Here is a 288358-nt window from a genome sequence, read left to right as displayed (position 1 = left end):
ATACACACTGTTAAATGTGACTTGGTTAAAAGATTTCAATCACCCTATTAGGAGTGAGCCTTGTTAGATAACTTTAGACCATTCACTTGGAATGTGACCCTGTTAAAGGATTTACAAATGACTGTTAGGTTAACCTTGTCAACCTTAATCCAAAGGATTTACCCTAGAATGCTATAATGATTAGAAAGTAACATTAAGGCTTGATCTGATAACATATTACAACTCCATTGCATATTATAAATCTTTGTTTCAATCCTCCAATCTTCTTGGATTTCACACACTTAAGCTCTAAGAGCTTGTTTACCCTTAAAAAATTCATACTCTTAAGCCTTCTTGCTTTGCATACCAATTGCAGTCTCTTCTATTCAACCACTGAATGAAGCAATACCCTAGACTCCTTGTCTTCCTTAGGTTCTTGCACATGACAACCTTTTCTTCTGACCAATTCTCTCTATAAATAGATATTTAAGATCTTTTTCCACTTCAACACAATCGTCCATTTTAGGGTTAGGTAGGATTAGGTAGGATACAATTAATCTAGCCACTTTTCCATTTGGTTCCTCTTGAAACTTCTTCTTCAATCTTCATTGAATTCACTACAAAATGGTTTACCTTGAATTATGTGCCACCAAATCATCATAGTTATTTTCCACACACTTCGCATAATTCAAGAAAATAAAATAGTTAGCTTAGATTCATCAAATCTTTGATTTACCATGAATACTAGAACTCGAGATCAATATGCTATCACTTAGCTTTTCTTCCACTCAGTCAACACTAGTTCACTTGGAGAACACTAAATTTTATTGATGTTTGAAACCAACTAAACATTACTCAACTTACACTATGTTCACTTGGCATACACTGAATCTTCACTTTTCTCAGCTCCAACTAATTTTTTGCTCAGCTTGTGCTAACTTTGCTCAGCACCTACTATGCACTGGGCCAAGCCTGATAGACACAATTCTTCCTACTTGTTCTTCTACACTTAATCAGTGTATCCAACCTTTGCAACCTTAAGTAGATAAACAATACACTATATCATCACTATCTTAACTGATCTTTGTACTCCTTTTTCATACCATAACTCAACCTTGCCTCTAGATGCACTTGTTATCTCATTTGATCAAATCCTCTTCATCAATCAAATAAATGATAGTACTCAAATCAACTAAGAAATTGTCTTGCCAACAAGTAGTAGGTCTAACATTAGTGATAAAGCAATGATTGAAACTCATCCTCATACTTGTATCAATATTTTCTCAATAATTCTTACTATAGATTAAGAAAATTGATTAGGTTTTAGTTGTTCAACATTTTTAGTACTTATTTTATTTGGATTTCATCAAGAACCATGATTTTGTGTGTTCCTCTTCTTTCTATTAGATAATGTGGGGTGGGGGGCTGAATCAATTATCCTTAGTTATTCACATGCCATTTCAAGCAATTTAACACACTTATAACAACTTTAACTTATTAGTAGTTAAATCAGTAATCAAGTTAACTTCATCAAACTATAAACTCGTAAAATAGCTTATGGTTCTTACAAAGTATCAACTTCATTATCTAACTTATTCAAATGATAGAAGTAAAATAAAATGGCATACAAAAAATTCATGAACACATTAACACCAATATTTTTTAATGTGGATATTTGATTAGTGTAATAATCAATAGGGACTCGTCACCCAAAATAATTTCACTCTTTTGAAGTGAGCTCAGTTAAGAGCCAACCTTGTCAAAGGTTATGGGAACACTCCTAGGTGTGACTTTGTTAGGGGATTATCATTAAAGATCATATAGACCTTGTCACTCTTCAATAAGTATCCTCTTTAAAGGAATTACAAATATTCAATGTAAAATCACCTTGCAATAAGGATTTACAAATGAAAAAAATTTAAATCCACTTGGTTAAGATATTTATGCTATAATGGTTAGAATGTAATAGTGAAAAAATATGATAAAAATACAACTAACTTTTCTCATTTAGATATCCTCCTACTCAATATCTCTACTCACTACTGACCATCACATAAACAATTCACTTCACCTCAACTTCACACTCTGATTTTCTTGGATCTTATTTAGTAAAGTGAAAAACATAAAATTGTCAAAATCCAATATATAATTTTTTAATCTCGATGAGTGAAATTAACTATACCAATACGCTTCCTAGCATTCCTATGGTAAAAATTCTCTGTTCAAAAGCAGTTTAAACTATACACTGAGTGTAAAAATTTATGCATCATGATTTGGAATAGATTTGTAAGCATATCTACGATCATTTTAGATGTGAGTAAAGAAATATAGTTGTAATATTGCCACATTTCAAACTATCTAAGCATGTAAAATTCCAAAACAATAGTCATCTCTTTAAATCCCAACTTGGTTATCAACTAGACCAAAAAATTCTACCTTCTTGTATCTTCCTTATATAGATAGATTTTTTCCACTTTATCTCCTTCATGCATTTTTCCACTTAATCACAATCATCGATTAATATTTTCTAGCTTAGATACATTAGTGAATCTAGTCACTTAAGAAAATGTCGTAACCTTAAACTTTTTGCTTCACTATAGATCACTAAACATGATTCAAATATTTATGATTAGTTTTTTTCTAAATTATTCTAGATGTTGAACTTGCTAACAAAATTTGTCCTTATCTTAAAAATATTCTAGAATCATCCAAATCTTCCCTTGATGTTGTCCTTTACTCGATCTTTCACAAACTATTCTGTCTTTATTGATAAGTGTTCTTCCTTCACCAATCTTCTCCATACTTGGATAAGAGTGCACTTGGGTAACATTATAATTTATTAGTTAACCTTGTTCTTCTCACTTAATACTATTATGAATTGCTTCACTTTTCATCCTCTTCATTTATTGATCACTATTTCTATCTCTATGTAACTTACCTTTCCACTTTCCAAGTTTATTCCTTCTTTTATTGACCAAACTAATTTGCTTATAAATCATCTCAAAACTTCATGAAATCATGAAAAACAATCAAATGAATAGTATAACGTCATAAACTAATTCATTCATTGCCCAAATAGGTTCACATACTTATCATCTCTTCTTCAATATTTATCTTCACACTTTGTCTTCCACTTCTCTATCCAATACCATATCCTTCAAATGATTTTAACTTACAAGAATTAGTACTATCAAACAAGTTCACATTAATGATAATATAAAAACCTATCTAACTCTTCTACGTACACTTTGCAGCTCGATTCTATCCTTGTTCTTCATTATCATCTCTTCTATCCAATAATCCTTAATCAACATCAATTGTGACCAATAATATCACCCTTTGGAATTGATGAGAAAATATAATGAAATATACCATCCAATACCAAAATTTATCAGCTTCTCAACAATACACCAATATAATAATTGTCTCCAACAATCTTTACTCTTCAGTTTTGTTCGTCTACAACTTATAACTCTTTTCATTCTCTCCACCTTTTTGCATACACCTCCCTGAGGGTAAATCTCATTCACTTTTCTTCTCCTTTAATTTACCAACATCTCTCCATTTTACAATAATATTCTTTACCAAATATAAAAAAATCACTCTCTTTCATCATACTTATCAGTTTCCCTTTGACAATAATGTCAAAGGTAAGGATAAGATTTAGTTAAAAACTTATGTACCATGTAGTTAAACATATTAGCCCCAACTGATAATGTAATCAATGATGCTATGAATGTATTCAAAAGAGACATATCGCTTGTTATGTTGTAATTGATGTCAAGTCTTAGTTGGCTAGACATTATGATAATTCAATAGAGTGCTATATCATTTGATTGATGAAGAGGATTTTAAGAAATTGTGTTGAAGAAAAAATTGATGAGTATGGTATTAATGTTGGAAGTCTTATTGGGAAAAAAGATACCAGGGAGGGGGGGGATGAATCAGGACCTTTAAAAATTTTTACTACTTGAACAAAATAAAAAATTAATTGCATTCACTCCTAATCCATCTCATATCTTTAAGGCTCATACCATATAATCATAAATAATAATTCTGAAATTAAATCAATCTAAGAATATTATTCATGAAAATATAAACACATAACACAAAGATTTTGGTAACCCAGAAACCCTCCAAGGTGAAGGCAAAATTGGGGTGGGCATGAAACCCACAAATCTTTATTGTTGCAACAACAAAGCTTTCCTATTAGGGCTACAATTTGATCACTTCTGATGATCTAGCCTATGAGAGGTCTACTCAATTAAAAGAAATATAATATTGTTAACCTACCATGATTAAAGGATTTGAACTCACAATAAAGTAAGCACTCTGAACAAGGTATGTTAAAACCAATTTATTTATGGATTTTCCTTGATACATTTGTTAGAATGTGTTAGTACCTAATGCTTCCATTTTCTCTAGAATCTATTTATGGATATTCTCTCTTCAATGCCCAAAACTAATCTCCTTATATGATTTTCTTTATTATTCCGTTCACTGCTAGGTTACTCTGTCTGATCTCCTTATCAAACTTAGCCTTCCTTGTTCTGTCCTTATCTTGTTTGCACCTTTACGCTTTCATCTTGATCCATAATGATTTAGGGTTTTATCCCTATTTAAATAGATAGTAGTAAAAAGTTCTCGATTATAATCAATGATCCATAATTCATCCTTCTTCTATTAACCCTTCTAATTTTTGGATAGGTTAATCTTACCTTCTCTATTAATCTCATTATGATTTTGACATTGTATGACAAAACACTTAGTAATTATCTAGAGTAGTTAGTTGGTCATCACTGTAACTGAGCCACTATTTAGGCCAAGTGCATAGTGCATGCCAAGTGTACAGAGTTGGCCAAGTGATCAGTGCAGGCTGAGGGATTAGAGCATGCCAAGCATACGTTCTAGATAATACATGTTGAGTGATATGATAGTTAGTGCCAAGTCACTTAGGTGCCAATAAAATAATGTATGCCTAGCAGTTTATGTGTGCCGAGTGATTTTAGTGTTGAGTAATAGTATGTGTCAAGCCATTTAGAAGATGAGTAAAGAGCACAACAGCACGGTGAAGGCCAATCATCAGAAGCCTATTGATGTTGAGTGACTAGTCAATGACATAGATGTTTGTGATGGAATACAATTCCATGTAAACCATTTTTGGTCAACATAAACATGATTTTTTGATGTAAAGAGATAAGGATAGATTCATTTCATGCATCCCTATGTGACCCATGCAACCAATTAGAAAAAGGGAGGCTTAAGGTAGAAATAACAATCAACCAGAGTCTTTGATTATGACCTAGATCATCTCCATGATATCTATATAAAGAGGCAAACCCTAAGGGGGGATAATGTGTGAAGGAGGATACTAAGGAGCATATCTTGTACAAATGAAAGCATGGAAAATATGTATAATTGAATGAACAATAGAGAAAAGTTAGTTGAGAAGAACATATCAGTTGTGAAGACAAGCAGTGAAAGGTCATAGAAGATATATTAGATTAGAAGAATCAGGACATAGATTGTAAAGAGGAGATCTAAAATATAGCAAAGAGGTGCTAACCAAAGGATTAGGTACCGGATCATTCTAACAAGTGATACAAGGTAAATCTCTTAATAGAGTAGTTCTAATAGGCTTTTGTAAATATCCTAACTATGTGCTTACTTAATTGTGAGTTTAAATCCTTTAGTCAAGGTGAGATCTAACAGTCTTTGTAAGCCTTTAATAGGGCATACCTCTCATAGGGTAGATCATAGTTTATTATAAATTTTTTTTATCCATAACTGGCCACACTTTATTGCTGCAGGAGCAAAGATTTGTGGATGTCATCCCCACCCTAGTTTTACCTTCTCCTTGGAGGGTTTCTACGCAACCAAAATCTCTTTTTTTATGTGTTGATTTACTTTATACTATGGATTTGATGCATGCTTAGTTATTTTAGTTTATGTGTTAAGTTATGAGATGGATGATGGTGAAATGTTTTAGAGGTAAAATTTTTAAGTGCTTATTCACCCTCCCCTGAAAACTTACCTTCCCATTGCTTTTTCCAACAATTGGTATTAGAGCTAAGTTCTCTTGAAGAAAAAATTTGATAGCTTAAGAGGTAAGATCTTGAAGATGGAAGTCTATAAATTGGAAAAGATCACTGAGACCTAGAAGATTGAAATTCAACATTTTCTAAATCAATTGAAGGAAGCAAGAGATGAATTGCAACAATCATTAAAGAGAAGAAACGACATGGCCATTCAAAAAAATGACACTCAATATCAAGAGATAGACACTATAGGATTGTTTGAAGACAAGAACCCCAAAGAATTTGATGAAACAAATGCACATCTAATGGAAAGGAATAGTTCCCTGAATAAAGAAGTTAGGAATCTAAAAAGAGAACAAGAAACTCAATCAGTTATGCTATGTGAGATATTTGAGAAAGATGAGGAAGAAAAAGTCATGATATAAGGAGACAAAAGGATACTGACAAACAAATTTGAAGAAAAGTCATCAGATGTGTAGAAACTTGCAAACATTCAACTAGACATGATGAATCAACTGATGCTTGCAAATCAAGAACTCAATAGGAAAGACATTAAGATTACAACTTTGAAATCATAGAATGACCTACTGTAGAATGAATTAAAAAGAGAAAAGGAATTCATTAAAATTCTTAACAAGCCTAGTGAAGGCACAAAGCATTTTGAAAAACAAATGAACTCATCAAGAACAAATGGTGATACCACTAGATTGGTATATTCTACCATTGAGGTAGGAGAATCATCTAATAGTGCTAAGCAAAGGAGTACCAAGGAAAAGAAAAACGAACCCACTTGTCATCATTCTAGAAAATTAGGTCATTCGACAACTGTCTGCAAGAGAAACACTAGAAAGAAGCAAGGACATTAGGTAGATGAATGTTGGACCAAGACCATCAACACTAAAAAATTAAAGGTTACTATTTCAATTGTTATATGTATAGAAACAAGGCATATAAATGAATATCCAGACCTAAGTGGACATCAAAAAACCAAACCAAGGCATATCATCATGGTAATGCTTACAATTGGGATTACAATAAAAGGTATAGTTGTCACTATTGTGGAGAGTACATACATGTTTCTAAAAATAGCAGAAGAACTCGCTTCAAAGGTAATTAAAATTGATGGTTGAATGAGATTGTTTTTTTTGGTTATCTTAAGGTTGGTCATGTAAGCAAAAACTGCCCAACTTGGTCACTTGGACCGAGAAATGAATTTAGAAAAGGTAAAGGAAGGGTAGGTGCTTAGAAGGTTAAGATGCAAATGAACAAGACATGGAAATAGAAGGAATATTGCAACAATTCAAGCCAAGATGAGGTCACTTTGTCTAGTGGATTAGGTGATCACATCACCCCCAACTAGGCAATCTAAGGTATGTGTGGAATTGACATTTAAAATGTTATATTTTTCATTAGTTCCAAGTATATAAGGAGTGAAAATATTTCATTAGCATGAATTAAGATGCAATGAAGTGGTTAGAATAAAGAGTTGTTCTATCATTATGTTTCTTGTGTTTTGTGCTAAGTATTGGAGAAATTGTAGTGTCTGCTAGGTCATGAAGGTATTGTAGTTATTTTTGAGCTTTCTATGTTGACCAAGCATAACAAAGAATCCTATAATGACCCAACTTATAGGTGTATATGCAATAAACATTAATTACAAGGTTTTCAAGATTATATAATCAATTTTTGGAGCCATTTGCACTTACCAAGTGATCAAAGAGCACATAGGAAAATTGTGAAGAGGATTTCAATGACTATAAACAAAATTATATTAAAAACAACACTATTCCATTGATTTGAAAGGTATTTTACCAGTGTCGAGTTACACTATTTCAAGTTTACAAACCCTAGTTAGCAAAAATGGCAGTGAGTTCTTTAGAAACACCAATTACCGAAGGAAAGGAGGTTATGAATATTCAATTGATAAGCAATGACATGTGTGACCCTGCCAAAATTAAATATATACTAGAAATCATCTACAAGGGTGATCTGATAGGTACTTTATTGATGAGCCTACTAAACATTTTAATGATTCATGATGTGTGTTGTTGTGAAATGTGCAAAGTAAGCAAAGTTGGAGATTTAGAGATAAGGGAAGCATATTAGAAGTTATACGAGAACAATGTATTAAAGTAGGAGAACAAAATTGTAGATTGTAAAGGGTTGACACATGCCCTAGATTTCACTCAGGTGTTTAAGACAAAATGGATCAAGATAGTGCTGAGTAAAATTCATGATAATCAACTATGGTTAGAGGATGGTCTTGCAAAGATTACCAAAAGAATTATCCATAGGTTTGCATGGTATACTACCCTAGAAAAACCAAAAACTACGAGGAGTGACTCAAAGGAAGCTATTGAGAAGAATACTAGAGAAATATGGAACAAAAGGGGTATGCCAATTAACACTATTTCAGACCCTATAATTGCTTTTGAAGTACTTGTGATAGCACATAGATTCTATTAGTCAAACAGACTCAATAGTGTATCATGCAGTGCCGTGGACCTAGGTTATAAAATTATCAAGAGAGATCATATCTATGACCTATCTGAGTTACAAATTCAATAGTTGTCATAAAACCTAGAAGCTATTAGAGAGGAAAATAATTCCCAATATAAGTTTGAATCACTTATCATTTGCATATTCTTCTATGTCTAAAATACATTTCCTACATTTGAAAAGGTAGTATGGAAGACCAATAGGTCAATTACCCAATGGATAGGGGAATACATTGAGAAGTTAGGTGAAAATTTTGATTCAATAATGACTAGCTATTATGAAGACTTTAAGAAGTCTATGAAGTAGAGATTAATAATTTCTGTGTCTCTAGTAGAACAACATTACAATGATGTTTGTTTCCTAGCAGATATCAACTATACCTATGTTCAAGCAACTATTCCAAGGGTCAGATGGCTGAAACACTTACCTTATGAGGTGAATGTTGATGAAGCATCTACAATCATCACTACATTATTGGTAGAAGAAATAGACAAGGATTCCACATCATTTGGAAACTATGAAGAAGCCAAGTTAAGGATTACCATAAACTTAAAAACTACCACTGTTATTAGAAAGAAGAACAAAATGGTGAAGAATCTGAAAGATAAGTTTGGTGAAGGCGATGATGAAGAAGAAGAAGGTCAAAAACCTTTGCAATTGAATCAAAGCCAAGGAGATGATGAAGAGGAAGATGAGGTAGAAGAACCTAAGGAGAAAGGAAAGAAGAGGAAAGCACAATAGAAGAAAGTGCAAATACCTAAGAAGACAATGAATAAAATAGAACAAAATTCAGCTACACCTTTGACAAGGTCAAGCACAAGGGTTGTCATTATACAAGACATAGAAGCACAATCCGCCAAAGGAAAAAGGAAGGATGAAACAATAGAGCTAAGCATGCCTACTAAGAAACCAAGAAGGAACTACAAGCCATAGGAGGAATCAAGTTATGAGAAGACTAAATTAGATGACATCAATCAATTCAAAGTGGTAATCCACAATCCTTCATCTAATATTGATAACTTATGTGAAAATGTAAAGAACGATGTAGATTTGTCTAGATTTACACACATTGATTTTGATAAGTTAGACAAAGGAGACTAGAATAATATTGAAGAAGCTATTTATGAAATGATGACTACTTTTAAGACAACTCCTTTAGAGATTTCTAACTCTATTCCTAAAAGTCTATGTGAGAGAGTTGAGAAAAAGTGGAAGTTTAGTATGGCTACTAAAAAATAGATAAGAGAAACAACTCTAGCTCAAGTTATGCTGAGTCTAGACAAGAAGAAAATAGCCAAGGCTATAGATAAGTATAAAGGGAGATTTTATCCAAAACACAGAGTCTTTCAAATTTTGAAGAAATAAATTGAAGAGGTGGTATACTAGAGTACATTACTTTGGAAATAAATTTATGGCTTGACCACACATGCTATAGAGGAAAAAAAGGATATTGTAGGAAAGTAGGTTGAGTCAGTGGAATAGAAAGAAGGGGAGACTATAGAAGTTGTGGAGGAGAAGGAAGAACCAACAAAGGATGAAATAGAGGATGAAACACAACATGACACAAGTGTCAATTTTCTTGACATCGGTATTCCACAAGAAGAAAAAGAGAGTCACCAGGATTTTCTGACTATAGAGGTGATAGTTCTACATAGAATGCCAATCCACTAAGTGATGATGACATAAATAAATTGAAACAAGAACCTGAAAATAAAAAAATTCTATGCAAAAATCCTATAATGGTGAGGATTGATGAAATTCAAAAGGCTAAGATTGCATCCACAAGGAAGAAACAACAAGAGACATCTAATGTGCCCCCACTTGTTGTAGAGGAAAAAGAGAAACATTTAAATGAACCAACATATGATAAGGTTTTGGAGAGGAAATATAAGCTTACAAATGCACCATCTTCAATGCCAATATTTTCCATTAAGATGAAAAGAAAGAGGCACAAACAAAAATTACATTACTATCTAATCTACAAAGCTCAGGATTACTGGCCATTATGGTAATTGACAAGGAAGGAAATGAAGAAAAGGGTAAGCAAGCCAGTTTTGTACCCACCTCACTAAGATATGTTGAGGATTAGAAAGAGGCTAAGAAAAATAATGATCCTACATTAGTGGAAGATGTAAGTTTAGATGATGTGATTGTTCCGCCATAGTTTGATCCAAGAACAATCACATTAGAAGAGATTGAGATTATACAAGAGGCTCTATAGAGGAAGTCAAAGAAAGAGAATCTCAAAAGGGAACACAACAAAAAATAAGTTTTACATGAAATGAAATATATCTTCATTGATGCTTTTAATCTTCTAGATTCATTGTCAAATAAGCCTATTTTAGAGAAACTTGTACATATTGTTGATGAGGTTAAGGATGAAGATATAGAGACCAATGTAAAGCTATTGGAACAAGCTAAAAAGAAATTTCACACTAAGGTCATGGATAAGATATCCAATATGATAAGATTGAGACAAGTTGATTTGTGATCCAAAATGGACAGTGTGAAGAAAGTGTTGGAGAACATTTACTCTCTATATAGTAAATTATGAAAAGTTGATCTCTTTACCCAATAGACTCAACAAACAATTGATAGGTTGTAGGAAGATCTTAAGTCTACTGGATCTTCATTGAAAACATCTCTTGCAACTACTCAATTCTATTTTCAGAGACTAATTTTGACTTAGGGAAGGCTTACTGAGCTGCAAGCCAAAGATGCAAACAATCAATCTACTCTTATCAACATCTAGTCCATGCTGACTCCACACATGGAAGTTTTACAGAAGTGAGTAGCCTATGCAGAGACATTTTGATGAAGAAATATTCTCATCTTTCTACACATAAACACTTAGTTAATTTGGAAATAGAACTATAAATATAGATCCAATCACTAGATGCAACTAGAGAAAATTGGGATTCCACATTAGGGATCATAATGGAAGTACACAAGCCATTTCTAGATAAATTTATAGTAAGTGTACAACCCTCACAGACATAAGTGTCAAAAAGGGGGATTTTGAAGATTTTGTAAGTTTTTCAAGGAAGACATCTACTTAGAAGGAGTCATAGAACAAAAATGAAGCATTTACATAGGGGGAGTAAAATAACAAGCTAACAACAACTTTTTTGCAAATTTTGAGATTTTGAAATATCATATAAATACCGAGTAGAATTAATACATTGTCTAACTTATGCATAAAGAAAGAAAGAATATTCCATGACGAAGTGTTTTTCCACTCATGTCAAAGGAGGAGATTTTTAATCTCATTATGGTTTTGAAATTTTAGTGATAAAACACTTAGTCATTATCTAGCATAGTTAGTTGGTCATCACTGCGACCAATCTACTAATTAGGCCAAGTGAATACTACATGATGAGTGAATACATCAAGCTAAGTGATCATGCGAGCTGAGTGATCAAGGCATGCTAAGTATATGTTCCAAACAATACATGCTAGGTGATATGATAGTTAGTGTTGAGTGACTTAGGTGTTGAGCAACAATGTATGTTGATAAGTTAGTGTGTGCCAAGTGATTCTGGTGCCAAGTAATAGTATGTACCAAACCATTTAGAAGTTGAGTAAACAACACAAGAGCATAGTAAAGGCTAAGCATTAGAAGCCTATTGATGCTGAGTGACCAGTTAATAACATAGATGTCTATAATGGCACAAAATTCTATGTATATCATTTTTGGCCAATATAAACATATAATTTTTAAGTAAAGAGATAAGGATGGATTCATATCATGCATCCCTATGTAACCCATGAAACCAATTAGAAAAAGGGAAGCTTAAGGCAAAAATAATAAGCAACCAAAGCCATTGATTATGACCTAGATCATTCCATGATGCCTATATAAAGAGGCAAACCCTAAGGGGGAGATAGTGTGTGAAGGAGGATACTAAGGAGAGTATCTTGTGCAAATGCAAACATGGAGAAGATGTATAATTGAATGAACAACAGAGTAGAATTAGTTGAGAAGAATAGATCAATTGTGAAGACAACCAATAAAAGGCTAGAGAAGATATATTATATCAGAAGGATCACAATAGAAACTATAAAAAGGAGATTTGACATCTAGCAGAGAGATGCTAACCAAAGTATTTGGTATTGGATCATTCTAACAGGTGATACATGGTAAATCTCTTAAAAGAGTAGTCCTAAAAAGAATTTTTAAATCTCCTAATAGAGTGCTTACTTAATTGAGAGTTTAAATCCTTTAGTCAAGGTGATACCTAATAGTCTTTGTAAGCCTTTAATAGGGTAGACCTCTCACATGGTAGATCATAGTTTATGATAAAAAATTCTTAGCCATAATTGGCCACACTTTATTACTATAGTAGTGAAGATTTATGGGTGTCATTCCCACCCTAAATTTACCTTCTCCTTGGAGGGATCGTGGGAACCAAAATATTTTGTGTTATGTTTTAATTTACTTTATACTATGGATGTGATGCATGCTTACTTATTTTAGTTTATATGTTAAGTTATGAGATGGATGATGTTGAAATGCTTAAGAGGTCAAAGTTTTAAGTGCTGACTCACCCCCCTCTCAAAACTTACTTTTCCATTGTTATTTCCAACATTCTCAAGATTAATGCCTTTTGACAATATGTGTAATTTTCTCTTTGATTATCTCTACAATTCTTAAATACCACATAGAATCTTGCTAGAATGATTTATATAAGAGTTTGTGCCATTACAAACACATATGCCAAAATTGGTTTACTTGATAATTGAATGTTTTGACACTCGGTCATAACTAGGGATAACTTTAAGAAACCCGCTTTCTTAAAAAAAAACAAAACTTTGGAAAATCCAACATTATTTAGGGGGAACAATTATTTTCTATTGGTGAATTTTTTTTTCCAAAGTAGGAAAACATTTAAACTTATTGGAGATTTTTTCCCGAATTCTATTGGATTTCTATAAAATGTTGGCGAATCTTTCATTATTGAAGAAAATAAAAGCTAATAAGCCATAGGTTCAAAAGTACACATACTTAGAAACTATTATTCTATTATAATTATACGTAGCCTAATTAATTATTAGACTTGAAAATTAAAGGAGCCTAAGTTAATATTATATCGTATAACATATAAAAACCCTATTTTTATAACCATTAGATGATCCTTAATTAATGGCCCAAATTCTATTTCGAGATTTTTTTTTTGAAGAATACCAAGTTTTAGAGAAAGTTCATGAAATAAAGATACATGCCTACAATTATATCTATTTCGGGATAAAGTGAGAAAGGATATAAAGTTCCAAGGATACTCTCTAGAATAGAGACATGTGTCATATATACATACTTAACCTCTAATCTAACTTAGATTTATACCACATAATGGAAAATATGACTATCAATAAAGGAAAGCCTTGGAAATTATAGGCAAAAATATTTAATCTACCATGTGAAAAGATTAAATTCTATTGGTGTAGAAATCACTAAAATAAAAATATTTTTGCATCATTATTGGTAATTGGTTGAATCATGGGACCCAATTTTCATAAAGTGTGGGTGATATGACTAGCTCAAAAGTGTAATTTTTTTTCTATGTCTGAGGTCCCTGGTGAGTGGGATTCACCAATTGGAAAATATTCACCACTAAAGTTATTCTTGGTCATAACTAACATTCATGTTATCTGTCAACTTCTATAGGCTCAACATATACTAACTCACTCGACATAAGTGAACTTTACATTGCTTGGTCTCCATTGTTTTACATAGCATCTATATTGGCTTGGTCTCTATTGGAGTTCTCAAAAGCCTCTAACTTTCTTAGCATGTAATGCTATATAAACAAGTCCTTGTAGCTTGGCCTCTTTGAATGGCTCGGTCCTAGTGATGACAGACCAACATTTCCTAGAGAATGACTAAATGTTGGACACTAATAGGAAACAAGGCTTAGAGATCAACAATCTCCCACTTTGATATTAGTTAAAAAAATACTTTTTCATGAATTATAAATCCATAAAAATAAAAAAATAACACTCCCCCTGAAATTATGATTAGTGACAAAAACACTTTGCATGTTGACTACCCAGAATACTTGATCAATAGTCATTGGAGGTAATCTAGGTACAATGTAAAGTTTTCTCAGATTGTTAGACTTAGTTTCTTCTTCATCTTCCTCCTCCTCATCCGGTTTAGTGACTAGTTTTATTCTTGAGCTCTTAGACAAGCTTTTCTTTGTTACTTTGGTCAACTTCCTCTTTGTTGGACTTCTTTTTTCCTTTTACGATTGGGGATTGAGATGCATTGGACCTAGTAATTTCTTTCCACTTTGGCTTGAGTTCTAGAGGTGTGCTTTCTTTCTTCATATTTTTCTTCAAATCCTCCTTGACATTAGGATCAATAATGATTACTTTCTTTTGTTTGATTTCCTTGGGCTCAGCAACAACTAGCTCTTTTCCTTTTGACTTATTGTCTTCTTCTCCTTCATTAGATTCTTCATCCTTTCCTTTTCCCTTAGTTATCTGGAGTTGTCTTGTACCAAGATTTTCCTCAAGATCTTTAATCATCTTCTTAAATTTTCTATCTATCTTGGTCAATTTAGTTTGCATTAGAATTTTAATCTTGGATAACTCATAATTCCCAAAGGGCTTGACATTATTGTCTATCTCCTTAGATAATAATGAAGTAATTGTTGCAATAACTTCATCTACATTAACTTAATATTGCATTGGCCTTATCCATGAAACCCTTAGTAATACTGGCTAGAGGTGAAATTGGTATCCACCACAAAACATATATCATCAAAATAATGATCTACCACTAATTTTGATTTTCTCATCCTATTCTTCATCTTATTTTGGATTCATCAAAATAATTGTCCATGATAACCTCAAAAATTTCTCCAAATTGTTCAATAAGATCATTTATGTGCTCAATGGATGGTCTACTCCTATCCCATGCAATTGTGCCAATAGTAGGGAATAAATTCTATTGTAACACCCCACCAAGGGACCCGAAAGAAATAACCTAAAGTTTTACTAAGTTTTTCAAACATATTTTTTTTAAAGTAAGAAAGTATAACATACACGTCAACACATAGTAGCAGAAGTAATAACATACAATCAACTAAAAGCATACATAATAGGTTACATTCCTTAAGGATCCCAAGACATTGAATTACATTTAAATCTAATCTAATACTAAGTCTAACAACTACCACATCCACATGAAAGAATAATAAAAAGTCCAATGTCCATATTATACATTTGTTCCGAATGCCTCTTTGCAAATTAATTTGGAATGTTCAATCATCCACTGTACATGTCACAGGGTATGAAAGGCTAAAAGAATATACATATGTAGAAATAGAAATGAAGATACATCATCCTCCATGAATCCATGAAAAAAAGTACAGTAAAACAAATGAAACCATTCACCATACATGATATATCCATCCATCATAAAAGATATAAACATCCAACATGAAATACAACTAACTAAGTGCGTAGTTCCTCCCAACCATCAATAGCATCATAAGACCATGATGGGCCCTAGCCATCCCCCACACATAACATCCCAAGCCATCGATCAAATCATCAGTGCTATCATAATAGGGATGTCACTCCTAAAACACATTACAACAAAGCATAAGGAAATATAACATACTAATAATCAATATAAAGAAATGCATCAGTAAGTAACATCACCTAAACATGATAAACAAACATCCCAAGAAGCTCTAGCTATGGTGACTACAGAAGGATCTTAATGGTAAGAGTAAAAAGCACTACCACTAGACCACATGGAACCTAAATGGTCCACTCCCATCGCACTGAGGAGATAGTCTCAAGTCCCAAACAAGATATCAAATCACATAACACATATACTCTTTAAGTCTAGGAAATCTTAAAAGTATACTAACTCAAAGGTTCCAACATAGATCAACATCTAGACCTAGAGGCACACAAGACACATAGGAAACCTACTATGTAAGCCGAAAAGTGTCATCGCACAAATCATGTTCGGAGTTACCCAAGCAATCCCTTAGGAATCTTGAGTCCCTAGTGATCCCTATGACCACTAGTATCCTCTTGTACTAACAAGGCATAATACAGAATGCAAGGTCATAACCAAGCATTCTCTTTACTCCCATCCTAGTCTGTACTAGCACTCAAGGTATGGGTGAGAATATACAATTAATCTTATTAGGTTCATTTAAGTTAGTACTTAGTGTAATTTTATCACTTATTAAAATTAAATTACAATGAGTTATCCCCAGAACCACTTAGGGCCCTCGTCCCCCATTGCAAGCCACTTCCTGACACTACATATAGATAACCTACCCTAGGCTCAACAAAAAAATAAATCAATAATCTTATAAAAACCACCTCAACCCTATACAAGCAACTGAAAAGCATCAAAAGATAATCCACAATATTCACATCAGTTCTCCACGAGTAACTGGAAAACATCAAATTATAAATCACAATATCCATCGATTCTCAACAAACAACAGTAAAGTATCCCAAAATAAATCACAATATCCATTGGTTCTCAACGAGCAACTAGAAAGCATCCCAAAATAATACTGGTCAAAGACTCCAAAATGGTCAAGTCAAACATGTCACAACATGACATCATTAAGAACAAATCATTCATACACCTTAGTCCTCTCAAAGCAACTGGGAAAAAAATCAAATATAATTGATAGATGACTAAAAAATGGTTAAGTTAGGTATCTCATATACATACACTTTAGCTTCACACAAGAAGACTAGAAAACAATAACAAATAGTAAATACATCCCATCATAGAGCACACTTAATCACATTACCTTGGTTGGCTTTTAAAAGATCGAAAACAAGACATCACAACATCATAATCGCATAACCCCCAAGCCTCTAGTAAACGTCCTAAACTAGCCAAGATAAATCAACCCCCAAAACCCCAAAACATAGACAACACATGGAAAACAAGATAATCTCTAAGTTTGGTCAAGTCTCGAAAACACATATATTTTAATTTATAGTAAGGTTTCTAGTTTCCATTCCTAGTGAGAGTTTTTGAGTTTAAAAGATTACATCTTAATCCTTATAGTTAAGTCTACTTGTCTCTTCAAATTAAATATAAGATTACCCCATTAAGTCATTTTCTTGAATAATAATCAAAGGATAGATAATTATTAAAATAATAATGATTATTCTTCCAATATAAATTATTTCATTTTTATTAAAGTCGACATCATTATTATAAACCTAATTTCCACTAAATATTCTCGTATATTAATTAGACTTAATTAAGTTTCATTTGATTAAACTAATTAATAAAATAAAATAATCTTACTCTATCGATAAACAATTAATTATCATTATTAATAAATGACGTTATTACTATTAACAAGCATTTAATATTTAACACTTAATAAAATTTAATAACTTTAAAACATTAAATCATTTTAATCTATTAATAAATTTAAATTTTTTAAATAATTTTAATATATTAATAATTTTAAAAACATTTAATAATTTGATATATTAATAAATTTAAAAAAATTTAATAATTTTAATTTAAATATTTTAAAAATATTTAATAATTAAAAATACATATCAAAAAGCACATTTAACAAAATTAACATGTGCTAAGTATATATATACTGGCGTTTATTTAAAGACCTGTCGGCCTTGGCCGTGGCCTCCTTGCGGCTACCTTAGGGCCTGCAACCGTGACAGTACTGTGTACTGCTGTTGCCACCGACCTTGCATCAGCAATAGGGTATGATAAATGTGTATAGGGAGGTAGGAAAGAGGGGGTGGGGGGTTGGTGGCCCCCGTCTACCTCACTTAAATTTTATATATATAAAATTTTATTTTAAATAAAATCCTTTTTACTTTAAAGAAATAAAGCTCCCCCTTCCTCAATCCAATAAGATGAAATAATATAATTACATATAAATTCTAACTTGCTATGTATATATATATATATATATATATATATATATATATATATATATATATATATATATATATATATATATATATATATATATATATATATATATATATATATATATATATATATATATATATATATATATATAAACAATTGCCAATATAATTTGATAGAAAAATTACAACCAACCACTCGAATTGCTAAGCTAGATTTCCATCTTTCAAATCCCTACCTAGATTAAATTTCTCAATTCTATTTTAATTCAAGCCCAAATCCCAATTTCATTTACCATTTTAACTTCTATTAAAAAAAAGGGTTTTAACGATATATTAATCCTCATGTATACAGAAGAACCCACAAGCATTCTAGTAAATCCAAAATATAATACTGAAAGATTCTTCGTAGAAAAGTATGCACAAACAATTCATTGTCATGAAGAAGATAGGTAGAATAGAAAACATAAATTTACTATGTGAATTAAAACACAAGAATCTGCTCGAAATTCTGATCCTAACAACGTGATGCCTAAAAAGATTTGTGAGAGTCAAAGTTTCTTCTCTCAAAATCTTCTCCCTTTCGAAAATCTTCCTTCTCCAAAATTCGCTTCCAAATTTGCTTCCAAAATTTGCATCCTAAAATCATCTCCCCTAAAAAATGAACCCTCTCATTGTGATAAAGAGTCCTCTCCTTAAATCGGGGCACTAATTGTGCATTCACCCGAGAGAACTCCTTGCTCACAACGTTTAACTCATAATTAACTTTTATTAATCTTTCTTTTAATCTATTCCATGCACGTTAAATGAATTACTAAATAACTTTATTTAATTTTCACTGGACTTGCTTTCAATTAATTTTAATCCCATGCACACTTTATGCAATTAAAATAACATTATTAATTTTACTTGATTTATCTTTTTAATTAATTTCTTATATTTTAGTCTCATGCATGCATCATGCGAACTTAAATCTTTTTAGTAAACTTAATATCTTTTCACTTTTAATTTATTTTCAAAACTTAATTGATAGAATATTTATTAACTCAATTAATAATAATATTTAGCATTTATTTAAAAATGAACTCTAAATATATATTATTATTAAATTAAATAAATATTATCACTTTCCAAAATATTCTTATAACTTTTATCACCAACTTTAATTCTTTTTATTTAATTAATTTCTCAATTAATTAAATATAATCAAATATTAAAATGTCATAATAATTTCCCTTTAAATTAATTCATTAATTTAATCTTTTAATTAGACTTAATTAATAGAAAATCCACCAAAGACTCATAAAGTAAACATACGAAAACCCATCATAGAAAAACACATACAAAATCAAACTAAATGGTTATAATCACGAATTAACATCATTCGACACATTCAGAGGGTACTCGACTCAGATACTTGTCCTAATTTTTGATTAGGACAAATGGCTTAAAGGTTTAGGATTTGGACTTAAGAATTTATCTCCCCTCTCTTACCATTGAGATAATGCAATAGGGTACGCTCATCCTAGCAATTTAAGAAAGTCGATAGCCGGTACTTGCATCCTGCATAAAATTCATGCATGTACAACATAATATTCTAAGCTAAATAGGCAATGGTAGGAAGTCATGCATCATGTAGATCTCGACTAATAGGTGACTATGACTCCCTTCCTTAACCACATTAGAAATGCCATATATAAAGAAAACAAACATGCACACCATACACATGCAGTATGGGGTAAGTATCCATAAGAAGACACATAATAATCCATCTAACTAATCATCATCAATAACTGAAATCATTGAATAATCATCATGCATACATGAAATATAGAGTACCAAGTAATCTCATCATATAATAAACTAAATGTGAAACAATATCTGGTAATCTCAAAATAATAGTACTAATCATCAAACATAAAACTGGCCTAAAAGAGTTTGGCAATGATAGAAAAAATGCAAACTAGGGCAGACACTACATCCACCCCCCCTAGAGTTAAGCTTACTCCTGGAAGCATACATGAATGATAAAAACTAAGGTATTCACTATGCGGGTCCCATGGGACCCTTTCCCCTGAAGGAGGATATGTCTCCACTAAGAACACTCTTTGGGATCTACCCATATCACCAACCGCAGGTTCTGAAGCTACGAGTCTTTGATCTAAGAGCTATGGTTTCTCTTGAGGATAATGAGCCGACTTGTGTCCATTGAAGCTTCGCTGAACTCTAAGTGCACTATACTACTGACCACTACCCCCTCTAATAGAAAAAGGAATACCCCAAGATGGCTAGTGAAGCTAGTGACGCTTATTACATTGTGCATTACGAGATTTATGAGAGCTCATACCCTTAGGTCTATGCTCAAGTCCTGCCCGATGTGCTCTATCCTGATCATGAATAGGAGGTAGGTGATCAATGATGGTCTGTATCATTTTCTTCATATCAACCTTCTCAAAGACAACTTGCTGCTCTCTATAGTTCTCTTCTTGAAGCTCTCTAACATGCCCTTCCCTATTCCCATCTTGGATAAGTCCTTCATGGAAACTAATATCTTTGCCTCATCCATGACCTTCACCATGATCTAGACTACAACCTCTAACATAAGATCTCGTCCTAGATACCATCCTACAATAATATCTAGATACAAGATGCTATCATAAACATAGACATACTACTTTAAATCACTTAGAGCAATATGATTCTAGTTTAATAGTAAACCAAAAAACCATATCGATCCAACATTCATCCTTTTTAACAACTATTAAAACAGATCTCCTAAACAACATAATGTTCGCAAAGACAATCAACAACATACTACCTTAAAGCATAGATGAAAGATATATGTTTTACAAATAGAATAAGTTTCAATTTTTAGTTTTGTCTATGTTTTAGGTTTACGTATAATTTTTAGTTTTGAATTCTTAGTGTTGAAGTATGAAAAATATACAACTAAAAGTTTAAGTTCTATTTTCAGTTCAACTAGTTCAGGTTTTAGTTTGAAATAGATATACATAACAGTTTAATGTTTTCATTTTGATCAACTAGTTAACACTAGTGGCGTTCCAATATACCCAGGGCTCCCAATGTAGAAACTCGAGCTCTGATACCAAATGTAACACCCCGCCAAGGGACCTAGAAGAAATAACCTAAACTTTTACTAAGTTTGCAAATTTTTTTTTTTAAAAGTAAGAAAGTATAACATACACATCAACACATAGTAGCGAAAGCAATAACATACAATCAACTAAAAACATACATACCAGGTTACATTCCTTAAGGATCCCATGACATTGAATTACATTTAAATCTAATCTAATACTAAGTCTAACAACTACCACATCCACATGAAAGAATAATAGAAAGTCCAATGTCCATATTATACATTTGTTCCAAATGCCTCTTGGCAAATTAATTTGGAATGCTCAATCATCCACTGTACATGTCACAGGGTATGGAAGGCTAAAAGAATATACATATGTAGAAATAGAAATAAAGATACATCATCCTCCACGAATCCATGATACAAAGTACAGTAAAACAAATGAAACCATTCACCATACATGATACATCCATCCATCATAAAAGATATAAATATCCAACATGAAATACAACTGATTGCGGGTTCCTCCCAACCATCAATAGCATCATAAGACCATTGTGGGCCCTAGCCATCCCTCGTGCGTAACATCCCAAGCCACCGATCAGATCATCGGTGCTATCATAATAGGGATGTCACTCCTAAAATATACTACAAAAAAGCATAAGGAAATCTAACATACTAATCATCAATATAAAAAAATGCATCAGTAAGTAACATCACCTAAACATGATAAAAAAACATCCCAAGAAGCTCTAGCCATGGTGACTACGAATGAATCTCAATGGTAAGAGTAAAAAGCACTACCACCCAACTATGTGGAACCTAAATGGCCCACTCCCATCACACTGAGGAGATAGTCTCAAGTCCCAAACAAGATATCAAATCACATAACATAGATACTCTTTAAGTCCAGAAAATCCTATAAGTATACTAACTCAAATGTTCCAACATAGACTGACATCTAGACCTAGATGCACACAAGACACGTAGGAAACCTACTATGTAAGCAAAAAAGTGTCATCACACAAATCACATTCAGAGTTACCCGAGCAATCCCTTAGGAATCTCAGGTTCCTAGTGATCCTTGCGGCCACTAGTATCCTCTTGTGCTTACAAGGCATAGTACGAAATGCAAGGTTATAACCAAGCATTCTCTTTACTCCCATCCTAGTTTTTACTAGCACTTGAGGTATGTGTGAGAACATACAATTAATCTTATTAGGTTCATTTAAGTTAGTATTTAGTGTAATGTTATCACTTATTAAAATTAACTTACAATGAGTTATCCCCAGAGCCACTCAGGGCCCTCATCCCCCATTGCAAGCCACTTCTTGACACTACATATAGATAACCTACCCTAGGCTCAATAAAAACATAAATCAATAATCTCATATAAATCACCTCAACCCTATACAAGCAACTGAAAAGTATTAAAAGATAATCCACAATATTCACATCAGTTCTCCATGAGCATTTGAAAAGCATCAAATGATAAATCACAATATCCATTGGTTCTCAATGAGCAACTGCAAAGTATCCCAAAATAAATCACAATATCCACTCATTCTCAACAAGCAACCAGAAAGCATCCCAAAATAATACTGATCAAAGACTCCAAAATGTTCAAGTCAAACATGTCACAACATGACATCATTAAGAACAAATCATTCATACACCTCAGTCCTCTCAAGGTGACTGGGAAACAAATCAAATATAACTAATCGATGACTCAAAAATGGTTAAGTCAAGTATCTCATATACAAACACTTTAGCTTCACACAAGAAAACTGGAAAGCAATAACAAACAGTAAATACATCCCATCATAGAGCACACTTAATCACATTACCTTGGTTGGGTTTTAAAAGATCGAAAACAAGACATCACAACATCACAATCACATAACCCCCAAGTCTTTGGTAAATGTCCTAAATTGGCCAAGCTAAATCAACCCCCAAAACCCTAAAACACAGACAACACATGGAAAACAAGATAATCTCTCAGTTTGGTCAAGTCTCGAAAACACATATATTTTAATTTATAGTAAGGTTTCTAGTTTCCTTTCCTAGTGTGAGTTTTTGAGTTAAAAAGATTACATCTTAATCCTTATAGTTAAGCTCATTCGTCTCTTCAAACTAAATATAAAATTACCCTATTAAGTCATTTTCTTGAATAATAATCAAAGGATAGATAATTATTAAAATAATAATGATTATTTTTCCAATATAAATAATTCCGATTTCGTTAAAGTCAACATCATTATTATAAATCTAATTTCCACTAAATATTCTCGTATATTAATTAGACTTAATTAAGTTTCATTTAATTAAACTAATTAATAAAATAAAATAATCTTACTCTATTGATAAACAATTAATTATCATTATTAATAAATGACTATTACTATTAATAAGCATTTAATATTTAACACTTAATAAAATTTAATAACTTTAAAACATTAAATAATTTTAATATATTAATAGATTTAAAAACATTTAATAATTTTAAAAACATTTAATAATTTGATATATTAATAAATTTTAAAACATTTAATAATTTTAATTTAAATATTTAATAATTCAAAATACATATCAAAAAGCACATTCAACAAAATTAACATGCACTAAGTATATATATACTGGCATTTATTTAAAGGCTTATTGGCCTTGGTCGTGGCCTCCTTGTAGCTACCTCAAGGCCTACAACCGCGTCAGCAACATGGTATGATAAATGCGAACAAGGAGGTAGGAAAGAGGGGGTGGGGGGTTGGTGGCCCCCACCCACCTCACTTAAATTATATATATATATATATAAAATTTTATTTTAAATAAAATCCATTTTATACTTTAAGGAAATAAACCTACCCCTTCCTCAATCCAATAAGATGAAATAATATAATTACATAGAAATTCTAAATTGCTATGTAGTTTTATATATATATATATATATATATATATATATATATATATATATATATATATATATATATATATATATATATATATATAAACAATTGCCAATATAATCTGATAGAAAAATTACAACCAACCACTCAAATTGCCAAGGTAGAATTTCCATCTTTCAAATCCCTACCCAGATTAAATTTCTCAATTTCATTTTAATTCAAACCCAAATCCCAATTTAATTTACCATTTTGACTTCTATTAAAAAGAGAGCATTTTAACGATATATATTAATCCCCACATATACAGAAGAACCCACAAGCATTCCAGTAAATCCAAAATATAATACTAAAAGATTCTTTGCAGAGAAGTATGCACAAACAATTCACAGTCATGAAGAAGACAGGTAGAATAAAAAACGTAAATTTACTATGCGAATTAAAACACAAGAATCTACCCGAAATTCTAATGCTAACAACACAATGCCTGAAAAGATTTGTGAGAGTCGAAGTTTCTTCTCTCAAAATCTTCTCCCTTTCAAAAATCTTATTCCTTCTCCAAAATTTGCTTCTAAAACTTGCATGCTAAAATCGTCTACCCTCAAAAATGAACCCTCTCATTGTGATAAAGATCCCTCTCCTTAAATCGGGGCACTAATTGTGCATTCACCCGAGAGAACTCCTTGCTCACAACCTTTAACTCATAATTAACTTTTACTAATCTTTCTGTTAATATATTCCATGCACGTTAAATGAATTATTAAATAACTTTATTTAATTTTCACTTGACTTGCTTTCAATTAATTTATTAATTTTAATCCCATGCACACTTTATGCAATTAAAATAACATTATTAATTTTACTTGATTTATCTTTTTACTTAATTTCTTATATTTTAGTCTCATGCACGTGTCATGCGAACTTAAAACTTTTTATTAAACTTAATATCTTTTCACTTTTAATTTATTTTCAAAACTTAATTGATAGAATATTTATTAACTCAATTAATAATAATATTTAGCATTTATTTAAAAATGAACTCTAAATATATATTATTATTAAATTAAATAAATATTATCACTTTCCAAAATATTCTTATGACTTTTATCACCAACTTTAATTATTTTTATTTAATTAATTTCTCAATTAATTAAATATAATCAAATTTTAAAATGTCGTAATAATTTTCCTTTAAATTAATTCATTAATTTAATCTTTTAATTAGACTTAATTAATAGAAAATCCACCAAAGACTCATAAAGTAAACATACGAAAACCCATCATAGAAAAACACATACAAAATCAAACTAAATGGTTATAATCATGAATTAATGTCATTCAATGCATTCAGAGGGTACTTGACTTAGATACTTGTCCTAATTTTCAATTAGGACAAATGGCTTAAAGGTTTAGGATTTGGACTTAAGAATTCATCTCCCTTCTCTTACCATTAAGATAATGAGATAGGGTACACTCATCCTGGCAATTCAGGGAAGTTGATACTCGATACTTGCAACTTGCATAAAATCTATGCATGTACAGCATAATATTCTAAGCTAAACATGCAATGGCAGGAAGTGGTGCATTGTGTAGATCCCGACTAGTAGGTGACTATGACTCCCTTAACCACATCAGAAATGCCATACATAAAGAAAAAAAACACGCACACCATACACATGCAGTATGGGGTAAGTATCCATAAGAAGACACATAATAATCCATCTAACTAATCATCATCAATAACTGAAATCATTGAATAATCATCATGCATACATGAAATATAGAGTACCAAGTAATCTCATCATATAATAAACTTAATGTGAAACAATATTTGATAATCTCAAAATAATAGTACTAATCAACAAACATAAAATTGGCCTAAAAGAGTTTGGCAATGATAGCAAAAATGAAAACTAGGGCAAGCACTACATCTATACATAGAAAATACAAACAAGTAAAGATCAAAACTTACAAGATGTGTTCTTTGCCTTCTGTGTTGCTCCAAGATTTTTTGATGGTCATTGCAATTGTAGCTCACCCAGATTATGAAAATGATCTTTCTACACTATCTTATAACCTAGGTCGACTTCCACACAAGGAACACTTTCTAGTCAGCTTGACTAATAAAATTTGTGTGTAATTACATGTACTACAAACTCAATAAATGGATCTTTAATCCCATCAATTGACATTCCATGACCATTCCACTTAGCCTTTGTTTTTTTCTCAACAATGTCTTTTGTGGCACATCTCATTATCTTTGGTCTATCTAAGGTGGGATAACTAGTAACTCAATGAATGTTTGCCTTTTTTAATCTTCATTGATCCAACTTCCAACCATATTTTAATGTTATGGACTCAACTTAGAATAATATTTTATCTATTCTACCTTGAATACCTTTGGAAATGCTAGGGCATAGGTAAGACCTTTCATGACAACAATCTTATTTATATCTCTCAAAACTCCATTTTCACATAACTTATCATAAGCTACTCTTAGTTGTAGTCTCCAATTTTTGTAATCTTACACATGCAACACAATCACACATCATGAACCATTAACACTATTGGTGGAATTGATGACAAGGCACTAGATGCGTCTCTAGTCATTGCAATGTTAGGGTACTCCTTGAATGTTGATGGAGGACACTGACCATTCCTCACAATTTGTGCATTACTTTCTTTCAACATTTCCTTCCTAGATGCAATGGATTCCATTTTGAAGCTAGGGTTTGAAGAAATTTACTTCAACAACTTCAAAATCAACTAACCTGACACTAAAACTTTACTTATTAAATTCTTCAAATTTTGCCAATGACATGCTGTGATCATATCATTGAAATTTCTTTAATCACCTTTGAATCTCTTGTGCACTGAAATCACTTGGTAAATGGAAATGAACTTTTAAAATTTGATATATACCTTCAATCTTGTTCATTTAGGTATGCAATAAATGAGCTACAATTAGGTAGATTTATAATAACTATCTTTTCCTTCACATTGTGTTCACTCTTCCCTTTTATTCAAATACTTTGTCACTATTACTTAACCTAGTCAATACCATTTAGTTTGGTCAATACATCAGCTCGTCGATGTAAGCTCTTGATCTATATAGAAATATTTGGTCAATATGGGCAATATCACTGATGCTTAGCTCTTAATAGTGTGATTGATTCTGTTGCTCAATTCTTCTCTTAGATTTTTCAAACTGCATCTTGATTCATGCTGATATGGACTTCTAATCACATTTCCTATTAGGAACTAGTGTATTATATATCATTCAAGTATATAGTTCCTTACATACCTTCTTTTCTTAGTTGGATGTGGTGTGATGATCCATTAGATTGGGTGATGTTAACTCCACTTGATCCATTACCTCTAGCTTCTACTATCCTTTTCCATAATTGATTCATATTAACTTTGCCTTTTCTTTTTTTGTTTTTATTATTTGGTGTTGGTGCTCGGGTCATGGAGTTCTTACTAACATGTCTAATCTTGAGAAAACTGAAATATAGTAGATTTCCATTCAATCATTTCTTGTAATTACCTTTGAAATGTGTCTTGATGAAATTTTATAGAATGTGTCCATACTCTCCACAATAATGACAATTACACTAGGTATTGTAATCCCAATTGTAAGAGTTACCTTGCTTAGGTGCATGAACTTTCCTTTTAGATGCCCAGTTGGATTTTGCTTTGGATTTTCATTTTTGAGCTCTATGTCCATATTTTTGATAGATGTGACAATGTCCTTCAAATCTAGGTGTAGTAGGTGCATTACTTGTCTTTGACCTAGATTCATGTGCTTGATGTCCTTGTTTATTGTAATTAAAATAGTTCCCAACAAACTTAGGTTTAGGATTTTGAATACCTTTCTTTTTTTTTGCAATTTTTTTTTGTATGGCCAAGTTTGCCACAATGATGACATGTAGGTTTTCCATTAGGTTTTGTATTTCTTTTCTCTCTAGTCTTTGATGACTCTCCTTTTTTAGTAAATGAAGAGTGCTTGATATTTCCTAGACTAGAAGTATCACTGGATGACCTTGGTGATGTCATAAGTTCTTCAAAGTATCTTATAACTTCACCTAATTTTTTTAGTCTTTCCAAAAGTTCTTTTAGTAAATCTCAACTCATTCCTTAGTTGGTCACTCCATGATCTCAGATTTGTGATCTCTGTCCTTTTTGTTGAACTCCTAATTTGCAAGTAAGAACTTATTCATAATGTCCATCTGAGTATTTGTAAGATTTTGTACATCAAATAACCTATTCTCAAGTATGGTAGCTATTTTTCTTTTGTATTCTTCAACCATGATTTTGTCTTATTCAACTTTCTACTTTTGTTTAGTCACTTCACATAGTCTTACTGATTGAATTCTATGTTCTCTCTTTAGTCCTCTAAATTCTTTAGTTAGAATGCTATTCTTCTCCAATAGATCTATTATTGCTGCATCATTATCACTATAATTCTCATTGCTAAGCAATGCTTTGGTGTGAAATTCCTTATATAGAGTGTCATTTTGCTGTATGGCCATATCTTTCCTTTCCTTTTAAGATTTACTTAGCTCTTCTTTTGCTGCTTCAAGTTGCTATAATATGATCTAGATTTCAATCATTTGATTCTTAATGATCTTTTCCAATTTGTAAGACTTCATATCCAAGATTTGAACTCTCAAGCTATTATAGTTCTTTCAAGAGAACATTGCTATGATACCAATTATTGGAAGTCTTATTGGGAAACAAGATACTAAGAGGGGTAGGGGCAAGCGGGTGAATTAGGATCTTAAAATTTTTTTACCACTTGAACAAAATAATAGATTAACTACATTCACTCCTACTCCATCTCATATCTTTAGATCCCATTTCATATAATCAATATAAACTATAATGATGAAATGAAATCTATCTAAGCATAACATCCATGAAAATATAAACACATAACACAAATATTTTGGTAACCTAGCAGCCATCCAAGGTGAAGGTAAAATTAGGGGTGGGCATGAAACCCACAAATCTTTATTGCTACAACAACAAAGTTCACCTATCAGGACTACAATTTGATCTCTTATGATGATCTACCCTATGAGGGGTCTACTCAGTTGAAAGCAATATAAGACTGTTAAGTCTACCTTGATTAAAGGATTTAAACTCACATTAAAGTAAGCACTCTGTTAGGAGATTTGAACAAGGTCTATTAAAACACTCTATTAAGAGATTTTCCTTGATATACTTGTTAGAATGTCTCAGTACTTGATCCTTCTATTTTCTCTAGAAGGTTTTTTGAAACTTCTCTCTTTAATGTCCAAAAATGATCTCCTTATTTGATTTTCTCTACTATGCCCAATACTGCTAGGTTTCTCTATCTGATCTCCTTATCAAACTTAACCTTCCTTGCTTTGTCCTTAGCTTGTTTACACTTTCATTCTTTCATCTTTCTCCATAATGATTTAGGGTTTGATCCCTCATTAAATAGATAATAATAGAAAGTTTTGGATTATAATCAACAATCCATAATTCATCCTTTTTTGGTTTAACCCTTTTGATTTTTTGATTAGTTAATATTCCTTTCTTAGGATTGAAGCCTTATGAAAAAACATGCAATTTTATCCTTGAATATCTCTATAATCCTTAAATGTTTCATAGAAGTTAGTTAGAATGATTTACATAAGTATTTTTTGCATTACAAATACAAATGCCAAAATTGGTTTAGTCAACAATTGAATGTTCTGACACTCAGTTGTAACTAATATTCATACTATCTCCTAGCTTTTATAGGCTCGACATATACTGACTCACTTGGCACAAGTAAAATTTACATCACTTGGTCTCCATTATTTTACTTGATATATATACTAGCTTGGTTTCCATTGGGGTGCTCATAAACCTTTGATTTACTTGACATGTAATGATATACAAACAATTCCTTGTAGTTTGACCTTCTCTAGATGGCTTAGTCATACTGATGACCAACCAAAGCTTCCTAGAGGATGACTAAGTGTTCGACACTAATAGGAAACAAGTCTTAGAGATAAAAAGTTCAATGGGCACTTAAATGCATTGGATAGTGATAATCTAATGTTAGTTTTATTTTTTTACAATCATGCAATATTGTAATATAATGTGCTACAAAAGCTATACTGAGTGATAAAGTTAAATAAGAAAGAAAATATTCACCAAATGACTACAATGTTCATCGAACAATTGGAAAAGTAACAATGAAAATTAAGTATTTCCCGAGTAAGTTCGATGTTGATTGAGAGGTATATTACTCAAGTGAGTTATGTTCATTGAGTAATAGTAAGAAGGATAAGATTGTAAAGATATAATTTGAGGCTAAATTTTGATGGAAATATATAATGTTCAAGATTTTCAAAGGAAAAAGTCAAAATTTGTTACAAGATCAATGACTAGGAAAGCAATGAAGATATGATGATGGAGATTGAAGAAGCATAAGGAAGGACACAAAGTTCTATGAAAGTTCTATTTCTTGAGTGTCTAGATTCAGTGCATTTGGTAAAAATTTGAGATTGATGATCATGATTGAGCAATAATAACTAGAAGGATCTAGAAGCACAAAGACTACTCTTCAAGGAGAATACAAGTCAAGCTTTTGGTTTCTGATATTGCTGATTGTTATTGTTAAGGTGGTGATTGAGAAAAGTTGCTAGAGCTCGAAGAAGTTGAAAGAGCCATGTGAAATAAGAAGAGAAGGAAGAAGACCAAAGAAAAATTAGAAGAGGAAGAAAGAGAGGAGTGAATCAACTAAGTAAAGAGATTAAAGGATAGAAATAATAAGGAGACCAAGCAAAAAGGATATCTAAACAAGAAAGGTTGTGCTATACCTAACATATCATTTGTACTATTACTTTCTAATCGTTGTAGCTAAACATTATTTTAATCATGTGGACCTATTAAGTTTGTGAAATCATATATGGTAACATCAATTAGTGGTGTTTATAAGTCCTTTAGAGAAGAACATTCTTTAGAAGAGATCAAGGAGTGACAAGGTCTATATGATCTTTTGGTGTAAATCCTCTAACAAGGTCTCATTAACAATGTGTATGTAAACATTTAACAAAGTTGATTCCTAGCAGAGATCACTTTAGAAGAGTGAAAATTTTGTGTTGCCTTCCTAGGTGATTTTTCCCTTTACAAGGTTTCAATGTTAAAAATATTGGTGTCAAATGTATGAATGAATTTATGTTGTAAATTGTTTTACATGTTATTTTAATTTTACTACAACTTAGTAACAAGGTTAATGTTAGGTAATAACTAAGTTATATTATTTTTAGTCAGTAACAACAAGAATAGTAAATGAATAGTCTGGAGTAAAGTGATTGCATGAGTTAATTGTGAAGTTGAATAGTACATTGAGTGAATTTTTATAATTATTATGAAGTTTGTTTGGTACTTAAATTATTTGAAGGGACTGTAGGATAGCTAAAGATAAATGATTCACCCCCTATTAGTTATCTAACAACACCTTGTACCTTGCACACACCAATTAATTTTATTTCAACACATGTTTCACCTTCTTCACAACTTTAGGATATCATAAAGAGTAAAATCCTTCATCAACACATAAATAGATATTCTGATAAAGCATTAATTGATCCACACTTGCATCTTCTCTTAGTGAACATTGGATAGTGGAAGGACCCCTAATTTAACTCTTAGATATTCAAAGATATCCTTAGGTAATGACTTGGAAAAATATATCTGAAATCTATTCCTTTGACATCACATATTCCTACATCACTTTTTTCTCCTTCACTTGTTCTCTCAAATAGTTTTACTTGACATATATATGCTCTATCTTTGCATGCATCATTGGATTATTTGAAATGTTTATTCTACTTGTCTTGTCATAGTAGATTATTATAGGTTCAATCACTTCCTCCTATATACCTTGAAATAATTATTTGATCCACACAGTATTAGAGAAATTAATAATATCAACTACATATTTTGCCTTAGAAATGGACTATGAGATACAACTTTGTTTCCGTATTATCCATATCACAAGCCTTTCTCCTAAAAATAAATATCCACCACTAGTACTCTTTATTTCATCAACATTTGTAGCCCAACCAAAATCAATACTATAATAACCCTAAAATGGTCTTATAGAATAAGGACCCTATTTTCTCCTAATTAAGGGTTCAACCCGAATTATGTTGATTCAATATCTAGATTAATTCATCAAAATATTCAAATAAAAATATCAATCAAATCAATTAAATCCCAAAACCAAGCATTAATTTCCTATCCTATTTAATTAAATCAAAAGATTTAATATGCTTGGCTAAGTCAATTATTAAAAATTAATTAATAAATCTCACCTAGTTCCATGTCATGTTAAAGAGAACAAGTAGAAAAAAGTTGGTTACATAGACCAATGAGAGAACATCACATATACCATCTCACATGGATCACTCCACTTTGAATCCTAGCCCTACCTCAAAAATGAATCTCAACCCTCCATTCAAATCTCAAATTCTTTAAATAGGATGGATTTAAAGCTCAAAGGGCCCTCAATCTTTATTGCATTATGATTATAGTGAATTCATAGCTTCATTTGTGCATTTTCTTTAATAGTTATTAGTAGTTCATTTTATATTTCCATTATGCATTCTTCATAGTAATTAAATCATCTTTTCTTTAAATTTGGTGAAAAAATATAGGACTTAGGATTCATATCTCATCATCTCTTGCATTTTCTCATCCAGATCACTCATTTTAATTCTAGGGGTACAAATCTAAGTTTTACCACTTGATTTTATATCACAATATACATAATGGATGAATACTAAACTAACTAAGATCACGTGCAGACAAATTGTCAGTTACATCATAATCATGTGCATTCATTTCATTGCATTACATCTCATTCATGAGATCCAATGTTGAAAATGATAAATCCATACAATTATACTCATGAAAAAATACAAAATATTCATACATGTGCATTATAAAGATAATTACATATTAATACATTTGCATATAAGTAAAATCACAAGTATCAGAATACCATTATAATCAACTACTTTGAAAATAAAAAACCATAACAGATGACTAAGAGATATCAGGAAGACAAGAGATATGCCATACACACACATATCAAAATGTCAAAAGAGGATACATCGGATAAAATATCATAGGATTAAGGAAAAATATCCATGATATTAGAATATGCCAAGGCATAACAAAGATACAAAGAACATCAATATATATTATAAACATAAAGAACATAAGTTCGCATCAATAGTATATCTAAGATACATCAAGAGTGAAAATAATCATGAAAAAATAATAAAATATCCATGATATTTGGAATAAGCATAAGTATAGCTCTATCAAGTTTGACTTCCCCCATTATTATGATGAGGTGGAAGAGGAGGAGGAAAATTGACTCTACTAGGTGCCCGTGGTATCATATCTCCCTTTGACTATAGAGCTACTTGTGACTATCTCACTGCTCATTGACCCTCTGGTACCTCTCTATGATACAAATCAATGTAATAAGAAACTCACTAACCATAAAGAGTAGCTAAACCCATATGATGATCCCACTCAGATCTCAAAGTTTCCATGTTGCGTGCATGCCCAACTCTCAATGTGGCTAGAGCCCTATTAGATTGTCTCTCTCTATCGTCTAATAAGGTCACTAAAGAAGAAATATGCAATAACACTTCTCTTGATCGCTACTAGATCTAAACCTTATTGACTCACTACAAGTTGGCTAAAATTATCTCTACTTAGATCTAAGGATGTGTAATCTACGACTCGAAGCTCTTTCTCACTATGGTCTCTACCTCTATACAGGTGGTCTAGAAGTGTCTCTCTATGTAAAAGTTGTAGGTAAATCAAGAGTAGTATGTTGAGGAGGTATGGACAAAATTCTCATTTGGCATCCCCCACTATCACTCCCATTTCCACCAACTATTAAGGGATCCTTGTCAGGATCATCTCCATCATCATCATCATCATCATCGTCATCCCCACCAATATCATAAGTCACACTATCATCCTCCTCATCCCTCACAACAATAGACTTCTCATCCTCCTCCACTCTCTCTCTACCTACTCAATGTCATCATTGTCTACTATCACTATAATCATCCTCTCGCCTCTCGAGAATAGGCTCATCTAGGGAATTAAATCTTAGAAATGTATGCTGAGCTAGATATGCATGGTAGGCATAGGTAATACAGTCATCCTCTACCTCTAACATGGGTTATCACTCTACTACTATCATCTCCTTAATACCCTTCTTTGTGACAACATAATCCTAGAATTTACCCCATATTGACTCTTCCTCATGAATATGAGCATATATAGTAGTATCTTAGGGAACATCTTGCACTTGAACAAATTGTCTCATAAGTTGGGATAGAATGAATCTCTCCATGATATACATCGTTCGAACAATCAGGAAATGAGGCTAAGAGAAGAAAGAAACATCACAAGCATCATCATCCCACTCCTCACAATCCAAATAAGGCCTCTATACCACCTCTATAAGGTCATCCAAAATCCTCCTCCAATACTCTAGCTATCCCAGATGAGATTGATGTACCAATCTAGTATAAACATACATATATAGAAATGTAGTGATAGGAATGTAGTGATCCCATGTCTAGATTTGAAGAACCAAAAACCCAATAGTTATAGTATGCACACTATGATATACTATCTCATGAAGAATCCTATATATATGATGGAAATAAAAATGGGAAAATAAACTTTGAGAGGGGCGGAGGGGGCAGTGTATCAACACTTCAAAATGTTAACCATAAAACATTCACCACACATCCATATCATAATTTAACATATATACTGAAATAGATAGCTACACATTTGCATCCATAGCATGAAACAAAAAACACATGATATAATAAATTGGTTACCTACAAACCCTCCAATGAGAAGGTAAAATTGGGTGGGGATGACACCTAAAAACTTCACTACTATAGGTATAAAGTGTGGCCTATTATGGCTATAATGTGTTTGACCATAAACTATGATCTACCTAATGAAAGGTCTTCCTTGTTAAAGGCTTACAAAGACTCTTAGGTCTCACCTTCTTAGAGGAATTAAAATTACAATAAGGAAAACACTCAGTTAAGAGATTTACAAAAGCCTGTTAAGAATACTCTATTAGGAGATTTTCTCTATATCACTTGTTAAAATAATTCAGCACCATGATCTTTTGATTAGCACACTGATACTAGATGTCAAATCTTCTCTTTGATGATAAATCCTTGATCCTTTTGATCAGATATGTCTCCTCTGTCCTATCTATGCTTTCCTCTGTTCTCTCTAACTGACTCTATAATTTAGATCACTATCATAGCCTCCATATTCACCATGAATGCTCTCTCTACACTTAGCATTTGTCTCCTTTCTCACTTGAAAACTCTTTGGGATTTTTCTTGTTAAATAAACATAAGTGGAATGGGTTAGGTAAGAATTAATGATTATGGTTGATCCATATTGGTGCTTAATTCACCCTTAATTTGATTGGTTGCATGTAATACATAGGGATTCATAATATACCTCCATACTTATCTCTTAGAATCATAAAAAATCCATTATGTTGGCCCAAAAATGGTTTACATAGAAGTTTATGCCATTACAAACAAGTATGTCAAAAGCTATTCACACACCATCCAAAGACTCTAATGCTTGGTATACACCATGCTCATTATGCTATAACTTAACTTCTAAATAGCTCAACACTCTCTATTTACTTGGTACCTAAATCACTCGACATATATAGACTACTCAAAATATGAGTGACTCAACACATACTATCTTCTTAGCACATATTGGTGCTCGACACTAAGTAGGTATATTGCTCGACATGTATTGTATGGAAACTTATGCACAACATGCTTTGATCACTCAACTTGTATTGATTGCTCGATTCACTTTGATCACTTGGTTTGTACTGTAATACTGCTAGAGAAATGACTAAGTGTTTTGTCACTACCTTGTCAAAACCAATATGAGATTAACAAAATATGTGTTAGAATACAAGAGCCCCAAGAATATTGATGAGGACATCACATTAACTGACCAACTAGGTCTACCCAATCACAAGGAAATCCATAGATACCTCAATTAAGTAATGCAATAAGACTGATTGATCCTACTAGGACCATTGGTAATCTCTCATATCTTCTCAACATGAACTCCTAGGGAATATGTTTATCTAAAATAGTTGGATCTTTGAAGACCCTCACAATGGCTTCAACACTAATAGATTGAAATTCAACAAGTCTACCCATCATAGGAAGGAAAGTAATATGCCAAATATCCTCTGGTGTAATAATAATCTCTCTTATAGATAAATGGAATGTATTCTACTCAAAATTCCATCTCTTAGCTAAGGAAGTAAGGAGACCTTGATGCACACAAATCACAAGAAAGTCAAAAAGATAAACTAGAATGTTGAAAATGAACTAACTTATTATTGAAAAAATCATGCTAATCTCAACAAATAGTTAGGATGAGTAGTCCTAAAGGAGATAACATGGACCTTAAACTAGAAACCATAACCATACACAATCACTTAGAGGTTCTTGGAAACAATATAGATTATACAAGGACTCCCATAGATATATGCTAAAATCCACCCTAAGTATTGGAAATTTAGAGCTTAAAGTAACAAAAAACATAGGTTAATCCACCAAAAATAGGTTCCTAAGCCCCAAAAGTAGAGTTATATCCCCAAAAGCAAAGTGGATCTGGCCCCAAAAACCATTTTTTACCATAAGCAACTTGGATCTAGCACCAAAAATCAAGTTTTTACCAAAAGTGAGCTGCAATGACTAGAAGTAATCTAGGATTCCTAAAAGAAATCCTCAATCATCAAAAGTGATCTCCTAGCTCCCAGAAGTGACCCCCAATGACTAGAAGCAACCCACAATCCTAGAGACCCTAAAAATAGGAAAAAATGACCAAAAAAGCATAACAGAAAGAAAAACATGGAAGAAGATAAATACTTATAGGTATAGGGTAGTGATTAGGCCTCTAATATCTTTGATTGAGCTCAAAATTATGCTTCTCTATAGGGTACACCATTGTCATAGCCTTTGAAATGCAAAATCACATAGGTTCAAATGACAAGAGTTAGGAGATCAGAGAGCCTATATGTAGATTATGGTTATGCAACCCTAAAAGAAGAAAATGTAGAATTCAAATCAAAATGACTTATTAGGACCAAAATTGAAATTCTAAGATGTCAAAAATGTAGAAAAATAGAAAATTTTACAAACTCTATTTGAGAAAGTCAACAAAAGTCAACCTTAAATTGACTAGGGGCAAATGAAGGGGTAGAAATGCAGATTCAACTCAAAATCATATTAGAATGACTCAAAATCTTAGAAGAATGTTTCCAAATTTAGAGTACACATAATATTTGGTCAAACCATGGTAAATAAATGGTTAAACTTTGGACAAAATTGGTAAAAATGGTCAAAATGGCATAAAAAGGCTACCAAAATTTGTAGAATGATATATATAATGACATGACTCTAGTCAAATCAAAAAAATCTTAGTAAACCATAGTAAAATTCAATAAAATTTTGTTAAAATACACTTTTAAGTGGTCAAACTTGGTCAAAATTATATTTTCTCAACACTTTTTTCATACAAACCAGATTCTAAATGATTCAAAACATCTTCTAATTGTTCAAATAAAGATATAGGTTATTTTTATCATCTCTTAATCGATCATAATCATATTTCTTCAAATCACATGTCATAAAACAATGTTAGAAATCATAATCTCATCAAATATCATTTTGATTTTTCTCCTTAGGGTGCATGATCATATCTAGATGAATCAAATTTCTATAAAATCAAAGCTAGGGGCATGGTAGTTCTCTTCAACTAGGTTGAGACAATTGTATAATCATATGGTGGTCATTATCTATTCCTAAAGAAACTTAGTTTCATAGATAGTTAACTACTATTTTGTTAATCAAAAATTAGTTTTTCTGATATCTTTAGACTTTGATCAATTCTAACATTGTAACTTGAATTGGTTATTTGTCAAATAAATCACAGGCTCACATTTTCAATTTTAATAATCTAACCTAAATAATATATTCTTCTTAAAGCTCTTATTGACCTTTGTTCAATTAGGTTTGAAGTAAATATGGTTAGTTTCTCATTCTATCAGGTTCATAATCAATGAATTTCAATCAAAGGAATCTCATTTAATTAGAATTAGAATTTTTAAGCTGTGATTCAAAATTGGTTCCTTTACTTCATATGGGATTATGCTCTAGGTCTGAATCTTCATTTCTTTGAAGTAATGTGTTACTCACACACCAATTCAAAGAGGGGCAAATGTAATAACCCTAAAATGGTCTTATAGAATAATGACCCTATTTTATCCTAATCGAGGGTTCAACCCTAATTATGTCAACTCAATAACTAGCATAATTCATCAAAATCATCAAGATCTTCAAATCAAAAGATCAATCAAATCAATTAAATCCCAAAATCAAGAATTAATTGCCTAGCCTATTTAATTAAATAAAAAGATTAAATACACTTGGTTAAGTCAATTATTAAAAATTAATTACCGAATCTCACCTAATTCCATGCCATGTTAAAGAGGACAAGTAGACAAAAGGTGGTTACACGGACCAATGAGAGAACATCACATGGACCATCTCAAATGGATCACTCCACTTTGAATCCTAGCCCAACCTCAACAATGAATCTCAACCCTCCATTCAAATCTCAAATTATTTAAATAGGATGGATTTAAAGATCAAAGGTCCCTCAATCTTTGTTGTATTGTGATTATAGTGAATTCATAGCTGCATTTGTGCATTTTCTTGCATAGTTCTTAGTAGTTCATTTTAGATTTCCATTATGCATTCAATTCATAGTAATTAGATAATCTTTTCTTTCAATTTGGTGAATGAATCTAGTACTTAAGATTCATATCTAATCATCTCTTACATTTTCTCATCTAGATCACTCATTTTCATTTAATCTCTCATTCTAGGGGTGTAACTGTCACCAATTTGGACTTAATTATGATGGTAATTGAGTTTATTTGCATACTCATTCCTTAGTTAGAGAGAAATAGGATGATTTCTATGGTTTCCATGTTAATCTTAGATTGGATTTTACAAGGTAGTGACAAAATGCTTAGTCATTCTCTATCAATATTATAGTCCAAGTTGAGTGATAAGAGTGAGTTGAGAAATCAATGCGAGCCGAGTGAATCAAAGCATGCCGTGCATAAGTTGCTAGAAAATACATGCCAAAAAGTATACCTAGTTGGTACCGAGCACTACTATGTGGTGCGTAGATTGTATGTGCTAAGTCACTCATGCATTGAGTGGTCTATACATGTCAAGTGATTCAGGAGCTAAGTAAACAATGAGTGCCAAGTTGTTCAAAAGTTGAGTTACACCATAATGAGCATAGTGTATGCCAAGCATTAGAGTCTTTGGATGTTGAGTAAATGGTTTTTTACATACTTGTTTGTAATGACACAAACTTTTATGTGAACTATTTTTGGTCTGACATAATGGTCATTTTATGATTCTAAGAGATAAGTATGGAGGTATATTGTGAATCCCTATGTAGCACATGCAACCAATCAAATTAAGGGATGAATTAAGTGAATATGGATCAACCACAACTATTGATTCTTATGGGTAAAAGCACAAACTTGTGTCACCTTTTATAAGGAAACAAGATATCAGAATGTGATAGTTCAACATTAATGACAAAAATAGTGGTGTTTGTGTTTAGAATTTGAAGATGATATAAATTGATAAAATGTGTAGAATTAGATGAATTTTATGCCTATAAATTTTATAAATTTTTTGAGTAAGAATTTATTCTATTTTTTTTTGAAGTCCCTTTTTCAATTGTAAAAAATATAGGGTGTAGTTCCCGTCAAACAAGTATATGGAAATCATCTTTTTTTGTTCTGATTTGAAAATTTCTTATTGATGACTTGTATAGCTAGGGAAAAAAAAAGAAATAATTATTTTTCATGTATATTCTCTTTGTTATAAGTACTCATGCTTGACCTTATCAGAATCGAACATATTGTTCCTCTTGTCAAAACTTCCCTATCAAATCTACACGTTCTTGAAAAAAAATACATATTTGTGAAGAGGACTCTCTCCTTTAGAGATAAATATATATATTTAATTCTTTTTATATGATTTACCATTTGTTTCCTTTTTTCAAGGACCATATTCTAAAATGTTGAAATATTGACTTATAATATTTTAAAATTATAACCTATTTTAATGAAAATACTCAAAAATTTATATAATGATGACATTGAATTTGTGATCTATAAAAGGGTATTTTTAGTTTTTTAAAAAATTGAGTTTTGATAGAGAAATGAGATTTGACCAAAACAAGTTTTGGTATCCTAAATGGTGACACAGATATGTGCTTTCATCCTTACCTAACCCATTGCACCTATGTTTATTTAAAAAGGAAAACCTTAAAGAGTTTGTATGAATGTGAAGAGAGTGCAAGGAGATGAATGCTAAGTGCAGAGAGCATTCATGGTGGCTATGGAGGTTGTGACTATATTTTGAATTGTAGAATCAATTAGAGAGAAAGGAGGAAAGCAAAGATAAGATAGAGGAGAGATGTCTTATTAGAAAGATCAAGGATTTATCAACAAAGAGAAGATTTGGCATCTAGCAATAGTGTGCTAACTAAAGGATCATGGTGCTGAATCATTTTAACAGGTCATATAGAGAAAATCTCCTAATAGATTAGTCTTAATAGGCTTTTATAAATATCTTATTTGAGTTCTTTCTTTATTGTAAGTTTGAATCCTTTAACAAGGTGAGACCTAATAGTCTTTGTAATCCTTTAACAAGGTGAGACCTAATAGTCTTTGTAATCCTTTAATAGGAAAAACCTTTCACAGGGTAGATCATTGTTTATGGTCAAAACTCATTGTATCCATAATAGGCCACTCTTTACAACTACAGTAGTGAAGACTTCTGGGTGTCATCCCCATCCCAGTTCTACCTTCTCATTGGAGGGTTTTTGGGTAATCAATTTATCATGTTGTGTGTTATTTGTTTCATGCTATGGATGCAAATGTGTAGTTAGCTATTTCAATTTATATGATAAATTATGAGATGGATGTGTGGTGGATTTTTTATTGTAAAAGTTTTGAAGTGCTGATTCACCTCCATCTTTCCATGTTAATCTTAGATTGGTTTTGACAAGGTAGTGACAAAACACTTAGTCATTCTCTATCAATATTATAGTCCAAGCTAAGTGATCAGAGAGAGCTGAGAAATCAATGTGAGTGGAGTGATCAAAGCATGTTGTGCATAAGTTGTTGGACAATACATGCCCAAAAATATATCTAGTTGGTGTCGAGCACTAGTATGTGCTGAGTAGATTGTGTGTGCGGAGTCACTCATGCATCGAGTGGTCTATACATGCTGAGTGATTCAGGAGCTGAGTAAATAGTGAGTGCCAAGTTGTTCAAAAGCTGAGTTACACCATAATGAGCATAGTGTATGCCAAGCATTAGAGTCTTTGGATACTGAGTGAATGGTTTTTGACATACTTTTTTGTAATGACACAAACTTCTATATAAAATATTTTTGGTCTGATATAATGATCATTTTACAATTCTAAGAGATAAGTATGGAGGTATATTGTGAATCCCTATGCAATACATGCAACAAATCAAATTAAGGGATGAATTAAGTGGCAATATGGATCAACCATAGCTATTGATTCTTATGGGTAAAAGAACAAATCTGTGTCACCTTTTATAAGGAAATGAGATATCAAAATTTGATAGTTCAAAATTAATGACAAAAAGAATGGTGTTTGTGTTTAGAATTTGGAGATGATATAAACTGATAAAATGTGTAGAACTAGATGAATTTTATGCCTATAAATTTTATAATTTTTTTGAGTAAGAATTTATTCATTTTATTTTATTTTGAAGTCTCTTTTTTAACTGTAAAAAATATAGGGTGTAGTTCTTATCAAACAAGTATATGCAAATCATCTTTTTTTGTTCTAATTTGAAAATATCGTATAGATGACTTGTATAGCTAGGGGAAAAAAAGAAATAATTATTTTTCATGTATATTTTCTTTGTTATAAGTACTCATGCTTGACCTTATTAGAATTGAACAAATTTTTCCTCCTGTCAAAACTTCCTTATCAAATCTACACATTCTTGAAAAAAAAATTACATATTCGTGAAGAGGACTCTCTCCTCTAGAGATAAATATATATATTTTATTCTTTTGATATGATTTACTATTTTTTTCCTTTTTTGAGGGACCATCTTTTGAAATGTTGAAATATTGACTTATAATATTTTGAAATTATAACATATTATAACTAATCAAAATACTAAAAAATTTATATAATGATGATATTGAATTTGTGATCTATAAAAGGGTATATTTAGTTTTTTTTTAAAATTGAGTTTTGATAGAGAAATGAGATTTGACCAGAACAAGTTTTGGTATCCTAAATGGTGACACATATCTGTGCTTTCACCCTTACCTAACCCATTGCACATATGTTTATTTAACAAGGAAAACCTTAAAGAGTTTGTATGAATGTGATGTAGTGCCTCTCGTGTTTGCAGTCTGTACCTTGTTATTTTGATTCGAGAGATACTTGTCACTCTTATTGTTTATGTACTTTGAGATGACCTGAGGGTCAGATGTTTACTTTGAGATGACCTGAGGCTCAAATGTTATACTTTGATTTAGTACCATAGATTCTTTTCTACTATGCTATTCAGTTTATCATATCTGCATGTTGATGCTATTTTGAGATGATAATAGATCTATGATGATATTTGGTTATATGGTTTATTGGACATATTTTTTGATTGTGTTATGAGATGGATTCTATGCTATGGTTATTTACTTCATTCTTGGTTTTTATGCTTTTTGTGAACGTGAGTGATGTAAATGGATTAATTAGTTAATTAATGTTTTAATTTCTTCGGCTCCTATATTATATGCAATTACACTTGATTGTGTGTTTTAGTGTGCAAGAATTATATCCTTGGCAGAGGCCTATGGAGTTAGTGATTCAACTATTCATATTTTACCAATGTTTTCCCTGTATGGTCAACGTACCCTTATTTTAGTTGTTTAAATTAAAACTTTTTGGTGATTAGTAAATCTGAACTCATCTACACTATGTGATTAGACTAGTGAGTGTGTCTATGCATTTAGAGGTTCACTTTGTCGCAAAAGTGTTAAGTGATTTTTTATGATTTTGGGTTTTTGGGTTTTAAATCTTTTTGAATTTAATTTCTGGTAGCTTTGCCTTAGGTGAATTTTTGTTATGGATGATAACCTATTTTCATTTGGGTTGATTTAGAGTCTAGCAACTCTAGCTGGCTAATTTTCTAGAATTGATTATTCACTCAAAAATGAATAAGTATTGGAAAAGTGAATGGATTATTCACTTCTCACATTTTAGAAATAGAATTTGAGAGCAAATTTGAGAAATCCTCTTCTGAAGGATTGACTTTTTGTTCATTTTGGGAGCTATGAGCATAGGAATTTTGCGAGATTAGTCTCATTGGATCCAGCTTGGGAAGACCTTGCTTTGCCGTCACTTTTGGCAGATTCGGCGGGGTATTTGTTTTATTTGGCTATTTTCAGTATTTTTCCCTTTGTTGTCAGGTAGGGCTTTCCTGTTTTATTGCTTTTACTCTATTTCTTTTAGCAGTATGTTAGGAGGTTGAGAACTAGTGTTCCCCTCCATTTTTTGTATGCCAGTTCTGCCTAGTTGGTCAAGTATGAATGTTTTCCCTATTTTTGAAATGGGGGTTTGAGTTTTTGAGCCGTTATGCTGGCCATTTTTGCATACAGTGTCCGATTTTAGTTATTTTTGGATTTTCAGGGTTTTTACACCCAAAGGCCAAATGGTTTTTAATTTTGTATTTTTTCCAAAATCTGAGGTTTTTGCCTCATTTTGTGTGTTGCCCTATTTTCTCAAGTTTTCTCGGTACAATGTGGTTCGTGGACCTAGATGATCCATTTGGATATTTGTCAGACTACTTTTTCATCTTTTGTTGCATTGGGATGCATGTAGCATCCGTCATCTCGATTTTGTTTTTCGATTGATTGACTTTCTATTTGGGTTCTCATCTAGTCCTTGTGTTGATCTTCATGATGGTGGTGTGCCATGCATGGGTACATCTGTTGGGTGACCTACAGGGCCTGATCTTTCATGGTACTTCTAGAAGTTGTGATCTTTGGGGTTGGGTTGGTAATTTACATGCCTACAGGCACTCATGATTGGATGAGCATGGGTAGGGTGGGGTAGCATATGGAGGGGGCTTCTATCTTTGCAACCTAGTGCTTATTTCCTGAGGGTTGGCATGCATAAGATTTGTAATCAAGTGATAATTAAATCTAAACATTGGGTGGTAATAAAACTTAAAGATATTAAAATGATTGGGGATGTGGTCCTTCCGTTGGGAAGTGGAGAGCTACTAGTACCAGCTTGGGCTTGTCGATGCCAAGTGACTCTCCATGATGTCAACTCCTACTTAGTAGCCCTTTGAGATGTCTGACCAGGACCTATAGTTTATGCATTGTCTTTGTCTTGGTTTCAGTCACCATACTACTTGGTGTGTGTGTTAGCCATGGATGTTGTTCTGCGTGTGTTTGTGGTTGGATCATTATCTCCATCAACATGATGGGTGTGGACCTAGGGTGCCACATGGTTGGGAGGCATAGCTACCTTCACCACTACTAGGGATCAATGTACAAAGATGGTCTATTGTCCTAGTGCGACCATCGTTGGATGTGTTCACTTGGTACTTCAGGTTTTGGAGTTCATTGGAATGTTTTTTTATCATGTTAGATGATCTTAGTTTTGATGCATTCCTTATAATTATGTTTAGCATATGATAGATGATGTATCTACTAGTAGGATTATCTTATGCTTTTTACTAGTATGTTAGATTTCCTTTGCTTTTGTAGCATGTTTAGTAGTGACATTTCTATTATGATAGTACTGATGTTTCAATTGGTAGCTTGGGAATGTTATGCATGGGGGATGGCTAGGGCCTACGATGGTCTGATGACACTATTATGGTTGGGAGGAATTGCGTACTTAGTTTGGTTATTTTTCTCATTGCGATGTTATTTATGTTTAAATGCAATGTTGCTTTCAATATACAACAATGTTTATTTATATTATTTCCTTCAATGCTGATTAGATGGTTAGGTTCTATATTTTCATCTTTCTATTTATGTCAAGTGTTATTGCTTCAAAATGTGGATCCGGTACTCCCCGATGTGGAGGAACTTTGCTTTGTAGTTTCTTAGCTTTCTATTGTATTTCATGTTTTGCATGCTGATTTAAGATCTCATGCAAGGATGCAAGTCTTTGTGCGACATGGTGGGTTTCTTTGCGTAGCTTTGCACTTCTTTGCACAAAACCTAGCATCAGTTTATGTTTTTGGAGTGCACTTCCTCACACAAAAATGCACTTCTTCATGCAGCTCTATGCACTTCTTCGCGTGAGAATCTAATATTCTTTTCCTTTGCACAAAAAATAGGGGCTATCTAGGGTTGTCAAAGAAAAGTTTGAAAATTGGTTTTGGACACCCTTTTAGGTTTTACACCTTCCTAGTTCAAAATAGATTTCTTAGGGGTTTAAAATACATCATTTAAGTATAAGTTTTTAATATATGCGACGATTCATTTGAGATAGGTTCCAGACCTCTACGGGTTAAGATTAAGATTCTAGGAAATTTTAGGGCTTTAGAAATTTAGACTTAGCCAAATTTCAGGGCTTCAAGATTTCAACCTTAACCAATTTTTAGGAATCCACTTTTGTCTTTTAGGTTGGTTGATCTCTTATATATTTTTTGTTATATTTTTGTTAGTGCTGACATTTGGAGATCCATTGGTGTTGGATGTTTGTTAGTCTTTCGTTGCAATCTTTTGATTTGTGTAGGTTGTTATCTTGTGCACTTACACTTGGTTTAAAAAAAATAAAATTAATTATCTTGCTTGTATTTCATCCTTGTTCCAAGGATCTCTGAGCAGGGCATTACATGTGAAGAGAGTGCAAGGAGATGAATGCTAAGTGTAGAGAGCATTATGGTGGCTATAGAGGTTGTGACTATATTCTAAATTGTAGAATTAGTTAGAGAGAAAAGAGGAAAGCAAAGATAGGATAGAGGAGACATGTCTGATAAAAAGGATCAAGGATTTATCAACAAAGAGAAGATTTGGCATCAAGAAATAGTGTGCTATCTGAAGGATCATGGTGCTGAACATTTTAACAGATGATACAAAGAAAATCTCCTAACAGATTAGTCTTAATAGGATTTTGTAAATCTCTTAACTGAGTGCTTTCTTTATTGTAAGTCTAAATCCTCTAACAAGATGAGACCTAATAGTCTTTTTAATCCTTTAATAGGAAAAACCTTTCATAGGGTAGATCATTGTTAATGGTAAAAAATAATTGTATCCATAATAGGCCACACTTTACAACTATATTAGTGAAGATTTCTAGGTGTCATCCCTACCCCAATTCTACCTTCTCATTGGAGGGTTTCTGGGTAACCAATTTATCATTGTTGGATACAATTGTTCAATTGTGTGTTGTCTTTGATGTCACACAAATTTCATATTAGTCATTAGATAAAGTCTATCGAGCTCAAAAGGTCAACAAGGAAAAGGACAATGTCTACTAAGCTCAAAAGGTTAGCAAGGCAAAGGATAGAGTCTACTGAGCTCAGAAGGTCAGCAAGGCAAAGGATAGAGTCTACCAAGCTCAGAAGGTTAGCAAGGCAAAGGATAGAGTCTACTGAGCTCAGAAGGTTAGCAAGGAAAAGGATAGAGTCTATCAAGCTCAGATGGTTGGCAAGGCAAAAGGACAAAATCTACTGAGCCCAGGAGGTTAGTAAAGAAAACTTGCAGTATCTACCGAGTAAACAGTTCTTACCAAGCTCACTCGGTCATCAAAGGAAATGTGGTAGAAATAGTTCTTACCGAGCTCACTCGGTCATCAAAGGAAATATGGTAGAACCAGTTCTTACCGAGCTCTCATGAAGGAATTTAGTTCTTACCGAGTAAACTCAGCAGCCAAAGGATTTTACAGATATTGCAATGTTAACCGAGTCAAGAAGGTTAACTTAGGAAATTTGTAGAAGCAGTATTTACCAAGCAGGGTCAGCCAGTAAAGGATTTCATTATTTTATGAAATAACATTTATTTGTTTAGAGTAATATTTGTAGCTGACTGATGTATGATTTATTGGTAAATGTAATATGTGAATGAGCTGACTTGACAATTTGAATGGTATAATTAAGAGGTCAAGTTGCGAATTCTAAGCGCGTGAGATGGAAGTGTGGAATTAATGAGATATGAGGACTAATTATTATGGAAGCAAATTTGAAGGATGATTAAAGATCATTCAGGAGTAGCAAAGCCATATTTGATCAAGGAGGATCTAATGATGCTGAATAGAGATCTGTAGATTCAGTTGCATCTTATTCAGATCAATTCATTGGTGCTTTCTAAACATTGTAGAAGTGATTTCAAATCTCTTAATAGAGTTGGTTTAACAGCCATTTTGTAAATCCTCTAACAAGGTGATAGTTTAGTTGAATTGTTCTAAAGACCTCTAGCAAGGCCACTCCTAACAGGGTGATTAAATCCTCTAACAAGGTCACACCTAACAGTGTGTATTGTAACCTTTAACAAGGTTGGCTCCTAACAAGGATCACTTCAGAACAGTGAAAAATTGGTGACTAGTTACTTGGTGGTTTTTCCCATATTGGGTTTCCAAGTTAAATTTGGTGTCTCTTGTGTTCATTTTGTTTTTAATTGCATGCATGTTTGCTTGAAGATAAGTAACAGTTTAAGTTACCAAGTTACAACATTTTTGATATGTTTACCGAGTATCAGTAGTAACTAGATCTTTAAGACATCTAAGGGATCTATGGATTAATTTTTGTGAGTAACTGATTCACCCCCCCTCTCAGTTACTCTACCTTTAATTCCAACATTCATGTCATGTGTTATTTATTTCATGCTATGGATGCAAATGTGTAGTGAGCTATTTCAGTTTATACTATAAATTATGAGATGGATGTGTGGTGAACTTTTTATTGTAAAAGTGTTGAAGATGGAAGTCTACAAGATGGGAAAAACTATTGAGAACCAGAAGATTGAAGTACAACTTGCCCTACACCAACTCTAGGAGGTAAGAGATGAATTGAAATGTTCATTACAAAGAAGAAAGGAACTGGATATTCAAAAAAATGACACTCATTACCAAGAAGAAGATACTATTAGATTGCTTGAGAATGGAATCTCAAAGTGAATTTGATGCAACAGTTGCAGATCTAATAGAAAAGAAAAATTCTCTAATTGAAGAGGTCAGAAATCTCAAAGTAGAACAAGAAGTCCAATCAATATTTGTATGTGAGGTGACTAAATAGAAAAAGAAAGATTAGGAAGACAAAGTCATGATTATAGATGACAAAAGAATACTCTCTAATAGACTAGAAGAGAAGAGATTAGATGTGCAAAAACTTGCTAACATGCATCTGGATATAATGATCAATTAATGATTGCAAAACATGAATTGAATGGAAAAGACATTGAGATCACAACCCTAAAGTTATAGAATGATCAACTAAGAAATGAAATTAGAGAAGAGAAGGAATTTGTTGAAAGATTCAACAAATCAAGTAAAGTCATCAAATACTTTTAGAAATTGATGAGATCTCCAAGACCTAACAATGATAATTCTAGATTGGGATACTCCAATAATGAGGAAGGAGAATCAAATAAAAGTGGCGTGTAAAGGAAAAACAAAGGTAATAAACACAAACCCACTTGTCATAGTTGTAGAAAGTTAGATCATACAACAAATGTCGGTAGGAGCAACAATGGAAATTAGAACTGTAATGCCTACCCTCATTCACATCTTTTCTGGACATTGATGCTATTATTATCAGACTGTGATAGACTAGTTTTATGTTGATGGATTAGTGGTATTGTTTTGAAACTATCAGACATTATGTTATGGATTCAGTGGTTATATGATGAGATCGTTTAGATTTTACATTTCATGCATACATGATAATCACTATACTATTTTCAGTTATTATTGATGATTAGATGGATGGTTATTATCTTATGTGTTTTATTATGGATACTTACCCCATACTTGCATGTGTATGGTGTGCGTGTTTTCTTATTGTATGGCATTTTTGATGTGGTTAAGGAAGGGAGTCGTAGTCACCTGCTTAGTTAGGATCTACATGATGCACCACTTCTTGCCATTGTCTATTTAGCTTAGCATTATATATTGTATGTACATGCATGGTTTTTCTGTAGGTTGCAAGTCTCGGGTATCGACTTCCCTGAATTGCTAGGATGAGCGTACCCTATTATACTATCTCAATGATAAGAGAAGGGAGATAAATTCTCAAGTCCAAATTCCAAACCTTTAAACCATTTGTCCTAGTGAGTTAGGACAAGTATCAGAGTTGAGTACCCACCGAATGTGTCGGATGACATATTTGGTGATTTTTAACCCTTTAGACTGATTTTGTATGATTTGTTCTATGATGGGTTTTCATATTTTATCTTGGGGGTCTATGGTGAATTTTCTATTAATTAAGTCTTAATAAATGGATTTAATTAATAAATTAATTATTTGTGAAAATTAATATAAAATATCATGTTATTTGATATTTTGATTGTAATTAATCAAATGAGAATTAATTGAGAGAAAAGAATTAAATAAAAGAAAATTAGAAATTAAAAGTAATAATAATAAAAAAATAATAATAAAGTAATAAATAAATAATAATAATAAAAGTTACAAAAATTAAAATGGAAGTTATAAATATTTAGATAGAAATTATATAAAAGTGGATTGGAGTTATAAGCTTGCATGGGAGTTAACGCACTTTTCTATTTCCCATGTGTCAACAACACGGGGGTTAGTGCATTAATTAAGCACATGGTGTCTACAACCCTATGGCTCATCTTGAAGGTTGGAAAAGACCCATGCTTAGTTGGTGACACCTTCTAGCTATTTCTAGAAACATTCTAGAGGTTTCCTGAGAGCTCTTTATATTCAGGCATCCCTAGAAGCATAGACATAGCGTTTGGAGTGCAATTAGCATCAGAATCAGAGTAGATTTTTGTGATTTTACTTATGCTATTTCCGCATCTTGCATTCTCTGTCTTCTTCGTGTCTTCCATATGTCTTCTGAGGAATTTCATATTTTTATTGTATGCATTCTCAATATGGGCAATTGAATTTATGTGGAATTCTCTATATGCATAGATCTGAAAGAAAACGGGGCTAGGGTTTAAATTCATAGCCAAACCCATTAGATTATTTATTGGATAAATTTGAAGATCAAAGATTTAAAGGAAAATTTTGAAAATTAGAATTTCTAAGTAAACTGTGTATATTCTTGAATCTACATACACATATACATATATATCATTATATACATATATATATGTATGTGCTGTGATGGTGATAAACTTTGCGTGTATACACACACACACACACACACATATATACATATATATACCCATATATATATATACATTCATATGTATATATACATACATACATATATATATATATATATATATATATATATATATATATATATATATATATATATATATATATATATATATATATATATATATATATATTGAATGTCAAATCGCGATAGAGTTTCATGTTAATAGTATTTCATATCGCATGGGAACGTTTTTATAAAAAATGTTATTGAAAATCATGTTAAAAAAAAAAAAAAAAAAAAAATATATATATATATATATATATATATATATATATATATATATATATATATATATATATATATATATATATATATGATGTTGGGCGGGTATTATATACCCCACCCACCGCAGGCCTGCGAGATCGCAGTGTACCTGCGATCCGCAGTGTACCTACGGTGCGGATGTATTGGGCCGCGCGATTTCAAAATCGCATTGCAATTTGAGTTTGGTTTTAAATTATATGAAGTTTTATTTGCAACGTTATTTCATATGAGATTTGGATATGAATCTCAATTTTGTTGCAATATCATTAATTATTATATGTTATTATATATATATATATATATATATATATATATATGTATGTATATAAGTATATATGTATATATAATTAATTATAAATGAATATTATAAAGTTCTAAATTAATGGATCACTTTTTTAATGATTTAAAATATTGGTATTGAGCTTGTCAATTATGAAGAGATATTAATAATTAATTTAATTAAACTCAATTTAATTAAGATTAGTTATTAGAATATATAATCGAAGTTTTGATTCATTGAGAGTGTCAATTTTCAAACAATGTTATATAAACAAAATATTATTAGATCAATTAGAAAATTGAGTCTAATAGTTTTGGGGAGAAACTTTTATCTATCAAACAAATACATGGGTTAGGAAAAACGTGAAATTTCTCCACTTAATATAATTTGGAAAAACGTAAACTAAGACTTTTTAAATTCAAATTTGAAAACTTAGAAAAATCAAAACATGTGTTTACATTGTGTATTCTTTATGCTATTGTTTTGGGTTTGGGGTTGACTAGTGTTGACCAGTATAGGACATCTACTAGAGGCTTGGGGGTTATGTGATTGTGATGTCATGATGATGTTTTGATCTCGATCTTTATTAACCCAACCATAGTTTGTGATGGAATGCTCTATGTATTGGATGTGATTACTGATTGTTATAGTTGAGATTCTTATGTATGAGACACTTGACTTAACCATTATTTTGGTCATCGATCAGTTATCCTTGATTATTTTTTGCCATGATGGGACTATAATGTGGATTTATTTTTGATGATGTCATGATGTGAAATGTTTGACTCAACCATTTTTGGAGTCTTTGATCAGTATAATTGAGATATATATTTTGGTTATTGAGAACCATTGGATATTTGATTATTAGTGATACTTCAGTTGCCAATAGAGAGTTATGTTCATGATTTTCTATGGATGTTTGCTCATGGAGATTTGATGCTTTTATGCATATTTGATGATTTTATTATGGATTATATTTTTTGATTTTGAGATTTATGAGTCCATGAGCATTAGGGTAGGATATCTGCATGTAGTGACGGGAAGTGGCTTGCAATGGGGGCCGGGGCCCTAAGAGGCTGCCAGGGTAACTCATTGTAAGTTGGATTAATAAGTGATAACATTCACACCTAATACTAACTAAATGAACCTAAAAAGATAAGTGTTTTGTTCTCGCTCATGCCTTGAGTGCTTGTACAGGCTAGGATGGGAGTAGTGAGACACATGGTTGCGAACTTGCATTCCGTAGTATGCCTTGTCAGTATGAGAGGATACTAGTGGCCGCATGAAATCAGTATGGACCCATGGAGTTTAGCTAACTACTAGGGTAACTTGTACGTGATAATTGCGATGACACTTTCTTGGTTGCATAGTAGGTTCCTACATGTCATTGTGTACCTCTGGGATTAGATGTTAGATTTTGTGTTGGAACCTTTGAGTTAGTATACCTTTAGGATTCCTAGACTTATAGAGATATGTGCTATGTGATTTTGATAGCCTGTTTGGGACTTAAGATTATCTCCTTAGCACGATGGGAGTGGACCACTTAGGTACCACGCGGTCGGGTGGTAGTGTATTTTTCAATCTTATCATTTGAGATTCATTGAGACATCATGGTTGATGCATCCTTCATGATGGTGGATATGTATCCTTTTTCATTGATGATTAGCATATGTTAGATTATGTTATCTTATGCTTTTATTTGCATGTTAGATTACTTTCTACATATGATGTTGTATTTATTAGGAGTGACATTCCTACTATGTAATACCAATGATCTCTTTAGTGACTTGGAATGTTACGCACAGAGGGATGGCTAGGATTCACGATGGTCTAATGATGCTATTGATGGTTGGGAGGAACCGTGCACTTAGTTTATTATGTTTGATCTTTATGATGGATGTTTATGTCTTCTATGATGGTGTACCATGTGATTATCTCTACTTTGATGTATCATGGATTAGAATAGGATGATGTACCTTATTCTATATATGTATATTCTTTGTTCCTATCATACCCTGTGACATGCACAGTGGATGATTGTGCATTCTGGAATGTAATTCAAAAAGGACATTTGTATATTGGATGTATCATTATTATTTCATGTGGATGTTGTGCTAGATGGATTCATGTATGTAATTCAACGTTAAGGGATCTTAAAGAATGTAATATGTTATTTATGGACATTTATATTGCTTCCATTAATGTGCATAAGTTATATGTGATGTTTACTTCTATGGAAAAAAAAAATTGTTTCTAAACTTAGTGAAATTCTAGGTTAATTCGTTGGATCCCTTGGCGGGGCATTATATTTGGTATCAGAGCCTAGTTTCTACATTGGGAGCTCTGGGTATTTTGGAACAACTAGAACTTTGAACTATTAAGTGTAATTTCCAAACTTGATCTAGGTGAATTGAAACACAGGACTCAAACTGTTACTTGGATATTTTTCATACTTCAACACTTAGTTTCAAAACAGGAAATTTTTACTTAAACTTAAACATAGAACTTAACTTAGTATGTTGTACTATTGTAGGATGGTATCTGGGACTAGGTCTTCTGTTAGAGGCCATGGTAGAGGCCGTGGAAGAGGCTATGGTCATGGAAGAGCTATCAGTGCCCATGAGTCTGCCCATGAGGGATCGACTCATGTAGAGAGCAGGGAAGAGCACTCTAGTAGGTAGCAGGAAGAAAGCCGTAGAGAGGACCAAGCTGAGTCTGAAGAGGTTGGTTTGAGATAGATGATGTAGACTATTCTAGAATGTCTACCTCTTGTTCAAGAACAACCTAAAGTGCATCAGAAAGAACAAGAGCATAGACCCAGATCTAGAAGTCCTCGAAAAGAATTTCAGAGGTCCATTTTGTCAACTTAGATGAAGGATCTTTCAAGATCCAAGGTTAAGCCTTTTAATGGGCAAGGTTCTGGTTATGTGGCTGAACAGTGGCTTATCTCTCTCAACATGATTTTTTCCATGTAGGAGTTCAATAGCAATGTTAAGGAAAGATTTGCAATCACTAATCTAGAGAATTTTGGGACCACTTGGTGGACGATAGAGGAGAAGAAGTTGGGAATCGATATGAGAAGTGTTACATGGGAATTATTCCTAGAGAGTTTTTGTGAACGATTCCTACCGAAGGAATGGAAACAATAAAGGGATGATGAATTTCATAATCTCATACAGTACACTTTGTCAGTGATCGAGTATGAGCGTAAGTTTTATGAGCTTATGCCTTTTTCAGGATTCAGTGAAAATTCAGCTCAGTTGACACAACATTTTATTAGGGGTTTGAATAACTGTATTATTGGGGGAGTTAAGGTATTTGAGCCAAAAACCCTCAAGGATGTGGTGCATCGAGCTATCCTTGTTGAGAAAAGTGTCAACCTTGGTCAAGGTGGTTTTGTAGGAGCTCCAGCAGCATCAGGATCTAAAAGCAACTATAATTCAAGTAGTAACAAGAAGTTCTCTTTCTCTAAGGGGAAACAATATCAACAACGGTCTCAAAAAACACAGCAATAGAAGGGCTCAAATTCTCAAGCTCAAGGTGGTGGCAAAGGTTCTAACACCAAGAACAACTGCAATGCTCAATGCAATAGACAGAATCAGACCAATCAGCCAGCTTAGAGTAGCCAGTCTTTTGTGAGCAGGAACAATCATCAGCAATCAAATGCACCACCTATGGGAAGAGGTTCTGGCAGAAATACAAAATGTTTTTCATGTGGTCAGATTGGACATTATGCAGCTCAGTGTCCTCAGCGAGCACCTCAGTTTTCAAGACCTAGACCTACAGTTTCAGAGCCTACAGTGGGTGATGCAGGTAGAGCTCATAGAGTATTTGCAGTAGTTGATCAACGTTAGGCAGATCATCAAGGAACAGTGGTTGAAACCATAGGTGCTATTAGAGGTATATCTCTTTCAATATTTTTTGATTCAGGAGCTATAGATTCATTTATTTCACCATCTATAGTTTCTAAGTGTAAGCTAGATGTGGTGAAGCAAGATCGTGGTTGGCAAGTGGAATTAGCCTCAGGCATTAAGGTTTCCACAGATTTTGTAGTTCATAAGTGTGGGTTTAGTTTAGGAAGCTTCGATACGGCAGTGGATCTTCAAGTCATACCCCTTGGTTCCTATGATGTGGTTTTAGGCATGGACTGGCTTTGATCTCATAGAGCAAGTATAGATTGTAGGAAGAAGATCATTTTGTGCCAAGATGACCAAGGGAATGATGTGAAGATAGTTGGGATACCGAGGCCTATATCTCTGCGGATGATTTTTGCTATGCAATTGAAGCAAAGTTTCCGTAAGGGATGTCAGATATTTGTTGTTATGGTAAATGATCTTGATGAAGAAGATCCCATGAGGAAGACTTTAGATCACTCGATTTTGCCAGAGTACACAGATGTATTTCCAACTGAGATTCTAGACATGCCTCTGAAGAGGGACATTAACTTTAGTATTGATCTGATTCCTAGAGCGGAGCCTATCTCTAAAGCTCCTTATCGCATGACTACTCAGGAATTGGGTGAGCTACGTCTTCAGCTAGAGGAACTTCTAGCCAAAGGGAGCATTTGACCTAGTGTATCACCATGGGGAGCTCCAGTGCTCTTTGTGAAGAAGAAAGATGGTTCCTTGCGCCTTTGTATCGACTATAGACAGTTGAATAAGGTGACTATTAAGAATAGGTATCCTTTGCCTAGGATTGATGACTTATTTGATCAGATCAAGGGAGCTATAGTATTCTCCAAGATTGACCTTAAGTCAGGATACCACCAGCTTCGTATTAAGGAAGAAGATATTCACAAGACCACTTTTTGAACTCGCTATGGGCATTATGAGTTCACAGTGGTACCTTTTGGGTTGACTAATGCTCCATCAATTTTCATGAGTTTGATGAATGGTTTTTTTGATCATATCTAGACAAGTTTGTACTCGTGTTTCTTGATGACATACTGATATATTCTAAGACTCAGAAGGAGCATGAGGAACACCTGCGGTTGGTATTGTAGTGTTTGAGGGACAATCAACTTTATGCTAATGCAGCTAAGTGTGAATTCTTCAAATCAGAGATTCAGTATTTAGGGCATGCTATTTTAGGTGATGGTATTTCAATGGATCCTGCAAAGATTCAGGCGATAATAGATTGGCCTACACTGACTAATGTGTCAGAGATTCGTAGTTTCATTGGTTTAGCTAGTTATAATTGAAGATTTGTCCAGAACTTCTCTAGGATAGCCCATCCTATCACTTCTCTTCAAAGGAAAGGAAAGAAGTTCGTATGGATAGAGAAATGTGAGGAAGCTTTCTAGAAGCTCAAGGAGCTTTTGACTAGTGCATCGATTCTAGCTATACCAGATCCAGAAGGTGATTTCACGGTATGTACAAATGCTTCTCTTGAAGGGATTGGAGCAATATTGATGCAGAATGGATGGGTGATTGCGTATGAATCACACAAGCTCAAGGATCATGAGTTAAATTATCCTATGCATGATCTTGAGTTAGCAACAGTAGTTCATGCTTTGACAAGGTGGAGACATTTCTTGTTGGGGCACAAATTTGAGCTACACAACGATCATCATAGTCTTCAGTACATTTTTACTTAGCCTAATTTGAATGCTCGCCAGAGGCGATGGATGGAATTTCTATGCGAGTATGATTTTGAGGTTAAGTACATTCAATGTAAGGAGAATGTGGTGGCAGATGCTTTGAGTCACAGGAGACATGTGGTATCATCGATGACTCTTAGTGTGGATTTGAGGAGTTAGATTCTTCAAGCACTTCCTACAGATTCCTGGTATCAGGAAGTGTGCAGAGAGATTGATTGAGGAAGATCTTTGGAAGGTAAGTTTGCAGGTTTTTTTTGAGAGTTAGATGGTCTTTTGAGATATTTAGGGAGGATTTATGTGCCATTTTTGGATGAGCTTCACACCTTGATACTGGTAGAAGCCCATCATACACCTTACTCAACACATCTAGGTGTCAAGAAGATGCATGCTGATTTGAGACGTTTATTCTTTTGGTCTGGGATGAAGCAAGATATTGCTGATTTTGTGGCTAGGTGTCTTGAGTGTCAAAGAGTAAAGGAAGAACACCAGCACTCGGCTGGACTTTTGCAGCCTAATCTCATTCCTTCTTGGAAGTGGGATATCATCTCCATGGATTTTATTATAGGATTACCTATGACAGTTCGGCATCATGATGCTATCATGGTCACCATTGATCGATTGACTAAGGTGGCACATTTTTCATTGATTAGGTCTTCCTACACAACAGCTTCTGTAGCTAATGTCTTTATGCATGATATTGTGAGGTTACATGGTATTCCTAGAAAGATCATTTCTGATAGGGATCCTGTATTCACATTTGCATTCTAGACATCGCTGCAGCATGAGCTTGGAGCGCAGTTAAACTTTAGTTTGGCATATCATCCAGAGACTGATGGTCAGATAGAGAGGGTGAATTAGGTTTTGGAGAATATGTTATGGATGTATGTGATGGATAGGCAGACACATTGGGAGGATTATCTCTACCTAGTGGAGTTTGCTTAGAACTACGGGTATCATAGTTCTATTGGTATGGCACCATTTTAGGAATTATATGGACGTCCTTGTCATACACCATTGAGTTGGGACAGTCTTGAGGATCGCATCTTGTTGGGTCCTGAGATGCTTCGTGATATGGAGCAACAGGTAGTGCGTATCCGTGAGCATTTGACTATGGCACAGGATAGGCAAAAGAAGTATGCCGATGCTCATAGGATTGATAAGCAGTTTGTTGTGGGAGATAAGGTTTTCCTAAGAGTGCAACGATGAAAGAGTCTGATCCATTATGGAAAGCGTTCTAAGCTAGCACCTTGCTTTGTGGGACCATTCGAGATTCTAGAGAGGATTGGCCAGTTGCTTACCATCTTGCTCTACCGCCCAGCCTAGCTCGCATTCATGATGTTTTCCATGTTTTAGTGCTTAGGCAGTATATTCCTGATATTGTGCATGTTCTTGATTGGAATGTGTTGCAGGTAGAGGACGGGTAGCTGGCTTTGGAGCCAGTTCGTATTCTGGAGTAGCAGGGGTTGACCCTCAGGGGTCAAACGATCGAGTAGGTAAGGGTCCAATGGGACCCTACTGATGATTTTTCAGCTACTTGGGAGGATGTAGCTAGATTGAGGGAGTTATATCCCTATTTTTTTGTAGGCTTCCAAGAGTAAGCCTAACCCAAGGGGGGGTGGATGTAGTGCCTACCCTCGTTCACATCTTTTCTGAACATTGATGCTATTATTATCAGACTATGATAGACTAGTTTTATGTTGATGGATTAGTGGTATTGTTTTGACACTATCAGACATTATGTTATGGATTCAGTGGTTATATGATGAGATCATTTAGATTTTACATTTCATGCATACATGATGATCACTATACTATTTTCAGTTATTATTGATGATTAGATGGATGGTTATTATCTTATGTGTTTTATTATGGATACTTACCCCATACTTGCATGTGTATGGTGTGCGTGTTTTCTTATTGTATGGCATTTCTGATGTGGTTAAGGAAGGGAGTCATAGTCACCTGCTTAGTCGGGATCTACACGATGCACCACTTCCTGCCATTATCTGTTTAGCTTAGCATTATATATTGTATGTACATGCATGGTTTTTCTGCAGGTTGCAGGTATCGGGTATCGACTTTCTTGAATTGCCAGGATGAGCGTACCCTATTATACTATCTCAATGATAAGAGAAGGGAGATAAATTCTCAAGTCCAAATCCCAAACCTTTAAACCTTTGTCCTAGTGAGTTAGGACAAGTATCAGAGTTGAGTACCCACCGAATGTGTCGAATGACATATTTGGTGATTTTTAACCCTTTAGACTGATTTTGTATGATTTGTTCTATGATGGGTTTTCATATTTTATCTTGGGGGTCTATGGTGAATTTTCTATTAATTAAGTCTTAATAAATGGATTTAATTAATAAATTAATTATTTGAGAAAATTAATATAAAATATCATGTTATTTGATATTTTGATTGTAATTAATTAAATGAGAATTAATTGAGAGAAAAGAATTAAATAAAAGAAAATTAGAAATTAAAATTAATAATAATAATAAAATAATAATAAAGTAATAAATAAATAATAATAATAAAAGTTACAAAAATTAAAATGGAAGTTATAAATATTTAGATAGAAATTATATAAAAGTGGATTGGAGTTATAAGCTTGCATGGGAGTTAACCCACTTTTATATTTCCCATGTGTCAACAACACGGGGGTTAGTGCATTAATTAAGCACATGGTGTCTACAACCCTATGGCTCATCTTGAAGGTTGAAAAAGACCCATGCTTAGTTGGTGACACCTTCTAGCTATTTCTAGAAACATTCTAGAGGTTTCCTGAGAGCTCTTTATATTCAAACATCCCTAGAAGCATAGACATAGCGTTTGGAGTGCAATTGGAGCATTGGAGGATTCGAGAATTCTGAAGAAGGGAGCTTGCTCTGCGAGTTTTCTGAGGAAGAGAGAATTAGCATCAGAATTTGGGTAGATTCTTGTGATTTTACTTATGCTATTTCCGCATTTTGCATTCCCTGTCTTCTTCGTGTCTTCCATATGTCTTCTGAGGAATTTCATATTTTTATTGTATGCATTCTCAATATGGGCAATTGAATTTATGTGGAATTCTCTATATGCATAGATCTGAAAGAAAATGGGGCTAGGGTTTAAACTCATAGCCAAACCCATTAGATTATTTATTGGATAAATTTTAAGATCAAAGATTTAAAGGAAAATTTTGAAAATTAGAATTTCTAAGTAAACTGTGTATATTCTTGAATCTGCATACACATATACATATATATCATTATATACATATATATATGTATGTGCTATGATGGTGATAAACTCTGCATGTATATATATACACACACATATATATATACCCATATATATATATATACATACATATGTATATATATACATACATATATATATTTATTTATATAATAATCGAATGTCAAATCGCGATAGAGTTTCATGTTAATAGTATTTCATATCGCATGGGAACATTTTTATAAACTTTTTTATTGAAAATCATGTTAATATATATATATATATATGATGTTGGGCGGGTATTATATACCCCACCCACTACAAGCCTGCGAGATCGCAGGGTACCTGCGACCGCAGTGTACCTGCAGTGCAGATGTATTGGACCGTGCGATTTTAAAATCGCATTGCGATTTGAGTTTGGTTTTAAATTATATGAAGTTTTATTTGCAACATTATTTCATAAGAGATTTGGATATGAATCTTGATTTTGTTGCAATATCATTAATTATTAAATGTTATTATATATATATATATTTATGTATGTATATATATATAAATAAATAAATAAATATATATATATATATATATATATATATATATATATAAGTATATATGTATATATAATTAATTATAAATGAATATTATAGAGTTCTAAATTAATGGATCACTCTTTTAATGATTTAAAATATTAGTATTGAGCTTGTCACTTATGAAGAGATATTAATAATTAATTTAATTAAACTTAGTTTAATTAAGATTAGTTATTAGAATATATAATCGAAGTTTTGATTCATTGAGACTGTCAATTTTCAAACAATGTTATATAAACAAAATATTATTAGACCAATTAGAAAATTGAGTCTAATAGTTTTGGGGATAAAATTTTATCTATCAAACAAATACATGGGTTAGGAAAAACGTGAAATTTCTCCACTTAATATAATTTGGAAAAACGTAAACTAAGAATTTGTAAATTCAAATTTGAAAACTTAGAAAAATCAAAACATGTGTTTACATTGTGTATTCTTTATGCTATTGTTTTGGGTTTGGGGTTGACTAGTGTTGACCAGTATAGGACGTCTACTAGAGGCTTGGGGGTTATGTGATTGTGATGTCATGATGATGTTTTAATCTTGATCTTTATAAACCCAACCATGGTTTGTGATGGAATGCTCTATGTATTGGATGTGATTACTGATTGTTATAGTTGAGATTATTATGTATGAGACACTTGACTTAACCATTATTTTGGTCATCGATCAGTTATCCTTGATTATTTTTTGCCATGATGGGACTGTAATGTGGATTTATTTTTGATGATGTCATGATGTGACATGTTTGACTCAACCATTTTTGGAGTCTTTGATCAGTATAATTGAGATATATATTTTGGTTATTGAGAACCATTGGATATTTGATTATCAGTGATACTTCAGTTGCCAATAGAGAGCTGTTGTGTTCATGATTTTCTATGGATGTTTGCTCATGGAGATTTGATGCTTTTATGCATATTTGATGATTTTATTATGGATTATCTTTTGTGATTTTGAGATTTATGAGTCCATGAGCATTAGGGTAGGATATCTACATGTAGTGATGGGAAGTGGCTTGCAATGGGGGCCGAGGCCCTAAGAGTTTGCCAGGGTAACTCATTGTAAGTTGGATTAATAAGTGATAACATTCACACCTAATACTAACTGAATGAACCTAAAAAGATAAGTGTTTTGTTCTTGCCCATGCCTTGAGCGCTTGTACAGGCTAGGATGGGAGTAGTGAGATGCATGGTTGCGACCTTGCATTCTATAGTATGCCTCGTTAGTATGAGAGGATACTAGTGGCTACATAAAATCAGTATGAACCTGTTGAGTTTAGCTAACTGCCAAGGTAACTTGTACATGATAATTGCGATGACACTTTCCCGCTTGCATAGTAGGTTCCTACATGTCATTGTGTGCCTCTGGGATTAGATGTTAGATTTTGTGTTGGAACCTTGGAGTTAATATACCTTTAGGATTCTTGGACTTATAGAGATATGTGCTATGTGATTTTGATAGCCTATTTGGGACTTGAGATTATCTCCTTAGCATGGTGGGAGTGGACCACTTAGGTACCACACGATCAGGTGGTAGTGTATTTTCCACTCTTATCATTTGAGATTCATTGAGACATTTTGGTTGATGCGTCCTTCATGATGGTGGATATGTATCCTTTTTCATTGATGATTAGCATATGTTAGATGATGTTATCTTATGCTTTTATTTGCATGTTAGATTACTTTCTACATATGATGTTGTATTTATTAGGAGTGACATTCCTACTATGTAATACCAATGATCTCTTCGGTGATTTGGAATGTTACACACAGAGAGATGGCTAGGATCCACGATGGTCTAATGATGGTATTGATGGTTGGGAGGAACTGTGCACTTAGTTTATTATGTTTGATCTTTATGATGGATGTTTATGTCTTCTATGATGGTGTACCATGTGATTATCTCTACTTTGATGTATCATGGATTAGAATAGGATGATGTACCTTATTCTATACATGTACATTCTTTGTGCCTATCATGACATGTACAATGGATGATTGTGCATTCTGGAATGTAATTCAGAAAGGACATTTATATATTGGATGTATCATTAATATTTCATGTGGATGTTGTGCTAGATGGATTCATGTATGTAATTCAAAATTAAGGGATCTTAAAGAATGTAATATGTTATTTATGGGCATTGCTATTGCTTTCGTTAATGTGCATAAGTTATACGTGATGTTTACTTCTATGGAAAAAAAAAAATTGTTTCTAAACTTAGTGAAATTATAGGTTAATTCTTCGGATCCCTTCGTGGGGCATTACAAGAACCCTAAGCAGAAATTCAAGGGTTACTATCATAAGTGCAACATGCAAGGATATTAGGCACATGAATGCAAGACCAAGACCATGAACACTCAGAGATTTTGAAGGATACTGCTACAATTTTCAAAAGTATGGCTACAAAGCATATGAGTGGAGATCCAAGACCATGTGGACATAAAATAGGAAGATAAAGGTAAAAAAAAATTGAAAATCCTATGATTGATATTAAAACACAGGGTACATTTGCCACTATTGTCAAGAATATTGACATGTTCTTGAGAATTTCATAAGAACACCTTTTAGAGGCAACTACAATAGATGGTTAAGTGAAACTACATGCTTTAGTTATCTCAAGATCGGTCATGTCAGCAGAAATTATTCAACTAGTTCATCGACACTGAGCAATAGAAATAATAAAGGCAAAGAAAAGGTCAATGTTGAGAAGGTAAAGGTGAAGATGAACATGACATGGAAGAAGAAGGAAGATTATAGGACATCAAGCTGAGATAAGGTCACTTCATCTAATGGATCAAGTGATCACATTATCCCTAACTAGGCAATCAAGAGGTATGCATGAGATTGATATTTCAAAAGTTATATTATGCATCAGTTCCAAGAATCTATGATCTAAAAAGATCATATATGAATGAATTAAGATGCAATGTAGTGATTAGAACTTGGAAGAAATCTATATTTTGTTATTTTCTATTTTCTTGTCGAGCATGGAAAGTTTCACAGTTGTTGCTGAGTGTGAGTTATATTATAATTATAGCTGAGCAAATTGGAAACCATGTGTTAGCTAAATGAGTTGAAAATACTATGATAGTCGAGCTTATAGCTATGTAAAATTGAGCAATTAATTCTGAATATGAAGGGTTTAGTCAAATTTTGATTGATTTTCACTTACTAGAGTTTATAAAGTGCACAAAGAGCATGAAGGTAAATTGATAAAGAAGATTCAAGTGTTTGTGAACTAGGTTCACCTGTTACTCAATATAAATCATCATATTCAAGAGGTATTTAGCTATTCCCAAGTTTCACTATTTCATTTCTTGCAAATCATAAGTAGTCAAATGGTGTCTAGCTCTTTTGCAAATGTTAGGGAAGAGGGTAAATAAGTTTTCAATGTTCAATTGATAAGTAATGATCTTAGGAAGCCCACTTTCCAATCTATTTCTAAGATAGCATATAAAGGAGACTCGTCAGGTGCATTATCTATGATACCACCAAAATTATTGATGATCCAAGATATTAGATGCTACTATATAGGAAAAATTGGAGAAGTAAAAGACATAGAGATAAGAGATGCCTATAGTAAACTATGTGATAATGGAGTCTTGAGGGAAGAGTATACAATGGTTGAATGAAAAGGGTTAAACCATGCCCTATATTTTCCCCAAGTATTCAAGACCAAATGGATTCAAATATTTATGAGCTGCATTTATGATAACTATATTTGGTTGGAAGGTGGAACAATTAATCTCACTAAGAAGATCATTAACCAAGTGTCAGGGTACCCTACTCTAGATCAACCTAAGAGCATGTAGAGTGATACAAAGGAAACTATTGAAAAGAATATAGATGTAGTATGGAACAAGAGAGGGATGTCTATTGACACAATTTTAGATCCCCTAATTGCCTTTGTAGTGAAAGTGATTGCTCACAAGTCCTTTCAATCTAGTTGACTAAATAGTGTATCATGTATGGCTATTGATTTGGCTTACAAGATAGTAAAGAGAGACCACTCCTATGAACTTTCCGAGTTGCAACTACAAGAACTATAAAAAAACTTGGAGGCCATCAGGAAAGAAAAAAGTGCATCATGAAAATTTGGTTTTTTACTTGTTTGCATATTCTTTCATGTGCATAACACCTTCCCCACCTTTGGTCAAGTTTCTTGGAAGACCAATAGGCTAATTGGCCAATAGATTTCTAAATTCATTGAGCAACTAGGAGATAATTTTGAGTGAGTGATGACTAGAAATTTTGAGGATTTTAAGAAATGCATGAAATAGAGGTTGAGGATCCCTATATCCCTAGTGGAAAAACATTATGATGATGTTTTTTTCCTAGTGGATGCAAACCATACATATGTGCAAGAAAAAATTCCAAGATTCAGAAGGCTAAAACCATTGCCATAGGAGATCAATGTAGATGAGGCCTTTGTAACTATTACAACTCTACTAGCAGAAGATATTGACAAGAGTGCCACCTCATTTGGTATTTATGAGAAAGCCAAATCAAGAATCAAAATAGAACTAAAGAAAACTATAGTTCTTAGAAAGAAGAAAAAACTAGTGAGAAAGTTAAATGAGAGATTTGGTGAAGGAGGAGAAGAAAAAGAAGATGATGATGATGATGAAGAGGAAGAACAAGGCCAAGCCCCACTAGAATTAACTAAAGGCCTAGGTAAGTATCAAGTAGAAGAAGCAGAAGGTACTGAGGGAGAAGAATCCAAGGAAGCACCCAAGGATACTAAGGCCAAGAAGAGGAAAGATAAAGAACATAATGTGGAGAAAATAGAGAATCTTGTAAAGAAACCACAATAGAAGCCAACTATACCTATTACTAGGTCAAACACAAGGGAAACCATAGTTCATGCTACAAAAGTTGTGAAGCCTAAGGGAAAGAGGACACTTAACATAGTAGAGATGAGGGAGCCTACTAAGAAGACATACAAGAGATTGAAGAAGAAGTCAATGCCTCAGCCAGATTCAGATGAGGAGAAGTCCTACTCAGATGATTTGAGTCAATACAAAGTGGTAAGCCACAATCTCTATTTTGATATAGATAATTTGGGTGAAAATATTGTTATGTAGATTTTTCTAGGTTAACACATGTTGATTTTGATAAGCTAGGGAGTGTAGATAAAAATAAGGTTGAATAAGCCATATAAGAGATGATGGCTAAATTTAAATCTACTCCACTAGAGATTGCCAACTCTTTACCTAAAAGTCTATATGACTGAGTTGAGAAAAAGTGGCAATTTAGATTGACCACTAAGAAGAAAATAAGAGAGGCTCAATTAGCCCATGTTATGCCTACTTTGGACAAGAAGAAGATGGCTAAAGCTATGAAAAAATACAAGGGGAGATTTTCCACCAAATATAGAGCTTTTAAGATTTTGAGGAATAAGATAGAAGAAGTGGTAACTCAAAGCAAATTGATTTGGAAGGAAATTTATGGTCTATCCACCAAGGCTAAAGAAAAGAAAGTAGATGAAGAGATAAAGTAACCTAAGAAAGGTGAGAAAGAAAAGGATAAAGTATTAGTCAAGTAAGTTGATGTGGAAGGGACTTAGGGAACTACAGAAGAGGCCACAGCTAAAGATGAGCAATAGGATGTTCAAGATGAACAAGTGCCAAGTGCCAATCCACCACATGTAGAACAAGAGAGTCAACATGACTCAATAGTTATCAAGGATGTTGTTGATAATTAATCACATAATATTAATCCTTTAATTGAGGTAGATTTGAAGAAAATTCTTAAGGACTCCACCACAACAACACAAGTATGCAAAAATCCTATACTAGTGAGAGTGGATGAGATTGAGAAGGTAGAACTTTCATCTATTAGGGAGAAACAACAATAAACATAAAATGTACCCCCTCAATCTACATAAGTGAAAGATATATATATATATATATATATACAAGATCTTCAAGCAGATCAAAGTGCAAACCTAGTATAGATAGTTGCTACAAGTGATACACCATCTATAATTCCCATCATTGTATTTTAGATGAAAGAGGAAAAGGAACACCAAACATAAACATCATTTCCTAGCCTAAATAGTTCAATTTTTACATCATTACATGTTGACGAAGATGGAACTAAAGTGAAAATAGGTTAGGAAGAAAGTCCTGTACCTAATAGAAAAATACAAGGTGAAGCTCAAATGGAGGATAAAAACACTAAAGAGTCAAGGTTGGATACTAAGCCAAAGGAGAAGATAGAAATAAAAATGCTTGTCACACTACCAATATCTACATCTCCTATTAGTAGTGAAACTCTTCAAAGGCCAAGAATATAGGAAACCGCACTATAGATATCAAGGATGAGCTCCAACACACCACTTAGTGCTGATACTACATCATTTGGTGATGTAATTTTTGATGAAGTGATTAAGCTACCTAAGTTTGATATTAATACAATCACTATAGAAGAGATGAGTATATTGCAAGATGCTCTACAAAGAAAGAAGAGACAATAAATTTTGAGGAGGTAACACAAGCAAAAACAAGTGTTACATGATATTATAGACATATTTTATGATGCTGTTAGCCTTTTAGAACTAAATGACAACAAGCCTATCATAGAGAAACTTGTTACCATTATGGACAAGATCAAAGATGAAGAGTTGGACTCAAATGTAAAATTACTTAAATGGTTTGAAAGGAAGTTTCATATAAAGGTACTAAAAAATATATCAAGTGTCATTGCACTTAGACAAGTTGACTTAGCAACCAAAATGGAAAGTATCAAGATAGTGTTAATATCTTCTCTCTATACAAAAACTTGTACAATGTGGAGAATTTAACACAAGAAATTGGCAAGGATTTTGACCAACTACAAGGAGATCTAAAACACATAGGTACAAATTTAAAGTTATCTACTTGTCAAAGTCAAGTGCATTTCCAGAGGCTACTAACTAATCAAGGTAGGTTTTCTTAATAATAAGCAGAAGATGCTATATTCAATCTACCTTGATCAATATCCAATCCATGTTGACTCCACACATGGAAGTGTTGCATAAGAAACTAGCCTATGTAGAGATATTGATGAAGAAAGACTCACATCTTTCAACTCACAATGGTTTAGTTGACCTTGATACCCAACTAGATATTCAGTATCAATCACTAGAGGTGGCTTGTAACAACTGGGATGAAACAATGAAGATAATCATGGAGTTACACAAGGCATTTTTGGATAAACACACATTAAGTGTACAAACCAAATGATGTAAGTGTCAAAAAAGGGGATTATAAAATTTTGAGAATTTTTTTTTCAAGGAAAATATCTACTCTATAGGAGTATGTGAGTAGATTCAAAAACAAAAATGAAGTATTTACTTAGACGGAGTAATAGAGTAATAAGGTATGATAGATTAGTCATAAATTTTGTAAAATTTTGAAGTTTTGAAATTTTTTATATGAACTGAGTAATGTAGTATATATTGTCTGACTTATGCAAAAATAAGAATGTATATGCCATGACAACTTTTTTTTTCCACTTATGTCAAAGGGGTAGATTATTAATTTCAAATTTTTTTGACAAGGTAGTGACAAAATACTTAGTCATTCTCTATCATCATTATAGTGCAAGCTAAGTGATTAGAGTGAACCAAGCAATCAATGTGAGTTGAGTGATCAAAGCATACCGTGCATAAGTTTCCAAAAAATACATGCCAAGCAATATACCTAGTTGGCACTAAGCACTAGTATGTGCTAAGTAGATTGTATGTGCCAAGTCACTCATGTGTTCAACAATCTATACATGTCGAGTGATTCTGGACACGAGTAAACAATGAGTGCCAAGTTGTTCACAAGCCAAGTTACAACATAATGAGTAGAGTGTGTGCTGAGCATTAGAGTCTTTGGATGCTAAGTGAACAATTTCTAACATACTTGTTTGTAATGGCATAAAATTCTATGTAAACCATTTTTGGGCCAACATAATGATTTTTTTATGATTCTAAGAGATAAGTATGGAGGTAGATTGTGAATCCCTATGTAGTACATGCAACCAATCAAATTAAGGGATGAATTAAGTGCCAATATGGATCAACCAAAACTGTTGATTCTTACCTAATTCATTCCACCTATGTTTATTTAACAAGGAAAACCCTAAAGAGTTTGTGTGAATGCAAAGAGAGTGCAAGGATACAAATGCTAAGTATAGTTTGAGAATTCATGGTGGCTATGGACGTTGTGACTATGTTCTCAATTGTAGAAACAATTAGAGATAATAGAAGAAAGAAAAGATAGAACAAAGGAGACATATCTGATCAGAAGGATCAATGATTTATTAGAAAAGAGAAGATCTGGCATCTAGCAACAATGTGCTAATTGAAGGATCATGGTGCTGAATCATTTGAATAGGCAATACAATAAAAATATCCTAATAGAGTAGTTTTAACAAGATTTTGTAAATCTTTTAACCAAGTGCTTTCTTTAATTTAAGTTTAAATTCTCTAACAAGGTGAGACCTAATAGTCTTTGTAAGTCTTTAATAGGGAATTTTTCATAGGATAGATCATAGTTTATGGTAAAAAATCACTGTACCCATAATAGGCCACACTTTACAACTATAGTAGTGAAGATTTGTGGGTGTCATCCCCACCCCACTTTTACCTTCTCATTGGAGGATTTTTGGGTAACCAATTTATTGTGTCATGTGTTATTTGTTTCATGCTATGGATGCAAATGTGTAGTTAGCTATTTTAGTTTATATGCTACATTATGAGATGGATGTGTGATGAATGTTTTATGGTAAAAGTTTTGAAGTTTTGATTCATCCGCACTCTCAGAGTTTACTTTCCATTATTATTTCCAACATTCTATGTGTTTACTTTGATATCTTTCATGTACCAATCCTAATGGTGCAATATCCTATTCAAGTGTGTTGATTTACAGGCTCACATTCTTGACACACAAGTATAAAATCTTAGCTCAAAGTCTCCATATTCTTGTACCATAAAAAATAATCCTCACTTTCTTACATATACCTAAAGATTATTTTTACAATAAATATTTGATTTTCCTTAGGATTAGATAAAAACATTTCCATAATACCAACATCATGAGCAATATCAAGTCTTCTATGGACAAAATAATGTAGATTTCCAATCATAGATTTGTACAATGTCTCATTTACCTCATTATTATCATCTTCCTTTGATAGTTTACACTTTGTGACCATCGGTGTACCAAATGGTATTGATTCTTCCATGCCAAATGTCTTTAAGATCTCCTTGATATACTAGGACTATCTGATGTATATATCATCCTTCTCTTATTGAACTTTCAATAAAATAAAGAATTGAATCTCTCCAAATATTGTCATCTCAAATTATTTCTTTATTTCACTAGCAAATGTCCTACACATTAGTTCATGTCCTCCGAATTTACTGTCATCAACAAATACTTTAACAATTAGGATCTTATCATCAAATTTAGTCTTTAGATTTAGATTATTGTCCTCACAAGTTCTGACAAAATAAATTGTCATAAAATATTAATTGAGCCTTTTATACAATGCCTGGGGTTCTTTGTTCAATCCATATAGTGAACTATGTATGTTGCATAAGATGTTCCTTTGATTAGGGTCAACAAACCTTTAGGTTTTTCATTGTATACTTCTTCTTCTAATATTGCATTCAAAAATATAGACTTGACATCCATTTGATAAACTTTGAATCCCTTGAAAGAAACATATTGGTGTAGGGGCACTTAGTCAAAGCCTTCCTTTTGGTTATTGGCATGTACTGACACTATCCAAGTCAGGGTTGTGAGTAAGTTTGGACCTTTCCAAGGTCATTGTTTTGGGTTACAATTGTTCCTAGGTAGATAGTTTTGGTGTGTTTGTGAGTGCAACTAGTGTTAGGGAGGAATAGGGCTAGCACCTTGGAAGTAGGAGAAAAGCATGGTTATAACCCACCTTGTCATCCATTATCTTTTTTCATTCTTTGGCATGAATTTGAACTCCTAACATGTCATTTGGAAGCTAGAAATAGAGATGTCAAGAGATGTTAATTAAGAAACAATTGTGAAAAAGTTTTCAAGAAGAAAAAAATGGCTTAGATCATGTAAAGTGATACCCTAGAGGCTAAATCATGCATAGATATCATTTATGGGTCACACTAGATAGGTTTGGAAGTTCTTGGGAGCTATGTGGTTGATCTTTCATCAACTTCAACATGGTATCAAAACTAAATATGTTGTAGCTTGTTTGACGTTTGGAGAAAAAGGAGAATGAGGGTTTGACATAACATATATGACATTTTTAGGGCATTTTCTTTGATTTTTGGAGGTGCAACAACAACAATTCATAAAAAATAATTACAGAGGTTGTTTGTAATCTATTTTCCTAATTTTTTCTAAAAATTACAAAACCCAACTTTTGTAACTTCAAAGACTTTGTTCGGGCTCATATGGACACATATTTAGGTGCTATTTTTTAAAAATTGCATAATTTTTTGTCTACTTTCTAGATCTAGTATCAGTATGGAATAATATTGAGTGGACATAGTACTTTAAGCATTTGGTCTTTTTTTTTCCTGCAAAAAACTATCCAACACCTTCTAAAATAATGACCAAGACCTTTTCTTGTCTAGAACTTCTAAACCCTCATAATTATCACACATGGAAGACCTTGATGACATGACTTCTCTGGTCAAAAGGGTTTAAGTCTTTTTTAGATGTCATGCATCTAGTTTTATAGAGGCCTTTTGAGGTCATACAACATAGGAACAAGATGGATGAGGCAATGGGGTTGATTGCTTTATAGGTATCTAATAGTCTAGAGTTTCATCTTGATGGGTGCAATTCCCCTCTAGCTATGTGGACCAAGATTGGAGGATTTTTTGGTACAGTAAATGAGTTTAGGGCACTTCAGATTGAGGTAGAACTTATCTCTCTTGTAATAGATTCTTTTCCTTCCATTGAGGACTTCTTGATGAAGTTCAATCAACAAAGATCTTTATTGTAGGGTTATGGGAAGACCAAGACTGATACTAAGTGTATCTACCTGATTCTTTCTAAGCTTTGTAGAAAATTTCAATTTTTTGCTTCTACCTTCTATTCCACCAAGGATGCTTTGGGTAATAGATTTATCATGCCATTCTTTGATTTTTTTGCGATCATTTAACTCGAGAGAAAGCTAAGCTCTCTCAGTTGGATTCTCTCATAGGCTCATAGACTTATACATTGGTAGCTTGTCCATATTCAAGGATGAAGGAGAAGATACATAAATCTCATTCTACAAAGTCTCAGATTGATTCTAGCACTCACAGTTCATCAGGTCTAGCTCCTCCTAAAGGGGTTAAACCAAAGCTAGAAAGACTGAAGTGTGCTTATTGTAATAAGCCTTATCATGATGAGTCACATTGCTATGAGAAGAAGTTAGATGGCTATGCCAAATAGGTTTTAGATTTCCCTTCTACTTCTCACAAATCTTCTTCATTATCATCATTTCAATTAGATGATAAAAATATAGAAAAGGGTCATGCACTATGTGAAACTACTAATCCTAATTCTTCTAGATGGTTACCATATTCAAGTTATTCACTCCATATGACATCTTCTTAGGATTTGTTCTCTTCTTTTGAGGCTTCACCTACCCCATTTTTATGGGGAACAACACTATTATGATTGTATGTGGGAAAGGTTCTATTGACATTGATGATAGTACATTTCATGATGTACTTTGTGTTCCATATTTGTACTTTGGTTTCTCTCTATTTATTAGATTACACACAATGGGACATGGAAGACAATTGAGTTTGCGCAAGATTAAATGCACATAAGAGATATTGAGACAAACAATATTATTACTATAGGGATTGTTGATCATGCTTCTTGCCTATATTCCTTCTCACATTTTTTTCCACATCTCCACTATTAGAGACTCCCTCTCTTTTCTCACGAGAGTTTACTAAGGTGAAGTTAGGTCGCTTGAACTTATGTGTTGTTCCTAAGACTAGTGTTGTGACTTCTACACCACCTCTTGTTTGAATTCCATTTCTTACACAGGATTACTCTTCATCATTGCCTACTATTGCAGCTCTAGTCATTAAGCCACCTAATTTAGTTTTTGAGAATATATCAAAGGACACACATCTCTCAGATGACAAATTCAACACACCTATTATCTCACCTCTGTTGGAGATTTCATTTCAGGATTTTCATGCTTTCTCCTTTGAGCATTAGCAAGGACTTCCAGCCACACCTTACATACATGGGTTTTATCATACTTGTCCACTACAGTTTTTTTTCCTTCATATTGGAGCCACATTGGTATGTTCATCAATACATGAGTTTTTCTATTCTGGGGGGTGGGGTTATGGAGTCTCAATCTTCTGTAATGGAGGCTTTCATTGTACTTATGGTCTTGAGAAATTCTCTTGAGATGTTTCATTGGTGCATCCTTTTTCTATCTCTTTTTGGAGTAGAGTTTTTTCCATTGGTTTTTCTCTATTTGTCCATTTTTTAGAGATTTCATTATGATTGGGTACCTCATTAGGCCTTGTTGTTGGGACCCAAGTTTTCTTTCAGCAATGTAGTTGCATTATTTCTCATCTTAAGGGGGGTGTTTAAGAAAAAGGTTAATTTAATTTAATTTCTTAAATTACCTTCTTTCTATTCTTAAGATCATACTTAATAATTAATTAGTAATTATTAAATGGCTTTTTCCTTTTAGGTTACCTTCTTTCAATAGTAGTTTCTAGGTTTTTAGCTACCCCCTAAGTTTATCTTAAGGGGGGTTGTTAGAGTAATAAGATATCTCCTTATTACTTAAATCATTTTGATTTAATTATTAAGTCACTTATTATGTCTAGTTTACTTAAGCTAAACTTTAGTCATATAATACTAATTATTTTATTAAATATTATTATGCAACCTACATTTTAATTGTTAGGGCTTTGATCTCCTTTTATAAGGATTGATCTCTTTGTAATTTTATTCATTCACTTCTAATTATAGCTATTTTTCTTTTTTTCTCATCAAGAATGTCTCATCTATGTATTTGGAAATTCCAACCTTCATAGCTTTTTTCTTCTCTCTTTTGTGACAGGTGTTTGCATGCAAGTGATTCTTGGGAGCTGTGGGGTTTATCTTTCATTAACTTCAATAGGAATAACCACCAACCTCTTCTTTGTGATTTTCAAAATTTTGCGATAAAGTTCTCAACCAAATATTCAAAAAGCTGCACAACCTTGAAAATTTTTTGCATCTTTGAGAAATTTTCCTTCCTTCACTTGAAGAATCAACTGCATGCAAACACTTGACACAGAAGAGAGAAGTAAAAAGCTATAGAGGCTAGAATTGCTAGATCCATAGATGAGACATTCTTGATGAGAAAAAATAGAAATTTCTATAATAAAAAGTGAATAAATAAGATTACAAAGAGATCAATCCTTATAAAAGGAGATAAAAAACCTAATAAGTAAAACCTAGGTTGCATAATAATAATTAATAAAATAATTAATTGTTATATGTCTAAAGTTTAACTTAAGTAAGCTAGGGATAATAAGTGACTTAATAATTAAATCAAAATGATTTAATTAATAAGGAAATATATTATTAATCTAACAAAAATTCCTAAAAACTCTTTGGAAAGGTATAAAATCATAAAAGAAGTGCATCCCAAGGGTTGGGAGTTGTATTGAGTAATTTTGTGCAATTGAATACATGATTTTCCAGTTTAGTTTTAGAAAGTTTTTAGAATTCGGAATGCATTTGAAAAAAAATGGATGGAATCATTCAATATAGTGTTGGTTTTTTGTTTCTTGTGTTAGTACAATACTTTCTAATTATATTCAAAACTTTTTAAGTGTTCATCTAAGTAGGTTTTGAAATTCTTTTCTAAGTATCCTATGTGCTATTTCAATTTTGATTGCCTAAGCAACAGTGACTCCCCTATGAGTTTGTACCATGAGTTCTTCATGGATTTAGGGGACATGGTAGTAGAGACAATTTAAATATTGCATATAAGTTTTGAGGCCCTGGAAATCTTGGCAAGGTTTTTAAAAGTGATGCCCTAGGTAAGTCTGCTATACTCTGCTAGATGATCACAACATTGGAAGAGAGGTTTTGGGTTTTGAATGTGTTTGATAATTCAAAAAAAGTTTTGAAGAATGAGGAGAGGTGATTATTTTCAACATATACTAGAGGAAAATTTTTCATGACAAGTTTTGCAGTAGGAAAGATCATATGCCCTAGTTAGACCTGTCATCCTTATTGTGAAACACTTAAATATAGGCTAAAAAGTTTCTTTTGGGTGTACAAATATCTTAGAGACCTGAGACCCACAAATTATTTGAGATTTTCCAAAAGGGTACTCAATTATAAGGTTTTTTTATCACCTCATTTGGAGAAAATTAAGACTAAATCCAAAAAAACTCAAGTTGGAGGGCTAATTCTAGTAGCCTAGTTTGTGATAGTTTTGGCTTAGGAGCAAAGAACTTGATGATACCTTGTAATATTGTTGTCTAGAAGTCTAAGGGAATTTTGAAATCACTTGTGAGATCTCCCCACTCTAAAAATTTGAGGAAAATGGTCAAGAAAGACTAAAGAAGAAGGTTAGCTAGTTAGTTTAAAGAGTAATTTGGAGAAGAAGGAACTACAACCATTGATATAACTAGGTAGTGAGTAGTTAGAGGAAGGTGTAGAATTCCTCTAGATATTAGGACATCAAAGGAACCATAGTAGGATAAGATAAATCCTAAGAAAGTCCTTGGGAAGGTAAGGACTAAGAAGCAATTTAACCTATCATTACGTCAGAGTGGTAATAGAGAAAGAAGATTAGGGTTTGTGGGTAGATGTTTTTGCTTGCAGAGTTAGTTTGAGAATTGAATATGGTGACCAATGTAGAATTGGACAAAGAAATGGGTAAGCATAAGGAGAGGGATAATATCCTTGAGGGAGCTCTAGAAGAAATGAAGACTGAATTCAAAGAAGTTGTTGAGGCAACTAAGAAGAAGGGTCAAGAACGTGAAAGAAGTAGTAAGGGTAAGGAGAAGATTGATGAAGATCTTATCTCTAAACCTAACCCTCCTATAAATGAAGAGCCATTCCTCAAAGCTATCAAAGCCTTAGGTGGGAAGGCCCTATAAGGAGTTCCTTTTCTTAGTGGAAAGATGGACCCTGAATTGGTGATGGAATGGGTTAAAGGAATGGAGAATCACTTTCAATGTGAAGGTGTGAGTGAAGCACAAAAAATCAAAATAGCCAAATCTAGACTAAGGGGATCAACCCTAACATGGTAGAAGCACCTCCAAGAAAAGAGGGAAAGAGTAGGAAAGAAGCCCATTACAAATTGGAATTCCATGGTAACAAAGGTGTAGGAGAAATACCTACTAGAGGACTATGAGGTTCAATTCCATAGGAAGAGACAAAGTTTGAAGCAAAAAGACATGGATAGATCAACTTACACTGAAGAGTTCCAAAAGTCATTCTAAAGTTCAAGAGTGTAGGAAGATGAGGACATTAGGGCAGCCAGGTATTTAGGGGGTTTGAAAATGATCATACAAGAAGAGATTGATTTATGACACCTAGAATAGTCCATAAGTGTTTCCAACTTGCTTTGAAATTGGAAGAGAAGAATAAAAAGAAGGAAATCTCAAACTTCAGAGGAAGAGGTAAGAGAAGAGATGGAAGAGGTAGGAGCTATGGTGGAAGAGATCAAATTATAGGTTAGAAGGAGACAATAAGGTTATTGAACAAAAATAAGAAAGTCCAGGAAGTAGAGGTTTCAACAGGAGTAGAGGATGTAACACTAGTTGGAGAGGAGGGAGCAGTAACCAAGGGAGAGGTTCTTACTTTGTCACCATTAAGTGATATCATTTCAATCAGCTAGGACACCTTGCATATAGGTGCCCTGAAAAAAGGATCAACTTCCCAAGGAAGCACAAAAAGGGTCTACTATGTGCAAGAAGAATCTAGTAGTAACAAGCACTTTGAGGTACCCCTAGAATTAGATGAAGGGGAGAATTTGATGATAAGAAGGACATTGATTAAGGAGCTTAGAAAAGAAGAACCAAGTTAGAGAAGAAAACTCTTTAGGATTATATGTAAGATCACGGGAAATGTGTGCAGGGTCATCATTTACATAGGACCAACTGATAATATAATCAACAAAGAGGAAGTCAACAAGTTTAAGTAAAAAAGAATCCCTCATGCCAATTCATAAAAGGTCACATGGCTCATTAAAGGACAACATATACTTTTTGGAGAGAAAAAATGGGTAGAATTAACTTCAGGAAGATACAAAGATAGAGTACTACGTGATATTCTTCCCATGGATGCATGCCACCTTATACTTGGAAGGCCATGGCAATTTGATATTCAGGCTATACATGATGGGACTAAAACATTCTACTCATTCAAGAAAGATGCGGTAATTATAAAGATCCAATCCTTGCTAGAAGAAGGACAGTTGAAGACTTTAGGACCAAGTGTGTTCATGGTTGGTGAAAAAGAGTTCTTTCAAACCCTAGAGGAAGGAGATGGAGTTGAGTTTGCATTGGTTTTAAAACCTAAAGATGGAGTTTCTTCCAAGGAAACAAAGATATCAAATGAAGTGTAAGAATTTCTTAAGGAGTATAAGGCTGTTGTTAGTGATGGAAAACTTCACCTTACCTCCAAATAGACTTGTGAGCCACTAAATATACTTTATCCTAGGAGATAACCTACCTAATAAAGCTGCCTACAAGATGACTCCTCAACAAAATGAGGAAATTTGAAAACAAATCCAAGAGCTCCTAAACCAAGGCCTAATTATGAAAATAATTAGCCCATGTACAATCCCTACTATTTTACCACCCAAGAAGGGGGGAACTTGGAGGCTTTTTACTGATTCTAGATCCATTAATAGGATCACTATTAGATATAGGTTCTCTATATCTATAATTGGAAACTTGATGGATTGTTTAGGGGAAGCTAGGTATTTCACCAAGATAGACTTGGAAAGTGTCTATCATCAAATCAAGATCAATGAAGGGGATGAATGGAAAGAAACCTTCAAGACTACAGATGGTTTGTATGAGTGGCTTGTGATGTCATTGGTTTATCCAATGCTCCATCTACTTTTATGAGGTAGATGAATGAGGTTTTGGCAGAATACATTGGTAAGTTTGTTGTTGTCTACTTAGATGAAATTTTAATTTTTAGCAAAACTAAGGAAGAAAATATCAAGCATTTGCAAATTTTTTTTAAGAAATTGTATGACAAAAATATAATGATCAATTTATTGAAGTGTGACTTAATAAAGTAGGATCTAGTTACCTAGGATTTTTTCTATCTCAGGGTAACTTGAAAATGGACCAAAAGAAGGTAAATGTCATTCTAAGTTGGCCTATTCCTAAGACTACATCAGATATGAGAAGCTTCTATGATATATCTCAACATTATATAAATTTTATCATACATTTTAGTGGTATATCTGCTCCTATGTTTGACACAGTCAAGGGAGGAATGAAGAAAAAGTTCCTTTGGATCCCTCAAGTAGATCAAGGCTTTGAAACACTCAAGAGGAATATAGAAGAGATGCCTACACTAGTAATTCCTAGCTTTGACAAAATTTTCCATGTGGAATGTGATGCTAGAAATGTGCCTATTGGAGCTATCCTAAGACAAGAAGGAAGACTAGTGACCTTTCACAGTGAGAAGCTCAATGATGCCAAGAGAAAGTACTCCTCTTATGACCTAGAGTTGTATTCTCTAGTCTAGGCTCTAAGGAAGTGGAGGCATTATTTTCTCCCAAATGAATTTGTTGTATACTCAAAAAACCAAGCCCTCAACTTCCTTAACTCTTAAGAAAAACTAAGAAGAAAACATATGAAGTGGGTAGAATATTTACAAGCCTACATATTCACAATCAAGAACAAGAAGGGGATATAGAACAAAGTAGATGATTCTTTGAGTAGGAGACTCCTCATAGTCCAAGATATTCAACTAAAAAGCATAGATATTGATAGCTTCAAAGGCCTATATGCCAATAATGAATTTTTTTCTCAAATTTACAAGGTATGCAAGGAGTTTAAAAAAAAACTTTCATGGTGAGTTTTCTAATTATACATTGCAAAATGATCTATTGTTCAAGGAAAGTCAAATTTGTGTTCCTAGAGGGTCAATGAGGGATAATTTGATCCAAGAGAACGATAATGGGGCATTACTGGTCATTTTGGTGTCTATAAGACTCAAGAGTTAGTCACTAAGTTATATTTTTGGCCTAGGATGACTAGAGACATTAAGCAGTATGTTGAGAGTTTCATAGTGTGTCAAAAAGCCAAAGGGACATCCTAAAATGCTATTATTTACCAACCACTTCCAATCCCTAACATACCATGGGAATGCATAAGTATGGATTTTGTATTTGACCTACTCGAAACAAGGTAGGGGTATGATAGCATCTATGTGATTATGAATAGGTTTAGTAAGATGACTCACTTTGTGCTTTACAAGACTACCCATGATGCTTGTTAGATTTCTAATTTGTTTTTAAAAGAGGTGGTTAGGATCCATGGGCTACCTATAAGTATTATTTTGGATAGGGATACCAAATTCATGAGCCACTTTTGGAAGACTTCGCGGAGAAGAATTGGAAGTAACTCTTCTTTTGGATCTTCCTACCACCCATATACTAATGGACAAGCAAAGGTAACTAATAGAAGTCTTGGAAACCTATTGAGGTGCCTCACAAAGGACCATGGGAAGACTTGGGATCAATTCATTTTGAAAATGAAATATGCCTACAATGATATAGTAAATAGATCAATAGGTAAGAGTTCCTTTTAGTGGTTTATGGCTTGCATCCTCAAGGGTTTTTTAAGTTGAGAGCCTTGAAAGATGGGATTCCAATTAGTAGTTATGTTGAGGACTTTTCCCAATACATGAGGTAAGTCCATGAAAGTGTAAGGAATACATTGACTAACAATGCTGATAGATTGAAACAAAAGATGGATGCATCAAAGAGGGAATTATAGTTATAGACAAGGGATCTTGTGATGGTGCATCTGAAAAAACCAAGATTACTTAAGGGGATACTACACAAGCTCCAAATGAGAAGGTTAGGTCCTTGCAAAATACTTTCCAAATATGGAGACAATGACTATGAGGTTGAGGTGTCTCTAGACCTAGGTTTGTCACCAATCTTCAATGTTACATATTTGGTTTCCTACAAAGGACCTATCCTAGATGCTCATTAGAGTCTCTAAGAGGTTACACAAGAAGTAATAGACCTCCAACTAAGCCCTACTACACCTCTGCAAGCATATAAGGTACTAGAATCTAGAGTCTACAAATAAAATATGAAGAAAGACTACTTAGAATGTCTTGTAGAATGGCTTGGCAAGGATGATGTTGATGCTACCTAGGTTAAAGAGATATACTTCAAATTATTGGTCATTGATCCCAACCTACTCAATCCAAGGATGGATTAGCTTTTCTTGTTTAAGGGAGTATGTTACAGGGGCACCTAGTCAAAGCCTCCTTTTTGGTTTCTAGTTGGATTGAATTTTTGGCATGTACTCACTCTAGCCAAGTTAAGTTTGTGAGTGAGTTTGGACCTTTTCAAGGTCATTGTTGTGGGTTATAATTATTCCTAGGTAGAAGGTTTTGGTGTGTTTGTGAGTGTAGTTAGTGTTGTGGAGGCATAGGGATAACACCTTGGAAGTAGGAGGGAAGTGTGATTTTAACCTGATGAGACCAAAATTTTGATATTTTGTTGATACTTTGTTTTATCTTTTTCAAAAAATTTGTGGACCTATGTTTACCAAACCTATGATAAACCTATGGGTCGAAACTATGCAATATTTTGCTAATATTATATATAGTATGCAGTATTTCATATAGTTATCAAAATGTGTGATCTTATATTTGAATTTAATTTGATAAATGTTTATTTGCAAACATGTCTTTTTATTGGAACTAACCTATTAATGAAGACTAAAAGATAATTGGAGGAATTCAAAAGTTGAGTGCCAATAACATTCAAGGAGAAGAGAATGCTAAGGAGCAGCCATGACAGATGAAAGTTGCAATGGTTCTAGAAGACATGACAATGAGTAAGAAGGAGCTATGAAGACTTATTACCCTCTCTGCATTTATTCTTTGGTGAGTGGATGTTTAGACTTTATTATTCCTACCTTAAGCCATTATTCCCTCTTCCCACCTTTAGTTGATATCCTCCAATTTTCTCTCTTGCAGATTTAAATCTAGGTCATTTACTTTTTTGTTATGGAATAAGTGTTGATTTCCTATAGATATAGGAATCGACCCAAGTGTGTTAAGTTTTTAACTAGTTAAAAGAAATAGTTTAAGAGAATAGACTGTTAACTTTTACAGTTGTGTTTTTATAGTTCTATGTTATGTAATGAATTTTTGAAATCTAATGAAATAGTTTTTGGCTTCTCTTTTGTGTTATTAGTTTAGTGAAGCCAACCAAGGGGGCCCACTTGGAAGGTGGATTAGATTAGTATAGAATAGATTTATTTCCAAGCATTCTTAGTTTTGTAATTAGAAGTTGAAAGTTCCTTCCTGTAGCATCACTTGTGAATGTTCTTGCAACATATGTGAGAACAGTTATAGTGGATGAACCAAGTTGGAATATTTGTTATCCTTTCATTATATATCTAGTATTCATAGAGTTAAGTGCGTTAGTTTCTTGCAACAATAGTGTAAGTTCTTTTCCTTGCATTTTATTTTCCTCCAACATAAGCTTAGTGACTCATTAAGAGACCTAGTGCATATATTGTGCCAACCACTTCAAGTATACGTCCCCGGGTTGACAAGATTAAATGCACCTCATAGTGGGAAAAATAGCAAGTCCTTAGTTTGAATATAGTATTCCTAAGCATGGCCTGGAGCATGACTATGATACCTATTGTGAGGTGGATCATTTTTGGTGCCATTATTGGTGATGGTGTCAAGCTAGGAGAATTTTTGAGTCATAGTTCTTAGATAAAGTTTTTTTAGAAATATCCAGTTTGAAGTTTCTTTCACTAGTGTGAAAAGTTTAATTGCATGCATCGAAAAGGAAGACGACAAGATGAATATGGTAGATTTCTTCCATGGGAGTTTGTTAATTTGAATGAAGAAATTGAGTTACATTTTGAAGATGCAAGCCCTTTTTTTCCCACAACATCATCATCAAGAGCTGAACCAATAGATATAAGCGATCTTCAACCCTTCACTAAAGTATTGGCCAGTTTTCTTGATAACATTGTTTTGAATCCACCAGCTGTTAATCATCCAATACCTAATGTCCATTTTTAGCTGCAATCTCATAATCTAATACCTCCAGTCATGGCACAACCTACTTTTCCATTTCCTCTTCCAAGTCTTATAATCAATGCTAATCTTAAGAACATACCTCCCATTGCTCTTCCAAAGTTCTATGGCCTTGCAACTAAAGACCCTAATACTTTCTTGTTTGAATTTGATATCCATTGTCATAGTTTTGACTACAACACTAATGCCCATAAGCTTAAATTATTTCAAGCAACATTGAAAGAATCAACTCTACGATGGTTCATGGGCTTAGGAGCCAATGCAATAAGAAGTTGGGATGAGATGCAAGCTTTGTTTCTAGATAAGTATAAAAAATATTGCAAGGCATCTGGTTCAAGAGGGGATGATATCTTCAGGATATCATAGAAGGAGGAAGAAACATTGGAAGATTATGTTTCATGTTTCTCATATACACTAGAGAAGAACCCTCAACACACATTGTCCAAAAAGTCACAAAAGCTAGTTTTTCTGAGAGGTGTGAATGATGATTGTTTAGAAGCATTAGACTTGATGGCTGGTGGTGACATATATAAATCTTCTTGGATGACCTCAAGAAGATTTGTCAAAACTATTCAAGGTCAACCATGAAGACTCTTGTTGAGGTGTGTGGGAGAGGGTCTGTTGATTTGGGGGATGGCACATTCCATGATGTTCTTTGTGTACCCTCATTATCAACTAATCTCCTATCAGTATACTAGATCACTCACATAGGTTCAAGTAAGTGAGTTGAGTTCAATCCTAATTCTATGGAGATACGTGAGTTGCACAATGATTCTATAGTTGCAGTTGGGAGAGCAGATCATCAGTCATGACTCTATTTTTTTTCTCACTTTGTTCCTAATCCTCCTTCATCTATTTTTCTCACTCACTCTAATGATGTGAGTAAATTATGGCATGAGCAGTTTGGCCATCTTAACTTTTGCTAATTGCATTAGCTCAACCAACAGAGAATGGTCATAATGTTGCCTTCGGTTAAGTTCTCAGGCACTGTTTGCCAAGGTTGCATTCTTGGTAAGCATCCTAAGGAAAAGTTTGACAAAAGTAAGGGATGGAGATCTTCACAAATAATAGAGTTAGTTCATAGTGATTTGGCTGGTCTATTTCAACATCCTTCTTTTAATAGGGCCTGATATGTCCTCACATTCATTGATTACCTTTTTTGATATACTTGGGTGTACTTTCTCAAACATAAGTTAGAGGTATTTGATCATTTTCATGACTTCAAAATTTTTGTAGAAAAAAATTTGATAATGCCATCAAATTTTTGTGTACAAACAATGGTGGTGAGTATGTCAACCATTGGATTGAAAGATTTTGCACTTTAGAGGGGATTGATTTACAACATTTAGTTCCATACAATCCTTAGCAGAATGGTGTTGTAGAATGGAAGAATAGATCCTTGAAGGAAATGGCAAACTGTATGATTCACTCTAGATCTCTTGCACCACAATATTGGGCAGAGGCTGTTAACTATGCTTGTTATATCCAGAAATGTGTTCCTCAACAAGTCTTGAAGGGAGTTACTCCTTTTGAAGCTTGGAGAAGTCAAAAACCATTAGTTAAGCACTTTCAAGTTTTTGGATCTCTTGCATGGGCCCAGATTCATGCAGAGAAACGTAAGGCCTTGGATCTACAAAGAAAACCTTGCATATTTGTAGGTTATCCTGATGGTGTGAAGGGTTATTGGTTGCTCCACCCTACTACACATGAGTTATTCATTGAGAGGAGTGTTTAGTTTGAGGAGGGATCTTCAAGCTTACTTTCTATCACTTATCCAACTCCTACTTTGACATTGGAGTCACTTGGAATACATTACAAATCGTCTGATGAGTTAGATTCACTTGTATAGTCTTCTACGTCCACTTCTGATACAGAGAGTGATTTAGAGAACTCACCTCCTTGCTCTCCTAGTCATCATTCAAAGGTTAATTATTCCCTATTAGATTCTCCATCTTCTAGTCCACTTTGGGCTAGATAGACCTTGCATTCTGTAGGTGATTGAGTTGGGGATCCATCAGATACCAGGCAGACTCATTCACAATTCTAGGATGCTCCACATGTCTTCATTACTACTGCCTTAGATCCATAGTTCTTTCATGAGGCTTTTGGTATTCCTGAGTGGGATACAACTATGTAGGAAGAGTATAGTTCCTTGATGAGGAACCACACTTGGGATCTTGTCCCTCTTCCTAAGGGAAGAAAACTTGTTCGATGTAAGTGGATCTATTGAACAAAATTTGTAGCAAATGGGTCAGTTGACAAACACAAGGCTCACTTGGTCGCCAAAGGATTCTTTTAGGTTCCTAGGATTGACTGCTCTTAGAATTTTGTGCTAGTTTCCCAAGTGAATTTCGTTTGACTTATTCTTGCCATTGCTGCAGCTAATCATCGAAAAGTACATTAGATGGATGTGAAGAGTGCTTTTCTTCATGGTGACCTTCATGAGGAGATCTACATGGAGCCGCCGCAGGGCTTCCTTTAGGATTCTTCACTTGTGTGCCATCTTCATAAGTCTCTCTATGGCCTCAAATAGGCTCCTCGGGCCTGGTATGTCAAGATGGGCTCCTTTCGTCTATCAGTTGGGTTCACTCGGTGCCATTCTAATCCTAATGTCTACATTTTTCAACAGGGTGATTAACTTCTATTTTTGGTTTTGTATGTTGATTACTTGCTGATCATAAGAAGTTCTTCACCCACCATTAAGGCTGTCAAAGTGGTTCTTTAGGATAGTTTTTCAATGATTGACTTGGGCTTGTTGCATTACTTTCTCAGGATTGAGATCTTTCACTCTCCTTCTGGGATCACCATCACATAGTCCAAGTATGCTCTAGATTTACTCTCAAGGTTTCATATGGCTAACTGTAAGCCTACTCTGACTCCCTTCCTTTCTAGAGTCAAGCTTGAGGCTCAGTGTTCTCTACTTATTGATGGCACTTTCTACCACCAACTTGTTGGGAGTCTCATTTATCTAACTCATACGAGACTTGACATCTCATATGCTATAGGCATGGTCTCTTGATTCAAGCAGAAGCCCAATGAGCTGCATTGGAAAGTAACCAAGAAGATCCTTCACTACATTCAGGGTTCTCATAGTTGTGGGATTCACTATGCAGCAGGTATTGAGCTTGATTTGGTGGGCTACATAGATTCAAATTGGGTAGGTGATTCTTAGGATCGCAAGTCTACTTTAGGGTATAGCTTCTCACTTGGTTCAGGTCCTGTTTGTTGGTCGAGCAAAAAGTAGTCTGCTATTGCTCTATCTTCTACTGAGGCTAACTATCAAGGGGTTGTAAATGTTGCTACTAAGGCCATTTGGCTTCAAAATCTTCTCACTGAGTTTGGTATCCAAATTAGACAACCATCAATCATATTTTGTGACAACTAGAGTGCCATTTAGATCTGAAAAAATTTGGTTCATCATCAGCAGACCAAACACATAGAGGTTGTACTACATATGAGAGCTCATCCATGGTTACATCATTAACCTTCGCTATTGTCCAACTTTTGAGTAGGTTGCTGATATCTTCACCAAACCCTTCACTAAGAGAAAGTTCCTTCATTTGCGAGCTTTGTTGGGGGTGTGAGATGCTTCATCATTTGGGGGGGCCTCTTCCTCTCACTTAGAGTCCTAACTTTTTTTGGGGGGTCTCTTTTCTCTCTCTTTTGGGGGAATCTTATGTACATGGGTACCTCATCAGGCTTGACTTGCTGTGACCCATTTCTACATCCACCTAAGCTTCACTAATGGGGGGGTTGTTAGTGTAGTTTTTTAATTTCCTAGTAGGTTATTTATTTTTCCCTTTATTGCTAGGTTTTTCCTACACTTTTAATAATCTTGCTTAGGTTAATAAAGCATGTCTTATTAGGTGAATGGTTGTGAGGTGTCACCTTCCTACATGTGACCAACCATTAGCTATCTTGGGAAGATACTTTTCTATCTTTAGTTTGATAAATGGTTGCTCCTCATTGGTCAGTGTTGCCACCTCCTCCCTCTTCCTAGCCTATATAAGCATGCTACCTGGCTTGTACTTGTATCTCTTGTTTTTGCATTCTCTTAATGCTATTTTGCTTCTAGCATTTGCATTACTCTCTTGGAGACTAACTCCGTGTTGCTATTTTGATTTTGTATCATTTGCATTCATAGTTTAGATATTTATTCTTTGCACTAGTTTTTTGGGTTATTAATCTTTTCAGATTCTAATAGAAGAAAGGCTGAAGACCTCATTCCATAGTCACTAAAGGAATCAATCAAGGAATTTCAAAGCTTTAGATACCTAAACTATTGTCAGATTTCAAACAAGATATCATCAATGATGTTGCTACACATCTGGACACAATGACTGCAAAGAAGAAGCAAGTCAAAGCTGAGTTACAACTAGCTAAATATTGCCCTCATTTCCAGAAGTAGAAGAAGGATTATCAATGTAAATTGGTTGCAAGCATGGAGAACCAACATCTTCCAATTGAGTACATCAAGATAGATGGAGATGATGAGCAAGTATTTTTTGTTGCCCAACACCGACCATGGGTGCAACATCAAGGTATGCCTCAGGACCCCTTGGAAAATTCAAATTCATATGGTAATCAATGGAAAAACTATAATCCCCAAGGTCTTCCAAAAAATCAACCCAATTGGAACAATGTTGGGAAAAACAAAACACAATAATCCCAATGGCCTTAGAATTCCCAACCACATTGGCCTATCCAATAGAGTAACCAATGGCAGAACCAACAGAACTACTGGCAAAACCAATAGAACCAATGGCAACCACCCCAAGGGAATTGGTAGTCTACAAACCAATTGAGGGGATCTCAACAATGGCCTAAGAAAAATATTGGTGCTCCACAATTACAACCTCTAGTTTAGCAACTTTCTCTAATGCCACCACCTACAAATCCTAGACCTCAAAAGCAAACACAATTACTTGTACAACCTTAGCCAAACCCAAATAGCCAACAACCACAGTAGCCCATGTATAGTGCTGATGCTCAACAGTATCTTGCTTACACCCTAAATGTTTCTAATATACATATGAGATCTGGTACAACTTTACCAGTGCCTAATCACCTCTTATAACTAAAATACCAGACTGTCCTGCAACACTAGAACCCTTAGTTGCTAAAACTATTGACTCAACCAAAGTTACTATGTCAACACCAGCTTAACTAGTAGTAGAACCTCCTTTTCCAAAAAAGCTGATACAAAAGAAACATGAACAAATAGAGGAACAACCTTTTAATATTGTTGATCAGTTGAAAAACATGTATGTCCAAATACTTCTATTTCAAGCCATTAAAAATGTTCCAGTTTATGGAAAAGCTAATAGGGAAGCCTGCTTGAAGAAACCTAGAAGGAAGAAAAAGGACCCCACCACAACTCATGTTGTGGGACAACTGGCTAACATCATGCTAGGGAAATTGATTACACCAAAATATTCTAATCCAGGAAGTCTAGTAGTGAATGTTAGTATAAATGGTTAGTTTGTTAAAAATTCTTTAATAGATCTTGGAGCTGCTATAAATGTTATGACCAAGGATACCATGAAGAAGTTGGAAATAGAAGGAGTAAGGGCCACACCAACAATTCTACAACTTGCAGATAGTTCTACTATTACCCCTGATCGGATGATAGAAAACATAGTTCTAATTTTAGATTCTCTAGAATATCTTGCAGACTTCATTATTTTGTCCCCCAAAGTTAATCTATCTAGTTAGCCTGTCATCTTAGGTAGATCATAGTTAGCCAAAACTGATGCAAACATAAGTTGTAGATTAGGGAATATGACCATATCAAATGGCTAAGCAAAAAAGAAATTTGATTTATATCCTCCAACCCAACCATTATCAGATTTAAGTACATCTGTATGGCCAAATTTAGGGGATGATGAAGAAGAGTTAAACTCTATATTACAACTCATGATGTTGCATAGATAGTCTTTTCTAAAGTTGCAAGAGGAAGATTCAGTACTTCAGAGTATCCTCACTAACAGTTGTGTGGTAGAAAAAGATATATCTGAAAGTTTTGTGTTGGAATTAATAACATATGAGGAATGTGATAAGAATTTTACTTTTCTCAAAGAACCTAAAATTCTTTATCCACTTTTACCTTGTGAATTAGAAGCAAGTCCAATATTTGAAGCTGCTATGATAGAGTCCACCACTACTATTGAACTAACTAATGGTCATAATCTCAATGTTAATCCTAAGTTAACAACCACACAGATGGAAAAATTAAAAGAATTGCTTCAAAGGCATGAAAAAACATTTTCATGGGATTATAGTGATATGAAAGGGTTGAGTCCTACACTATGCACTCATAGGATATACATCAATGAAGGTTGTCTACCACTCCATCAATCCTAGGTTAATCCTAAGTTAATATCCATGTTAATCCTAGGTTAACACCCACATAGATGGAATACTTAAAAGAAATGCTTCAAAGGATTGAAAAGGCCTTTGCATGGGATTATAGTGATATGAAAGGGTTGATTCCTACACTGAGCACTCATAGGATATACATCAATGGTCACAGATTGAAATTATACAGTTAGCCCCAAACAAAAGTAGACTTCCTATAGTAGTTTCAACATCTGGATTCAAATTCAAATTAAACAACTCAATCCTATAGCCAAAGGTGTCAATCTTTTGACTACCGCTCTTCAACATTAGTTTCTTTGTTCATTCTCATAATAAAGACTTTATGTTCACATAAAGTTCACTTTTATATTCACTTTTTCCTTCCATCTCATTTCTCTACCTTCCACCCATCCACCTCATCTCATTTCTTTATCTTCCATCCATCCACTTTCCACATCATCAATCTTTCATGCTTTCAATAAACCTTGCGAGATGTTGATGGATGCTGCTGATGATGATATCAATTCTACCATCTTTTTTGGTACATGTGATAATCAGATTAATAGGTATAACATTTTTAAATTATTATTCACTTATAGTCTATAGATTTCATTAATTATATTTAATACTACATAGTTTATATGATGACAGTGTTATGCCAGTCCCTTACCCATACTAGGTCTGACAAGTGTGGACACTTGTCCAAATTTAGTAGGGATTAGGGAAGGTCACTAATATCCAATGGCATTTCTATTTATCCATAAATATTTTTCCAAATCTTCGCATTCCCTTCATTAATAAAAATTAATTACCATAAGTACACAAGTGAGGTGTCGTACTCCCTATTTTTTTGAATGATTTTATGTGTCAAGTTGTGATGTGACTTATGTTTAAATTTTATGTAATCTGAACCCCATTTTTGGATGATTCTCACACATATTCATGATCTTCCTTCATTAAAAGCCTTATTATTGCACATAACAATTTGTTATGACATTAATTGCATGTTAAAAAAGAAGAAGTGTGAGTTGAGTCTGTAAAATAATGAAGTAGTTTGAAGCTTGAATTCAAAGGGGGAAAATAGAGTAAATAGAGGAAGTGTTAAGAGAATGGGTGGATAGTTGTAGAGGAGAGAACTAGTAGAACACACTGTGTTACTCTTGGACATAGAAGCCATGAGAAGGTTTAATGCATGCAGATGGCTAGGGTATTTTTTTGAGTTTGACTGCATTTGATGAGGAGGTAGCTGTAGAATTTACAAGGACATTTGACGAGGGTGAAAATTCCATTTGGGGTTTAAAGGTGGTTGCAATAGAGGAATGCATTGCTGAAGTGACTAGGTTGCCTGTAGTTGGAGAACATTACCCTAGCATACATGATGCAAGGTCAGCAAGAGCTCAATTTACTAGACCACTTGATCCTCAAATGGACATTACAAAGCAAGGTTGCAAGAGAATGTCACTGCCACCACCATACAATGAATTAGCCATGCACATAATCAGGTATTTTACATGCGAACACAAATTCTCATACTTGCATGCACACCATTTCAAATTACTTAGTTGTGTAAGGCATAATCTTACTGTAAATATTCCAAATTTCCTGTATAATATGATTTGTATTAGTGCAGAAGAGACCGAAAAAGGAAAAGCTAATTTTATTACTCATCATGTCTTAATCAAGTTATTGATAGAGAGGTCTCTTAGGTATGTATCTCCCATGACATGGGAAGAATTTGTGCAAGACAAAACTCTGCAAACCCAAGCTGCCCCTAGTGAACAACCTGGTGAGGAAAATGTAGCTCCCACTAGTGAGCCTGCTGAACAAAATACCCAAGAGGTTGAAGTTGAAAAGACCCAAGAATATGTGCAAGAAAATATCCTTGTTCAAGAAAATGTGCCTTCACCTGTGTAAGAGACTCTGAAACCTACTACTAACAGAGCTAAGAGAAAATGAAAACTGTAGGAAGAAATCTCTGTTCAAGAAAAGGAAGAGCCAAACCTTACAATTGTAAGACAAAAGAGAACAAATAAAAGTTCTACAACAACCACTCCTGTAGTAGAGATACCTAAAGGGAAAAGTAGGCAAAAGGCCATGATAGAAGAGAAAATCCCCATAAGGAGAAGCCCTAGGATGAGAGGGAAAGTTTCTAAAGATTCTACATTGTCTAAAACATCCACTAGGGAATCTCCTATGCAAATTGTTTTTGATCACTCTCCTCCCCATCCTAAGATTGTAAGTATTCCTAAAAATCCTGCTAAGGAATGTAGGTATGAAATCAAAGAAAATCTAGATGATACCCCAACAGACCTACCAGGTACTTCTAGCTGTAGGGGTGAAACAATTCCTAAATATGTTGATCCAAACATTGCCCTTGTTCCCCATAGATCAACCTGGATTACTAGTTTTGTAGAACATTTATGGCAGGAAAAAAGAAAAAGGAAAAGAGATCATGAAGAAGAGAGTGGTTCTATCACACTGCAGAAACTCCTTTTTCAGTTGTCTAGACAACATCTATTTGCTGAAACCTTATAAAAAGAAGAGATGAAAAAGATGAATAAGATTATAGTATCTCAAGATGACAAAATTGTAGATTTAAAGGAATAGTTAGCAAGCCAACAACAACAAATGGACCATGCCCTCAAGCTAGCGGATTAGGCCCTTGCTTATAGACCACCACCAAGAGTCTAGGCTCTCTATTTGAAAGAACAATTTCTTTTGTTTCAATTAATGTTAACTCTTAAGAATATTAATGTAGAGTTCAAATCAACACAAGAATTTTATGGACTATATCAAACTCTGCCACCTTGGCAACATAATTTACTTTGTGAATTATATGTTCATAATTTTGTCATCCCTTCAGAGACTCAATGGAATCCCTTGCTTTACATAGAAGATATACACTTAAGAGCCCTCACGTTCTGGATGTCCAATGAAGTAAATTATGATAGGAAACTAAATAATTATAGGGACGAGGAAAGGACAGAACCTTTGCCTTTAAGAGTAGAGAGTAGCAAGCTAGATGAAGTGCTTAGGGATTGGTTCACATCAACTTTTGGAAAGAAGAATCTAGAAGTAAGGGATAGGATCTTTGCTACCAGAGTTAAAGTTTATGCTGATTATGAAAATCTGCCCTACTTTGCTTTTCAGAGAGCTATGACTAGTGCTAGGAGTAGATGGGCCAGACTGCCTGAATCTCTTAAAAATTTAGAACCACATAGTCCCATTAACTTGGAGGTAGCATGTCACAAGGTTCCAAAATACTTAGAGTTAGGGAAGTAGGCCAGGCCAGAGTTGTGGTGTCCCCTAACCATGCAACCTCTAATGCTCCTGCGGCCTTTGTATGACATCAATGCCAATAGACTCGACAAGATTTAGGAAGATCATAGAAGGGAAGTGTGGGAGAGAACTAGAGGATTTTACTACACTTTCAAGAGCAATAGAAAAGGAAGGATAGAGATTAGAGAGTTTAGGTTATTAACAAGGAAGTGCAATGCTTGAGGAAAAGCATTAGTTTAGCAGGGGGTAGATGATGAGACCAAAATTTTCCTTTAATTTATGATAGTTTTAAGATATTTTGTTGATACTCTATTTTATCTTTGTCAAAAAATTTGTGGACCTATATTTATCAAACCTATGATAAACCTATGGGTAGAAACTATGCCATCTTTTGCTAATATTATATATAGTATGTAGTATTTCATATAGTTATCAAAATGTGTATTCTTATATTTGAATTTAATTTGGTAAATGTTTATTTGCAAACATGTCTTTGTATGGAAACTAACTTTTTAATGAAGACTAAAAGATAATTGGAGGAATTAAAAAGTTGAGCACCAACAACATTCAAGGAGAAGATAATGCTAAGGAGAGGAGAAGAGAGCATTTATCCTTTTATTGTATATCCATTATTCATAGAGTTAAGTGTGTTAGTTTCCTGCAGCAATAATGTAAGTTCTTTTCCTTGCATTTTATTTTCCTCCAGCATAAGCTTAGTGTCTCATTAAGAGACCTAGTACATATACTATAAGGAAATTTGGCAACAAATAATATAACTATTTCCACATAACCCATAATAGATCTGAAATAAACATGGAATTAAAATCCATATGCAAGAGAATAGACAACATTCCCACAAAATTGTGACAGAAGATTTACCTTGGGAAACCCTCATTGAGGGAAAAACCCAGTCTCCAAGAGCATCCATCACCATGTATTATTCAGCAAAAATACCATTGTAATACAACTATGGAAGCCTTCATGGCCATAGCCACAACTGAGAAAAATATGTGAGCGAGCATGAATACACACATCCCATGCCATGCTTCTGACCTTCACAAATGCTCCCTTGGCTAACCTGTCAAGCCTTGTCCTGCTCAATTCTTGCCTTTCTCACTCTTACTCTACAACAACTACCCTTGTGGTTGCTTATATAGTAGCAAGTCCCACAAAACCACTAAGTGGTATTACATAAACCATGTGCTACCTAACCCACTAACCCCACATTTAATATTGGGCATTTAATTCTTTTCCCCAATATTAAATAATTACATAAAATATTATCACAATGTTACAATACAACTCATCAAGAATATTCCATGGGAAGCTTTACATGTTGCACGTCCATCTATGCACAACATTACATAATAAAATAAAATAATAAAATATAACAATATTATGCAATGTGTGAAACACCTATTATCTCAACAATCTCCCACTTGTTGTATACATTGCATAGGGTTAATCTGTAGTGACACAAATGAACAAGGGAACAATCCCTCCCAGCACATCCACCATCAGGGATCAAAATACAGCAAGTGCTCCATCCTGGTACCCACAACAAAATCAAAGTATCCACCATCTCAAACATGAATGATCTCACCTTCTATGGCATTGCCGTTGGACATACATAGAAGCCATCCAAAGAGAAAGCCACCCAACCTATTGCATTAGAAGATCATAAAATCCTATACCAACTAAAATTTCAAGCACAAATAACCTAATCCAAAGGTAATCACATGTATCCATAGTTGTCAAAATATCCATAGCTGAAATAGCGCCCACAACAAGTGCCAAACCCATCCAACTATCCATACCTCCAAAGGTATGCCAAGTGAATCTCATATCACCAACATATCCAATCTATAACCTGCAATCACAAGCCTCAAGAGCAATACCTATCACATATATACCAAGAAGCTCCCACTACAAAAGATAATGTCAAATCTATAACCAATCCACTCACAACATCTCAAAGAAGTGAATCCATGTAGGATCAAGGACATCGACAATACACAAACTGATATCCTGCAAGAACAAATCTCATAGCAAGTCTCCAACAGTCTCCCAAATTCTTCACAACCAATAGAGGAAAGAGATAAAGGAATAACCATGCCATCTCTCACATGACATACATGAGCACAATCTAGTGATCACAATCTCTAACCAATCTCAAATCTAATGTAAGCAAAACTGAACATCTAGGAAGATAACCAAGATCAGAGAAACTATGCAAATCACAACCTGTATCATGTCCTTCTACACACACCTCTAGATGTAAACTATGCAAGTATGATCTCCTCCATAAAACCCCAACAAGAAGCCACAACAACACCCAAACCATACCATATAACTAATCATGGATGTAAGCCTCTCACAAGAAGATCAAACTCAATAAACCATTCCTAAACTAAGGAATATGCCCAATATAAAACCATCTCCTAAACTTAACCATCATAACAACATATGCATATGGAGATAACAAATGCTAAACCATATCTCAAATGAACCCTCTAGAACTAACTGATGTACCATAGCTCAAGATCCATATCCATGAAAGACAAGCATAAATATAATGCACTTGAGAAAAATAATGGTCTATACCTTTCAAGTAGCAAACTGCTGAGTAGACTAAGAGTGGGGAATGAGAATGCTCATCAAGATACCTAAGTCTCCAACCAAGACTAATCTAAGAACAATTTCCTCTCAAGTCCATATCAAGTGACTGCCCCTCAAACTTCCTACTAAAACCATCAATTGTCCCAACAAATACTTCTTTAATCCAAGAGAAATCAGCATCACCACTGTCTCTAAGTATCCATGAGCACCTGTAACCAATCAATCCATGCCAACTCCAAATGCAACATAGCAATATCATGAAGTATCTAGCTTATGATCAGTGTACTCAATACCAAGAAACTAAATCAAGATTAATGTCAAAGTTCCAACCATGGCCTCAGGAACATAAACATGATAACATGATCTAACCATCTCAACCAAAGAGATAACATGCTCCATATGAACATACTATAACATGTCACAACTCTAAATGTGCATCAAGAGTATACCATGACATAATAATGAAACCATCCTCACACCAAGGATAACATGCCAAATAAAAGCATAAACCACACCTTTGCTCAGAACCCTGTGAGTTCTCAAGATGCAACCATCTCCACACACCATGAAGAAAACCATCTCCATATACCAGGAAGAACTATCTCCACATACCATGAAGATAAAAAGTGCACCACGCAAATGTCAAAGATGCTTTTGTAGCAATAGGATCTAAGAAAAACCTCCAACATCTGCAAACACTCAATAAATATATTAATGCCAACAATTCCCACTCAACTGTGGTACCAAGTCACCTATGGCATCATACAATCTATCTCCTACATGAAGATCCAAATCAAACTAGGAACTAATCTTGCATTGTCACCCCATCATTGTCACAAGCTCCCACTAAACTGTGTATCCAAGCTATCCATGACATCATGATGAAAAAATCCATCCTCTAACCATTAGAATCAACCAAGGCATCAAACCATCAAAGAGCTCAAAGTGCACATCATGAGCTCCTTAAAAGAAACTAAATAACCATGATCCTCAACCAAGAAGATATACCACCATAACTAAATCAAAAAATCCAAGCTAATGAACATCAAGGATGTACCTATATAGCCAATCATGTCATGCCAAAATCTATGGGACCATGATCACATCCATGAACCGAGCATCTGACTCTCAATATGTCCAACCTGTCAGCATAAAATAGTCAACCACAATCCTTCACCATGACTATACCTGGTAACAACATCTCATCTCTTCTACATGAAGAAAATAATAAATCATGTGACTTAGGGCATAGACAACCCAAATCCAAGCAACTAATCTGAACATGCATCAATAATGAAAGATCAATGGGAAAAGACAACCCATAACCAAGCTATAAATGCACCCTATAAGTATAGACCACCTACAACACTGCACAACTTCTAGATCCAACAAGTCATCATATATATCCAAACCAAACATTGATAACCATATCATCATGAGACCAAACTTGAGTATAAAATGACATCAAATCTTAAATCTCCAATGCCATAAACTCACAATGTTACCATAGTCAAAATATATTTATAAAATATTCAGATCAATATATCACCAAAAAAATTATGCCAAACTTATACCAAATCTAAACCAATGTGTAGAGCTCTCCAAGAGCTTTCCATTGACTACTCGAAGTCGAAAATATGACTCCGTATGCCCACGTTATGCCCTAATCCATGCTCAAAATAAATAACATCTAACTTTAGGGCTCTTAAAACCTAAAAAAATATCAAAATCATAGAACCAAACCTACACCATGTTGTAGTGCTCTGAATTAGCTTTCCGACGCTTGTAAGAACTCTAAAATCTGATATTCTGAGAGAAAGTTATGACCATTTTACTAAGACAATCTTTTTACCATTTTCACTGCGATTTTTCATTTTTTATTTTTTCTATGATGAAAATTTTGACGGGATTAAATTTGACGGCCATCATGGGCTGAAACCAAAAAACTCTTTCATTTCCTCTAAACATGGCCAAACTAGGGCATATTATATATCAAAATTTATGAAAATATCAACCTGGATCCAATAGTGAGGTTTGTTTTTACCTAGGAAGCAATTTCTACAAGCTCTCCCCTAAAACACTCATTTAAAATGAAACATCCGAAAAATCCTTTTTTCCAACAATTTCACATGCCCAAATATTTTAACATCCCATCATATCAACAAATCCAAAACCCTCGGATCTACAATAAATCATTCATATATCTTGCCCTTTCTTTTATCCTCTCATGCATTCCCATGGATTCAATCTAGGGTTACAAACAATAAAACCATAGCTCTAATACCACTTGTAAAGAAAATTGGCAACAAAGAATATAACCATTTCCACATAACCCATAATAGATCTAAAATAAACACAGAATTAAAATCCACATGCAAGAGAATAGACAACATACCCACAAAATTGTGACACAAGATTTACCCTGGGAAACCCTCATTGAGGGAAAAACCCAGCCTCCAAATGCATACATCACCATGTATTATTCAGAAAAAATACCATTACAACATAATCATGGAAGCCTTCATGGCCATAGCCACAACTGAGAAAACTATGTGAATAAGCATGAATCCACACATCCCATGCCATGCTTCCAACCTTCACAAATGCTCCCTTGGCTAACCTGTCAAGCCTTCTCCCACTCGACTCTTGCCTTTCTCACTCTTACTCTACAACAACTACCCTTGTGGCTGCTTATATAGTAGCAAGTCCCACAAAACAACTAAGTGGTATTACATAAACCATGTGCTACCTAACCCACTAACCCCACATTTAATATTGGGCATTTAATTCTTTTCTCCAATATTAAATAATTACATAAAATATTATCATAATGTTACAATACAACTCATCAAAAATATTCCATAGGAATGTTTACATGTTGCACGTCCATCTAGGCACAACATTACATAAAAAAATAAAATAAAAAAATATAACAATATTATGCAATGTGTGCAACACCCATTATCTCAACATATACTGTACCGACCATTTCAAATATACATCCCTGGGTTGACAAGACTAAGTGCACCTCATAGTGGGAAAAATAGTCCTTAGTTTGAATATATTATTCCTAAGCATGGCCTAGGGCATGAATATGATACACCTATTGTGATGTAGATCATAACCTGCCTTGTCACCCATGATGTGTTTTCATCCTTTGGCATGGATTTGAACTCCTAACATGTCATTTGGAAGTTAGAAATGGAGAAGATGTCCAAAGATGTCAATTATGCAACAATTGTGCACAAGTTGTCAAGAAGGAAAAAATGGCCTAGATCATGTAAAGTGAAACACTAGAAGAAAAATATGCCTAGATATCATTTATGGGTCATACTAGAGAGGTTTGGAAGTTCCCAAGTGAAGGAGGAGAAAGTTACTCAAAAATGCAAAAAGTTGTCAAGGTTGTGCAACTTTTGAAAAGTTGTTTGATAATTTTTTGCCAAAAAGTTGCAAATCAAAAAGAAGAGGTTGGTGGTTATTCTAACTTCCTACAACCTCTTTGGGAAGGTATAAAATCATCAAAGAAGCACATCCCAAGGGTTGGGAGTTGTATTGAGCAATTTGTGCAATTGAATACATAATTTTCCAGTTCATTTTCAGGCAATTTTTAGAATTAGGAATACATGTATAGAAAAATGGATTGAATCATTCATTCTAGTATTGGTTGTGTTAGTAAAATACTTTTAAATTACAATTGCAACTTTGTAAGTTTTCATCTAAGTAGGTTTTGAAATTCTTTTCTAAGTATCTTGTGTGTTGTTTCAATTTTGACTACCTGAGCAATAATGGTTCTCGCATGAGTTCCTATCGTGAGTTCTTAAAGGATTTAAGGAACATGGGAGTAGAGAAAATTTACATGTTTATATAAGTTTTTGGGCCTTGAAAAGAACAATTATCTTTTAAAAAGTGATGCCCTAGGCAAGTCTTCTATAGTTGGCTAGGTGATCACAACATTAGAAGAGAGGTTTTGGGGGTTAAATGTGTTTGATACATCAAACCAAGTTTTTTAGAATGAGGAGAGGTGATTAATGTCAACATCTACTAGAGGAAGATGTCTCATGAAAATTTTAGTAGTAGGAAAGATCATAGCCTAGTTAGATCTATCATCCTTATTATAAAACCCTTAAATATAGGCTAAAATGTTGCTTTAGGGTGTAGAAACATCTTAGAGACCCAAGACCTACAAATTATTTGAGATTATCCAAAAGGGTACTTTAATATGAGGTTTTGTTTCCACCTCCTTTGGAGAAAATTAAGACTAAATCCCAAAAAATCAAGTTGGAGGGCTAATTCTAGTAGCCCTGTTTATGGCAGTTTTGGCTTAGGAGAAAATAACTTAATGATACATTGTAAGATTGTTTTCCAAAAGTCCAAGGGAAGTATGAAATAACTTGTGAGATCTTATAAATTTACAAAGTTGAGGAAAATGGTCAAGAAAGACTAAAAAAGGAGGTTAGCTAGTGAGTTTAAAGAGAAATTTGGAGAAGGAACTACAACCATTGATGTAATAGGTAGTGAGTGGTTGGAGGAAGGTGTATACATCCTCTAGAGATTAGGGCATTAAAGGAACCCTAATTGGCTAAGAAGAAGCTTGAGAAATTCCTTGGGAAGATAAGGAGTAAGGAGAAATTCAACCTTGCATTACATCACATATGCAAGTAGTATCCCCACTCCTAATCTAGTAACAAGGGAAAATATTTCTCTATAATCAATTCCTTCTTCTAATGCATATCTTTTAAATACTAATCTAGCCTTTTTCCTTGTTACTTTTCCATTTTAATTTAACTTAATCCTAAAAATCCACTTAGTACCAATCACATTCTTGGCTTTGGGTCTCGGTACCAATGCCCATGTATTATTCTTATATATTTTCTCAATATCCTTGTTATTAGAATTAATCCAATCTTTATTTTTTGATACATCCTTAACTATTCTAGGATCAAAATCACAAATCAAACATGCATTATCTCTCAACTTCTTTTCATAACTCCAACATCTTTGTCTATAATAATCTAGTTTGTTGAATGGTTCCTTTTGGCATACTTTTCTAATAGCTCAATTATGTGTTCTCCAAAATTTTCTCCACTTGATGGATGCATAAGAGGTTTCTTGATAGTAGGTTACTATTTATCAAGTATTTCTTTCTATCCCTTGACAACTTTAGTCTATTTCTTGGGTAGTGTACTTATTTCTCCTTCTTGAACATAGAAAAACCTACTAGAGTTTTTAGGTTCTTTCTTACTTTCTTCATCATTTTATTCTACAAACATATCAATTCTCACATTTGAAATTTCAATTATTTTGTTAATAGCCTTGTTCAATAATTTATAAGCCTTTCTCATAGTGGAATAGCCTAGGAGTATACCTTCATCACTTTTATAATCAAATTTCCTATTTATATCATCTTTCATAATATAAAACCTACTTCTAAATGTTTTAAATTAACTTACATTCGGTGTATGGCCAAGACCAAAGTTCATAAGGTTTATTTTTTGTACATTTCTTCAATTATAACCAATTAAGTTTGTAGATTGTAGTGCCAATTACCTCTCTCTAGTATATATGTGCAAATTCCTTCTTAATCAACAATGTTCTACAATAATAAATAATGAACATATTTCTTCTCTCAGTGATATCAATTTTCTATGGTTTCCTTGGTGTTGAAAATCCTCATTAATAAATTTAGTAAAATCATCAAACATGAATTCACCTCCTTTGTAAGATCTCAAAAATTTCAATTTCTTAACTATTTCTTTCTCAATGCTTTCCTTATCCATTTGAACATTTTAGATGCATCACATTTTTCTTTTAGAAACATTATAGACATCATCCTTGAGAAATCATTAAAAGTTTAGATAAAATATGAATCACCATAATAGCTTTACACTTTCATTGAACCACATAGATCAGTATGAATAAATTCCAATGCATAACTACATGCAAGACTTTCTTTTAAAACTTGACTTAGCCATTTTCCTAAGTTTTCATTTCTTATAGATTACTTTATCAAGTTTTCTTAGACTTAGTTAAACTCACTCTTTTCTTTCTACTAACCTTGATTATGTTGTCAAAATTAACATGACATAGATTTTTGTGCCATAGCCAAACATCTTTAGTCTTTACAATTAAACATTTATTTTCAATAGAATCCAAGTAGAATAGGTTACCTCTTGATTGTTCACCCGTACTAATAAGATTTCTAGCATCATCATATATCTACACTTTCCTATTCTAAAACACCAGTCACTGACCTGTGTTGTTCAATTAAGCCACAGTTAATAGATTATACTTTATTCCTTGTACCCAATATGAACTATCACATTTGATCTTCTTATTCAAGATAATATAACTTTTTCCTTTCATAGGAAATGTAGTATCATTTTTAAGTTTAACAAATCCACCATCATAATGTTCAAGATTCTCAAATTTACTAATATCACCATTCATATGATGTGTACAACCATTATCAATAATCCATGTACCATTTTTAAATAATTGAGAAATGAGAGACTTTTCTACTTCATACCTTTCTTCTCCTTCAAAATCTTCCTTCATTTCAATATATACAAGTTCCTCACCTTCTTCTTGATCAATAAATTCACACTCAATGTCTTTCTCCTCATTGAGATAATAAGCCTTCTTTCCTTTATCTTTATAGTCTCTTTTTCCTTAGTATCTTCTCTCCCTTTTGTTAGTCCTTTCATCATTGTTCCTGTTAGGACATCTAGATGCAATGTGACCAAACTTGTTACATTAAAAAAAAAAAGGTTATTTACCTATATATTTTTATTTACCTCTTAGTAGCCTCTTTTGTCATAGTGCTTCAAGCTCTTTTGGATCATTATCATCTTATTTATAGTCACTATCATTATTTCTATGATGAGTGTTCTTTTCTTTCCTTCAAATTCCAATAGTTAGAGATGACTTAAAAGTAGTTTCAATCTTAGGTACCACAAAATTATCAAAATCATTAAGCTCAAAAGAAATTAATCTACCACCAAAGTATCAAGATTAATATTATTTCCAGGTATACTCAACTATTGAATAAAATAAACTCTAATAGAATAGATATGTAGAAGTTCTATAAGAAATTTTCTTACCACAACTTCATCACTTATGACTCCTCAAGATCCTTTAATAACATTAACTACTTCCTTGATTTGGTAGTGTATTTTAAAATGTTCTTACCGTCTTTCCTTCTCATGTCATCAAATGTACCTCTTAAACTTTTAACCTTTTCCCTTAGCATATTGTAATCTCCTTCTTGAACAAGTATAAGTTTTTCCCACATCTCCCTAACAATAGCATAATATTTGATATCATCAAATTCAACATCATTCAAGAAAGAATAAATCTCTATCATTAGAGAGTTGTGTTCTTATTTTTCTCTCATCTGCACAATTGTCATAGGACTAGGGGGTGACAATGTGTACTGATTATCTAGGTAATACAATGTAGAGTTTTCAATTCTAGAAAGTTACAACCTCATTTTTCTTTGTGTTAGGATTGACAAGAAAAAATAACAATTACATGAAAATATAACCAATATTAGAAAATAGTAAATCACACATAGGAAAAGACCAAAGATAAATATTTAACATGGTTAACCCAATCCCTAGGCTACATCCACCAACAAAGAGCACAATAACATTATTATACAATATTTTCAACTTGATTACAATTTGAAATCCTTTACAACTCAACACTACCATAAGAAGCTACTCAATCATCATATATTATAAAATCCATAACCCTAAGTCATTTTATAAAAATATTTTTTTTTCTTACAAAATTAGGGCTAGAATAAGTCATCCAATAGAAAAGTATCTCTAGATGCCTTTTACAATATAAAAGTCATTTGATCTTTTAGAGGAATTGCCCCCCAAAACCCCTGAGGATGTGTTGCCCCTCAACCCCACCCTATATTGCAACATGGAGCATGCCTGGAGATCTATCCCTCACCTAGGAAACTACCCTAAGACCCTGTAAGGGGTGCTTTCAATTGACCTTGTTGATGTAGGAGCATATTGGGTTGCCTTATTATCTTGCTCATTTTTTTTCAGTCTGCAAATTGGTACCGAGTTACTGTAGCACTTAGTTAGAGCTGAGTTACTATAGCACTTAGTTGGTGCCAAATTATTGTAGCACTTAGTTGGAGCTAAGTTATTGTAGCAATTCCTTCATGTGTTGAGTTATTGTAGCAATTCCTTCATGTGTTGAGTTATTGTAGCAATTTTATCATGTGCCGAGTTACTATTACAATTCCTTCATGTGTCGAGTTACTGTAGAAATTCCTTCATGTGCCAAGTTTTCTTAGCTTATGTTGAGTGTCAACATTTGGATGTGATTTCTATGAGCGAACTTGCGGGATTTATTTTGATCATGAAATTTATGTTAAGATCTTTTCTTGGGATGTGTCCAGACCATTGTTGGGTTGACCTTCCTCTTATGTAATATTTTAGAATAATTTGTAAGCCATTTGGGAAGTATATATAGAGTGGTTAGGCTTATATTTAGGCAAGTTTTTGGGGAAGAGGTTGCAGAGCAAAACTAGAAGTGAAAATTTGCTATTGGATCTCAGAATGTGAATGCATTTGTATTTGATTGTAACCCAGAAGGCCTTATAGGTGAGCATGTATGAAGATATTTTGATGAATCAATAAAATTATTTCTCTCTTCTTTCTCCTTTGGTTGATGTTCTTTGTGTTTTATTCCATTGTGTTAACTCTTGCAGGGTGGTTTGGATAGTTGGGTGAGCCTTTGGCCCTAGTTATTCTTCCCTTCCTTGAGTCAGGTGGTATTAGAGCTTGAGGTTCATCCTTGTGGAGATTGGATTGTGTAGAACCCTGATTCAAATTTGGTTGTAGGGTTGTAGATTTGTGAATTTGACCTATAACTTGTAGATGGTTACAATCTTGGAGAAACCTAATTTTTAAAGATGGTTCGTGGTAGAGGAAATAATTTTGATAATGTTATATTAGATTAGTTGAGACAAATTATAGCTATATTAGATGTTGTAGAGACAACCTAGAGGAGAGGAGCACATCTTGATGATGTAAGTGATGATGAAATAGTAGCACCAAACCATAATCAAGAACCTAAAGAAGATCAAGATGAGGAAAGATTGTTGCAAGTATTGTCTATGACAAACTCAAAGCCTACTATAAAAGTTGTTCCTTATGATGGAAAGTTGGATACCAATGCTATAGTTCTTTGAGTATGAAAACACTCCTGATAATAAAAAGGTGAAGATTACAGTCACTAGGTTGAAAGGTCATGCATCACTATGGTGGGAGAACTTACAAACTGATAGATAAAGGAGAGGAAAGGAGAAGATCAGAACTTGACCAAAGATGGTGAACAAGGTAAAGAAAAAATTCCTTCTTGATGATTACCAAGTTAGGTTGTTGAGAAAAATGCAAAATTTGAAACAAAAGGACATGAGTGTGAAAGAGTATATCGAGGAATTCTATAGATTGGACATCAGATTTGGACATGTGGATGATGATGTTGAAGAAATTTCAAGGTACATAAATGGATTGAGATCTAGAATTTAAGATGAAATAAGTTTTGTGAAGTTGGAATGTGTTGAAGAAGCATATCAATATGCCTTGAAAGCTGAGGAGATCTTGACAAAGAAGCATGAACAAAGACAAAGAGGTAGAGGTGGTAGATTCCAGAGAGGCAAAGGTAGATCTTATAATGAAGGTGGTAGATCTAAAAGTTTTTTTCTATTATAAAGGAAAATCTAAATGGAAGAATGATGACAAAGGCAAGACCAAATGGAAAAGTGGTAATTCTTACCGAGGAAGAGGTAATTTTTATTCTAGAGGTGGATTTCATGGTAATTGTTTCAGATGTGGTAAAGAGGGACATATATTTTTTGAATGTAGATCCTCTAAAATTGGGTAAGGTAACAGAAATGTTATGATTCAAGGAGATGACAAGGGTTCATGAAGTGGACCTGAGGCTGGAGAAAATCTAATAGTGAGAAGAACCATATGTAATAAGAAAAGTGATGAGGAACCTATTTTGAGGAGAAGTCTTTTCAAGACTAGATGTAAGATGAATGGAAAATGTTGCAAGGTGATCATTGATAGTAGAAGTTCTACAAATTTGGCATCAAAAGAGCTGGTTACAAAGTTGCAATTAGTGAGGCTGAAACATCCCAAACCCTATCATTTTTCATGGGTCAAAGATGAGGATAAAATTTTGGTAAATGAACAATGCCTTGTGAAGTTCAAAATTGGACATTACTTTGATGAATTTTTGTGTGATATTATGCCTATGGATTGTTGTCATATTTTGTTGGGTAGACCTTGACAATATGATAGATATGCTGTGCATGATGGAAGATTGAATCAATATACTCTTTGGGTGAATGGGAAGAAGTAAATATTGTTGCCTTTGATTGAAAGTCCAAATGAGGTTAGTTGCACCGCAGTAAAAGTTTGCATAGTTAATGGGAAACAATTTGAAAAGGAAGTGAAGAAGAATCAAGTTTTTTTTGCCATAGTTCCTAGAGGACTGAGTGTTGGTAGTAAAGACCGAGAACCAGAAGTTGGTAATGACTGAGTGATAATAGATAGTGATGGCTAAGTACTGGTAGAAATTACAAGATTGCTGAATGAGTATAAAGACATTATTGCTGATGATATTCCTGATGGTTTACCTCCAATAAGAATTATAAGTCATTGTATGAATCTAATTCCTAGTGCTAGTTTGCCAAACAAAGCACCATATAGATTGACACCCATAGAGAATGAAGAACTTAATAGACAAGTGCATGAGCTATTGCATAAATGTTTGATCAGAGAAAGCTTGAGTCCATGTGTTGTACCTACTGTATTAGCACCTAAAAAGAATGAAGAATGGAGAATGTGTACTAATTCTAGAGCTATTAACAAGATAACAATGAAATATAGGTTTCCTATGCCAAGGATGGATGGCATAATGGATTATTTGAGTGGAGAAAAGTATTTTACCAAGATTGATTTAAAGAGTGGCTATCATTAAATCAAAATCAAAGAAGGTGATGAATGGAAGACTACTTTCAAGAAAAAAGATGGTTTTTATGAATGGTTTGTTATGCCTTTTGGTTTGACTAATGCACCTAATACTTTCATGAGGTTGATGAATGAAGTTTTGAAAATATTTTGGGTAAGTTTGTGATTGTTTATTTGGATGATATTCTAATATTCAGTAAGACTAAGGAAGAACATCTTGATCATATTAGACAAGTGTTGCAGAGGTTCGAAGAGGAAAAGTTGCTGATTAATCTAAAAAATTAGTCTTTTATGCAAGAGGAGATTGTGTATTTGGGATTTATGATTTCAGCCGATGGATTGAAGATGGATCCTAAGAAGGTTAAAGCAATTTTGGAATGCCCTACACCTAAGAATGTGAGTGAGGTAATATCATTTCATGGTTTGGTTAGTTTTTACAAGAAGTTTATAAGGAATTTTAGTTCTATTTGTAATGCTATGACTAAAACAATGAGGGGGGATAAAAAGGAATTCAAGTGGACACATGGAGCTGATAAGAGTTTTGAAACTTTGAAACAAAAGGTTGTTGAATTACCTACATTGGCTTTGCTTGATTTCAACAAAGTATTTCAAGTTGAATGTGATGCAAGTGGTAATGCAATAGGAGTTGTATTAAGTCTAGAAGGTAAACCTATTGCTTTTTTTAGTGAAAAGTTGAATGATTGCAAAAGGAAGTATTCTATGTATGATCAAGAATTTTATGCTATTGTTCAAGCTTTGAAGAAGTGGAGACATTATTTGATTCCTAAGGAGTTTGTGCTATATATTGATCATAAAACTTTACAATACTTGGGAAGTCAACATAAATTAAATTAAAGACATATGAAGTAGGTTGAGTATTTATAAAGTTTCACATTTTTTATCAAGCATAAGAGTGGAGTTACTAATATAGTTTCTGATGCATTGAGTAGAAGACATTCTTTTTTGACTTAAATAAAGGTTGAAGTTCTTGGTTTTGATGAAATGAAAGAGTTGTATGATGCTGATCTTGATTTTTCTGAGGCATGGAGAGAGTGTAGAGCACCAAATCTGATAGACCACATAAGTAAGTATAATGAGTATTTCATCAAGAAGGTATGTTGTTCAAAGGTATTTAGTTGTGTATTCCTAAAAGTTCTATGAGATTGAATCTGATTAAGGAAAAACATAGTGGTGGATATGCTGGACATTTTTTAATTGATAAGACATTGTGTTTGCTAAAAGAGAAGTATTATTGGCCACAAATATATAAGGATGTTCAAAAATTTGTATAGAGTTATGGAGTTTGTCAAGGTGCAAAAGGAGTAAGTAAAATATTGGTTTGTAGACACTTATTACTATTCTTGAGAAACCTTGGAGTGATATCGGTATGGATTTTGTTCTTGGATTGCCTAAGATAGTGAAGGGGTATGATTCTATATTTTTTGTAGTGGACAAATTTTCTAAGATGGCTCATTTCACACCATATAAGAAGACATCAGATGCTAAGCATGTTGCTGAAATTTTCTTTAAAGAGATTGTGAGATTGCATGGATTACCAAGAAGCATTATTTTTGATAGAGACAATAAGTTTGTTGGTTATTTTTGGAAGACTTTGTTGAAGAAGATGAGTACTGAATTAAAGTTTAGTTCTACATTCCATCCATAAACAAATGGACAAATAGAGGTTGTGAATAGAAGCTTAGGTATTTTTTTGAGATGTTTAGTTGGGAATAAGCCAAGTAATTGGGAGATGGTATTGGCACAAGCTGAATTTGCATTTAATAATTCTATGAATAGGAGTATAGGGAAGACACCTTTTGAGATGGTTACTAGACTGAAGCCTAGAGGAGTATCAGATTTGAGAGATGTTGCTAGTGAAGAAAAGAGAAGCACTATAGGAGAAGAATTTTCTAGTTTTATGGAGTCTTTGCATAAGGACGTGAAGTTTAGGTTGGAACAAAATAATTAAAAGCATAAGGAGAATGCTGACTAGTCTAGACGACACCATGATTTTCAAGTTGGTGATGAGGTGATGGTTCATCTAAAGAAAAAAAGATTCCTAGTTGGAACATATAACAAGATGAAGATGAAGAAATTTGGACCTTGTAAGATCTTGAAGAAGTTTGACAGTGGTAATGCTTATGAAGTTGAGTTACCTGATGACATGGATATATCTCATATATTTAATATTGCTGATTTGTATAAGTATCATGAGTTAGAGGATGAAGTTGTTGTATCAGATGATTATCCTAAGAAGGAGATTGAAGAAGTTGAACAAATATTGGATTAGAGAGTTGGCAAGAGCACAAGAGGAAAAAATTACTATGAATATTTGGTGAAGTGGAAGAACAGACCTATTGAAGATGCTTCATGGATTCCTCAATTTGAGTTGGATTCAACTTAGGTTGTGACATCTCAATGATTTAGGAGAATCATTTCTTTCAACCTTGGTTGTTTGATGCAGGAGCATAGTGGGTTACCTTATTATCTTACTCATTTTTTTTCAATCTGCAAGTTGGTGTCGAGTTACTGTAGCACTCAGTTAGAGTCAAGTTACTGTCGCACTTAGTTGGTGCTGAGTTACTATATCACTTGGTGCCAAGTTACTATAGCACTTAGTTGGAGCTGAGTTACTATAGCAATTCCTTCATGTGCCAAGTTACTATAGCAATTCCTTCATGTGTTGAGTCACTATAGCAATTCCTTCATGTATTGAGTTATTGTAGCAATTCCTTCATGTGCCAAGTTTCCTAGTGTATGTCGAGTGAAATTTACATCACATACAAAACACAAGGATACATCACCTTGAGGGGATTCTTAGTTAGAAAATTTTCCATACCATACTGTTCTACATCCATGATCTGCATAACCATGGAAGACCAGTTCACCTTCCTTCTTTTCCCAAGAATGAACTTACAGTTGAACCTTGCTTAGTAGAGCATCAAAATTATTGAATATTATTGTTCTTTTTTGGAGGAAATCTTTCCTTTTTTTAATTACACCATCTATCCATTCATATATGGCTATGAATGAAACTTTTCCTTATTGAATTTGGTTAAAAAATCACTTGCTATGTGGTGATGTAGAATCAAAGATGCCAGAATCTTGAACCAAGGGTAGACCATCACATTAATCTAAGGAGTCAATGTATTTAGCCATCATATTGACCACCCCCTTTAGTTCCCTTTTTCCTTGGCATCCTTTTGGGATCAAATCAATATATGTTTAGCGGATTCATTTAAGCAATGCTCCTTGATCTCTTTGTTCTACACACCTAGACCTAATTTTTTAATTTTAAAGTCTTTAATTTTTAAACCTACATAAGTATCTTTTGGTTTGTACAATGACAAATCTACCATAAATTCCCTAGTTTTAGCATCTATGACTAGGTGAGAAAAACTCTTTATTATCTTGGACTTTGGAGTTTTAGAAGTATACTTCTTAGCCATATATTTCATAGGTATAAAGACTGGTATAATGCTTCTTTTCTTACCAAATTCATCAACCAGCTAGTCACATATGAATAAGGTTCAATTGGAAATGAACCTTTCACTGACGTGTTTAATGAATCCATAACTTGAGAAACATTATCCAAGCTTACTTGAACCCATTTTTTTTTTTTTTGAACCTACATCCTAGCTCATCTATATCAAGATCTATATGATTTTTTCTTGAGATGTCATCTTTCTACACTTTTTGAACCTAGTCTTTGATCTTTTTCTCTATACAAAAGGTTGATTTAGGCAAGTTCAACAAATGATGCTTTCAAAATCTCTTTCTTACTTGTAGGACTAGTTGAATGAATAAAATTAGCATGGGGAGAAGGGGAAGTTTTTAGAACATCATCTACAAATGGTGTTTGAGATATGTCCTTTTTATTTTTCTTTTGAAGTTGGGTTTTAGTATATTCAATAAAATTAGTAGTTATCTACATTACATCGTTCTTTTGTAGTTTAAACTAGTCAATGAGAGGTAGAGGAGTTTCTCCTTGATTCATGAACTCAATATTAATAATTTTTGAGTGATCTTCCTAAAATCCTTTGATATTTAATTTCAATTGGAAAGAAAAAAATATGTGTTAGTAATAACCTAGATTGATCTTTTATTTGAATTTTTTTTTTCACTCATACAATATTCCCAATAATCTTCCAAGTGGGGTATAGATGTGAAATGATCCCCAACCTCCAAAACCTTGTTAATATTTTTTTTGTTATCAAAGTCCCACCTAGCCTAATAAAACTTAAAATTGAAAGCACATAGATTAATTCCAATATTAATGAAATCCTTTAGAGTCTTCCATGATATTTTTCCAATGCCCATAGGAAATAGGCTAATCCCATTTATCTTTGGGTAGGAACTTTTTCATGAAAACAACAAGATGAGAATTTTTTTTTGCCATTATAAAAAAATTGAGGCAAACCTAGGTAGTCTAAGAGGTTCTTAATCAAAACCACCCACTCTGAGATATATGAACTAGGAGAATTTGGGAGAATAAGCTACCATAGACTTGGGTTAGGTTCAAGGCTTTGATTATAGCCCTTTATTTACTAAGAAATACTAATTCAAAATAGAAATTACCTAGAAAAACATCACAAACTTTTCTATAGTTAGCCAACACTTTGTTCTTGTGTAATGAAGGACAATATTTAGATACGAGGATGCCATTGTGCCAAGGTTCGTGATGTAGGGGTGAAAGGTCTTAAGTACATACCATATAGTAAATAAAGTAAGAAGTCTAGAAGAAGTCCTTTTTGATGGTTTGGGGGTACTTCAACTATTCCCCAATTGAATAGGCTATGATTTCAACCCAGTCTAGGTATTGATTTCCTTACAATATAATATCAATAAAACAAAACATGTAATATTCAAATAAAAATATGGTTGAATATGAGGTCATAGATATGGGGTTTCATATGGTCCTTTTTTAGACTCTTCAAGAGCTATGAGACACCCTTATAAAACTTCTTAGTCAAACAATGGGCTATAAAGGAATGGTTCTTATTAGAAGATTCAATGAACTTGGGATAAAAATGGGTTGGCATGAACTCAAAAAATATTTCATTAGGCAATTTAAAGATAGACATTATCATGTCTATGGTAATTGAAAGGAAACTTCCATCATTCTTCTTTGTGCACCTAGACTAAATATCATAATGATTAACACATTCTTGAACTAATTCAGGACTTATCATGGCTTGAGGAAAAGAAAATCTAGCCATAAATCACTATCAATGGTTTCACTCATGAATTCCTCTTCGACATTAGAATGTATTTAATCACAAATAATATCTACTTTGACACCTTTAAAATTTGTATCCATGAGTAAGGAACTTCTACAATGCATACTAACACTATTCCCAAAGAAATGTAGAGAATATTTCATTATTTCTAAAATTTGCAAGAAAACCACAACTCCAGACTAAGCCCAGAAGGAAATTGTTGATGACTAAAAATTTGAGCGAGGGTTTTTCAAAGAAATTACCTTGGATTCCTAGCAAAAAATCCTCTTAAACATTTTGATATTACTATCTTGAGCTTTCCACACTTAGTTTACAAACACGAATGAACTTACCACTGTTAAGAACTAACCCCTTTTAAAGATGCCAAAACTAATGAGTGATTTATGAGGGTTAGATTTAGTGATATTTTCTTTCTTGGAAGTTTCATGTGAAAATAGAACTTGAGGTATTTACCAAAAATGAAAGTATTTTCACTTCATATCCTTTTCCCAGTCATCATTATCTTCATACATGTTTTCTCTTCTTAGTTTACCAAGCCTTAAATTGCATACTTCCCTACACGTACTTGTCATTTAATAATTTTACATAGGTCACTTCCTTTCATGATTACATTATCAATACTAGATCACCTTTTCTTGCTTACATCATCAAAGGATGTGTTCAATTACTTCTTGATATTCATCATGTCTGGTTCATTATACTTTTGCCATGTACACATTTAGGTTGCACTAGTTTTCTTGAAGAAAATTCCTTTGTGGTGCTAAAATATTTCGAACCAATTTGAATGAAGTTCAAAATGGTTTAGAATTTCAAAGGGGTTGAAAGGTACAATAGGTTTGAAGGTTCACGACCTATCAAACATAAGGGATTTTCTCAACAGGGAGATTCTCTAAGGTACAAGTTCATTTTTAGGGTGACTTTGTAAAGTGAGGAATTGAGAAAAATGATCCTGTATGAAAGTAAAATCCAATAGTTCTAAATAAATTAAAAAATCAAGATCAAGGAGACTCTAAAAAATAATTGAACTAACATTGGCTCTGACTAGGGGTTGTGCTTCAATGAGGCATATATAACTCAGAACTCTAGTGAACTTAAAAAAAGGTAGAGGGGAAGAAGAAAATGGGAACAAAAAAAGAAAACAAACCAAAAAACCAAAAGGAAAACACAAAATAAAACAAGAGAAAGAAGGAAAGAAAATATGTCCTGAAAGGGCACAACTTAGACTATAATTTAAAAAGTTTCATTTCTTTCCTGTTATAGGTAAACAATAAGACCTCACCATCTAGGTACATAAGCTTAAATGCATTTGAACCAATTTCATCCTATATTATGAATGGTCCTTTCTAGAGTGACTAAAATTTATCACATGCTCCTTTGGGATCCTTTTGTTTATCCCATAGTAGAACTTCATCAACTTTTTATGAAATTCCTTAGTCTAACCTTCTTGTCAAACATATTCTTTACCCTCATTTGATGTTTAGTTATATGGTCTACTAGCCTTTCTCTTTCTTCTTTCAATTTTCTCATGTACACCACTCTTTTCTCTAGTGCATTCTAAAAGTGGTAATCTTCAATTACTAATTACAACTTGGCTACTGATAACTCAAGGGGAAAAGAAACATGTGCTCCCATACCATATACCAACTTAAAAGATTACATTCTTGTTGCTCTTTTGGGTGTGCTCCAATTGACCCACAACGATTCATGCAACTTTTTTTGCTAGTATTTAACATTCTCATCAACAAGATTTTTCATGATGGTTACTAGATTCCCATTGCTAGACTCAGCCTATCCATTCCCTTGGGGAAGTTATCTGAGGACTAAGCTAAAGAGATTCCATGGTCATAGTAGAAAGTAGTCAACTCTTGTGATGAAAAGTATGTCGCATTATTTGTAATGATTTTTTGGGGTACCCCAATGAAAGACAAGAAATATTGTTTAAGAAAGTTAAAAACAATCTATGAGATGCTTCTTTTGGTAGGTATTGCTTCAACCCACTTTGTAAAATAGTCAATTGCAGTCACTATATATGCATGACTTGCACTTGAGATTGGATTTATAAGACCTATGAAATCCAAACCCCACTTTTTAATGGATTCATCACATATAATTAGTTTCAAAGACAATGCAACCAAATATAAATTCTCACTATTCTTTATGTATGTGTAACAGTCCTTAAACATCTATGGACAATACATTTTTTTCTTAGAATTTAAATTTTGTTACAGTGGATGAGAAATGTCCTTCACAAGACTCATCATGCAAATATTTTAGTAATTTCTTTTGCTGAACCTAGTTTAAACACCTTTAAAAGGTTCCATCTATCCCTTTATTATACAAAATAACTTGGGCAATAACATATTTTCTCACTTTAAGTCTCATATTGCTTCCCTAAGGTTTTCAAATTTTGGCACATTCTCCATAAGTCAGACAGAATGTGACATTTGAGAACCAAGGATTAGCGAGACATAATAATAGGGCTATAGGTTCTTATTCAATATCTTCACCACCCAAGTACCCCTCTTATTCACCAAAATTTCCTCTTGAGTCAAAATACATTTTACTTCCATGTTAGTAACATATATTATTGAGTGCAAATGTAAACTATAGTACTTGAAGTGCTTGACCACCTTCACTACAACATATGCATGTTTTTCTATGAGTGAATAATTCAGATCTAGTTTCTTCAATGGTGTACTCATGAATGCTATGGATCTTCCTCTCCATGATCATTCTTCTGAGTTAGGATGCTTGAGAGGGTGTATTTTGATGTATAGCAATATATGATGAATTAATTCTTAAAATCTAGACTAACCAACATGGGGCCTTTTATCTATGACACCTTTAATCTCCTTGAATGCCTTTTTACCTTCTTTATTTGATTGGAAATGTTGTTTCTCACTTATTATGTTAATTATATGCTTAGTAATCTCTAAGAATTCAGGTATAAATGCTCTTAGGAAATTTACTTGCCCAAAATAAGACTTCATTCCACTTCTATTTGTAGATAAGTTCAATTGATGGATGTCTTTAACCCTTTCTAGATTTATTTTTATACCTTTGAGACAATGCATTGCACTAATAGTTTTCCTTCTTCAACAAAGAAAATTGACTTCTGGGATATAGGGATTGATGTTCCTTACACCTCTGCAACACCACATGTAAATCTTTGTAATGATGTTTCCTTTTCCTTGACAATACTATGAAATCATCAAGGTATACCACTATATTTTTTTCCTTAAGTCCCTAAATGAATAATTCATAGCTCTTTGAAATTTTGCTCTTGTGTTGATTAGTTTGAATGGAATCCTACTATACACATAGGTTCCCCAGGGGATTGTGAAGGCTATTTTGTGTTGATCTTCTTTGGCCATGATTATTTGATTGTACCCTAAAAAATTGTTGAACTTACACATTATTTTAGAGCCCACTATGATTTGGAGAACATGTTCAATAACAGGTAGGGTGTTGTTATCTTTAAGGCTAGCTTGATTGAGGTTACAAAAATATATGCATACCTAGATTTCCCCATTTTTATTGTGCACTAAAACTATGTTTTCTATCCAAGTGGAGTACTGAATTGGATAGATTATTCTTTCCTTTAGCATTTTATCAACCTCTTTCAAAACTACCTTTGAGACTTTGGGATTATAGTTCTGCAACTTATGTCACAAAGGTATAACATCTAGCTTCAAAGGAAAGTGATGTATGAAGTATTTATCTTTAAATTTTTTGAGGTATTCATATCCCCATCCTTGTAGCTAAGCAATAGGTCTATTAATTTATTTCTCTCATAGGGAGAATAGGATTTTCACATAGTTATCCACCTAGGTTCAAGATCAATGGTGCCATTAAATTTATCATACTCCTTTGAGATTTTAGAATGTACCAGTCTCTTGTTTTTTAAACTATCATCCCTATTGGAAAATAAATGTTCCAAAGGCACAAGTCCTTTTAGAATTTTATTCCTTTTAGCTGAGTCACATGATCCTCAACATTCAAATCAAAAAATGATTCCTTACAACATGTATCAAAAACTTCAAAATACGAATTAGAGAAATACCTGACACATACTATAAATTATTTAATTTTATTATCATTATTGAAAACCTATAAATAATCTACATTTTCTAAAACACTTGGTTGATAAATCATTTCAAACCTATAGGTGTCTATTTTAAAATCCAGATGGGATAACAGAAGTGATGGAAATACTGCCAAAGAGTCTACTTGAGTGTTGGAACTTCTAAGAAAGGCATCAACTTAAAATTCTTCAAAGAACTGTAGTTCATCCCACACCATGCTCTATAATGCTTTAATAATGCATTCTTCATTGCATACAATTTTATGACTTAGTTCACAATAATTCAACACCCCCTCTTGTGACCAAGTGCTTGATTCCCCCATGTTTTTCTTCATGCGGACCAAGTAGAAAGGATTCATATTCTACAATATTGTTACTATTCTTAAATTTAAATTTCAAATAAAAAGGAAAACACTCCTTTGATGGAGATATCAACATCATTCTAGCAACCAAATCAGTACTTAAAGAACTCCCATAAAACACCATTTTCCATATGGCAGAAATTTCTTCACTTGAACTCATTGAAGGTTCAACCTCATTTCCTAACAAGATGACATAATTTCCAAATTGACATTCATGATCCAAAATTTGAGCCTTAGGATACTTAGAAGGGAATAAAATATATTTAATTTTTAGGTTTAGGCTCAAGTTTAATCTTGTTCTTTGCTATGGGTATAACAGATTTTGACTAGTCCATATTTATCTCCCCTACCATATCTTTACAAAATGTATGATTGAACAACATACCATAACTTGTTGGGATATCTACGAGTTGAATGGTCAATTTCAACCTTTTGCCTAGGCAAGTAGCCAAAATTTCTTATGCATCTTTTAACCGACCCATTATAGGTACCTTCTTACCATCCATTGAATAAAATTTTACAAAGGTTTTTATAAGGGTAAGACCTAAATATTTGAAACTAGTGCAAACATAATATTATTCGAGGCTCTTGAATCTATTATCCAATTGCCCAAAGACACATGTAGAAAGGATTTTTTTACTATCCCCCCATAAAATTCTACTACTTGTGAAGGCTTAGTACTCTCAAGTGTCTTGAGAGGATCCTCAATCATAAAGATGGTGGTTTGAACAAGGGATGTAGTCTCTTCAAAGTGATTGGTTTGAGATGTTGAATCCAATTCTTCTTTAACATACTTGACTAGTTTACCTAATTATTTGGGGTTAGAATTCACATAATCTATAGTATAAATAGTTACCATTGATGATTTGCAAAAGTCTAAAATATCAAATGAGGAAGAGGAAGTGCCACTTAGTACATTTTTTTGATGAAATTTAACATCAATTTTGACCTTCATGTCCAAAGAAGAGGTAGTTTTGATTTGTCCTTTCCCTCTGGATCCACCACTTAGTGTGTTTCCTTCTAGTTAGAATTTAGGAGTTCTCTAGTTTTGGTCAGGACAATACAAGATGGGTCATTCAAAGTAGCCAAAATGTCTCTTCTTTCATCACCATCTAACTCATTTCTATGTAGAATATACCATGACTCCATAATGCTCTAGGATTCTCCTCTTCTACCAAAGTTTCTCCAAGTTTGTCTCTAGTAGAATTTATTTACAAGCATCTCAACCAATCTAGATAGGTAGCTCCATCATGACCTATGGTTACATGAAAGGAGCACATTGTTTCTTTCTATGGTGTAAATTCTATTTTTAGGTGGGGGTTGGGGTATGTTTTATTATTTTCATGAGGTAGATTATACTGCTTACAACCCACATCTTGATATAGATTGTGATAAGGAGGTTTAGGTTGCCTCTAACTTTTCAAGGTGATTGTGTCTCTAGACAATTGTACGAGTAAACTTGGATGATGATGCACCTTGAGTTTGCACATCCCATTTCCATTTACTAGCTATAATGAGAACATGTTTGAGCTAAATAGATGACCTTTGAGCTATTGCCAAAACTTGAACCAGATGAAAAGTGATATCAGAGGGCATGGAATTAAGAAATAATCCTTTTTGATTCTCATCATTTGTTTTAGAAGCTATAGGGATCTTTTGCACAATGTTATTACACTTGGCTACAAATTCTCTCATTGGTTCTTGCATACATTTCTTTACTTGGGCTAACTTAAGAAGCAAGGTATGCTCATCTTCTAGCATTTTGAATTTGGCCTCAAATGTAGCTACCATTTCATCCTAAGAGATTATGTATGATTGAGGGAGGTGATGAAACCATTCATTTTTATCATCTATAAGAGTTCAAATAAAATTCCAAATGATCACATCTTTTGTAGGGACATCTAAAATTCCACAAGCTAAATGAAACACACTCAAATGTTCTTTGGGAAAAACTTTACCATTACCTCTAAATTTGGGTAGTACATATTGAGCTCCTTTAGGCAAGGCTCCAAGGTTTTCCCCTAAGTTAAAAGGGCCTCTTGTTTGTCCCCAAGGATTAGGGGTCATGTTTGGTAATGTAAAGTTCATGGGTTGAATATTTACATAGAGAGGTGCAACAATGCTAGGTGAAGTGAGTGCTTGAACTATCAATGAACGTTGAGGAATAGAAGGTGGAGAGTAGGGTCTAGTAATGGACTTTATTTTCTTCTTTCTCCTTTGACTATGATAAACGATGAAATTTAAATTTTATAAAGCTTCAAAATTTTGGTTGATAACTCCTTTATACCTCTTGGCCCTGGTATATTTAGGTTCAACTAGGTTATCATACACTTATGACTGAAATCTAATTCCTCCTAGAGTTTTGGGTAACCCTATCTATTATTGTTCTTTCTTGAACAATAGGAATACCTCTCAATATTTTTGCTAAATCTTCTTCTCTTTGAAGGAACCTCAATCTTTGCTGATATTGATGATTACTAGTTCTTAGGCTCTAAGCTACTACATTCAAATAAAAAATTATATTTCCTTAAGTATCATAGAACCCTATATTTGGTTGCAAAAGAGGAAAGACATATTCATGGGTAGAACCATGGTTCAACATTACAATAGGATTCTTCAAGAAAACTGGGTCATCAATTATTCGATTCTTGAGAGGAGTTATCAAAAATTTGTTAGTGAACATATTTATCTCCTTAATATTATCAATAGACCATATTAATCTATATTTGAAGATCAAAAGAGTTTATAATAGATGGGTAGGTTCCATAATAAAAAACCCTCTACATTATATGAGGTACAACTCCCTCATTGGATATTCAATGAATCCCCAAAATTACAATTCACACGTATGTTTTTAACCAAAAAAAAAAAGGTTTTGCAACTCATTCTTAGATGAGAGACTATGATTATAAGACAATTACAATTATAAAAAAATGAACTCAAAGATAAAAAAGTTCTTCAAGATCACTATAACTCAGAATTCCATTAGAAGATGAGAGTAATAGAAAAATGCATTAAAAAATTAATCTATAGAGATCAATATAGTACATGAAATTTAAAGGAAATATTCACTAAGTCATGTCCTTTAAAATAATGCAAAATAACACAAATTTTCATAGTTCTCACACATAATCCAACTTGTATGGATTTAAAGTTCAATCACAACCAAAATCTCTCAAATATCAAGTATTAATTTAGTTTTAACATTACCATAGAAAATATAACACTCTATAATCTACCAATAAAGAGGAAAAACTAGAATGTCCTTTTCTTTTTCTTACAACTCCCTAAAAATGCTAAGCAATCTACCTTAAATAATTTTAATGTTTGAGGGGGTCTCCCTAAAAAACCAACCCCCTTAACACTTAACGAGAGTAGTTATAATAAAAAAAGGTTTTTAAAACAAATACATGTCCTATGATTTCAAAATAACATAAAATAAACATAGAAAATCCACTTTTATGTGGGAGATTATTTTTCTTCCTCTTTAATTTTCTCCTCATCTCCAGTCATGCCATATGTCAATTGCCACCTATAATAAATGCCCTTAAATTATTACAATGCATTGGAAATGAAATTCCTTAAAATTAGTAGTTGCATCTTCCACACATCCCTATTCCATTTCATCTTGGTGATCTATCTAGTGCAGTCTAGAAGGTGTTATATAAAGAGGAGAAGCATAACATTGATCTAGGTGACCATTGTGAGCTCCAAAGTTGTGGGGTTGGCCAAATATTTGGTTTCTTTCAAATATCCTTCAAAGGACTTGAACAATGGTTCAATGTAAAAATTCCCTTCATCAAATTGTGATATAGTACTAGGATAGATGACTTGCATATTCTTGGCAAAGCCATTTGACACGTTCTTAATCTATGATTCAATGCTCTTTGCCTTTATGATGGCTTCTCTATATATTAAACATCTCTAACTCATGTTTTTCTTAATCATATACAACACAGCAAGATCAATCATCTTGAGGGGATTCTTACTTAGGAATTTTTCCATACCATACTATTTGACATATATGATCTTCATAAATATAACACACCATTTACCTTCCTCAATTTTCCAAGAAAGAACTCGCGCTTGAAACTTTCTCAAAAAAGAATCAACATCATTCAAAATCATGAAGCTTTATTGGAGGATTTCTTTCCCTTTCTTAATTACACCATCTATCCCTTCATCTATGGCTATGGTTGAAGATTTTCCTCATTGAATCTGGATAACTAGTTGCTTTCTATTTGATGATGTAGGATCAAAGCTCTAGGGAGATTGAACCAAGGGAAAACACCATAGCCAACTAAGGAATCAATGTATTCAACCATCATATTGACAACCTAATTCAGTTCCCTTTCTTTCTTGACATCCTTTTGGGATTGAAACAACATATGTTGAGTGGATTCATTTAACCAATGCTTCTTGGTCTCTTTGTTCAACACAACTAGACCTAATTTTTTAATTTCAAAGTCTTTGACATTTAAACCTATAGAAACATCTTTTGATTTGTACAAAGAAACTTCGACTGTAACTTCCCCAATTTTATCATCTATGAATATGTGATTAGAATTCTTCATTCTCTTGGGTTTTAGAGTTCTAGGGTATACTTCTTAGCCATATCTTTCATAGGTACAAAGAATGGTACAATACTTCTTTTCTTACTTATCAAATTTGTCAACTAATTAGGCCCAAATGAAGAAAGTTCAAATCTATTTGATTTATTTTCTTGAGATGTCATCTTTCTATGGTTCTTGAACCTAGTCTTTGATCTTGTTTTCTAATAGGTTGATTTTGGGTAGCTTCAACAACTGATACTTTCAGACTTTGTTTCTCACTTGCAATACCATTGGAATGGATAATATTAGCATGGGAAGAAGGGGAAGTTTGTAGAACTTCATCTGTAGATGGTGTTTGATATAGGCCCTTTTTTTTGAAGCCAAACTTTAGTATATTCAATAAGATTAGTAGTTCTTTTCATTACATAATCCCTTTCTAGTTCAAACTAGACAATGGGAGATAGGGGATTTTCTCCTTGATTCATGAACTTAGAATTAATAACTTTTGATTGATCATCCAAAACTCCTTTTGTATTTAATTTCAATTGGAAAGAAGATATATGTGTTAGTAATAGCCTAAAGTGTGTTGAAAATTTGGCTAGGTAAACATGATGTGATGTTGTCATTTATTGAAACATATAGCTCATATTAAGTCAATAGATCTTGCAGATCAATTTATGGGAGGTAAACTTAGAAAATTGTTTGTTACAGAGTACATCTATCAGTACAGGAACCTTTTTGATTAGCATAGTTCAAAAAGGAAATATCATCATGTACACACTTAACTGGAGGAATGGTAGTATATTAGGGTGACATATGCAAGAGAAAAAATGGTACAAATAGAAATATTTTGATTTTATAGTGATAGTGTTCAGTTGATAAAATAGAGTAAAGCTAAAGAGTTAAGTAATTTGGGTTAAGGAATTATTTTTCTTACCAAAATAATTACTTAACTAATTAGAGATGTCATCCTAGATGTTAACCCTAAGTGAGAGAGATTTAATTTATGTTTTAGAAAGCATGTAAAGGGATGAGGGATGAAAACTAAGGGAATAAGGTATAAAGGACACTTTTAAAATGTGAAGTTAAGTGTGGTTTTTTGTGTTAAGTATAAGACATGTTGGAATGCAAATTATGATGTAAGATCAAAGTAGTGTGAACTTGTGATAAAGTTGTGAAGAGTAGAAAAGGAAAATATTAAATATGGAAGATATCAACAATAAAAGTAAAGTCTTTTTTAACTATCTTTTGTATTGAAGAACTTCATTATATATTGCATATTTGGGTAGTGGTCTCATCTTGAATACATTTTTAAATTATATATATAAACTCCTAATAGGGTTGAGGCTTCTAAAAAGGCCTATTCTTGTAACAAGGAATGAGACATTATATGGATGTAACGGACTCCGTATAGGGTGAATATCTTTCACAAGATACTTTTGATTAGTGGCTCATTTTGTGGGTACCATCCCCTATGGGGTTTTCCCTTGGCTAGGGTTTCCCTACTTAACAAAACATGGTGTCATGAGTTGCATTATTTAATGGTTATGTTTATAGTTTAGTTTAATTAGTTTACTTTCATATGCAAGTTATAAGTTAGTTAAAAATATCTAGTTTTGGGCAAAATTTTGTGAAATAATGTTTCACCCCCCCCTCAATATTTCCTATTTCTAATAGAGTGATCTTTTATCTAAATTTTCTTTTCACTCATATAGTCTTCCCATTAATCTTCCAAGTGGGGTACACATGTGAATTGATGTGAAATGATCCCCAAGATCGAAAACCTTATTAACAAATTCTTTGTTATCAAAGCCCTTCCTAGTCTGATATGGAATAATAATAGAAGAACCTAAATGAAGCTCTATAGAAGATTGATATTCTTATTGAAGAAAGAGATAATTTGAGAGATAAGTATGAAGATGAAAAAAATAAATTGGGAAGCTGAAAGATAAGATAGATTATCTTAAGTCCAAGAAAGAGCTTAAAGATGAGATCAAGGACAATGATGAAATTTCAAGATTGGAGAAAGAAAATGAAATTATGAAGCATGAACTAAAGATTATAGATCTAAATTTTTTGATTAGATAAACAGGTTTTACAGGGAACCTGAAACTTGAAAGTTAGTACATAAGAAGGCTAATAATAAGCGTGATAGCCTAGCCAAAAAAGTATAAGTTCAAAGGTTGAAAATAAGCATTAAGCCTAGCCAAAGGAAAGAGTACTGAGAAAAGACTAGGAAAAGGAAATAATCAAAGCCACGACCAAAAGCCAGAACAAAAAGCCAAAAGACAGTGATAAAAAAAAGAATAGGCAAGAGTTATTCCTCATTCTTTCACTCTAGATCCTGCATCACCTGAGCAGCCTCAAAGGCCTATTGATTCTCCTTTGTTTCCATTTGTTGTACCCTTTGATTCCCTTGGTCCTGAGTAGGAGTGGAGTTGTCCTTTGCAGGGTCATCCTCCATTCTAGCCTTGTCCTTGTCATTTCCATCCTCATCATCGTGCATTTCTCTATCTTTGATCTAGCCCATGAGAGAGATGATGTTGTTGTTGATGGAGCTTAACAAGGAAAACATTTGATTTGCAAGGTTGTGATTGTAGTTTTCTAGATTGTGTATCCTTTGTTTTACGAGAGTGAGGCTATCAGCCAAATTCATCCTCCTATTGACATCCATTCCTTTCCTTGTTGCCTCAATGTGTTTCACCTGGTCTTTAACCTCCTCAAGCTCTTGGAAAATCCATTTGATTGATCTAAAATTATCAATGATGCTGTTGCGAGCATTATTTAAAAGGTTCATCCCTATCTCCCTGGCTCTATCCGAAATAGCCACAATTGCCAGATCAATTAATTCTTCTAGCTGCTGCTCTTCTTGATTATCCACAAGGATTTGGGGATTCATGGCCTCCCTAAAGATTTCTATTTTGGTGATCTTGACATTGAAGTTGATCCATGCTTTCCTCCTATCATTGGTCTACACTTCCCTTTTGCATACCCAACTTTCTCCTCTTTCTGCTCCTTAGGGTGGAGATGGACAGGAGAAAGGGGCAGCACAGACACCTCCTCATATTGAGAGTGCACATCCTCCAAACTCTCCCTCTTACGCTTCTTCCTTCCGCTGTCCTCCTTTGTTTCCTCTTGCATCTCCTTCACCACCTCCTTAGAATCCAAACCCTCCTCATCATCACTACTTCCCTCCTCAGCCTTCTCAGCCTACTTCTACCTGAGATCCCTAGGGCTTTTTCTACTTGGGGTTATGGGGGAGGGGCATTTTTTAACATGGTAAGTCACTGCTTTCCTTGAAGAGGAGATCCCACCTTTCTCAGAACTAAGGATCTGAATATCATCTAAGTCAGAGGAGTAGCTGGAGCTTCCAAACTCCACAATCTCTGTCTGAGGGGGGGCATTGCTAATAGTCTGAGCTTTGAAGTGCTCATGGATAAGTAGCAGCAACCCCTCATGCAGAGCCAAGTTTGCAATGGGCTTCTTTTTGAAGCTGTCCATCACCTTACTCATAGAGGTTAACAAATAAAAAGGGAAAGAAATTTTGGCTTTCTTCCAGAAATGATTTAAAAAAACAAAGTGGTGGGTTTGGGCTCTATCAAACCTTGGGTCCAAAGTGATATACTCAATAATAGGTTTCAGAACATACCTCCACCACTTCTTCATGGAGTCGGGGACATAATAGGTGTCAATTTTTTTCAACACTTTCAATTCCTTCTCACTCTCCACAAAATCCCTAACCATATTGGCTAAGAGCTTCTTATCCCTAAAGAATTTGAAACCCTCAATAGGGATCTTGGTAACAACCATGATCACCTCCTCCGTTATCTAGAAGTTGATGCCATTCACCTTAACCCTGCCATCTTTCTAGGACCCCACCATACTGTTGGTCACCTCCTGATCAAAATCATGTAGCTTCATGAGATACTTGGTTACCCCACCCTCATCCATCTTTTCCCAAAATTTCGACCTACTTCTCCATTTCTCAAAGTCCCCCATTGGCTCCTTTTTGCATCTCTCGCCCACCATCTTCGCACACTACACACCCACTTTAATCACAAGCTCTTCACTATGAGACTAGAATGGACCACCGAGATTAAGCAAAGAGCAGAGAAAAATAACTCTGTCGTTGCCCCTGAAACAATTGCAATAAACAACCCACAAAGCATGGTAATTAATCAATGAAGGATATCTGCATTTATGAATTCCCAATCTTTTATTATGAAAAGTACCCATATATCTTAACCCTTTCATATTCATAATTACAACTTGATATCCTCTGTACTTCCTTGGATTTTATCCAAGTTGATTTAACACTTGACATCTTCCAGAAAAGAAGTTCCAGGAAGCCAATTCATTTTTTGGTCTGTGCTGACCCCTATATTTTCCAACCTGTCGGCAACCGGGTTTGCTTCTCGAAAAGTATGGGTGATGTGGAATTTTTTGAATTTGACAAGGGTATCTCTAGTCTCATTGATAAGATTTGCAATCCTCCAAGATGGATAAAAATTGCCATTGATGCACTTAATAATGTTATTCGAGTCCCCTTCCAGCCATAAATTGGTGACCCCAATTTCAAAAGCCAGTTTAACAACATTGCACGTGACGTTGGCTTTTGTAAAATGATTTATTTGGAAATCCAACGGGAGAGCGAAAGCTCAATACTGTCTCCATTTTCATTTCTAACCACACCTCCACTACCTGAGGATCCAGGGTTGCCCTTGGAGGCTCTGTCAAAGTTGTCTTTGTGCTAGCCTTTAGGGGGGAGGATCCACTTGGCTTCCTGCCTTTTTCTCATTTTGTCTTTTACCTTCTCCTTTTTCCTGCCTCCTATCTCAAAAGCTCCCCCCTTCCTCACAAAATTTTTTTCCTTTATGTTACTAAAGATCTTCCTTCCAAAAACCAAATCTGGCTCCTCCCTGTCTCAGAAAATCTGATTTTTTCTCTCCTTCCATATGCTCCAACAAAAATGGGGCAGGAGCTAGGAGTTGATTTCCATCAAGATAGACCCGTTGAACATACCTTGCCATTGGTAGAAAAAGTCCAAGAGGTTGGAAGGAATGCACCAGATGTGGTCAAGGTCCTCGGTGAGGAAGTCCCAGACTATCCTAGAGTAAGAGAAAAGAATGAACAAATGATTGCCTATCTTTGACTCATCTTTGCATAAAACACATCTGCTGGGTATGATGTGACCTCTTTTAATGAGATTTTCTTGGGTGAGATTTTTATCCAGAAGTGCCAACCAAAAAAACATGTTGACTTTTTGTGTTAGGCTCGGGAGCTAGGCCCTCGACCAAGGGGGGGATGCTTTTGTACTTCATAAAGAAAAGTACCCAGAGGCAACCGAATAGAGCCCATTGGCATTATCCCTCCAAACTAGTTCATCCTTGTTGGTGCCGAGGGATAAGGAATTAAGCATGATCATAATTGGTTTAAGGTCCTCTGAGATAATAGAAAGGTTCTTCCATCCCTGTTCAGTCCTGTAGTTGTTGACTTTGTGCCCAAAAAGGTTGATGCAATCATTAGCCCAAATGCCATAGCTAGGATTATTAATGAGGGGGCCTTGAGAAAGTCAGCTGTCTGACCAAAATAGAATGTTCTCCCCATTTCCCACCTTCCAAGAGACCTTAGAGTTAGCCAAATCCCTGGCTTTTAAGAAGCCATTCCAAACAACTGAGCCTCTGGGGATATCCTCACTGAAAAGAGTGAACTGAAAAGAGGGCCTTTTTATATACTTGTTCACCATAGTATCTCTCCATTCCCCCGTGCTACTAAAGATGCACCAGATTTGCTTTTCCAGGAGGGCCTTGTTCATATGAGTGAGCTTCTTGATTCCCAGACCACCATTCTTTTTAGGGAGACAAACTTTGTCCCAAGCAACAAGGGGGTACCTTTTATTCCTTTCAGTTCCCATCCATAAAAAATCCCTTTGGATTTTCTCCATCCTCTTGACGTATTTTCCAAGTATGGTGAAAAGGCTTAGGGCATATATTGGTAGGTTTTGAAGGATGGATTTAACTAGTTGACATTTTCCAACTTGGTTGAGAAAGTCTCCTTTCCAGCCAGCCAACTTCTTACTAAACCTATCCAAGATGCTGTTCTAGAAGGAATTAGAGGGGGACCTATCCAAGGGGAGACCAAGGTAGGTAGAAGGAAGCTTCCCCACCTGACATCCCAAGATTTTGGAGATTCTCTACTATCTTCCCTCCAGAGTGTTGATAAAGAAAATAGAGCTTTTGTCCCAATTGATGAGCTACCCTGACCATCTAGAATAAGTGCCCAAAGTGTCTTTCAAAGCCTTGGCCTCCCTGATCAAAGCCTCTCTTCCCATAATGGTATCATCAAAAAATTGGTAATGTGTGAAGGGGGTGCATTTGGAAGAAGGTTTAAAGCCTTTGATCCTCCCTTCTTTCTTTTTCTTCTCCATGAGTTTGCAAATACATTTTGCCAAGATGATGAAGAGAATCGATGATAGAGGATCCCCCTGACGAAGGCCTCTAGTAGGTTTGAAGAAATTAGAGGGGGATCCATTCACTAAAATAGCTAGCGAGGGGGTGGTGACCAGCTGGGAAATTAGCTTGCAAGATTTGACATCAAAGCCAAAAGCCTTCAACACCACCTCCAAATAGGACCAATCCACCCAATCGTAAGCTTTAGACATGTCAAGTTTGAGTAACATCCCTTCTCTCTTACTAGCATCCATAGAGTGAATCACTTCATGCGCCATGATAATCGTATCTAAAATCTGTCTATCTAGGGCAAAACCAGATTGTTGTTGAGAGATAATTAGGGGGAGAAGCTTAAGTGGCCTCAAAGTGAGCACCTTAGATATGGTCTTATAAAATGAGTTGCATAAGTTGATGGGTCTGAACTTATCCAGAGTGTCAACCCCTGGCACTTTGGGAATAAGAACTAAGAATGTGGAGTTGATTTCCTTCAGAATGCTTCTAGCTCCAAAGAACTCTTGAAATACCTTAACAACATCCTTCATAATGACAGGCTAGGACATTTGGAAAAAGAAGGTAGGAAAACCAGTAGGTCCAGGTGATTTATCTGCCAGAAGAGAAAAAAAAAGCTTCTCTCACATCAGAATCAGAAGGAATGGCCCAGATTAGATTATTATGGTGCGGTTGGAGGATCTAAGGGATACAAGAGATAATGTCGCCCTGGTCCACCTTAGAGAGAAAATGATCCCAAGAAAGAAGGGAGGAGAAGAAAGAGACAACTTCAAGTGAAATATCATCTTCCTTAGTCAGCACACCCTGATATTTCTTCAAGCCATAAATCCTGTTGTTAGCTCTATGTTTAAGAGTGGATAAATGGAAGAACTTTGTGTTCTGTTCTCCTTCCTTGAGCCAATTGATTTTAGATCTTTGCCTCCAAAACTTTTCCTCTTTACTAATGATGTGATGTAAACTAGATAGGATGGATAGCTCTTCTTCTCTACTCAAGGCATCATACCCATTTTCTTGAATGGAGGCTTGGATGGAAGAGAGATTAGAAGAAAGATCCTCTTTCATAGAGAATAAATGACCAAAATTTGACTTATTCCAAGCTTTTATCATCCTTTTAACATTACTGAGTTTTCTAGCTACCTTGAACATAGTAGTGCCTTCCACATCTAGGCTCCACCAGCCCTTAATTCTCTCTAGAAGGTCAGGGTGGGAGGTCCACATTTTCTCGAAACAGAAGGGAGGAGGTCTATAGGGGTCAAAAGGGACAATTGAGAGGGAGATGGGGGAGTGGTCGAACCCAATTCTAGGCAAAAGAGTTAATTTGCAAGAAGAGGAGTGTAGCCAATTAGGAGAAATGAGGGCTCTATCCAATCTAATTTGAATACACTCCTTGCCTAAGCGTTTATTGGACCAAGTAAAGTCACCACCCATAAGGCCTAGATCCAGAAAAGCCAAATCATTGATGAAGTTAGAAAGATCATGCTTGCTATCCCAGTCCTGAGGTAGACGACCCTTGTTCTCCTTATCCAAAAGAGGGGTATTTAAATCTCCCATAATGATGCCTTTTTTCAAGTTACTATTTTGAACCAGCCCTTCTACTCTGGACCAGTAGGATTTTTTTTCTTTCTTGTTGTTGGGGGCATAAATGTTGAGCAAGAACCAAAATTCATTGGAATGAATATTGTACACTTTACAAAATAGAATGTTACTTGCATTGGAAACTAATTCCACCCTAAATTTTTTTGACTTGTATAAAGTTAGCAGGCCCCCAGAGGCTCCATCAGAGTCCGAAGCCTCACCGCTCATCATGTTACTGAACTCTATGTTTCTCAAAGATTCATTTTTCATTTTTGTTTCTTGGATCATCAAAATATCTGGTCTCTGGTCTCTAATAAAATTCCTAATGATTTCCTATTTATGGGTGCCATTTAGGCCCCTTATGTTCCATGAGATGATCTTCATTTTTTACTCTTGGAAAAGTCCTTCAGGGTGCTTTGGCACCCATTCGCCAAACACCTTTTGGTCTCCTCTTCTCTGGACTCCCTTTCTGATTTCCTACTTGCTTTGGTTGTAGAGCCCACATCTAGTTTGCAACTACTCCTGGTCATCACCAGAGAAGCCTTGGATGGATCTCTAATTTTATTCTTCCTAAGTATCTCTCCCTTCTTTTCAAACTTCAAGGATCTAGAAGCCTTATTCGCATTCCTTGGGGTGCTGTGAAGATCAACCCTTTGGTCTTGATCTTTCACCAAGTCTTCCTTATTTCCTGTTCTGGTCACTGCATCTTTGGTGGAGACCATGTTTTCCTCTAGGTCCTAGAAGATGATAATTTCTTTATTTTCCTTTTTCTTGATCTCTTTCGTGGAGCCCAGAATGGGCTGTTCCTCTCTAGGGAGAAGGTCCAAACTAGCCTCCTAAAGACCTTTCTGTGAGACATCATTAACTTCCTCTTCTCCAAGATTGGGGGTCCTTTCCTTGACCTAATCATCTCCTAATAGCTGGGGTTTGATTAAAGGTAGAGAGGAACTGGGTCCTGACTTGAGTAACTCTCCTTCTTTACTTATCTTTCCCTGAGGTTCTTGGTTTGTCCTCTTTGGGGCTTCTTCTGCATAATGGGTCTCCATAGATAGGTCCTTCTAGCCTTGTGTAGTGGTCTTCTTTTTTGAAACTTTCTTCATCCTTAGTTGAGAAGAAGAAGGGGGATTCTTCTTTCTAGTCATCTTAGATTTAAGGCACTAAAATGCCTTGTGACTAGTTTTTAGACAGTGAAAACACCCAAAAGGAACACTTTCAAAGTCCAGCTACTAGATATGGGTGCCAAGTTTGGACTGAAAAGAAACCACTTCGGGCATATCCTCACATAAGTCAACCTATTCAAAGTAGCAATTGGGTCGATGGAGAGAAGCTCTCCAAAAGAGCTGGCCACTCCCTTGAAGACATCCTCATTCCAGAACTCCAACGGTAGCTCTGGGAGTCTGATCCATATAGGAGCTTGCTAGAGGAATGATTTATTCAAGTCCAATTGGGACGACCATCTCTGAAGCATGAGGGTGGCCCTTCCAAAGCTCCAAGGACTTTCACACAGAATGTCAGCCGTGTCCTCTTGATGGGTGAACTCAAAAGAAAGAAAACCCTTAGCCATTGCTGCGACACTAACTTGACCTTTCAAGCTCCATTTTTTTAGAGTGCAGGCCTGAACCACATCAATATTTGGTCTTGGGCCAATAAATTTTTTGATGAGCATTGAGGACATAGAGGCAATGCTATGATCAATAATCTCATCTGGAATAACGATCGTGCAAGATCCCTTTTCCAGACCTGACACCCTGGGCCAATAGATCTAAAGTTAAGCTTGAAGGATGTTGATAGTAATATTGAATCATGTTTTAAATCTAAAAATGTAGACATGAAATCTAACCTTACCAAAGTGACATCTGACCTTGAGTCTACAAAGTTGTAGTATGAAAAAAATTGAAAAGTACAATACTATTGTGAAAGGAGAGCTAACTTGGTCTAAGCAATAGGTTGATAAGTTGCACTCTAGTAGTGAAAATCTTGATGAACAGATCTTCATATGATAAGATTGGTCTTGGACATCTTGGAGAGAAGTTAGCTAAGAAGTCTAAAGCTAGAAAGGAACTAGATCTTGTGATTCATCAGCCTAAACAAAATAAAATTAGAACAAGATTGATTCAAGTCAATTTGAAGAAGTACCTAAGCAAGTTAATCATCCTAAGAAAGTTGATGTACCAAAGTCACCTAGGCAAGCCGAATCACCTAAAAAATTGAGAAACAAATTTAGAGGTATATGTTATGCATGTAATGAATTTGGTCACATTAAGAGAGATTTTATAGGTAATTCATTTAAACCTATTTATGGTTAATGCTATAATTTTCATGGTTTTGGTCCTAGAGAAGCTAATTATAGAAATCCTAAATTTGAAAATAGTAATGGTAATGGTAGAATGTTTAGAGGTATTAACCTTGGAGAAAATAGACCTATTAGAGGAAATAATGTTATAAGGAATGAAATCACATGTTATAAGTGTAACAACATTTGACATATTGCTAGATATTGTAGAGCATAGATTGGTTAGTTAGGACCTAGGTATGGAAATAATGTTATACTCTACTAGATTTGTAACAACATGGGACACACAGTAAGATTTTGTAGGATAAAAATGAGGATCAACATGGGAAACCCTAAAAATAGAAGGAATATGAAAAAAAACATAAGGAATGTAGATAATAGTAATAATCAAAGAGAAAATGATGTAGGAGCATCTTGGGCCTTTGATAAATCTTGCATCAACCAAAAATGGATCTTATTTTTTATACTGGTCTATTATCCATGATGTAGCTATTACTACTATTGGTGTCATCTTATGTGCAATTAACATGTTGACAATGACCTATCCTTGATTCTCCTCCTAATATTGCAAGCTTTGATCATTTTTATTTCTCAAGTTGTGAACCATTCTTTGCAATCTTTGTTTTGGCATGTTTCCTTCTAGATAAGAGTGGTATTTCATTTGGCATAGTTTCTTAGGTTAACATGACATGTTGTGAAGTTAGAAGATGACTCCTAAGACACGTGTGGATTTTATTTCAAGTGCACAATGCCTTATGTTTTATTTAGCATCAGTTTTTGGTTTACTCTTCCTAGGTTAGACCTATAATGTAGTTAAATGCTTGACTAGCCAACTTGTGGCTTAGCTGGCTATATAAGGAGCTTGATTAGAGATAGACAATATAACAAGAATAAGGAGAGGATGATAAGATATATTGAGAATTAGGATAGATGTGAAACTAGATTCTAACACTATAATTTCATCTTATATGGCTAAAACCTAGATGGCCTCACACACAGGCATGTTGAAAGACTTATTTTAATTATTACACCATTGTAGCTTCCAATTTCCAAGACTTATGTTAAAATGTGATGCTTATTAATCACACTTGAGTAAAAGTATGAAATCTTTCCTTGTATACATTATTTTATGTTTCTTTCGTGTGTAACTCTAAGTATGGTTGTTTGTAATCTTAAGTTGGGATGATTTTACTTAAATTTGCTCCGTCCATGCATCAAAAAAAAAGTGATGCAAGAGCATTCTAGGTTGTACTACTATCTTGCATGTTTGATGAGTTTCAATGCCTTGCATTTCCAAGTTCTCTTTTCTTTTCAAGTTTGCAGTTGTTGTCGAGTTCTCTTTGGTTTTCAAGTTTGTAGTTGTTGGTGAGTTCTTTTTCATTGCTGAGTTCATAGTTATTGCTGAGTTCTCTTTGGTTGCTGAGTTTGTAGTTAATGTCAAGTTCTCTTTGTTTATTGACATCATAGTTGGTGCCTAGTTCTCTTTAGTTGCCAAGTTCTTTGTGGTTACCAAGTTCTCTTTGGTTGTCGAGTCCTCTATGGATTTTTGAATTCCTGTATGTGCCAAGCTTTCTAAGTGCCAGTATTGTTTTGGGTCTTCTTTGACTGAGTTGTCTATGTTTGGTTCTAGTTTGGGCTACCTTGCTTATTTAATTATATGATGTGTATTTATTGAGAGCCAACTTTTGGCTTGATTTTCATTTAATGTAAGGGTTTATTTAGTTGGTATTTGTAATAGGATGACATGTGGGTGTGCAAGTATGTAAAAGGGACTTGAGTAGAGTATTAGGGTAGACAGGATAGATAAGGAAGAGCAGAAATAAAGTTTGAATGTGAAGTTTATCATTGAATATTGAAGTCTAAATTGTAATGTTGGTCATAACCTAGAAGGCCTTATAGCTAGGCATGTATGTTGATGATTTGATACATTGATGACATGAGTGTTGTAAGCAAGGTACCTAGAACTCTTCTTCCCATTTATGTAATTAGAGTGTCTGCTATTCAAGAAATGAGATGTGATCCAAATAAAAAAATAAGTTCAGATGCTCTAGTTGGAAGATTGATAGCTTTTGAATTAGATAACTATGATAACTATGTTCCTAATTCAAAAAACATTGAGTCTGCATTTGAAGTCAAACTATCACTCAAGGAAAAGAGTAAGAAATCAAAGACCAATCAATTAGAAAGCGAAGAAAAAACTAAAGAAAGTTCTGACAATGATATTGAAATTGTTGAAGCCCTACTTGCAAAGAAATATACCAAAGGTAGAGGAATGTACAAAGGTAAAATTCCTCTAATCTTCTTTTCTTATGAACAAGTTGGTCATATTGCTACTAGGTGTCCAAACATAGAAAGCAAGGATGAAAAGAAAAGTCATAAGTAAAAAGGCAAGAAGGAATTCAAAAAATTACAAGAACTACAAGGACAAAGGTAAAAAATCTTGTTTTATGGCTAAAGATCTTGATAATAGTGAAGATGAAATGGTGTATGTTTCTATAAAAGATGAATCTGATAATGAAGGAGATAAGATGACACTTATCTCTCATGTTAGCAAAAATGATACATGGATTATTGATAGTGGATGTTCACATCATATGATTGGAGATAAAACAAAATTTGAACAATTGGAACATTATGATGGAGGTAGTGTAAGATTTGGAAACAATGAACCTTGTTGCATAAAAGGAAAAGGTTGTATCTCATTAACAAATGAACTTAAATGTGATAGTGCTTATTGGGTTGAAGGACTAAAGCATAATCTACTGAGTGTGGCACAATTGAATAACAATGGATTCAAGGTAGAATTCATGGATGGAAAGGCCAAACTCCTGGATGAAAAAGGAAATCTGGCTAGATCTGGCAAGCAAACAAAAGGTAATCTATTTTATCTTGATCTTAGTGAAATTTCATGTTTGATTTCTCATATAGAAGAAAGTTGGATATGGCACAAAATATTGTGTCATGTAAAATTTTATAATATGGTCAAGATAAGAAAACACAAAAAGGTAAGAGGTATACCTAGTTTGAAGAAACTTGATATGTGTCTACGCAAAAATTACCAAATTAGTAAGATGGGAAAGATTAGTTTCAAAAGAAAAAATTATCATTCTGAAGAAATCTTAGAGCTTGTGCATATAGACTTATGTGGACCTATTGGAATACAAAGTTATAGTGGAGAAAATTTTTTCATTCTTTTTGTTGATGATTATTCTATAATGATGACTGTAATGTATCTAAAAGATAAATCTTAAGCTTTTCAAAAATTCAAGTGGTACTTGGCAAGAGTAGAGAAAGGAACTAGAAAGAAGTTAAAATGCTTAAGATTAGACAGAGATGGTGAATTCATCTCAAATTAATTCAATGAATTTTTCACTAAAAGAGGACTTAAAAGACAAGTATCAACCCTTGGTACACCAGAGTAGAATGATATAACTAAAAGAAGAAATAGATCCATCATGGATAGTGTAAGAAAATTGATGATAGAAACAAATATTGCAATCAAATATTGGAAGGAAGCTATCAACATTGTAGTTCATACCTTGAACCAAGTATAGTTGAAAAAAGACTCCAATCAAACTCCTTATGAATTATGGTATGGCTACAAACCTAATGTAAGTTATTTGAAAGTATTTGGTAGAAAATGTTATATCTTGAAAGAATATAGAAAAGAAAAATTCGATGTCAAAGGTGATGAAGACATATTTCTAGGATACTCCTATAGAAGTAAGTCATAAAAATGTTTGAATTTGTCTACTCATAAAATCCTAGAAAGTGCACATGTGAGGATTGATGAGATTGCAAAAAAGAGTGAAGAAGAAAGCAACAAAGAGCCAAAGGATTACAGAAGATTTGTTTACTATGAACTTGATACCCTGCCAAATATTTCTAAAAGAAAAGAGTCTTCACCTCCCGAGTCCCTTAAATCTCCAATAGTTACCAAGTTGTAGACAGTGTAACCTGAGTCATAGTCTGAAGTACCCAAGTCACAGTCAGATGCTACTGAGATACCTCAAGAACAAATCAAGTTTGATGGACCTAAGTCATAGACAATGGAGCTTGAGCTTGATGAAATTAGTGAAACTTATTCCAAATCCAAAGAACCTATGTTAGCAAGATATGTTAGAAGGCATCATGCAATTGATCAGATCATTGGAGACAAATATGATGGAACAATGATAGGAAGCAAATTGAAAGGTACATGTTTACTTGGTGAATTTGAACCTAGAAATATTAAAGATGCATTGGATAATGAAAGTCAGGTTGAAGCAATGAATGATGAAATAGAAAAAATAGAGAAGAAAAAAACCTAGACTCTAGTTCCTTGACCCAATGATAAAAATGTAATTGGCACAAAATGGGTGTTTAGAAAAAAACTAGATGAAGATGGAAAAGTATCTAGAAACAAAGCAAGGTTGGTATGTAAAGGTTATTTTCAAGAAGAAGGTATTGATTATAGTGAAACTTTTTCCCCTGTTGCAAGATTAGAAGGTGTTAGAACTTTACTTGCATAAACAGCTCATAAAGGATTTAAAAATTATCAAATGGATGTTAAATCTGCATTCTTGAATGGAATTCTTGATGAGGAAGTCTATATTGAATAGCTAGAAGGTTTTGTAGACCCTACCAAAAGAGACATGGTCTACAAATTACATAAGGTATTATATGGTCTCAAGCAAGCTCCTAGAGCTTGGTATGAAAGACATCATAATTACTTGATACAAATTGGTTTTCAAAGAACAAATGATAACAGTAGTTTGTATATCAAAGAAGGGCTAGACAAGAAGATTGTGTTGGCTGAAATATTTGTTGATGACACATTATTCATAGGAAATGATGACTTGTGCAAGGCATTTTTAGAAGAAATGAGCAAGGAATTTGAGATGTCTATGTTTGGAGAGATAAAATTCTTTATTAGATTACAAATTCACTAGAAAAAAGATGGTGTCTACATTACTCAATCCAAATACATCAAAGAGATACTAAAGAAATTTGTAATGGAAGACTCAAGACCAGTTGGAACTCCTATGGTTACTCGACATAAGCTTTCCAAAAATGATGATTCCAAAGAAGTGGATTAGAAACATACAAATCAATGATTGGAAAACTATAGTATGTAGTACATACAAGGCCTGATATTACATTAGTAGTTGATATGGTAGCAAGATTCTCAAAAAATTCCAAAGAAAATCATATGATGAAAATCAAAAGAATCATAAGATATCTGAAAGGTACTGAACAATATGGCCTATGGTATAAAAAATGAGGCAATTTGGACTTAAAAGTATTTATTGATGCTGATTGGGAAGGAAGTATTGATGACAGGAAGAGCATTAGTGGTGGATCATTCTTTCTTGGTAAAAGACTAGTATCTTGGACAAGTAAGAAACAAAATTGCATCTCTCAATCCACAACAGAGGTAGAATATGTGGCAGCAATAGTCAATTGTTCGAAATTGTTTGGTTCAAATAATTAATGATAGGAATAAAAGTAGAAATTAAGGATCTAGTAGTCATATATTGTGATGACACCAATGCAATCAATATATCAAAGAATCTAGTGATGCATACCAAAACCAAGCACATTGCTATAAAATATCACTTCTTAAGAGAACTGGCGTAAGAGAAAGATGTCAGATTGGAATATGTGAATACAAAAGAACAAATTGCAGACATATTCACCAAGCCATTACCTAACAATGCATTTATATATTTAAGAGGTAAGCTAGGGGTCATTCCCCTATCTGAAGTTCACTAAATGAAGATTAGTGATGTATCAATTAGAGCATGTTGAAAATCAATCAGTTGGTTTAGTAAATTGATAAGGCCATATTGAAAATGAATCAGTACTTAAGGTACATTGACATTCACTAAACATTGTCTTTGGCATGTGTTGTTAAAGAGGGAGAAGTTTACTGTCATATCTCATAGAATTTTTTTTAGAAGCTTGTTGTAAGAGGGAGAAGTCTGCTATTAGAAGAAGTTGCTGTAGAGACAAGTTTTTTGATAGAGGAAGAAACTAAAAGAGTTCACACTGACAAGGAAGTTCTGATGGATATGAATTAGAATGGAACTAAAAAGATGTTCCTTACTTTATCCTTGTTCCAAAAATTTCATTGTGTTATGATGTGTTGTATTTCCATCAATGGCAAAGAAGGAGATTGTTGGATACAATTAATTAATTGTGTATTATCTTTGATGTTACAAAATTGTCATATCATTATTAGTTAGTATATGCTGAGCTCATTCATGCATTGAAGCTAGTTTTCTGTGGCTACCAAGCAATCCAAAGTTTACCTAGTCCAGAAGGAAGTATCTACCAAATTCACTCGTGTGCCAAAAGGAAATCTATAGATGATGAGTGTTAACCAAGCTTACTTAGTTAATGTAGAAAATGTTGGTTGGAACTAGTGCAAATTGAGATCACTTGGTTACCAAAAGAATTTTTTAGTATGTGGTTTTGACCAAGCTTCACTTGGTTAACATAGGAAAATCGCTTCTGAGTTAGTGTCTACCAAGTAAAGTCGACTCTCAAAGGATTTTCTTATTTTGGCATATTAAGTTTAATTTATTTTTCTATTGATTCTAGTCAACTCAAAAAATGAATATTAGCTACTCTAAGTTGTATTTTAGCTGACTTGACAATGCGAAAGATATAAGTAGAAGGTCAAGTTGTGGGCTAGAATGTGGGAAACGGTATGAGAATATGAAAGATATAAGTAGAAGGTCAAGTTGTGGGATAGAATGTGTGAAATGGTATAAGAATACCTTGAAGATTTGACAATGCTAATAGGAATCAAATTAGAAGGATAAGCATAATATTCTTGTGGAGCTCGAAGGATAAATTCAATCAGGTAGGATCAAGTACAAGCTAGAATAGAGATCTATAATTAGCAATTCAATTACATCCAAATTAGGTCATTTCATTGTTACTCTCTAACCATTGTAGTAGTTATCTAAATCTCTTAACAAAGTTGGTTTAATAGCCATTTGTAAATCCTCTAGCAAGGTGGTAGTTCTATTGAATTATCTAAAGATCGCTGACAAGGCCACTCCTAATAGAGTGATTAAATCCTCTAATAGGGTCATACTTAATAGCTTGTTTTGTAACCTTTAATATGGTCGGCTCTTAACAGGGCTCACTTTAGATGAGTACAAATAGTAACTAGCTGCAATTGGTGGTTTTTCCCAAGTTGGATTTCCACATTAATCTTGGTGTCAACTGTGTTCATGCTATTTCTTTTCTATGCTTGCAACTAAGTTAAAGTAATGGTAATAATAGATAACATCTTAAGATCTGCATGTTAATTAACTATCAAACATTATCAATGCTTACTAATTTAAAAAATTTCTTTTTTGGCCGAGCATCAACATAATTAAGTTTTGACAGAATTATTTTACTGACATCTAAGGGATCTAAGAAATATTTTAGTAACTAATTCAGCCCTCCCCTTTTAGTTACTCCTCTTATATTTACAACATGGGTGTGCTTTTGGCCCTAGATATCTCATGTCCTCCCTACTTAAAGTGGTATCAAAGCTTGAGCTTCATCCTTGTGGAGATTTAATCATGTAGAGCCCTAAGTGATTTGGTTGTACAATTACAGATCTGTAGATTTGACCTATAACTTGTAGAAGGTTACAATCTTGTAGGAACCTAATTATAAAGATGGTTCAAGGTAGAGGAAATGCAGGAAATACTAGTTATATTGGATACATTGAGACAAATTGTAGCCAGATTAGATGCTGTGGAGATAGCCTAGAGGAGAGGAGCACACCTTGATGATGTGAGTGATGATGAAGCAACAAAACCAAACCCTAATCCAAAATCTAAAGAAGATCAAGATAAAGCAAGATTATTGAGAGTATTATCTAGGAAAAATTCAAAACATGCTATGGAAGTTGTTCCTTATGATGGAAAATTGGATACTAATGTTGTGTTCGAGTGGATCACTGAAATGGAGAAGTTATTTGAGTATGAAAACACTCCTAATAATAGGAAGGTGAAAATTATAGTTACTAGAATGAAGGTTCATGCTTCAATATGATGGTAGTATTTGCAAACTGATAGACAAAGGAGAGGAAAGGAGAAGATTAGGACCTAGCTGAAAATGGTGAACAAGGTAAAGAACAAGTTCCTTCCTACTGATTAGCAAGTTAGCTTGTTAAGAAAGATGCAAAATTTGAGATAAAGAGACATAAATGTGAAAGATTATACTTAGGAATTCTATAGATTAGACATTAGATTTGGACACGTGAATGATAATGTTGAGAAAATTGCAAGGTGCACAAATGGATTGAGATCTAGGATTCAAGATGAGATAAGTTTTGTGAAATTGGAAAGTGTGGAGGAAGAATAAAAATATGCCTTGAAAGTTGAGGAGATCTTGATGAAGAAGCATGAACAAAGAAAAAGAGGTAGAGATAGTAGATTCTAGAGAGGTAGAGGTAGATCTTATGGAGCAGGTGGAAGATCTAACAATTTTGTGCAAGATAAGGGAAAATATGAGTGGAATAATGATGATAAAGGCAAGACCCAGTGGAAAGGTGGTGTTCTTACTGAGGAAGTATTGGTTCTTACCAAGGAAGAGGTACTTCTTATTCTAGAGGTGGTTTTTATGGTAATTGTTTTAGATATGGTAAAGAAGGGAACACATCCTTTGAATGTAGATACTTTGAAAGTGGGCAAGATAACATAAATGTTGTGGTTCAAGGAGACACTGAGGGTTCACCAAGTGGACTTGAGGTTGGAGAAAATATAATGGTGAGAAGAACCTTATGTAATAAGGGAAGTGATGAGGAATCTATCCTAAGGAGAAGTCTTTTCAAGACCAGATGTAAGATGGTTGGAAAATTTTGCAAGGTGATCATTGATAGTGGAAGTTGTACAAATTTGACATTAGAAGAGCTAGTTGAAAAGTTGCAGTTACAAAGGTTAAATAATCCTAAAACTTATCATGTTTCATGGATCAAAGATGAGCATAAGATATTGGTAAGTGAACAATGTATTGTGAAGTTCAAGATTGGACATTATTTTGATGAATTTATATGTGATATTATGCCTATGGATTGTTGTCATATTATTTTGGGTAGACCTTGGAAATATGATAGATATGTTATACATTATCAAAGATTGAATCAATATACTCTTTGGGTGAATGGGAGAAAGAAAATATTGCTACCTTTGATTGAAAGTCTAGATGAGGTTAATTATACTACTATGAGAATTTGCATGGTTAATGGAAAGAAATTTGAAAAGGAAATGAAGAAGAAGAAAATATTTTTTTCCATAAATCATAGGAGACTAAGTTGTGTTAGTAGCAACCAAGTATCACAAAATAGTGTTAACTAAGTGCCAGTTAGAAGTGACCAAGTGATAGGAGTTAATGGTAATCGAGTGACAACATAAACTAGTACTATTGATTGAGTGCCAGTGGAAATTAAAAAATTTCTAAATAAGTATAAAGATATTGTTGAGGACATATCTGATGGTTTACCTCCAATGAGATTTCATTGCATGGATATGATTCTTGGAGCTAGTTTTCCAAATAAAGAACCATATAGATTGATACCTACTGAAAATGAAGATCTTAATAGACAATTGCATGAGTTGTTGTAGAAAGGTTTGATCAAAGAAATTTTGAGTCCATGTGTTGTACTTGATGTATTGGCACCTAAGAAGAATGGATAATGAAGAATTTGTACTGATTCTAGAGCTATCAACAAGATCATAGTGAATTATAGGTTTTCTATCCCAAGGATGGATGACATAATGGATTATTTGAGTGGATCAATGTATTTTAACAAGTTTTTTTTGAAGAGTGGTTATCATCATATTAGAATCAGAGAAATAAATGAATGGAAGACTGCTTTCAAGACAAAAGATGGTTTGTATGAATGGTTGATAATGCCTTTTGGTTTGACTAATGCACCTAGTACTTTCATGATGTTGATGAATGAAGTCCTCAAGAGATTTTTGGGTAAGTTTGTGATTGTTTATTTGGATGATATTCTAATATTTAGTGAGATTAAGGAATAACATCTTGAGAATGTTAGACATGTAATGTAGAGATTGAAAGAAGAGAAGTTGAAAATTAATTTGAAGAAGTGTTCTTTTATGCAAGAGGAGATTGTATATTTAGGATTTGTGAATTCAGTTGATGGTTTGAGAATGGACCATGAGAAGGTTAAAATAATTTTGGAGTGGCTTACACCAAAGAATGTGGGTGAGGTAAGATCATTTCATGGTTTGGCTAGTTTTTATAGGAATTGTATAAGGAATTTTAGTTCTATTTGTAATGCTATGACTAAGATAATGAGAGGAGATAAAAAGGAATTCAAGTGCACACATGGAGTTGATAATAATTTTGAGACTTTGAAACAAAAGGTTGTTGAGTTATATGTATTGGCTTTTCCTGATTTCAATAAGGTATTTCAAGTTGAATGTGATGCAAGTGGTAGTGCAATAGGAGCTATATTTAGTCAAGAAGGTAATCCTATTGATTTCTTGATTAAGAAGTTGAATGATGCTAAAAAGAAGTATTTTGTGTATGATCAAGAGTTTTATGCTTTTGTTCAAGCATTGAAGAAGTGGAGATTGTTGGCCATTTTTGGCCCCCATTTAGCTCATTGATAATTGATCTGAGAGATCTTCAATGGGTTGGATTCTTTGATGTGGGTTAACACACTTTTTGGTTGGGTTAACATATTGTGTTAACATGGTTTCTTCATGTGCCAAGCTAGTTTAGCTTGTTCATGTGCCGAGTTGGCTCATTTTTTCTTCAAGTGTCGAGTTGCAAGTTAACACACATTTTCTTTTGGGGTTAACATTTTGTGTTAACCATTTTCATCATTTTAGAGAGTGAATTTTATGCTCTTTCTAAAATCGCAAAATTGTTGTTGTCTCTTCAACTGAACATCCAAGAAATGTGCTAACCAATTGTTGCATGCCATGTGGTAGATTTCTTATGTTGGATTGCTTTTAATTAGATAGTAGTCATAATTTTTGCATTGCTACCCTTTGCTCTTGTGAAGATAGGATGGCTGTTAGATCTTGGGGCTTCTTTGGATATTATGAGTGTATCTCAACTGTTTGTGTGGTTAGGTGGAGATATTGGATCTGTGATTGTGTTTTATTCATCAATCATGAATATTTTGTAGCATCTGAGCCATCTATATTCAAATAAAGATCTACATCAATGGTTCATCTTATTTGGGGCAAATCAAATTTATTCCACGTAGGTCAACTCCATATTTTTGCGGCGAGTTAACTTGCATGCTATCTCATCTCACATTTTCTTTGACAATGGTGTAGATTTATTTGTGAAACACTACAAGGATTGTTTCTCTAATGCTAACCAACATTTTGGACCTTGTTCCATGGTGTTAATGTATCTCCATGCCTCTTTGTTACATGTAGTGATAAGATCTTTGGTATTTGATTTCATATAGTTGGATGCATTGATCTTGGTCTCTTCCTATCACTATTGTATCTGGAGTTGTTTCATGATCAAATTTCTTCTGGATTTGCAATGACTACTAGGTGTAGTGGTTGAGTATGGTTTAGGGTAGAAAATATCTCAGTTATGCCTGAGCTATAAAGGTAGATTTTCTAAATTTTGAAAGCATTGGACCCTCTCTATTTCTTTCGCATTGCTCTGGCTTGCTACTATAAATCCCCTTTACCTGTAAACTATATTACATTTTTTCTCATCTCCTTTAGCCATTGATTTATTGTGCAAGAACTATTTGCCTCTCATTGGTGTATTGTAGATATCTAAAATCTTGCATGACTGTATCTCTCTTTGGCCTATGAATGATATATAAATGAATTCTCTTATTCCTTGTGTCATTTATTTGGGTTTTTGATTTTCATTTTTGGATTAAAACAAGTTTGGATGTGTATATCTTGTGGTGTCATGATGTTCAATAGTGCATATATGGGCAAAGATTGGTTTGGACATTCTATTTTGGTGCATCACATCCTAAGAATAGATTGGGTAGATTTTGTTTCTTGCATCTCCTTCTCCCATTTTCTCTCAAGAGTAGTTAGGTGCATCCTAATAGCAAAGGAAGCTGACCTTCTCTAGAGGTTCGACCTTAGAGTGCAAGTCCCACACTTGGAGGTCATTTTCATATTACATAAGATCACTTGAAGGTCTTACCTTAGGCAAGGGTGTAGATTTTTGTGACAACATAGAAATTTTTGATTCCTAAGGAGTTTGTATGTTATACTATTCATAAAGCCTTATAGTACTTGGGAATTCAACATAAGTTGAATCAAAGACATATGAAGTGGGTTGAGTACTTGCAGAGTTTTAGTTTTGTGATTAAGCATAAGACTAGAGTCACTAACTAAGTTGCTAATGCATTGAGTAGAAGATGCTATTTGTTGACCAACATGAAGGTTGAAGTTCTTAGTTTTGATGAGACGAAGGACTTTTATGATACTGATCTTGATTTTTATGAGATGTGGAGAGAGTGTAGAGCACCTAATTTGATAGAAAAACTAAGTAAGTTTGATGAATATTTTATTCAAGAAAGTATATTGTTTAGGGGAATTCAGTTTTGTATTCTTAAGAGTTCTATGAGGTTGAATTCAATTAAAGAAAAGAATAGTGGTGGATTGGTTGGATATTTTGGAATTAATAAGACACTAAGTTTGTTGAAGGATAATTATTATTAGCCATTGATGTATAAGGATGTTTAGAGTTTGTAAAGAGTTGTGGAGTTTGTCAAATTGCAAAAAGAGTAAGTCAAAATACTAGTTTGTATACACCTATTTATGTTCTTAAGAAACCTTGGAGCAACATCAGTATGGATTCTATTCTTGGATTATGTAAGACAACGAAGGGGTACAATTCAATATTTGTTTTTGTTGAATTTTTTTCTTAAATCGCTGATTTCATGCGTTGTAAGAAAACATTAGATGCTAAGCATGTTGTTGATATTTTCTTCAAAGAGATTGTTAGATTGCATGGATTACCAAGAAGTATTATTTCTAATAGATATAGTAAGTTTGTTGGTTACTTTTGGAAGATTTTATGGAAGAAGATGGGTACTAAGTTGAAGTTTAGTTCTACATTCCATCTACACATAGATGGACATACATAGGTTAGGAATAGAAGATTGGGTAATTTTTTGAGATGTTTAGTTTGAGATAAGCTAAGTAATTAGGAGTTAGTATTGGCACAAGCTGAGTTTGCATATAATAGTTATGTGAACAAGAGTTAGGAAAAACACCTTTTGTGATTGTTATTAGAATGCAGCCTAAAGGGATATCAAATTTAACAGATGTTTTTGGTGAAGAGAAGAGAAGTGCTACTGGGGAAGAATTTTTTGATTTTATGAATTCTTTTCATGAGGAAGTGAAGTTAAGGTTGGAACAAAGTAATCTAAAGTATAAGGAGAATGCCAAAAAGTCTAAAAACCATCAATTTTTTGAAGTTGGTGTTGAGGTGATGTTTCATTTGAAGAAAGGAAGATTCCCTATTGGAACATATAGTAAGTTGATGATGAAGAAGTTTGGACCTAGTAAGATCTTGAGAAAGTTTGATAGTGGTAATGCTTATGAAGTTGAGTTACCTAATGATATTGATACATCTCCTATATTTAATATTGCTGATTTTTATAAGTATCATGAGTCAGATGACAAAATTTCTATATTAAATAATTATCCTAAGAAGCAAATTGAAGAGGTTGAACATATATTGGATCAGAAAGTTGGTAAGAGAACAAGAGGAAAAGATTATTATGAATACTTGGTGAAATGGAAAAACATACCAGTTGAAGATGCTACATGGACTTCCCAATTTGAGTTGGATTCAACTTAGGTTGTGACATCACAATGATTTAGGAGAATCATTTATTTCAACCCTAGTTGTCTGATGCAAAATAATCCACCATTGCAATGCTATCTTGCATGGTTGTTGAGGTCCTTGTGTTCTCCCGAGTTGAAATTCCTTGCATTTTCAAGTTCCCTTTGGTTGCTAAGTTCACAATTGTTGTTGAGTTCTCTTTGGTTTCCAAGTTCATAGTTATCACCGAGTTCTCTTTGGTTTCCAAGTTTGTAGTTGAAGTCAAGTTCTCTTTGGTTACCAAGTTCTCTATGGTTGTCAAGTTCTCTTTGGTCACTAAGTCCTCTATAGATTTCCAAGTTTGTGTATATGTCGAGCTTGCCAAGTGTCAATATTGTTTTGGGTCTTCTTTGACTGATTTTTTTGTGTCTAGTTCTAGTTTGGTCCAACATTGTTTATTTAATTTTGTGATGTGTATTTTCTAAGAGCCTACTTGTGGCTTGGTTTTCATTTAATGTAAAGTTTTATTTATTTGGTACTTGTAACATGTTGATGTGTGACCATGCAAGTGTTTAATGGGGTCTTGGGTAGAGTCTTAGGGTAGAGAGGATAGATTAGGAAAATCATAAGTAAAGTTGGAATACAAAGTTTATCATTGAAGATTTAAGTTAGAATTGTAATGTTGGCCATAACTAAAAAGGCCTTATATTTGGGCATGTACTTTTATGATTTGATGAATCTATAAATCATTTGGCTCTTCTATCTCCTTTGGTTTCTATTCTTTGTGTTGTTTCCCACTATGTTTACTCTTGCAGGTAGCTTTGATAGCTAGATGTGCCTTTGGGCCTAGTTATCTCGTGTCCTCCCTACATTAACATGAAAGATCTTGTAGGAAGCCTTGAAGAATAATTTTCTAAAGCTATAAACCCACCAAGTTCACAAATTGTAGTGGAGGATCAGATACAAGACAACATATTGAAGTCAATGATAGTTGGTAACCAATCATTATCTATTAGAGAAACCTATTATTAAAAATAAAATAAGGAATTGATCAGGATTAGAAATGTAGTTAGAATCATAGAAGCTAGAAGACTTGCACAATTAGTATGAGGTAGAGAATCATGTGAAATATATATATGGTTTAGTGCACATAATATTTGAAGATCACATATGAACACACAAAGAAAAATAAGTTCACTAGTAAATAGAAACAATTTTTTGTTGATTGTGTACTTGTAATGCATAAGTGAATTGGATGTGATTTAAAGGTTGAAATCGAGTTATTGAACACCATTTGATCATACACAAGATAAAGGAGTCTTTAGAGAAAACTTAACGGTGAAATTAAATTTTTCTAATCAATGAATTCAAGAAGCCTTAGTTTTACAAATTTGAGGTATTTATCACTTGTGCAGTGATAATTTAGAGTTTTAATTTGAAAGAAATAGAAACTTAGTGTACTATATGTTATGTGAGAAAAATACCTAGGTATACATCTAAGAAGTACCCATATATTTCATTGGAAAATAACCTAGTAGGAGAATTCTCTCAAGTACCCCATAATGTATTGCACATAGAGGATATTCATGCATACATATACTATAAATTAGAAAGCATAGGTGATAATGAAAAGATAATGTAAAATATGTAACCAATCCAATCAAAACATCTCAAAGAAGTGAATCCAAGTGGTATCAATGACATCCATAATATATAAACCAATAACCTGCAAGAACAATTCCCATAACAACTCTCCAACACTCTCCCAAGTTCTCCACACTTAAAAAATGAAAGAGATAAAGGAATAACCATTCCATCTCTCACATGACATACTTGAAAAAAAACTAGTGATCATAATCTCCAACCAATCTCAAATCCAATGTAAGTGAAACTCAACATCCAAGAAGATAACTGATACCAAAGAGAAATTATGCAAATCATAACTTGTATCATGTCCTTAACACACAACTCTAGATGTAAATTGTGCCAAGTAATATCTGCTCCATAAAGCCCTAACCAAGAAGCCACAACAACACCCAAACCACACCATATAACTAATCATGGATGTAAGCCTCTCATAAGAAGATCAAACTCATAAACCATTCCTAATCCAAGGAATATGCCCAATATAAAACCATCTCCCAAAGTCAACTAACATAAAAAAAAAACATATGCACATGGAGATAACCAATTCTAAACTATCTTTCAAATGAACCCTCTAGAGCTAACTCTTGTACCATAGCTCAAGATCCATATCAATGAAAGAAAAGTATAAACATAATGCATCTAAGAGAAACAATGGGCTATACCTCTCAAGTAGTAAAATATTAATTAGACTAAGATTGAGAAATGAGAATTTTCATCAAGATATCCAAGTCCCCAACCAGGAATAATCTAAGAATAATCTCCTCTCAAGTCCATATCAGGTGAATTCCCCTTAGACTTCCTACTAAAACTAATAACTGCCCCAAAAAATATATCTCTAATCAAAAGAGAAATAAACATCACCACCATCTCTAAGTATCCATCAAAACCTATAACTAATCCAACCATTCCAACTCCAAATTTGACATAGCAATATCATGAAGTATCCAAAAAATGATCAATGTACTCAATACCAAGAGTCTAAACCAAGGCCAATGTTAAAGTTCCAACCATGGCCTTTGGAACATAAATATGATAACATAATCTAAACCATATCAACCAAAGAGATAACATGCTTCATATGAACATACAATAACATGTCAAAACTCTAAAAATTTATTAAGAGTATACCATGACATAATAATAAAACCATCCTAACACCAAGGACAACATATCAAATGTAAAGTCATCAAGATGAAACCATCTCCACAAACCATGAAGAACCAAGCGCACCATGAAAATGTCAAAGAATATTCTATAGTAATAGGATCTAAGACATCCTCCAACATCTACAAACACTAAATAAATATATCAATGCCAACAACTCCCACTCAATTGTGGTACCAAGTCACCCATGACATCATAAAATCCATCTCCTACATGAAGACCTTCTAGGTCTACAACACACAACCAAAGTATTAGTAAAAAGTGAAACCAAGATCTCCTAACCAAGAAGATAGAAACCAAACTAGGAACCAATCCTGCACTACCACCTCTCATTGTCACAAGCTCCCACTAAATCACATATCCAAGCTATCCATGACATCATGATGAAAAAAAACCCTCTAAATATGAGAATCAACCAAGGCTTCATCAAACCATCAAAGAACTCAAAGTTCACATCATGAGCTCCTCAAAAGAACCAAATAACTATGATCCTCAACCAAATGATGTATACCACCATAATGAAACTAGGAATCCAAACTAGTCAACATCAATGAAGTACTTTTATATCCAATCATGTCATGCCAAAGTCCATGACACCATGATAACATCCGTGATCTAAGAATCTAACTCTCAAAGTGTTTAAATTGTTAGCATAAAATAGTCAACCACAATCCTCCACCATGAATGTACCTGGTAACAATGTCTCACCCCCTCTACATGAAGACAAATCAATAAATCAAGTGACTTAGAGCATAAACAACCTAAATTCTAAGCCACCAATTTGAATACGAGGTGTAGGATAATCAATTTTTTTTTTTAAAATAATAAAAAATTCACTTTATAGTAACTAAGTGAATCTATTCAAGTTCACACAACAATAAAAATTTATCCTAAAGCATGAAATTATAAAAAAATATTAATGAAAGAATTATTTAATTATCTAACATGATTTGGAAGATATTAATTTCTTTTGTCATGATGAATTTCTCTAATGAAGTTTCCAACATTAAAATGAGGGTCATAAATGTTGATATATGATTGAAAAGATCATTTGAGTAAGAGAACTATTGAAGAAGTGTTTTCAATCATTGTTTTGTCAGTGATGTCAAACCTACTACATGTTGGTAAGACAATTTCTTATATGTTTCAAGCACTATCACTTAGTAGATTGATGAGGAGGATTTGATCAACAAGATGTAACAAAAGTACCTAGAGGAAAGGTTGAGTTATGATTATGTATTGAAGTGCAAGAATTAGTTAAGACAATGATAACATAATGCATTGATGATCTACTTGAGGTTACAAAATGATTGGATACACTTAGAAAGTTTAGAAGAAAAAGGTTGGACAAAGATCATTTGCTAAGCTTGACCAACTTGATAGAAGGTTTCGAGCAAAGGTAGTGCAAGCAGAGAAAAAAGTTAGTTGGAGCTGGGTGAAAGCAATTTCTACTAGATGTCTAGCAAGTTAGTAGGTGCCAAGCAAGAAACTTGAAGCCAAGTGATTTTCAATTGATGCTGAGCACCAGTAAAATCTAGTTGATGTTGAGCAATTTTATAGTAGAAGTTGAGTAACACAGTATGTGCCAAGCATCAATAAATTGATAATGTTGAGTTGCTGCATTATGAAAAGATCAAAGATTCACCAAATAAAAGTCAACAAGTTTGTTTTGTTGGAACTTGTGAATCAGGAGGAAGATAAGATTGATGAGCTAGAGGCATAGAATATTATGTAAACCATTTTGGAGGTGAATTCAAATGGATTCTAGGAGAATTTTCTAGAGAAGACAAGATATGGGGTAGATACATTGTATCCTACCTAATCCATAAAAAACCCTATTTTTTGAGATGGATAATGAGTGTGAAAAGAGTTCTAATTTCCTATATGTAGGGATGTCTGGACATGGAAGAAATGTTGGATTAAGGTTAGAGAGCCTTGGAAGAAAAAATATGACAAGGATAGGGAAGAGGGTTTGCTTCGTCAGGAGACCCAAGAGAAGAAGTCTACAATGGAAAACTAAGCAAGAAGGCTTAAAGACAATGAATGCTTGAAAGGTGAAAGAGCTATTAGAACTGCAAATATTGGAAGCCAAGCAGATTTGAAGACTGAATAGTGATCTAAAATTTGCAAGTAAGGTTGTAAGTTGTATCAAATCAAAGCTCTACTGGTACTTTCTAACAATTGTATCAGATTAGGGTAAATCTTTTGGAGAAAGGTTGATTTAACAATCATTGGAAAATCCTTTAACAGGGTGGCATTCCAAGTGAATGGCCTAAAGTCCTCTAACAAGGCTCACTCTTAATAGGGTGATTGAAATCCCTTAACAAGGTCACATTTAATAGTGCGTGTTGTAACCTTTAACATGGTTGGCCTTTAATAAGGCATCACTTCAGAAGAGTGAAAAATGAGTAGCATGTTACTGGTGGTTTTTTCCAAATTGGGTTTCCACATTAAATCATTGTGTCAAGTATGTTGATGGATATGTTGTGTTTTATGCTTTATACTTCTACATGTTAATGTTATAGTAACATATCAGTTTTGGTTGACACACAATGAATGCATGCATGGTTGAGAAAGTTTTAAGGGTTCACTAAATTGTGAAAAGTTTTATTTGTACATCTAGACCTTGAATAACTGATTCACCCCCCCTCCCCCCCTCTTAGTTATTCTAAAAGAATTACAACAATAAAAACACCACAACCTTTGAAAATCAAGCAAATAAAATGCCTTTGTTATTGTAGATCTTTTTATGAACTTTCAAAGGAAATCTTATAAAATCAAGTTCTAATAATTTTTTTACTTGGGTAGAAAAATGAACCATTGGACTATTGAGTGGAAAATAAGTAAATTTATATGTTTTGGAACATTCTAATGAAGTTATTTGGTTCTAAATAAAGAGGAAAATCCAAGTTTATAGGGATAGTTCCATGAGTGCATTTTTTGGCTCTAGAATGTAGGGTTTTCTTAAATAGTTTATTTCCTTTGTAATGATTTGAGAGATGTGGTTGTAGCATGTAATTCTTTTTGATGTTGTATTTCTCACTTCATTTGAGTAAAAATCATGCATTTCTTAACTTTAATTTAAGTTTATTTTCTCTTTTTTGATGTTGTGTGTTTGGGTTTGTAAGAGGAGTAAATCAAATGGTATTAGATCTATAGTTCCAAAGTGTGTGATAGATTTTCAAACGTGAATTAGTTTTCACCAAGAATATAGTTGTAGGTTTCTAAGAGAGGTGGGATAACTATCTCCATGAATTAATCATAGTGGATGAAATGTTGTTCTGACATACAAGGGTTATAGAGATCTCTAGAGATAAGGTGAAACACCACAAGATGAGATACATAGAGGAGTTTATGTTAGAAGAAGAGACAAAACTGGGGATAAGTATAAATGAGAACAATTCAAAGAATTACAAGTAGAAATAAATCATAAAGAAGATATATTTTAAGGGTAATTTCTCAAATTGCAAGGAGGAAACATGCCAATATTTCTTAATTTTTTGTAAATTTTATTCTAGAAGAATTAATCAACTAGATCAAGATATAAAGGATTATTTTGAGTATGAAGAGGAAGAACCTCCCAAAAGGTTCAAGTTTTCAATGACCAAGCTAAAAGGTCATGCTAGTATTTTGTGGAAAGACATTTGGTAGAAAGAAAGAGAAGGGTAATAGATAAATAACAAGAAGAGATCAAATGGTGGGAAATTTGAAGAGATGGTTCATTTCCTATTAACTATGGGCTTTATTTGAAGAAGATGTATGGGTTAAAGATAGTAGAAAAATAATTCAAAGAGTTGTAGCATTGTCAATTGCATCCACATACAATTTCATTCTCTCTTAGGCCTTATTTTAGGATTTGTCCTTTTCAAATATTTGATCATGTTTCTTTCGACTCACATTAGATTCAAATTTGTAACTTTGTTTATCATTAAGGTTATTGGTCCTTCATTCAACCTTGATAGATAGGTGAATGTTTCCATAGGTTTCTTTTTCATATAAATCCTTTTCCTACTTAAAAAGGCTTAAATTTGACTCTCTAATAGTTAGAACATGTAGTTTGGAATTCCTTATTCATGTCAACCTACTTCAAAAATTCAAATATGTTTTATGAGGTGATGTATAAAAGATATCCTTATCCTCTCATTTGAGAAATCACTAAAGAAAGATATCATATATCAACTATCATATCTAAAGTCATATCTTTGGGAATATAATCAAACATTATCAAGGTAGTGAAGTGGAATCCAAGTTCAAATTTCATGCATTCAAGATGAAATTTGTGATCAAGCTCTTAGAAATTTTTATTATTCATGTCAATATCAACCTTTTTTATCAAGACTTCAACACAAAGGAGATTCGCAGAGGCATATAACATTCAATTTTAGTATTTTAATATTGGGAACATAATGTCTGAGCATTTAGGGCATGCTTTCAATTAAATTATGCACTTTAATTTCAATTTTACTTAGAGAAGGTTAGTTCCAAACTTGGGGTTCAATGACCTAGGAAATCTCTATCGACCCAATGTCCACTTTATCTCTTTTTCTTGTGTAGGCAATAGGATCCAAAGATAAGAATCTAGATTTAGTAAGACAAGATACAAACCTATAAATAGAGGCAAAACGTAGGCAATGGTAGTATTTGAAATTTGTATGACTAAAATTTTAGGGAAGGTTTTGATAAAAATCCTTAGTTGAAAAATACATCCTCTTTGTTCTTCACTTTTAGATTCATAGTCTAGACATGTGTTTCTTTCTTTTTCTCTGTCTAGACCCATAATCCATATTTTCATATTTGATTTGAGAATTTCTATGCATGCTAATTAAAATAAATTACACTATTAGCCCTAGACCTTTTGTCCAATTCACATCTTTCATTGGCCCATTTTTAATGCAATCAAGGAGTGTCAAATTTACATTATGAGTTGGATTCACACAATGAGTTATGGGATTTTCCTATTTTCCTATTATAATTTTTTAGATCAACTTTACACATCAATTAATCCCAAAAATAATGAGTAAGGTTTTCTTTCTTTTTTCTACTTGATTTGTTCAAAGATATTAAGTTAATTAAGTTTGTAGGAAATCTTGATAAAGTAAAAAAGAAAGATGTATTAATAATTAACCAACTCATATTCATAAAATTTATTATGGTTTAAAATATTAACAAGAATGTAAATTTATAAATACAATAATCAACTCTCGTATTTACTTTTGACAACATGACAATATAATAAGAACTCTATTAAACTTAACAAGAATAAGTGATACAATTCTTCACAACTCTATCCCCATATTATATAAAGCTAAATTCTTTAGAAAAGAGATTTTTAACTAACTATTTAAATTTCAAAAAAAAATAGAAAATATTTTATATTTTTAATATGGTCACTTTAAGATATCTCTCATGAGCTGAGGTACTTGATTTCTTTTTCTCAAGTGACTTCCATCTAAGATCTTGGGGATCCTAGGTGATAGCCAAAAAAGAGAAAAATGAAATAGTACTTTTAAATACTTAATAATACTGAATGATCTATTTTAAAATCTACATAACTTATAAAACATTGAACTACCTCATATTCCTTCTAAGAAATGCTTAAATATACTAAAAATGAAATACATACTTACCTATAAAATTTGAACAATAAAAATATCTTAACTCTATCTAAAATGATCTTAGAACTACTATCTTTTAAATCACTTTCAACTGAAGTTTGAAAGATCCTAAGTGATATCAAAAGAAAAGAAAAAGAAAGGTTCTTTTATATTCCTAGAAATAAAGGGGGTATGTTTTGGGTCTACAAAAGACTAATAATAATATGAAATTTTTTTGATAAGAAAAATAGGTTTTACAAGAATCCTGAAACCCAAAAGTTAGTGCACATCAAAAGGTTGAAACTAAGCAACAAAAGCCTAGCCATAGTAATATGACCAACCAAAAGGCCAAGACGATAGACATGTGAAAAGCCAAAAACCAAAAACTATAGAAACCATACAGTCCAAAAGATAGGTAATAAAAAAACATCTGTTACTCCATCTTTCATTCAATCTCCTACATTATTTTTGCCACTTCATAGGCTTTCTGGATCTCCTCAGTCATATGCTCCTACTTCTTTTGACTCGTCTAATCCAAGTTGTTGAAGGTAATGTTTGAAGTCATGTCCTCATCCATCCTATCTCCAACACTATCCTTTTCCTCATTATCCTCTAGGAAACCCCTAGATTTTAGCTTTCTAACAAGAGAAGAGATGTTATCATTTAGAGAAGTCAGGATTGAAATCATTTGGTTTTCCATATTATGATTGTAATTTTCTAGATTTTAAATTCTTTTTTCAACCAGCCTGAGGCCATCCCCTTGATCTATCAAATTTCCATGCACTAACTTCTTCCCTTGGTTTTCCAGCTGACCCATTCTTTCTTTGACCTCCTCCAGTTCATGGTAGAGCCATTTAATTGACCTAAAATTGTCAATCATACTATTTCTAGCATTATTAATCAAATTCATTCCAATTTCCATTGTATTATCAATAATAACCACTAGTGCTAGATCAATGAGTTCCTCCATCTAGAGCTTTCCCTCTTTACCTTCAAGAATTTGTGGGTTCACGACTTCTCTCACAATTCCTATTTTTGAGGTTCTAACATTAAAGTTTTTCTAGGCCATGTGCCTATCTTTTATAACCACCTCTCCACTCTCATCCTCTATTTTCTCCTTATCATGTTCCTGAGGGGGAATAGGTGAAAGAGGAATGATGGTGATCTCTGGCCCAGAATCCATTTTCCCTTCTAAAGGAACCTCCTCCTCCTTAGACCTCCTCTATTTTTTAGCTACCAGATCCTCCCTCTTAACATCCTCCTTCTCCTTATTCTCTTCATCAGTATCCATATCATCCCCTTCCTCATTATAATCTTCATCTCCTTGACTAGTAATTTTAAACCTAAGCCCCCTAGGGCTTTTCCTGCATGGGGCTTTAGTTTACGAAGGTGATTTCTTCACAAAAACCTTAGCCTTCTTTCTAGATGAAGGATTAACATCTTCATCCTCTGAACTTATACTCTAGACACCATCTGTGTTAGATGAGAAGTTTGAACTCCTTGTCTCCTCATATGTAGGTACTGCCTTGGTGAGAGTTTTGCTTCTAGATTGAGCCTTGAAATGCTCATAAAACAAAAGAAGTAAACCCTCACACAAAGCAGGATTAGAAGTAGGCTTTTTCTTGTGCACAAAAATATTCTTATGCATGGAAGTATATAAAGAAAAAAGGAAAGAAATTTTAATCCCATAACAAAAATGATTGAGTAGAACAAAATGATGTGTTCTAACCCTATCAAATCTCATATCCAAAGATATATACTCAATAACAAGCCTCAAAACATACCTCCATAGTTTCTTTATCGAGTCCATCTTGTAGTATGTTTCTCTTTTGACCAGTTCCTTCTTTTCTTTTGTATTTTTTACAAAATGTTTCATAGCATTCGTAGAAACCTTCTTATCTCTGTAAAAATTTAGTCCCTCATCTAAAATTTTAATTATATGAGCAATGATGTCCACAGTCACCTGATATAATACCCCATCAAATTTGACCCTTCCATCCTTCCACAAATTTACCATAAGATCAGTAATCGTAGGGTCATATCCATGGAGCTTGGCTATGTAGTTGGCTATTCCTCCCTTTTCTAACTTCTCCCATACTTTAGTTCTTTGCTTCCATTTTTTTTGCCTCACCTACTAGTTCTTTCCTACTTCTTTCCTCCACCATCTCTATAATCTTAGCACTTACTATTCTCATAAACTCCATCCTCTGAAACCCTTTCTCAACCCTTTGTATACTCTGATTGAAACTGCTTTGATTTTTGCCAATTTGTCTTTCAATACCACTAAAATGGTAGATACAATAATTGACCCATAAAATATGTCAATTTGACACTAATTACATCATTTGTCTATTCCATTTGTATTTACCATTATTTCATTTACTTACACCCATTCTCTCATTTATATCCATAATTATCTTTAGATTTTGCTTGTACCTCCCTAGATTTTTTCTAGCTCAATTAGGCTTTTTGCACCTACTAGAATATTCCCACTAGTATTCCAAATCATCACCATATCTTTCTTTACTACATCATTGGCAAACCAATTTTCCACTAAGTTCCCTAGATTCATGAGTGACATGGATGTTGTCAAATTTTCCAAGTGTTATACATATTTCTTCAATGATGTTAGCTAATATTCATGATGGTTGGAGAACCCCTTTGATTCATTTGATGATGTTATTTGAGTCCTCCTCCAACCATAATTTTTTAACTCCCTTATCCAAAGCTAATTTCACTATGTGGAGAGCTGGACTAGCTTTATCATAATGGTTTGTCTAATGTCCTAATGGGTAAGAGAGAGCAACAATCCCTTCACCATAGAAATTTCTTATAATACCTCCACATCCTGAAGGAACAAGATTCCCTTTTTCTGCTCCATCAAAGTTTTCTTTATGCCATCCCTCAGGTGGAAGCTACCATTTGACCTCCTATCTTTTAGATCTCCTATCCTTTTCCTTCTCCTTTTTCTTACCACCATCTTCAATGTCTCCCCCCTTTCTAATGTGGTAATTTTCTTTCATATGGATATTGGTTTTATCCACTAAAGCATAAGTAGGTTCTTCCTTGTCTCTGAATATTCTATTGTTTCATTCCTTCCAAGCTGCCAGCAAAAGTGAGCAAAGACCATGTGCTTAAATCCTACAAATATGTGCCTTTATACATGCTATTCCATTGACAAAGGAAATCTAGCACATTACCTGGCTTACACCAATTGATGCCAAAATTCTTTGTAATAAGGTCCCAAAATTCCTAGAGTAAGGACAATGGATAAACATATGATTAACTGACTCCTCTTGATGCTTACACAAAATACATCTATTTGGGATATAGTGGCCTCTCTTCATAAAGTTTTCTAGTGTAAGAATTTTATCTTATAAAACCAGCCAAAAAAACATATTAATCTTAGGAGTAAGGCCAGGCATCCAGGTCCTGGCCCTAGGAGGTTTCTCCTTCAAGCTCCAAAGAGAGTTATATCTTGAAGAAACTAAGTAACAACCATTAGGATTATCTTACCATATTAGTTCATCCCTTCTATTATAAAGAATCCTTGAACTTATCATCAACATTATCAGCTTGAGGTTATTCGAGATAAAAGATAGGTCTCTCCATCCATGGTCAATTATGTAGTCTCTAACTTTTAATCAAAAATTCCTGATACAAATATTTTCCCAATTACCATAAATAGGATTATTAATTAGAGGACCCTGAATCAACCATTTATCATACCAAAAGAGAATGTCATTACCATTACCCACTTGCCACTTAGTCTTAGCTTTGGCCAGGTCTCTTGCCTTAAGGATACCATTCCAAATGTCTAAACCATTTGGTATGTCAACATTATTGAGCAAGAACTTTAGAGAAGGCCTTCTAATATACTTCTTCACTAAAATGTCTCTCCATTCCCTTGTGCTATTGAAAATGCACCAAATCTATTTGGCTAGGAGAGCCTTATTAAGAGGTTTTAATTTCCTTATACTAAGACCACCATAGCTCTTATAGAGGCTAACATTATCCCAAGCCACTAGAGGATATCTTTTATGTTCCCCAAGACTAGACCACAAAAAATCTCTTTGGATCTTTTCCATTTTATTAGAAAATTTGGCTAGTATCCCAAAGAGGCTTAGGCCATACATCGGGAGATTTTGAAGAGTGGACTTAACCAAAAGACATTTTACCTATTTAGCTTAGTGTGGCTCCTTTTCACCAAACCAACTTCTTGCTAAACCTATTAAGAATCCCATTCCAGAAAGAATTAGGAGGCTTAGTTCCCATTGGGAGACCAAGATAGCTTGAAGTTAGCTTACCAATCCCACACCCAATAATCCTAGCAATCTTCATTTGTCTATGAACAAGAGTATTGATAAAGAAAATTGAACTCCTCTCCCAATTAATTAGCTAGCTTGATCCTTCGATATACACATCTAGAAGATCTTTCATCACTTTAGCCTCCTTAACTAAAGCTTCCCCTCCCATAATAGTGTCATCCACAAATTGTTGATGAGTAAAAGAGACATTCCCAAAAGAGGGCCTGATCCCTCTTAGTCTTCCTTCCTATCTTTTCTTCTCAATCAACCTATCAAATCAGTTAGCCATAATAATGAACAAAATAGGAGAGATAGGCTCACCTTGCATTAAACCTCTCGAAGGTTCTCAAAGATTTGAAGAAATAAGAGGGAACCCCATTGACCATAATGGAAAATGATGAAGTAGAAATAAGTTGAGAAATAAGCTTGTGAACATCTTGATCAAAGCCAAAATCTTGGAGAATAGTACCAAGGAAAGTCTATTCCACTCGGTCATAGGCCTTTGAAATATCTAGCTTTAGAAGCAAACCTTCTCTTTTTCTTGCTTCAAGGGAGTGAATAACTCCATGAACCATCATGATAGAGTCCAAAATTTGTCTACTAGGGACAAAACCTATCTATTGCTAAGAAATGATCAAAGGAAGAATATTAAGAATTCTGGTTATTAACACCTTTGAAATGATATTGTAAAAAGAATTATAGAGACTTATAGGCCTAAATTGATCCATAGAATCATCCCTTGGAACTTTGGGAATGAGAACCAAGAAAGTAAAATTAATTTATTTTAGAAGGCTTCTACCCCCTAAAAATTCTTGAACAACCTTAACCACATCTTCCATAACCACCTCCCAATAAAGTTGAAAAAAGAAAGTTAGAAAGCCATCCAGCCTAGGGGCTTTATCAGTTGGCAAAGAAAACAAAGCTTGTTTCACTTCCTATGCTTTAGGAGTCACCCTCAACATTTTATTCTGATGAGGTTGGATAATCTAAGGGAGACATGACACTATTTCATTCTGATCCACCATAGATAACATAGGATCCCAAGAAAGAAGAGAAGAGAAAAAAGAAACAACTTTAGTAGAAATATCATTCTCCCTAGTCAAAATAGCTTTACCCTTTTTAATTCCTAAAATCCTGTTATTAGCTCTATGCTTTAGAGTGGAGAGGTGAAAAAACTAGGTGATCTGATCACCCTCTTTAAGCCAGTTAATTCTTGATCTTTGTTTCCAAAAATTCTCTTCTTCAATAATAATATTATGCAAATCAATAAGAATAGACATCTCAATATTCCTATTCTGATCATTATACCCATCCTATTGTATTAAATCCTATATTGAGCTAAGCTTATCTGAAATCTCCTCTTTCTCCTAAAAGATATGGGAAAAATGTGTCTTGTTCCAAATTTTAATCATCCATTTCACATTACTCAACTTCTTAGCTACTCTAAACATAGAAGTTCCTTCCACTTCCATACTCCACCAATAGGATATCTTGTTCAATAGATCTGGATGAGAAATACACATATTTTCAAACCAAAAAGAATAATTCCTCGTAGGCTCAAGAGAAACAACCAAGAGAGATATGGGGGAGTGGTCTGACCCTACTTTGGGGAGAAGGGAAAGCTTGCAAGAGAAAGACTTCAACCAATTTGGAAAGAGGAGAGCTCTATCCAATCTAACCTAAATACACTCACTCCTAATTCTTTTATTGGACCAAGTGTAGACTCAACTTGAGAGATCAATATCCAAAAGAGCCAAGTTATTTATGAAATTAGAAAGATCCAACTTACATTCCAAATCCAAGGCCAAAACTCCTAATTTTTCCTCATCAATGAGTGGATTATTTAATTCCCCCATTATAATACCTTTATTAAGATTACTGTTCTAGACCATAGCCCCAAGCTTAGTCCAATAATTCTTCCTTTCCCTTTTAGTATTTGGGGCATAAACATTAAAAAGAAACCAAGAATCATTGGTATTCATATGAAACACTTTACATAATAGAGTATTGCCTTCATTATACAAGGGAGTAACTTTAAACTGTTTATTATTAATAAGAGTAAGCAAACCTTTCGGTACCCCCATAGAATCCATGGCCTCACTAGCCATATTATTACTGAAGGAGATCTTACCCAGGGTCTCATTCTTCATTTTTGTCTCTTGAATCAACACTATATCAAGTCTTTGATCTCTTATCATATTCTTGAGAACTTCCTATTTATGGACCCCATTTAGTCCCCAAATATTCCAAGATATTATCTTCATTTCTTAATAGTAGAACACTCCTAGATAGTTCATTGGCTCCCATCCACCAAATTCCTTCTGGCCTCCTCTTGTAAGACTTGGTTTGCATTCTTCCTACCTCATGTATTTGGCCTAACCCCCACATCCAGTTTACCAGGGCTCCTGGTCCATGCTGGTGAAACCAAGGAGTAGTCCCTTCTTTTTAGTCCTTAAATGACTTCCTTTGTTTTCTCCAGCCATTCATCTATCCTTGCCTTCTTACCAGGAGAAGAAAATTTAACCATAATCCCAAATTTCTCTTTGAAATTACAAGAAATAGATTGATCCTTCCGAAGAGATGATTACTTGTTACTTTGTTTAAGCAACACTTAACTATACAACAATTGAAATCTACATACCTCTTTATTTAGATATAAAATTTAAATAATAAAAATATAAGTTAACCTCTTGTTAAATGAAATTATAATAACTCTTTCAAAGATTGATATTTTAGAACTCTAATATAGGGGAAATGACATAGTAGCCACCAAGGCCAACTTCATGTAGCTATAGTTTCTAATCTATATATAAATTTTTTCTAAATTGTTTGGTGAACCTCTATAGGTGAGTGAAGAGATTAAATATAACATTTTTATTTCCTATATTTATGGAGCTCTTTGCAATGCTCATAGAGTGTGAGGTGGTCTGAAAGTGTCATTTTAAAATGTTCACTTGATACCCACCACTAAGACCCCCAATAGTCGATAGAGTACTTTGTGCACAATGGACCAATCAATAAGCAAGAAAACTAAAAAATGATCAATTATCAATACATGTGTGATTTTCTATTAGTAAATTTTTATGGTGGTAACTGGGGGGAAAGGTAATGGTAATTGGGGGCTTAGACATTGTGACAATGCATACATGGGAAACAAGTAGCTTATTTTCCCTAATCACTAACTTAAAAAGAGACAAAAAATGAATCCATTAAGCCTATAAATAATCAATATGAATGATTGAATATCAAGAGCTATTGAAAAAACACCAATTTATTCTTATCTATATAATACAAAGGAAATCATACCTTACAACTTTGAATTGTGTACTATAATATATTCTGACATACAAGAAAAAAATGGAATGCATTCTTAAGTGAGTGAGAATTCATTGCTACACTCAAAAGGTGGTACATGTGGTATTAGTTTCTACATACATCATGTTGATAGATCTTGTCAGATTCTTATGATTGGTAGACTCCAAATTGAGAACCAAGCACACTTTCTTGATGTTTCCCTGAGACGACCCAATCTTGACATTGAGCATGGACCTCTTGATGTATAAATCTGCAAAATTCTTGAAGAATTATTGTTGGTCATTTAAAAAACTCTTAATTGCTATGAAAACCTAAGAGTTATTGAGAAGAAAAGAGTTTGAATCAAACAAGAACCCCCCTTCCACAATACTGATGAAGTATTTTTTATCAAAATGAAGGGAGTCACCTTGACATCACTATAAATTATTGATCTCCATGTTTGGACAAATTTGTAACAATTCTTGAGAAGATAAAGATAAGAGTTTGTTTTATAGAGGGAACAAAGAACCAATAAAGGTGTTATAGTGGGATCATCCCATAATGTGAGCTCTTGATAAAATAAAAAGTAGTATTACAATGTACATTTTTGTTTGGGAAAATGTTTTTGTTATGGAGTTAGGAGAGGTGAATTGTAAGAGGGTTTTATAATCTTGTACAATAAGAAAGATTTTATGTGTGAGACAAGACTAAAAAGAGTTTTTTAAAAAAATATTCTAAAAATTTTAGGTTAAGAAATAATATAGACAAATTATTGAAAAAAGAAATCTTTGACAAAATTTGAAACTCTATACGATTAGATTTTTTTTTAAGAACTTATAAAAAATAGGGCTTTAAACTAACATATCTAAAAAATACAAAGATCACTTAACTCACATAAGATGATATTCTATTCAGTAAAAGAGGGGTAAAATTTAAGTAAAATAGAAAGAGATACAAGAAGAAGAGCTTAGTAAGGAGCTTTATCCTGGTCAACAAGATCATCAAATTTTATAGCTAATTAAGGGGGTAATTACCTTTGGTTCATAATATTCCAGTCTTACACATGATCAAAAGCCCATTTATCCAAACAATCAACAACACCATTCTATTCCTAAGGAATGTAACTAAAATGAACAAACTCTAGAGATCTACACAAAAGGAGAATATGATTAAGAACTGAAGCTAGGTGCCAACTAACATCTATAAATGCCTTCAAAGAAAGTAGGATCACAACCACTTGGGAGTCAAACCCACAAATAATCATGCCCAACCTCTTAGACAACATTGTCAATTTCCAAAGCCTCCATAAGATTATTTGTATGACAACCCTTAAATGCACCAAAAAAAGAAATTAGACTTCACCAAAGCTATAATGAGCTACTCCCCAAATGCTAGTAGGACTAGGATTACATTGGTATGATCCATTAGTGTTGACTTAAAAAACTCCAGGAGGAGAAGTCCAAAGCCCCATATGATTCACCCACTGCTTCACCTATAGCCTAGTGTGTCTTGGAAAAATATGGAATCATTGGCCCATAGCCATTGGGGACCCTCCCTAATATTGAATATTGAGGTGATTACAAATGGAAAGGTCTCCAGGAGCCATAACTTTATCTAACACACACTTAGCATGAATTGTCTCCCACAAATAATGGAATCTTCCCCCAAAGTTGCATGATGCCAATCTGTATATCTTGAAATATTTGCTTATTCCTCTCCAATAAAATATGCTAAAGAATAAATGAAGGACCAATAACCCATGCATCCTGAAGAGGAGAGGTAGTAGATGGGACACTCCCCAATTGATCCCAAAAAGAAGACAAGGATGAAGCAATCCTACAAGGTCTACCCCAAGCATTCCACCAAAGGCACTAGATTTAGATAGAATAAGATCACTAGAAGAAGAGATGGGAGATAGACCCCCCCAATTGCCAAAAAAAAAAAAAATTAAGGTCCCCTATAAACCATTCTTACAAAGATTATCCCAAATGAGATACCGGTTGTGAACCACCAACCACATAAAGAAATTACATTTTGACCTAGAAAACTTATTTGAAACTTGTTTCCTCCATGACACCTCAATGCCTCCAAATAATTATCTAGTAAGCTCCTGGTAGCTACCATAAATAGATTATTTAATAGATGAGGAACTTCCCCTAGTCAAAACATCTAGTCCCTCCAATAAAAAATACTCCTTAGAAGAAAAAATTCTAGAAAGCTCTTGGAAATCCTCCTCTAAGCTCCTAATAAAACATTCTAAAGAATTCCTTCTATCTATAGCCAATTCAAAATGACCCAAGTGAAAAGGAGTCTTATAATTAGCCATCTTATACCATCTAGCATCAAGAAAATAATAACAAAGGGTTTGAAGATGAGATTCAATGGATAAGATAGGAAGGTTTCCATCCCAAGCATCATACCAAAACAAATCCTCAAAGCCTCCCTTACATATCCAGAAAAGACCTCTCTTAACCAACTAGGCACCCTTCTCGAGAGTATGCCACACTATAGAGCCATGAAATTTTAAAGGAAGTTAGGAAATAAAGTGAGGATCAACACCCCAAAAATACTTATAAAAGATTATGCAGGCCCAAAGTTGAGTTTTTCCAAAGCACCAATGCCAAAAAATCTTAGCAGGCAAAGCTTGGATACTCAAGATAGCAACGCATAGACCAAGAATCTTCTTCTCCTTAGGCTTCAAAACCATTTCTGAACTAATTAAACTCCATTTTTAATTAATAAACTACCACTCCATATAAATTGTTGAGAAATAGCATCAAACTCCTTGAAAAAGTAAACATTATCAACCTTAACCATGCTCCTATATATAGGTAAATCCCGAATAATAGATTGAAGAAGGGTGACTGAAGTAGTAGTAGAAGTCCATATATGAGTCCAATTATTTACCTTATTCTATATCTTGTTAAGAAAATTTGGCTATAAGAGTTGTGGCTTTTGAGAAACAACCATAGGAATGACAAGATATGGCAAAGGGAGAAACCCAATCTAGAACCATAGAATATTAGCTAGTGTAGGAGCACCTAGTATAGGTCATTAGGAAGAAATAAGAGTCTTGTAAATACTTAGACATAATAAATAGGTCCTTATTTTGGGGGTACTTATGCATGTGAAATGATGATGCAATGCATGATAGGCAACTTGATGTAATGTTGCATTGGCAAAATATTGTCAATTAGGGGTACAAGTGCAAAAAAGTTGTCTTAGAGGGCTAGATAAGAATATCAGGGTATTTAGGCATGGAAATGGCCCAAAAATTCTCTAAATAAATTCCATGGTTTCTTTGGAGTCTTAATATGTAGTCCTTAAAAGTCTAAAGTGTTAAAATGTAAAAATTGTCAACTTTGCAAAAATTGCACATCAATAATTTTGCACTTTTTGCAAATTTTCTTGTCAAAATTTTCAAAGGTGGTTTGAAGGCACAAGGAGGTTACCAATGAGAAGGATTTTATTTGGGGAATTAGTTTTTAAATCCCTCCAAGTCACCATTGTATGGGTTGGAAATTTGAGGAGTACAGATGCATACAATAGATAGATAAATAATGACAACTTTTTTAATAAAGGAGAGTGGATTCCATAGCAATGTGATTGATTTGAGTTCTAGCATTTGATTTTAGGTTTTTATAATTAAAAAAATTCTTTTTATTTTGTTTTTAAGGTTCTATAAATCTAGTTGTCTTCACTATAAATGTTTTTGTAACTGCTAGCCAGTATTGGGGAAAACTTTACAAAATAGTTTCTACTAGCATTCCCCATGGTTTAAACTCTTTGAAACCTTGAGAAGTTCTAGTAGAAACATTTTAAATTTTATATCAGGAAGTATGGAGAAAGATGTAAAGGATGAAACCATTTCATTGGAAGCCCTAGGTAAGGTAGGGTTGTACTAAGCTAGAATTTGAGACAAGGAAATTAGTTTTCTTGTAAGGGAGAAGCCAAGTTGATGGAATGGGTGTAATGGATGGAGAAAGCATTGAATAAAGAAACTATTGGTGCAAGGAGGAGTCATAAAAGTCCCTAGTGAAGGATAAAGAGTTTATTTTTTACCGACTGGTCTAGATTGTTGATAAACCCTAACAAACCCTCAAAATTTGGGTTAGGGCATCTACTTTGTCTTGGAAACCTAAGAGCTCAAGAATCTTGAAGGTCTTTGAAAAGGGTATCTCAAACTAAAGTTTTTTTCGTGACCTTGTTAAGGATTTTTTTTCAAAACTCCAAGTTTAGGGTATGTGCACCAAGATGATGTACAAAAAAGTGGACACCCCCCTCCCCCCCCCCACCCCCAAAAAGTGAAATTTCAATAACTTGATCAGGTTATATGAAATTTCAAAAAGTGGCAAGGCTTGGTTACCAAGCCTAGAAAAAATACATTAAGAAAAAAACTTGATTAGGTTTTGAAACACAATCAGGTTTCTAGGATGAAAAATCTATTCAATACTTGATTAGATTATGCAAAACCCAATCGGGTTTTGAAGAAATAAAAATAGGCTCCACTCTAGAAGCCATAACTTTCACATCCAAACTCTGATTGACTCCATTCAAAATGCATTGGAAATATGGTGAAGAGATATACAACATTATTCAACAAAAATGATAGTAAGAAATGAATACTTTCTTTTCCATCCATGATAATAAATCATGGTCTAAAATAAGTAGTCATTATTTTCCAAACATGGAGTGAATAGGTAGGTAAGAGTATTATGATAGTTTTTATCTATCTATCATCTTTCTCTCACTCCCTCTATCCCTTTATCACATAAAAAATTACTCACTCACTCACTAACTAACTCCTAATCTCTCTCTTACTAACTTTTATCTTCTCTCATTCTCACACCAAATCCTAACCCCTCTCTCTCTCTCTCTCTCACACACACACACTCTCTCTCTCTCTCACTCTCTCACTCTCTCTATCCTATGCCCCCCCCCCCCCCTCTCTCTCTCTATATATATATCCTATCCCCTTCTCAATCTCTCTATCCTATCCCCCATCCTCTCTCCCTCTCTCTCTCTCTCTCTCTCTCACACACACACACACACACACACACACACACACACACACACACACACACACACACAGAGATACTACCTTGTCTCTCTTACTCTCTCTAGCCTATCCCCCCTCTCTCCATCTTATTTTCACCCCTATCTCTTGTTGGAAATAATCAAGACTAACAAGGTTACTGAGAGGGGAGGGGTGAATCAGTAACTCTAAAACTTTAAATCAATTCTGTATAATAACATATTCATCATTCATCCATCTAATCTACTATATGCATGAAAAGATAAAAATTTATAACACATGAACACACAGATTTGGTGACCCAGAAACCTTCCAATTAGAAAGTAAAACTGGGGTGGGGATGATGCCCACAAAACTTCAATACTGTAGTATAAAGTTGGCCTGTTAAGGCTTACAATGATCACTTCTGATGATCTGCCTTGTTAGGAGCAAGTAGGATTGCTAGATCCACCTTGTTAGAGGATTTAAAAACATACAATGAAGTATGCACTCTGTTAGGAGATTTACACAAGACTGTTAAGTCTACCCTGTTAAAGGATTTACAAACTGATTCACCTGTTTGAATGAAGCAATGGATCTGGTTACAACTGATTGCTGATAAGATCCTTTATGCTCTAATCACCTGATGTGATAGATATAACTTTTCTGCATCTATGTTGACCTTGCTGTATTCCTCTGTTCTTCTGCTAATTTGCTTTCCTTCTTCTAAAAATATTGCAATACAAAATCCCATCCAATTTCCTTATCATATATGTACAAATGATATAATACATCACATATATACCATTCCAATATTTACTTAACAAGGTCAGCCAAACACAAGTGAACAAAACATTACTGAGTTGGCTAGATGGTAGAAAATTTGAGTTCCTCAAACTAACTCGATGACCTTATAATACTCAGCATCCACTACAATACACCACATCATTATGCACTCGGTAAGAGTAGAGGCATGGTTCATATTGACCATTCTAAGTAGCTTGGAACTCGGTAACCATTGATGACTCAGTGAATATTGTGTTACTTAGTAAAAATTGAATCCATTGACAACCTTCTTCACTTGGTAAATACTGATTCCTTCATTTACCTTGATCACTTGGTAATCACTAAGTTCTTGTTTACCTTGGTCACTCGGTAAACACTAAGTTCTTTGTTTACCTTGATCACTCGGTAAACACTAAGTCTTTCATTTACCTTGATCACTCGGTAAACACTAAGTCCTTCGTTTACCTTGATCACTCGGTAGACACTAGTTTCAACTGATGACTAGTTGAGCACAAAGAACTTGGTAAACACTCCCAGTGACCATTCACTGCTTGGAGAACACTGTTCTGCTCGGTAACCACTATGAACTTGGTAAACACTGCTGAACTGCCCATAAGCTTAGTTTCCAAAGGAATGCTCGGTATGAGCTCGGTAAGAATTTAGAATCGAATAAGTGTTGTAACTAATGAAAAATATATCATAATTCCAACAATCTCCCCCTTTGGCATTAGTGACAAAAACACTTATGAGCCAAAATTATATACAACATCTGACATACTTGCGACTGATTCTGCTGAATATGCATGGCTTCCTTACATATAACTCTCCCATACAATATACACAAGGTATTTACATGAGTTATATGACTTTTATTCACAGTATCTCTTTGTCCCTTTTGTACATTTATCTCACCAATATTTCTTCCTGAGTATCTCTTTCTCCCCTTTTTTGACAATAATGCCAAAGAATAAAATAATGTATTTACATAGAGACACCAAAATGTGAGATAAACTCAGAATGTACCTGGAGAATGAGTTGCAGAGTCTTATCCCAATTCTCTTGCAAGATTTTGCATGTGGATAGAGCTATTTGAACTTCTACAAAGAGTTCAATCACATGGTCTGCAACAGAGAAATTGTTGTCATGGATCAATGTTTTTGAATGTGCAATGTGCTTCTACATTGTATCCATGATGGGAAGGATCATATTCTGAATATCTAACAATGTAGATTAGATCCTTGCCTCTTCCCGCAACAATTCTGCTTACTTCTCTGACAAAAATTTGATCCTGAGGTGATGAGATGAGCTTGAACTGGGGTCAAGCTTCAGGTTTTGTGTGCTTGACTTCAGATCCTCATCTATCTTATTCAATTTCTCTCTTATCTCCTTAGTATATTCGGTAACATCACAAAGCTTAGCAAAAAGAGATATTACATTATTAAAAGAATTTTCAATGTTGGCCAAAACTATGGTTAATTCAACCTATTTTATTGCTATATGCTAAGCAATGTGCTCAAGCACCTTATTATCAAACTTCTTTTCTGCCTTCTCCATCAACTTTTCTTGACCTGAGGTATCTTCATTGAATTTATTAACTACCTCTTCTAATTGTAACAAAATGTGTTGAGAGGTATCAACATCAACACCTATAGCCTTAGTAATAATATTCTTCACTTCGTCAATAATTTTAAATTCTCTATCTCTCTCATTCCTTAGTTGTTTCTGCTTTGCCTTCAGTTCTATGTGCTAACTGAGTAGTCTTAGTTCATCAACTAAAGTAGTATCCATATCTATCTTGGGAATGACAATTTCATTATCCAAGTCTACATCCTCATCTACTGTCTTTCCTGTAAGAAGAAGTTTTAATGGAGTCTTTGGTTTTTCTACTGTTCTAACATCTTTGCCTTTGAAAACAAAGACAATGGTTGATGAGGTTGGACTGGCTGTCAAAACTGGAATAGGACCAACTAAAGGAAGACTAAGAGAGGGGCTAAATGTATCCAAAATTTATATACTTCCCAGAATTGATGTGCATACTGGAATATTCACAACTGAAGAACTCACTGGGGCAAAAATTTGTGCTAATGTAGCTGAAGTTGACAAAATTGAAGAGCAAATTAGAAAACTTACTGTACATACTGCAGGAGGAATTGATACTTCTGATGTAGTGACCGTTGTAGTGGATGACTCGATAACTGAAGAAGTTTCCTATATATCAGTAGATGAAGTGCTTGGAACTTGTATTGGGAATACCTAGAGCTGGGAGGAGATTGGTGAAGATTGAGGAATTGATGTAGCAGTAGTGCTCACAATCTCACTAGTGGAAGTTGTCTCTATAGTAACAGATTTTGGTGGAGTGTGAGGAAGAGATGGAATGACTGCAGCAGCAATTTTCACAGGGTCATCCTCTTCTTTGTCTTCCTCATCAGCTTCTTCCTCCTTTTCTTCTTTCTCCTTCTCCTTTATCAGATCCTGAAGATCTTCATCAGTTACATCCATGGAGATGGAATCATTACCTTGCTCATCATCACTATCATCATCCTTGATTTCAACAGGTTCATCACTTGGCTTATGTATTTTATAAGTATCATTCCAAACATCAGTTGCATTCTTAACAACTGGTTCAATATTCTTTAATAATATGAGACATGTATTGAATCTCATATTCATTCTTCCTTCCTGATCCTTCATTGCCCTTTTGATTTCTGCATTTGTCAGGCTAGGTACCAGTTCTCTCAATTTCTATTCAAAAATGTCTTTAATAGTTTGCTCAGTGTTCTCCCATCTTACCTTTATTTTATCAAACAATATTGCAGGAATTTGGGAGACAAATTGGTCGGGGGAGAATTTCCAAGTTCCCAACTTCTCCATTACCAGATCTTCAATTTCTTTTTGTTTAGCAGGAGTCCTAGTTTCATACTTTAATGCTTTAAAGTTTTTGATTCCTGCACCAATCCTGAGTTGTTTTAGCCTATCTTCAAATGTGAGAGGAGGCTTTCTAAACACAACTTCACTTTCCTTTTTTCCTTTCCTCATTCTCCTTGTGAATACTACCTGAGGTTTGGTGATAATTACCTTACCTTTCTTCTTCACAGGCTGTTCTTCTATAGATTCTTCTTCTCCTTCTTCTTCTCCACCTTCTTCTTCACCTTCTTCATCTTCACATTTTCCTTCTGTGAGCATAAGAGGATCGATTGTAGTTTTCAATTTTGCTATTTTCCTCTTGCCCTTGATTATGGCCTGTGGTAGCTTGATTTCAAGCTCAATTCTGGCCTTAGCTTCTTCATATGTTCTAAAAATTTGTTTCCTTGGGTCTACTAGCTCATTTACCAGTGCTTCTATGATATCTCTGGCTTCATCAATATTTACCTCATAGGGAAGAGGTTTCACCCATGCAACTCGGGGTTTGACTGCCTGAATGTATACCTTGTCATAGTCAATCATGAAGCATACATCATCCTTATAATCTTCAATAAGCTTAGGAGGAATTCTAAATCTATTATTCATCCTTTCCTTGAAGTCTTCAAAATAATTATCCATAATACTATCAAAATTTTCACCCATATCTGCTACAAACTCATTTATTTGATACAAAATTGGAATGTCTTTTCTCCATTCTACTGTTCCTTTTGATGGAAAGAATTTTTGTACATAGAAAAATAAACATATTAATAGAGATCCAAATTTATAGGTGTTATTATTTGAAGTCCTTATTCTATCCATATTTTTATTTAGCTTTCTCAGGATTACTTCCGATAGATCAAATTCAAGATTTTTCTTTACAATCTTGAGGGCCAAATCCACAGCTTCACAAGGTACACTATTTAATCTGCTGGAACTGTATAATTTATATGCAATTATATGCATGCCAAATCTTAATTCCACATCAAGTATAGTGTTGACCTTTAAACCTCTACCATCCCACTCGACTAGGGTTTGTTTTTATAGCTCTTCCTGACCTAGGGTTTTGGTGGTTTTGGTTTTGCTGAGCATAGGGAGACCCATGATTTTGTGAATCGTCTTCTTTGTTATCACTATGGGTTGCTCCAACCACAATTGACCATTATGCACCCGACTCAGAATATACCTAATCCATTTGGTTTGGAAGTTTCTAGGCATATGCGTGATATGAATCAAGCCCTTGGTTTCAAGATGCTTATGCTCAGGTTTGAGGGTTCCATCCACACATAACTCGACTAGGGCATTGACCATATCTATTGTCCCTATCTCTTGAATAGTGCATTTGAAATGAGTACGAATGTTGTTTATAAGTAGTACCTTTGGTGGAATCTGTGATTGGGCTCCATGCGGGTCGAGCGATTCAGCGATGGCAAGAATGAGCTTGAAGCTAGGTGCTTTCCATTCCACTCCCTTCACAAGCATTTCAGAGCCTCTCTTTTCCTTACTACTGCTGGTGCTTGTGGATGCCATTGCTGCTCGATGAGTGAATGATTTCATAAAACAAATTCTTCATGGAAAATTACTTCAAATTTCTTGAACTCACTTGTGTGCTCTTGGAAATTTCTTCACTCTATATATTTTAAAATTGCGGTGAAAAATGAGATCAAATTTTTCCTTTTTGATGAAAAATCTACCATTAATGCTCGGGTATGAAGGTAGCTGAGATGACCTAGGGTTTGTTAGATAGTCACCAACTTACTCGATAAACCTTGCAACTTGGTAAACAAACAAAACCTTTCATATTACCGACCTAGCTCGGTTAAGTCTGAAACCAACCTTGCTCGGTAGATGCATCACAGTGAACTATGTCTTATATCTGGAATACTGATTTGCCATTTGCACTCCTTCATTCTAGAATTACTTAGGATATTTCTTGAAGATCCAGTCCATGATCTTCCTTGATGAGTCTAATTAGAAATGGTGGAGTCACCCACTTCTTGAGTGACATTGCCATTATTTGAATTTTCTGGCTTGGTAGATTTAGGAATCCACTGTTGTCTCATCTATTTTCAAATGTTGTTAGCTCTGGCTTTCTTTTCATCTTCAATTCTTCCTATGCTCATGCAATTCTTGGATATATGACCAAGTTCGGTATATGTATAACATCTTATAGTAGTATCTTTCTTCCTTAGGTGATGCCTTGTAAAGTTTATTCCAATGTGTCCATATTCTCCACAATAGTGACATCTGCACCAAGTATTGTAGTCCCAACCAAATAATGTATTGACAATTTGTTCTGCTGGATTGAATGATTTAGATCTGCACTCAGATGCCTTGTGACCTTGTTTCTTGCATTTGTGACATTTGCCTTCAAATTTTGGTTTCTCTTTGCATTCATTGGCTTTGTGACCATGTTGATTGCAATTGTAGCATTTACCATTGAATTTTACTTTACCATTGCTCCAACATCTGTTAGATGTATGACCTAACTTACCACAATGATTGCAAGTAGGTCTTTGATTCTTTTAGGTACCCTGTTTGGAAGATTCACCTTGTTCATTGTATCCAAGGCCTGCTTTACCTTTTTGTCTATGAAGATTTTGCTCATTTTGCTGATTCAATTGATCCATATCTGTTTGAGATTTTATCATTCTTTTATTGACTTGCTTTTCAACATTTAAGTCATTTTCCAAACTTTCATTGATTTGTCTTTCAGATCTTAGATCACTTTGTAAGCTTGTATTGATTTGTCTTTCAGATCTCAGATCACTTTGTAAGCTTGTATTGATTTGTCTTTCAGTAATTAAATCATTTCTCAAACTTTCATTCTCAGATCTTAGATTCATAATTTCTTCATTTGCATTAGATAGTTGACCTACAAGATCTTCATGCTGAAAAGATTGTTTATTTCTTACCTCTAAGTCTTCATTTGCCTTGTTTCTCTATTCCAAAATTTCACATAGCCTGATGGATTGGATTTCTTGTTCTCTTCTAAGCTTTCTTACTTCTTCCTGCAGTGAACCATTCTTTGCTAGGAGTTCCTTGATTGATTCATTAGCTTCATTTGAACTGCTTGATGGTAAAAAGTCTTCAATCTTTTCTTCAATATACTGATGATCATTCATTTGTCTTGCAAGTTCCTTCCTTCTTTTCAGAGATTGTGAAAGATGCTCCTGTGCTTCTTTGAGTTGAGCCATGGCCATTTCCAGATCTAGCTTTTCATTCTCAATAGATTTGTCAAGTCTGAATATCTCCATTGTCCTTGATCTTTTCTCAAGCTATCAAACTTTATCTTGAGAACCACAATGATCTGATACCAACTGTTGGAAATAATCAAGACTAACAAGGTTAATGAGAGGGGAGGGGTGAATCAGTAACTCTAAAACTTTAAATCAATTCTGCATAATAACATATTCATCATTCATCCATCTAATCTACTGTATGCATAAAAAGATAAACATTTATAACACATGGAAACACATATTTGGTGACCCAGAAACCTTCCAATTAGAAAGTAAAACTGGGGTGGGGATGATGCCCACAAAAATTCAATACTGTAGTATAAAGTTGGCCTGTTAAGGCTTACAATGATCACTTCTGATGATCTGCCCCATTAGGAGCAAGTAGGATTGCTAGATCCACCTTGTTAGAGGATTTACACACATACAATGAAGTATGCACTCTGTTAGGAGATTTACACAAGACTGTTAAGTCTACCCTGTTAAAGGATTTACAAACTAATTCACCTGTTAGAATGTAGTGGATCTGGTTACAACTAATTGTTGATAAGATCCTTTATGCTCTAATCACCTGATGTGATAGATATAACTTTTCTGCATCTATGTTGACCTTGCTATATTCCTTTGTTCTTCTGCTGATTCGCTTTCGCTCTTCTGAAAATATTGCAATACAAAATCCCATCCAATTTCCTTATCATATATGTACAAATGATATAATACATCACATATATACCATTCTAATATTTACTTAACAAGGTCAGCCAAACACAAGTGAACAAAACATTACTGAGTCGACCAGATGGTAGAAAACTTGGGTTCCTCAAAATGAATCGATGACCTTCTGATACTCGGCATCCAATACAATACACTGCATCATCATGCACTCAGTAAGAGTAGAGGCACAGTTTACACTGACCATTCTAAGTAGCTTGGAACTCAATAACCATTGGTGACTCGATGATTATTGTGTTACTTGGTAAAAATTGAATCCATTGACAACCTTCTTCACTTGGTAAATATTGATTCCTTCATTTACCTTGATCACTTAGTAATCACTAAGTTCTTTGTTTACCTTGATCACTCGGTAAACACTAAGTTCTTTGTTTACCTTGATCACTCGATAAACACTAAGTCTTTTGTTTACCTTGATCACTCGATAAACACCAAGTCCTTCATTTAACTTGATCACTTGGTAGACACTGATTTCAACTGATGACTAGGTGAGCACAGAGAACTTGGTAAACACTGCGAAGCTTGGTGACCACTAACTGCTTGGAGAACACTATTATGCTCAGTAACCACTATGAACTTGGTAAACACTACTGAACTTCCCATAAGCTTGGTTTCCAAAGGAATTCTTGGTATGAGCTCGGTAAGCATTCAGAATCGAATAAGTGTTGTAACTAATGAAAAATATATCATAATTCCAACACACACACACACACACACACACACTCTCTCTCTCTCTCTCTCTCTCTCTCTCTCTCTCTCCATATTTCTCACTCTCTCCATCCTCTCTCTCTCTGACCCCTAATCCCTAACCTCCCTTGCTCTCTCTCTCAATCCGATTGCTCCCTCTCTCTCCAACTTAACCCATTTTCTCCATATTTCTCACTCTCTCTATCCATGTACAATCCCCTCTTAGTCTCTTCTTCATATCTTTCTATCTCTTTCTCTCTCTCTATCTCTCTCTATCTCTCTTTGACTCTCTCTTATCCTATACCCTCTATTTCTTTCTACCCTATACTCTCTCTCCCTCTCTCTCTAACCCCTAACCCCTAACCCCCCTCTTTCTCCCTTACCTCTGATCCTTGAAATGGGAACTTCATGCAGAGAGGGAAAGAGAGAGAGTAGGGGATAGAAAGAGGGAGAGGGAATAGGATAATAAAGAGTGAGAGAGATGGAGAGAGTGAGAGAGAGGGATATAGGAGAGAGAGAGAGAGAGAGAGAGAGAGAGAGAGAGAGAGAGAGAGAGAGAGAGAGAGAGAGAGAGAGAGAGAGAGAGAGAGAGGATATGATAAGTGAGAGTGAGATAGAGATGGATAAAGTGAGTGAGAGATGAAGTGATGGAGAGAGAGATGGAGTGAGAGAGATAAAGATTAGGGGATATGATAGAGAGAGAGAGAGGATAAATGAGAGAGAGATAGAGATGGAGAGATTGAGAAAGAGTTGGAGCGATGGAGAGAGAGATTAGGGCATAGGAGAGAGAGGGAGAGAGGAGATAGGATAAGTGAGTGAGAGAGAGAGAGAGAGAGAGAGAGAGAGAGAGAGAGAGAGAGAGAGAGAGAGAGAGAGAGAGAGAGAGAGAGAGAGTAGGGGATAGGAAGAGGGAGTGGGGATAGGATAAAAGAGATGAGATAGAGATGGAGAGAGTGAGAGAGAGATAAAGTGATGGATAGAGAGGGACATAGGAGAGAGAGATTAGGGAATATGATGGAGAGAGAGAGGAGGGATAAGATGGAGAGAGAGAGAGAGAGATTAGGGGATAGGAGAGAGAGATAGAGAAAAATATGGAGAGAATGGGCTATTATAGAGAGAGATGGGGGTGATAATATTGAGAGAGATAGAAAGAGAGAGTTTAGGGGTTAGTGAGAGAGAGGGGATTAGGGATTATTCAGTGAGAGACAATGCTTAAGGGTAACAAGTTAGACACAGAGAGAGAAGTTAGGAGTTAGTTAAAGAAATTGAGAGCTTAGAAAAATTGAGAAATATATCTTAGGATTTATTTATTTAGTGAGTGATTGTGTGAATGTGTTTTTGAGAGAGAGAGAGGATTAACACTATGTTAGTGTTCATGTTTACCTATTGATTATGCATTTAGAAAATAATGACTACCTATTTTTAGATTATGCTTAATTCAAATTGATGGAAAATAAAATTTTGATGACATAGGATCGATTTATCTATATCATGTTTTTTATCTCTTCAATATATTTCCAACTTATTTTGAACGGAGTCAATCAGACTTTGTATGTGAAAGTTATGGCCTTCAGAGTAAAGCCTACTTTTAGTTCTTCAAAACCCAATCGGGTTTTGAATAACCTAATAGGGTTTTGAATGCACTTTTTCATTTCATAACCCAATAGAGTTTTTTGAATCCTATAAACTTGATCGGGTTATGGCTTGGTGATAACATAGGGAAATGAACCAAAGGATTGGGAGACTATTTTCCCTCCAATTTTTTTACTTTAGATGTTTTATCATCTTCTAAGACGAGTTATAATCTTTACCTTCATTTTTTTTTATAATGGTGAAGTGAGTATCTCTAAAACTACTACCATAATATCACATATCTTTTTAGCTTTCTAACCATATAAATTTTTCTATTTTCTAGACAATATTAACAATGCAAACTTTATTTACTTTACCAATGCCTTGACGTTCCTCACAAACACATGTCTACCATTTAAAAAAAAACTTTTTCTATACTTAACCAAATTAAAAATAAATTATATGTTATTTTTCTACACTTGATTCTATACACTTTTAAAAAATAAAATTCATTTTCAATTATTTTCATGCAAGTTATGTTTAGCACATGAACAGGTACCAAAATTTTAGGATATAGTTAGTTCAATAATTCATAATAATAAAAAGTATGCATCATAAAATTACAAAAAAATACACAACTTCTAGATATGACTCTTAACTATCATCCTACCAAAGGGATATGCAAGATACTAAATATAACTTGGTCTTTTGTGTTGCACACAAAAACAACTATGTTATGTTTTCTAAAAAAATTAGGGACTATTTTATGTTTATTCAAGGTTTGAGCCACCTAATTTATTATCCCTTTTGTTAAAACTCTAGTAGTTTAGAAAGTAGATTTAGAATACTACAATTTATATTTTGTATAAATCTTGTCATTTTTAGTGGATGACACTCAAATGTCTCATCCAAGTTTAGGAAAAATGCGTCCACTTATACCCCCCTTTTTGTACACCATCTTGGTGCACTCACCCTTTAGTCCATTAGGAGGGCTAATTGGGGGCTATTAGGCCTAAAAGGAGTTTTCCTTTCATTTGAAGAGATCGTACAACAAGTTAATGAATGAATTGTGAAAGATGGAAGGGAAGAGGTCCAAGACACCTTGAGAAGATCCTCCAACCCTCACAATTCTAGATAAGTCATTAGGGAGGCCTCGAAAGAAATTTCAAGCTAATATGCAAGCATAAAGGGTAAGTTGGTCTAAGGGAAAGTTGTCTCTAAGTGATTAGGGTTAACCTTGTGTAAGTAGAGGATATCAAGGAGTAAAAATCTTCTACCTAAACTACCCTAGACTAATCCTATCAATAGAAGTCCTCCATTGAATAATTTTCTATGTCAAAAATATATATTAAGGATTTATGTTCATTGAATTTCTAGCATGATGCTTACAAGTAGATATCCATAGTATGTCAAAAGGCCATCTTTCTAGACCTGAGTAATTCCTACTAGAGTAGTGTCACTAACAAATTGAAGATAAGAAAGAGAAGGTAGCCCATTAGCCCAATTCCATCCATCAATTAAGCTATGAGATACCCAAAACATGATGGATCTTCCAAAATCCTCAACCATAATAATAAAAATATGGGAGAGAGAGGATCGCCCCTTTGAAGACCCCTAGAGGCACAAAATAATTGGGATGGTTGGCCATTAAAAAGAACATAGAATGAAGTAGAAGTAACACAATTCATAGTCTAGGTCACCCACTCCAAGCTAAGGCCAAAGGCATGAAGAAACTTCCTAAGGAAACTCTATTTTACTCTATAATATTCCTTAGCCATATCTAGCTTAAGAAATGTAGCCATAGAGTGAATAGCTTGAGTAGCAATAGCCACCACATCCAAAAAAATTCTACCTACAACAGAGCCTCCTTGTTCTTCTAAGATAATAGTTGGGAGCCACCTTTTAAACCTCTCAACAATTATTTTAGTAATAACTTTGTAGAACACATTATAAAAAGCAACAAACCTAAACAATTCTAGTTGATTAGCACCACCTTTTTTCATAATAATAACCAAGAAAGTAGAGTACAAGGCCTGGAGCATCTCCATCAAGGCTAGAATATTTGCCCTTATTCATACCAAAAATACTAAGTGGCCTCCTTGCAGACCCTTTAAATTAACCAAAGAAGAAATATAACTCTAATTTCGACGAGATCACATCATTTTATGAAAAAGTCAGTTTTCTTATCATCTTCCTATTAAAGCCAATCAACTCTAGCCTTATCCTTCTAGTATATATCCTCTCTAAGTTCCCATTCTTTTAGATCTTTGAAAGCAATGAATTCAGCTTTTCTAAGAGCTATTCTAAATAAAGAAACAATTTCTTAGATATCCATATGATTAATGGTTAGAAAAATGTTTTTTAGGGAGTTACAAGAGTTGGATTGTAAGAGAGTTCGAAAAGAATTATGAAATCTTGTATACTAAGAAAAATCTTAAATAATATGAGATTAGAATAGGAAGAGGGTTTGAAAGGGCCCATAAACTGTTCACAACAAAATAAATCTTATGAGAACAAAATATTTTGAAGGGATTACAATAATTAATATAATGTAAAAGAATTTTGAATTTTTTTTGAAAGTTTACTCAATAAGAAATAATTTAAAATCAAAAGAGGTGGATATCATCATATTCATAGTGAAGGTAATTCTTTAGTTATTATCGGGGCATGTATTGATAGACATATTCATAATTGGCATTTAAAATATACTATGGAGTAACCTTGGAAATTATTCTATATCTTTTCTTAGAGGTACCTATATCACATACTCTTCATAAAGGTAATTGAGTGGTAGGTTGGCTAGCAAATTTGGGGTGTGACATATGTCTGATTAATTCATTATCGCCTTCCCAAGTTTTGAATAATCACCTGGAGTTAAGTAACATCATAAAAAATGATTCATTATTTGATCAGTAAGAGTCTAGAGCATTATCATTTTTATCTAGAGCATCAACTCAAGTCTTGTGGTGTTTGTTCTAGAATTCACTATTTCTTTCAAAGATAATGTATTTATGAGGTGATGGCTGCTATTCACCTTTACTGTCATGAATCTCTTGATTTAATATCTAGACATGTGAAGTTCTACCAAGTATCACCTTGTTGGAAAATGGGTTAATGCCCCTTCTCTTCTTTATTTTCCTTTTCCTTATTTGTAGATGAATGAGGAAGCATGGTTTTCTTTCTAGTTCTTTCCCTGAGGAGTTACTAAACTAGTTATATATAAATAAAACATTCAATGACTCTATCCATTTTTGCTTAAAAATAATAATAAAGAAATGAACATTAAAACTAAAAGATCTCTAAAAATTAGATAACTAATTTAAAAAATATATATTTTAAATAAAGATAATTCTTGAAGTTTTGAAAGGATTTTAAAAAAGCTCCAATTTTTTTTTATAAACAAAGAACTTATTAGAATATTTAAACAAAAAGAAAAATCCAAAAACTTTATATAATACAAAAGAATCCAAGACAATATGAAACAAAGCTTACAATGGAACTAGCCATAAAACTAAAAGATCCTAAGAAAAAAATAGAAGGAGAACTAAAATCACCAACAAAGAATAGTGTTAGATGGATGATGAACAAAGTAGTTGTAGATTTAGTGAGACAAGATACATACCTATAGAACTAGCTTTTGTGGAGGTGAATAAGTAGGCAATGATAGTATTTGGCAATTGTATGATTAAAATTTTAGGGAAGGTTTTGAACAACATCTTGAATTGAAAAATACATTGTCATTATCCTCCACTTTTATATTCATATTTTAGACACGTGTTTCTTTCTTTCTCTTTGTCTAGATCTATAATCCATATTTTCATATTCAATTTGAGAATTTTTATGCATGTTAATTACTATCAATTTTACACTATTGGCCCTAGACCTTTCATCCAATTCACATAGTTCATTAGTTCATTTTTAGTTCAATCAAGGAGTGTTAGATTCACATTGTGAGTTGGATTCACACAATGAGCTATTGGATTTTTAAAATTTGTCAAATCAACTTTACACAACTCAATTAATCCCAACATAATGAGTAGGATTTTCTTGCCTTTTTCTATGCTTGATTTGTACAAAGATACTAAGTTAATTAAGTTTGTAAGAGATCCTAATAAAGTAAACAAGAATGATGTATTAAGAATTGATCAAATTAAATTCATAAAATTTATTATAGTTCAAAAGATCTGAAAGAATATGAATATAAATATATATACAATAATTAACTCTCTTATTTATTTTTGATAATTGACAATATACTATGAACTAGATATTAAACTTAACAAGAATAAGTGATAAAAATCTTGACAATTTCATGCCCTATTATTATTTAAAGACGAATTCTTCTAAAGAAAGAGTTTTAGCTAACTATATAAATATTTTTATTTTAAAAAAAATGGAGAATATATTGTATGTTTTAACATGGTCACTTTAAGATATATCTTATGAATGGAGGTCCTTGCTTTCTTTTTCTCAAGCAACTTCCAACTAAGATCCGAGAGACACTAAGTGATAACCAAAAAAAAAAACAAAATCTACATTACTTATAATAATACTGAACTAGCTCATATTCCTTCTAAGAAATACTTAACTATACTATAAATGAAATCTACATACTTACCTATAAAATTTGAACAATAAAAATAACTTAACTCTATCTAAAATGATCTTAGATCTACACTCTTTTAAGTGACTTTCAACTGAAGTCTTAAAGATCCTAAGTGATATAAAAATAAATAATAAATAAAGGTGCTTTTATAGTTCTAGGACACAAGGTGATCTGTTTTGGGTCCTCAAATGACTAATAATAATATGAAAATCTATCTATTGCTAATTTTAAGAAACACTTAACCATACTACAAATGAAATCTACATACCTCCTTATTTAGATATAAAATTTAAACAATAAAAATATAAATTAACTTTATTTAAAATGAAATTAGAACTGTTCTTTCAAACAGTGATATTTTCGAACACTAATATAATAATGACTTAGAAAGTGACAGAAAATAGATAATCAATATGAATGATTGAATATCAAGAGTTGTTGAACAAACACCAATTTGTACTTATTCATAGAATAGAAGGAAAAACATATCCTCTAACTTTTGATGAATGGTTCCTTTTCTATTAATTAAAATATTAAAGTTGTATATTCATAGAAAAGGGAGACGAGGATGCAAGATTACCCTGTGAGAGTTCACATGATACGAAGGTCGAAAAGCTATAAACTACTCATAAAAAATAGTAATAAAAGTCCTCAAATTGCAATGTACAAAGAAAATGAGGAGGATCATGGCCATCATCAGAACCTCATACATGCATTAACTGAATGAGAATTCATTGCTACAGTCAAAAGGTGGTATGTATAGTATCAGTTGCAGCATACATCATGTTCACAGAGCCCGTGAGATTCTTGTGATTGGTAGACTCAGAATTGAGAAGGGAGCAGACTTTCCTGATGTCACCCTGAGAAGATCCAGTCTTCACATTGATCATGGACATCTTAATGTATGACTCTGCAAATTGCTTGAAGAATTGTTGCTGGTCATCTGCAAAACTCTTAACTGCTGAGGAAGTCTGTGCGTTATTGAGAAGAGCGGAGTCTGAATCAAACAAGACTCTCCCTTCCACCAGATTGATGAAGTATTTGTTGTCAAACACAAAGGGAGTCGCCTTGTCCATCACTAATAAACTGTTGCTCTCCGTGTTTGGACAAGTCTGTAGCAAATCCTGAGCAAAGGAAGTTGACAGTCTGTTTGATAGAGGGAACAGAGAACCAATGAAGGCGCTGCAGTGGGCTGTTCCCACACTGTGAGCTCCTGTTCAAATATTAAAATAGTATTAGAATGTATGTTTTTGTTGAGGAAAATGATTTCCTTATGGAGTTAAAGAGAGGTAATTAAATTGCAAGAGGGTTTTTAAATCTTGTACAATAAGAAAGAGTTTAGATCTGAGATGAGAATAAGAGGAGGGTTTTTAATATATTCTATGATAAGAAAGAGTATAGAAGAATTTTGAAAGGATTTCAAAAAGAAGCTCCAATATTTTTTTACAAACAAAGAAGTTGTTAGAACAAAAAGAAAGAGTTGGTGTGTACCTGACAAAGCGACCAAGTCTACTCCAGAGAGACCAGCTAATACGAAACGTGTGATGAGGTCGGTGACAGTGGAGTTGGGTGGGGGAAGCTGTGCACTTGTAATGTCTTCACCCAGAACATAGTTTAAACTATCTCTACGCCCTGTTGGGACTTCGAAATATGGGCCCTTGCTCTTTATAAACAGCACAAACACAACAATTGTAAATGGAATGGTCACAGACATTAAGTTTTTTAACAATTTATGAGAATGTAATCAAATTGTTTGGGTATTTGATTCTGTATAATTTTTTTAATTAAGGATTTGGATTACATTTTGTAATCTATCATGGAGATATCACAGAGCATAACAATGATGGATTATTAAGGGCAATTTAAAATATTAATACTAAAAATTGCACACAATATAATCTAATCTAGAAACAATTTGACTCAATACAAGAACTACGCAAAATGACAAAACTCTCATTAAAGACAACTACAAACAAATAGATTTGTCTTTGTTCCTCTCATAATTAAAGCTTAATCAGGCTTCCTTTTAATAAAACACTAATACACCCCAATATAAGATTAACAAAGAAAAATAAAAATAATGTAAAAATCTTTATATATTCTAAAAGGCTAAAGATTAGTTTGACCAAAACAATAGAAACAATTTGACTAATACAAGAACTACTCAAAATGACAAAACTCTCATTAAAAATAACTACAAACAAATAAATTTGTCTTTGTTCCTCTCATAATTACAATTTAATCATGCTCTTCTTTTAATAAACACTAATACACTCCAATATAATATTAACAAAGAAAAATAAAAGTAAAGTAGAAATCCTTATATATTCTAAAAGGCTAAAGATTGGTTTGACCAAAACAATTTTATATGTTGATATTTGTGTTTGAAAAGTATTTTATTTAAATTTCTACTATAATTGATGACCAACAATGTTATTTTCGTAGTTGGAAGATGAATAATTTTAGGCCATTGAGTTTCAATTTTTAAAAAACTTAATTCACTTTTACTTTTAATTTAGTTTTATCAATTAAATTTATTTATTTTTATAAATAATAAGAAAAGTTATCAAAATTATAAAGAATAGATAGTAAATATGAAATACTATTAAAAGAAATATTTAGATTTTTTTTGTCAAGCTAATATTCACATTTGGAATGAATAATACTATACACAACAATATATTATCTATTTTATATTTTGTGAAGGGTTTGCAAATGGGGTTGCCAACAAAATGGGTTTAACTATAAAACTCGGTAGTTAAGCACACTTGAGCTAGATTAGTAGTGTCATGAGTGATCTACTGGGAAGTCCCTGTGCTAATCTCCTAGACCCAGTGAGTGCTAAGTGTTCTATTGATTGCCATGAGAGATGGGTTTGTGTAAATCACTACTCATGAAATAGATCAGAATCCTGATCCGGCTGGTATTGGGGGAGTTGGGTGTGATAGTTCTGGTGATATCCAGTTTCTATTTTCTATTTACAAGCGTTACCATACTAATAACCTCATGGAAGCCTTGGCTATCTTGGTTGCAGTGGAATAGTGTTGTCTACGTGGCTGGAAAAGAATCATCTGTGAGATTGACTCACAGGTGGTTGTGAACTTATTGCATAATAGGAACCTTGTGCATGTGGATTGGCATTTGGCTCTGGTTATTCAACAAATCATTCAGTTATGCAATTCTCTGGATTCTGTATCCTTTATGTACATCCCTCGTGAGTGGAACGGTGTGACTGATTGTTTGGCTAAATGAGCCTCTGAGCAAGCACCAGCTTGGAACATTCTTGATCTTAGGATGCTTCCCCTTGATTTATCTCAGATGCTGGATCAACTTGTGGACCAGGATAAAGCTATGTAGTTCTCTTTGTTTCTTGTGTTGTTAAGCTCTCTTTGATATTCAATAAAATTTTTACCCCTCTTTTAGTTTGAAAACCACACAGTTAAATCCTGATAGCAATATTTCAATTTGAGTTGCTGTAAAAATGATCTCCTACTTATCAAATAAATTCTTTTTTCTACTTTATAATTTATAACTAATAAACATAACTAATAGCATAAGTTTTGATCACTCCTTTTATCAGTTCACAATAATTTGACTGGATCATCATTGTTTTTCATTCATAAATAGTTGAGTGAGTATCGATCATTTCTTCCTCAATTCAAAATTACCCTAAAGAATATAATCTCTCAATCAGACAAAGTAAAACCACCATATTTTCTATCGTACTTCATGTCTCATCAAAATTCCCACATAGTTTCTTAATTTAAAGAAAAACATGTAGTATAAATCAACATTCAAACAATTTCAACTCACCTATACGGTTGAAGAAAAGATGTTGAAGTTTCAACATGTAAAGTAAAAGAGGAAGGAGGGAGTAAAGAAGAGTTGTTCTCACAAGGTAAACAGAGTCTCGCCCTGCAAGTACAACAATATCTGCACATGACACTGTATTTGGACACGCTTCTTCCACTTTCTCTTTAATCTTCTCTATTTCCTCCAACACCTCTGGACGGAGACTTAGATTTGGAGGACCACTCAGTTCCCCATCTGTTGCATTTATAAGAATAGATGCATCGCATCCCTGCCAATGCAAACTTCAAATCTTAAAATTCTATATTGAAATTTCATTCAAATCAACAAAAGAATACTCTCAAACTTCATTCAAATCACCATAAGTATACTCAGTTTTCATTCAAATCAACATAAATACACTCAAATTCTATGTTATATTTTAGTCAAATCAACAAAGAAAACACACTCAATCTTCATCCAAATCAACATAAACATACTCAGTTCTCATTCAAATCCACATAAATAAATACACTCAACTTCTATGTTGATATTTCATTCAAATCAACAAAGAAAATACACTCAATCTTCATCCAAATCAACATAAACATACTCAGTTTTCATTCAAATCAACATAAATACACTCAAATTCTATGTTGACAATTCATTCAAATTCAGATAAACACAATCAAGATAAACACATCCAAATTCAACGTTGAATTTTGCCTAATACCCATTATGCGTATAAAGTTTCCTGATTCAAGGAAACCCATTTGTTATGAACCTGAACGAAGCAATCATGGTAAGGAATGCGAAGAAATCCTCCCACTGAGGTAATATTGTCCTTCAAGAAGCTACCCATTTCTTCTCTAATGATCTCTTCTGCTTTTGGACAAGAGCTTTTATAGAATCCATATGAAAGGCCTGAAACTGGTTCAGGCTTCGGGTAACATGTGATGACATTAATGAATATGAGACATATAATAATTGAGAACAATGATTTGCAGGTCTCTAATGGTGTCATATTTGGGGAAGTTTAATGGTGAAGAGGATTTGGAGAAATTTAATGGTGAGTGAAGAGGATTTGGAGATATTTAATGGTGAATGCAGAGGGTTTGGAGATATTTTTTGGTGAGTGAAAATATCTAATGGTCCATGCAGAGGATTTGGAGAACTTTAATGGTGAAGAAGATATGCAATACTGTGTCATTATTTGTAGGGCTCGATTAGAATGAAACTTGGTGTTGAAAGGGTCTCGTATGGAGGTGGGTGACTTTTTATTATTGATTAAGATGGTATGAAATGTTTAATACTGTGTGAAAATGTCAAATACAACTTATTTGCACTGAATCTTGGTATTTTGACACAGTCTTACTGACTTGTCCAATCTATCAGCATATGCTATAGCTTAAAGTCGCTCTTGAGAAGGACTGCAAGTTAAATAATTTATTTTCAAACAATCATATAAGGCTGTGAGATTACAAAAATATATAATGATTGTAGAGTTTGATGAGAATACCATGTCATAGGAGAAGAGGTCATGGGCTTCTAGAGCCTTTTAAATTTGATGTTTAGTTTTTCATTTATAGTGGAGCAGGTTTATTAGAGTTGTCATTTTCACATCTAGCTCATTCTTACCAAATCATATTGATTACTTCAAGTCAAATGTATTGGTGAATATATTTATTTAATTTTATTTAAATTTAGATTTGGTTGAATAGAATATTTTAATATAATTTCTTTTGAGATAATTAAAATTTGTTTATATGTATTTGATTATATTTATTTATCATTTTTTAGTATTAATAATGAAATAAGATTTGTTTTATTATTGAAGTTAACAACTTAATTAATTCTAACAATTTAATAAAGAAAAATATTGCAAGTGCAATACTCTAAAAGAGACACATGGCGTACAAGATTAGTGAGCCAATCAAAGTTTGAACTTTTATCTAATAGAACTATTCTTGAGAAGGAATGTGATGGAAAAAGAGGAGTACGAATGCAAAGTGCTAAGATTGTGAATGAAGTATTGAGCATTGAGAGTGCAAAGAGTAGATACAAAGTGCAGAGAGAAGATCGGATTTGATAGGAAAGCAATGCCACATCCAGATTAGTTGTCTTAATGTTCCCAAGTAGTTGCAACAAACAAATCCCTTAATTGGGTGAACCCTTTATATAAAGGGTTTTTAAATCCTCTTGTGAGGTAGATCATTATAGATTTTTTTGTACTTCTAATAGGGTGCAAATCATTCCTTATAGGGTAAATCCTCAAAATGCTAGAGAAATAGGAAAAATCATTTCCTAGTAGTAGTGAGCTTGTGGGATTCATCCCCATTGTATTTTTCAACATCTAAAAAGGGTTTCCATGATACACAAATATTTTTGTTATGTGAGATGGTTTTGTGGAAGTTTGATATTGTTCTTTCATTTTCTTGTATTACTTATATGTTGTGTGTTTTGGAAGTTCGTATTGTAGTTGTGGAGATTTGTGGCTAATTTTTTACATAACTTGTTTGTATTGATTAACCACCCTTAGCCTAGCCCACCCCCTTCCAAAGTGCCTTGAAAACCTAATGATTGGTATCAAGGCTTTGGTCCTCCTCGTCAATAAGATTAACATCTTGAGGGAAAGATCCATAATCATAAAAAGTTACAGGTATGAGTGTTGGATAATTGAGGGGAGGTGGGGGGTGAATTAGTTATCACAGGCCCTTCAAAAAAAATTGTACCCCTTTATACATATTAGCAAACAACTTGGTAAAATTTTTAATCGACCAACAATAGATTATAACTTTAAAAGTATATGAAAACATGAAACTCATTCAATTACACATTAACACCATTAGTTAATGTGAAAACTCAATTTGGGTAAAAAATATGATGGGCCTTTCCACCCACAAATAATTTCACTCTTCTAAAATGACTTGGGTAAGAGCCAACCCTACTAAAGGTTACAAAATATTTGTTTAAATGTGACCTTGTTAGGGAATTTTTCACAAAAGATTAGCTAGAGTTGTCACTCTTTAATGAGTTTCCTTATTAAAGGACTTCATACATTTGTTAGAATGATAGCTTATAAAGGATTTGCAAGTAGGACTATTAAATCCACTCGATTAAGAGATTTTCTACTATAATGGTTATAAAGTAACAATGAAATGATTTGTGAATATAGAAGCTACCTTTTCTTGTTTAGAATTCCTGTACACTCAATACTCTTGTTCACACTCTTATTAACTTGGTTGATCAACACACACTTCATTTAGCACAAGTTTCTTCACTTGACTCACAATTTCCTTTGCTTGTTATACCCTTCTATTCTTGTTCTTCTATCAGCAACCATCAACCACTTTAATATTCTTCCTCATCCTTTATATAGACATTGATTTTGTTGGAATAAAAACACCACTAAGAGGGGGGGGGTGTGAACCAGTGGTTTAAAATACTTTTCAAAACTTGAAACAATCACAAGTTAAAAAATTTAACACATGAGCAAGATAGGTAATTCATAACAAAGTGACACACTATTTTAATGTCGAAAATATCTTAGGGTAAAAAACCACTTTGAATCTTAAACTTTATTGGCCTCTTTGGGAAAATCTTTTAAAGCTATAACCCTGGGAAGCACCAACACCCTGTTTAGAAATACCAATTTCAAGGAACTCCAATCTCTTACACTTGAAGCATCAACTTCAAAAATATAAAAAGGCATCCATCTCTATTACAATACAAATCAAATCAAGAGTTCAACTCCAAGTTGAAAACATAAATCAAGATATAGTTCTCTTCTTCTCTCTTTTGTTGATTCTTTTACAACAACAAATTACACCAAAGTGTGCATGCATCTTTTAATGAATTTATTAGATTATGAAATATATAATTAGATCTTAAAACAACAAATTTGAATGCAAGAAGATGACTTGAGTTAATGCATTTTAAACTACGAACTTTTTTGAAGTGATAAATCCTTATTTCTATTCAAAGCATTAAGTATCAAATTATGTAATCATTTATCATCAAGTAATCTGATTGAATGCTGATGTAAATTGCTCACAAATAGTATATAAAATTTCTTCAACCTCTGATATATTTATGCTATCAATATCAAATTATATATTAAAAATTAGAAACAAAAATCATTGCCCTATCCTTTGATGTCTTGTTGATCTTCAATAAAACCTTATGGTCTATAGCCAATTTCTCACAACCTCTATACTTTCCTACAAAAAAACCTATACCATCTTTTGAAGGGATAAATCCACTACTTATAAATGTTGATGGTTGAAATTTTGGAGATTGTTCCATACCCCAAAATGTAATTAGACCAAAAAATTCCAAAATTGTCAAACTGCCATAACCATTTTTTAATTGTCAATGGTCAACATTTATCAAAAAACTAATTCACACCCATTTGAGAGGACACAAAGGAATTTTTGAAAAGGTATGATAGTTGGGGTCTAACTAATAAAAAAACCTATCTACTTTCACATATACTAAAATTATTTTTATAACCACTTCTTAACCAATATGAACATTAAGTGTTAATTGTATAACACCAAAGTGCATGTCTTAAATTTATTTTGAATAATGTTGAAAGACATTAAATAAGATAATTTCATGATCTTAACCATACCATATGTCCATTACAATTTCATTTTGTGTACTAAATGACTGAGATATCTGACAATCTGCATTGTGTATACTAATATCACAATTGACTATCATAATGATTAAGAGATCATATGGATGAATTAAATGACATAAATGACAACAATCAAAGACAAAATACCAAGGGCTCAATAGTTTTTTCACTTAATTACATCCATTAGGCTTTCCCTAAATTCCTCTCATCTGTTTGATCATATTTCATCTTATATTCAATGTACCTAGTGCTTAGAAAAATATTATATGCATCATGCCAATTGTAATTCATCTTGGAGCTTAAAATTTTCTTGGATCACTAACCTTTCCTTGACTCTCTTCCATCTAATCTTAACCAACCAATTTCATCCATAGATTTCACTAATAAACTTCTTATCTTCCTTAGAATCTTCTAGATTAATCTAGATTTATGCTTAGATGTTGTCCCACAAAACTATTGTAAGATCCCTTGTAATTTTGATTTTAGTTTTCTGATTTCTTATCCCAAGAATTTCATCAAACACTTTCCACACAAGGGATATATTTCATATCTAAATTCTAACTTCTTTCTAAATGCCAAACTTTTATAAATAAGTTTGCAAAAAACTCCAAAACATCTAGCAATAAAGACTCAAATGTTTTTGTATTTTTTGAAACATATAACACTGGTTACAAATGAGAAAATATGCATCTACAACAATAAGACATTAGGGAAAAATTTTTTGATGTAAAACTCTGATATAATTAGATTAGAAATCATTTCTAAATTCTTAAACATGCCCTAAGATATTCAAATCTATCCTCCATGCAATGCAAAATGAAATGGATATAAACCTGGAAACCACTCAAGAAATCTGAATTTTACTGTAGTGATTCAATGTAGCAGTGATGACACTATAGAAAGTCACTATAGTAATATTTGACTTATTCCTTCAATCATACTCTACAATCTAGTCCTAGGCCACAAATTTGGCACAATGAAAAGAATTATTTTTCTTCTCCAATAGCTGCATCCCTTCAGAAGATCTTTTACTAATATGCTCAAATAGAACACCTGCGTGATTTCCTCTCAATACCAGATTCATTGGGTATTTCACTAGCTCAAATGGAGGCACACAAAAGAACTTCATTCTCTAGTGACAAATGTTGAAACCCTTGCTCATAGCTCAAAGAAATCATATAAGCAAATAATGGATGCCTAGCAATGAAGCTCTCACCTCTATTTATTATTTTCCCTCACCCTTCTAGAAGGAAAATAAAATATTATTTAATTGCACTCTTTAGAAACTTCCCTCATTCTAATACAATAATTAGTTGTTCTTCTAGAAAATGCACTCTCTAGAAAGCTTCCCATTTTCCAATAAAATAATTAGTTGTGCTTCTAGAAAATTAAATTAATTAAATATAAAGTCACCTTTAGATTTATTTATTTATTGACTCTAATTTAATTTATTTCTCCTTATTTCTTCACTTAGCCTTCAGAGAATGAAAGGCTTAGAACTCCATTGAGTAGTTTGCCTTCTCTAAAATTGTTTGTCCTCAAGCAACTTCAACTCTAGGTGCTACAAAATCTCTTCATTCTCCCATGTCACATCCTCTACCAGCAAGCCCTTCCATTTCACTGGATAGTCCCTTATAGTATGCCACCTCAAGCTCCTTTCCCTTAAATCAATGATAGCCTCTAGCACAAATACCATTTTTTCCTCATCATCCAAGGGTGGAAGGATTATAGAAGGAACAATATGGTGTTCTAACACTTTTTTGAGATGTGACACATGAAAAACATTATGAACTTTACTTTTTATCAGAAAATTGAACTCATTAGATACCTCTCCAACTCTTCTGATCACCTTGAAAGGCCCATAATAATGTGGCTTAAGTTTCTTGGCACCTCTCTTTTTGAGAGTGAAATGGAAATAAGGTTGCAACATCAAATATACCATATCACCTACCTCAAAAGTCCCCTCAGTCCTCTTTAGACCAATATATTTCTTCTATTGATTATGTGCATTAGTGATATTCTCCTTAAGAGCCTTTACAATATCCTAGACCTCTTGTAATAAGTCTCCAACACTAGGCACTCCACTATCTCATAGCAACAAATCTATGAAATTGGGTGCCTTATACACATATAATGTTATGAATGGTGACATTTGTATAGACATGTGGTAAGTAGAATTATAACAATACTCACATAGATATATCCACTTAAACCAAGCCTTCTATTGCCTTGCTATGTAATTCTGGAGGTATCCCTCCACCTATTTTTTCACTATCTCTATCTAACCATCTACCTGGGGGTGGTAGCTAGTACTTTGAGTGAGATTTATCCCACACAATCAGAAAAAACTCCTACTAGAAGTGACTTATAAACATGATGTCCCTATTGATGATGATGCACTAAGGTAAACCATGCAACTTGAATATCTCTCTGAAGAATAAATCTACCACCTACATAGTAGTGTATGTAGTGTTGATTGGGAAGAAGTGGGAAAATGTCATAAGCTGATTAACAACAACATATATATAGTCTCTACCTTGAGCTCTTGACAATCCTATGATGAAATCCATGAACAAACACTCCCACTTCATGTTAGGAATAGGAAGTGGCTGAAGTAAGTTAGGTATGTAGGAGTGCTCCAATTTATTTTGCTAGAAAGTAGGACATTCTCTAACATACTACAACACCTCATCTTTGATCCCTTTCCAAGAAAATGCTAACAAATATGTTGGTAGGTTTTGCAAAAACCTAGATGTCCTACCATAGGTGAATCATGATAAACTCTCAACACCATCCTCCTCACCTCTAACCCAGGCACCAAATAAATGTGCCCTTTGTAAATGATGAGCTCATTCACAAGGGTGAAATCACTATTCTAGATCGATCCATCTATGAATCTTGATGCCTATATATCCTTTTTATACTCTAAAAGGATCAAGTGTCTCCAATTCTCTGATATATCTACCATCAAGCTCAAGTGGGGCCTTTACGACAAGGAATCTACTACTAAATTTTGTGCCCTCTTAAAATAGGTAATATCAAAGTCATATGCCTGTAATTTACTTACCCATTTCTGTTGTCTCTCATTAAGATCTGGCTTCCCTAGGAAATGTTTCAATCTATTGTGGTCAATTTTGATGCTAAATATTCTACCCACCAAATATTACCTAAATTTGGCCAAAGCATGCATTATGGCCAACATTTCCTTATTATATATGATAAAGATCCTCTTAGCCCTCCTAAACTTCCTACTTTCATGAGAAATCAAGTTCTTGTCCTACGTAAGCACCACTCCAACACTTTCACCAGATGCATCATAGTGCAACTCAAAAGGTTTGCTAAAATTTGGTAATACTAGCACTAGACAAGAAGTCATCAACTCCTTGAATTTATCAAAACACCCTATGCCTCAAGAGTCCATAATAAATCCCCCTTTTGCATCAACTCCATCAAGGGTGTTGCATGCTTAGAATATCCACTAATAAACCTCTTGTAGAACCCAAAAAACCCCAAGAATCCTCTCAATTGTGTCAGGTTCACTCGAGTAGGCCACTCAATAATAGCACAAACATTTTTGGGATCCATGCGTACTCCTTGAGAAATGATAATGTGACCCAAATATAATAACTTTGATAACCCCAAATCAGATTTGGACTCCTTTGCATATGAGGACTCTCTACTCAGAATAAGTGTTTCACATGATCTTCACATGTCCTATTATACACTAGGATGTCCTCAAACAAAACTAACACAAACTTCCTCAACTGAGCCTAAAAGACCCTATTCATCATGGACTAAAAAATAGTTCGAGCATTAGCTAGCCGAAATGGCACTATTGCAAACTCAAAATGGCCACAATGACACCTAAATATTATCTTCTCTATGTCCTACTCTTTAACTTGGATCCGATGATAGCCTAATCTCATATCAATTTTGGAGAAGAAACGTGCTCCATGTAGCTCATCTAATAACTCATCAATCTGTGAGATGGGTAATTGTTTTTGACAGTCTTCTTGTTTAGGGCCCTATAATCTATGCACATCCTTCTTTTTCACCAAAACCATAGAAGAAGAAAAAGGCAACTTACTTGATCTAATATGCCCCATAGCAAGTAGTTCCTTGATGTTTTTCTTGATCTCGTCCTTCAATATCTTTGTATGCTTGTAGGGTGTGATTGTGATGGGTTTAACACCCTCCTTTAACTCAATAATATGCTCGATACCTCTGTCTGGAGGTCTACTTGGTGCTATTTCACTAAAAACCTCATAATGCTTGATTCTCAATTGCTATATATCTGGGTGACATTCTAATTTTTAATGTCCTTGTGATGAGATTAAAGTGCAATGGGCTAACCACTCAACTGGGTCATGTCTCAACAAGCACTTCATGTATCTGCAAGACATCATCCTAAACCTAGTGTTACGAATGACCTTAAGTATATGGGTCTTTCCATCTGATTGAAACTTCATCTCCATATCTCTCAAATTGAGAGTGAACTCTCCAATATCATTGTTCCAAGTCATGCCAAGAACTAAATTTGTATCACCCATGTTAACAACATAAAAATCTTCTTCAAAATCAAAGTTATTGATCTTTAGGGGAAGACCTGTAATCTTCCTATCACATTTGAGGATGTAGCCATTAGCTACCCTCACTCTTAGGCCCTCAAACTACTCTATCTGTATCCCATGTCTTTTAATTAGTATGGAATCAATAAAATTGTGAGTAGCACCTATATCAAGCAAAGTTATAATTCATTGACCAACTAATACCCCTCTCATCTTGAATGTGCCCTCTTATTGTACACTAGTGAGACAAGCCTCCTTAAGTCTACCCTTAGTCTTCTCATTGCTTGTATCCATTTTGTTCAAATTTTCATCATTTTGTGCCTCCCTTTTCTTTAATTGCGTCCTCATTTTTAGATTGCTAGTCCTCATATTCAGAATCAAAATCCTCATAATAAGCCCACATAGCCCTATTTTCTTTCCCCTTTGGCCTCAAAGGACAATCATGGTTCATGTCATAGGTTCGTTTGCAATTAAAACAAAGTTTTTTCTTCCTTAAATTATTCAATGTCTCTCTATCCAAAGGAGCAAATGATTTATCTTTATGTTCAATCTTTGTTTCATTCCTCTCAGGTTTCTTGAAGAATGGTTTGTTGTCTTTTCTAGATGATGCACCCTTTGACTGAAATTTATTTACTAGGGCTCTTGTTCCATACTTCTAGCCTTCGTAATCACTTCTTGAAAATTTAATTTATCAAATGCTTTTACCCAACCTTTTAATGGTGCGTATAATCACTTAGTAAAAAAAAAAAAAAAACCAATCTCCTATCTTAGATATCTAGTACTGTAACAGATAGCTTATGAAAGTGACTAATAAAATACTCTAATTTGCTTGTCTATCTCAACTGTGCCAACTCCCAAAAGTAAAATTATAGAACCTCCTTATTAAACCTCTCTACCAACCTATCCATGAAGTGATGACATGAATTCACTTAGTTATGTTGAAGGGTAGCCATCCCATGGTACCACCAATCATGTGCTGTAATGGCTACCCCTAGCTTACTTTTCATATTATATTGTTGAATTCTTTTGGGCCAGCTTTATACTTATGTTTGATGATTAGCGGTACTTGGTTACCATATTTGATTAGATGTGATTTCAAATTTAGTTTATATTTTTGATAAGCTACTTGATACTCAGTTATTTCATGTGTTCATGATTAGTCTTTTGATGATGATATATGTATGTTCATATAGTGATTTCAGTTATTTTATGATGATAAATAGATGGATGATTTATATGCAGTTTCTATGGTTACTTACCCCATACTTGCATGTGTATGGTGTACTTGTATGTTTTACTTTATGTTTGACATTTCTGATGTGGTTGAGGGAGGGAGTTGTAGTCACATGCTAGTCCAGATCTATACAATACACCACACCCCATCATTGTCTATTTAGTTTAGAATTATATGTATATGTACATGCTAAAATTTTATGTAGATTGAAAGTATTGGGCATCGACTTCCTTGAATTGCTAGGATGAGCATGCCCTATCACAACATCTCAAAGGTAAAAGATGGGAGATAGTTGTTGAGTCCAAATCTTAACCCTACGCCAGTTGTCCTAGAAAGTAGGACATGTATCTGAGTTATTTACCCTTTTGAATTTGTCAAGTAACATGAATTCAAGATTTTGACCACTGAGTTTGATTTAGTACTTTGTCTTTCAGATGGGCTTTCTTATATGAATTTGTGGGTTTGTTGTGATTTTTAATTATAATTAAATAAAATAAAAAGAGTATTAAATGATTTAATTTAATGAAAATTTATAAAGAAAAATCAAATTTTTAATTTTATTTAATTAATTGAGAAATTAATTAAATAAAAGAATTAAATTTAAAAGATCTAATTAAAATTCTAGTTTTGGCATAATTATATTTATTTAATTTAATAAGTATTTATTTAGGAGTTTCATTTTAATAATAAACTCTAATTATTTTTTCTTTTTTGATCAGCAAATGACTAAAGCCTTATGAATTATATTAATTAAATAAAAGGAATATAAGTATCTTCATTCAGATGGGCATTGGTAGGAAAGAAAAAAGAAGAAAACCTCCAGTCTTGCCTGGGACCATAGTCCTTTAGTATTACATGATTGAAAGGGGCATACCCCAATCTCAAATATGTTACAAGTTTCTTCTACTTTGTATACAATTGTATTGATAAGTTTCACATCTAAATGTTGAAGATTATATCGATCTTTGTTAAGGATTCCTTTTTCTTTCCAATGAATAGGACGTGGGTGGCTTGAGGGTCTAATCTTCATTTTCCTATAACTCTACAAAAAACTATACAACAACAATTCTGGATAATGTGATCACTCCTTCCTTACTTGCTAACATGTATTGAAACTCATATAAAATGTTAGTTTTGTTAGAAAAATATATCATCAGATTTGATATCCCAGTTTTCCTGACATGTGTTTTCCTTTTGTCAATTTTGAGTAGCTTAATGATATACAATTCCCTTGATATAATATATATTTTTTAGGATATATAAACCTTCTTAACCACTTTAATGAAATCCACCTATGCCTAATTCATTTGTCTCTCAATCTATTTTGGTTAGTATTTAATTCTCTATTTGATATTAGGTGTCCCTCTTATGTCTATTTTGTTAGAAAAACTACCCTTAAATCTATGTTTCTACCAATTTCTTTAATTTTGATAGGATTTATCTTCTAATAAAAATGAACCTGAGCTTAGTAGAATATTAGCTATATTTCCTTTTTCATTATGATACATGACTGAATTTAAATGTCAAGTTTTATTAACATTTTACTTTTGAATTTGTTTCCTTTCTTTAGTATTATGAATGATAGGTCCTTGTGAGCTTAAATTAATATGCATATTGCTTGACTCTGATTCCAAATGTACCCAAATCATAATGATTAGATAACTTTTAGGATTAATTTAGTATTTATAATGCTCAACATTTTTCATAGGATAGTTTAATTCGTTATATGCTTTTTAAATTTCCTTTACCATATTAACTTTTGCATAGAAATAAAATCAATACAAGGAGAGACAAGATCCAATTTTAACCAAAGAGTATTATATATTAATGTTTAGAGTATTACATTTTATCCTTTGAGAGTTTCATATGATCCTTACTATACAAACTTATTTAGATACTTCTTAGATTTTTTAATTTGTCCAAAATTGATCCCATTTCTACAAAGGATGAGTCCTTGTTTCAAATTTGATGCTTTCATAAACCTTAATAGTTTCATCCTTGAAACTTCTACAAAAATAAGTAGCCAAACATCTATAAAGGAAGGCTTAAAACGTAAAGTGAAAAATCCCCCTATCAAACAGGGGAGTCCTCTAGATACCATGTTGCCTACAATACACAATCTACTAGAGACCCAAACTTAAGCTTACACAAACAAGAAAGACTCATTAAAACATCCATATACCAGAAGTCATAGATCTTTGTCATTTTTCGAAAAGACCATAATAATATCAGCCACTTCATCCATGATCATTACCTTTGATCCTAGAGGGAAAACATAAGCCAATTTCTCTTTGCTAGATTTAACCAGGTTTGGGACTAAGAATTCCATTTTTCTTGAGTTGCTCAAATCCACCCCTAGTTCTATGTAAGCTTTAGAGATCCTTAGATACAACAACAACTATTCCATGTTCTGGACTTGTCCAATCCTCCTCTATCCAAGCAAGAAATGGATGTTGATTTCTGTGTTTGGCCATTCCTCATAGAATTTTATGTTTTGACGGATGTAAAGAATGGATCTCCTAGAAACATTGGCTTGCCTTAAGCTGCTAGGAGGGCATGACATATGTACTTCAAGGAGTGGAATTCTTAGTTGTGAATTAATACTCAGAATTGCATTCTCTAGTCCTTTTAACAAAATGCTATGAAAGATATTATTGCACAGATGGATAATCTCTCATCATTTTACATTGACCCTCACTAGACAACCTATGAAGGTTCTTATAACAAAACTATTAGTATGCCAAGTACAATTATAGTTGAAGATTTTTTCACCTATGACTCTACTAACATCTACTCTTTTCATTACATCTACCAACTTCAAGATCCTATTCCACCACTTTGGTTTAATAGTACCCCTCAAGGCCATGGTTCAGACCTTTAGGGCATGATACAAGGTAATCACAATCTACATGTTAATGTTAAAACTACCTATTATCTAGAACTAGAGCTACCAAGATGATAGAGACATGTAATTAGATGTTCAAGTATGAGCTAGGTTAAAAAATGCTTTCTACATTTCACGATGTATCTAGATGAGTCTAGAATACCTTGTGGCACTTCATATGGGCCTTCTTGAGTTGTATCAATGAATGATAGTAGAAAATCATTATTTGATTACAAGGCAATGCAAAGCCCATTTCGTGAAAAGAGAAAGCAAGGAAAGAAAGGAGTTAAAGTCAATAAATTTTTTTAAAGACATGTTAGGAGATAGATACCACTACTATATAACATGGCAAGTTATATCCTCACCATCCACACCTAGGTTTTCCAGGTGATCCGCCCTTGTATTGCCTTCCCAAAAAATATTTCTAATCCTTATTTCCTCAAATTTATCTACTAGATTGAGAATAGTCTCTATTTTTGAATTCATGAACCAATTTGGGGTATCCCTTTTCCTTATTGCATTAAGGATTATTTGGGGGTCCCCTTCAATCTCTAAATGATTGATTCCCATTTTTAAGCCTAGTAGGAGTCCTTCATGAAGTACTTCTAGTTCAACTATATTGTTTGTTGAGATATTTATAGGTTTAGCTATTTTAACCATCTGGTTTCTTGAATTTGAATTAATGGTGCATCCTATTCCTACTATCCCTAGGTTACCTCTTGATGCACCATCAAAGTTTAATTTCGGCCACTCTCTTGGTGGTGGCTCTTATTTACAATCTTTTCTTGCTTTTATATCCTTTTAATTTAAACTAAAGGTGGGTTAATTAGATTATTCTGATTCATTTTTATTCCTTCATCCCATTCTATGAAGGTTCCTTCTTCTTTAATTATTTTTCAAGGGTAGTTGTTCATGACTTCTGTTATACTTGCTTCTACTTTGTTGCATAAGGAGGGTATACTACTTTCTGAATCATAGAAAATGTGTCTATTCCTTTCCTTCCATATTTTCCAAATAATTATTGCTAGAGATATATTCCAGAGTTTACTGTAAACTCTATAGTTACCTCATTTAGGCCAATAATTTAGATGACTAGTGAGATCTTCAGGTAGTGAAGATGTCCAAAGTAGTTTTTTCTACAGCTAGTACCAACATTCCTTAGCATAGGGACATTGATATAATACATGTTCAATGTTTTATTCACTTTCTTTACATAGGTTGCATCTCAGTGTTCCTTCAGACCCCATCTTTCTAAATTAGTCAGCAATTAAGATTCTCTTTTGCGATGTTGCCCATAAGAAGATTCATGCCTTAGGTAGATAGGTTGAATTCCAACAAAACTCTAGTGGCATGTATATATTGTCCCACCTTTATGAGTTAATTATTAGGTTATATCATTTCTTCACACTATACAATCCATCTTTTAAGGTCCACCATATGACTTTATCCTCCCTTACCGGTTAACTTGTCACTGTTTTAGTATTCCCTCTAGTATTCCTTTATCTGTGGGGGTTAGGTTAACATCTTCCAGTGATTTCTACATCCATATTTCCTCTTTTTTCACCTTTTTGGATTTTACATAGTTGGCTACCTTTGTACCCCATAAATTTACTAATGTGTCTTTTATAGTGGCATAAATGTTAAGACTATCTAAAGGGGGATATCCATCCCAGGAATCTTCTCAAAATAATGCTTCTTCTTGTTTCCCTATACCTATGCTACATATTATTGATCATTGGGCAACAATTTTCCAAAAAATTCCATGCTTCTAACCCTTTTGGAGGATTCCTAGTTCTAAATAGTAATGTTGGATCCACCTCATTCAAGTATTTGTTAGATAGGATTTTAGCCCATTTGGTTTTCCTCTCTTGATATATACACCACACTAGCTTATCTCCCAAGGCTTCATTCTGCCAATTTTTATTGTACCTAATCTGTCTAGTTCTTTTGGCCTACAGATTTTTTCCCATTGAATAAATGTTTCTTTCTTCTTATCCTCTATTCTATTCCAGAGAAAATCCCTTAATTTTCCTTCTATTTTCTTATTAATGTTTTTAGGTAATGGGAGACATGATATTTGGTACTTGGTACTGCTGAGAGAATGGATTTGATCAAGTAGTGACTCTTCTGACCTTAATTAGCCATTTTCCTTTCCAACTTTCTATTTGTTTATCTATTCTTTCTAAAATATTTTTCCATCCATGTGTTTGTCAACCTCCTTTTTCTAAGTGAATTCTGAGATACTTGCAAGGGAAAGAGCCTTTCACATAGCCCATTCTATTGCATATCTATTTTTCACTGGCTGATAGGGTGTTAAGGAAGAAGATTTTGGATTTTTTAGCATTCACTTTTTTCCTCAAAGCTTCAGTGTAATCATTAATAATTTTTTTAAAGTTTTGAGCTTCTTCCATAGTACTAGATCCTACTAAAATTGCATCATCAACTAATTGTTGGTCCATGATATTAGGCATGTTTTTTGCCACCATAATACTTGTAATTCTACCTTCTATTTGTGCTTATTGTATCAATCTTCCAAAGGCTTCTTCCATGATAATAAATAGGAAGGGGGATACTAAAAAAATCTTCTAGGGTACTATTGATTAGTAATGAGATTTTTAGTGTAGAAATACATTGGAATATTATGTTAATCCATTTATATGAGAAACCAAATACTTCTAAAGTTTTAGATAAAAAATATCCAATCCATCATATCATATTCTTTCCACATATCTAATTTCATTAGCATGCTTGTTTCTTTAATTCTAGAGGAAGAATGAATGGTTTCTTAAAAAATTGATATTCCATCCAAAATTTATCTACTAGGTACAAATCTTTTTTTTTTTTTTTTTTTGAGATAAGTTTAGGAAGATAGGGTTTTAGTCTATTTTCTAATGTTTCGGATAATATTTTATATAGAGTGTTACGTAAAGAAATAGGTCTAAAGTAATTGAGGTCTATAGAGGTTGATTATTTGGCAATCGGAGCTAGGAAGGTATGATTTATTTATGTCAATGCTAAGCCCCCATTTCATTTAACTTCTATTTCTTTCTAGAGGCTTGTTCCTATGATGTCCCAACATCTCTAAAAAAATAATTCTTGAAAACCATCTAGGCCTAGTGATTTATCCAGTTCAAGGTTGAAGAGAGCCTTCTTAATTTCCTCTAATGTAAAAGGTTTGTTAAGAAGCTAGTTGTCTTCTGTTGTAATTATTCTTGGGATTTCTTGTAACAACTTTTGTTGTGCTATTTGGTTTGACAAATCAAATTTTTTTAAGATGTTTTGGTAATAATCTATCATCACTATTGTTATTTTATTTGGATCTTCATTAGTAATATCTTCATTATTTTTTATTTCCATTATTTTGTTTATTGATCTATTGTAAATGGTTTTGTTATGGAAAAACTTCATATTATGGTCCCCCTTTGTTAACTACTTCTCCCTAGAGTTTTGTCTCCAAAATATTTCTTCCTTTGCTAAGATATTGTCCTAATTTGCTAAAACCTCTTTCTCTTTGATGATTTTTTTTAGTATTCATTCCATGTTGTAATTATTCTTGGGATTGCTTATAACAACATTTGTTGTGCTATTTGGTTTGACAAATTAAAATTGTTTAAGATGTTTTGGAAATAATCTATCATCACTATTGTTATCTTATTTAGGTCTTCTTCAATAATAGCTTCATTATTTTTTATTTCCATTATTTTGTTTATTGATCTATTGTAAATGGTTTTGTTATGGAAAAAATTTGTATTATGGTCCCCCTCTGCTAACTACTTCTCCTTGGAGTTTTGTCTCCAAAATATTTCTTCTTTTGCTAAGATATTGTCCTACTTTGCTATAAGCTCTTTCTCTTTGATGATTTTTTAAGTATTCATTCCATATTTGATTACTTCCTCATTTAAATTGAGGTCTTCTTCATTTTGTATATTTTCTTTAAAGATATTATTGAAGTGAGTTTTATTCCATTGTAAGATTTTTTCTTTCAAAATTTTTAATTTTGATACAAAGAAAAATATTTTGGAACCTTTTAAGTTTCCTTCTTGCCACCATTGTCTGATATTTTCCATAAATTTTCTATCTAAGAACCACATTTTTTCACATTTAAAGGGATTCCTAGATGGTTTCATTGCTTCCATGGACTCAATCCTAACAGAGTAGTGATCTAATCTTGCAATTGGCAAGATAGTTGTTTGTACATTTAAATCAAAATTTGTTAATTCACCTTTGATGAAGAACCTATCTAGTTTTTCAACAATGTAACTGAAACATTTTCTCTTGTTATTCCATGTATATATCCCATTGGAAGATGGGATTTCTAGCAAGTTATTTTCCCTTACCCAATCTCAGAAATATGTTACTGCCTGCAAGACCAACTGTGATCCTCCATGTTTCTCTTTGAGGTTAAATATCACATTAAAATATCCTCCAATAATAAAGTTTTCTGTTGGATTACCTTCCATGAATAAGATAATTTATTTCCAAATCCTCTTTTTATCTATTGTTTGTGTTGGTACATAGACATTAATCAAAGTAGTCTAAATGTTATATCACAAGCTTATTAGTTTACAACTCATTCAATGATCATTTGTTGTTATCATATTAAGATCCATTCTCCTAGGATTACATATTACCCCAATTCCTAGTAAGGCCCCATTTGATTCTTTGAATATTGTTTTCCACTTGCCCAATTTCTTTTCCAATTTGTGTCCTTGATCCTTATTTAATTTGGTTTGCTGAATTAAAAAAAATTTCTTATTCGAATAGGACAAGTTTGCACTTTAATAAGCGCTTCTTACTAGGGGTGTTGAGTCCTGTAGTGCTCCACGTTGTGATATTCATTGAGCTATGGGAAGGCTCTTCCCCTTCCCAACATTTAGTGCTTCGATAATTTTTTTTGTTCTTTAGCCTTCCCATAAACTTCTCTTTAACTCCTTTAATGATTTCCTACCTTGATTCTTTTCATGTTTTCCACATTTAGCAATTTTAAAAACCTCTTGATCAATGGCTATGCCTAACTTTTCCAGTTCATGAGTGGTATAGTTTGTGCCATTTGGATTTGTTTCTTCTTCCATTTTTTCATCTTCTTCTATTAATTCCTTGACAATAGATATTTCTAAATCTATTCCCTCTTCATTTATCTCCTTATCATCTTCTATCAGAAATGTCTTCTCTTTGATTACCTTACAACTATGTTCTATATTATTCAACACCCCAAACTCCTCCCATATCTATTGATAGCCAAACTGGTGATCTTCTTCACTTTATATTTGTTGCTTTTTTTTTTTGTTTCTTTGAATAATATGTCTTCATATAAGTTTCTACTTCCATTGGAATTGAGAATTCCTTTAGTTTATTCATTCTCTTAGATGTTAGTTTCATATTTGTGTCTTTATCCTCAAAGGGGTACTTCCCATTGTCTGTAGTTTACCAAAACTTGTGACTCCTTTTTTCTTTCTTTCGGATTGTTACATTTTCTCATTGTGTTGAAGTTGTTGGAGGTATTGAAACTTCCTACTCCTAATTTATTTTATAGAAATTTGCCTATATAGGTTCTTGGTTTCTCTTAGCATCCCCATTTTTGGAAGATTTTGATTGTTCTTTGCCTAGATTATCTTTTGTCTTTAAGAAATGCTCTCTGATATGCTTGTTTTGACCCTTTTTTCCCCTTGGACTATTTTCCTCTCTCAGATTTGTTGACCCTTGTTCTCTTGCTCCTACCTATCTACTCTTTTGGCTTTCTTCTTTTGTTTCATCCTTATTCTTTGAGTCTACCAAAGTTCCCTCTTATTTTGTAATTATTGATGTATTGTCCCATACTTTGTACTTTGGCTTTTCATTTCTCTCGTGTTCATAATGTATTTGTCCTCCTAGTGTTATTTGATATTCAATATCAGTTTGTAGGAGTAGAATGTCATGGGATAATCTATTTAAATTCCTCACATTAGATTCTATATCTTTGAGGAAATCATTTTCTTTTTGTCACTTCTTGCAATCCCTTAGTCTTGAGAGATTTAGCTAGTTTTCTTGGTTTCCTTCATTTTCAACTATACTTTCTTCTATCTTCTTCTTAACCATCTTTCATTCCCCTTCTGTTTCTTGTTTCCATATTCATAGTATATGCACCCTGAAATGGTCACTTAGACTATGGGCCCCCATTATTCAATTTATCAAATTTCTTGAATTAGTGGTTTGCAATATTTTATTAAATCAATTCAAATCAATTTCTTTGATCAAATTGTAATGATTCAATTATTTCAACATTTCCTATGGTTTGATCATTTTACCCTAAGTCTTATTTAATTAAAAGAAAACCTCTCTTTTAATTAAATAATCAATCCATATATAATTAATTAAGAGAAAAACCCTCTTTTAATTTAATTTAATATTTCCTATTTAATTAAAAGAACCTTCTCCCTTTTAATTAAATAAAATCCCACTTGAAAAAGGAAATAATTTTTTTCCCCCCCTCTACACTTAAATGCAAATATTTCTAAGTGGGATTCCATTTAATTTTTCCTCCTCTTTTCTCATTGGTGGAATTTTGTCTCACATGGATCATTCTTTCTCCACCCTTCATTAAATCTTATTGCCTCTTAATCTTAATCGTCCATTCTTCTTTATAAGGGAGAGCCCTCTCCTCATTTTTGACATCCACGATTATGCTATTGCTATGTTTTAGGTTTGTAGAGAAATTTTTGGAGGAGTTTGAGTATTAAAACTTTTTGTGCAGAACTTCTATCTTCTTGTCTTCTTCTCTCATGCATCCATAGCCTCAATCCTTGAATTTTCATACTAGCTTAGATCCATATTTTCTTTCATAGATTAATCTTGCATTGTTATTTCCTTTCATAGATTAGATTTAATTTCTTGTATTTCTTTGCATTGTTATCATTTAGATTAGCTTGCATCTTCATTTGCATGCATATTTTGATCTTTGAATCTCTTTTTTTATGGTATATTTGCATGGGCACAAAAAAGGTTAAACTGAGGGCCTCCATTAAAAGCCCTTGAACTCCATGAATAGAGAGCTATGAGCCACCATTTGAGACCTCATTCTTGAGAAATCTTTGATATAATGACTCATAGAAGTGTGTCAACATTTTAGCACACACTTGGTAATGTTTTCTGCATCTTTTCCCTTCCATTTGAATTCCTTTTCTTATTCTCCTTGCAATATTTGTTTATTGACATGGAAATTTCCTCTTATCCTTGATCAAATATTCATGTTTTTTACTCTATGTGCTTACATTCCTTAACATCTTATTGGTATTTGTAATTTGATGGGACATGCTTAAGTTGGGTCTAAAATGCCCTGCTTAGAGATCCTTGGAACAAGGATAAATAAAACCCAAGATATTTCTTTTTTAAAAACAAGTATGGATGTAGAAAATAATCAAAATACAAGAATAACAAAGATTTCAATAGAAGACTTAACCAAAAATCTTGAAAACCAACGAATCTCCAAGTGCCACTATCGAATGACAAACTCAAATAGAAAGATGAAAACCAAAGGTGATAGTAGAACATGAAATCTTTGATTTTTCAAAGCTACAAGAAATCCTAAAGGGAACTCAAAAGACCAAATTGCATTCCCCAAAAAATAGTGAAGATGCCCTTGCTTTTCACATAAGGAAAAGAAACCATAGTCTCATGCTAGGAAGTACACCTTCACAGGAGGAAGTGTACCACACCACATGAGGAACTACCCTCTCATATGAAGAAACACCTTAGAAGAATAAAAAATTCTCACCACTTTGGTACTGAGGTTTATGTTAGAGAATACCCACATGTGCGCAAGGAAGTGCCAAGTCTTGCGCAGGAGAGAGTATGATCTCGCTTGAGCATCCACCACACTTCATGTGAGAGAATTCCTTTTGGCATGAGAGATCACATTCTCACACAAGAAAACACTTCTTTGACATGAGGAAGTATAACAACAATAGGAAAAATGAAAGATGAAGAAGTAGGAAAAAAATTTCCTCCACACCAAGGAGTACCAAATCCATGGATCGAGGCTTAGACACTCAAACATGATAACAATAAGATAGAAAGAGCATCTGACCATCTAAACTAGTAGTATAAGAAAACATACTAAAAGCAACATCACAATCAATAAAAATAAATAAACTCATGTGTGGTTCTTGCCAACCATAATAACATCATGAGACCTTGAAGGCCCTAGCCATCCCCCATGTGTAACATCCCAAATTGCCAACTAGATAGCCAGATTTTTATTATGAGGGTGTCACTATTAAAATGTAATAACATCATAAGAACAAGGAAATCTAACATGCTAAACCAATAAGCAAAAAATACTCAAACTAAGTAAATCACATTATCTAATCATATGCCAAACATTATAATATAAGAATGCATCAAATAACTAACATAATCTAATAATGATATCCAAGCATTCCAATGTAACCATAAATCAAAAGGAAGCATACTCCAGAATCCCAACTATACCAAGTGAACATCAAGCATCGATCACAACTAGAAATAGATTGTCTCTATACATCGGTCCCCAATAGTGGTATAAGTAGGTATGCCTCCCAACCACATGAAACCCATAGGTTCACTTTTGTCATGCTGATGGAGATAATGATTCAACAACAAACACCCATAAAATAAACATCCATTGCTAGCACTCACATTAGATAGTAAAGAGGACTGCAACCAAGCTCATGAGACAATACAAGTACAGTAGGGCCTAGTTAGACATTTAAAGGGTCAACTATGTAGGGACTTGCTAGAGGGTAAATAATTTTGCATTGGGTAGCCCAAGCTAGTATTGTGCAGACTGAACTCCCCAACAGAAGGCTCTCACACTATGTCCCTGGACTTAACTGGGTGCTCACACATCTTATTATCTTAAGTTTATTATTGAGTAATTGATTTAGTTATCGCTTAATTAAGCCTTTTTCATGCCAAACTAGGAAATAGTCACCAAGGTTGAGGTAGAAGTCCCTCCATGATGCTACCCTACCCTACCCATACTCATCCAATGATTAGCTCTCGTAGGCATGCATATTCCCAACCCAACCCCAATGAAAATAACTCAACAAAATTACAAATGGGAGATTAGGCCTCGCAAGTCACCCAAAAAATGCATGTGCACATACTCATGTGTGGCACACCACCATTACAAAGATCATAAAGCAAGGGTTGGATGAGAACACAAGCAATAAAAATTCTCAACTAAAAAAAAGCTTGGGAGAATAGATGTGACATGCATCCCAATGAAACATAAAATTGTAATAGTGGCCTAATTGACATCCTATGGATAATCCAACTCCATGACCAACATCTTGCCAAGAAAACCCCAAAAAATTGGGCAGTACACAAATCGAGGTAAAAACTCTAAATTTAAAAAAATTGAAATTAAAACCCATTTGGTCTTAGAACAAAAAAGCCATAAAAATTCAATAAAATTTAGGTTTGGACACCATTTACAAAAGTGGCCAGCATAATAGTGTGAAACCCCCAAATGCTCATCCTAAAAATCAAGAAAATGATCATACTTGACCAACTAGGTAGAACCAACAATTAGAAATGGAGGCTAGGGGAATATTAGTTCTTAGCCTCCTAACATTCAACTACCAAAAATAGAAATTGAAATGAAGCTAAAATATGAAAATGGGGCTTGCATCTCCTAACATACAACTACTGGTCTCCTAAGTCTTCAAGTTGTTTAACGTTATAAACACCTTAAAGGGCCCACATCTTCTCAATCATCCAATCTTTCGAGATCAATAATCATTGATTTTTCACTATGGAAAGTTGCATGTTGAATATTCATAGTGACATAATGACAATGTGACATGCATCCAAGTGGGGCCTCTTGCTTTGAGTTATGTATAGTAGTTAGTGAAACATTGAGAACCACAGATTAAAGATAGATCTATGGTTGTCATTTTGTTGCTATAGAAAAATGTAAGGTATTTAGTTGTAGTGACATAGCAATAGCATGCCACATTTCCTAGTGGGCCACTTCATTTTTATGGCTGATGGATATGTTAGAACGAGATGACAACTATCTAAATTTTATTTCTGCTTTACAAAAGTGGGCCAGTTTCTTAAGTGCCTTTGTTCACCATTGATTTCAAAGTAAATCTATGCCTATCATTTTGTTGATATAGAAATTTGTTAGATCTTTATCCATGGTGATATAACGATAGCTGGCCACGTGGAGGTGGTGAGACCAGCTCATGCAAGGAGTTTCCAAAGGTTTTCTACCATAAATGAAGCTCCCATAGTCAGGTTCTTATTTGTTGCAGATATAAATACATAGAGAAAGGGTATTTTGTCATGGTCATTTGATCTTCAAACATCAACAATTGTCATTTTGTCACTATGGAAAGTTGCATGATGAATATACATAGTGAGATAGAAATGATGCAACATGTGTCCCAGTGGGCCCATCATAGTTCATAAGGTGTTGTATTTTTTCCACTGTTAGATTGAAGATAGATCAAGGGTTGTCATTATATCGCTCTTAAAAATTGGTAGATCTTTAGTCATAGTGACATAATGACATTTTGACATGTGTCCATGTGGGCCCAAGGGGTAAAACTAGAATAAAGGAATGTGGATCAAATATTTCCATGTGGCACTCTTTAGGAAGGTTGAAAAGTCAGTAGGAAATGATAGGTGAGTTAAGCTTAACTTGAAGAAAAAAGGTGGCAAAGTTGCAAATAGTAGGCAGTCAAAGAGTCAGTATAAAATGGGAGGACTAGCTAGGTGGCAAAATGTTTTGATATCATTGGGCCATGTGGTGAAGGAAAAGGTGGAATTTGTTTGACTTGCTAATATATCTAATTTGGCACATTGAAAACATGGGGAAAAGTAACTCTTTAATGGTGAATCAACCTTTTGATCATCTACAACTACTTTCATCATTCTCCATGCATGTTTAACATAAAGGACATTCAATAATTGCTTTTTGGTTATCCATTTATTTGGTTTTGCATTAATGGTCTCCATTTCTATCTTCTCAAGGCTCCATTTGATGAATCATATAATTTTCTTGCATCTAGATGTGTACCAAGATTAGATTTTCTCTCAAATTTGCAGTGATTGTTCTTTGAAACCTTAATGTTAGTGGTTGAGCTTTACCTTAGGGAAGAAGCTATCTCAGTTATGGTTGGACTAAAAAGCAAGTTTTGTGACTCTTCCAAGGGCCAATCATTTTTTTTCATTCTATAGCATTGTATTCTATGCTTTTCTACTGTAATTTCCTTTTTCCTATGAATTAATAAATTTATCTAACATTCCTCATTTTCCAATTAATATAAGTGCAAAACCTTCTTTCCTTTATCATGTTTTGTTTCTCATTCTTCAATCTGTATAATAGTATCTATTTTTCCTTGAATGTTATAGAGTGAAGTTCCCTCCTTGCAACATCTCACTAGGTTTTTGATCTATATGTGGCTGTTCAATTAGAGAAAAGATTGAATTAGTGTATTTTGAAGTTATATTAATGAATAGTGCATTTTTAGGAGAGATATGACTGAACAAACTATTTTTGATGTATCACCCCTTTAGATTAGATTAGGTAGTTTTCTTCCATGCATTCCTTCTCCCTTTTCCTCTCAAGAAGTGGTTAGATGCACCTGATAGTAAGGAAGTTAGCCTTCTTTGGAGACTCAATCTCATAGTTCAAATCCCACAACTTGGAGATTGTTTCCATGTTTTCCAAGGTTTCTTTTAGGTAAGACTTTAGGCAAGGGTGCAAGATTTTTGTGACAACAATTTTTGGCATGCCTGGTGGGATTCTCATATTGAAGCATTCTAAGTTCACTGGTGTTAAAGAAGAACTTCAAATCATGTCGAGGAAATAGTGTTGTTTTGAGTTTTTTGGGCCTTCAAGAGGCTCACATTCAAGCACTTGGTGACTCCACTCTACTTTCACATCTAGTTTCAGAAGAACGTTTCGGTGATTCATGCCCAAAGCTCACACAAGGGAATCTTCTAGAGGTACATTTTTGTATACTGAGATTTCAATTTCAAATCCTAGAAGAAAGAGATCTAGATTATCATTATCATCAATTTGAAGTATAGAATTAGCTAATACACCTGCAAGATCTCCTTCCACTCCTTCAATTGATAGGTCACAACCTAGAATACCATCTGCCCATTTAAATAGATCACTTTTTTATATGGCTAGAGCCCATTCTTTTTCCACCTTCAATGGTGGAAGTCCCCCACTTCCTGCTCAAAAACATCATATCCCAATTGCAGCTCTTAAAAGCATACCCAATTTTACTAGTGAGACTTCCATCTCCCCTGTAGAACATATTCAAGAAATTTCCAATATCTATAATATACATGGTATTATAGAGGATAATGTCACTATTAGGTTTCTAGCTTCATCACTAAAAGGAAAATCCTTACAATAGTATAGGGGTTTACCACACAATTCTATTACTTGTTAGGATGGGTTATGAGTAGGACTTTGCAAACACTTTGAAGATAAAAGTGATCATTTATCATTTTGGAGTGGCTAAAAACTATCAAAAGAGCACTGCATGAATATATGGCTGATTTTAATTATAGATTTCAGAAGACATGGGGTATAATACTTGTTGTAATAAAGCCCACCCCTAGTAATGTTTTCTTGTATTACCACAGAGCCTTTAATAGTGATATTGCTACCACCTTACAATCTATGCCCGAGGAGACACTTTACTAGATGCCTATGAAATTTCTATAAGGGAAGAAAATATCTTGATACAAGGAGGGAAGTTAGCTCTAAAGCCTCTAATGCCTTTCTTTCTTAACATGCCCAATCATTAGCCTATTGTAGCCCATATGCCTACCACATCTACAAGTCAACCCCTTACTATTGTCCCTTCAGCCTCTACATCATCAAAAGAAATAGATGAAATTAAATATATGATGTAGTCTATGATGCAAAATATAGACAAGAAGTTGTAGGGTGAGGAGAAGAAGCTAGAGGATAGCTTCTTAGTGATACAGAGGATGAGTAACAAGGTGGTGATGCTAGAAAGGTGAAAAGCTCAAAACAATAAGCCTCCCCCACTATAGTATCAAGGTCCCATGCATGATAGGCCTCCAAATCAAAATTAGGGTCATGTTCCATATAGTCAGAATAGACCTATTGGAAATACTCCTACTGCAAATACAAACCTAGACAAGGCACTAGTCCATCAGAATAATCTTGCTCAAGATCAAGACTTCTTCCCTTCCTGTAACTATTACTATGGATATTGTATGTGTCAAAAGGAAGAATCATTCCTAACACTAACTACACAAGAGAAAGTAGTAGGGAGACAACATAATGTTGGCTAACCTACTAATGCTTCTCATCTACAATAAGAAGATGATTGTTCTTTCATGAACTATCATCTACGGGAACATTGCCATGTCAATCATGATGCCATAGCTCATAATACTAAAAGTAAAAGAAGAGTTTTTGGAGATGTTATCCCCCCACCAATTCAAGCTTTAACTTTAGATGCGACTCCTCATGAGCTAGTGATGAATGCACAATCTAGTGTTGCTCCTCAATAGAGGCAAGATATGAGCAACAAGAAGTCTACTAAACCTTAGACTTCTCAAATTCATCCACCTATCCATGCAGCTCACAAGGCTTTAGTCAAAGTAGCTAATACTCCCTTTAATATGGTAGATCAAATGAAAAATACTAATGCCAATATCTCTATATGGGATGTTGTTGCTACTATACCATCATAGAAGAAGCTATTGCAACAAGAGTTAGAGAACATGGAGGTGAAAGATAAGCCACCTAGAGAAGATGATGCAACAAGCCTTGTGCAACCAACAAAAGAAGAAGAAACAAGTAGGAAAAGTAAACCTCCTCCTTTTTATGTCTCTTTTATCATAGGGGACAAGCTAGTTCATAATTGCATGATAGATTTTGGAGCTAAAAGTTCAATAATGCCTAAATTTATAGCTAACCTCCTTGGTATTAAGTATGAACCAATGTTGAGGGATGTCGTTCAGTTAGATGATAGCTCTATCAAGAATATAAAGATGCTTAAAAAATGTGGACATGGCTTTGCATGCATGCCCTAGTTGTACTATAATTGAAGATATATCAGTAGCTGAGGTTGAACCACATTTTTCCATCTGTCTTTCTAGGGATTTCACTACACAAATAGGAGGTCATATTGTAGTAGATTGGTCCTATATGTTCTTTAGAATAATGTATGGGACAAAAGCTTCCATAAAAGTAGAGCCTTTGGCCCTCAACCACATAGAGGCTTATACTCCAAGCCCTATAAACATAAATTGTACAATTAGGGAGGAGAATGAGAAATACATAAGACATGATCATGCTACTTCCTTAGTAGAGATTTCTAATTATCTCTTGGATGAATGGACCACTTCTTATCAGTTTGATCTGGTACAAGAAGCTCTAGAGACAAGCCTTGGCACATATTGCATATTAGAAAAGGATGCTCCTATTCCTAATCTCATAAAGAAGGAAGAAGATATTGATGGATTATGGAGCATGTTCTTTGATGGCTCAAGGAATAAGAATGGATTAGGGGCTAGTGTGATGCTTGTCTCCCCTAACTTGGAGAAGTCTTACTTCTCTTGTAAACTCCAATTCAGTTGCACCAACAACATAGCAGAGTATCAAGAGTTGATTCAAGGCCTCCAACTTGTTTACAAAAGGGGAATCAAAGCTCTAAGGGTCTTTAGAGATAGTGAATTGGTTGTTAATCAAGTAAGGAGCAAAAATATCACTAAAAATAATTTTATCAAAGCATATAAACATAGAGTTTGGGATTTTCTTGAGGGTTTTTAGGCATTTAGTATTCAAAGTATTCCTATAAGAGAAAATAAACATGTTGATAGATTAAAAACAATAGGTGATGATTATGATGCACTAGAGAATGCTAAGGATAATAGAGAACAAAACATCAAATTAGTTGTAAGACCTTCAATTCTAGAAAACCATACAAATTGGCATATGTTTGATTTTGATATGCAAATTGCCAATTTCTTGCAAAATAAGGCAGGATTCTTTGCAAGTCTAGGCTCCAAAGCTAGTAGGGGGACCAAATCATAAACCTAAAATCTAACAATGCCTAAAGGTCTAATTAATTTGGAGAGTATCCTCAACCCTAATGATCAAGCGAGGGGAAATGACCCAAACTTGGTTGCAATTAAAGATGATCACATACTAGTTGCCATTGCTGATGGAAGAGTTCTTAGTTTGGAAAAGGTATTCTTTGAAGTTGAACAAGAAAGTTTTATTCATTTATGTCAAGAGTTCAATGTTATATTTTCATGGACATATGATGATTTAAAGGGTTTTTACCCAAGTTTGTTTCAACATACCATAGATTTTAGTAGTGATGCAAAGCCTGTTAAGTAGAAGAAAAGGCTAGTTAATCTTAGGGTTGAACAATTAATGAAAAAAGGAGCTATCCAAGCTTATAGAAGCCAACATAATTTTTCCTATTAAGCATTCCTTGTAGATAGCTAACCTTTTTCTTGTTAGGAAGAAGAGTGGGGATATTAGACTATGTGTAGATTTTAGAGATCTAAATAAGGCCTCTCTTAAAGATCACCACCCTCTCCCTCCCATGGATAAGATGTTATCCAAAGTCAATGGATTGGCAAGATTTTCTTTCTTAGATGGGTTTTTAGGGTATAATTAGGTGTTAGTCCAAGAGTGTGATAGATATAAGACTACTTTTACTACTAAATGGGGCACTTATGCCTATAGAAAAATGCCTTTTGTACTAAATAATGCAAGTGCCATTTTTCAAAAGGCAATGGAGATGGCCTTCAAGAATATGATTAAGAAGTTTGTTCTAGTTTACCTTGATGACATAATAGTCTACTTCGAGAATTTGGTAGATTACTTTGGTCATCTAAGGTAAGTGTTCATCAAATGTAGGGAGTGTGATGTGTCACTGAATCCAAGCAAGTGTCTATTTGCCACTAGTCAAGGGATTTTTCTTGGAAATACTCTATCTAGGGAGGGCTTTACCATTGATCTAGAAAGAATAAAGGCAATCCTTGATCTCCCACTTCCTACTCATAAGAAAGGGCTACAAAGTCTCCTTGGTAGAATCAACTTTTTCAGGAGATTTATTCCTAATCTTTCTACCATGGTCAAGCCTTTTACAACCATGATAAAGAAGAATACAATCTTCACCTAGACTAAAGAGGGGAGGGCTAGTTTTATAGAGATCAAGAAATCAATAACATCAACTCCTACCCTTACCAATGCCAAATTTTATAAGGTTTTCATTCTATATACCCTTGGAGGTGAGTCAAGTGTATTAGTTGCTTGACATAGCTGAATGATGCTAATGAAGGACAACATATATCCTTTTTCAATAAATGGCTAAAGGATTGTGAAGATAAGTACAATTATGTGGAAAAATAGGTCATCTTTTTCATAAGGGATTTAAAGAAATTTAGACATTTGTTATCACATAACAAGATTTAGCTCCTTGTTCCACATGCAAGTGTGAATGATTTCCTCCTGAATAAAGACATTAATGAGAAAAGGGCTAGGTGGATCGTAGACTCATGGAGTATGATGTTGATATCAAGATGACCAAGCTGGTTAGAGGTAAAGGACTATGTGAATAGATGATTTCATCCTAGGAGACAACTAAGGAGGTTTCTCTAGTTATAGAAAATGTAGAATTAGTGTGGGATGAAAACTTGAATAGTTGGATATATGACATGACAACCTTCTTATTGCAAGAAGGCTATCCACAAGGGTTAAGAAGAGCCAAAATAAGACAATTTAGATTATAGTCTATCCATTTTTCCCTAGTGGATGAGATTATTTTCAAGAAGGATTTTAATGGAGCCTTATTAAGATGTATCAACCCTAATCAGACAAATAGGGTGATTAGAGAATTTCATGATGTTCCTGATGGTGGCCACTTCTCAGCTAGAACAACAACTATGAAGATAATGAGAGTTGGTTATTATTGGCCAACTTTGTTCAATGACTATTATAAACATATAAGGAAATGTGAAGTGTGCCTTCTTCTTAAGTAAATAAAGGTTAGCAACTCTTCCTCTCATCCTATTTAGGTTGATCAACCATTTGCCTAGTGGGGGCTAGATTTTATTGGTCCAATAAGTCCACCTTCCATCTTTGGTCACAAGTGGATCTTGGATACAATAGATTATTTTGAAAGGTGGATAGAAGAAATAGCCTTGAAGGATTCCATAGAGGCCTTTATAGTGGAGTTCCTTGATGTTATTGTTACCATGTTTGTTGTCCCTTCAACAATAATATCAGACAATGCTAAGTCCTTTGTTGGATCTCACATTTGTTCTTGGGTAGTTCACCATGGTATCTATTTGAACACCTCCTCAAATTACTAACCCCAATGCAATGGCTTGGCTAAATACTTCAATAAGAACCTGATCAAAATCATGAAGAGGACAATTGAGGATAACTAAAGGTGTTGGTGTTCAAAACTAAGGACATCCCTTTGGGTTGACAGAATCACACCTAAGAGAGCAATAGATAATTCACCTTTTGTACTGGTATACAAAAGGGAAGTTACGCTTCCTATTTCCCTTGAGTTCCCCTCTCTTGAATTAGCTCATCAGTTGGAGGTAATTGAAGATGATGCCATGACAGCTAGGATGGAAGAATTGATGGAGTTAGAGGAAAAGAGATAACAAGCTATTCAGACACTTAAGGCACATCAACAAAAGGTCAAAAGAAGTTTTGACAAGAGAGTTATAGCTGGGATTTTTAGGGAGGGAGACCTTTTTCTCAAGTGGGATGTAGATAGAGTTAAACTAGGTAGACACTCCAAATTTGATGCTATATGGAGTGGTTATTATATTACCATCAATTGTAAAGAGGCTAATGCTTTTCAATTATGCAGGGCTAATGGTGATGTCATGTCAATTCCAGTCAATGGAATTTACCTCAAACCCCACTTTTAGAGAGGGTTAGGGTTTTTTATATATATTAGAGTATTTTCCTATTTTCAAAGAAGTGCATGAGCATGTGCTTTTCTTTGTGTGAGATAGAAAATTTTGAAGTTTTTTGCAGTTGTAGAGAAGATAGAGGTTGCAATTTTTGTTGATTTTAATGTACACAGGACCTCATTTTTTGTGACTCTATAGCCAAATGGATGCTTAAGGCCACTACTCAATTCTTAGTAGGCTAGTATCCCCTCTGAGTCACCAAAATTGTTAGTCATTTCTCCCCTCTCACCAAAATTTTGAGATTTCTAGTAGTATTCATGTCCAATGGTTGAATATTTAAAATTTCAAATATTGGACACATGAAAAAAAAATATATAAAACTTTAGTCATATGTATTATATCCTAATTCTTCAAGTTTTTTTATGTTATAAACACCTTAGAGGGCCTGCATCTTCTTAGCCATTTGATCTTCCAAGATCAACAATCGTTGCTTTGTCACTATGGAAAGTTGCATGATGAATATTCATAGTGACATAATGAGAATGTTACACATGTCCAGGTGGGGCCTCTTGCTTTAAGTCATGCACAATAGTCAGTGATACATTGAGAACCATAGATTGAAGATAGATCTATAGCTGTCATTTTGTCACTATAGAAAAATGCAAGATCTTTAGTCATAGTGACATAATGATAGCGTCCCACACATCCCAGTGGGCCACTTCACTTTTGTGGCTGATGGATATGTCAAAATGAGATGACAACTATCTAAATTTTATTTGTAATTTTCAAAAGTGGGCTAGTTTCTTATGTGCCCTTGTCCACTATTGATCTCAAAGTAAATCTACATTTGTCATTTTGTCACTATAGAAAGTTTCTAGATCCTTAGCCATGGTGATGTAACAATAGCTTACCACATCAAGGTGGTGGGACCAGCCCATGTAGGGAGTTGTTGAAGGTTTTCTACCATAAATGAAGCTCTAGCTTTCAAGTTCCTATTCGCTATAGATATAAACACAGAGAGAAAGGGTATTTGGTCATGGTCATCTAATCTTCTGAGGTCAATGATTGTCACTTTATATCTGTGGAAAGTTGTATGATGAAGATACATAGCAAGATAGCAATGATGAAACACGTGTCCCAGTGGTCCCATTATTGTTCATAAGGTGTTGTATTTTCTCCATCATCTTATCAAGGTTTTGTTTGATAAATGATATGAATTTCCTACATGTGGATGTCTATCAATATCTGATTTTCCCTCAAATTTGTAGTGATAGTTCTTTGCAACCTTATTGGTGGTGGTTGAGCTTTTCCTTAGGGCAGAAGCTATATCAATTATTCTTGAACTATAAAACCAAGTTTTGTGACTCTTCCAAGGGTCAATCATTTTTTCTCTAATCCTATAGCATTGTATTCTATGATTTTCTACTGTAATTTCCTTTTGACTATGAATTAATATATTTATCTATTGTACCTCATTTCCTCATTAATATAAGTGCAAAAGCTTCTTGCCTTTTTTAGTGTTTTGTTTCTCATTCTTCAATTTGTATGATAGTATCTACTTTTCCTTGAATTTTATAGAGTAAAGTTCCTTCCTTGTAATATCTCATTGGGTTTCTAATCTATATGTAGTTGTTGAATTAGAGAAAAGGTTGAATTAGTGTATTTTGAGGTTATAATAATGAATAGTACATTATTAGAAAAAGATATGACTGAACAAACTATTTGTGTGTATCACCCCTTTAGATTATATTAGTTAGTTTGCTTCCATGTATTCCTTCTCCCTTTTCCTCTTGAGAAGTAGTTAGATGCACCTTGATAGTAAGGAATCTGGCCTTCTCTAGAGACTCAATCTCATAGTTCAAGTCCCACAACTTCAAAATTGTTTCCATGTTTCACAAGGTTACCTTTAGGTAAGACTTTAGGCAAGAGTGGAAGCTTTTATGACAATAGTTTTTTGCACACCTAGTGGGATTCTCATATTGAAGTGTTCTAAGTTTATTGGTGCCAAAAAAGAACATCAAATCATGCTAAGGAAATAGTGTTTCTCTGAGTTTTCCAAGCCTTCAAGAGGCTCACATTAAAGCACTTAGTGACTCCACTCTACTTTCATATATGGTTTCAAACCAAAGTTTCTGTGATTTATGCCCAAAGCTCACACAAGGGCATCTTCTAGAGGTACATTTCTATATATTGGGCTTTCATTTTGAAATCCTAGAAGAAAGAGATCTAGATTATGTTTATCACTAGTTAGGAGTGTAAAAGTAACTAATACACATGCAAGATCTCTTTCCACTCCTCCTACTGATAGGTCATAGCCTATAATACCATCTACCCATTTAAATAGATTACTTGTTTATATGGCTAGAGCCCATTCTTTTTCTACCTTCAATGGTGGAAGTCCCCTTTTGCTAGCTCAAAGACATGATATCCCAGTTGCACCTCTTAAAAGAATACCCAATTTTACTAGTGAGACTTCCATCTACCCTGTAGAACATATTCAAGAAATTTCCAATGTCTATAATATACATGGTATTATAGAGGATGATGTTACTATTAGGTTGCTAGCTTCATTACTAAAAGGAAAATCCTTACAATGGTATAGGGTTTTACCACACAATTTTGTTACTTATTGGGATGGGTTAGGAGCAAGACTTTGCAAACACTTTGAAGATAAAAGTGGTCATTTATCACTTTTGGAGCAGCTAAAAACTATCAAAAGAGCACCCCATGAATATATGATTGATTTAAATTATAGATTTCAATAGAAAATATTTGATTTATTTGCAAAATATTTCGTTTTAAAAATATAGTTTTAAAATATCAATAAAGGACTTTTAGAGATACATTTTTAAATAAAGATATGTGTCCCATAAAGGTGATCATTGGACTAAATTTAAATATGTACCTATTTGAAAAGTATAGTTAATTTTGGGCATGAGCTTGAGACTTTTAGTTGATCAATACAACAGATGAAATATTTATTGATTATGTTTTCTTTTGAAAAATGAAAACTTGAAACCCAATTGTGAAAATCAAACATGTATATTTGTGAACCAAATGAATTATAAAAATTATAGTTGTTGTATACTTGATGTGATGTAGTATACTTGATGTGATGTACGGTTTACTAGTGTTGGTTTTAGGTTTGACTTGGTACATTGACCAGTCAAGATGTTTACCAAAGGCTTGGGGGATTCTTTTCTATGATGATGTTATGTATATTTTGGTCACAATATTCTATACTTAACCAATAAGATATATTCACATATTTATATGATGAGTTTTGATCAATTTCTTGTTAGTGATTTCCAATTGCTTGTTTAGGACTGATGTGAATGGTGCAATTTTCCTAGTGTAACCTTTGAATTTTGATTAATTATATTTTGATGCTTTACAATTGCTTGTATATAATTCAAGTGGTTATTGTGGGTTTCTTGCTATAACCTATGAGTTTTCAATTAGTTATCTTTTGGTTCTTTCTAGTTTATTTATAGGACTGAGATGAAAATTGTGATTTTATGAGTTATACTTTTCATGAGCTTAGGGTGGGTAATTTATGCGTATGTTGGGTAGTGGCTTGTAATGGAGGCTAAAACCCTAAAGTGGTTGCCTAGATAACCCATTGTAAGTTGTTTTAATAAGTGATAACATTTCATTAAATGAGTTTTAACATGAACTAATAAGAGTTAGATTTTTTCCTCACCCATGCCTCGAGTCCTAGTATAGGCTAGGATGGGAGTAGAGAGGATTCTTGGTTGGGACCTTGCCTCATTAGTATGCCTTGTCTCTACGAAAGGATAGTGATATCACATAGAGACACTAGGGGTCAGAGTCTAGAGAGGTTACTAGGGTAACCTTAGAGTTGGCTCATGTTATGACACTTGCCCACTTGCATAGTAGATTTCCTATATGTGTTATTGTCTCTAGGTTTAGATGGAATTTGTGTCTTGGTTCCTTTGAGATAGATTGCTATTAGGTTTTCCTTGACATAGATGTTGGTTATTGTTAAGTTTTAATTATCACTTGCAGATGTAATTGCATTGCCTATATTGGTATATGCTTTTCAAATGCATCGGTATCCTCTTATATGTATTAAAAATAATACATGGAGAGACATGTCTATCTATTATAATTAATAAAATAATAAATATATATTATATTTTATTGATTTAAATACACACACACACACACACACATATCACACTTATATATGTCATATATGTGTATTTATATTGGTCTTATAGGTTTAACTGACCGAAGCTACCAAAATATTAAGACTCCCTCTTACCTAGGGAGGATAAACATATGAGCATATGTTACCTTAGTGTAATATATAGATATTTGGGAGTAATGGCCTCCTGAATGTCAAGTGGCAAGATATTCACCAAGTACTCTATGTAATGGCCTCTTGAACATTAATATGCATAACATTCACCATGTACTGAAAATGTTCATAAGATATGTGTACATGCATTCTCACAATGCATACCATATGAACATCCACATGCAAAGTATAATCTATCATGATCTGCATAGACATTCTAAGATATCCATCATAACAGATTAAGTTATTGAAAGATCATCACCTTTCAATAACTTCAACTAATACAAGTGATGATCACTTTGACGTCATCACTTCCTCATGATATACACAGGTAGGCCCATATAGTTTAGAGGAATATTTAGGAATCAAAATCCTCTTGATTGCTACAATTTATTGATTACTGGAGAATCCATCTTCAACATGGTCTACTTCCTCTTAATCAATATATCTGAGATCATCAAAGGTTGTTTGAATCACATCCTCTATCTACTCCCTCCCTTTAAAAATTGTCTCTAATGAAATGTTCACTTCCTCTATTTCCTCCACGAACATTCTTGAAGGAAAAGATCAAGAAAAGTAGTTCTCATAAAAATAAGAAAAGAGATCTACTATAGAGTACATGAAAAAATTACTCAAAAGTGAATTTATCTTATGTAGTCAAAAGATAATCTCCTTCACATGAGTTCTTTATTCATTACTATTTTTATTCAATAAAAATATTACTCAATTATAGATTATTAAATAATGATACAGATTCAAATAATTCCACATACCTTGTTTGGAGGGAATAGTAGAATATTTCATTGAAACTCATGTTCATATCATGTGAGATAACTTGTTTATTATTATAATTTTTTCCTTTTTCATCACTTTACTTATGTGGTGGGTCCCTCTATATACGTGGAAATAGTACAACACTTTATGTTTGTTGACCATTCATTACCACTTTTTTAATACACAACATCCTCTATAGTTTGATGGCACTTTGAATATGTTAATGAATAATTATGAATTAGAGTGGTCTTTTCATTAATTTCCAAAACTAGATTAATTTCATTATGCATCAGAAAAGGATAGGCAACACTAGCAGGCATAGAATTAAAATCACCACATATCGCAATAGTCACATCATCATTCCCTAAATTGTCCCAAATCTCTTTAAATTTTTGTAGCAGACAATAAGTCTACCACATCTTTACCTTTAGAATATCCCCATGAGCCACCAAATGGGTATTTTCTATATAGACCACATTCGATTCAAAACTTAACAAAAAAATCAAAGCTACATTGTCCCTTATGTTGATTAGCTTGATTAATAACACTGTGTCCCTCTTAAAATTCTTGCTCAGTTTCGAGGGAAATGAATCAAAAAATTCATAGCTTACATACTTAAGGTCAATTTTTTTTCATGCAAGAAAACTTTTCACTTAGGAAAAAAAGGTGGCACAACCATCTTTATGGGCTGCATTGCAATATGATTTTGGCAAATAAAAGCCCTCATATCCCTAGCATGTCAATGCATTATTAAAATCTTCATAGTGTTCTTATTGCACCTCTTGTAGACATATAATATCTGCATTGTATGAAATGATTTTAGAGACCAAATTCTCCCTATGGTAGTTCCATTTGAGTGCCTCCCTTGAACAAGCTTTCAAGTATACATCTATATTAAACCATGTCAATCCTTTATTATATATTTTCAAAAGTCACACCAAGCAATGAATAAATGTTTTGTTTGCTAACTAGTCATTTTGTTGAATCAACAAATCACCCTTTGTTCATCAATTTGGATAGTCATTGTAAACTCCTTCATTCTGATTTACATCTGCAAGTAAGGTTTTTATACCATTTTAAGTTTTAAGGACCGCTTGTAGATGTAATTGCATTGCCTATATTAGAATATGCTTTTCAAATGCATCAATCACCTTGTATATGTATTACAAATGATACATGGAGAGACATATCTCCTCATGAGACATGTCTATCCATTATAATTAATAAAATAATAAATATGTAGTCTAAGCTCCTCAACATGGTGGGAGTGGACCATTTAGGTTCTGCGAGGTTGGGTGGTAGTGTTTCTTATACCATTGATATTTGACAACTGGATGTCGTTGTTGGAAGTACGTGTCCTATTTTTCCTTTCATTTTGATCTCATATTTTGATGGATGGTTATATTTTGTTGTACTATTCTTGATTATCATAGATCTTATGAGATGATGTATATTCTTTGAATTTTTCATACCTTGTGACTTGTATAGTAGATAATCATGCATTCTAATTATGCCATGTGGCATCTTATGTAATTACATATTATTTAATTGGATTCATACTTTTGGTTATTCTATGATGTGGAATTTTTATGTATCATATTTAGTATTGATAAAACTTTTATATATGTGTGTTTTAATGTCATGGGATCCTTAAGAGATGTAATCTTTTTATGATGATTGTATGTATGGGTGAACCCACAATAGTGGGTTACACTTTTTCAAAGGAAGAAATTCCTCCAAAATTGTGCGACCATGAAATTTTCTTTTTTTAGTTTTCATAGAAATTTAAAAAAAAGTTTTGATAGAAACATATTAGTTTCTATCAAAACTTTATGTGCCACATAGTTTTAAAGTTTCGATCAAAACTATGAAGCCCAACTGACATTTTTTAACCCTGTTGTTAGGCTCCTTAGTTTTGATTGAAACTATATGAATTATTTTTGGTCAAAACTTGTTAATATAGTTTCAATCAAAACTAATAAAAGAAAGTGAATGTTGAAAGGCCTACGTGACCCCACAAGTCATTTTTGACTGTGACAAATAGTTTCAATCGGAAGCACAAGGAAGAGGACATGCATTTGAAATCACCAACCTTCAAAAAAGGTATATTTTTTCCTTGTTTTATTTGTTTTATACATTTTTAGTTTTTATTTTATATATGTTTTTGTTTGTATGTATATATATATCATATATGTATATATGTACATACATGTATATATACATATTGAATGTACATGTATATATACAATACATGAATATATATATATACCATGTGTGTTTATATGCATATATGTATATATGTACATACATGTATGTATGAAATACATGAATATATATATATATACATATATGTATACATACATATTGTGGATATGTACACACATACATTTAAATTTTTAATGTACACATGTGAACTTGTAATATATTAACATTTTATTTCATATATATACATGTGTTTGTGTTTGTGTGTTTAAATTTTCACCTTACCTCTAATAATTTAATTTTAATAAAATAATGCTTTAACATTAGTTCCAATAGGTTCTGGTCACATATATGAAACCTAATATAAACTTCACCAAATGACATTCTCACCCTAATCTTGAAAGTCTAATTAAACCTTGACTATTTAACCTAATCTAATTTAGTTAAATATAATCGTGCAATCCTAACCCTAGAAATGTCATGTAACACAATGCTAACCCTCATGTAGATTTAATCCTAATCTTAATTCTAAACATTATATATTTACCCTAGAATTAATAGGTTGAGTCTAACCATAACCATAAAATCTAAGTTGTACCATAGAAACATAAACTTTAAAACCTAAAGTTATATCATTTTAACCCAAAAGTTATCCCTAAACCTAACCATGATGTGAAGACTAACTATAAATTTTTATAGCATGATCCTCACTTCTTAACCCTAAAAAGTGGGCTAATTTATATGAATCCTAACTAAAAACTTTAATCTAAAGTTGTACACTAACCCTAAACATTATATTAACTTTCTCTAACATTGATCATGATTCTAATGATATAGCTCTAGAAATCCTAACCACAATCCTAACTCTAAGCCTAAACATGTAGTTCTATAGTTCTATAACATATTTACCTTTTAATCCTAAGTATTACCAAACTAGGTAATGGGATGATTATATTAACTTACTCTCAAGACATTTAATAGAAATCCTAAACCTAATCATAATTCCTGTAATGCTAATGTAAGTCCCACACTAATATTAAACACTAATGGTCTAACTATATAAGTTACACAATTTTATAACACTAGCCCTAAATCTAACTATAATAACTTAACATAGGAACACTATTTTGAACACACACTCCTTTATCCCTAGTCTTAAATATTTTCGTAACCCTAGTTTAATGAAAATTTACCATAACTAAACCTTACTAATGGTCCCCTAAACTCAATCTAAGTAATACTAAACCAAGTAACCCTAAAATTAACTGTAGAATCACAATATAAACTATAGTCATGATATTACATTAACCTTGAATGTCGACCCTAATCAAATTAATTAATGCATGCTATGAGGCATGTGCAGTTCAAGAACAATATGTAGTACTAATTTTATAACTCTAAACCTAACTATAACCCTATGTAATGTTTTAACTTTAACCCTAACCTTGAAATTAACTCTAAACTTAACACTAACTCTAACTCTAACCGTAGTCCTAGGACTTATTTCCCTAGTAACCTTTTCCGTGATTGTGACTTGATATACCTATTAAATTATATAGTGAATCTCTTGTTCTATATTTAACCTAGAGTTATGTACATCATGTAGTCTACCCATGTGATCTAGACTCTATCTAGATAAATAATTTTGAAACAATTTTATGAAATTATGGCATACACACAATGTATGTACATGTACATGTGTTATGTTTGTTTCATGTTTAGGAAATTCTATATACATGTACATAACATATTTTTGATTTATGTTTAAACATGTATTAGTTTTAATTTCATGTGTTTATAAAATTCCAGTTTCTTAAATGTCATCAAGTACAATAAATTTCAAGTTTATTAAATGTCATATTTTAATTTAGGATGTACAAGTTCATACATGTAGTACTGTACATTGATGTGATGTTCATTTCATGTTTACACATGCATATTATATACATTTAATTTCATATTTATGAAATTCTAGTTTCTTAAATGCCATACAAGAACTTGATAAATTTCAAGTTTATTAAAAATGTCATATTTAAATTTAAATTTTAGGTTTACACATTATATGTACATGCACACATACTAGATATATTGACCTTCACATGGTAGATCATCAACCTCATATTCACCCAGAGTAGCAACCTCCTATCCCCCCCAAGCAACAACCTCCTATCCCCCCAAGCAGTAGCCTATCCCCTTCAGCAACCCACTATTCCCACAGATCAGCAACCTATCCCACTCGACATGCTCTATGATTGCACTAACAAATAGATTTATAGACTTCATGAATCCTTGGCTACTAGGACATGCTCTAGTATGTATAGTAGTACATGCTAGAGCATCTTACTAAGCCTCACATTTAATAGAGATGAGAGTCATGGTGCTACTCCATTTTCTACACATACTATACTTGTCCTTGATAGTAAGAGACTAGAGGTCTCTTTAGGGTTCTCACTATAGCAGGTATAGGACTTAGTGCCCAAAGAGACATTGAAGAGGGAATGCTTCCCTCATTATCTTCCACTAAAGTATGTGAAAGGGTAATCTCCCCTTAAGTGTACAGATCCATAGATGGCTACACTTATATACCCACACTTCATTGCTACTCATGGTGATTATCTAAATAATGACCAAATTCCACTCTATTTTGCATGACAGCTTTATGTTGAGGTTTTCTTAGGCAGGCTAAACTACATTGATTTACCATCTCATTTAGGATAGGGGCATGGTAGACTAGTTGATAAGTAGCTGGTATGTCCACCACTAACACAGGTCAATTGTTGGAGAGAGGGCACTTGCTATTTCCCCTATATTAGGTTCATCAATTGGTGAGGCCATGCATAGCATGTAGTTGTGGGGGTGATTTAGGGAGTTGGAGACATTTTCGTAGCTATCAGATCTATTTCCAGTGATGATGGTGTGAGGCTTCACCCAATCTTACCTAGCATAGATGATATATTTACCTTATGATACTTCTAATTCAATGTTTTGATAAAATTTTGAGACTATAGGGCTATGAAATTTTAATAACTGCATTTTAACAATCCACGCTCATGTTTTCATATTGGACCTAAATGATATATTTAATGATTTCATTCATGTTCTAATCTATTGCAAGTGCTTTGATATAAATTGAATTGTAGAAATGCTTGTAATGTCAAATGATAATGTTTAAGTGGAAGTTAGAGTTAAAGGATATATTGTGATAAGCAATAGGACCTAATTCACATTTCTAGAGAATCAATAGTTGTGGATTTAGTATTTCATCACTATACTAGGAAATAGATTATGAAGTTATTTAGAATACTAATTTGATCATGTTAAGTAAAGTTTAATGTTGATAATCAGAATTTGATATTTAATGTTTTGAATGTTTTAAGTGAGAATGATTAGGGAAAAGTAAGTTGATTGGAAATGATGAAGTATAAAACCCTAATGTTGAATGTGATAATGATTTATTGTACATATTTACATATTTCATACATGATTTTCTTGGACTAATGATGCTTGAGTTTAGTGTGCAAGAATTTAACCATGGGATTTGATGGGTAACCAAGGCTCAAGCCCATGTGAACATGACATAGCCAAGGTTGAATCGATGGAAAATATTCAAAACTCATTGTAATGTGTTTTGTTTCATAAAAATAAATTGTATGGGTGTGTAATAGTTTAATTCATATATTATTAAAGAAATGTCACTATAAATGTAATGTGTTATTTTTTTAATGTGTCACTTGACACTTGTGTTGTCCATGTATTGATGACATGTCATTTAGGGTTTTGGGCAAAAGTCACCTAACCTAAACCTAACCCAACTTAGTATCCATGTTAACCCCTTATGGTAGAGTGTAGGAGAAGTCTCCATCAAGGGAAATTCGAATTCTAACACCCTATTAACTTTTAAGGATCAAAAAGTGGTCCTAGAGGGCTATTTTGGTGAAAAATAAGTGCTCACATTATAGTAGTATGGATTGGGAGTCTAAATTTAACCTTTAGTAGGCCTATATGACCTTGGGAACCCTCCAGACAAGTCACTTTCAAACTAATTCTAAATTTGAGTTGCCCCATGAATTTAACCCCACTTTTTCCACTTAGTCAAAGTAGCAATTATGGTAGGGACAAGGGTGTAAGAGATAGTGGCTAGATGTTTTTTCCAAAAAATATAGCAGGAGAGTCTTTTTAGTGGACTTGGATAAACTAGTATAGTGTCTACCCACTCTCTAACTTTCAAGACTCTTAGGGTTTGGAAATTTGGAGGGAGCTCTTCTACAACCTTTCATTTCCATTTTGAAAAGGAATTCAAGGTTGGTGATCTTTCCATGTAGTTAATTTCTTCCATGTTAAAGTTGACTTTGGTATTACATTCATGAAAATGTAGGTAGTGAGAATGCCATGGTAAGGGAAATGTGTGGTATCATCTTGTATCATGTTGTGTAGTATTGTGATGAACATGAAGTTTGGATTTCCATTGTTTTCTTGTTTTTGATCTTCCATGATTTTGTGCATGAGTGTTGTTATGGGTGTGAGGGATTCACTTACCCTTTGGGGAGGGAAGAGAAGTCTAGGTGAAGAGGTTATTTGGGATTGAAAATGTATTTTAGAACCTTGAAGTATCAGCTCCATTGTATGCCATAATCATTCATATCTTGCTGGGGGTGATAAAGGAAGTGTGGAGTAGAGAGGAAGTTTATGGAGTATGGACTCTAAGGAAGCTAGAACTGATGGTAGTGTGTTTGGAGGATGATAATGAATGCTCTAAAAGGGCATGGAAATTATTGATTTATGAAAGCCCTGAAAGGGCATGAAATTTTTTATTGCAAATATTGTTTGATATGACAAGTCTCCATTTTAAAAGCACACCTTCACCCTATGTTCAAGGTTCCATTGGAGAACCATTGTTAAATACCCTTGGGATGGAATTTTTCAAGTGTTGTAAGGTGATGTATATGCATTTGTAAGGTTAGAATAAAACTTGGTTGAGCCTTGTTTCCCCTAGCTCAAGGGTCATCTCTATGGAAACCTATGGTTGGGATGAGAGTACCCATGGTCTTGTTGTTTTGTTGTTATGTATTTATAGATATTGTGCTCAAGGAAGAAATAGAAATAGCTTGGAAAGATCATCTTGTACATGTTCTTTGAAGGAGGAACTTGTCATTGTGCATTGTACATGCATTGGAGAGTCTCTCTCCATCTGATTCATGTGGTTGCAATCAATGTTTGCATTGATGTAATAGGAAAAGGAAACATTTATATATTACATTTGTAAAGTTAAAATCTCCACCTATGTTATTGTGTATTAAATTTGTAAGGATGGAAATATCCATTTTATGTACACTGTTTTGAAGAAAAGATCCATGAAAGGAAGGTTGAATTTGGGAACATGGCAATATGTGATTTCATTGTAAAATTTTAGATTATGCATTTAGATGTAATGAAAAAGAGAGAGATTGTTATATCATAGTGTGATTATGAAAAGTATTCATTTAGGGATAGTAATCTATTGTGATACTTGGGAAATATACATATATTGTTGCATTTTGGTCATTTGAATCAAGAGATAATTCAAGATAATGCATTTCAAGGAATTGGGTTTGTAAGGAGAATTCAATATACATAAATTTGATGAGAAATATCATTGTTAGTTCCATTATTGAAAGGAAAAGAAAAATCTATAACTTTTGTATTTGATTTTTTTAAATGCATTTCATGTGTAGGTCCATGAAAGTAAAATCAAACCTTTGCCATATCAATAATCATAACATCATGTTGGGGAAGAGAAGAGAAAACAAGTAAACAAGTAAATCACATAGTATAAACTCCCTTAAGAAAATAGGCTTGTACATGCACATTCAACTCTCTGGAATTTATATGGGAAGTGGGAAAAATATCACACTCCCAATTATAGTTCATTAAAATAATAAAAAAGAATATTCCTAAGAATCTTCTTAATGGTGTAGCAATAAGAACATAAAAAGGAATAAACAAAATATATAAAAAGAATGGATGATACTAAGTCTTAGAAAGATGACTCGTGTCTAGGACTTAAGGGTCACTTTCAATAAATTAAATAACAAAAAAAAGGTAAATATAATAATAAAATAACCATAAACAATCACATTTTATTTATAGATCCCCATGTAAAATTTTCCCATCCCAAACCTAAGGGAGGGCGGGGGGTGGGGGGGGGGGGGGGGGGGGGCATTTAGATATGACAAGATGTTGAGAGGTGTGAAAGGGCCCCCACCCCATTGAAACCTAAGTCTTCTCCCCATCTTCACCCGTACCACTCACCTTGGGAAATAATGGAGGCAAGCGCCTTGATTTATGGTGCATCAAACCAAGAAACAAGTGGAACATTTAGAGAAAATACATAATAATAATAATAATAATAATAAGGAAAGCTTGCATATTAAACACTTTTGTGTGTCAAAGCAATAAAGAGGGAATGTGGTCCTCCAACTCTTCTATTCCTCTCCTATTAATGCACTGACATGCCTTAACCAAGGGTAGACCTCATTCTTGCTACCTTTTTTATTGATGGACATCATGTCCTAAATTTGCATGGGAAGAGAGGAGTTTTTTAGGTGGGAGTTAGACCCACGTGTATGGTACAAGGCTCATAATAATTAGGGGTTGGGGATTACGAACTTAAATATGTGTGATTGTTGTTAATGGTTAGAAAAGGTATGGGGATTGGGAAAGTTTGTTAGTTTGTGGTTAATTAAATAAGTCAAATATAGTTAATGATTAGGATAGTAGAGTTAGATTTAGTTAATAGTAAACATGGACTAGTAAAAGTTGGAAGAGAGTTTAAGATTAAGTAATGATTGGCATTAGCTTGATTTAGTTTTAGATTATAGTTAAGAAATTTTTGAAGGGACCTAAAACCCTTTACAAAAAAACTAAAAATAAACATTTAAAGCACTACCAAGTTTTACAAGGACCTAAAAGCTAAAGTTAAAAAACATCCAAACCTAGTTTTATAGGGACCTATAACCAAGAGTTTAAACCATACAAAATGACCAAGTTTTACAAGGACTTGGAACCTAGAGTTTTAAACAAATAGGAAAGAAAAATGAAAAAACTAGCAAAACCACCTAGACCAGAAACCAGCATGCCTAATCCATGACCAACACTTACAAAATTTCCTTGATAATGTTTGCCACCTCTTTACCTACTTCTATAGTACTCTAGATGATATTAGCAGGCGAAGGAATAAAAATCCCAAGAGCCTTAACAAACTTTTTCCTTGTGTTCTGTCTTGTTCTTTTAATAGGCCCACTAGGACTCTCCACTCCAATATTACTAGGTGACATAATCTCTTCATTACTTGTCTTTCTAGACTGGCCACCAAAACACATAGACTGAAAGTGACCTATTCATTTTTAGACCACTTCTGTTTATTAGTGATGAAGCTCCTATTCATAATCTTTAAGATTATAAGGAATGTTACTGATTTGCACTTCTAGTTGGGTTATCTTTGCACATTCAGCATCCAAATCTCATTACATTATCCTCATTTTCTTTTTTAGAGCCATTAATTCATTATATAACCATGAACCACCTTAAAGAGAAGTCTCCACCTTAAGCTTTGAAGTGGGAAGAAAAGAGAGCTTAGCATCATGGGAGACATCCCTCCTACCATCCATATTCTTGGGCTTAGAGGAAGTTACAATATTGATCTAGGTATCAATATTATGTTCATAATCTCTATCCTATCCTCATTCACACCTTTACTCTGGCTATTATCCTTGCCAACAAGTTCTTTGTCTTCATTCTACTTTCCTATTTCTTCCTCCATTTTCTCCTCACTAGCATTATGTGAGGGGTGATCACTCTATTTATTCTCCTCCTCCCTAAGGGCTTCCAACCTTTTATTTCTATCATGACTTTCTTCCACATTATCTTTACTAGTAGACACCCCTTTACTCCCAGAGTATGCATCGAAGTTAGAGCTAAAATCCCCTATTTCCATTTTCTTATCATTTTCTATATCCATCTTCTCCTTATTGTCTAAATTTATTAGACTCCATAATTTCCTCAACATGTTTCTTAGTCCATTCCTATTTTGAAACCTTCTTGTTAACACTTTCCCCTTCTTCAACATTAATTCTCTTAGGGTGGGACTCACTTCCAGTCCCTTTCCTTTTCACATGAACTGGAGAGGGCTTTATAGCCTCACTTTTACAATATTTTTCAATAAGTAATATCAAACCTTCATGATGCACAGGACAAAACTCTTTTTTTCTATGTGCATAAATGGCAAGAATCAAAGAGTATTTCAAAAAAAATGGGAAGGAAATCCTATCTTTGTGCCTAAAATGATTTAGGAAAACAAAGTGAAATTTATGCACCCTTTTAGCCCAACCATCAAGAATAAAATACTCATGGATACAAGACAACACATCCCTCCAAATCACTTTAATTTGTTTCAATTTGTCAAAATCCCCATTTTTCTCTAAATTCTTCTCTTCAGCTTCTATCTTTGGAAATTTCTTGAGGGCCACATTGGAGATGCTAGTCTCCTTACTAAATTTAATCCCTTCTTTAGAAGCCTTGTAACCTCAACAATAAAATCTTTAGTTGAATTCACTTTGACCTCATGTAAAGTTACCCTATCTTCAAACCAATTTTTGAAGAATGCTTCTATAATGTAAGGTTTATAACCATGGAGACACTCCAAATAGGTCATCACATTACCTTTTTGAAAAATTCACCATATAGAGGCCTTATTCTTCCAAGCCTTGCAATTTATCAGCTCTTTCTTTCTAGGTTCCCTGCCCATCTCGAAAACTTGAAAATCTTTGTAGAAAACTATAGTAGCACAACCTAGAAAATGAAGTAAAGTATTGAAAATTACTAAAGAGCTAATAATTATACTTACGTGCCAAACAAAAATCATAATAGAGCACATGTAATTCCTTGGGAATCTCAACCTATCCTCCATAAACCCGCAACTCTTCTTCATAAATTTTCCATTCTTAGGAAATCTTTCCTTCTCTCACATGTGTTCTGTCATTATTAAAAAATTGTCGTCAGCTCCACACTCTTGCTTAGGTAAGCATGCCACCTCAAATTTCTTTCTCAATAGTAATCTTGGTTGGAAATCTAGTCAGCAATAGAATTTCCCTCTCAAAAAATATGGAAAAATATAACATTATCAAATTTATTAATAAGATTTTTGATTTCCGTTAAATTGGCTTCAATAGACCAAGTGAGAAGGTTCTTTTTATTGAGCATATTAATAATGTTAAGTGAATCTCCTTCCATCGAAAGGTTTTGATAACTAGTTTCCATAGCCAAACTCATAGTATATAGTGTTTTCATTGCCTTAGCTTTATGGCTAGTAGAGATCCTAATAGGAATAACAATAACATCAACAATTCTATAAGTATGGTCCCTCAACACCCCTTTATAACTAGCTTTGCCAGGATTACCTTTAGTAGCACCGTCAAAGTTTCCTTTGATCCATGTCATAGTGGGAGACTTTCATTTGACATTCTATCTTTGATCATCAATCTTAATTTTAAAGCCTTTAGTCTACATAGGATTATTGATTTGGAATTCATCACTAAATTTTTTGTAAGGGTTGAAGTTTTCCTTGATAGCTCTAATTATGTTATGACCAAGAACCCACTTAGGCATTTCTTTGTCTCTAAAAATTCTAATATTTATTTCTTTCAAAATTCCCCACCAGAGATGGGGGAGTGTATTTTTACATAAAAAACTAGTATTGCTCTCCTTAGACAGACAAGTCCAGCTTTAGAAACATTGATACATTTTGTTGTGTTGAACCCAATCTAAATTCTAATAGTTAAGGATGTAACTCCACACTTTTTTACTATAACTACAATTTTTAATAAATTCTTTAGAATAACTAAGAGGGGGGGTGAATAAGCTATTCAAGGCCCAAATGTCCTAATAAAACTTTTTCACTAAATATAATAAGCCCGTTTGACTAATCATGCATCCAAGCTTAAACTTTCTTACTTAGCAAGTTACTATAAAATCAACATGCAAGAATAACACATGAAGAATAAACACATAACACAATGATTTACATGGAAACCCAATTTAGGAAAAATCACCAGTAATATGCTACTCAATTCTCAATTTTCTGAAGTGATAACCTGTGAAAAGCCTACCCTGTTAAAGGCTACAACACACTATTAAATGTGACCTAGTTAAAGGATTTCTAGCACCCTATTAGAAGTGGGCCTAGTTAGAGGATTTTAGAACATTCACTTGGAATGCCACCCTATTAAAGGATTTACAAATGGATGTTAAACCAACCTAAGCCCATAGGATTTTTACCCTAACTAATACAATTGTTAGAGAGTAATCACAAGGGCTTTTGACTTGATACAACTCACAACTTAACTTATAGATTTAGATCTTAGTTCAGCTCTCAAATTTGCCTAGCTTTTAGTCTCTGTAGCTCTGACAACTTGTCCTCCTTTCAAGATTTTTCTCCTTAAGTCTTTATGCTCGATATACTAGTGCAATCTCCTTTGTGGTCACCTATTGAAGCAGAGTCGTTGTACTCTATTCCTTCCTCTCTCTCGATGCCTTCACCTTGATATCCCACCAACCACTTCAACAACCTAGCAACTCAAAAAGTCTTGCTTCTTGATCTATAACTCCTTAAATAGAAGTATGAAATACTTTTTCTGCTCTTAATCTTCTCACTTTTAATTTCAATTTGAATGGATTAGGTAAGATTCAATGAATTGATGCAGGAGCATCCAGAGGTGTAAGGGCAATCCTGTGTCACCCAAAAAAAAAGTACTTAGACTTGGTTTCTATTTCATGTGTTTTCATTTCTAGATACCCATTTGGGTCAAATAAAGGTTCCAACTCTCACAGTTCCACTATTAGTGTTCTGGGTTAGAGTTTTTAATCACCTTGGGATACATGTAAATGCTACAAAAATAGGAGTATGTAATTGAGCCATCATTTTGGTGAACTAGAAGGTGTAAATTGGTCGAATAATTTTTATTGTAATTTAGAGCATTCCAGAAAAAGAATCAGGTCAAAAGGCCCCACTGTTTGAAAGTTATTGCAGTTTTTCAATTTTTGGAGACCTCCTAAGAATGCTTCAAAGTTAGTTAGGGGCATTAAATGACCTTGAATAGGGCCAAAAATGGGAGATGAGTGAAGCTGGTCCATAGGGTTATAGAACACTTCAAGAGCTTTTCGAAAATGTAAATGGTTTGTCAATCGGAGCTACGGTTCAAAAGTTATGCCTCTCGAAAGTTCAATTACTGTTTTTGGATTCTTCTAATTTTGTGCCGACTTCTAATGTGACTTTTGGAGCCTTCTATTTGGTTGGTGGATGCCAACTAGAACTTTCTAGAATGTATTCCTAATCCTTAACCCTTTGGGGTCTATTTTAGAACATTTCTAGCATTGTAAAAGGCAGTTCAGAGTGGAGTTTGAAAGGAGGTACTAAAAAGAGAAATTATCTCCAGATTTGTACTATTGTAAGGCCTTAGGGCATGTTTTGAAGTCTATTTTCTCTGTACTAAATGTATTAGCATATTTACATAGTTATTAAAATTTTCCCCTTACCTGTTGTGTCCATTCTGTTATTTGGCTTGAACCCATCAAGTGGTATTAGAGCGAGTTTTCCTAAGTGTGTAGATAGACTGCCGAGTATGTGGCAGTTTGTACTAGGATCGTGTGGTTGTAGGATTGAATTAAGAAGATGCCTCCATGAAGAGAGAATGGTGGAAGGGCTGGATCTATTAATCCTAAGGAGGTTAGAGCCCTTTGAAGGCAGGTACAAGCATTGTATGAGGAGCTCCATAGAGGAAAAAATGTTATTGCAGGTGACAAAAGTGAGGATGACAATGAAGAAGAAGAAATTGGACCAGAAGGGGAAGTTGATGGGGGAAGTTCTGAATCAAGAAGAGGAGAGGATTGTTAGAGCCATTACTAAGTTTGGGAAAAGACCTACAATTGATCTGGGTGTATTTTTGGGAAATCTGAAACCAGATGAGTTGATCGACTGGATCAATGAACTAGAAGAGTACTTTGAGTATGAGGATATCAAGGATCTAGATAGGGTTAAGTTTGCAAAGGCCAAATTGAAAGGACATGCCAAAATCTAGTAGCAAGAGGTTCAATTGGAAAGAAATAGAAGAGGAAAGGAGAAGATCACAAGGTGGGATCACATGGTGGACAAACTAAAAAAGCAGTTCATTCCTGTTGACTATGAGCTTGATTTGTTTAAGAAGATGCATGGGTTAAAGCAAGTAGGAAAATTAGTCCAGGAATATATAGAGGAGTTTTATTGACTTCTAATTAGAATAGGGCATGTAGAAGGAAATAAAGAGAAGGTTGCTCATTATATCAGTGGGTTGCGATCTAGCATCCAAGAGGAATTAAGTATGGTAAGAATGACCAACATTGAAGAGGCATACCAATTTTCCCTATGAGTTGAAGAGAAGATAAATAAAAGGTTTGAAGGGAGACAAAGAGGGTGTGGTTAAGGAGGAAGGGGTAGTGGTAAGTCATCTGGAGGCCGAAATGAAACCCAAAAGAAAAATGAAGATGTGGGTACTAGCAGGAACCAGAGGAACGAGGGTTTCAATTGCTCCCATGATCAAGAATTTGAAAATCAGAGAGGATGAGGTAGAGGACATGGAAAAGGAAGAGGAGGATTCTATGGTACTTATTTCCATTACAATGAAGAAGGTAATCATGCCCTTGAATTCCCTCAACAACAAGGAAGGACAGATAGGAGAGCTGAGGGTCAAGCTAGGGTTGCTCATGTGGTTGAGGATGCACAATCATCACATTCAAAAGATGCAAAAAGAGGAGAGACTTTAGTAAATGAAAGGGTCCTACTAAGTGGTGAGATTGAACTAGGAAAAAGGAGGAGTTTATTCCGTACCAGGTGCAAGTGTGAGGATAAATGTTGTGATGTGATCATTGATGGTGGTAGCACTGATAACTTGGTATTAGAGAAGATGGTATCTAAGCTGAAGCTCAAGAGGGAGAAACACCCCCAATCCTATCAGATTGCTTGGGTGAAAGATGATCATAAGGTCCTAGTAAGTGAACAATGTTTAGTGAAATTCAAAATTGGGAGTTACCATGATGAAGTTCTCTGTGATGTTATTCCAATGGATGTTTGCCATCTATTATTGGGTAGATCATGGTAGTTTGATAGGCATGTAGTACATGATGGTCATGCAAACACATACTTTCTAACAAAGGATGGAGTTCACCACAAACTGAAGGCCATGAAAAAGGAAGGCAAAAAGGTATGTAGTAGTGCTAGGATTTTTCTTGTTGATCGAAGGAATTTTTTAGATGGCATGAAACATCAGCATATGTGCTATGCTTTGATTCCTAGGAAAGATAAAGAAGGTAGTAGTGAAATACCACTTGAAGTTTCAAATTTACTTGGTGAGTTTGGAGATATCATCTCTAATAATGTTCCAGAAGGATTGCCACTAGTAAGGCAAATAAGTCATCAGATAGATTTAATCCTAGGAGCTAGTTTGGCTAACAAGGTTCCTCACAGGATCACTCCTACTGAAACTGAGGAGCTAAATAGATAGGTTCAAGAGCTATTGAGGAAGGAGTTGATCCAGGAGAGCCTAAGTCCATGTGCAGTACCTGCAGTACTGGCACCAAATAAGGATGGAGAGTGGAGGATGTGTACAGACTCTCGATCTATAAATAGGATAACCATCAAGTATTGATTTCATTTGCCAAGAATGAACGATCTTATGGACTGCTTGAGTGGAGCTCAGTACTTCACAAAGATAGATCTCAAGAGCGGCTATCACCATATATGAATATGAGAAGGAGATGAGTGGAAAACTACCTTCAAGACCAAGGAGGGTCTTTATGAGTGGTTAGTCATGCCCTTTGGATTGACAAAAGCCCGAAGCACCTTCATGCAACTTATGAATGAGGTACTTAAGAAGTTCTTGGGAAAATTTGTTATTGTTTATTTGGATGATATTTTAATTTTCAGAAAGACTTTCAAAGAACATTTATTGCATATTTGTAGTGTTCTTGAGAGGTTGAGGGAAGAGAAACTGTTAATTAATTTGAAGAAGTGTACCTTTGCTAAAAAGGAATTAGTCTACTTGGGGATAGAAAAGAGTTCAAATGGACTGCGACAACTGTGAGAAGTTTTGAAATGCTGAAGAAGAAGGTGATAGAACAACCTGTGTTGCGACATCCAGATTTTAAAAAGGTGTTCCAGGTGGATTTTGATGCTAGTGGTAGCACTATTGGGGCTGTATTAAGCCAAGAAGGTAAGCCTATTGGATATTTTAGTGAAAAATTGAATGAAGCGAAAAAGAAGTATTCGGTTTATGATCAAGAGTTCTATGCAATAGTTTAGGCCTTAACGAAATGGAGACATTATTTATTGCTAAAGGAATTTGTTTTGTATACTGATCATCAGGCATTACAATACCTAATTAGCCAAATTAAATTGAATCAGAGGCATATGAAGTGGGTAGAGTTATTGTAGAGCTATACATTTGTGTTGAAGCATAGAAGTGGAAAATCTAATAGGGTTGTAGATGCACTAAGTAGGAGATAGTTGTTGCTTATAGTAATGTAGGTTGAAGTAGTTGGGTTTGATGAACTCAAGAATCTATACCTTGAGGATCCTGATTTTGCTGAAGCATGAAAAACTTGTAAAGGGCCTATTGCTATAGATAGAACCAAGTAGCTAGACTATTTGATTCAAGATGGTATGTTGTTCAAGGGCAATCAATTGTGCATTCCAAGGAGTTCCATGAGGGAAAATCTAATTAAGGAGAAACATAGTGGAGGGATGGCATGAAATTTTGGTCGAGATAAGACCATTTCCATTCTCAAACAACATTATTTTTGGCCTCAAATGTCACAGGATGTGAAGAAGTTTGTACATAATTGCTAGGTTTGTCAAGCAGCCAAGGGATTTAATCACAATACTAGACTATATCAGCCATTGCCTATTCCATCAAAGCCATGGGAGGACATAAGTATGGATTTTGTTCTTAGATTACCGAGGACACAAAGGGGTAATGACTCAGTATTTGTGGTGGTTGATAGGTTCTACAAAATGGCACATTTCATTCCATTCCACAAAACTCATGATGTTGTCCATATTGTAGACTTGTTTTTCAAAGAGGTGGTAAGACTACATGGTCTCCCAAGTAGTATAGTTTCTAACAAAGATACTAAATTTGTGGGGTATTTCTGGAGAACATTGTGGAAGAAGTTGAGAACAGACTTGAAGTTTAGTTCTACACATCACCCATAGACTGATGGACAGACTGAAGTGGTAAATGGAAGTCTAGGAAATTTAGTGAGATCTTTATTTGGGGATAAGCCCAAGGGGTGGGATTTGATTTTGCTATAGGAAAAGTTTGCTTACAATAACTCTATAAATAGGAGTACTGGTAGATCACCATTCCAAATTGCATATGGAAGTAGCCCAAGGACTGCACCAGAATTGAGGAAGATTGAGCAAGGGGAGAGGACAAGTGTTGAAGCTGAAGAATTTGTTAAACATATCAAGCATCTACATGAGGAGGTCCAAGCACACATTACCAAGATGAACAAACAATATAAAGTTAGGGCTGATCAAAGGAGAATACATAAGGAGTTCCAAGTAGGGGATCTAGTCATGATACACTTAAGAAAAGAAAGATTTCTAGCTGGTACTTACAACAAGCTGAAGATGATGAAATTTGGCCCCTACAAAATTTTGAAGAAACATGACTCAGGAAATGCAGATGAAGTAGAGTTGCCAGATGGAATTCACATTTCTCCTATTTTCAACATTGCAAACTTAATAGAGTATCATGATGATGGTGCAAATGAGGAGCTGATGTTAGAGCCATGTCCAATTCCTACTTCTAAAAAGGAGGAGATAGAGGAGATTCTGGATAGTCATGTGGGTAGGAGTACAAGAAATAGGCAATATGAAGAGTATCTGGTCAAGTGGAAAGGATGACTGATAGAGGACTCAACTTGGATATTAGCAAATGAGGTTTCCCATTTAGGATTTCCTCTACCATTAATAAAGTGACAGAGTCACTTTTCAATCTACCTTGGGTGTCTGATGCAAGAGCATCCAGAGGTATAAGGGCAATCCTGTGTCACCCAAAAAAAAAAATTACTTAGACTTGGTTTCTATTTCATGTGTTTTCATTTCTAGATACCCATTTGGGTCAAATAAAGGTTCCAACTCTCACAGTTCCACTATTAGTGTTCTGGGTTAGAGTTTTTAATCACCTTGGGATACATGTAAATGCTAGAAAAATAGGAGTATGTAATTGAGCCATCATTTTGGTGAACTAAAAGGTGAAAATTGGTCAGATGATTTTCATTGTAATTTAGAGCATTCCAAAAAAAGAATTAGGTCAAAAGGCCCCACAGTTTGAAAGTTAGCACAATTTTTCAATTTCTAGAGACCTCCTAAGAATGCTTCAAAGTTAGTTAGGGGCATTAAATGACCTTTAATAGGGCTGAAAATGGGGGATGAGTGAAGCTGGTCCATAGGGCTATAGAGCACTTCGAGAGCTTTTAAAAAATGTAAACAGTTTGTCAATCGGAGCTACGGTTCAAAAGTTATGCCTCCCAAAAGTTCTGTTACCATTTTTGGATTCTTCTAATTTTGTGTCGACTTCTAATGCAACTTTTGGAGCCTTCTATTTGGTCGGTGGATGCCAACTAGCACTTTCTAGAATGTATTCCTAATCCTTAACCCTTTGGGGTCTATTTAAGAACATTTCTAGCATTGTAAAAGGCAGTTTGGAGTGGAGTTTGAGAGGAGGTACTAAAAAGAGAAATTATCTCTAAATTTATACTATTGTAAGCCCTTAGGGCATGTTTTGAAGTCTATTTTCTCTGTACTAAATATATTAGCATATTTACATAGTTAATAAAATTTTTCCCTTTCCTGTTGTGTCCATTCTGTTATTTGGCTTGACCCCATTATGAATCTACCCCTTATCTTGTTTTTTCTAGAAACATCATAAAGAATCTCCCTAAATTCAACCAAAAATGTTTTACTTAAAATTTTGTGCCAATATCTCATCATCGTTATCCTCTATCTAGTTCACAAAATTCAAGGTAACAAACTTGTCAGCTCAGATCTGGCAAATCTTTGACTTTTCAAATAATGTAGTAGCTCGACACTATTGGAATTTTGATGCTCGACACATACTGTGTTACTTAGCACCTACTATGTTTTATTGATGTTGGCACCTACTATGGATTTACTCAACATCAACTAACTTTTAGTTAATGCTCAACACCTATTACATGATCAGCACCTGAGCTTGCTCAGCTCCTTCTATTTCACTCGGCACACACTAACTTTTGCATTTTCTCAATACTTACTGATAATCTTCTTGGCATGAACTAGCTTACTTGACACCCACTAATGAACTTAGTCAAGCTTTGTAGACAACTTTGTTACAACTTTTTCTTCCAGAGTTTCTAAGTGTAGCCAACCTCTATATCTTCAAGTGTATTAACAATACATCATTTTACTATTGTCTTAGCTAATCCTTATACTTCATTACAAAACCATAACTTAACCTTTCCCTTAGGTACTTTTGTTACATCTTATTGATTAAATCCTTTTCATCAATCAACTAAGTGATAGTACTTAGATCTTATAAGAAATTGTCATTCTAGCAAATAGTAGGTTTGACATCAGTGACAAAACAATGATTGAAAATATTCTTTATCAACAATCTCCCTCTTTGAAAACAATCTCTCTTCTTCAATAATGATATTTTCAATTAGATCTCAACAATCTCCCTCTTTGGCATTGATGGCAAACCAAACTGATCAACCAAGTCACCAAAATGCTAACTAGGTTAAAATAGTAAGTCAAATGCCAAAAAGAAAACTTTATACTAAAATTATTCATTCTATTAGCAACATAAACTAGCTTATGACTCCCTCTAAATTCTGTACATAACTCCCTCTTTCAAAGTATTAGGGATATCTCTTTTCTTGGTACACTTTGCTCTCTCTCTGATTGATTCTTGTCTGCACTATTTTCTCCATCTAAGCTATTATTTCTTTGTCTGCTCTATTACTTCTTTTACATGTCTGATCAGGTTTTGTATGTCTCCCTCTTTTCTATAGATTACCTTTTAGTTCTTCTCTTCCTCTTAACTATTATTTCTCCCTCTAAATGCACTAATCAATTTCTACTATTTCCATACCATCTATTCTGTTGACCAGTTTAGCTACTTGTCCCTCTTTGACAACAATGCCAAAGACATATTATTTCAGCATCTTGTCATGCAAGTATAACATTTGTAGGAATTCTAATTTCTCCCTCTGTCACCTTGCTTGTGACTTGTTTGGAATTTTAGTACTTTAATTACTTTAGGCAAAAACCCAATGTAAGTGTCCTCTGCATCAATTTATAACATTTCAATAATCAACTTGTTTGATGTAGGGAAGTCTTATTGTTGCTCATATAGCCTTGGATAGGGGTATCACCCCTAACTTACCTCTAAGATACTCAAATGCATCTTTAGGTAATGCTTTTGTGAAGATGTCTATGATTTGTTCCTTTGAACTGACATATTCCATCCTCTCTTGTCTTCCACCAATTCTCTTACATAATGATACTTAATTGCAATATGCTTTATTTTGGCATGCATCATAGGATTCTTTGATATGTTGATGACACTTGTGTTATCACAATAGAGTATCACATGTTCAGCTACCTCTTCATTCATACCTTTCAACAAGTGCTTGATCCATACAATATTGGTGCAGTTGATAGTAGTAGCAACATACTCAGCTTCTGCTATGCACTGTGAGGTACAACTTTGCATTTTTCTAGTCCAAGTGACTAATCTTTTACCTATGAAAGGTGCTCCTCTGCTGGTGCTTTTTCTATCACCAATATTGCCTCCCCAATTTGCATCAATGTAGGCTTTCAATTCAAACTTTTTAGTTCTCTTGTAGTATAATCCAAAGTCATCAATTCCTTTTAGGTACCTCAATATTATTTTTACTACCATAAGATGATTTCATTTTGGTTTTGCAGAAATTTTGCCACTATTCCAATAGCTAATGCAATGTCTAGTCTACTATGCACAACATACTATAACTTTCCAGTCATTGATCTATACATTGTCTAATTTACCTCAGCTCACTCATCATTCTTGGATAACTTATGTCCTATTACCATTGGTGTACTAACTAGTTTTGAATCTTCTAAGCCAAATGTCTTAAGTATCTCCTTGATATATTTTGATTGGGTCACAAATATGCCATGTTTCAATTGATGTACTTGTAATCCAACAAATAATTTGATTTCTCCAAACATTGACATCTCAAACTTATGTTTCATTTGATTAGCAAAGTCTTTACATAGGGCATCTTTTTCTCCAAATATTATATCATCAACAAAGATTTCAGATATCAAAATGTCGGTACCTTTTTCAGTATTGATATACAAGTTGTTGTTATCATCTGTTCTTTCAAATCCTATTTTTAAAAGATATTTGTGAAGTCTCTCATACCATACTCTAGGTGCTTTTTTCAAACCATAGAGTGCTTTATGCAGTTTACAGACCATATCCTTGTATTTGTCATCAACAAATCCCTCTGCTTGTTCTATGTAGACTTCCTCTTTTAGTATACTATTTAGAAAAGAAAAATTTACATCCATTTGGTAGACTTTAAATTTTTTTTAGGTAGTATATGCAAGTAGTGTTCTTACTTCTTCCATCCTTGCAATAGGGGCAAATGTTTCCCCATAGTCCAATCCTTCTTCTTGTGCATGGCCTTTGTAGACTAGTCTAGCCTTATTTCTTATAATCTCACCATTTTTATCTAGCTTGTTCCTAAACACCCACTTGATAACAATTACATTCTTATCACATGGTCTTGGAACTAAAGTCTAGGTTTTGTTCCTCTCTATCTAATCTATCTCTTCTTCCATAGCTTTATGCCAATTATCATCTTGCAGTGCATCTTTTACTATTTTTGGTTCAATCTTGCTTAGTAGACATGATTTATTTCTTAGTTTGTTCCTTGTCATTGGTCTAGCTTCCTTGTCACCAATGATTTATTTTGTAGGGTGATGTCTTCTCACATACTTGGATAACCTTGGTTCTTTCCTCATTTCCAGGTTTGTTCTTTCAGCTTTATTGTCACTATGCATGTCTCTTTCTAATATTTCACCATCTCTTTCATGTGTACTAATTTTAGAATCAAAATGTGCATTATCTTCATTTTGCAATTAATGTAGCTTGGGATTCACTAGTTCTAACTCAGCTGATAGTGAAACTTGTTGCTGATTCCCAACTTGATTGGTAGCTTCTTCTTTAGTAGGCATTCCTTCATAGAAGTATACAAAGGATTTATACTCTTCTAGTTTCATAGATTCATCATCTTGAACTTCTGCTTGCTCATCACAATTTACATTTGCACTCTCCACAATGTTGTTTGTGTTAGTATTCAAACACTTATATGCTTTACTTCTAGTGGAGTATCCAAGGAATATGCCTTCATCACTCTTTCCATCAAACTTGCCATTTCTAGTATCTTTAAGAATATAGCATCTATAACTAAACAATTTAAAATGTTTTACATTTGGTGAGTGACCATACCATAATTCAAAAGCTGTAGACAATTTCACTTGCAACTTCTCTCTAGTACTTTAGAGCAACATTCTTTTCCATCATTAATGTTTTGGCACAGTCTATCACTGATCTATTCCTCCTTTCTACAATGCCATTCTGGGTTGGAGCTCTAGGTGCTGATGTTTGTCTCTTGATTCCTTTGTCATTACAAAATGTCTCAAAATATTTTGATGTAAACTCTTCTCCTCTATCTAATCTTAGGCACTTCAGACTCTTTCCTACTTCCTTCTCAACCCTAGGCAAATACAACTTAAACATTTGAAATGCATCAAATTTTTGCTTTAAGAACATGACAGTCATCATCCTAAAGTAGTGATCAACAAAAAACATTATATATCTGTCTCCTTTGTAGCTTTACACTTCTATTGGGCCACACAAATATATATGCACTAACTCTAGTACTTCTTTGGAAGTGTAGGTTTTGCTTTTGAAACTTGACTTGGTCATCTTCCCTAGTTGATATTGTTTGCACATTGTATTTTCAATCTCTTTAGTTTAGACAAACCTCTGACTTTCTTCATTTTGTTGATGCTAATTAGATTATCAAAGTTGACATGACATAGCCTTTTATGCCATAGCCACACTTCATCAAATCTAACAACAAGACATGATGCATCTTCCATATCTAGGTAAAAAAAATTACTCCTAGTTTGTTCTCCTTTTCCTATCAGATTTCCATCAGTATCATAAATTTTGGAAATTTTGTTTCCAAATTCTACTTTGCATCCTACATTGCCTAACTATGACACACTTAGCATATTGTAATTCAATCCTTCAACATAGTATGCATTATTACATGGAATTTTCTCTGTAAGTTCAATAGAACCTTTTCTTTTGATTAGACATGGAGCATCATTTCCAAATCTAACACTATTTCCATCATATTGAGTAAAGATAACAAACTTACTTTTGTCTCCTGTCATGTGATGTGTGCATCCACTATCTATGATCCATCTATTATTCTTATTCACATAGGCTAACAATGATGTTGCCTCATCTTCATCTAACTCATGGCTACATAGACTACCTCATCAATATTTTCATCAGAATCCTCTTCTTCTACAATGTAGCACTTTTTGCCTTTGTCTTTGTAATCTCTACTATCATCTTGTCTTCTATTCTTGTGCTTGTTGCCTTCTCTATATTTCTTTCTTTGTGTGCATCTTTCTACAATGTGTCCTACTTCATTGTAATTAAAACATATGATGGGCAGCTTAACTTTGAATTTAACTTTACCTTTGTGAAATCTTGTGGTCAGTAGTGCTTCTAATTGTTCCACATCTTCTTCATCTGTGTTGTTGTCACTAGTTGCATACTTTACCTTTTTCTTCTTCTTCTTTGGTTTCACCTCCTTAGTATCTTTCATTGATAGCTTGGCCTTGAAAGTAGATTCAAGATTCTTAGGTCTATAGTTATCAAAGTTAAATAACTCAAATGCAATGAGTCTTCCCACTATACCTTCAAGAGTTAGTGTATTTTATGGTACACATCTTAATTTTTGTATGGCTAAATCTCTAATAGCATAGATGGGGAGCAAGGTTCTTAGGAATTTTCTATTAACAGTGTCATCATCTAAATGACCACCCAAACTTCTTATTGCGCTAACTACTTCTTTTAGTCTAGAGGCATAGTGAATAGCGTTCTCATCTTCCTCCATTTTCGTGTCATCAAAATTTCCTCTAAGGCTTTCTCTTCTTGCTCTTTGAATATTCTTATCTCCTCCATAAATATCAGTCAAGGCTTTCCACATCTTAAATGTAGAGTCACATCCCTTGATGTCATCAAATTCAACATAGTTGAGGGCAGAGGCAATCTCTAGCATTGTCTAATTGTGCTCCTTCTTTTTCTTCATATCTTTTGCAGTGGGTAAAATTGGATCAACATGTTCTACTTCAATTGAGGTTTTTGCATGGTCACTTATTGATCCAAGGAGTAGCTTCATCAAAAATTTTCATGTAGTGAAGCTATCTCTATTGAGCTTGGAAACTTCTCTCTTGGACATCTTGATCTTCCTGCTTCTAGTACCTTTAAACTAAATCAGCAGATGGCTCTAATACCAATTGTTAGAAATGCTTTAGAATAATTGAGATGGGGGGTGAATCAGTTATTCAAGGCCCAAATGTCCTAATAAATTTTTTTCACTAAATATAGTAAGCCCACTTGACTAATCATGCATCCAAGCTTAAACTTTCTTACTTAGCAAATTACTATAAAATCAACATGCAAGAATGACACATGAAGAATCAACACATAACACAATGACTTACATGGAAACCTAATTTGGGAAAAACCACCAGTAATATGCCACTCAATTCTCACTCTTTTGAAGTGATGCCCTGTGAAAAACCTACCCTATTAAAGGCTACAACACACTATTAAATGTGACTTGGTTAAAGGAACTATTAGTAGTCTACTTGGTTAGAGAACTTTAGAGCATTCACTTGGAATGCCACCCTATGAAAGGATTTATAAATAACTATTAAACTAACCTAAGTCCATAGGATTTTTACCCTAACTGATACAATTGTTAGAGAGTAACAACAAGGGCTTTTGACCTGATACAACTCACAACTTAACTTGCTGATTTTAGATCTTAGTTCAGCTCTCAAATTTGCTTGGCTTTTAGTCTTTGTAGCTCTAACAACTTGTCCTCCTTTCAAGCTTTGTCTCTTTGAGTCTTCATGCTTGATATACTAGTGCAATCTCCTTCATGGTCACCTATTGAAGTAGAGTCTCTGTACTTTGTTCCTTCCTCTCTCTTGATGCCTTTACCTTGACATCCTACCAACCACTTCAACAACCTGACAAATCAGAAACTCTTGCTTCTTGACCTATAACTCCTTAAATAGAAGTCTAGAATACTTTTTCCACTCTTAATCTTCCCACTTTTAATTTTGGTTTGAATGGATTAGGTAAGATTCAATGAATCTACCCCTTATCTTGTTTCTTCTAGAAACATCATGAAGAATCCTCCTAAATTTTTCCAAAACTGGTTTACCTAAAAATCTATGCTACCAGATCATCATCCTTATCCTCCATCTAGTTTACAAAATTCAAGGTAACAAACTTGTAGGCTCAGATCTAGCAAATCTTTGACTTCTCAAATAATGCAACAGCTCGGCACTATCAAAATTTTGATGCTTGACATGTACTGTGTTACTTGAAACCTACTATGTTTTATTGATGCTTGACACCTACTATGGATTCAATCGACATCAACTAAGTTTTCACTGATGCTCGACACTTATTATGTGCTTGCCACCTGAACTTTCTTGGCTCCTTCTATTTCACTCGACACTCACTACATTTTGCATTTTCTTGGCACTTACTAATAATCTACTCAGCATGAACTAGCTTTCTCAACACCCACTAATGAACTTAGTCAAGCTTTGTAAACAACTTTGTTAAAACTTTTTCTTCTAGAGTTTCTAAGTGTAGCCAACCTCTGTATCTTCAAGTGTATTAACAATACATCATTTTACCATTATCTTAACTGATCCTTTTACTTTATTACAAAACCATAACTCAACCTTTCCCTTAGCTACTTTTGTTACATCTTATTCATTAAATCCTTTTTATCAATCAACTAAGTGATAATACTTAAATCTTATAAGCAATTGTCATTCTAGCAAATAGCAGGTTTGACATCAGTGACAAAAAAATGATTGAAAATATTTTTTATCAACAATCTCCCTCTTTGTAAAAAATCTCTCTTCTTTAATACTGATCTTTCCAATTAGATCTTAACACAATTTAAAAAAAGATTATTTCTTTCTTCATAGTCCTCTTTACATAAATTGCATTTGTTAACAACATTGATACCTCCCTTTTGCAAATTTTAGAAAGTAAGAATTTTGTTTTGAAGAAAGATCCAGAAAAAAATATTAACTTTAGGAGTGAGACCTTTTATCCAAGCTTTTGTCCACAAAGGTTGAGAACCTTTTTCCTCATTTTTGAAAATAGAGGAGACTTTAAAACAACCACTTGCATTAACACCCCAAATAATTTTATCTTCAATATGAGGATAAAGGCTAAAGACATTCAAGATTAACTGAGTATTATGAAAAACATGATTACTTTCAGCAAGGTTAACCCATTTGTTATTAACCTAGTAATTTTCCACAAGAGTACCACATGTTTTTTTACATCTGCCAATAAGAGTTCTATCCTCAAAGTCCTCAATCAGAGGATGATCCAGAATCCAAGCATCATCTGTGATCCTAATATTTTTCCCATTAGCCACTTTCCAAGAACAACCTTTAATTAAAATATTTTTAGCTCCCTGTACAACTCCCCAAATAGAAAAAGGAGATAAAACATTAGGATAAGAAAGAAAATTAGATAAATAAGGAGCATTAAAGAGGTATTTACATTTCTAGATAGTACTCGATTCCTTATTATCTTGATAAACTCTCCAACCCTACTTAGCAAGAAGAGCTTTATTCATACTTCTCACAAACTTGATTTCCAGACCACCATCTATTTTAGGCTTATAGATTTGATCCCAAGCAATTAAAGCCATTCTTTGCCTATCCTCGACACTAGACTACATGAAGTTCCTTTGGATTTTTTCAATAGAATCAGCATATTTAGCTAGAATCCTGAAGAGACTCAACATATAAGTAGGGATACTTTAGAGACTAGCCTTGAGGAGAGTAATTTTACTAGCTTGACTCAAAAGATTACCCTTCCATCCTACTAGTTCCTTATTTAATTTTTAACAAGATCATCCCAAAAAAATTCTAATGTGTTAAGCCCCAATGGGAGGCCTAGATAAATAGAAGGGAAAGAACCTATAGAGAAACCAAGAATTTTAACAATTTTACTCTGTCTAGAAACTGGAGTATTAATACAATACAAGGAACTCATATTCTAGTTAATCAATTGAACAAAAGTAGAAGAATAGAATTGAGGGCCTTTTTAAGATTCCTAGCTTCCCTAACCTTAGCTTTACCCAAAAAAAATAGTATCATCCACAAATTTCTCATGGGAATGAATAAGAGGATGAGAAAAGGGTTGCAATCCTTTGATTTCCCCTAAAGAAACCAATTTCCTAATATATTTTCCTAGAAAATCATCCATAATAGTGAATATGATAGGAGATAAAGGATCTCCCTATCTCAACTCCCTAGAAGGTTTAGAGAACTTTGAGGAACAGCCATTAAATAGGACAACTATCGAAGTAGTAGAAATCATTTGTAAGATAAGCTTCACTATATTGAAACTAAAACCAAAAGCCAATAAAATCTTCTAAAGAAAGGCATATTCAACTCTATCATAAGATTTAGCAATATCAAATTTCATAATAAAGCCTTGATTATTAGAAAGAGATAAAGAATGGATATTCTCATGCATAGAAATAATAGAGTTAAGGATTTGTCTCCTTGGAACAACCCGTTACCTATTTGTTTGCTCAAAAATAAGTAATGATAGCATAAGAAACAACCTTGAAGTAAAGACTTTTGAAATAATTTTATAAAAAGAGTTGCATAAATTGATAGGCCTGAATTGAACCAGAGAGTCAGCCCGAATTGTTTTGGGAATAAGGCATAGGAAAGTAGAGTTAATTTCCTTCAACATTCTTTTAGCCCCAAAATTTTTTTTAATAGCATCACACACATCTCTCCCAATAGTTTCCATTCCTTTTGAAAAAAGAACATAGGAAAACCATTCGGCTGTAGAGATTTATCCCCTCCTAAAGAGAAAATAGCCTTATAAATTTCCTCTTCCTTAGGAATAGAGCATAGATTCTATTTTTCTCTTCAGTAACCAAAGAAGGAATAACATCTAACAACTCTACTTGATGAGTTAAGTCAATATTAGGATTTGAAGTCATCAAAGAAGGAAAAAGGAGACCATCCCCTCCAAGATATCCTTTTCCTTAGTAATTTATGTGCTACCTTTATTAAGATTTGAAATATGAGTTCTAGCTCTATCTTTCGAGGTAGATAATTAATTTTTTTTATTATTTCTATCACCTTCAACTAGCCATATAGATCTAGATTTTTGCCTCTAGTAAGTTTCTCCTTTAGTAATAATATCATGATACTCCACCATTTTCTCATTTTCTTCCCTCACTAAATCCAAAGAATATACTTCCCTCTGAATCCTATCTTGGATTAATTGTAGATCCTCTTTGATAATAGATTTTTTTATCAAAAATGTTACCAAAACATCTTTTATTCTAGAATTTAACTTTCTTCTTAACATTTGTGAGTTTAGAAGCCACCTAGAAAAGATCAGTACCATTAATGTTAATGTTCCACCATTCAGCCAATCGATCTTCAAACTATGGGTGCTACAACCACATTTTTTCAAATCTAAAAGGAAAATTCTTTTTGATATGGATACTCTTAGTAGTACAAATAAGAGGAAAGTGGTCCAAACCAATCTTTTGAATAACCTTAAGATTACACACAAAGTGTTTTGTCTAGTCTGGAGAAATAAGAACTCTATTCAAGTGAGCTTGGATACACTCATCCTATCCTTTTGTTACTCCATGTGAATTCAATACCTTGTAGATCTAAATCCATTAAACCTTCGTTGTTAATAAAATCCATGAAATCTAGCCTCCCATCTAACTAATTAGCATTTACCCCCTTTTTTTCATGCTCATAAAGGGGAACATTAAAATCCCCAAAAAAATCCATCTTCCATAGTAATCTTCACTCTTTATCTTAGAAAGAGTCTCCCACACCTTTTTTCTAGCATTCTTGATGTTAGGTGCATACACATTGACAATATACCAATCATTATTTTGGTCAATATTTTTAATTTTAATCACCATAAAATGTTTGTTAGCATTCAACGAGGTACTTGAGAACAAAGATATCTTCCAAAAAATCATTGTTCCCCCTAAAGCTCCTTCTAAACTACTAGCCATTATATAGTAATTGTTAAAGGACTTGATCTTCTTAGCCTTCTCTTTATCCATTTTGGTTTTTTGGAGCAATAAAATCTTTGGTTTATGCTCCCTAACAAAATTTCAAAAAATATCTAGTTTATAGATACTGTTCAATCCCCTAATATTCTAAGTGATAATATTCATCATAATTTTTTAGGGGTAAAATCTAGAATAGTTGCCTATTTCCCATTAGTAATATTCTGTAAACTTTTACTTTCTCTAGTTTTTTTTAATGTTTTCCTTCTAAGTTTCTCTAGGGTACCAACATTCGACTTCAGTTTTGGAAACAACTCCAATTTACTACTTCGAGTCTCCACTCCTTTAGAAACAATATTACCTTTCTTCTTTATTTTATTTTTCTTTAAGTCTATTTCTTTTTAGGTTCCTTCCTTTCAGATTTCCCATCCACTTGTTTGGATTCAAATCCATCATTAAAGGATATAAGCTCTTTACATAGGGGAGACTCAAGAGACCAAATTACAACAATCTGTGTTTCCTCTAATGCCGAAGATCTACTCCTTTCCTCAATAATTTCACCTTCCTCTATCTCTTCTAATTATTCCAGATCTTCACTTTCTAATTCATTTTTCTGATAGATAACCAATTGATTCATAGGATCTACCATTTTCTCTTTACTTTGTACAAGAGAAGTCAAAGTTTGGTCTATCTACATTCTTGACTTTTGATTTTCAAGGATATATTTATCCTTAGTCACCTTCTTAGGTATAGCTTTAGGTTTCCATACCTTTTTATAGATCTTTACTTCTTTCTTTTTCTCCACATTGGCTATCTTTGGTTGATTCTTGCTTTTGTAAGGGTATTTTTTAACCCAATAACCCTATTTTTAACAAACAAAACAAGTATATGGAAGATCTTAAAAAAGTATCTCTTGCATCCTTTTCCCAAGTTTTCAAATCAATTCCACTTTCTCAAGAAGGTTCTTCAAATGGGAAACTTTCACATATATTCTAGCACACTAGAGTTTTGATTTTGAAGTTATGATGTTGTCAACTACAACAAGTTCACCAAAAGAACTAGCTATTAGATAGATCCATTAGAAAGAACTAGGGTAGTTAGGAAGAAGGCATTAGATAGATCCATATTTGGCTCCCATTTTTTATAGTAATCTAGTACTATTACCAAATGAACAAGGTCCACCAGAAAGCACCATATTCAAATCTTCCTTATAGCTAAAAACAAAGGAAAAGAAACCATTCATTATAGGTGCTATGTCAACTTGACCACAGATAATCTATTTTATTTTTATCTTGTTTCTCAATGCATCAATATCAATCCTAGCCCCATAAATTTCCAAACTAGAGTACAATCCATAGTTGAGATAGAGAAATCAACAATTGAATCTAGAATAAAGATTTGGAACTTGGCCTTCAAAAGTGGTTTTTGGTAAATACAACTATTGGTATATATCAATTTTTGTAAATTTTGGGGTATAATATGTAATGGTCTTATGTGAAATTGTTGAATGCTGAGGGTATCTAGTTATGTACATGTTATTAGTTTCATCTTTGGGTATATACTTATGTTTCTTGTACAAAATTGGGATTGATCTATAGCATGGTTTTTTAAGGTGCTTGTCTTCTACATTTTTTGCAAGATAATTACAGGTGATGTATCATTGTAATGAAATATATTACATTGTACTCTATAATTGATAATGACTAAAGGGTTTCTTGTTGTGTTCTTCTCTTTACAATTCATTGAACTAGTTATTATATTATATAAATATATTCTCAGTGGCTTTCCACGTTTCGTCAAAAAAAAGATTTGGAACTCGCCTTTCTCGTAGCAGGATTTCATGATCAAAGGGAAATATGATTTTCCTCTAAGTTTTCTCCTAAACAATGAAGACCACTTCCTTTGATCATCTAGCACTTTCTACTTCATCTTGTACTCTTTCCTACAAACATTTTAATTCTCTTCCACAATCTCCAATTTTTTTTTTCCTAATCTTTGCCCTTCTGAGCATGTGACTAGCAAATAAAGAAATGGAAACGACATTCCTAACTTGACAGCTTGTGGAAGAAGAACTTGATAATGTATCTTTTTCTCCCAATGTTCCATCAAATCTTGCAGAACCTATTGAGATCTTTGCCTCTCAATTCCCTGTACCTCTAGGATCAGTCCCTACCACTAAGTTAACTCTTTCCAATTTCCCACCTAATAGAGCTCCAACCATTTCAAAACCTTATGTCTAGAATATTTAGCTTGATTTAGTTAGTAAAGGTAAAATTAGGTGAGTCATGGGTGGAAATTGATAGGAGATAGACATAATAGAATCAAAATTTGGAGATTAGTTTGGAAGATTGAATTATATAGTTAGTAAGTTTTAAGGTTAGATATTGGTAATTATATTAATTTCTAGTTATGTAATGAATACAAGCTAGCTAGTTAGTAATATACGAACATTGGTTAGAAACCATAAGAAGATTAGGGGAAGGATCTAGGGGTGTGTGGAGAATGAGTAAGTTTTAATAATTAGGTTAGATGATAATTGTGGTTAGTATTAATAATAATATACTATTAATATGTTGTAAAGGTTTAATTATATCATATGCTATAAATATTTAATGATGTATATCAATCTTATAATGGTGATATGCATATGTATTAAAATTTGTTATGAATATTGAAGTAGCAAAGTTATCAAGATTATTTAAGATATGATTAATTTATATATAGAATCCATAAAGGTTAAAGTGACTTTTAGACATCATATTTGGTTGTTAATGGTTTAGGAATTAAATGATACACCTTATGTCATCTAAATTATAGACCTAATAAATTATCATCAGCATTTCACATTATACCCTACATCTTGCAAGATGTGAACATACTATATGTCACTCTTAAATAATGATTTTTGAAAATAAAATAAGATGTAATATTTTAATATTATTAAGGACTAAGAGGTGAATTGTCTAGATTAACAGTGGTGAATAACTTGCAAATTTGAGTATTGAATTGTAATAATGCTTAAAATGTGAGGTAGCTAGTCAATGTTCTATAATGCTCAAATAAGGTATAGATCTATAATAGCTAGTCAATGTTCTATAATGCCTAAATAAGGTGGTTAAATGTTCAACACACATGGCATCATGATCTAATCTCCCAATTCAACCCTGCAGACCTTGAGTTGTTGTGTTCCAACTCCTAGCCATTAGATAGCCTAGTTGACTATGTATAGAACCATATGTGATAACCTAAGTTTTATCCAAAAAAATAGTTGTTTTTTTGCCCTAAAATTTTGGGCATGACATTTTGGTATCAGACCCTAGTTTCAACACTAGGAACCTAATCCATTATGTTTCAACTTATGCAACAAACTAGAACCTTGTGTAAGATGTATTAGTCCACCAAAATAAACAACCATGTATGGATGAAGCACTCAGAAGCATAGGGGATAGGAGACTCCTTCCTAAGCCAATAATTTCTATAGAATGATAGTTTCTCCTCTTCTCCATCAGGGAACCTTGGTACTGTCACATCGTTCTTATGAATTTGTTATTCAATGTGAATTTTTGTTGGTTCTTTGTTGCAAACTTTACATTTATATGTCTTGCCAACAATGTGACATTTGTCATTTTTCTATTTAGCTAGATTTCTTGATTTTGGTTCCATTATGCCTTAGGGACATATCTTGTTTTAATTGGGATTTTCCAATGTGGCCAAATTTTTATTGTTTTACTATAAAATTGTTCCTTTTATTTTTATGTTACTTATGAAGAATTTTCCTATGAATTATGGTGGCAAGTGTATGGTATTGAAACGTATGAAATGGCCATACCAAGGAGGATCCTTGACAAACCATCTAGAAAAAAATTAGTGCACCATTAAACCTTCTTGATATGCATTGAGAAACTACTAGACAAGATCCCTAAGACACCACCTTTTTCTATGTCATAAATGTTAAAATATGATAAAAAATCATTAAACCTATATTAGCACAGATATAGATTGTAACTTATACTTATTAATACTATAGACAAAAACTATGTTAAGGACTTTAAGTAAGGGCCTAAGTAAATTATCGATTAGACCTTGGCAAGGTAAAGAGTGATTTATTAGCACCAATAACCAGAAGACTAAAGTTGAGCCAACCTTAGTAAATGTAGCATAGTTAAAATCCTAACACTTGCACATTGTTGATGAACTCTAGGAGGAGGTCATGCCTAGAAGGGAGGATGTGAGGCCTCACCCAATTTTCCCTAGCATAGACAATATATTTACTTTATGATACTTCTAATTCATACACTTTTAAGACTATAGGGTTATGTCATTTTAATATCTACATTTTGACGATCCACACTCATGTTTTATTGGACCTAAATGATATATTTAATGATTTCATTCATGTTCTAATCTATTGCAAGTGCTTTGATATAAACTGAATTGTAGAAATGCTTGTAACATCAAATGATAATGTTTATGTGGAAGTTAGAGTTAAAGGATATATTATGATAAGAACTAGGACCTATTGTGATTTCACAACACACACCCCATTTGGACTAGAAATGGGGACCCCCTACTTTATTTTCTTGGCTTTCTAGATCCCTAGTCTAGGGTTTGAGTCTTTTTTAGGATTTTTGGTCAAGTGCATTTCCCAACTTGCAAACCTAGTCATCTAAAATTATAGTTTTGGAGAGAGGAGTTAGTATTGCAAAAGAAAAATTGGTGCACTAGTGCACCTGATCAAGTGTGCTAGTGTGCCAAACTACATGGAAGAATGCATCACCACTTAGAGATGTGCAACTGTGTAGCACCAAGTGGTATGTTGGGACCCTAGGCTATATAACCCAGGGACCCCCACCACTTATCTCACTTGTCTTCCTTTTATTTTCCTTGCTCCAAGAATCCAAAGTGCAGATCCACACCTAAACTAGTGCACTCTTCCTTCATTCCCCACTTGCTTTTACCTATCATCACACAAAAAAAACAAAGTTAAAACACAAGAATAAAGGTGCACAATTGTGCACCTATCAACATGCCCTATTGTGCACCTTATTTTTCTTGCTCAAAGCATTAAAACCTTAGAAATACTTAAAACTTTTTTTTTGAAAAAAAACTTTTAAAATGGAAAACACAAAACTAAATTAAGGTGCATAGTAGCACACTTGATTAGGTGTGCTACTGTACACCTTAATTCATTTAATTTACTATACACCTAAGTAAAATTTGCAAAGGAAATGTGCACCAAGTGCACCTTGCAGGTGAATAGGTGTGCATTTTTTTCATTGTAGGGTTATAAATCAAGTCTTTTTGTGTTTTTGAGTAGTCTAGTTTTTAGGGTTTTGTTTGAGTTAGTATTAGGGTGCCTTTAATTAATTTTTCTTTAATTTCAAACTAATATACATGCTTTTTGTATAGATTCTATGGCATCTTCATCATCATTCCTTGTTGAGAAGATGGTTCCAAAGCTAGTGGTATTCAAATTCTAGGGTGTGCCAACAAAATTATGATTTTAGGATGAGTACTTAGAGATCTGAGACACCAAGATAGGTCACATAGATTTAGTTGCATTCCTAACATTATGTAATAAAATAACTAAGAGGTCCCCATGGTTTCCACTTTGATTTGATCAAGGCTTGTTAATGCAATGTCACATCTAGTTTCAGTGTAGTCCTCAAAGTTAATCATGATGCTCAGAGAGAAATATGTTCCAGAAGAAAGGGTCGTGAAAAATATAATTGCAAAGATCATCTTGGATCTCTAACCTAACAACATAGAGAAGGTATTCCATCTACCAAGGGAAGATCAATTTATCAAATTAACCTACCACCAAGGAGAGAGATGGTATAAGGAACATGTGGAGGAAGCCTCTCAAATTATACAATCATCATACCTCATTGAGAAGAGCCCTCTAGTGTAGAAGGTAGGAAAGGTGGATATGACATGAGGCCATATGAAGGATGATATTGGATATTCAATAATTCTTTTGAGTAGAGTCATGGGTTTTCCCACTTTGGGACATTTGAACATATGGATGGTCAATTTCATTGAGACTATAAAGATGGAAAAAATGTCAACTGACTGGGCCTCCATTCTAAGTAGAAACTTGGGAGAATAACTAATATGAGTGAGGAATACTAATGATTCTACATGACATCATACTTGGCATACTTGTTAGCTACAAGGGCAATGGATTACCCTGGGCTCTATAAGAAAGGTAGCATGAAGGATGCAAAATGCATGGCCTTACATTGTATATCCTCAACTAGTAAAGAATAAGCTTTCAAAGAAAAGAGAAGAATATAGTATTGTAAATGATGCTTTCATATCCGCAATAATCCAATTTATAGAGGGGGATTATGCAAAGAGGATATCTAAAGAGGTAGCTACATAAATATCAAAATTTGGAGCTTACTATATCTAGTTCTAAACATTTACATATTTGAGGGTAGCAAGTACAACCCTCAACTATAAGAAGCTCCTAAGGTATCCTAGTGACAAACTTATTCTCCTAGAGATATCTCAACAACTCTTGTCTACATATGACAAAGTTAGAAAGAAACATAAAATATGTTGGACATGGCCTATGACTATAGGACCTTTCAGGGTGGATCTAAGAAAAAATATTTCATCTTTTGAGTGTGAATGACATTAGTATCCCTTGGATGAGTATAATTCCCCTTGGTTCTATTTTGATAACATCATGAGAGTACAATACTTAGCAGGTAACACATTTAACCATGAAGATGCGATTGAAGATCACTAGATGAATGCAACAAATGTCTACAATGTTTACATAAGGGATTATTGTAGGATGATTTTGTGTCTGGCATAGAAGGCTTTGAAGATAAAGATTCCATTGAAGATTATGAAAGAAGAAGATAACTATAATCAATGCTGAGATTGATAAAGAAGAGAACTTGGACATTAATCCTAGGGCAAGACATGTCATTAAGTTGACAAATGATTGGATCAAGAGACCTTTCAAACTTGATCCAATTCCTGAGACAATCATCTTCCATGTGCAAGCTCATCTAGCTAAAGTTAGAGGAGTAAAGGTCAAAGTACCTATATTTACAACCTAGTCACCAGTAAGACCAAAAATAGTGCACCAACTTGATAGACTAGTTTGGTATTATTAGGTGCAGAAAGGTAAAGGTAAGGGCAAAAGCAAGAGGACTTCTCCTCAGCAAGCTGAGCTAGAAGAGGGAGAAATTTAGGCTCCTCCACAGTAGGAAGAAGAAAATGTACAAGGGTCAAAAAATGTTGAAACTACAGAGACCCAAGATGATCCTCAAGTACCACTAGCTAAGCAAGGACAAGGAGTAAATGAAGTGGAAATACAAGAAATATCTCAGTAGTAGGTACAAGCCTCCCCCTCACACCTAAGAAGAGAAGAAAGATTAAGACTCTGGTAAAGAGGAGGCAAAAGGTGATCAAGAAAATTATTCCCTTCCCATCAGTACCCAAACCTATTCTAGAAGAAGCAAAAAAAGAGGATGATGAGGATAAAGAGGATGATATACCTTTGAACTAGAGGACTCCTCTCACAAGAGCTACAAAGTTGCAAAGGAGAAGAAGCTCCACCATCACACCTCCATCTATTCTTGAGCAACCTATCCAAACTACTACATCAGAAGATGAAATGTAATAGTGGATAGATGAGCAAGATGTGGAGGGCAATGATGTCTTTTAGATGTCAAATTTTGATTTCATGCCCATGGGCACTGAATTGATCAAGGATAAGATAAGGGACACTCCAACCAATCTACCTCAATAGGAGGATTGGAGTTAGCTACCACCTGAACCACAAGGACCTGAGGTGGTTCCATCATCCTCAATACAAGTCACTTTCTATGTCGATAAAGGTTCAGTCACTCCCCTTCCTCCTAATGATGAAGAAGGAAAAGTTTGAGCAGAATAGCAAGAAGAACCACAAAAAGTATCCACCGAGGAAGTGTGGAAGAAGGGTAGATAAGTGAGTAGCCTCAACAAACTTCCCAAGAGACCAAGGTGAGGATTGTGAACTCTACAAATACAGAGATTCTCAGTGCAGATCTTTTACAGAAGGAGAAGACTCTAGAAAGGAGTGATAAGGGGAAGAGAATAGCTAAGTAGACTCCTTTGTCCTCAAAAGAAAAATCTTCATTGGATCATATCCCACAATGGCTGAGAAAAGAAGTAATAAGAAATAAGAAACAATAATTCACCACTGAGGAGGAGGATAGAATGGAATTGATTGAAATGTTGACAAAGCCTAAATCACCTCCAAAAGATGCACATGCATTAGCCTTTATTATGAGTGACCAGAGCTAGGACTTGTTTGCACACATGGATATCCCTCCTCTACATTCAAATTTTGAAGAATTAATGGTAGAAGATTATCAAATCAAGGAGGTCATGCTTGGGAAGCCTACCTTGGGTATTGCTAAGCTAATGGTTTCAGCAGGTATGAAGGAGGTATTTAGGAGCTTGGAGTAGGATGGGGCAGAACTAATAACACTTCAATGAAAAAAGAAAATCCTAAAGGGATATTTATGCAAATTTTATAGCCCCTTAGATCCCACAAACCCTGGGGATACTTTGAGCACAGTAATTGAGAGAAGAAATAGGGGTGTGGTATAGTTGGACCCATTTTTGAGAGCTTGTCAATAATGGTGAGAAAGTTTTGAGGAAAAGGGTGTATAGATCATTCATGGAAATCCAAAGCTATTACACATTATGCAAGAGAATGTGGATAGGTTAGTAGCCATTTTGAATCAAGATTTTGGTCTAATGCATGAGATACATACTTGGGACAAGGATTTGCAAGCATTACAAGAAATTAAATGCCAAAGGTATCAGATGTTGATGGATGTATACATAATTGAGGAGTTAGATAAGATTGATGATTTGATTGTAAAGATTGTAGATGGTAATAAAGTAATGGAGACATTACATGCAAAGATTCATAGGCTCAAGGATCAAGCCCAAGTGAAAATTTTGGAAGCAAAGAAGCATTATAGTGATGCCTGTTTAGATATTTTTGAGGATGATATGCAAGACAAGTTAATACCAGTAGAGGTAGTAGTGAAGAAATTCCAGAGAGCTTTTGTGGCTACTAATGACGATGATATCAAGAAGGCTTTTAGAATAGAAGAGGCTTTGTTAGAATTAGATGTAAAACTTAGAGATTTTGTGGAGACTCGTATCAAAGTCAGCAACTATAGGAAAAAAGTCAAAGACAAACATGTAGCCTTAGATTTTCCAGATGTGGCTCAATTCACTAAGATAATCAAGAAATTCAAGGGAAAATACCGAGACATAGCTCTAGTATAAAGATGAACAAAATGCAGAAGCCATAATTTCAATTATGATACTTAGTGAAATTTTACATTTTTTGGAGCCTGCTTCCAAGGTGCGCAGGTGTGCCAGATACACAAGTGCACCAGGTGTGTTGGTGCACAGCTGTGCTTTTTCAGTAGTATCATATAATATTTTGAGGAATTCAAAGGTGCACTGATAGTTAACTACTAGTTCTAAATTTAGAGCTTTCCATGCATCAGAAATGCATTTTGATGGTAGTTTAACTCTTGTGGACACCTAGTAAAGATGGAGCTTCTATTTTTCCACTTCTAGTCACTTCTACATCATTTGAAGGCTTTCTCTTTCTTATTCTTTCACACTTTCTTTGTTTTATGACATTTAAAGGCTCATGCATCCAATTGATGATATAAAATGGACGGACTCCTATTGAGCACTAGTTAGATAGTTAGTATGTACATAAATAGATTTGTTTTATTAGTTTAGAATCATATGATTGCATAAAGATATCTCTCACTCTCAACACAAATTGAGGAGAAGATTTCTTATAAATATGGGATTGTAATATGTAATCAATCCCATCATTATTTTGAAATAATATATGCTTTTGGTGCTTGCATTTAGAGTGTAGTGATTCTTGCCTAAGTGTGTTATATTTTGTGAATGTATGTTCATGGAATTTAATTGAGCATAAAGTATATTGTGTTATTTTTGGTTGATATTTTAATTTTAGTGTACTATATGTTTACAAATTCCATTGATGTACTTAGTTTGAGAAGAGATCATCATATTGTTCATGCATAGCTTTTTGTCTCACATGAGCATAGTATCCATAGCCTTGTGATTTGATGAAAAGTGAAACATCTTACAGTTATTGTATTCTCATTAATAATTGCATCAGTGGAATTAAGGAAGCTCTGCTCCTATTTTCATTGGTTACCCACTAATCTTTTTGAAAACTTAACTTGTAGGTATGTTGTTTCTGTAGCTTATATCCATTAGGATTTACTTTTCATGTTATTTTCTTAAACTTCTTGTCACCCTATCTTTGTTATTTTCTTTACTAACCTCTCATTAAATTAGGAATTCATATTAGTTGCATTGTTAGATTGCATTCATCATAAAAATAGAAAATACAAAAAAAAAATTCCTTGTGTGGTTATTCCTTTTTGAGATAGCGAGCAAATCATACCTCTTATCTGAATCATTTTAGAACTAGCAAAGGCCTCCTTGTCAACATTCACATTTATCTTCAACTGAGTGAATTCTAGTAGGTCACAAGATCACCCAGAACCTTGGAGTTGATCCTTAGATTAGCTTTTCAAGAGAGAAGTCTAAAAGGATTCCTGCCATTAAGCATCACAGAAAATGACAACTCAACATGACCTAATTCACATTTCTAGTGAATCAATAGTTGTGAATTTAGTATTTCATCACTATGTTAGAAAATAGATTATGAATTTATTTAGAATATTAATTTGGTTATGTTAAGTAAAGTTTAATGTTGATAATCAAAATTTGATATATAATGTTTTGAATGTTTTACATATTGATATTTATTGCATATATTGACCAATTTGAAACTTGAGTTGTCCCATGAATTCACCCCTTCTTTTTCCACTTAGTAAAAGTAGCAATTTTGGTAGGGACAAGGGTGTAAGACATAGTGGCTAGATGTTTTTGCCAAAAAAGATAGTGTGAGAGTGTTTTAACTAGACTTGGACAAACTAGTAGAGTGTCTACCCACTCTCTAACTTTAGAGACACTTAGGGTTTCAAAGCTTGGAGGGAGCTCTTCTACAACCTTTCATTTCCATTTTGCAAAGGGATTCAAGGTTGGTGATCTTTCCATGTAGTTAATTTCTTCCATTTTGAAGTGAATCTTGGTATTGCATTCATGAGAATGTAGGTAATAAGAATGCCATGATAAGGGAAATGTGTGGTATCATCTTGTATCATGTTGTGTAGTGTTGTGATGAGCATGAAATTTGGATTTCCATTCTTTTCTTATTTTTGATCTTCCATGATTTTGTGCATGAGTGTTGTTATGGGTGTGAGGGCTTCACTCACCCTTTGGGAAGGGAAGAGAACTCCAAGGTGAAGGGGTTAGTTGGGCTTGAAAATATGTTTGACAACCTTGGAGTATGGGCTCCATTGTATGCCATAATCATTCATATCTTTTTGGGGGTGATAAGGGAAGTATGGAGTAGAGAAGAAGTTTATGGAGTATGAACTCCAAGGAAGCTATAGTTGATGGTAGTGTGTTTGGAGGATGATTGTGAAAGCCTTGAAAGGGCATGCAAATTGTTGATTTATGAAAGCCCTGAAAGGGCATGAAATTTGTTATTGTAGATAATGTTTAATATAGAAAGTCTCCATTTGAAAAGTGCACTTTCACCCTATGTTCAAGGTTCCATTGGAGAACCATTGTGAAATACCTTTGGGATTGAATTGTTCAAGTGTTGTAAGGTGATGTATATGCATTTGTAAGATTGGAATGGAACCTAGTTGAGCCTTGTTTCCCCTAGCTTGGGAGTGGTCTCTATAGAGGCCTATGGTTGGGAGGAAAGTAGCCATGGTATTTTTGTTTTGTTGTGATGTATTTGCAGATATTGTGCTCAAGGGAGCAATTGAAATAGCTTGGAAAGATCATCTTGTAGATGTTGTTTGAAGGAGGAACTTGTTATTGTGAATTATACATGCATTGGAGAATCTCTCTCCATTTGACTCATGTGGTTGCAATCAATGTTTGCATTGATGTAATAGGGAATGAAAGCTTTTGTGTATTACATTTGTAAAGTTGAAATCTCCACCTATGTCATTGTGTATTACATTTGTAAGGATACAAATCTCCATTTTATATACACTATTGTAAAGAAAAGATCCATGAAAGGAAGGGAGAATTTGGGAACATAGCCATATGTGATTTCATTGTAAAATTTTAGATTATGCATTTAGATGTAATGAAAAAGAGCGAGATTGTTATATCATAGTGTGATTATGGAAATTATTCATTTAGGGATAGTCATCTATTTTGATACTTGGGAGATATACATATACTGTTGCATTTTGTTCATTTGAACCAAGAGGTAATTTAGGATAATGCATTTCAAGGAATTGAGTTTGTAAGGAGAATTCAATATATATAAATTCAATGAAAAATGTTATTTTTAGTTCCATTATTGAAAGGAAAAGATAGATCTATAGCTTTTGTATTTTATTTTTTTAAAATGCATTTCATGTATAGGTCCACAAAAGTAAAATCAAACTTCTACCATACTAATATTCATAAAATCATGTTGAGGAAGAGAAGAGAAAACAAGTAAATCACATAGTATAAACTACCTTAAGAAAATAATCCTATACATGTACATTAAACTCTTTGGAATTTATATGGGAAGTGGGAAAAATATCCCACTCCCAATTATAGTTCATTAAAATAATAAAAAAGAATATTCATGAGAATCTTCTTAATGGTGTAGCAATAAGAACATAAAAAACAATAAACAAAATGTATAAAAAGAAAGGATGTGACCAAGTCTTAGAAAGAAGACCCATGTTTAGGACTTAAGGCTCACTTTAAACAAACTAAATAACAAAAAAAGAGAGGTAAATATAATAATAAAATAACCATAAACAATCACATTTTATTTATAGATCCCCATGTGAAATTCACCCAACCCAAGGAGGGTACCTTTGTAACACACATAAGAATACTACAAAACCTAAGGGAAAGTTGAGGTGGGGGGGGGGAGTTGGGGGGCATTTAGATATGACTAGATGTCAGGAGGTGTTGAAGGGGACCCACCCAGCTAAAACCTAAGTCTTCTCCCCATCTTAAGCCTTGATTTAGGGTGCATCAAACAAATACATAATAATAATAAGGGAAGCTTACATATTAAACACTTTCATGTGTCAAAACAATGAAGAGGGAAGGTGGTCCCCCACCTCTTTTGTTCCTCTCCTTTCAATGTGGTGACGTGCCCTAACCAAGGGCAGACCTCATTCTTGGTACCTTTTGTTAGTGATGGATATCATGTCCTAAATTTGCATGGGAAGAGATGATTCATTTAGGTGTGAGTTAGACTCATGTGTATGATATGGGGCCCATAATAATTAGGGGTTGGGGATTACCAACTTAAATATATAATTTTTGTTAATGGTTAGAAAATGTATGCAGATTAAGAAAGCTTTTAGTTTGTGGTTAATTAAATAAGTTAAATATAGTTAATGATTAGGATAGTAGAGTTAGAGTTAGTTAGTATTGAACTTGGACTAGTCAAAGTTGGAAGAGAGCTTAAGATTAAATAATGATTGACATTAGCTTGATTTAGTTGGTAGAGCTAAAATTAGGTGAGTCACAGGTGGTAATTGATAGGGGATAGAGATAATAGGATCAAAATTTGGCAATTATTTTGGAAGATTGAATTATATATTTAGTAAGTTTTAAGGTTAGTCATTGATAATTATATTAATTGTTAGTTATGCAATGAACGCGAGCTAGCTAGTTAGTAATATAAGAACATTGGTTAGAAAAAATAGGAAGATTAGTGGGAGGATCTAGGGGTGTGTGGAGAATGAGTAAGTTTTAATAATTAGGTTAGATGATAATTTTAGTTAGTATTAATAATAATATACTATAAATATGTTGTAAAGTTTTAATTATGTAATATGTTGTAAATATTTAATGATATATATCAATCTTATCATTTATGATATGATTAATTTTATATAGAATCCACCAAGGTTAAGGTGACTTTTAGATATCATATTTGGTTGCTAATGGTGTAGGAATTAAATGATACATCTTATGTCATCTAAATTATAGACCCACTAAATTATCATCAATGTTTCACATTATACCCTACATCTTGCAAGATGTGAACATACTATATGTCACTCTTAAATAATGATAGAACATTAATTGTTGGAAATAAAATATGATGTAATATTTTAACATTATTAAGGATTAAGAGGTAAATTGTCTAGATTACTAGTGGTGAATAACTTCCAAATTTGAGTATTGAATTGTATAGTTTTGAACTCTAATCAATGCAACTATGAATCTACGCTCATATAGTTTTGACCCTATACTTTAGAAATGAAAATTATACCGTTAAGGCTAGGTTGATGATCTTAATTCCTCTATATCGATGATTGTATCATCAAGCAAACATCCTCTTTATAGATCATCACCTAGTCCATACATCATAACTAGTAAACTAATGAACTCTAATACATGCTAGTATTGGGAACTTATAAGATTACATTTTCTCTCCACTAGTATATTGATGTAGTATCATTGAATTGAGACATCAGATCATGTTGCCATGTGTTTTGAACATTTAATCACCTTATTTAGGGATTACTTTGGGTAGTGTTAGAATGTATATTGTAACTTGATAAATATAGCCATCCCCTATAGACCTTGAATTGTTGTGTTCCAACTCCTAGCCATTGGATAACCTAGTTGACTATGCATAGAACCATATATGATAACCTAAGTTTTATCCAAAAAAAAAGAGTTTTTTTTTCCCTTAAATTTTTGGCATTATAAAAGGTTGGCTAGTGTTTGCTATTATGTCAGCATTCTAGATCATCACTTGGTGCTTTATATTTAGGAGACTTGTACAGTGTAGTAGGCATCCCTTCACAGACTAGCTTAGAGGGTCTCATTGGAGTGTTGGCACAAGTTACTATGAGTAGTCTTGCTCAAGATCTATTATATTCATATAGATTCATATTAGAGAATCTTGGTATACCCATATCAGATGTTCAACATTGTGTCGATGGTGGTATTGGGACACATCCTCAACCACATTCCTCCCATCAATTAGGTAGTGGTCATGGTGGTAGTACACATCATGATCCACCTACTAACCACTGGTTGTCTGCAGAGGGACATATATGTGAGGCCTCACCCCGAACCGTTATAGCTTAGATGTTTATGTATATTTTGATATTCGAGACCTTGATATTTTGATAGATTTAGATAGATAGTGGATTTTCTTTATCTATGGATTTGATACTATCGTAGTGTCTTACATTGTTATGTGCCTACCAAACCTGTTATTATATAGGAAGCATTTGAACATATTTGGAGCAGTTTATGATATGATATTATCAGATTTTGATGCAATGAAAAATGTTAATTTTCAGTGTATGGATGACTATTAGTTTGATTATGATGCTTATGACATGCAACTTTTGATATCTTAATACTTCTAGTGGCATAATTGAAGGATTAGGAAAAGATATTTAAGTTGAATTATGATAATATAGATGTTATTTTTATTGGCATTTACATTACGTACGATTATTTGATTCGTTGGACTACTAATGCTCAAGCTTCATGTGCAGGAAGTGGAACCATGGAAACTTAACAGGGAAAAAAGGTATAGACACATGTTTAATGACTCTACCAAGGTGAATCTTTATAAGATTCATAAACCTTTTTGTGATGTGCTTGTTTCGTGAATGTGTGACGTATGTGTGTGGTATGGTTTGCATGTGTAGATTGAATGTGTTATGGGTAACGTTTTAGTGCATTTTGTGTGTGTCACTTGACACTTGCACTTGTTATGGGTAATGACATGTTGTTTGTCAATGGATCATGTGGCCACCTTGCTCCGTGTTATATGCCTCCAGTGAGAAATTTGATTATTGTCTTAGTTAGAAGAGGACAAGGTTGTCACCTTTAAAAAAAAAATTGCAATTTGAACTACCTAGCTTTAGGAGGGTCATAAAGTAACTTTAAGGCCAATTGTGATTAAAATTAACCTTACCCATGTTAGTACTATAGGTTAGGGGGTTATTAATGACCTCTATGGTGTCTAGTGGACTTAGGAGACCCCATGAAAATGACATTCTTCATTGAATCCGAAAATAAGAGGGTTATAAATAGAGGCATGGAAAAAAAATTGAACTCACTTGGCAAATCTCTACCTTTAGAGACTAATAGGGTTTGAAGAAGAAGGAGGGAGCTCTACAAAAATCTTCCATTGCCTTGCTTGAAGGAAGGTTGGTATCATGATCCATGAAGTCTATTCATTTTGCATGTAGGTTGGAAATGGTATTTTCACTTCATGATGGGATGGTGGTGTCTTGTGGTGTATTTGTGAATGGATCTTGTTGTATGTTGCATGTGGGCAGTGTTGTGTGAGTCTCTCTTGAATTTGTTGTTCATGTTATAAGTCTTGTGAATTGGGTGTGAGGCATCACTCACCCTTGGGAGGAAAGAGATGCCTGGGGTGAAGGGGTTAGTTGGGCTCACACATGGAGTTGAGGAATTCTCCCTTGTGCGGAGATGGTTGTATATGTTTTATGTAATGCAAATTATCTTCCTCACTTGCATCTTGAGAGGTATAAGGAGGTATGTAGAAGGGAAGATGTTCATTGCCCCCAAAAGGGCATTTTGATATTGAAAATAATTTCCCTGAAAGGGCATTCTGATATTGAAAAGATGTGTAATTTGTGAATGAAGGCTATGAAATCCTCCTCATGATGAGAGCCCACCTTCACCCGATTCTTGATTCATTTGTTGAATCTTTGTGCAAAGCCTTGGGATGGGGTTTGTTGAGAGTATATTGTGTAATCTTGTCAATTTATTGTGCATATGCATGGCATGTGAATGTGAAGCATGAAACTATTTATACCTTGTTTCCCCGAGCTCGGTGGGTGGCCTCCTTGAGGCTTAGGTTGGGAGGTGAGCCTCCATGGTTCCCAATTTGTTTCCTTGTGTAGGTATCCATTTGGAGAGTAATGAAAACTTGATGTCATGAAGTCTTTTTTTGCATAGAAGGAGATTCATTATTATGGTGTTGATATGGAGAGATAAACTCCACTAGTTGCGTAAAGAAATTCATATTGCAAAGTGTAATGTTGCTCCCATTTCAAATATCCATAGAACATGAGGTTGCTTGATATTGTGTTGAAAATTAATTAGAAAAGATTATGCAAGAGAGGTTGTCTTATTTATATGAAAAACACTAGAATGTGTTGGGGAAAGGAATTTGTATCATGTGTATCATGGGGAATGGATTGAGAATTCATTTTGCTACCTTAATCTTTCTAGAATTGCATGAGAATGAGATTAGTTATATTGGAATTAAAATTTATTGTGTTTCATGCATTGGAGAGTATATTTGTGGAGACTAGATGGGGAAAATATTTCCTTAATGTATATTTGATTTTCTAAAAATTAGTTTAAGATATCTTGGTTTCCTTATTGTCTTTTGATAATTGTGTATTAGATGTTCATGTTAAATTGTTACTTAATTAAAAATAGATGTTATGGGTGCCATGTAGAACTAGACAATGAGCAAGTGAAAAGAGACCTAGAAATGCATAAATTGCATGCTGGAAAATGTATGGGTAGATACAAAATGAACTCATTCTATTACAGATCAGTAAAATAATACACCATCCATAAATTAATAGGATTTGGTATGTCCAATAAAAAGAAAACCTTCAATTAAAAAAATTCAAACATAGCCTATGTTAGATGTGACTTTATATTTAATATAAATAAAATGAGCAAATTCATCATAACCTATAACCCAAGGCCTTGTCATGACATTAGGATGACATTCTAGTTTCAGAGCATGGTTCAACACTAGGAACCTAACCCACTCTGTTTAACTTATGAATTGCAACTTGTGTAGAATGTCGATAGTCACCCGTACTAGTCAACAAAGGGCCAAAGGTCTGAGAGTAAACCCCATAGGTCAAGAGGGGGCAAGATAGGATTTAGGAAGGACCCCATCAGGGCAACCTCCAAATCTCGATCAAGTTCTGAACGCTATCAATAATTTGATTGGGGTAGTAAAAAAAAGATTACCACTACCAGGATAGCAGGGTATAGGGGGCCATGGGGCCAACATCAGAGAAAAGAGTAGGAGTCCCCCACCTAGACTTGCGGAGGGTCAAGGGGAAGCATCAGTACACTAGGTTAAGCCACCTCCATACTAAAGAAAGCACTGGCTAGAGCACCCCACAATATTGGGGATGAGATCACTGATCTTCTATGACTCAAGCCACCTCTATTCACTACTACCACAGATGGCACATGAGCAGAGGCATGGCTATAGAGCTTACAAAGTGTTAGTGAATAGATTGTCCTCCAAGAAAATACATACAAATATAACACTGAATGCCCAAATGAGAAGGCGAATTAGCACTAACAGTTGGACAAGTTATCATTGGATTGATAACTTTCTTCTGGATTTTATCAGGTACAACTCCCCGTGTGAAATGTTCAATGAATTTAAATATCCTGCACTTTTACCTAAAAGTATGAAAGGATCTCTCATAGATTCTTAGATCGTGAGGTATAGATTATTTCTAACAACAAAGAGATGCTTTAACTAATCTACAAAAATGAATAATAACACTAATCTACAGTAAAGATAGTAACTAGATATCTAGAACTGATAAATCAGGATTCACAAAGTAATACTGACTTAACATGCCTAAACACAAGGTTTCTAAGCCATATTCAAGAAGATACATATATAGACATCAAATCTCTCTAGGCACAAAGTCATGCAAAAACTAAAACACCCATATCATATCTACCAATTATTGTCATTACAATATCTGCCTATCTAAAACTCTAACCATTCTACCCTCCCCTTTGCAGCAGCATAAAATCTCCTGTAAGGAAAAAGAAGAATTCTCAGCCCAAACTCTCCTGTACTGTAGCACCAAAGTCTCCCCTACAGAAAAGAAGTGGAACCCATTTGAGCTACTTTGAACCACTGAACCAACTTGGAACTCTAGACTATTGGATTTCCAAACTTTTCTTGCGTAGAATGGATCATTTGTACCACTAAACCACTTTGAACTACTTCAAACTTCAGTTCAAAGTGGTTCAAACTCTACACTTGAAGTTTTAAAACTGTGACCATATCGGGCACTAACAGGGGCTCTAACTGTGGGACTGATTTTGATGCAAAATCAGAGAACTCTAGCAATCTCTAGGAAAAGAATAGTGCCTTATCCATTGGGCAAATAGAGTCAGCAAGAGAAGAAGACCAGGAGCTACTTGCAGAGAGGATGGAGGGGAACAAGGCAACACCAACAAACCAAAACTACCAGCAAGCCTGAAGCTTGTGCATTATACCAACTACACTATGCACACCAAAATTTATTTACAATATTTACATAGGTAGGAAGAAAACCTACCAGAAAGATTGAGAGAAAGAAAAAGCTAAGTGAATCCATTTATCGGTTGAGAGAAATAGGAGCCTTTTTGAATCAGCACAATGTACCTCAATGGAACAACTCCAAACCATTGCTTGATGACAACTCTTTCAATGCCAAACTTCAAACTAACTGCATGCATGCATATGCTGATCCAACATTCCTTTCCAAATAGCCATAGCTCATCATAATACTCTCCTTCACTTGAGAGTTGATCCTTCACATCTCAAAGTGTAGATTCCACTCCAGGCTGAAAAATATGAAATGGAAAAGCCTCACCAAAAGATGATGTGTAATCCTCAAAAATATCATCATGCAAGTTCAACTCCTGTGCATGGCCATGACCAATTTGTAGCCATAATGATGCCTCCTTCAGCATGGGATCAGCTCTCAGATGTATATCTCTTTCACTTCTTTCAAGAAACCAACTGTCATCAATCATGCCACAAATCCCATCCCTTTCTCTTTTCAAAATGTCATCACATATCTCAACATTTCTTTTACATTCCAAATCAACAACATTATGCATAGATGAATGAGAACAGAAGTTTTCAATACATGCTTCATTCTAGAATTGATTTGAATAGGTACCTAAGGTATGATTAGGAAAACAATCCAACCTAAGTGATCATAGAGACATACCTATGGTTTCTTCTTCTTCATAGGTGAGATTTTCACATGGTGTTTTAGCAAAGTTTTCACTTGGCTGGGGACTATTGAACAGATTTTCATTTTTCAAGTGTGATTCTTGAAATTGGAATAGAGGATTTTCTATGATAGCAGTATTCTCATCAAACCCCATTGGTATGAAAAGTGGATTGAGGTTACTCCAAAAAATTTTACCTTCCTAATTTTCAGCCTTTTCTTCGCTTTTTTGGTCATTAGTGCAAGGATTACCATTTTCAACCTGAGCATTCTCATTATCCCATCTTACTTCATCATGGTAGAAAGAATTTTCAGAGTAAGACAAATTCTTATCAACATATGTCACCTTACTATTAGTACAAGTTCTCATAGGAGAATATGACATGGCTTCATTAGTACCTATGAAATATTCTTTAATTTGCTGATTAAAATTTTCAGAATGCAAGGAATCATCAATGTTCATTGTTTCAGTGTGACTAAACTTCTGAATAGTATTATGAAAATCTTTACAATCTGGACCATTTGAAACTAGATAACATTCCATACCTATAGATTTGAGAGATCTAGCCTCTGGGCTAAAGAAATATTGTGGTAAATCCTTGTTACCTAAATTTACAAGCTCTTCAGCATTGCTTTGATCCTCCTCATCATTTTCAATATGCACGCTATAGAATCCTAACATCTTTAAAGCACCATCTTCAACCAACAAGGGTTTTTTGAAATCTCCATCATTAAAAATTGTCAGATTTTGGAAATGAAAAACATTGGAAATAGGTTTGGCTTCTTTTAGAACGTGCTTCTTTTTTGTAGCCTTTTCATCAAGGCACTGTCACTGTCCACAATGGTATTCTTTCATTGGGGGAGTGCTTATAGATTTCATACCACTAAGAATTAAAGCATCATCTAATCTGGTTGCTTCTTTCTGCACATTTACCAAATTTTGCATTCCAAAGCGTTGTAACCAAAACTTGACTTCAACATCCATAACATCAATAAAGAAGCATACCTAATTTCTTTCATTTGGTTGGTTGGCTAGAGGAATTTTACCAATAGTCTGATTAAACCTATCAATGAACTCCCTTACAGATTCATCATCTTTCATCTGAATTTGAAGAAGGTTCACCAATAATTGATGGGAATTAATTGTGGGTTGAAATCTTTCTAGAAATATCTGGTTAAGATCATCCCAAGTTGTAATACATCCATCTTGCAAATGCTGAAACCATTCTACAGCTTTTCCCACGAGGCTTTGGACAAACAATCTGATGAACACATGTTCTTCCTGTACACCAAGAATTTTGCATGCAACAATAAATGCTTTGATATGATCAGTCGGATCTTGTGTTCTATCTCCATGAAACTTGGGAAGGAATTCTAATGACCTTTTTGGTAAGGTTGAATATTGGGCCAAGGCAAATGGTCCAATTTGAGCACCCCATGGCTGAGTTACAATTGCTGCCATAGTATAGGTTGAAACTCCAAAATCAAGGATTCAACAAGTTTGTAATGTAGAGTCACCAATCTCCTACATGCAGGGATAACAATAGAACTAAGGAAACAAATGTTAGGCAATGATCTTCATTTCCTCCCCAACAAAGTTGCCAAAAATCTATTAGTGAACAGATTATCCTCCAAGAAAATACATACAAATATAACCCTAAATGCCCAAATGAGAAGGTGAATCAACACTAACAATTGGACAAGTTATCATTGGATTGATAACTTTCCTCTAAATTTTATTGGGTACAGCTCCCCATGTGAAATGTTCAATGAATTTAAATATCCTACACTTTTACCCAAAAGTATGAAAGGATCTCTCACAGATTCTTAGATCATGAGGTATAGATTATTTCTAACAACAAAGAGATGCTTTAACTAATCTACAAAAATGAATATTAACACTAATCTATAGTAAAGACAGTAACTAGATATCTAGAACTAATAAATTAGGATTCACAAAGTAATACTAACTTAACATGCCTAAACACAAGGTTTCTAAACCATATTCAAGAAGATACGTATATAGACATCAAATCTCTGTATGCACAAAGTCATGCAAAAACTAAAACACCCATATCATATCTACCAATTAATGTCATTACAATATCTGCCTATCTAAAACTCTAACCATTCTATGCTCCCCTTTGCAGTAGCATAAAATCTCTTGTAAGGAAAAAGCAAAATTCTTAGCCCAAACTCTCCTGTACTGCAGCACCAAAGTCTCCCCTACAGAAAATAAGTGGAACCCATTTGAACTGCTTTGAACCAACAAACCAACTTGGAACTCTGGACTATTAGATTTCCAAAATTTTCTTGCGTAGAATGGATCATTTGTACCACTGAACCAATTTGAACTACTTCAAACTTCAGTTCGAAGTGATTCAAACTCTACACTTGAAGTTTTAATATTGTGACCATATCGGGCACTAACACAAAGGTGCTTTGGGGTTGCATACCCATGCAAGAAACCTAAAAAAATGATTGGCCATACACCTTCTATGAGATGATGCCTCCACGTGGTGGTAGTAGGAGGAGACCATTGGAAAGATTGATATACAAACACTCACTTGGGAGTCCTTTGTGGGCCATTTTGGGGACAAATACTTGTCAAATCGCTTCAGGCAAAGGAAAATTGAGGAGTTTCATGATCTTTAGCAGAGGGGTCTCATAGTGGCCCAGTATGAGAGCAGGTTCCTAGAGTTACTCCCTTACGTGGAGTACATGAGAGATGAGAAGCTTTGCATCCATCGGTTCATTAAGGGCCTTAACTTATCACTCTAGGGGCTTAGTGTCCATAGTGCCAAGGTGGATTGTAGATGGAAAGGGATCGAGTATGTGGATGATTAGGGTACACTTAGGGTGATTTCAAGAGTTTAGAAACCAATATCCCTCCGCATGATTTCCGCTATGCAGCTTAAGTGATGCATGCAAAGGGGATGTCTATTGTTTGCCATCACCATCACTGATAGTGAGGAAGATACAAGGGAGAAACCCTCACTCAATGATTATCCAATATTATAAGAGCATGTAGATGTGTTTCCATCAAAGCTTCTTGGTATGCCACCACCCAGGGCAGTTAATTTTCATATTGATCTCATACTAGGAGCTAAACCTGTATCTAGAGCACCTTATAGGATGACCCCTCATGAGCTCAATAAGCTTAAAATTTAACTAGAGGAACTTTTGGAGAAGGGCCAATCACCATGGGGAGCACCGATGATTTTTGTAAAGAAGAAGGATGGGTCACTTAGGTTATGCATTGATTATCAACAACTGAATAAGTTGATTATCAAGAATTGATATCCATTTCCTAGGATTGATGATTTATTTGATCAGTTACAAGGTGCTCGAGTATTCTCTAAAATTGACTTGAAGTCAGAATACCATCAGTTGCACATCATGGAAAGTGAAATCCACAAGAATGCCTTTCACACGAGGTATGGTCACTACGAGTTCATAGTAGTGCCTTTTGGCCTCACGAATGCCCCAATTATCTTTATGAGTCTCATGAATGGGGTATTACATGTCTTCTTAGACAAGTTAGTGTTAGTTTTCCTTAATGATATATTAGTCTACTCCTGTGATGAGAAGGAACATGAAGAACACCTATGATAGGTGTTGCAACAGATGAGGGAGAATTTTTTCTATGGTAGCTTGTCAAAGTGTGCCTTTTTCAAATGGGAAGTGCATTATTTGGGTCACATAATATTAGGGGATGGAATCTTAGTGGACCCATCCAAGATCAGAGCCATCATGGATTGGCTAGCCCCTACCAACATCTCAGAGGTTAGAAGTTTCATGGGGTTAGCAGCATACTATAGACAATTTGTGGTAGGTTTCTCTAAGGTAGCTCACCCTATTACCTCTCTATAGAGGAAGGGGAAAAAGTTTGAGTGGAAAGAAAAGTGTGAAGAAGCCTTTTAGAAGCTCAAGAGAGCACTTATGAGTGCACCCATTTTAGTAGTACCTGACCCCTCGAAGGAATTTTTAGTGTGCATAGATGCTTCCTTGGATGGAATAGGAGCAATCCTTATGTAGAAGGGTCAAGTCATAGCTTATGATTCAAGGAAACTTAAGGGGCATGAGCTTAATTACCCTACTCATGATCTTGAGCTTGTAGCAGTGGTTCATGCATTGGCACAATGGTGCCATTTCCTTCTACGGTGATGCTTTGAACTACATTTAGATCACTAGAGCTTGCAATATATTTTCACATAGCCAAATCTTAATGCTAGGCAAAGGAGATGGATGGAGTTCCCATGTGAATATGATTTTGATGTACATTACATTAAGGGTAAGGAAAATGTAGTAGTGAATGCCTTGAGTAAATGGCATCATGAACTTGCTTCAATGGTTACTGGTACATATTTGAGGGAGCATATTTTGCATCACCTTCTTGAGGATGAGTTCTATAAAGAATTTTTCCAAATAGCCCAATCTCAAAGGCCTCCTAAGGTGAAATTTCTAGATTATTCATTAGATTCTGAGGGTCTATTACAACATAAGGGCCACATTTATGTACCCTCCATAGGATACTTACGAGGGTTCATTATCTTGGAAGCTCACAAAGCACCCTATGCAACACATCCAGGTGTTAAAAAGCTTCATGTAGACTTGAGGCAATTATATCATTGGCCAAGGATGAGAATGCAGATTACCAACATCATTGCAAGGTGTCTAGAGTGTCAGAGAGTTAAGGTAGAACATGGTCACCCAGGTAGACTTTTACAGCCACATGAGATACCCGAGTGGAAGTGGGATACTATCTCCATGGATTTCATTGTGGGTCTCCCAATGTCTTCTTGATGTCATGATGCCATCATGGTGACAATTGACATATTGAGCAATGTTGCTCACTTTTCACCAGTCTGTACCACCTTCACAGTGCCCATAGTAGCACAAATTTTTCTTGCGAGATATTATTAGACTCCATGGAATAGCTCATAAGATAATATATGGTAGGGACTCATTATTTACCTCATCCTTTTGGAGGGAGTTGCAGACATCACTTGGAACCAAACTCAACTTTAGTACTGCTTATCATCCTCAAACGGATGGGAAAATAGAAAGAGTTAACCAAATCCTTGAGGATATGCTACGAATGTATGTGATGGACCATCAGTCCAAGTGGGGAGAGTACCTTCACCTAGCAAAATTTTCCTATAATAACAGGCATCACACTTCTATAGGCATGCCACCTTATCAAGCCCTATATGGTAGGCCTTGTAGAACACCTCTAAGTTGGGATAGGATAGAAGGAAAAATATCAATAGGGCCATAGTTGGTCAACAACATGGAGCAGTAGGTAGTTTTGATCAAGCAATACCTTAGAGAGACCCAAGATAGACAGAAGAAATATGCAAATGCTAAGAGGGAGGATAGGGTGTACATGGTTGGAGAGTAAGTGTTTTTGAGGGTGCGACCACATAAGAGTCCAATCCATTTCAGAAAAGGCTCTAAGTTAGCACCTTGTTTTGTGGGCCCTTTTGAGATTTTGGAGCGGATAGGGCCAGTTGCTTATTGTTTAGCCCTACCACCTAGCCTGTGATGCATTCATGATGTATTTCATGTATCTGTATTGATGAAGTATGTATATGATGAGTCTCACATCATAGATTCAGATTATTTGTAGGTGGAGTCAGAAAAATAGATGACATTGGAGCCCATTCGCATTTTGGCTCGACAGACCCTCACACTTTGAGGCAGAGAGCTGAACCAAGTTAGGGTCCAGTGGAATTGTTATGAAAAGGTCTTAGCTTCATGGGAGGACACAGCTCAGATGAAGGCACAGTACCCATATCTTTTTGATGAACTCTAGGAGGAAGTTCATGCCTAGGGGGGGAGGATGTGAGGCCCCACCCCAAACCGTTATAGCTTAGATGTTTATGTACATTTTGATATTTGAGACCTTGATATTTTGATAGATTTAGATAGATAGTGGATTTTATTTATCTATGGATTTGATACTATCATAGTGTCTTACATTGTTATGTGCCTACAGAACCTATTATTATATAGGAAGCATTCAAACATATTTGGAGTAGTTTATGATATGATATTATCAGATTTTGATGCAATGAAAAATGTTAATTTTTAGTGTATGGATGACTATTAGTTTGATTATGATGCTTATGACATGCAACTTTTGATATCTTAATACTTCTAGTGGCATAATTGAAGGATTAGGATAGGATATTTAAGTTGAATTATGATAATATAGATGTTATTGTTATTGGCATTTACATTACGTATGCTTATTTGATTCCTTGGACTACTGATGCTCGAGCCTCATGTATAGGAAGTGGAACCATGGAAACTTAATGGGGAAACAAGGTATAGACACATGTTTAATGACTCTGCCAAGGCGAATCTTTGTAAGATTTGTAAACCTCATTGTGATGTGCTTGTTTCATGAACGTGTGATGTATGTGTGTGGTATGGTTTGGATGTATAGATTGAATGTGTTATGGGTAACATTTTAGTGCATTTTTTGCATGTCACTTGACACTTGCACTTGTTATGGGTAATGACATGTTGTTCATCAATGGATCATGTGGCCATCTTGCTCCATGTTATATGCCTCCAGTGAGAAATTTGATTGTTGTCCTAGTTAGGAGAGGACAAGGTTGTCACCTTTACAAAAAAATTGCAATTTGAACTACTTAGCTTTAGGAGGGTCATAAAGTAACTTTAAGGCCAATTGTGATTAAAATTAACCTTACCCATGTTAGTACTATAGGTTAGGGGGTTATTAATGACCTCTATGGTGTCTAGTGGACTTAGGAGACCCCATTAAAATGACATTCTTCATTGAATCAAAAAATAGGAGGGTTATAAACAGAGGCATGGCAAAAAAATTGAACTCACTTGGCAACTCTCTACCTTTAGAGACTAATAGGGTTTGAAGAAGAAGGAGGGAGCTCTACAAAAATCTTCCATTGCCTTACTTGGAGGAAGGTTGGTATCATGATCCATGAAGTCTCTTCATTTTGCATGTAGGTTAGAAACGGTATTTTCACTTCATGATGGGATGGTGGTGTCTTGTAGTGTATTTTTGAATGGATCTTGTTGTATGTTGCATGTGGGTAGTGTTGTGTGAGTCTCTCTTGAATTTGCTGTTCATGTTATAAGTCTTGTGAATTGGGTGTGAGGCATCACTCAGTCTTGGGAGGGAAGAGATGCCTGGGGTGAAGGGGTTAGTTGGGCTCACACATGGAGTTGAGGAATTTTCCCTTGTGTGGAGACGGTTGTATATGTTTTATGGAATGCAAATTATCTTGCTCACTTGCATCTTGGGAGGTATAAGGAGGTATGTAGAAGGGAAGATGTTCATTTCCTCGAAAGGGCATTTTGATATTGAAAAGAATAGCCCCGAAAGGGCATTCTGATATTGAAAAGATGTGTAATTTGTGAATGAAGACTATGCAATCCTCCTCATGATGAGAGCCCACCTTCACCCTATTCTTGATTCATCTGTTGAATCTTTGTGCAAAGCCTTGGGATGGGGTGTGTTGAGAGTATATTGTGTAATCCTATCAATTTATTGTGCATATGCATGGCATGTGAATGTGAAGCATGAAACTGTTTATACCTTGTTTCCTCGAGCTTGGTAGGTGGCCTCCTTGAGGCCTAGGTTGAGAGGTAGCCTCCATGGTTCCCAATTTGTTTCCTTGTGTAGGTATCCATTTGGAGAGTAATGAAAACTTGATGTCATGAAGTGTTTTTTTGCATAGAAGGAGATTCATTATTATGGTGTTGATATGGAGAGATAAGCTCCACTAGTTGTGTAAAGAAATTCATATTGCAAAGTGTAATGTTGCTCCCATTTCAAATGTCCATAGAACATGAGGTTGCTTGATATTGTGTTGAAAAGTAATTAGAAAAGATTATGCAAGAGAGGTTGTCTTATTTATATGAAAAACAACAGAATGTGTTGGGGAAAGGAATTTGTATCATGTGTATCATGGGGAATGGATTGAGAATTCATTTTACTACCTTAATCTTTTTAGAATTGCATGAGAATGAGATTAGTTATATTGGAATTAAAATTTATGGTGATTCATGCATTGGAGAGTATATTTGTGGAGACTAGGTGGGAGAAATATTTCCTTAATGTATATTTGATTTTTTGAAAATCAGTTTAAGATATCTTGGTTTCCTTATTGTCTTTTGATAATTGTGTATTATATGTTCATGTTAAATTGTTAGTTAATTAAAAATAGATGTTATGGGTGCCATGTAGAACTAGACAATGAGCAAGTGAAAAGAGAGCTAGAAATGCATGAATTGCATTTTGGAAAATGTATGGGTAGATACAAAATGAACTCATTCTATTATAGATTAATAAAATAATACACTATCCATAAATTAATAGTATTTGGTATGTCCAATAAAAAGAAAACCTTCAATGAAAAAAAATTCAAACATAGCCTATGTTAGTTGTGACTTAATATTTAATATAAATAAAATGAAAAAATTCATCATAACTTATAACCCAAGGCCTTGTCACAATAAATGTGGAGAAAGGAAGGAAAAACAATATATACATAGTTTATGTGACCTCTTATCTCAACCTAGAGCTAAGTTAATAAAAAAACACTTTTCATGAAAACCAAAGGGAGACCACTTACAACGTGCACCCACTTGGGTGACCACCTCTCCAATCACATCTTATTCACAATTAATTCTTTCCAAGAGGCAATTCATGCTTGGGAAAACAACTTAGAAAGAAATTTGCTAAGTAATAAAGTTCTTGTCATGGATTTTACAAGTGTCACATCCACTTCCTTTCCTTAAGCATCTAGAAGCTCATTGTCAAACTTGGCAATTTAAATAAATTTGAATCCTTCCCATGTAGCACGTTATGAGTAGTACCTTTTGTCTATCATTAATAATGATGAGGTGGAGGTTGATCTACATGAGAGAGGATAAAGTCAAGTTGGTGATTAATTATCCTTGACTTAAACAAAACATGTGAGTTAGAAGATTCAACCCCACATGGCCTTGGAAAATTGCACCTCTTCCAAGTCACCTACTTAGTAATTAGTGCTGGTTGGAGTTTAGAAAGCCTAGGAACTAATTAACTAGAGGATTAGAAGTCAAAGTTGATTAGCTTAGGTAGATTCTAGGATGAGTACAAACTGGTATTATTGGCTTGGATATAAATTTTGTTTATTCAGCCACCTAGCTTATGAGGATTCTAGGGAGTAGCATTAACCTAGAGCCTATGTTTTTATAGAAATTATTAAATTAAGATGAATGGGGTAAGTTATCATGTTGTATTATGTGGATGATTAGTTAGGTCTAGGTTCAAGTTTAGTGTAACGTAAATAAGAATAGAGTACTATAATAATGTACTAATGGGACATCAAGAAATACAAGAAGAAATACTTTTATAAAGGGTATAATATTGTTTATGATATTAATATGTTACTTTATGGTAATTAGGAGGAATTTTATTTAAGTAACAAAGATAATCTTAGGGTTAATTCTTAGATATACATTACTTTAAAGATAATTTACTTATATGTTTGAGGAGGTATATGTCAAGCTAGAATCATAATAGAAGTTGCATAAAATTTATGAAAATATTTTATATTTATAATAATAATAATAATAATAAAATAAAAATAAAAATTAAAGGGTAAATTTGATATAGAATCTACTTGAACGAATTCTAGAACCTGCATTAATGAAAGGGAAAACACCTAGGTAATCGAGATGATTATATGGGGTACACGAGGGATGAGAGCCCACAACCATTTCACTCTACATAGTTTGAAAATTAGTTAAGGAGACCATCGCAAGAGGACCTTGAGATCCTGTGCCAGGTGAACCACTCATACCACTAGCATTCCTCATTCCATCTTGATTGAAAAATTGATTATACTCTTATTATCACTCTCTTTATAAAAAAAATAAAAAAAAATTTTTATTGGTTATGTTATTGGTTATGTTTTCACCTTGCGAAAATTATGGCATGACAATATACATACAAGTACAAACACTTTAGCTAGTGCAGGGCATGGTTAGAGTTCAGATGTGGGCCTTGATGATGTTGACTTCAACTTGTCAACCACATGATGGATGGACTTGTTGACATGTGATGATTCTACTTCTATGCCATCTCATCTAGTCTACCCACTTAGATCATTATTATTAAGACATGTGCCAACCACCAATCATGCTAGCGCAGATGTAGCGATGAAGCTAGATGAGGCCCAATAAAATTTGGATATATTGGTGGACACGATTGATGCTAGACAGTTTAAGTATTATCAAATACCAACATATACATATGTAAATCTTTAGTTCTTTTACATTCATGTTAAAATTTTAATTTCAAATATTTGTTTGACTAATAATTTATGCACGTATGCATAATGTGCCTTTATAATTAAATTCATTTGTACACATATATGTATGTATGTATTATAGGGGGAAATTCCTCTTTTTACTCCATCTTTGATGCCATATCATGTACATCGTCGAGATTCATTCGATGATGTTAGTAGCAAACAGGTGAGTTTTTATTTTTTTTGAATTAGACACATAGGAGTTTTAAATATAATATATAAATTTCATGCTATTTGTAAATTTAAAAGAGATTTAATTAACTATGAAATTGTGTGCATTGGTTTCACTTTCTCTCAAATATATATAGGGGTCGGCACATCCTAGTGAGCATCCTGATAGTTAGTCTTTAGACCGCACTATGAGGAGATGTCATGATGATAGTTATGCACCTGATGATCTATAGTTTTTTAATATTATAGATTATTTAATCTAGACTTTCATCTAGAGATATTATTTGATGTAGACTTTCATCCAAATTATACATGTTTTATGATTGACATGCATATACATTATGTTCTTATATGTTAGATTATGTTGAATTATGTTGGACTATGTTCTTTTACATGTTAGATTCATATGGATGATGTTCTATTATGTTGGATATTATGTTAGATTATGTTGGACTATTTTAGATTACGTTCTTTGACATGTTAGATTATGTCAAGGATAATGTTATATTATCTAGAAATAATATTAGATTATGATAGTTATATTGGATTATGTTAGATGAAAGAGTAAAATGAATATATAATTTAAACTTCACAAGTTAAATGAAAGAGTAAAATTAATAAATAATTAGTTACAAGTCCTAATTTCATCCTCTTAAGACACCAGTCCTAAATTGATCCCCTTAAGGCAAGTGTTTGAATTTCTTCCCCTTAAAAAGCACATGTCCTAATTAGTTGCATACAATTTCTTAATTTTGCTAATTAGTTACAAATCATAATTTAAACTTCACAAGTTAAATGAAAGAGTAAAAGTAATATATAATTAGTTAGAAGTCCTAATTTGATCCCCTTAAGACACAAGTCCTAATTTTATCCCCTTAAGACAAGTGTTCAAATTTCTTCCCCTTCAAAGGTACATGTCCTAATTAGTTGCATATAAGTTCCTAACTTCTATAATTAATTACAAATCATAATTTAAATTTCAGAAGTTAAATGAAAGAGTAAAAGTAATATATAATTAGTTACAAGTCCTAATTTCATCCCCTTAAGACACAAGTCCTAATTTGATCCCCTTAAGACAAATGTTCAAATTTCTTCCCCTTCAAAAGCACATGTCCTAATTAGCTGCATACAAGTTCCTAATTTATATAATTATTTACAAATCACAATTTAAACTTCACTGGTTAAATGAAGGAGTAAAAGTAATATATAATTAATTCAACCATATTGAAATTGAAAATGATCAAGTTCAACCAAATTTCAGATTTCAAATAGTTCAACCAAATTTCAAAATGTTCAAGTTGTTTCTATCTCATATCAAGTGGTCAGCTTGTTGTTTAATTAACATTTTAATATTTTCCCATTATCATCAATATGAAGCCTTCACTTATGTATTCTAGGTCCTTTAACTGGATGAAGAGTTAGACCAATGGCAATAACATGGTTACTATATTAATATACCTTATTTTTAGGTTGATAATCAGTGAAATGAATCCCATTCTTAAGTACTCTATTTTGCCTCAAATATGTTCCCTTTACAACAATAGAACCTACATACAAGTCAATCAAATAAGTCAATAAATTTGAATTCATAAAAAACATAGATGTACATACACATACATGATTCAACTATATACTAACCTATGGGAAACATAATTCCATCACTTATTTCATTCTTTGTTAGCTTCTCTCTTTGTGTGTAATGTAATAAATAATAGCTAACACCTTCTATGTTTCCAGATTCTTCCATGACTACAAAAACATTTCCTACAAAAAGTAAATATATATAAATTCCATGTGTCATGTACATTTGTGTGTGTGTGTGTGTGTGTGTGTGTGTGTGTGTGTGTGTGTGTGTGTGTGTGATTATAAAAATTTAGGAAATACATACCAACTCTAACCAATCTTAAAATATGGTCATAATCACTAGAAGTCAATGAGATATCATCATAGTTTTCATCCTCAAACTCATTCATATTGATAACATCTTGTGGCACCAAAGTCCATTCACCCACATATATACATTCTTGATTAATGCAACCATCATAGTTTGCATCACTGCAATTAGGAAAAAAACATGAGTATTCTCTTGTGTACAATGACCACACATTACTATCTATACTTGTAACTGAATTCAAAGATTGTGTCTTCTCTACCCTCTTGCATGCATGCATTGATCTTCTATCGACACTTGAATGTAAGGTCCATACATACATATAAAAAAATGAGTTTTAAACATGTGTGTGTACCTTAATTTAGTTATCACATTTAGTGTATTAAATATAAAATTGATTCAATTACAATATTCAAATTAATTTATACTTGATACCTCTCAAAACACTTGAATGGTATGACTCGATCCTCTTATGATGACATGTTATCCATATTTGTTGGCACCATAAAATGTGTTTTGCACCACTCAACCACATCATAAGAATTACTAATGCATTATCTTTTATAGTCCATTTGATACTTTCTTAAAGCATATTTGATACAAGCTCCTGCACCATCATGCTCACCCTTTCTATGTCCACTCTCAAAAAAGCTCCAAATGTGTGGTATATTAAGGTATTGATGATATCTACATAATGCATAAAATGGTCTAGCTGATTTGAATTGTGTTGCACATCCATCTGACCATACAAAATGTTTTTCCATTTTTATGCCTTTGTTTTTCAAATAATCAAAAAACCTTAAAACAATGTTTAACAAAATATGTGTCATGATCTTTGTCATCACTAATGTAAAAGTGATACTCTTTTTTAATGACCCATGCTTGATTTTTACTTTCCACACCATCCAAATAAATTTGTGCATGTCGATAAGACACTTGAACCATAATAGTAACCTGCAGTATTCCACTTGAAGTTGTTTTTGAGAAATGGAGTAATTCTCTGCAAAGTCAACAATAGATAAATTTTTCTTGAGTGGGAAAGTTTCTCTTAGTGTTTGAAACTATTTTTCTTGTCACTTAGCAAAAAAACATGACATATATATGGTTGAATCAATTTACAAAAGTTTGACATAAATTCTCCAATAGGTATGTCATCCTCTACATATTCCAACTTTTTTTTTTGACTTTATGTACTTATATCTCTTATATTTTACCATCCATGTCATATCAATATCTTCATCACTCAAAGGAAATTTTTTCAAGTTACCACATGTATCACAAGTTCCTCTTATGCAATCTATTTCACATATTGTAGTATCATTTGGTTTGTTACATAAGATTGATGTTATAATTGGCTTGGTCATTTATGAAAAGAATTTTGAGAACCACCACTTTCATCTATCATCTTTTTGAACCCTTGATAGTACAAATCAAATTCAACATGATATCAGCAACATGTTTCAAAAGATCTATTTATCTTCACAAAATATGGTTTCAATCTTTCAAACATTGTTTGTCCAATCTTTGAGTCCGCATTTAAATTAAAAAATAAGAGATACAATTCATGTTGTGTGACACCAACCAATGTTTTACATGTTGAAGATACTCCTTAGGCCCAATCCTTTGCTTGGTGATATCTCTTCTATTTGTTGAAGGACAAATATTATCAATCCAAAATTGAATGACTAAGTTCTTAATTGTTTCCACAATCCTATCAAATCGAGGAACTCTACACATAGCACCCAATTTCCTTCTAATTTAGTATTATCCAAATTATTTCTTCTTTTTAGATAATATAATATCATCTCTAGGCTATAGATAATATGAGATGATAGTGAAGAGACCTATCTTTTTTTCCATAATTTCTTATTGAAAATAGATGTCAATTGTTGGAAATATAGATGGAGTAACTGGGGGGTGAATCAGTTATCACAAAAATATATCCACAAATCCCTTAGATGTTAGATAAAACTAATTACTATTTTCACTCGGTAAACACACTTAAAATGTTGTAACTTGGTAAATGTAGTGTATGTTAACTTTAATAGATCTCAAACATTCATGGTGATTAACATGCAAGCATAAAAGAAATAACATGAACACATGAGACACTAGATTTAACGTGGAAACCCGATATGGGAAAAATCACCAAATAACTAGCTACTAATTTTAATTCTTTTGAAGTGAGCCATATTAGGAGCCAACTTTGTTAAAGGTTACAAAACACACTATTAGGTGTGACTTTGTTAGAGGATTTAATCACCCTGTTAGGAGTGGCCTTGCAAGAGGTCTTTAGAACAATTCAATGGAATTGTCACATTGTTAGAGGATTCAAAACTGGCTATTAAACCAACTTTGTTAAAAGATTTTGGAATCACTACTACAATGGCAAGAAAGTAAAAATGAAATGACCTAAATGAGATGCAACTAATGCTTTTGATTATAGATCTCTGTTCTACTTCATGCTAGATCCTTCCTGATCGAATATAACTTTGTTGCTCCTCAAAAATATCTAACCATCCTTCAAATTCACTCACACTTTCCTCTTCAAACAATCAATACACTTGCATACTTGCTCATACATTTGAATCTCAACTTGACCTTAAATTTATACAACTATAAATTATCAAGTTGGCCCAATTACAACTTACAATAACCAATAAGCATTACTATAGTCAGTTGGAATCAATACTTGAAATAATTAAACTTAATCTCTCAAATCAACAAAATCCTTCATTGACCAACCTTGATTGGTAAACACTATTCCTTAAATGATTTCCTATGTTGACCAATAGAAGCTTGGTCAAAACTACAAATCTGCAAAAATCCTTTGGAAACTAAGTGAACTTGGTAAACACTAACTCTGACCAACTTTCCTTTATTAACCATGAGAGCTCGGTTAACACTACTTTCTACCACACTTTCCTTTGATGCCTGAGTGAGCTTAGTAGACACTGTCTATGTAGAGTAATTTCTAGGAATGCTTAGTATACATAGAAAATTGTCTTACTAACCAACTAAGCTCGGTAAGCACTATCTGCCAACTAATATGAAATTTGTGTAACATCAAAGACAACACACAATTAGACAATTGTATCCAACAATCTCCCTCTTTGTAATTTATGGAAACACAACATGTCATAGCACAATGAAATTTGAAAACAAGTCTTTTTTTGACAGAAATTTTCTCCCTTTTATATTTTATGCCACAAACTTCTCTAATGTAGTAATCTCCCTCTATGAAGGAATTGCATAGCTTCTTTTCCAAATAGTAAACTCTCCCTTAAATTTTTTTAAGAAAGATATGAGAGTAAACTCTCCCTCTTCAACAACACATGCCAAAGACAACACATACAAAATGAGTAACAATGTACCTTGAGTACTGATTCATATGTAATGATTCCTTGACTATGTTACATCAACTGATAGATCTTCAACTTGGTTCCTATTGATGCATTACTAAAACTTTATTTTAGTGAGCTCTAGATAGGGGAATGACCCCTAACTTACCTCTTATATACAAGAATGCATCCTTAGGTAATGACTTGGTAAATATGTTTGCAATTTGTTCTTTTGTATGGACATATTTCAATCTAATTTCTTTATCCTACACCAATTCTCTAACAAAGTGATATTTTATAGCAATATGCTTGGTTTTTTAATGCATTACTAAATTCTTTGATATGTTAATTGCACTTGTATTATAACAAAACATGACAATTGGTTCTTTGATCTCAACTTTCATGCCTTCCAACAACTATTTAAACCAAACAATATTAGAACAATTCACTACTATTACAACATATTCTAATTCTATTGTGGATTGGGATGTGCAATTTTGCTTTTTTCTTGTCCAAGATACCAACCTTTACCAAGAAAGAATGCTCCACCACTTGTACTCTTTTTGTCATCAATGTTTCCTGCCCAATCAACATCAGTAAACACTTTTAAGTCCAGATTTTTTCCAAGTTTATACCATGAGCCATAATCTTTAGTACCTTTCAAGTATCTCAAGATTCTTTTGATTTTCATCATGTAATTTTCTCTGGGTTTTGCTAAGAATCTTGCAACTACACCAATTGGAAGAGCATTATTAAGCCTTGTATGAACTACATACTATAATTTTCCAATCATTGATCTGTATAAGGTTTGATCTACCTCTTTTGAGTCATCATCTTTGGTAAGCTTTAGTCTAGTACACATGGGGGTTCCAACTGGTTGAATCTTCCATACCAAACTTCTTGAGTATCTCCTTGATATACTTAGACTAAGTGATGTAGATACCATTCTTGCTCTGTTGAATTTGAAGACCAACAAAGAACTTAACCTCACCAAACATAGACATTTCAAACTCTTTGTTCATTTACTTTGAAAATTATTTGCATAGATCATCATTCCCTATAAACAAAGTGTCATCCACAAATATATCTGCCAAAACAATCTTGTTATCTAGTCCTTCCTTAATGTACAAACTATTGTTATCATTAGTTCTCTAGAAGAAAATCTATATAAAGTAGTTATGAAATCCCTCATATCATGCTCTAGGGGCTTGTTTCAAACCATACAATTCTTTGTGTAATTTTTAGACCATGTCCCTTTTGTTTGGATCAACAAAACCTTTAAGTTGTTCAATGTAGACTTCTTCATCTAGAATACCATTGAGAAATGCAAATTTAACATCCATCTAATATACCTTAAATCCTTCATGTGTTGCATATGCAAGTAAGGTCTTGACACCTTCTAATCTTGCAACAGAAGCAAAAGTCTCACCATAACCAATTCCTTTTTCTTGAGAGTAGCCTTTACACACTAATCTAGCTTTGTTTCTTAATACTTTACCATCTTTATTCAACTTATTCCTAAATACTCATTTTGTTCCAATCACATTTTTATCTTCAGGCCTAGGTGCAAGAGTCTAGGTTTTGTTCTTTTCTATTTGCTCTATCTCTTCATTCATAGCCTCAATCCAACTTTCATTTTCCAATGCATCTTTAAAATTTCTAGGTTCAAAATCAGCAAGTAAGCATGTACCTTTTAGTTTACTTCTTTTCATAGTACCTTCTAATTTATCTCCAATAATCTGATCTAGTGCATGATGCCTTTTGACATACTTGGCCAATATAGGTTCCTTTCCTTTTGAATGAATTGCATTTTTATCCTCTTGAACTTCAACTTTAGGTTCTAACTACTAAAACTTGGTAGGAATTGGTTTGGTAGCTTTAGAATGTGACTTGGGTCCCTATGACTTGGTTTGAACTTCTTATAAGTTTGTGACTGAGGAGGACTCAGGAGTAGAAGTCTCCTAATTGATAGATGTGTTTGGCAATGTATTAGGTTCAATGTAAAAAAATCTCCTATAATCCTCTGATTCCTTTTTGCTTTCTTCTTTAGTCCTTTCTGCAAACTCATCAATTTTCACATGTGCACTTTCTATGATCTTATGAGAAAAAAAATTTAAACATCTATATGCCTTACTCTTGCAAGAATATCCTAAAAATATAACTTCATCACCTTTCACATAAAATTTTCTTTTTCTAGATTCTTTCAAGATATAACATTTACTTCCAAATACTTTCAGGTAACTTACATTGGGTTTATAGCCATACCATAACTCATAGGGGGTTTTGAATGAGTCCTTCTTCAATTATACTTAGTTTAAAGTATGAACAATAGTACTGGTAGCTTCCTTCCAGTATTTGATAGCAATGTTCTTTTCAATCATTAGAGTCCTTGCACAATCCATGATAGATTTGTTCCTCCTTTCAGCTATTCCATTATGTTTGGGAGTTCCAGGGGTTGATACTTGTCTTTTGATTCCTCTTTCAATGCAAATTTATTGAATTCATTAGAGATGAATTCACCACCTCTATCTGATCTTAAGTATTTCAATCTTTTCCCTGTTTCCTTCTCTACTCTTGCCAAATACCATTTGAATTTCTCAAATGGTTCTGACTTCTCTCTTAGACACATAACAATCATCATTCTAGAGTAATCATCATAAAAAAGAATAAAGAACTTTTCTCCACTATAGCTCTCAATTCCAATAGGTCCACACAATTTAGTATGCACAATTTCCAAAATATCTTCAAATTGATAGTTTTTACTTTTAAAACTAGTCTTTCCCATTTTGCCAATTTGATAGTTCTTGCATAAACCAACATCAAGTTTCTTCAAACTAGGAGTGCCTCTTACTTTCCTAAATTTTCTTATTTTCAACATGTTATCAAAATTTACATGACATAACCTTCTGTGCCATAACCAAATTTCTTCAACTTGAGAAATAAAACATGAGCACTCACCTAGATCAAGATAAAACAAGTTACCTTTTGTTTGTTTGCTTGATCCAATTAGTTTTCCTTTTTCATCTAGCAGTCTTGTCTTGCCATGCATGAACTCCACCTTGAATCTAATATTGATTAGCTATGCCACACTCAATAGATTATGTTTTAGTCCTTCAACCCAATAGGCATTATCACATACAAGTTCTTTGGTTAATGAGATTTGACCTCTTCCTTTTATGCA

General features: G+C 33.8%; 1 protein-coding gene across 1 annotated transcript; it reads right to left on the bottom strand.

Annotated features, from left to right (window-relative positions):
* Positions 1-179917: 179917 nt before the first annotated feature.
* Positions 179918-184393, bottom strand: LOC149553168 (cationic peroxidase SPC4-like). Its single transcript, XM_089788665.1, has 4 exons — positions 183994-184393; positions 183316-183501; positions 180912-181083; positions 179918-180633 (listed from the first exon to the last, which is right to left on the bottom strand). The coding sequence occupies exons 1-4, from the start codon at positions 184231-184233 to the stop codon at positions 180164-180166; spliced, it is 1068 nt and encodes a 355-aa protein (XP_089644791.1). The 5' UTR covers positions 184234-184393; the 3' UTR covers positions 179918-180163.
* Positions 184394-288358: the final 103965 nt, after the last annotated feature.

The sequence above is a fragment of the Cupressus sempervirens genome, chromosome 6 (genome assembly GCF_028749045.1).
Source record: "Cupressus sempervirens isolate cs-2001-9-10 chromosome 6, ASM2874904v1, whole genome shotgun sequence".
Lineage (NCBI taxonomy): Eukaryota > Viridiplantae > Streptophyta > Pinopsida > Cupressales > Cupressaceae > Cupressus > Cupressus sempervirens.
Note: the sequence above shows the minus strand (reverse complement) of the source record. Positions and strands in the feature narration are given on the sequence as shown.

Bases quoted from the DNA above. Each gene is read 5' to 3' on its own strand.
- LOC149553168 (XM_089788665.1), bottom strand. From the start codon at position 184,233: ATGACACCATTAGAGACCTGCAAATCATTGTTCTCAATTATTATATGT. The intron at 181,084-183,315 runs GTGAGAACAACT...CTGTTTATAAAG, and splicing joins GGCGAGACTCTGTTTACCTT to AGCAAGGGCCCATATTTCGA. The intron at 180,634-180,911 runs GTACACACCAAC...ATATTTGAACAG, and splicing joins AGACTTGGTCGCTTTGTCAG to GAGCTCACAGTGTGGGAACA.